This window comes from Artemia sp. Qi Xiang Cuo, chromosome 4 (genome assembly GCF_049724085.1).
Source record: "Artemia sp. Qi Xiang Cuo chromosome 4, ASM4972408v1, whole genome shotgun sequence".
Classification (NCBI taxonomy): domain Eukaryota; kingdom Metazoa; phylum Arthropoda; class Branchiopoda; order Anostraca; family Artemiidae; genus Artemia; species Artemia sp. Qi Xiang Cuo.
Window position 1 is genome coordinate 52,892,966 of NC_142797.1, and position 232,637 is coordinate 53,125,602.

Here is a 232,637-nt window from a genome sequence, read left to right on the forward strand (position 1 = left end):
CGAAAGGGCGAACTAACGGACATCATTCATAATTTATTGTTTGTACAAAGAAATACTTTTAAAAGGGTGATAAGAGTGGGGAGACGAGAGAGGGGTAGACAAAAAAAGAGATTAAGGGCGTGGGTGAGTAATGACATAGGGATATATGAGGGGAAGGGAACTATATACATATTAATACACCAGATAGGCAGAACAGAGTGGCATGAAGACAATCGTAATCAAGAGGGGTGGAGAATTTGTGCGTAGTATTTCTGTGGAAACCATTCATTTTTCTCAGAAGACTAATTATACGGAATTTATGAAAACCTCGTACAGCACTGGATTGATTAAGCGAAAAAAAAACACTTTTTTGTCCCTTTAACCAAAAATTCCATAGTATACATTCGTAGCCAGACATTGCTATTTTTAACCAAACTAAAACAGTGTCATTACGGCATTTAACTAGTTTTTTTTTATACTTTAGGTATCAATTTTCAGGAACTCATAATTTAATAACTGACCTCAAATTTAGTTTTAAAGAGATAAAATCAATAGAGCAATTATTGAGCTATTGGACTAAAAGGTTGGAAAATAGTAATAAAGCATATGTACTTTTAATGTTTTACGAAGGTTCTCGACGTGACCAGCAATAAGTCTCTTCTGTCTTAACTTTCCGTACATTGAATCCACGGAAATACTCTTCATTTTTTGAAGTTCCCCATCTGATAACAGTCAATGTGTAGTGTTGCATGACTATTCATCACCAACTGGTAATGCATCCTTTGGAGTTCCACAGGGATTACTAGTTCTGCATCTTTTACTTTTGTCGTTTGTCAATAACTTATATTGATCAATTCCAGGTAGCAGATTCCCATGCAACTGAAGTTGCAAACATTTTTAAAAGAATATCTCCATCTTCATTCGCCAATGATACCACAATTTGGGTTACAGCTAACACAACAACTTTATTAGAATGAAAGTTAGTTAATTCCCCACAACTTATAAATTCTTGGTTAAAGGTTGATAAATTAAATTTAAATATTAACAAATCAAAACTTATAGTTTCACTAGATCTGTGAACTATTGTCTTTAGATTACAAGCGGTACCATGGAAAATGGAAATATGTCAAGAATTACATCAGTAGGATGTTTATGTGTTGTAGTGCATGAGAGTATTTCATCCAAGGAAAACATCGCGAAGGACAGTACAAGATTATCTAGAAATCTAGGAATTACATATTTAGATATATTATTGGATATTTTAAATATTTTAGAGAAAATTAAAGTAATTACTCGCTTTGAGGGTTTCTAGAAGTTTGTACGTTTCATTTATACACCCATTATTGTAGCAACAATTTGATGGAGGTCGATTACCTACAACAATTAAACGAATAAAACTGCGTCAAAAACAGTGCAATTTCCCTTCTAACAGGTATAAAAGAAACAAAAGAATCAAACAAAACTTAAAATAAATATCGAATAATACTACTACGTCATTTTATACGGCTCTTTTCGTACACGAGTGTATTTATGTTAAGAATGTAGTGCTTTTTCCTTATTTGATTATTACAAGACCTTCTATCCGAATTAAAAAAAAAAACTTTACAAAAAAGAAGATTTTCAAAGAAAAGTAAAGAGCCATATCAAACTTAAGACGGGCAGAATTTCAGCTTAAAATAACCAGAAACTCCTATCGAAGACTAGACGAAACCAAAAAAACGAAGAGAAATTAAAATAATCATAGCAAACATAGCGATGACGGATACTGATACAATTAAATAAAAAAATTTTAAAACGAGTAAAACTTAAATTGATTGTTCAAATGAAACTTAAAACGTTCAAAATTTATACAAACGAGAATTTAACTACTGCGCCGCTTTCCCTCCCCTACCAGTAAAAATTCTACAGCCTATTACGTCATTTGTACTTTACTGGAAACAAAATGTATTAAGAAATTTTTTTTCTATTTCGACAAGCAGAATGCACTTAAACACTTTTGATTTACTTCAAGTGTTCTAGTTTTAACAGTAGAAGTAACAGTAATATTTGCAGTCACAATCGTAATCACAGTAGCAGTACTAGTAATAGCAGTCGCAACCTCAGTTGCAAGTGTCGCAGTCGCAAGTAGCCACAGTAATAGTTTCAAGTAGTCAAATTCGTAGTCGCAGACGCAGTCACCAGCAGTCACAGTAGTAGTCACAATTTCTCGTAGTCGCAGTAGCAAGTAGTCGTAAGTACTAATAGTCACAATTAGTCGCGGTCGTAAGTTGTCACAGTCGCAAGTAGTTACACTCGCAATCGTAAGCAGCCTTAGTCGCAGTCGCATTCACAGGTGGTCGCAGTCGCAAGTAGTCAAAGTAGCACGTAGTAAAAGTCGCAAGCAGTCGCAAGTAATCACAGTCACAGATGCAAGTAGTCACAGTCACAGCCACAAGTAGTCGCAGTCACAAGCAGTTTTAAATCACAGTCGCAAGTAATTACAGTAGCCGTCGCAAGTATTCACAATCACAAGTAGTCATAGTCGAAATCGCAAGTAGTCACAGTAGCTGTTGCGGTCGCAGTAGAAGCCATGTAAATGTTAAGTTAATAACCCTTGCCGTTCCTAAGATATTCCAGATAAGCCTTTTTGATGACCTGGATGTACATAGTCTCTTTTGGTTTAGTTCAGCACCACCCTCAATATTCCTTGAAGTTTTATCTTGATACCCTTAGCCTGTTCTGGCACACACAGGATCAATCATTCCCCAATGATAGATCCTGTATGTAAAATAATGGGCAAATTAAGTAATTTAATAACTCTTTCCCCGGGGGCAGTGTGGGCATGGCCTACCCAGAGGCAAGGCTATTACGATTCATTACATTTAGACTCCGGCGCCGCGCCGGCGGATCGACCGAACGCCGCCGACGCACCGCAGGCACGCCGCGGCCGGCAGAGGCGGCGGCGTTCGACTGACTTTAAATGAATTTTGCGGCAATTCTTTATTGCGTCAACCGCAAAGTCGGAGCTTTTCTTTCTCGTGTGGTTTAGTATTTCGATTTTCCTGATTAGAAATCAAGCAGGGCTTGCACTATCCCCAAATTGTCGGGTATTTCCCCGAAAATCTATGCGTCACCCCGAAAAACAATTTGGTTCCCTGAATCCCTGAAAATCACGCAATCACGGTGCCACCCCTAGCGACTGTTCCACTTTATCACCAGTGACTTTCCCTGCCAAATATTACTTTGCATACCATAATTCTTCACTACTTTCTTGTTCGTTAATTTTCGTCTCTTTTTTTACTTTGCATAAAAACCAGACAGATGCAATATGCAATAGCAAATATTGCAATATACACAGTTCTGCATATGTTGACAAAAAAAGTATCGTCCTTATGAAATGAGTTTAAATACTTTCGAATGCAGTTTCCCAATTGCTATTTCTTACATCAATCGCAGTCAAGAATTAGTGTTTTCAAGTTGAATAGAATTATAGAACGTATTCACTACTATACAGCTTCAGCCTTCAGTTGGATTTTGAAATTGATAGCCGACAGATTGTTTCTACAACTGAATTGTAAGTTTGCAGAATTTTTTTTCTTTTGCTGTTTTTAGATGAGATTTTCTTAATGTTTTTAATACTAAATTGTTGGACGCCTGATAGAATAAAGAAAATATAATATTCTTTCAGAAAATTTTTTACCCCCCCCCCCTAAAAAAACCTTCTATTAAGACAAAATTTAGCTATAGACTAAGCTATGTACAAGGTTGGGGAATTAAAGATTAAAACGGAAGTTACCCCAAAAATATGATTCATGAAAAAATTGTAAATTATTTCCTATGGGGGACTATCATTTTTAAATGATAATACCTAATTTTTTTTTATTGAAAGCAGGGATGCCAAAAAGATAATTATTTTTTTCATTTAAAGTGAAGACGGAAGAAAATGATATCAAATTCCCTGGCAACCTAATGAAATATTTTGATAGGCCCAGGGCCCATTGGGACTTGTTCATTGTATTGGGTATTTTGCGATTTCTCATAGGCTACTGGCCTAATTTGGCTTCTGTGTGTGCTCCCTTTTAATTAGATTCTTTGGATTTTATTGAATGCCATGGCGAATCTATGACTCAGTTTTCCATAATTTGAGGTATATCTGAATAATTTCGACATTTTTGTTGTTCTCTTTGTACCCCTTTACTCATACCCTCAATTTTTTTTTCAAGGAACACTAAGCTGTTTAACGTTATTTTGCGTGTTTGTTTGAACCATATAGTGACCTGGTTAATTGTTAAGTAAATTATTTTTTAATGTAAAGCTGAGACGGTATCCTATCAAGGTGGTATCTAGAGAGGGGGGGGGGGGGTAGTGAGGTATTGCATTTAAATAATAATATCTCGAATTTTTTTTTATTGAAAGCAGGGATGCCAAAAAGTTAAATTTTTTTAATTTAAAGAAGAGACGGCATCCTATCAAGGTGGTATCCAGAGGGGGGGGGGGGGTAGGGAGCTATCATATTTAAATGATAATACCTCGATTTTTTTTTCTGAAAGCAGGGATGCCAATAAGTTATTTTTTTTTTTATTTAGAGCAGAGACAGCATCCTATCAAGATGGTATCCAGAAGGGGGAGGGGGGGGGGTCATAGGGAGTTATTATATTTAAGTGATAGTACCTTGATTTTTTTTTTTTTTTTTTTTTTTTTTTTTTTTTTTTATTGAAAGCAAGGATGCCAAAAAGTTGAAAAGTTGACAAAATTAACAAAATTTTCGTGAGTTATACTTGATACAGTCCTTGTATAGTTTTGTCGTCCAAAGGGAAAGGGACACATGCATCCAACCCGTTTTTTTTCTAATTGATGAAACGAGTTTACTTTGAAAACATTCATTCATAAGTACCAGGCAGTTTCACACTGAAAACAAATTGGTGTGACGAAAGCGATATTGACATCCCCACCTAACGTTGCGCTCGAGTGACAATGGCGCCCTTGGTCCAGTGCCCAAGTTACATTAAAAGGCCAGGTCATAATAAAAGCTTTCAATTTGGGAGGTTAAAGGATGAGTCTTTGACACTCTTATGACCTCAGGGAACTAGATGTTGCAACGTTCTTACGTATCTACAGTGGTTTAAAAAATTCGATCACCCCACAAATGATGACCAAAAATATGCAAAAATATAACAAATGTAACATTTGGAACATTAGAACACTTTTTTCAAAGCTTTGAAGAAAAGCAAAAAAGGCTAAATATCCCTAACTAAGCTTGAAAACTATTTTAAAAAGAAACTCTTTGGAGATTTCCATTGATATGGCCATAGCAGAAGCTTTGAGCCTGGGTGGGGATCAAAGAGGAGTCTTTGAGTATTTTGACCACAGGTGACTTATTGTTGCGATGTTCTTAAATTTGGTAATTTTTTTGAGCATTTGAAAATCAAAGCTTAAACTCAATAACTGATACTAAGTCTCCTAACATTTTGCTTGGATTAAAAGTGACGAACTAGGAAGAAAATCTTAACATCTTCTTGGAGCTATTTCAGTCCGCATATTATTTCATTTAATTACATTTAAAACGGATGAGCTTTTTTTTTACCTAAGAAAATAATTGGCACTTCATTTTTCTTCATACCGAATAAACCATTAAGTGTTTTTTGTTTCAGTGTAATTGAAGTGTTCACATGTGAAGTGTTCATCATGTATTTTTCAAATTGATAAATTTACTCCTTTTAGATGCAGTTTATATTTTAGCTGATATCAGGTATTTATGAGTTTATAATTTGGAATGAATCCCCAAAAGAAAAAATGAATAATATCCAAAAGAGCAGCCAAAAGCAATAAAAAAAAACAGCAGTTCAGCCTTAGCCTACATGACATATTCTATAAAGAAGCCAAAAAAACTTTAAAACTTTTTTTTAAATTGTTATTAAAACCAGTTTTTAATACAAGGAAGGCTTTTTAGGAATTCAAAAGAGCAAAGAAAACAATCAATATCAGAGTCGCCCATTTCAACTGTTTTAAAGGTGACAAAATAGATATAGGCAAAGGGCATTATGAAAAAATTAAGCTTCTAAGTTCGAACTTATATTCAAAGTTTTTATCCAGATAACTGACGAATTTTGTGACAGGGTATTTGAGGTTTTGTATGTAGTAATGCTCAATGAAAAAACAATATTAATTTTGATAATTATTGATGTTAATAATACATAGCTAATAGATACTTGAACTATTATGCAAGGGGTCTGAAACGCCACAGCCATTTCGTTTCTAACAAATGTCTACTTCTCCTGATAAATAACGTAGAAGACCTGTTTCCAGCCAGCGACTTGCGAAGTTTTAAACTCATGAATAGGCTCGAATCTGTTGTAAATCTAAGCTGTGGTTTGAGAAAGACTGATGAAAACATTAATGTTGGCGGTCAGCATTGATCGCGCCGGCGGCGCGCCGCCGACATCTTATCAGCGGCACGGCGTGACGCGCTATTTTTGGCTCCGCCGCCAACGGTCTTCCCTCATCGGCACGGCGCCGGGGTCTAATTACATTAATATTTCTTAAAGTTTCACCTTAATACCCTTAGCCTTTTCTGCCACACCCACGATCAATCATTCTCCTCTTTCCCAATGATAAATCCTGTATGTAAACAATGGGCAAATTCCATTATTTACAACCCTTTCCTGGGTGACAGCGCGGGCATGGGATACCAGAGGCATCGCTATTACACCTTTTAACTATTTTGAACAAACTGACTATTTCAAATTTTCGATTACTATTGAGAGGGCATCTAAAATGGACAAGGTGCCTTTACTCTATGAGCACATTTCATCATCCACCTCAACGCCCTGAAAGCTTCAATTTAGTACTCTCATCCGTTCCAGAGATATTTCTGACGCGCCCTTTTCACAACCAGCATGTACAGAGTACGTTTTAATTTTTTTCAACATCCCCGTCAATATTCCCTGAAAGTAGTCAGAAGCAGAAGTATCCATAGTCGCAAGTAGTCGCAGTCTCGGTCGCAAATAGTCACAGTCGTAGTCATAATTAGTCGTAGGCGAAGTCGAAAGTAGTCACAATTGCAAGAAATCGCAGTCACAAGTAGTCGTAGACGAAGTCGAAAGTAGTCACAACTGCAAGGACTCGCAGTCGCAATTAGTTGCAACTAGTCGCAGTAGCGACCTGGAAGTTTCAAGTGAATACCCTTGGCCGCTCCTAATATGTTGCAGATACGCCTTTTTGATAACGTGGATGCACACGGTGTCTTTTGATTTAGTTCAACATCCCCCTTAGAATCTTCTGAAGTTATAACATAATACCATTAGCCTGTTCGGACCCACCCAGAATTCATTTCCAGAGCGCTTCACCTTAATACTCTAAGCTTTTTCGGGTACCAAAAACCCAACATATCTCCTTTTCCCAAACAAAAATCTTACATGTACACAGCCTTGCAACTTTCAAAACTTACAGCCCATCCCCCAGGAGCTGTGAGGGAGCAATGTTACCCATGTAGAAATAATTATTTGACATTTAGACTGTTTTGAACAAAATGGCTAGCCCAAAATATTGACCAGGCGTCTTGAGGGGCAGCTAAAAAGGGCATTGGAGGGAGGATGGTTTTGTCCCCTGATCCTTTTGACTCTTAAAAAAGCTCGCTAGAACTTTACATTTTCAATCCAATGAGCTCCTTTCAAAGTTTCTATGACCACCCCTTCCATATGAAATGGCTCGGGGAAAAAAATATAATAGATTGCAACCTTATGGCTGTTTACTAAACACAACACTAGAGCGTTGCCTCTTATGAATGGTAGTTCAAACCTGTGTGCATCAAAACTGGAGTGAGTTCGTTTTGGCATTTCTACTATTTATAGAGGTTGCAACAATGGAATGCACTTGATAGGGACTTTCAGAATTTAGAGGATGCTTGCTTATTTTAAAATATAACAAAAATACTATGTCATAGACAATACATGTGGTACCGTCATTGCGTTTGTTTGTGTCTTGGATGGTAAACAAGCTGATGCATGGTAATTTGTTCTGTTTTTCGTTAGCCGGTATCACCTCTTTTTTACTTTTTTTTTATTATTCTGTTTTTTATACAACCAAAAAAGGAGCAACACGACTACACTGCTTTGGAAACGTTGACGCCAGGGTGGATAGTTTAGGAGGGGAGGGGGGGCTGGAGGTACCACTTCCCACTTTGGTTCTCTTGTAAAAAAGATTTAAAGTCTTGGCATAATTCCAATTTAAACATGGTGATAGCTTCCTACCTTTATGCTATAAAAGTGACGTTGGGGAAGACTACCTGCAGCTTGTACTTAAACCGTTTTTGCACAAGTCAGGACTTAGATCATGCTTTTAACTGAGTCAGGACTTATTTCGCATTAGTACTAATCAATCTACAGTTTTGACTTTGCTTCTTTTTGCATTAAGACTAGGAATGTTTGTGTGATTCATTACTTTCGCAACTTATCGCCAAATTTCCAAAACTACAATTTAGATCGATTTTTACCCCGAGTCAGAACTAAACTTGTTTTTACACCAAGTTTTGACTTTGCTCGTTTTTTGCACGGAATCAGGTCTACGCTGCCTTCTGTACTGAACGAGGACTTCTATTTGCATTGAATCGAAGCTTCCTGCTTCGATTGCTGCTTGGAATTAGCTCGTCTTTGTACCAAGTCAAGACTTAGTTTGCACTGAGTCCGGAATTAGATTGTTTTTCAACCAAGCAAGTTTGTAGCAATGCGGAAAAAATTCCCGCTTTCGAGCCAAAAGAATTTTGGCACGTGCACGTTACCGGTCATTGAAATGCTTAAAAGTTAACGACTACCAGCCGAACAAAAAATGAAATAAATAAATTACCAATGGCCGCATTTTAACTCATTCACAGTCGGCAAGTATTTTGCATATCCAAAGGTTTCTTTTTAGTCCCATCACTTAAGCATAAGAAATATATCAACCTCGGAACGAGAGATAATAAGTCTTAAACTTGTATACACCCACATTTTGGCTTCTTCAAAGTTGTCTTAAAAGTCAGTTTGTCGGTAACGTAAGCTTATTCAAGATAAAAGGTCACAGAGCTGGTAATCCTCGATGATAAAAAATTCTACCACTCCAATGATATTAACATCTATTATAAAAATTATTAAATATGCATTCAGGAAAAATCTCTTGCCTAGGTCATACCATCCTTTATCCGAAAATCGCTAATAGTAGCATGAAATGCAAACGTTTTATTTACATGCGTCCAAAAAAAAGAGAAAAAAACAATTCCAGCAGTACCTCAAAGTAAAGCCATCTCCTTATTTAAAGCACAAGTTAAAATTTGTCGTTAAGAGCAGGGGTTGTGGGGAGCGGCATCCCCTTCATGTTTCCGGTTGTTCAGTTTTAAATTTAATCTTTACTTTCATTTTTTTAAGGCATCATTACCGTACCTCTTTTTTTAAAGGTCCCGTTGTCAATTTCAAGTACAAATTTGAATTTTGGTAAGGACACTTATTACTACAGATCACGTGTATAAGCTACAGCGATTGACTACACAAATTAAGCCTACCAGACTCGAAGGGGCATCCCTAAGCGCATGAAAAAATTTGGCAACAGTGCCATGAGCCCTCAAATGCATTCGAAATCCAGGAGCCAGGCACTTTTGAGCTAAACTAATTGCAGCAAGACATCTGGTCGCCACAGGGTTGCCAGATTGAAGAGCTTCCAAAATGTAGTCCACATCATCTTGATACTCTTGAAACTCTCCCTGCTCTTGCATTTGATGAGCATGTTTCACATTTTTCACAACTGTGTATAACTATAATAGAATCATTACGAAGTTATAATCAAATATCAAAAAGAATATATGCTAGATGAATTTAAATGACAAAAATTAGAAGAACCAAAATTTTAACGACACAAATAGTGGAATAGCGTAAATAGGTGCTTCTACAATGGACAGAACTCGCACCTGCGTATGGCTAATATCTTCGCTTATATCCTTTTCCATAGCTATTTTCGTTAGGTGCTCAACCTTTAAACAATTTTTTGGATGATATCTGAAAATATTTTTTGCTCTACGTATAGATGCAAGGTGGCAGGTTAGTGAATAACTAACCTGCCACCTAACTACTAATACGTCTTTAAAACATTTCGACCTGAACGAGTTGGACTATCTAATAACATCTACAAACAAAAATTGTCTGATTAGTCAGACTGATGAATGAAACTGTGAAATCAATGGGACTCGAAGTAAAGATAAAATTTTAGGCTACAGGAGAAGAGAAAGCCGAAAGAGGAGGGAAGAGAAAGATGAATCCGCGAGAAAGATGAAACCGTTCCAATCCAGAGTAACTCTTCATAATTTTCATGCAAGTACCGATAAATACCAACTTTGGCACAAATTGAGCGGGTGCTTATAGAGCTTAATTCAAAATTATTCATGGTTGCGATCGCAAAAAAAAAACTAGGGTGCTAACAATCAAAAACAAATATTGTAGGGAGCTTCAAAAATATAAAACTAAATTATCTATGCGTATATAAATATAACATATTCATTATTAGCACACCCAACTTGGTTGCAGCTTTTTTCTTCTTCTTTATCTTCTAGAACTTGCAAGTTAATTTTAAACTTCTAGAAAAGTTTAGAGGCACTCGATTTTTACTTGAACGTATGTCAAAGATATTATGAGTTTGATTCAAAGCAGTTTTCGGAAAAGGTAAATTATTAGAAAAAAATATAGAGAATACGTATTGTCCTTGGTGGTCATGAAAATAAGAAGTCTCTTTCGCGTAATGAATCAACAGTAATAATAGTTATATTTAATCAAGAAAAAGCAAAGGCATTTTATTTGTTCATTGAAACGTATAGCGTTCAGGAAATACCTTAGTCAAAAATCTTCTTAACCCAATTTATTTGATAGAACAATCTTTAATACACCCTCACAGAAGACAAGAATAAGAGGATCCAGTAGCAAAAGCCATTTAAACTGTAAAATATACATAGTAATCATCTCTTCCCTAACTCATAGGAGTGGGTGAGATAATGGGGGCGTTACAAAACTCGCAAAGGCTAGTAGTATCTTTTCCATTACCCACTTTCTCTTTTTTTTTGCTCTTCTCTACGTTAATGTATTTCTTATTCTCTAATTAACTTAATCATGAAACAATTAGTAGCCTAAATACTGTCATTAAACGATTGCAGGCCTCCCGCTGGATTTTTTGTGAAAAATATGAACTTTATGAACTTTTGACCACAAGAATATGAACTTTATGAACTTTTGATTGCGCTTTTTATGAACCTATTATGAACCTAAATTTACGACATGTGCACCTCAGAAACTGTCCGTGGACACAAAGTGGCAGTTGTTGTTTTAATCATTGGTGCAAATATTCTTCTTGTTTTGTTTTTGTTTGTTTTTTTTTTTCATGCTTTAATTTAAATTCGCATAATTTTTATAAAATTAAAAAAAAAAATAGTAAAAAATAGTCCATATTACTTTCTACTTTTGGCAAAATACGACGAAACTAATGACGACTTTCATTTGTTTACCCTGCTCTGTATCAGATCAACCTCTCTGGCTGCCTCATCTTCTTTGCGCATCTTCCGGCTCAAAGCCTCGATCATACCTTGTGCGAGGCTTATTTCTACAAAGTCTTTGGCATCTATGGCTTTTTTCAGCTTCTCATTAGCTTCATGAAGAAGCATTTCTGCTACTTGTCTCTTCTCCTTTTCAACTGACTTCTTCTCAATCAAATCTTTTTCCAGGTGTTCAATAGTCTTCTTCTCAGGTAACATCCTCTTTTTGCCCTCTTCTTCTCTTGCCTTCTTCTTTCCTTTTGGACTCCTCTTCAGCCTGTCTAGATCACTAAGCTTCCAGGTACAGTTTATAGCTCTGGCACGCATTTCGCTCCAAATTCAACAGCTCTCTGGTAATAGGGACTATCTTGGGCCTGTTCTCAAACTTCTTTAGAGCATCAGAGACTATCAGTCTAGCATTGAGCATTTTGACTTTCATCGATGATTTTTCCTCTATCATGATCCGTCCTGACCGGGAAAAATCATGTTCAACGTCAGCGTTCCCATGCGACATGCAGAGAACTGCTAGGGGATATTTTGTCTGTCCTTGATGGTTTTTCAGACTAAAAACCGAGTTCCATAAATGCATGTTGCATGTCCTAATGTCAGCTAGGCCTTGGTTGCTGCGCACAGTTCTAACTTCGGAATCAAATAACCTCCAAACTTTCTTGTTGACATTAGGTCCGTCACTTCCCAGCATCAAGACTTGACGGAGATCAAAGTTAGCATCCTTTAGAGCTTGTAGTAGGTGCTGGTGTAAATCTTCCGCTTTTGCGTGTACTATAAAAACGGACTGTAGGTGGCGTACAGAGACTCTTTCTTCGGTCTCCAACCAGTATCTAATCATGATATTCAACTCCTTTGCACCTTTGGCATTTGTAGTTTCATCATAAAGCAACGTCAAGTAAGAAGATCCAATGTCACGTAGCAGGTCCTTGCAAAAAGCATTAGTGTGAATCCATGTAAAAAAAAAAAAAAAAGAAAAAAAAAGAATAATCAATCAACTTATGATCTTCTGCCAAGAAGTTATGTTACAGCTAATAAGCTTAAATCAACTATTTAGGAATATTACTACTAGAAAACTCTATAAAGGCAGCAAAGACAAAAGCCAGACAAAATGAAATACTAAAAGATAGCTTAGCACAAGAAGATATACGGGGAATTTAGGAACCAAGTTAGATGCAACAATGTCTTTTTGAGGAGAAGAAAATGTATGTTCACAAAACAGGGAGTGTTACAGTTTGAAATGTTTTAAACGTTTTAAACATTTGCTTCGCTTGTCCTTCATAAGGAAAAAGACAGCAACTGCAAGTGCTTTCCAGCTGATGACAAGAAAAATATGAACTTTATGAACCTTTTTTCTAAATTATGAACCATTTATGAACCTAGGTTAAAAATATGAACTTTTTTCATAATTATGAACCCAGTGGGAGGTCTGCGATTGAGTTTGACAGCACTGGCACATCATTTACTGATGAGCGAAACCTTTTTTTGATGGTTATCCTACCCTTGCTTCTGCAAAAGGTAATAACAGACTTTTTCATATTTTTTACTTCCACTCTCTTATTGATTTTTAATTACTCGAGTTAATTGCCATATAAAAAGAGTGGTGTTTAAGAAGATACTTCCACATCATAAGCAAAAAGTGTTATAACCCACACTTACCTCTTTAGCTCTCTTTGGACATTTCACGCTTGTGATTGGCTCCTCTTCATCGACAAACGCTTTTGTTTTTGGCCACGTCGAAACTCGCGTCAACTTTGGCTCCTCAAAATTATCATCAAATTGTAAGGGCTGATGATTAGAATCAAAACTTTTGGACTGCTGTATTTCTTCCATCACAGGGTCATCTACCCAAACATGCTTATACATTGAAAAGGCTTTCTTACCCGTGTACTCCCCAGGTCTTTGACTCCTGTTTTTAAAGAAAGCTTTTTTAGGCTGTAAAACCCTTTCCTGAGAGGAATCAAATGATTCAATAGATGATACGGAAGCAGGTGGGCATTCTTCTTGAAAACTAACGGGAGAATTTTGAGACATTTCACTTGTGATGTCGATTTTGCCAGAGTTTACTTCCATTTTTCTAGATTCAAGATTTTCAAATAACTCTGCATTGTCAAAAGACGTCTCTTGTTTTTCTAGACATTTATTAGTTGAACTGTCGGTTTCCTCAACCGGTTGCATATCTTCCTCCTCTTTAATAGCACCCTCTTCAAAATCTGCGGTTTCCTGCGAGTCTTTCAGATTGCAATGAGGGCCTGCCAAGCTTTGGCTTGAATCAGATTCTTGTTGTGATAGAATTAAAGTAGTCTGACTGTCTTTTACATCTTCACTAACTGATACTACCATACCACAAGACTCAGGCAAGACTTGCTGACTTTCTATCTGTTTCACTTCGGATTCAATTACTTCTTTGGGAAGATCGTTCTCTACCTTCTTTTCCAAGCTAATATTAGAAACTCCTGAAATTTCATTTCCATCATTTGAACCGAAAAGACTAGCAAGTTTTTCTTCGACTGCATCAATTATAGAGCAGTCTATATTATTTATTTCCTTATTTTCAAGTTTTTCATCAACGACCAGTGATAACTCTTTCATTTCTGCAACATCTTTTTGGCATGATTCTATGTCTGGTTGAGCATCAGAAGCGATATTTAAATCCGATTCTTCTTGAATGGGTAGCTGCCTTACAGTTTCACTTAGCTTAACAGTTCTTTTCGTTCTGTTATTTCTCTTTGACAGAGGTAAGTCTTCGTCTAATGGCGGAGCTTCTGTTTTAACGTTCATTTCATCAACATTAACAGATTCAGCAGCCTTTCTACCCCGTTTATTACGCTTTGATATAATAAGAGGTTCTACCTTATTTTCAAAATCTGATTCAACTTTCAAAACAGCTTTTTCCTGTTTTTCTGGACCCTCTTCTTCCAAAACGGGCAGTTTATTGTGTTTTGGTTTTTCGGCCTTCCTCCCTCTAGTACTTCGTTTTCCTTCAAATGAGGCTGATCCTAAAACAGGCAAGTCACCAAGCTCTAGATCTGTGTCAAGCTCTAAATAGCTGACATGAGAACTTCGAGAACTATTACGAAGAGCTCTTTCACATTCATTTGCCTCTTGTTCTAGACCACTATTATTCCTTAATTTTGCACGTTTGGGTATTGTAGGTGCTATTTCTGAAACTTCAATTTCGGGATCCAATTCTTGATAACTAACATGACGACTTCGTGCTGATCTTTTAGGACGATGCTCCTCTTTAAGGGAAGATGCTTCAAATATCTCACGGGGTACTTTTAAAATTAGATTACCCTTTTTTTCAACCTTTTCCCGTTCTTCTTGGGGTATCTTTATATTGGAATCATCTTTCTTTTCATTGAGATCAGGGGGTGGATCAAGACCTTTGAATCGAATTTTCAATTTAGGGATAAAATCTGCTGGGGACTCGTGAAACGAATAATTTTTTGAAGGAGTTAATTCAGGAGATGTGAGCTGAGTTTCTAGCGAAGAATCACTTTTGTTTCTTACAATCCTAAGCTTAATCGCCGGTTTAGGCTTTAAATCTGACTCAGGTTCTGGCAGTTGTTCTGTCGCAGGCGATAAGATGGAAAGCATCCTATCTAATTTGGGCTCACTAAAAGTCTCAAAATCCATTTGAGGAGGAGGGGGGTCTTCAAGCTCAAGAACCTTCTTTGCCCTTAGAGTTCGACACGATGGAGTAACAATGATTTTTTTTCCTTTTCGAGTCTTTCTATTCCCTTTAGTCTTTTTCCCTTTCGGTGAATAGCTGTCATCTTCACCGCTATCACTTTCTGAAGATGACTGTCCAATAAGAATATCACCAGTATACATTGGTCTTCGACAATCCAGACCAGAAGCATTCCACCCAGCAGATAAACACTGTGACTTTTGGGGCGGAGACACAGCCGTTAAAGGAACCCTGGAAAGATTCTATATTATTCAGAATATTACATAAATCATTGAAAATAAAATAAAAGGACATGAAAGCAAATAGCCCATATTACGATTCCCCAGTGTTTGGATTACCTCCCATGCCCCTCCTGCCCAGCATTTCTTCATTTCTTTGTGTTTCATGTTATTGCTGTTTGTTTGTTTTTTTGTACCATTTTCGCTATTATTATGACCAGATGTAGTATTTCTTTTATATGTCGTACTATGTGTATACCAACTTAACGAGCTCTGCTTTTTTTTGTATCTTTAAATAAATTAAATAAACATTCAAGCAAAATTCCATATGCTGCGGCATAAATATGCTTACCCCCAAAACCGAACTGTGATCCATATCAGGCTTAGAACTTGCTGTACTTGGCTTAAAACTCTGATTTAGGTAAAAGAAAATAAAAACGCTTTTTATGGCTCATCTCATATACATAGACAAATCGAAGTGTGTGTTAATTATTCTTAAAAATTTCAATCGTTTAAAGTGATCTTAAGGAAATTTAAAGCGACAATTAAAAAAATAAGAATAACGACGAACGTGGATGCAAGCATATTCCCTTTTTACTAAAGATATAGATAGAAAAAAAGACAAACGTTATAACCATTAAAGAAAAGTCAATTTTTCACACTGGTATAATTAGCATATAGGGATTTAAAAAAAAAATTAAAAAAGATCAAATGCAGAAACGGCCTTGTGTATGTTTCAAAATTAAGAGACCAGTGTTTTTTTTTTTTGCCAAACCAAGTCTAACTTCTCTGGAAAAAAATGAGTATAAAGTTTACCACAGAGCAAACGCCGAGACACTTGAGGTATTTTTCTGCTTTCATTAAATTATTTTTTGGGCCAAAAGATTTGAATCGATTTTCGACACACTACATAGAATTTCGTCAACCTGCATAGAATTCTAAGTTGAAAATCCATCTCTAAGTTGAACAAAAGATGGATTTTATCTTTCGTTGTTTTCACGAGGATTTTAGTTGAACTCGAGTTCGACTCGAGTCCTCGCGAAAACAGCCTCTTAGTTATATTAGGTGCGGGTCACCTTGTTTGTATTTAGAAAAATGCATATGTTAAATGAGGACATACTTTCTAATATTGACGGTATTAAGGTCATTCAACTAAGATCAGCAGAACATTTTCTGTTGAATTGCTAGATCTAGCTTCCCTAAAAAACTGATACCTAAAATTTCGGATTTTAAGGCTATTCAAATAATAGATACATTGTTAGTGAAATCTCGTCGGTCAATACTTTGATTTATCATTTCTTAGCAATTTTTTACATAAACTTTCAGCCATGAAGACATTTTGCGTCAATAACAGTCAAATAAGACAACATTTGGCTACTTAGCTTAATGACCTTCTAAAACAATTTTGTCAAGCTAAATGTTTCAAGGAGGCAAGTGCCGTGAATAGTTTTTAGGGAAGTTATATTACAGTATACAGTCTGAAAAAAGGAAAACTGTGCAAATTTGTGTTGTCATTCAAATAAAGCGATTACAATTTCTTCAAATAACCAATTTTTTCAGGCAAAAATATCGAATTATTTTCTTCAGCGCTCAAATATGTCAAATTGATGTCTAAAAACAGAAATAAAACAAATAAAAGCAGTATAATCCATATTTTGTCAATATAGCGCATTGAATAAGTGGACCCAAAGGGAGGACAAAGAACCCCCCCTCCCAATTGTATGCAAAATATACACAAAAATTGGAAAACTGTGTTAAATTCAAAAAGCTGAGGAGGCTAAGGGCTCTTCGTAATTACAAAAAAAAGCTCGGAGGTATATAACAAAAACCGTAACTGCTACTTTAACTACCTAAGGACATGAACAAGTTCAGCCTAACTAGCTCTATCCTTAATGCGAAATACACACGACTAGTCAAATGATGCAACCAAACATAATCAAAGGATTTATTAAGTGATTGTTGATTTATCCCATGTTAAAAATCGGAAATAGTACATTTTTAGCCGCTATTGTTCAATTTCTCCAAGGAGATTCCCCAAATGAGGTTAAAAGGCAATCAGACATTGATCTTAAAGAAAGCCTCAGCTCTCGGTTTTTAGAACATATCAAACAGTTCACTGTAACAACTGTAAGTAAAGAGCAACTACTGCTAATAGTAAATAAATATACTAATAAAAAATTGAAAAGGAAATGATCTTGATGAAAATGAAACAATCAGATTCTGCATATTAAAAAGCTTTTGGAAAAATGTTTCATCCCCACTCTACAAAAATGCAAATTTTAGATTTTTTTAAAGCCTTTTTTATTTATTTTTTTTTAGAAGAAGAGTCAAGGATGTCTGTTTATCCGTTTGTTTTTCTTCAGGGGCAACCGTATCGAACTAGTAGTCCTACGATATTGAACAGGGCTCAATCAAATGGAAGGTGAAAATTCTAGAATTTTTTTTTTAAAGAAAAGGAGATTGTGCTACAGCAAAATCACGTGTTCTGCCGCCTTTCTGTGGCGTAAAAGAACAATTTGACCCTCATAAATTTGATTTTTGATAGTCCCCTCCCCTTAAAAATATTTTGGGAGATGTATTTTTAGGGATGATTATCGCTCAGTGATAATTCATGCATTGTTATATGAAGTATTCATACGTTATAAAAAACTAAATTAAAAGCAAACTGTAAAACTAACAATACAACAAATTAAAACCATACAATAAACGAAATTTTATTATACAAATAGTAAATTAGAATTTAAGAGACAAGACTCAGGGGGGGGGGCATTCTCTCACACATTTAAGAGAGTCACTGATCAAATAGTTGGTAGTAACAAACTGTAAGTAAAGAGCAACCTATCACATTAAAAATGTTTTCAATATATGGAGCGCCGTTGAAAAAGGAGGATATATCAGGAACAGTAGATAGCTCGAAAATACCTTTTTAAAATTGACACCCTCCCCCCAAAAGAACAGAATACATATCTGCCTTGAACAAGCACAAATACAGGAAAGGGATAGAAAGCAATACCTTGAGAGATTATCTTGTAATTCGCCGTTTGTACTTTCCTTAGCATGACAAGGAAACGATGAAGGAGCAATGTTCTCTTCAGTTTGTCCTCTTGACTTAAAAAACTTCTTTGGTGCAGGATCAACGGCAGTTTCAGAATTGAAGACAGGTAAAGGGACAGCCTTCGCCTTCTTTCCTATACTATACTTACCTGTTTAAAAAATCAAACAATTAGTCGCCTTGTCTAAATAATTCTTTATATGATAACACCTTATATTTTTTTTTTTTGCACTACAGCTGAAAAGGGTGTTCCATATAAAGTTACTTATCACTGGTGTTCGTTGCACTATTTGCATTGATCTTTAAAAAATTCTTTGAGCCAACATTAAGCCTCCCTGATTGAAAGACATACATTTGAATCATAGAAAACGTATTTTCTTTGTGTTTTCTATAATGTTGCTGCAAAACACAGCAAAAAGTCATATTAAGAAGTTTTTTTTTAGCACTTCATGTAGAAGGCCAATTCTTTAAGTCAAGACAAGGCCTCCTGGTCGAAAGGCACACATTTGAATTATAGAAACGTATTGTCTTCTTATTTTCTATGATTTCATTAAAAAAGAAAAAAAACTGAAAAGTCATATTAAGAGCAACCTTTTTAGCTTATCATGAAAAAGGTCCATTTCTTTAAGCCAAGACTAGGTCTCCCTGATTAAAGGGCACACACTGAAATAATAGAAACGTGTTTTCTCCGCATTTCCTATAATTTCTAATCCTGGAAAAGGCCCGTTTCTTAGAGCCAAGACTAGGTCTCCCTGATTAAAGGCACGCATTTGAATCACAGAAACTTCATAGAGTAGGTCTATTTCTTTCAGCCAAGACTGGGCCTCCCTGAATGAAAGGCACACATTTGAATCATAGAAACGTGTTATGTTCGTTTTTTCTATAATATGATAATAAAGCAAAGAGAAATCTTATATTAGGAGCTATATTTTTTTAGCTTTTAATGGAGAAGGCCCATTTTTTGGGCCAAAATGAACATCATTTTTTAATTCATATATTACACACAGGAAAAAGCCTTTGACTTTTTCTTTACTTGAATCTAGTATAATACAAATCAAAGTCCCTGGGGGAATATAAGGTTTTTTATAGAAAGCGTTGTCATAGAAACTTCAAAAAGGGCTCATTCAATTGGAAATTGAGAGGGGCGGTGCCCTTTTTAATAGTTGAAAGTGATTGGAGGTCAACTAACCCCCATCTCACGCCAACAGTTTCGCCACACACATCTAAGCAAAATTATGAGACAGCCTTTTTGTTCTAAGTAGTTGAAAGGTCCAGAAATTGTGTCTTTAAGGATTACAAACCCCCCACAGCCCTCAGAGCAAAAATTGTAAGCTATGCCCTCGGGGCATATAAGGTTTTTATAGAAAGCGTTGCGCGTAGAAACTTCAAAAAGGGCTCAATCAATAGGGAATTGAGAGATTTACTGCCTTTGTTAATAGTCAAAAGCAATCGGAGGGCAAATGCCACCCCCCACGCCTATCATTTCCCCAAACACTTCCTAATTTTGATATAGACATTTTGTTGAACGTAGTTAAAGGGTCTGAAATTATTTCTTTGAGTATGACACCCCCCCCTCCTCACAGCCCTCAGGGCTAAGGTTGTAAGTTATGCCCTGGGGGCATATAATGTTTTTATAGAAAGCGTTGTCGTAAAAACTTCAAAAAGGACTCATTCGATTGGAAATTGAGAGGGGTATTGACCTTTTTAATAGTCGGAGTATTCGGATCATCCCCCCCACGCCCCACGTGGGGGGCGTGGGGGTGATGATTACGCCCCGCGTGGGGGGGGGGATGATCACGCCCCCCACGTGGGGGGGGGATGAGTGTTTACATATAGTATTGGTTAATGTGAAGTATAAAGACGTTTCAGGGGGGATTTTTTTCTGATGAGGGGTGTCGGAGGAGGGGGTTACGGGGGAGGATCCTTTCATGGAGGATGTTTCCTTGGAGGAAGGGACATTTCTATGAAGGGGGCGCCGGATTTCCCAGCATTATTTAAAAGCGATCAGAAATTAAATAAAAATAAATAGTTTTATTCAACTGAAAGTAAGGAGCAACATTACAACTTAAAACGAAAAGGAATTAGTACGTATATGAGACCGTTCACCCCCTAGTCAATACCTTTTTCTTTATGCTCTAGTTTTTTTAGTACTTTCAAATAAGCTATCTATTCTAATTAACCGGCCTTTGTGATTCAGGGGTTTGTGATTCGAACAAAATTCGAACTTTAGCGTAAAGAGCAAGGTATCGACTAGGGGGCAAACTCCCTAATATACGTAATAAAATATACGAATATAGAAGTTCGTTACGTAAGTTAATTCGTAAGTCAGAATAAAATTTCGAGAAAGACAATCATCCCCCCCCCCACGCCCCGCATTTTCCCAGACATTTCTGATCACCATTTTGATATGGCCATTTTGTTCAACGTAATTGGAAGGTCTGGAAATTATGTCTTTGAGGATGACAACCCTCCCCCCGTAGTCCTCAGGACAAGGGTCGTAAGTTATGCCCTAGTGGTATATAAGGTTTTTTATAGAACGTTTTGTCATAGAAGCTTCAAAAAGGACTCACTCAATCGAAGACTGAGAGGACTAGTGCCTTTTTTATTAGTCGAAAGTGATCAGAGGGCAAATGCCCCCCTCCCCCTCACGCCCATCATTTCCCCAAACACTTTCAATCAAAATTTTGAGACAGTAATTTTGTTCAACGTATTTGAAAGGTCTGGAAATTATGTTTTTGAGGATAACATATCCCTCCATCCCTCAGGGCAAGGGTTGTAAGTTGTACCCTCGGGGCATATAAGGTTTTTAAAGAAAGCACGGTCATACAAACTTCGGAGGGGGCTCATTAGATCGGTAATCAGACGCTCTATTTATATTTTAAGAGTCAAAGTGATCAAAGGGCAGCTACCCCCCCACACACACACACACACACGTTGTATTATCCCGAAATGCATCTAAAAGAAATTTTGAGATAGCCATTCTATTCAAAATAGTCTAAATATCATATAACAAGGCTTTTGGGGTTGAACCAAACCACAGAGATTAGAAGCAAGGGTTGTAAGTTATGCCTAGGAGGTATTTCAGATTTTTATGGAAGGGATGAATGGTTGTTCAACTTTAGAAGAGACTCAGTCTTTTTCCCTGAAAAAGACTATTTCAATATAAAACGAACAGAAATTAATTTAAAAAAAAAAATTCCACAAAATAAGTTTTCAAACAAAAGTAAAGAATTACATTAAACCAAAAATGAACAAAAAAAGAATAAAATAATCTACCAATAATTCAACTACCACAAATCAGTATCAATAAATAAATGAAAACCAAAAACAAATAGAAATTAAAATAAATAGCAGAGTCAAACACAAAACGAGCAGAAATTAATATGAGTAGGGTTATAAACCCCTATGCTTTCTGAAAGCCAGAATATAATTTGTACTTTCCTGAAAAAAAAAATATTTTAAATGTTTTAACTTTTATAACTTTAAGAAATCAAAAACTAATCGAGAATTTAAGGAATAAATGTATCCTTTTTAGATTATTTTACTATTTTTTTTATCATTTTTGGTTTAATGGAGTTTTTTACCTCTTTTTGAAAAACTTATTTGTGGAAATTTTTTTTTTTTTTTTAATTAATTTAAGCCAAGGGATAATACGTTTCCTGTGTAGGGTCTTCGGCCAAGACGATTCCAATGGTGTACTTTTTGTTTCAAAGCGATGTCATTTTCAAGGGGGGTTCAGTCTATTTTCTTTTATTACAATAGGACGTGTTTGTCCTTTACTAGGTTGTGGCTGCCACTGCAACCATGACTTTAGCCAAATCTTGGCAAGCTTAGTTGAAAAGCTTTACCATTTTGCCCATTAAAATATAGGTCATTCCTAAGTGGCATGGTGGAGTTACAAATACGCAAGTAAAAATTCGATAGGTGACAAGACTAAAAAAAAAAAAAATTTTAATTTTAAACCATATCAAGAATATTCTTTAATATTCAAAATCAAGGAATCTAACAGATTACAGAGGAATTTTAAGTTGGATCGACCATTCAAAAATGTTATTCAACAATGATATCATGGCACTTATGTTTTCTTTCTTCTTTATTTTGTCTCTCTTTTAAGTTGAGGACTGGCAATGTTTATAATATGTAACTGTTGCATTGTCTAGATACATTTTCTAAAACAGAAAATTCAAACCTAGCTTTTACTAAGTATACTAAGGGTGTGACAATCTCTGTCAGCCTTAGGCTCCAGAAACAAAACTGACTAATATACATTCCATTTTGCACTTTTGAATGTTTCAGTTGAAAAAATGTGTATGTAAGAACACCCACAAAGAAGTTTTCACTTGAGACATAGGGTGGAGAGAAACAAGCAAGGAAATGCATGTTCTGACACAAATTTCTTTAAAGTGACTATGTATATTTTAGCCCTCTTTGAAAAAATGTGTCTGTTGCAGCCAGATTACAAAAACAAACTGATTATTATGCTGATTAAATAGATTACCATAGGGACCCAGGTATCAAACAATTTTGTTACATGTTTCTTGTATGTTACTCCTCTGACGTCCTTTATATTTCCCTACTTTCTTTCCTCTATTTTACATTTCCCAGACTTAGTCTATGTTTTTTTTTTGTATTATTTTTGGCCATAACTACTGCTCAATAAAATTTCAGAATGGACTCGCCTTGTTATATGTCTGATATTCCCCAAAAATAGGCTTATACCTAAGTCATTATATAGAATATGTTTCTGACATTAAGGGAGTTTAGCACGAATAAGAGCATAATTATAAACCAAAGCCAAATAACTTGGTTTGAAAACTTAAAAATGTAGGCTACTTTTTACTTGTGCACATGCAAGTCACTATCTCACCATGGATATGTGTGCATGCACAAATGCCCATAGTTCCAACCTACAGAGGATGGGAAAACGAAAAGAAAGAAAACTCAACCACTTTAACGCATGTTTAATGCGAATTCACAATTACAAGAAGCATTGGTAGTGCAGTGTTACCCAGTAGCACAAGAAAAACTAAAAAAGAAATTTATTTTTATTAGAATATTTGGTTTTATTTGAAGGCCCAAGTTTTTGGATAGCCTGCAATTTTCACTAAGTAAGCAGATTACTTAGATTCAAATTTTTATACATTATAAAATAGTTAAAATTGGTTAGGCTGAAACAAACTTAGGGTAGTTAAAAGAAAATGAAAGAATATGCTTATGGACTGATTGTGCCATTAGTAAACCAAAGAATATTGCATTGTTCTATTAGTTGTCCATACCTGCATTTTTAAGCAGATTAATGCAAAACCATTGGCCTTCCTTGGCAGCATCATCCACTTTCTCCTTTTGTATTGATTTTGTTCTCTTACCCAGTTCCCTGGTGAGACCCTAGCATCAATCAAAACAAGAAAATTCTGACATTAGACAACAGAAAAAGTGATTAGAGATTAGATTCCATCTCCAAATCTGGATATTACTTGTCTTAGATATTAAGTCCAGCAAGATTCAAAGTCTTGGGTGAAGTTTGCCATATATGGAAAGAGATTACCAGAGATAATGCTGCAGGAAAATTGGGATGCACAGAGAAATAAAGTGAAACAGCTATATGTAGTTTTCCTAAAGACAGTAGTAGGAAAGGAATAGGATTAAATCTTAGAGTGTATACAGTTTCTCTGGATGTTATCTAGTTATGCTAAATGGCAAGTAAAATGCATTTCTGAAAATACAAAATCTTTTGAAATTCTGAATTTGTTATGCTCTATGCAACTGAAAGTTTAATTAACCATTGCATCAAAATACAATAATATTCTAACTTAACGAAAATATTCAAATAATCTAACTGAAAATAATTTAATAAAAAAAACTTACTTCCATTTGTTGCAGCATCACTAGAAATGCAACTACTTCTCAGGGATGTAAAAGAGGTTATGCCCCATTTTCCTATGACTCCAGCTGATTTTGTAGCAGCAGGCCTATTGGCTGCTCCGGTAGAATCAGCCTTCAAGAAATGTGGTCAAATAAAAATAGTGAAAGCAAATACTAAAGTTGTTTAGTGATTTATTTTGATTTTTTGCCTGTGCATATTTTAAGTTATTGCTTTTTTCCCCCACTCCACTTTTTCAGTGCAACTGTATTCAGATCCCTCACCAAGTTTCTACAAGAGGTTCAACACCACCTTATCTTGCTGGTCAATGCAATTTAAGGTAATTTTAAGGTATATAAGTCATAGGATTATTTACATTGATGTGTAAGTGTGCATAAGCTATTGACCCTCTGGATTTGTGTTCTGCAATTTAAGGATGCAGCACCTACAGTTTAAAACCACGTATTTGTTTTTTTCATATTTGGTTTAAAAGACGTATTTTTTCATTTTTGTAAATGGTTAAGTACATTTTTTAACACTAATTTATCAAAATTTCTTTTAAATTACATTTTATTTCACTTCTACAACATTTTTTGGTAAATGATAAAGTAAATATTTGAAAGCACAAATTTATTTCAAAATAGTTCGACAAATTTCATTCAGAAATTTCAGACATTAACCAAAATTGACACATTTATCCAAAAATATAAGATTCCTCCATCTTACTTGCTAATTAGGGCCTACCAGTATTCTGTAGCACAAACCAAATGTTTATAATTCCGAAAAAAACCCACTGATTTACACACCAATATATTCAAACATATAGCCATACACTGAAAAACAATATCAGTCTACAACTACAAGCATAGAAAAAACATGTAGATCAGGTAACCCGCACAGAGGTCTTTCCGATTAGCAATATTGAAAGAAATCAACTTGGAATGAAGACATCTTTCTTTTCTTTTCAAAGTTGTTCCTATTTGTGTTACCTTTTTTTTCTTTTGTTTGTTTGCTGGGCTAGTGGGGTGTGGTATTTGCCAAATAATGATTTGGCAAAGAATAATTTTAATACAAGGAGGATATCGTTTTGGAATTGTCAGGGCTGGAGAACTGCACAAGATGCGATTGAAACTCTTTTATCGACATCTAATACGGGTATTTTAGGCCCATGTGAAACTTTTTTAGACGAAATTTCAATTGGAAGTATTCATGTTGAAGATTATTAATTTTTTCACGTCGGTCGAAGTAGACAAAAACAAGGTGGTCTTGGTGTTTTGGTTAATAATTGCATACCAGCTCGCGCAAGGCTAGATTTTTTCCCAGTGAATATTGAACCGCTTTTTGAATCTTGTAGTGTTGAGTGTTTTTTTCCAAATAATCAGAATTTGCTCATTGTAGTTATTTATCGTACTCCGTCAGCTAGTCAGGTAGAATTTATAAATCATTTTGAAACTTTGTTGGATAAATTAGGTAGTCTTAATAATCCTTATCTAGTTATGGGAGATTTTAATATTGATTTAATGATCCTTGTATCTGCTAACCAGAACAGAATGGATAGAAACACTGTGCAGTTTTTAGAATGTCCGTTAGCTCATGGATTAAACCCTGTATATTTTATGCCATCTAGGATAACTGATAGGTTATTTTCATTAATTGATAATATTTTTTCACCTTATAGCACCGTTAATATATATGTCATTCCTGATGATTCATCTGGTCACCGCATAATTATGGCTGATTTTCCGCTTTATTTCCCGTATAATAAAAAAAGGTCATACAAAGCGTCGAGACTTTTCGTATAAAAATTTGTCAAATTTTATAGAAGCACTTACTGACGTTGAGTGGAGTCTAGTAAATAATGAAAAGAATCCAAATCAATCCTTAGATAAGTTTTATGGTATATTGACTGAAAAGCTTGATCAATTTTATCCGTATAGAATTCCAGTTGGAAAGAGAAATGCTCCAAGAAAACCTTGGTTAAATGAGTCCCTTTTGAGGTTGATAAATGAAGAAAACCATTTATATAAAATCAAACTGAAGTATCCTACACAAATAAATATAATACGTTTTAAAAATTATAGAAACCTGTAAGTAAGGACTCTTAGAGAAAGTGAAAGAGCTTAATATGAAGATTCATTTCACAATTCTGACTCTCCCCAGAAAATTTAGAGTTTGATTAATTATAAAATTGGACGCAATAAACAGTTTTCGCATCCTGAGGTATTATCATGGGCAGCGCGATAGCGCTGCCTAAGTAAAGAACGATGTGGGCACAATAAATTTTTTTTTTTTCTCCATACCCGGGAACTTCGTATCAAAGGAGTTGTCGTAGAAACTTCGAAAAGGGCCATTCGATTGGAAATTGGAGTGGCTAGTGCCCTTTTTAATAGTCGAAAGTGATTGGAGGGCAATTAGCCCCCCATGCCCATTATTCCCCTAAACACATCCAATCAAAATTTTGAGATAGCCATTTTGTTTAGCGTAGTAAATTTCCAGTTGAAAAATATGGTTTTGAGGACTACAATCCCCCACAACCCTTAAGGCAACGGTTTTAATTTAAGCCCTGGTGGTATATGAAAGCAATGTTGGCAAATTGTATCTTTTTTTTTTTTTCTTTAGAGCAGGGCACTTCGTATCGAAGTCGTTGTCGTAGAAACTTCGAAAAGGGCTCATTCAATTGGAAATTGGAGTGGCTTGTGCCCTTATTAATAGTCAAAAGTGATTAGAAGGCAACTAACACCCCTTCCACGCCCACCATTTCCCCAAACACATCCAATCAAAATTTTGAGATAGCCATATTTTTCAGCATAGTTGATGTCCAGATAAAAATTATGTTTTTGAGGAGGACATTCCCCCACAGCCTTCAGGGCAAGGGTTGTAAATTATGCCCTGGGGGCATATAAGGTTATTATAGAAGGCGTTGTCGTAGAAACTTCACAAAAGGCTCAGTCGATTGGAAATTCAAAGGGCTAGTGCCCTTTTTATTATTTTAGTGATTGGAGGGCAACTAGTCCCCCCCCCGCCCATCATTCCCCCAAACAGCCATTTTATTCAGCGTAGTTGACTTCCAGTTAGAAATTATGTTTTTGAGGAGGTCACTCCCCCACAGCCCTCAGGGCAAGGATTGTAAATTATGCCCTGGGGGCATATAAGGTTTTTACAGAAGGCGTTGTCGTGGAAACTTCACAAAAGGCTCATTCGATTGGAAATTCAAAGGGCTAGTGCCCTTTTTAATATTCAAAAGTGATTTGAGGGCAACTAGTCCCCCCCCCCCCTGCGCATCATTCCCCGAAACCCATCCAATCAAAATTTTGAGATAGTCATTTTGCTCAGCGTAGTTGATTTCCAAATAGAGAATATATTTTTGAGGAGGACACTCCCCCACAACCCTCATGGCAAGGGTTTTAAGTTATGCCCTGGGGGTATATAAGGTTTTAATTGAAGGCGTCGTTATAGAAACTTCAAAAAAGGCTCTTTCGAGTGGAAATTCAAAGGGCTAGTGTCCTTTTTAATAGTCGGAAGTGATTGGAGGGCAACTATCCCCCCCCCCCGCCCATCATTCCCCCAAACTTATCCAATCAAAATTTTGAGATGGCCATTTCGTTCAGCGTAGTGGATTTCCAGATAGAAACTATGTTTTTGAGGAGGAAGCTCCCCCACAGCCCTCAGGGCAAGGGTTGTAAGTTATGTCCTGGGGACATATAAGGTTTTTATAGAAGGCGTTGTCGTAGAAACTTCAAAAAAGCCTAATTAGGTCTTTGATGATGACAACCCCCCACAACCCTCAGGGCAAGGGTTGTAAGTTATGCCGTGGGGGCATTTAAGTTTTTATAGGACACATTGTTGTAGAAACTCAAAAAAGGGCTCATTCGACTGGAAATTCAAAGGGCTGGTGCCCTTTTTAATAATCGAAAGTGATTGGAGTGCAACTAACCCCCCTCTCACGCCCACCTTTTCCCCAGACACATCCAATCAAAATTTTAAGATAGCCATTTTGTTCAACGTAGTTAAAAGTTCTGGAAATTAGGTCTTTGAGGATGACACCCCCCCCCCGCAGCCCTCAGGGCAAGGGTTGTAAGTTATGCCCTGGGGACACATAAGGTTTTATAGAACGCGTTGTTGTCGAAACTTCAAAAAGGGCTCCTTCGATTGCAAATTGAAATGGCTAGTGCCCTTTTTAATAGTCCAAAATGATTGGAAGGCAACTAGCACCCCTTCCAGGCTCACCATTCCTCCAAACTCATCCAATCAAAACTTTTAGATAGCCTTTTTGTTCCAAGCAGTTTTAAGTTCAGGAAATTATACCTTTGAGCAGGACACTCCGCCCACAGTCTTCAGGGCAAGGGTTATAAGTTATGCCCTGGGGGCAAATAAGTTTTTATTGAAATCTTTGTCCTAGAAACTTGAAAAAGGGCTCTTTGATTTCAAATTCAAAGGTCTAGTGCCCTTTTCAATAGTCGAAAGTGATTTGAGGGCAACTAACCCACCTCTTACGCCCACCTTTTCCCCAAACACATCTAATCAAAATTTTTAGATAACCATTTTGTTCAGCGTCGTTGATTTCCAGATAGAAATTATGTTTTTGAGGAGGATTCTCCGCCACAGCCCTCAGGGCAAGGGTTGTAAGTTATGCCCTGGGGGCATATAAGGTCTTTATAGAAAGTGTTGTCCTAGAAACTTCAATCAAGGATCATTCGACTGGAAATTCATAGGGCTGGTGCCCTTTTTAATAGTCGAAAGTGATTGGAGGGCAATTAACCCCCCACTCACGCCCACCTTTTCCCCGCACAGCTATTTTTGAGATAGCCATTTTGTTCAGCGTAGTGGATTTCTAGATAGAAAATATGTTATTGAGGAGGACACTCCCCACAACCCTCAGTGCAAGGGTTGTAAGTTATGCCCTGGGGGTATATAAGGCTTTTATAGAACGCGTTGTCGTAGAAACTTCAAAAAGGGATCATTCGATTGGAAATTGAAATGGCTAGTGCCCTTTTTAATAGTAGAAAGTTATTGGAAGGCAACTAAAACCCCTTCCATGCCCACCTTTTCCTCAAACACATCCAATAAAAATTTTGAGACAGCCAATTTGTCCCACGACGTTCAAAGTTCACGAAATTATACCTTTGAGCAGGACACTCCCCCCAAAGTCTTCAGGGCAAGGGTTAAAAATTATGTTCTGGGGGCATATGAAGTTTTTATTGAAAGGGTTGTCGTAGAAACTTCAAAAGGGCTCATTCAATCGGAAATTGAAAGGGGTAGTGCCTTTTTTAATAGTTGAAAGTGATTGGAGAGTGACTAACGCCCCTCTCAGGCCCACCATTTTCCCAAACACATCCAATCAAAACTTTGAGATATCCATTTTGTTCAACGTAGTTGAAAGTTCTTGACATTAGGCCTTTTAGGATGATAACCCAATCAGAGCCCTCAGTGAAAGGGTTGTAAGTTATGCCCTGGGGTCATATAAAGTTTTTATTGAAAGTGCTGTCTTAGAAACTTCAAAAGGGCTCATTCAATTTGAAACTGAAAGGGCTGGTGCCTTTTTTAATAGTTGAAAGTGATAGGATAGCAACTAACGCCCCTCTCACGCCCACCATTTTCCAAAACACATATAATCAATATTTTGAGATATCCATTTTGTTCAACGTAGTTGAACGCTCTGGAAATTAGGTCTTTTAGCATAATAACCCCCTCAGAGCCCTCAGTGCTAGGGTTGTAAGTTATGCCCTGGGGGCATATAAGCTATATATAGAAAGTTATTGTATAAATCATAGGCAGCACGGTCGTACTGCCCAACTAACGAACGGGGACACTCGAGAACGAGACAAGAAACAGGGACTAAGTACAGAGAAGGACACTCCCCAACAGTCATCAGGGCAAGGGTTATAAGTTATACCATGGGGGCATATAAGAACGATGTTGACACAATGTATTATTTATTAATTTTTTCCTTTTGAGCAGGGCAGTTTATATCCAAAAAGCATTCGTAAAAATTTCAAAAAGGGCTCATTCAAATATAAATTGGAGTGGCTTGTGCCCCTTTTTAATAGTAAAAGATGAATGGGAGGCGACTAACACCCCTTCCATGCCTCCTATTTATCAAAACACATCCAATCAAAATTTGGAAATTTCCATTTTGTTCAGCGTAGTTGACTTCCAGATAGAAATTATGTTTTTGAGGAGGACGTTCCCCACAGTCCTTAGGGCAAGGGTTGTAAGTTATGCCCTGGGGGCATATAAGTTTTTTTTATAGAAGGCGTTGTTTTAGAAACTTCAGAAGAGGCTCATTCGATTGGAAATTCAAAGGCCTAGTTCCCTTTTTAATAGCCGAAAGTGATTAGAGGGCAACTAACCCGCCTCTCACGCCCACATTTTCCCCAAACACATCTAATCAAAACTTTGAGATAGCCATTTTAAGGTTTGTATATAACGCGTGAAATCTTTTCGTAGAAACTTGAAAAAGGGCTCATTCGATTGGAAATTCAAAGCGCTAGTGCCCTTTTTAATAGTCGAAAGTGATTTGAGGGCAACTCAACCCCCTATCACACCCATCTTTTCTCCAAACACATCCAATCAATATTTTAGATAGCCATTTTATTCAACGTAGTTGAAAGTTTTGGAAATTAGGTCTTTGCAGATGACAACCCCTCCCCCCCCCCCCCCAGCCCTCAGGGCAAGGGTTGTAAGTTATGCCCTGGGGGCATGTAAGGTTTTTATTGAAAGCGTAGAAACTTCAAAAGGGCTCATTCAATTGGAAATTGAAAGGGCTAGTGTCTTTCTTTTCCTTTCTTTTTCGGAAAGTTGTTGTAGAGATTTCAAAAAGGGGTAATTTGATTGTAAATTGAAATTGTCCTTCTTAATAGTCGAAAGCGAGTGAAGACTAGTTAACCCCCCTCTTACGACCACCATTTTCCTAAAAGAAATCAATCACAGTTTAGAGATATCCATTTCATTCAACATAGTTGAAAGTTTTGGAAATTATGTATTGAAATATGAAAAACCCCCCTAGAGCCCAAAGGGCAAAGGTTGTAAGTTCTGCCCTGGGGACTTATAAGATTTTTATAGATAGTTGTCGTAAAACTTCAAAAGGGGCTTATTCAATCGGAAATTGAGAGGGTTAGCGCCCTTTGTAATAGTCGAAAGTGATTGGAGGGTAACTAACCCCCCTCCCCCCCACCCGTCCTCCCCCCACATCCAATCAAAATTTTCAGATAGCCATTTTGTTCAACGTAGTAGAATGTTCTGGAAATTAGGTCTTTGAGGATGACACCCCCCCCCAGCACTCAGGGCAAGGGTTGTAACTTATGCCCTGGGCGCATATAAGATTTTTATTGAAAGGTTTGTCGTAGAAACTTCAAAACGGCTCATTTGATTGGAAATTGAAAATGCTAGGGCCATTTTTTGATAGTTGAAAGTGATTGGATAGCTACTACTCCCCTTCTCACGCCCGCCATTTCCCCAAACACATCCAATCAAAATTTTGAGATAACCATTTTGTTTAACGTAGTTGAAAGTTCAGGAAATTCGGTCTTAGAGGATGTCAAACACCCTAACAGATCTTAGGGTAAGGATTGTAATTTATGCTCTGGGGGCATATAAGGTGTTTATAGATAGCGTTGTCATTTCCAAAAGGGCTCATTCGATTGGAAATCGAAAGGCCTAATGCCCTTTTTAATAGTCGAAAGTGATTGGAAGGCTTGACATTTTTATAGTTAAGATCGATGTGGGTATAATGTATTATTTTTCGCTGTTGTTGTTGTTTAGACCAGGCACTTCGTATCGAAAGAGTTGTCGTGGGAACTTCGGAAAGGGCTCATTCGATTGAAAATAGAAAGTGCTGATGCCCTTTTTAATGGTCTAAAGTGATTGGAGGGCAACTAATCCCCCTTCCACTCCCACCCTCCCACGCCCACCCTACCATTGGCTCGTTATGTTTAAATACTAAATTTTGCCTTAAGATTAACTAAAAACGCACTGTGTTAATCCTTATCCCAAATATAGCATCTCAGCAGTATCCCACAAAAGTCTGTGGGTATTATATTCAAATATTCGGGACTACTTCTCCTCTTAAAATTTAACCAAATCAAAATAGCGTAAGTGTATCCAAGCTATCAAAGAAAAAACAGATTTTTTTTTTTGCGAATGGTATCAAGTTTTCTATTTCAGGTCAACTAGATGAGGTATGAAACTAAATTAAACAGTACTATTTGTGTCCAGATTTTTAAAAGGGTTTATGTTGTTAAAAATTGCTGAAAATTTTTCTCCAGCATACAAACAGCAGCCCAAACTATAAAGTCTTAAAAAACGAAAAGCTTTAGCGAATTGTTTTATTTTTCCCTGAAAAGACTTTGTCAATATAAAACGAACATAAATTAATTCAAAAAAATTTTTCCACAAAATAGTTTTTTAAAAGAAAAGCAAAAATCCATTAAACCAAAAATGAGTACAAATAAAATCAAATAATCTACCAAGCGTAAAACTACCACAAATCAGCATTGATAAATAAATGAAACCCAAAACGAAAAGAAATTACAATAAATAACCGAGTCAAACTCAAAACGAGCAGAAATTAACATAAGTTGGGCGCAAAACCACTATGCCTTCCCAAGGCCAGAACAAAATTTGCACTTTTTGCACCCTGGAGACTCTGGGGGATTTGTCATCCTTAAATACATAATTTCCAGAACTTTCAACTACGTTGAACAAAATTTTTATCTCAAAATTTTGATTGGATGTGTTTTTGGGAAATGGTGGGCATGAGAGGGGGGTTTCTTGTCCTCCAATCACTTTTGACTATTAAAAAGGGCACTAGCCATTTCAATTTCCAATTGAAATTCATTCAATCGGAAATTGAAATGGAAATTGAAAGGGTTAGTGCCTTTTTTGATATTTGAAGTGATTGGATAGTGACTAACGCCCCTCTCACGCCCACCATTTTCCCAAACACATCCAATCAAAATTTTGAGATACCCATTTTGTTCAACTTAGTTGAAAGTTCTTGAAATTAGGCCTTTTAGGATGATAACCCAATCAGAGCCCTCAGTGCAAGGGTTGTAAGTTATGCCCTGGGGGCAAATAAAGTTTTTATTGAAAGTGCTGTCTTAGAAACTTCAAAAGGGCTAATTCAATTTGAAATTAAAGGGCTAGTGCCTTTTTTAATAGTTGAAAGTGATAGGATAGCGACTAACACCCCTCTCACGCCCACCATTTTCCAAAACACATACAATCAAAATTTTGAGATATCCATTTTGCTCAACGTAGTTGAACGTTCTGGAAATTAGGTTTTTTCGGATAATAACCCCCTCAGAGCCCTCAGTGCTAGGGTTGTAAGTTATGCCCTGGGGGCATATAAGCTATATATAGAAAGTTATTGTATAAATCATAGGCAGCGCGCCCGCGCTGCCTAAGTAAAGAACGGGGACACTCGAGAACGAGACAAGAAACGGGGACTAAGTAAAGAGGAGGACACTCCCCCAAAACCCTCAGAGAAAGGGTTTTAAGTTATGCTCTGGGGGTATATAAGAACGATGTTGGCACAGTGTATTATTTATTAATAATACATTGTATCAAAGAAGTACTACGTATCGAAGAAGTTGTCGTAGAAACTTCGAAAAGGGCTCATTCAATTGGAAATTGGAGTGGATTGTGCCCTTTGAATAGTCGAAAGTGTTTGTAAGGCAACTACAACCCCGTCAACCCCCAACATTTCCCGAAACATATCCAATCAAAATTTTGAGATAGCCATTTTGTTCAGCGTAGTTGACTTCCAGATATAAATTATGTTTTTGAGGAGGACAGTTCCCCATAGCCCTTAGGGCAAGGGTTGTTAGTTATGCCCTGGGGGCATATACAGTTTTTTTTATAGAAGGCGCTGTTGTAGAAACTTCAAAAAAGGCTCATTCTATTGGAAATTCAAAGGCCTAGTTCCCTTTTTAATAGCCGAAAGTGATTAGAGGGCAAGTAACCCGCCTCTCACGCCCACCTTTTCCCCAAACACATCTAATCAAAACTTTGAGATAGCCATTTTAAGGTTTTTATATAACGCGTTGTCGTAGAAACTTCAAAAAGGGCTCATTCAATTGGAAATTTAAATGGCTAGTGCCGTTTTTAATAGTCGAAAGTGCTATTGGGCGCAAAATCGAATGATTCCTTTTTGAATTTTCTACAACAACGCTTTCTATTAAAAAAAACGTATATGCCCCCAGGGCATAACTTACAACCCTTGCCCTGAGGGATGTGGGGGGGGGGGGGGAGTGTCATCCTGAAGAAAATAATTTCCGGACTTTTTAACTACGTCGAAAAAAATAGATATCTGAAAATTTTGATTGGATGTGTTTGGTTGGGTTTGAGAGGAGGTGTTAGTTACCCTCCTATCACTTTCGACTATTAAAAGGGGCACAAGCCCTTCTATTTTCCAATCGAACGAGCCCTTTTTGAAGTTTCTACAACATTACTATTTATAAAAATATTATATGGCCCCAGGGAATAACTTATAACCCTTGCCCCAAGGGCTCTGAGGGGGTTATCGTCCTCAAAGTTCTAATTTCTAAAACTTTCAACTACGTTGAACAAACTGCATATCCAAAAATTTTGATTGGACGTGTTTGGGGAAAAGGTGGGCGTGAGCGGCAGGGGGGTAGTTGCCCTCAAATCACTTTCGACTATTAAAAAGGGCACTAGTCCTTTGAATTTTCTATCGAATGAGCCCTTTTTCAAGTTTATATGACAAAGCTTTCAATAAAAACCTTATATGCCCCCAGGGCATAACTTACAACCCTTACCCTGTGGGCTGTGGGAAGAGTGGCATCCTCAAAGACATAATTTCTGGACCTTTCAACTACTTTGAACAAAATGGATATCTCAAAATTTTGGTTGGATGTATTTGGATAAATGGTGGGCATGAAGGGGTTTTAGTTGCCTTCCGATCACTTTCGACTATTAAAAAGGGCGCTAGCCATTTCAATTTCCAATCAAATGAGCCCTTTTCGAAGTTTCTATGACATCGCTTTCTATAAAAACCTTATATACCCCCAGGGCATAACTTACAACCCTTGCCCTGACGGCTGGGAGGGGGGGGGGGTTGTCATCCTCAAGGACATAATTTCCAGAACTTTCAGCTACGTTGAACAAAATGGCTATCACAAAATTTTGATTGGTTGTGGTTGGGGAAAAGGTGGGCGTGAGAGGGGGGTGAGTTGCCCTCCAATCACTTTTGCCTAATAAAAACGGCACTAGCCCTTTGAGTTTCCAATCGTATGACCCTTTTTTTGAAGTTTCTATGACAACGCTTTCTATAAAACCCTTATATGCCTCCAGGGCATAACTTACAACCCTTGCCCTGAGGGCTGTGGGGGAGTGTCCTCAAAAATATAATTTCTATCTGGAAATCAACTATGCTGAACAAAATGGCTATCTCAAAATTTTGATGGAATGTGTTTGGGGAAATGGTGGGCATAGAAGGGATGTTAGCTGTCTTTTAATAACTTTTGACTATTAAAAAGGGCACCAGCCACTCCAATTTCCAATCGAATGAGCCCTTTTCGGAGTTTCTGCGACAACTCCTTAGATACGAAGTACCCTGGTATAAAGGGAAAAAAATAAATAAATAATACATTGTGCCAACATCGTTCTTTACTTGGCAGGGCGATTGTGCTGCCTATGATTTGTAGGATTTAAAACGTACACGTGATGTAAATATTTCTTTATGGAATTTTCAAATTCAAAATCCTAAAAATTATTTCTATAACAATTTTTTGGTCATTTTGTTCCCTCATCCGGCTCGTTTGAGGGCGGCATTATATCGAATTCTTTTTGTAATATGTGAAAGTTCAAGATTTTCACTAAGGTGCCTAATACCATTCATTGCGAATAAATATAAGCTAAATGATAAAACTCAGATTGATCAATCCCAAAAATCTCAGCTGTATTTAAAGAAGCAATTAGTAAAGACTGTTTTTTAATGTTTATTAAAAATTATGATATTTTTGTTTGTGTTTTATGATTTGTATCCACAATGGGACGGCCTTTCATTCCCCTCTTGCCCAGCATTTCTTTCTTGTCCAGCATTTCTTTTTTCCTTTCTTTTCTTTTATTCCTAGTTTCCTAAGTTTTTGTTGTTATTGTTTTTTTTGTTAATTAAGTTAATTTTGCTATTATTATTATTATGACGAGTTGTTTTGTTTTGCGTATGTCCCATTATTTAAATACCCAATCTTACGAGCTCTGCTCTCGTTTGGGGGTTAATCTTTTTTTGTATTTTTATGTAGTTTAAATAAAGTTTAAGTTTGAGTTTTCCTAGATTGGGTAGTGCTCAAGGGCGCCGGCAGAAAATTTTCCCGGGGGGGGGGCAGACGCCAAAATAGCTGTGGGGGTTGGGGGACAGTTTAGTTGGTTTACAGCACCAATCTAAAACTTTACCCCGAAGAGGACGAATTTGCAATCAATTTAAAATTTTGATAAGCTAAGTGATTTAAAAGTATCAATAACTGTATTTTAGGCTTTCCATGTGCAAAAGAAGCAATGCCACACGTTGTCAATACTCGATTCAACCAAGTTTATTTGCTTTATTTGTAATGAAATTAGGCTATGTTTGGTGATCTGCAATTGCGTATCAGCTATAATGAGGAGGGGGGGAGTCATTGTTTAGGCGGGGGTAGGGTGGATTCCTAAAAAAGTACATTTTAGTGGACAAACTGTTTACTATTCATGAGGCTTTAAATAAATGTTGATAGAGGTAGGGGGGGGGAGTGGGAATTAATTAAAATGTTTCTCTATACAGCTCATATGTTACATTCCCATATCTACCAGCATAGAGGTAGAAAAGGCAAAGCAGGCCATCATCAGCCCCGCCATGAAATTTCTTTGGGGTGGCAAATACTGCTGGGAACTTTGTTTTCAGCAAGTTTAAATGGTAATATTTTTTCTTTTTTCTTTTTAATTTATATGAAGTACTTCAATGTATTTAAAAAAATACATGTAATGTATTTATTGATAAGAAAATCCTTTTGTAGAGGTTGTGACGGCTTCATTTATATAGAAGATCAAAAGTCTCACAGAATTTCATACCATACAAACACTAATACTCCTTTTCATCCAACCGAAATTCTTTAGTACTAATATTAGTATGGACTTTTAACCAAAATTGCTATTCATTGCCAATTTTTTAAGTGGGCTATATTCAAATTTTATCCAAAATCTAAATTGCAAATTTAAACGTAGAACGGTACTAATCAACATACAATTATTGATTTAAACATTTAAAAGTAATTGACCAGGGATTTAAGGGACCAGTATCTCAAATTATATCTTGGTTAAGCCTGGGTATGATTTGGAAAACAATCAGAAATTAAATTAAAAAAAACTTTTCAATTGAAAGCAAGGAACAGATTTTAAACCTATTTGAACAGATTGTTCTTTGCATGAAGGGGGTCGTCTCCTCCTTAGCTTCTTATTATTTACTGTGAAGTTTGGCCTTTTCCCAAATTTCTAAGAAAATTTGCAATTGGGAAAAAAAATTCAAAGCACTACAAAAAAATTTTAATGAGGAAGGTGTCGAGAAAACTCTAAAAAACGGAATTTTGATACCAATAGATATATCAAAAAAATTGATTTATTATGCTGATTCCAAATATATTAATTTCATTAGATTTAGTCTTACCTACGAGCCTGTTGTCAAATTTTCGAAAAAATAAGAAAAGACCCCCTTGAAGTCATATAATTTTAATGAAAACCACACCATTAGATTCAGCATGTCAAAGAACCCTACTGTAGATGTTTCAAACTCGTATCTGCAAAAATGTGGAATATTGCAATTTTTACCAGAAGAAAAATGACAGATGCATGTTAATTTGTTTTTTTTTTCCGGGGGTGATCGTATGGAGGGACCCAGTGGGCCTAGAACGTCAAGAGAGGACTCATACTAAAGGAAATGAAAAATTCTAGTGCTCTTTTTGAGTGACCAAAAAATTGGAGGGCAACTAGGCCCCCTCCCACGCCACTTTTTCCCCAAAATCGTCTGATCAAAATTTTGAGATAGCTGAATTGTTCAGCATAGTTGAAAAGCATAATAAGTATGTCTTTGGAGATAAAATAACCCCCTACAGCCCCTGGGGAAAGGTTTTTAAGTTATAAAATTTGCCCATTGTTTTATTTCTTATCAGGAAGTATGCATGCATTTTTTGGGTAGGGAGGGGAGGACAAATTTTGTGCTGGGAGAATTTTCAATGGAGATGATAGTTTCCAGGGGGTGAAATTTTAAGAGGAAATTTTACGCTGGGTGAATTTGCCAGAATTCATATATGAAGTTTCTTTATATGTCTTGCTTTCTCTTTACCAATTCAATTTTATGCGTGGGGATGTTAAAGGTAATTGTTTGCGGTAGATTTTCGCCATGATTGAATTGTCCAGAGAATATTTCTATGGGGAGGGGGATTTTTCCATGGGGGTGGAGCCAGGTATCCTTGCATTATTTAAAAGCCAATCAGAAATTTAAAAAACAAGTTTTTTTTGTTTAGTTGAAGTTTTTTCAACTGAAAGTAAGGAGCAACATTAAAACTTAAAACGAACAGAAGTTATTACATATATGAGGGGGGTTGCCCACTCTTCAACATCTCACTCTTTATGCAAAAGTTTAAATTTTGTCCGAATTCTTTAAAAAACGACTCCTTAAACTCAAGGGTCGTTTAATTAGAACAATAAGTAATTTTTTTTGAAGTGCCAAAAAAACAGTAGCGTGAAAAGCAAAGTGTTGAGGGGGGGGGGGGCCAACTCCCCTCATATATGTAATAATTTCTGGTCATTTTAAGTTTTAATGTTGCTCCTTACTTTCAGTTGAAAAAACTTGTGTCTTTTCTTTACTTAATGAAGCTTAGAGACAAATTATTTTCTAAACGCAATGGAAAAAATATCTCAATTAAAGTAAACGTGTATATAAATGAAAAAAGTAAGTAACTACAAAAAATACACAAAACAATGGTGTACATACAAAAATTAAGATATAAACTTCCAGCATTCAATTCTGTTGAGCAATGCTGAAGCGTTGGATGGATATTTTTTTAATCATATCAACAGTATTGAACTTGGTTATCAAACACCAAAATATTTAATGCCTTTAGACTCAGTGTTTATAAAAAGTAAAGCATTATCAAAGTAGTTTTGTTCAAAGTAAAACATTAAAAACTAAGATGAAGAAAATCAAATAAAAAATGTTTATTCAATATTTTGAATTTAATTTTAAATACCAAAAGCCAGTATATTTGACACCTTTATACTTCATAACTGTAAAAAAATTAAATCTTTTTCAAAATAACAGCTAGATAAACACAATCACCCCTGGAAAAAAATTTGATAATAAAACACAAAAAACGTATCCATTCAGGGGGGAAAATACAGAAATTCCCAGCATTCCATTCAGGGGAAACATTTCTGATTATAGTGGTTTCATATATCAGCTCATGGGTACTCTTGCAATGCAAGCAAAAGTTGACGGCATATTCTTACCGACATTGCCCCTTATTAAGTTGTTTTCATTGTGTTTTCTGTAATTATATGAACTTTCTTCTGTTCTAATAACTGCACTAATTATTAATAGACAACTACATATTTAGGATCACAATAAAAAGCTGATTCTTTGACTAAATGTACCAAATCATATAGAAAAAATGTTTGGGGAAAACTGGTTAGGGGTTACTCAGTTACAAATTAGAACTTATATTTTCCTTATTATGGGTCAAAATCTATTGGCAGGTAGTCAACAATGGGGCAACAAACATTTTGTCCATGGTTTATCCCTATTCTGCTTTCTTTCCTTTGGTTTAATTATAATTACTTTATAGTCCCAAATTTCCAGGGGGGGGGGGGGGGGCATGCCCCCTGCCTCCCCCTTACCAGCAACCATGGTAATGCTTGAATGTTGGAATTGTGTGATAGCATTGTAATAAACATAAATAATTGGGTGCATGTCAAATTCATGGGATGCACAGCATTAAGTTTGTAGCTACTGCACACATAAATTACATGGCCAGAGGGTTACATATGGAAAAATAAATACATGGTCAGAGGGTCAGTATGGTGGTTCACTTGCACAAGGGTTCAGTTACACGGGGTTTAGTTAAATGGGGTTGAGTTGCACAAGGGTTAAGCTGCATGAGAGCTCAGTTGCATGGTGGTTCAATTGCACAGTGGTTCACTTGCACTCTGGTTCAGTTGCACACTGGTGGTTCAGTTGTTTGGGGTTCAGTTACAATGGAACCACATCATCTACAGTTTCATCAATTTAATTAACTGTCTAGTTTATCCCTTTTGCAATCTTGTGCCTAGAGTAATACCTCAGCAATTGGACAGTGCCTGATTTCAGACATGTATTTTGTACACAAAAATAAAATAAGTAAATCACATTTACCATTATTTCGGAGTAAAATCATATTAGTCCCTTTTTTCTCTAACTTGAGACCTAAGAAATGTTACCCTAACAGCCTTGAATATTTAAATAGCTGTATCAGCCATATTCCTCAAACCATATGCATGCTATTTGTCATTTATTTATAAAATTACCAAATATAATTAAAAAAAAAGGTTTGTAACACTTTGATGACTTTGATTAACTAAGTATTGGATCATAAGAGTAGAACATTCAGTCACTTTCACAGTCATTAAGACAGTTTTCAATTGGATTTGCTTGCAAACTCCTTTAGACTTAGATTTAAATTCAAGTGACTGTGCTTGTTTTGAAGCCCCACCCCCCACCTTCCTAAATGAAAGTCCTGGATACAGCCCTGAGGATTATATATCAATTTCTACCACCTCCCTCCAATTGTCTTTTCTTTAGAGCTAATTCTGTATTTATCTGAAGATTCTTTTTAACAACTGTCTAAACACAAGGGCTGTTAAACTAGAATAAGAATTTTTTTTAGACACTGTGGTCAGTAACAACTCATTTGGTAGCAATTTGTTGAAAAGTGGGATAAATCTTAGAAAAGGGCTATTGATTCTGCTTTGACCCTCTAAATTGTTGAAAATCCAGATCATGTAGTTCTTTTTGATGAGGCAGCTTTAATATATGAAGCAAATGGCTTCCCACATTCTTTTTGGAGGCAATTGAAATTTTAAACAAATCAGTAAATAGAGACCTTGCTTTTAATAGAGATACAGGAGATAAAGTTTTTCTTCAGTTTAAATAAGATCATCTTTCCACACCTTTAATGAAAATTAGATCAGTAGACAAGCTAAGTCAATTGCTAAGCAAAGAATTCTTGCCCAATCTAATTGGTGAATAGTGGTAATTGGTTCTAATTGGTAATTGGTGAACAGCATACCATACATTAAATAGGTAACCTAACCTAGGTATCTTCCCCCCCCCCCCCAAACCCCCAAAAAAAAAAGTTTAAATATCATAATGCAATGAAAACCTTGCTTTGCATTGCATGACTCTACAGCAGTCTCTTAAATTAACCTGTCTCTTAAATTAATTTAGCTAATTTTTTGTGACTGGTTTCATTGCATTATATAAAAGAGTACATTTAATACTCAAGTACCCCTTTATCTTCACTTCTTTCCTTTGTTTTTCAAAGAAATTCATGAATTTCTTAGAACCTATGTTAACAGAGTATATACCTCCACCCCCTAATGTGCAAATATATAGCCTACTCAGAATTGCATTCTGAATCTAAACATAACTTTCATTTGCATCACAAATGAACTTTACCTCACCTCTAAATATCTTCAAATCAGGGTATACATTTGCACATCATGGTGGTGTGGTAAAGTTCATATGTGATTCAAATGATGGTTATGTTTAGATTCTGAATGTAATTATGGGTATATAATTGCACATTAGGGGAGTGGGGACATATACTTTGTTAATATATAGGTTCTAAGAAATTCATGAATTTCTTAGAAAAACTGGGAGAACAAGGAAAGAAGTAAAGATAAAGGTTCTTCTGCTGAAAAATATATTAACTAAAATTATTATGCATATTATGAAGTAAGAACTGTTATCTTAACATGTCTCCTTATGTGGTTGCCTGCTCATGCATCTAAACCATGCTTTTTTCTGTATGTTACCTAGGGTCCAAATGAAAGATTACAATTAAATTCAAAAATAGGCAGTCAAAATGCAGTTTTTGCACTTTGCTTCAGAGTTCCCTCATTTGTCTGAGATTCTATTGCAAAGAATTTTGCAGTGCATTCTTGTTTTAGTTTATAGTTTTACCCATATCCATTTTAGAGCAGTTGGTAATTAATACCTTAAGCTCATTGGCTAGGCTAATTTTGAATAGCCTAGGCCTACAAAAATCCTTAACTCTTTATTATAGGCTAACCAAGCCAATTCAAATTCCAAAAGTCTTGGAAGGGGGTTAGGTTAGGAAAATGAAACTTTCAGGGATGGGTCTATAGGCTAAAGTATGTCCCAGGAAGGTATTTTGAAGTACCCATCTCTACTCCTTCTCCCTTTAGAGTGTCCTGACCTTTGATTAACCCCTAAAAATCTGTGTGTTATAAAATTGAAACCTTGCAAAATAGATCTTCTGCTTAAATGAAGTACAACAAAAATGTTCTCAGCTTCACAAATTTGGTGAATCCCAAATTATAAAGTTTTAAAGATATGCAAATAAACTACATTTCCTAAATTTTGAAATAAAAAACATTTATATGGCTGAAAATTCTGCTCACATAACAGGAATTGTATTTTCAGAAAAAGAAACTTATAACTGAAAACTAAGGCAAAATGTTGTTTTGTCACAATTTTAATAGGTAGACTTTTCATTGATATATGCAATTCTTCCCAATTTTTCTTGGATAACAGGGTCTGAGGGTTTTAGTTTTAAATAATTTTGCTCAATTGGATACTGTTTTGTTTTTTTTACCCTACTTTAGCTTCTAGACCCATCCCTGAAAGTTTTATTTTCCTAACCTAACTGCTTTCTAAGATATTCCAAAGTAGGTAAAGTTGAATTTTACCGTTAGATAGTTCATGTTTTAAATATTCACATCAAAATTCCCTGTGGACTTTCTTGTAGGTCTAGCTAGGAAGGACAATGTAAAGCAATCAAACTTGGCCTTACTAGAAAATAAAGACAGATGTGTAGTTTAGAAATAAAACGGCAAATACATACTTGAGCAGTAACGAATTGAATACTGGGACCTTGTGCCTTCTTGCGGTTGGAAAAAAAAGATTTTTTTGACATTTTTAAGATTTGAAATTTTTGGCTTTCTTCTCGATAATGCTGTTGAAACAATCAACACCATCTTTATGTTTTAATTAAATAGCATTATTCCGTCCTAAAGGCCTGTTTTATTAAGAAGGCGTCATTCCTTACCATTCGTCACTTTCTATGTTTGAGTAAGGAATGATGTTAGCTTTAGTTACCTGCGGAGGAGTAGGCAAGCTATTCTTCCTTTGTTTAGAAATAATTCCTTCCTTGTTCAGTAAAGTTACGGAGTGATAAGAACTGGCTAAATCAGCAAGTCCTTACCATTCACTAGCTCAATTTAGGGGGAAGGAGTCATTCCTTACAAGTCCTTAATAAAACAAGAAACCATTCAATTGGAATGACTCTCTATTAGTATAATAAGTCTTTAGTCATAACTATGACTTGTAAGGAAGTAGTTAATCAATTGGAAGTGATGCCCTTTTTCTTCAGCCTTTGTGCAGGTACACATAATATTTATTACCAAATACAGCCACCGATCCTTTGTACGAAAGAATAGCAAAACTCTTAGCATGAGGGGTGCTTTAAACCACCTAATACTATCATGTAAATGTAATTCTTACTTCATACTAAACAAATTCTTGCGATAAAAAGTCATTAGGGCTTCTAATCTACATTCCAATCAGCTCTCTCCTCTATTGAATATTATATAGTTCAATATTATCGCTCCTTAATAAAAAAAACAAAAAAAAACAAATAAATAAACACGCACCTGTTATAAAATTCCTTAGAAAAGAATGTACATAGGAAATGGAAACTTCTGTACTAGGTTCCTTATACGTGCTGAATATGATCATATAATTTCTTCAATACTACACCCTATTTAGGGATTTGGTTTTAATTTTCTTTTAAATTTCCTATTTTTACAGATTTTCAAGAACATCTTATGGATGATTTTAAAATCTTTGAATGTTAAGAATCCGAAAATCTTCTTAAATCCAAATTCTTTAGCTGTCAAAATTGGATTTTATGGTGTTTTGGTCACAATAGACAGATGATATGCTTTATTTACAGTTCGTTACTACGAACTATTTGATGCTTGGTGAAATAACTCTCTTATTGTTTTGATCTCTACCGATGCTAAATTGGCATTTTGTCAACATGTTTTTCTAACGAATTCTCCTCTAAAAGAATAAATATTACTTTCTTAAAAATTATTTTGGTATTTTAGCCTTCTCTTAAGAAATAAAAAAAAACCTAAGAGGTTATCTTTTCAGTGGCCATTTTATTTTCGAAACGTTGTCACGCAAAAGTTAAACTTTGGCAAAAAAAAAGGCCAGGACATTGAGGGAGAGAGCTCGCCTCATATTTATATTACACAAGATATAATATTGAAGACGAAGAAAAATCAAGCAAAAAATAAGTTTCACAGAGTAAAGAAAAGGGTGGCCCTAAAACTTACAAAGAAACGGATTTTGTTGCCTGAAATCGGTTTTGCCGAATCTGTTTTCCAAAAAAAAACGAGAAAAACAAATTTGAAAATTTTGACAGTTGTATCTCAAAATCGGCTATAACTAGAGCGTTCATTTTTGTTTCAGAAAAGAAAAATTGCTTACATCGTTGGGCGTATTTCTATTGTCCTGAGGTGAGCCTTTGAGGAGTTTTACGAACAAATGTAACAAAAGATCAGTGGAAGGTCTCATTTAGCAATAAGCTTCTTGGAATTTCAGGTTTTAATCTTTCGAGACAAAGGCTACTTTGGGACAATCTGTGATTTCAGCTGGAGTACTAGGTACCTCAGCTTTGTTAAAACTTTTAACACGACTTCTCACATATGCCACATCTACTTTTGGCATGAAACAGTAAAGCGATTCAACGTTTTTTACTTTTACTGTTGGAAAATTAACTACTGTGCTAAGAGGTACAGGAGGCAGCAGCCTTTCCACAACATTCAGTACTGGCACATTGGGCAATGACCTCCTTAGGCTAGCCTCTGGTGCAATCAGCTCTACAGAAGGAGTAGTATCCGCAAACGAAGTTTTATAGAACACCCTTTTGGATAGTCCTTACTTGAACTGTAGTAACTTCACCTTTGAAAATGGCAATAAGCTAAAATTGACTTCCTGAATAGTAGCCAGGCTCAGAATACTTCATTGTTATACCCTGGACATGTGAATGCTTCTTCAGGATGTCTCGCATCATGTAGCTCATTATTTGGTTATAATTTTGCGGTACACATGAATCTGACCATATACTTTGGTTCAGTAAATCAGCATTTTTCGGAAAAACGGACCATGCTGTATGTGACTCGGCAAAATCGCTTTAAAGAAATCAAAAAATATACAATTTGGCAAAGTAAGACTGCAAAAGAGAGGCAGTTAGAGATTTTTCAAAGCAATATCAATTAAACTATTCGAAAGAGATTTTTTTTTTTTACATAAGATAGCGTTTGTAATTCAGTTCTGGCAAAAATTGTCATTTTCAACAAAACCGCTTTCAGCGGACAATTTATCCATTGAATAAGGAGGCAAGACGTCTCCTAAATACCGCGCTTTACGTTAAGGTCTTACTTTTTTCCATCACTGCTTCAGGAAAAAATGTTCTATTAGAATAGCAGTTTGATGAAACTTTTTTTCACACTCCTTTGAGTATTGTGCTTTTGCACTTGCTTTAAACAATAAAATCATATTTAAGGGTTTTTACAAAATCATTTGATGAACAAAACACCTACAATGCCAAAACGGCTATACATTTTGCACTTCAAAATACAGTTACCTTACATTAGACTTATATCCAGCCACGTCTCCATAGGCCCCCAAGGTATCGAGAAAGAGACGCCAATATTCTCGTTGATTTGCTACTCCAAGTATGTATTGCCCGAGGTTGGATTAACGTGTATAGTATACGTAGATCTGTCTGGTCCGTTCGTCACTGGGTGTTTCTGGGTCTGACGCTGCGGGGTCAACACGGTGGTTGCTAGCAGAGCGCAGCATTAGGTTGGCAAAGGTTACTCATACGTAGTACGTGGATACGGTATCTCGATCCGTCAATCGACGATCTCTTATGACATCTGTCCAAAAAAGCTGGCTCTTCTTGTCACTGAATTGTTAACCTCTACTGCCAGTTGATGTTAAAGATTCTTCCGAGACATGAGTTTTTGAAAACAAGCATTTTTTTCTCTTGTTCCTGGATCAGGTTCCAGGTTCCGACAGCGTAAAGTAAAACTGGTATAGCATTGCTATTAAAAAAATCGCATTTTGAGCCATGAAGAGATGGTCGGGGACCACAAGCTTTTTCGCAGTCTATTGAAGGCTCCATTAGTTTGGCAAATTCTTGTGAAGAGTTCTATTGTGGTCGATCTAGTGTTTTGCATTATGCTTTCAAGGTATCTGAAATGAACAATTTACTCTATATCTTAAACTCCAAATGTGATGCTCAAGGGTAAGTCTGTGGTAGCCATATATTTTGTTTTCTCAGCATTTCTTTTCAGAGAAATGCGGATCAGAATAGTTACTTTAATTGTTTTCACTAATATTCGGTCTTCCCTGAGAGACTTCCCATTTTTCAACTTCTTTGGTAGTGCTGTAATTTTGGTGGATGACGGATTATCCGTATTGATGTTCCAAGCGAACAGCAGTGTAGCTGGAATCTCTGGTGGGTTGCCTAAGAAAGAAAATAGGCTCCCACCTATTACAAAGACATTGAGGAGTGCGAAACCGATCAGTAGTTCTCCATTTCATTTTGCTAGACCAGGTCATGCTTGCCAAGAACCTGTGGGGAAACGGTCGATCATTCCGTGCTTTCGTGTGAAAGTCTCTTAGAAAACGTGCGATGTTATGCTATGGTATGTCATCGACTACGCAGTTGGGGGCTCTGTACAATTCGTTCTTTGATTCGTCAAGTACATTATTGGTAGGTTCATAGAATATTACCACTGACAGTTACGCATGAGCACTTAGGAAGTGGGCCTTCAGGGTTCTAGGTGATATCGGAGTCCACATCAACGGAGTTTGAGAGGTTTGTTCTGTCATCATTAAGGCAACTCCGTATTCATGTCTTTTTGGGGTCCACTGTAGTTAATCATAACTCTTCGTTCAATTTGTCTGTTCCAAAGTCTAGCCATCAAGCCTCCGACAGAGCCAGAAGCTCGAAGTGATTGTTTTGCAATGTTCTCAGCACTTTCTCAGTCTTTGACAATTGAGAAATTGTGTGGCCATTCCAGAAACATAACTTAAAAGTATTGTTTCGCATTCATGATTTTGTCCGTGAGCCCACGATAGTCGCAATAGAAAAGGACATCCAATCCAGATGCTTCGTTTCGGGGGGGGGGATCAAGGGGGAAGGCAATTGCCCCCCCCCCCCCAAAAAAAAAACTATTATATAGCCCATGCCCCTTGACTATCCAGATATGGACACCTCTTACACTTTTTTGATATTTGGAAGCTAAATCCTTTTTTTCACGCTAGTTCAAAGAGAACAAATTCTATCAGCTGAATTTCAGTGATAAAAATGTACATATACATTTAACGATTTTTACGAAAAGTTTGGTAATTAATTTAGTTTTAATTTTGGTGGATTATACGTCATAACATTAAGTTTTACAGATTTTAATGAAATAAACTAATTATTGGAGTCTTCAGTAAAACAGAGACGTTGAAAACAAACAAAAATTAAAATACTAAAACAAAACTTGTCTACATAATTATACTGCCCGCGCTTTTTATATGTTCTAAGCATTTTTTGCTTTAGAAACTAGCAAATTAAACCGCAGCACTTACAGCTGTTATAGGCTTAATGCAATTATATAAGTTTGGCGTCGCCATTACCTCATACGTTGGTATATCTATTAACAAAAGCTTCTCCGGTTTCTCAATACAAAAAACGGGGTTAAGACACCACAAATCCTCCGAAAAACGTTTTCACAACGATCCAATTCCTCTCACATGGCCGAATCAAATCAGTTTCTGTTTTGTGGTACACAGGGTTAAACGGATAGACACTATCCAAGGTAGTTTCTTTGGTTTAACATATAAAACATTTTTTATTTAGTAGAAAAGAAAATGAGTTTATAGTTTTGTTCGTGTATGAGCCTTGTGTTTAGTAGGCCATATAATTATTTGTATTTTAATGGTTTAGCTGCGGTAAATCCAGTATTTGGGTATGGATAATACCTTTCATAAGTTTATATTTTATAAATTACATAAGGTCATAACAGCTTGGCCGTATAGACCGTCATTACATAAGGTCATAACGCCTAGGGCGTATAGGCCGTCATTACATAAGGTCATAACGCCTAGGGCGTACAGGCCGTCATTACATAATGTCATAACCCCAGGCGTTCAGGCCGTCATTACATAAGGTCATAACGCCTAGGGCGTATAGGCCGACATTACATAAGGTCATAACCCCAGGCGTTCAGGCCGTCATTACATAAGGTCATAACGCCTAGGGCGTATAGGCCGTCATTACATAAGGTCATAACACATAGGGCGTATAGGCCGTCATTACATAAGGTCATAACGCCTAGGGCGTATAGGCCGTCATTACATAAGGTCATAACGCCTAGGGCGTACAGACCACCATTACACAAGGTTAAAACGCCTATGTCTTATAGGCCTTCTGGCAAGGGATAAATTGGTCTGGAGATTGCAGCTCAAATTAGTCCAAGCATCTAATTATAAAGATTTTATAGTTGGATAAAATTATGTATTTATAATATCGTAATTATTTAAATAATCACTACATGATGAAATGAAAAATATGAAGTCACAGATTGTTTGTTTACAAAATGACGGAAGACCCTTTTCCGAGCGTGACCACACCTCCAACACTAATAGGGGTGAGGGCCCCTCAACAACGGCCTCGAGAGACCGAGAAGATATAGGTGATGGCAATTCTGAGAATGAGGACAATAATTCTTTACATTTCGATGACGAGCAGTCGATGGTAGACACCAATCCCGGAACATATGACAAGATCTCTTTGGCAGAGTTGCTAGACCTTGTATACGAAGTACTGGGTGACACCATTTGCCCCAGGCCTACCATTACCGTCCAACAGCCTCGCTCGGCAGCAGAGCTGGTTCTGGCAATTGAGCCATTCAAGAGAACACAGCTTATCACGTTACCTTTCTTCCCAATGCTGAAAATCTTCATCAAGCAGCGCTCAGAAAAACTGCAGTCAACAACAAAGAATAAGTCATCCTCAGAACGTGGTACTTTCTTCGATCCTCTCGACATACCGGGCCGAGCGAAAGCTTACAAATGTCACGACACACCTTTAGCTTCACAGGCGCACGCAATTCTTTGTTTTGGACTTGCACTCTTTGAGTAAAACTTCCCCCTTTTCCTTAGTTTTTACCCCTTTTTAGATATTGGCAGCTGACAACCCTGGTGGTACGCAAAAATCATGGAACAAAACATTACATAAGTGAATTTTTGTATCTTATTTGTAATTATTTGTATTTTAAGCATTTGGGCGTGTTAAACCCAATATTTATGGTATGGTATAATACTCATTACACAAGGTCATAACACCTAGGGTTTACAGGCCGTTATTACATAAGGTCATAATGCCTTGGGCGTACAGACCGGAATTACATAAGGTCATAACATCATTAGGTGTACAGACTACCATTACGTAAGTTCATAACACCTTGGGTATACAGACCGTCATTACATAGGGTCACAACACCTTGGGTGCACATGCCGTCATTGCATTAGGTCAAATCACCTTGGGTGTACAGACCGTCATTAAATAAGGTCATAATGCCTTGGGCGTACAGACCGGCATTACATAAGGTAATAACACCTTGGGTATACAGGCCACCATTACATAAGGTCATAACGCCTTGGGAGTACAGACCCTTATTACATAAGGTCATAATACTCTGGGAATACACACCGCCTTTATATAAGGTCACGACGCCTTGGACGTACGTACCGTCATTGCATATTATTGTAACGACTACAGCGCTGGCCTACAGGTCTGTTCTGGCATGGGGTAAGTTTTTCTGGTGATTAGAGTTGAATTTACTTCCAGCGTCTAATTACAAACTCAAAACGTAGTACTTTCTTTGACCCTTTCGGCATCCCGGACCGAGCGAAAGCTTACAAATGTCAAGACGCATTTTCAGCTTCACAGGCACCACGCATAAACCCAAAGGTCATTTTGTTACCATCAACTGCATAAGTAGAGGACATAAGTAGAGCACAGTTCATATCAGTTGACAAAAAGTCATTCTTGGCCTTAGATTCTTCCACACGAGTGACTCTGAGCATGGTATCATACAGTGACCTCACGTTAGGTACTGTCATAAAGATGTTAAAGGCAGAGAACGTCTCTCCTGACACTATCCCAAAAACTGATACAGTTCTTGGATTCTGTTAATAGGTGTCAGCAGCATCTTTCAAATATTTTTTCTAGAGCGTACTCAAAATTGATATTTATGAGAAGAGATACTGTCTCGAACTCAATTCCTGACTTGTCTCAGGAGATTAGGAATAAACCGAGATTATTATCTCTGGAAAATATTTCATGTTTTCCGCCCACTTTAAGGACCTAACTCACAGAATGAGGTTAGGGTTCACTTTCAAAAACAAAATCTATCAGTTCAAAGTGCCATCGTGAGCTATGGCCATATTCAAACCATCCAATTGCATGCTTACATGAACAAATAGATTCTGCAGAATTACCAAGTCATTAGTGCAGAACAATGTAAAGACCATTATGATTCTCCAGCACAGACTTGGGTTCATGCTGAGCGAGAAATCAGATGATTCTCCTGCACAGACTTGGGTTCATGCTGAGCGAGGAATCAGAATTGCAACCTATGCGACGGATCATATTTCTCGGGTTTCTGGTAGACCTGGAGGTAAGGAGGGTGTACCTAACCCCGGAAAAGATTCAGAACTTGATACATGCAATCAAGGCAGCTCTGGAAAAATCACATACCTCAATAAGGCAACTGATGAAGCTGATTGGACTCATCAACGCGGGCTCAAGAGCAATTCCTTTCAACAGACTACATCTCAGGAACTGTCAGTTACTAATGCTCAGATTGTGGGACAGGTCTTGGAACAACATAGATTTAAACATCCTAATTACAACAGAGATAAAAGAGGCATTTTCACCGTGGCTGAACAAAGATTGGCTGAGTCAAGGCCTTCCTCTCAAGCCCCCTATTGTTTCCAAAACAATATTCACCGACAGCTCAACCTACGGACGGGGTGGCTATCTAGAGGACCCACATCTATCTAGAAGATGGCTATCTAGAAGACACTTCGGGGACTTGGTCTCCAGAAGAAAATCTCTTCATATACTTTGCCTCGAGAGGAGAGCCGTAGCCAACACAATCAAAGCATTTGCGGAGGAGCTAAGAAACGTGGTAGTCATGGTAGCGACAGACAACTTGGCAGAAGTCAATTATATAAACAAAGAGGGCGGAACTCATTCTTTCTCCCTAGAGGAGGCATTCATAAAGCTCTTCGAGATTACGATGGCCCTGAACGTTCACTTGAGGGCAAGGCACATCACCGGGTCACTCAATCTAGTAGCCGACACACTTTCACGAGAAGGAAAAGGTCTGCCCACGGAATGGAGTCTATACGAGAGTGTCTTCAGAGCCCTGTCAAAAGAGTACGGATTGCCAGAAGTCGATCGATTCATGACTCGATTGAACCGGAAGATCGACGTATATTTCTCACCAGTTCCAGATTCTCTTGCGATCGGCCCAGATGCCCGTGTCCGCAATTGGTCGAACAAACACAGCTATGCCTTCCCTCCATTTTCCCTGATCGCACAGGTTCTGGAGAAGGTTCGAAAGTCTGTGAACTGCCCAATAACGCTAATTGCTCCGTGATGGTCTCTCCAATCTGGGTACACGAATCTTCTCCACCCGCTAGTAGATTTGCATATGCCCCACGATGATTAGTCAGATGTCCTCAGGTTGAGTGGACTTCGCCACCCAACATTAATGAATCTAAATTTAAATTGTTAGATGGTATTGAACATGGAATCAAAAAGAGGCATTTTTCTAAAAAATCAGGCCGTACAATTGCCTGGCCCAGCGACGATCTACAATTGAATTTTTGAATGGAAAATGGCAAGTGTTCGTGGGTTGGTGTAGTGAAAGGAAGATTAATCCTCTCGAAACCAGTACTCAGGCAGTTGCAGAATTCATGACATATCTAAAGACGGGTCGAAACCTCACACTATCAACGATAGAAGTTTATAAAGCAGCAATACGCGGAACGCTAGCTCTAGCTACAGGAACAGATATCAGCAAAGATACTTGTTTGACGAAAATGATACAGAATTTTTGGCACGAGTCACCGCGGACACAACATGATATTCCTGATTGGGATCTTGGCCTTGTTCTAAGGTATTTTAGAACTTCACGATTTCTTGATATGTGGAATACTGATATGAAAGATCTTACTCTTAAAACAGTATTCATTACTGCCATCGCATCTGGTCGTCGAAGGAGTGAACTTCATGCCTTGTCCTTCAGTAGAGCACAATTTTCGGATAATTCAGTAACTCTCAGGTTTCTCCCTTCGTTTAGACCCAAAACCGTGAAGCCTCATGAGATACCTTCTCCTATCCTTCTTCCCGCGCTAGATGTAGATCCAGCTTTGTGTCCAGTGAGAATACTATCGGCCTACACACAGCGAAAGGCTAACGTAGCGGTCAGAAAAGGGAGAAAAAAGTTCTTCATTCCTTTTTCAAAAACAGCACCACGAGAGGTGGCAGCTTGAACCATTTCTTCTTGGATAAAGCAGGCCATAACTATGGCATATGAGGCAGCAAAAGAAGAGTGTAGAAAAGGGAAAACACACGACTCAGGATCCCTGGCGGCGTCATGGGCGCTATCAAAATCAGTACCACTTGCTGATATAATGAGTGCTACTGGCTGGTTTTCGCAGACTACCCCCAGGCAACACTACCTTCATGAAATAGAAGATCGAACCGATGCTCTACATTTCGTTGCGGTTTAGACAGTTTTATAGTTTATACATTTGAATATTCGATTTTGAAACTAATTTTTTATATTAGTTGATTTATGAACCCCTCCACCACATCGGTTGGAATCTAAGCTTTTGTTAATAGATGTACCAACGTATGAGGTAATGGCGACGCCAAAACCGAACTTTCGAATGAAAGTTCAGTTTGGCTAGCCGATACTTACCTCATACGTTGGCACATAGAGTCCCTCCCTCCTCCCCGCTCATAGAGAGTTAAGGAATTATAAGGGATTTAGTTCAAAACAGAAACTGATCTGATTTGGCCATGTGAGAAGAATTGGATCGTTGTGAAAAAGTTTTTCGGAGGATTTGTGGTGTCTTAACCCCGTTCTTTGTATTGCAAAACCGGAGAAGCTTTTGTTAATAGATATACCAACGTATGAGGTAAGTATTGGCTAGCCAAACTGAACTTTCATTCGAAAGTTCGGTTTTTATTTATTATCATTTCATTATCGGTTTGTATAAAACAAAACCATTTTCTTGTGCAAAATATAAACCTTTTTTGTACATTTCTAGAATAATTTTTAATACAGATAATGTAAGAATAATATGATTGGAATGACGGTTTTGATCCACGGAATCTTAAAGCAAATGAAAACGATTTCTTGCAAGATGTAGAAAAATTGCTAACCAGCCTGGAGACGACACAACAAAATACCAGTCAAAAAATTACTCGAGTTTTATTGAGCCACACTACAAATTACTGCCCTGCAACAAAATTAACATCAAACTTGAACGGAAGAAGATGAATTCTCAATTCGTGAATTAGATATAGGAAAAATTAAAAAACACAATTCAAAAATATCCACGGCGATTTTTACAATTTGTTGTTTGGGTTCTTGATACCTGATTCCTCTGTGGCCAGAAACGGGCGTAAACGCCTTTACGTTGCAATTTGCTTGCAGTTGAGGCGGTTTTCGTTGCATCGAATGCACTGTAAAGGATTAGTTGTTTGTAAAATATAGTCACTAATATCAGTTAAATTCTTCCAAATTGATAGCTAATGTTGCTAAGATTTTATTAGTGATAATGGCCTCTGATCATTATCACTAATGCATATTTTTGCATGCAACAAAAATAAATTTTTATTTACATTCCCGTACAGCCTAATTAAGACACTCGCTGATCTTGACACAGCAAACAGCTCTAATTTTATAAAGCCAATTCGATAGCCGAACTGAATTATTTGTTATGATATAATGCGAACATAATAAGAATATTATAAAATTTTGGCTATATTATTTATGTTTCACTGCAAACTTTTCTCATGGGTTTCTTCAAAACACATAACAATCATCGCTTTTTTCTCACTAAAATATAAATGAAACTATACGTGAAATTGTTTTTTCTATATCGGGGACCTTGTTCGTCTAGATGATTGGGACTTAAAGGGATGGATCTACAGCCACAAATACCTAGGTAAAAATTTATTTTGTCTTTCATTGACCAGAGAAAAAATCAATTTTGCACCACCCCTACCCAATCATTATCGTTCTACATCCACATGTTCTCTATTTCAGCCCCCCCCCCCCAGAAAAACAAACAAACAAACCTTCTTCCGAACTATCCTTTCTAAACGTCAGACTGGGTCTACATCTGGATCTGATCTACCTCTTCTCCATATCTCGAAAGTAAAAATCCCTGTGAAACCCCCACTTGTCAAAAACAAAACTAGCCCCCCCCCCCCTCACAAAAAAATATAGCACTTTGTCGACCAAAAGGGTCAATTCTAACTTGCGAAAACAATTAACTAGAAAAATATATTCATATTCTTCTCACAATAACGTAGTCTTGAGTGGCAAAGTGAGAGGTCCTAGAATGTAAGGGTAGTTTTGTCGGGCGAAGCCCGACAAAAGTCGCTATCTTTTGGTGCGAAGTGAAGCTTCTGGAATTTTTCTTCGGGCGAAGACCAACGAAACTTATTATTTCATGTGTGCAAAGTCGACAGAAGCCCATTGGCCCCCTAAAAAATGACTAGTCGAGTAGAGCCCTACAAAACTTGGTATTTTGTCGGTCTAATGTTTAGTCATAAAAAACTTCCATTGGGCGAAGAACAACAAAATTTACTGCTTCATCTACACAAAGTCAACAGAAAACAATTGCTCTCACCCCCCCCCCCCTAGAAAGCGACTTTTTGAGCCAAGCCCTACAAAACTTGGTTTATTGTCGGTTCAATCTAGCGTCTGGCTTTCGTCGGGAAATGGACTACAAAATTTTTTGATTCATCTGCGAGAAGTCGACAAGAACTTAATATTTTGTCCGTCCATGACTGTGTCATAAGACTTCCCATGGCCAAAGACAACGATATTGCTTGCCCCATCTGCGCGAAGCAGACAAAAACTAATTGGCCGCCTGGAAAACGACTTGTCAGATGGAGCCTTGCAAAATTTGATATTTTTCAAGTGTCGGTCAGCCGGGTCAATTCCATTGGCTCTAGTGAGAAAAAACTCGTTAGGAAATGTTGTTTCCAAAATATCGGAAACAGCTGACATATTTTGCTAATACATGAGCCCATAGAATTGCAAGGTTATACTAAGCTTATTTAGAACTAGACCTCTCTCTCTTATTCTCAAAAGCATAGGACAAATCATATAACTGAGGGTATGAAGAATTAAAACTGCAAGGGAGAAAAACACTTTCTATTTCTAGATTCGAAAATTTTGCTGCTTTGCGACATTATACTTATTTTAAAACTTTATTTGATAAGACAACTAAAAAAAGAAGGCATGAAGCCCAGTAACCTGGGTTGTGTTGTTACTCCGAAAGAAAATTCTGTAGTACATACAGACGTCGATATAAATGCAGACCTACCGGTTTGTCAACACTGAGGAAAGTTTACAGGGAATCAAGTTCTCAGTAATCTAGGAATTGCAATTTGAATTAGTGCGATACTGCATTTAAACCTGAAAGGACGCTTGGAGAACTATTTTATTTGTTTAGATCATCAGCACATGAAAACGTTTGCGGAATGAAGGAAAAGATCCAGAACTAGAAGAAAGCTTGTGGGTGAAGTTTGTGTGAAAGAAAAATAAAAGGTATTACGAATTTCAAAATGATTACGGCCAGGTAGCCCAAAGAAAACTATAAAAGGCCCTGCTACGAGCAAACTTATCTCGAACAGCAAGATAGATTAGTGCAATTTAAGTCAACAGAAAGCTTAGTCTGTCTTCGGTGGTGCCTCCTGTTTTAGTGCTTCGCAGTCGCCGCCACCTCATGTCTCACATCCTGAGGCTGCTAAAGATGTTTATCACAAAATTTCCGCAGATGTCCTAGTTTTATGTACATGATTTGATAGGATAGACTCCCAAAGTCTCGGCAGAATCTTCTTTTTAAGGAGAAATTTGATCAACGAGTGCCAGTTTGTGAATGGTCAGTAAACCTTAAAAATTTTTATTGAAACACTCAATAATTTGTTATTTATAAACGAGGAAATGATAATAAGATTAGGGATAACTAAAAAAAATTGACCCTTAATTTCTAATTATATATAATCAGAAAATCAGTTATCCAGAAGGGCGGTGTATGTCCTTTTAATATGCAAACTTTTTGTATATTTAACTAATTCAACTTTGTTTTTGTGAGTTAGAGGACAGTCCTGGTAAGTGGTCATTCCTACATGATTGGAATATTGGAGCCGCGTGAGTCTTAGAAATATTGGATTATACGTAAATATATATACAAAATAGCGGTATTACTATACAGCGGATCTTTAGAAGTTTGAGCTTGCTCTCTACTTTTGGGGTTCTTACTCTCTTTTCTTTCGAGGTATGCTTTAAAATGGAACTGAATTAAAGCGTACCCAATTGCCTGCCAGAAACAAAAAAGAATACAGTTTTGAAATTGCTTTTCAAGTTTAACAGGTTATGGTCAGGTTTCCTTATAAGTTTTTTAATTTGTTTCGAGCTTTTCTTTTTTTTTTCGAATGAGTGAAATAAATACAGACAAACAACTGTGGTGAAATTGAAGTAATTTTTCTGACATTTCTTGAAGAAGTTCATCCTGATCCATCCTTGACAAATATCGGAGTCTGAATAGAAGAAGATGCGGTTGAAAAAATCGAAGCTACTTATCCTCTTACACAAATCATCAAAGACAAATTTAATGACAGAATAGATGAGAAATATATAATTTGGGCTATATATTTGCACATGAGGGGGGATAAAGTATTTGGACAGTTTGAAGTCAGAAAACAATTCTTACTTCATAATATGCAGAATAATTGTGCCTAACACATTTTAAATGCAGACCCGCTATACTCTCATCCCCCCCCCCTTTAATGTGCAAATATATATCCCAAATTTGTTTATAAAGTAACGAAGAAACCGGTTTGTTCTCGAGTTTTACACATCGTAAACTTGAGTGAATGGCGTATAATACACAAGTACCGGAATTTTTCATGGAGAGAGAGCCGGATTTCCCGGTATTATTTAAAAACGATTAGAAATTAATTTTTAAAAAACAAGTTTTTTCAACTGAAAGTAAGGAGCAACATCAAAACTTAAAACGAACAGAAATTATTACATATATGAAAGGAGTTGCCCCTTCCACAAGACCTTGCTCTTTACGAAAAAGTTTCGATTTTTCGTCCTAATTCTTTATGAACGATTCTTGAAACACAATGACCGTTTAATTAAAATAATAAAATTTGTTTAAAATCCTATAAAAAAAATAAGTTAGCGTAAAGAGCGAGGTATTGAGGAGGAGGCAACCCCTTTCATATAAGTAATAATTTGTGTTCGGTTTAAGGTTTGATGTTGCTCCTTACTTTCCGTTGAAAAACTTTTTTATTCATTTAATACCTTATAGATAGTATTTGTCAAAGGGAAACATACGGAAAATGTTTTTTTTAAAGAAAATTAAAGAGCCTCATTAAACCAAAAATTAGCAGAAATAAAGTCAAGCAATCTTCAAAGTAAAAACTATGGAGTCTAATGAAAAAAAAGAAACAAAAATTTATAAAAAATTTCTTTTTTATGAAAAAGACTAGAACAGAAATTACAATGAATAACCGATTCAAACTCAAAACGAGCAAAAATTAACACGAGTGGGACTGACAAACCCACACCTTCTCAAGACCCAGCACATAATTCGCACTTTACTGAAAACAAAATACGTTTTAAAAGTTTTCACTTTTTTTTACTTTAATAAATAAAGAAGTATTAAACTATAAGATATAAATACCAGAATGTGTAGATTAAACTGACAATACACGGTTATTTATTTTTTTTTAGTAAAGTCCAAATTATGTTCTGATCTTGATAAGACACTGGGTGTTGTCAGCCCTACTCCTGTTAGTTTTTGCTCGTTTTCAGTTTGATTAGGTTTCTATTGTTATTTCTGTTCATTTTGGGTTTCATTTATTTATTAATGGTGATTTGTGGTAGTTTTGCACTTGGAGGATAAGAAAAACAAACTCGTAGAGTGTGACGTTTTCGCCCGTGAAAACTTAAACAATAAGAATTTGTTGGTTGCCAAAGCCAACTATCCTTTCAAAGGAAAGCTAAACCTTCTTAATCTTTTTTGTGCCATATATTTTTAGCTTAATTTTAATTATTGTTCGGCAATATTTTTTTGTCTTCTTCATTTTTTTTGTAATTTGCTGCCCGCTACTGCCAAAAATAGCAGAAGTTCATATTGAAGTCTTTTCAACAAAAATGAATTTGCGGTTTCTTTCTGAGTTTTTAAGATACTTATGGTGTGTAAATTCCTATTTTCCCGTTTTTTAGCACTTTTCAACGAAACAAAAAAAACTCAAATAAAACTCACAAATTTGGAAGCCTTATTTTCCACGGGAAGGGGGGGGGGGGGGTAGACGCCTAGAACCATTTGTTTTTCATCCTTCGGCATATAACATTCTGAAGACAAGACGTGATGCAAGCCAAACGTAACACGCAAATGACCTTACTTTATCTACAATATCTTATTATGCATGGGAGTAAATTTAAAAGTGATTTATGACGTTACAGTAAATCCTCTAATTCTTTTATTTTTCCTTCAATTCGATATCTTTAATGGACGATCTATGTCTTTCCTACTTAGCCAGGGGTAAATACCCACAATTTTCAGCACGGCAACAAAAAGCTTACTCATATTTATACCAATCTGCTGAGCTAAATAAATAAAAACACGTTCAAAGTCATAACAAGTACTGACAAGCACATTCTAAAATAATAGATTCGGTAATTTTCCAACATTCAAGGAAAGTCATTTTGCACTGTATAAAGTTCGCCAACACCTTTGAATAGTTTGCTACACATCATTATGTTCTTCTTCTTTTTCCGATGTATTTTGTGAGAAACTCAGTAGAGTAATGTTCAAGCAAATTAGTGAGAAGATTTTCAAGTAACATATTTCAAGTCATATGGGGGAGAAGGCATTTACTGTAAGCAATTTGAGAAACAAAACAGTAACTCTTAACAAAAGAATGATGGTTTACTTATAGCTATTAGTTAAAAATCTCGTAAGAAGCAAGAAACTTGGGCTTTTTCAGAACTCGTGAGGGTCTAATACGAATGGACGTTTTCTTTACCCTTTCCAAAACACTTTGATCTAGACGCCTAAGCTTTACAGTTGCTTTAAACATCCTATCAGAAGGATGCCAGGGAGAACTTGATATTGAAACAGTGTCTAAGTTTGTACACTCCGGGACATTAGATGGACGACTTTCGATGACTGAAAAAGTATTTTCAACTTTTAAAGGAAAAATCATTCCTTCCCCACAATCACTTATGCTATTTGATTTATTTGCAAAGATCGGCGCATTTACAAACCTATATTTATACTCTTTGTCCAATAATGGAGCTCTTGCATAATCATGGTCAATTGAAAGATTTTCAGTGGTTATGGAATCATCAGGGCTGTTTGAGCTTGGCAACATAGAAATACTTTTTTCACTCTTAAATCTATTTAAAGGAGTGCAAGGAACTCCATCGTTCACTAATTTCTGACGAGTACAATCAGATGACTTATCTATTCTGGACTCTCGATAGAGCATATTTTTCCTCGGATTACAGCCGAGAAATTTGAGGTGAATTCCTTCCTTAGATAGCGGTGGAGCTTCACTGGTACAGTCTTGAGAGAGATTTATCGGCTGAATCGATCTTGAAACATCCTTTTGTAGGTTCACTAAAGATGGAGCAGTGTCACAATACGAAACTACTTCACTATCATGTTTATCTGCAAATCTTTGAATTACTATATTGGAGCAAGATCCATCCTTCAAAGCTTTAGCAACTCTTTTGAATTTTACTGCATGTGGTTGAATTTTACTGCATGTTGGCTGCACACATATATTAGGATAACTAAGCTCAATTCCGTTATCGAAAAGAATGACTTCTTCCAACTTTTTTGCCCCAATGTGTCCCAAGCACGGCCGAGAATCTGATTTATTCTGCAATGTAGGGGAGCTTTTAGGCTTAATACGCCTAGGAGTAACATTGTCCCTCATAGGTATTATAATTTTCCGCTCGGAATTGCTAGAAGTCAAAGGTAAGGTAACATATTTCTCTTTGCTTGACGAAGAGTCAGACGTCATGGGAATGCTAACCTGGTTAACTTCCTGTTCAGGGGCAGGCTTACTACACACCTCTTGGACAGACACAATTTGCACATTAGAAGAGCTACAAGAGGGTGCCTTCAAAGGATCTACCTTTGCTGGGGCTTTTACAAAAATTATATTCCCAGGTAAGCAGGCACTTTTTTGAATGTTTATTTTTTTAGTTAGCTTTTTTTCAGCCGATAGTGTTATTTCATTCCTTGGAGCCAAAAGTTTTGCATTTTTGACACCAACATTTGGCAACATGTTTCCAGTCATCTTTTGCGTGTCACTAGCTTCAATGTCAGATTTTTTCTTCTTAATTATGTCAGGGTTGAAAAGATCTTTAGCAACTCGGATCAGACCTCGGTTACCAGGTTGATTTTGGTTTTGCACTGTTTTGGATTGATTTATTGGCTTATAAACACCTGATACATGCAATTCATTATTGTTTGTATATGTTCGAGCTGGCTTTACTAAGCTTAACATTGCCTTATTAGAAACACTGTTAGTAAAACGAATCAACTCTAAGTCAAGCTGCTTTTCACAATCAAAAAAAGAGCCAGTCCTCATAAAAACGGAAATTAGGTGTCTAACTTCTAAGTTTGAACTGTACTGAAAGCATTCGAAAAAGTGGCCAACAGACACGCCAGTTTTATATGCAGCTTTTTGTTCACATAACAAAGAATTCACCCTCGTTTCCTGTAAATGATTCATGGCACCATAAGAAAACAATTTTAAATTTGCTAGTGTTCGAAGAAAGTCAACCTTAGGCACTATTCTGAAAATACACTTATTTGCTTGTAAATTTTTAAAGCTCATAAATGATAAATATTTAAAGTTAGGGAACTGATCTTCAGACAGACAAAATAAAATAGTTGATTCTTCCTCATTCCTTTCTGCGGTTGACGCCAAATACTTAGTTAATAGAGTTTCAAAAAACATGTTTATATAGGTAGAAGGATCATCTATGGCAGATTTTATTAGTTGAAGATGCTGATGGTCCTCTGGAGCAATTAAAGTTTTGAGCCGAAAAACAATCAGTCTTCCCTCCATCTCAAACAAGAAATATGGATTATTGCTTAATTTGATACCGTTAAACATCTCTAAGTCACCAAAAGAGCTCCATCCTCGCTGGTATGGCTTCATCTTCTCACCAGTATAAGCCTTGACAAAATAATCCTAAGAAATAGAAAAAAGAATAGTACTATTACTATGTAAAACCATTTGTATGGTTTTTATTCAGACATTAAAAAAAAATTCACAAGAAATTATATTCGACACAAGATTTCCAGTGAATCCCCGACACTTCCACGTTTTTAATGCTGAAAGCTGAAACGAGGAGAAACAGTGGCATGAATGGTTCAACTTAAAACAAACATAAATTAGACCTACTATGAATCCTAAAGTTCGGTTTGTTTCTATTACTACTGAAAAATCACTACAGTATCAAGTCGCATGAGGCAGATACAGTTGCGCAAACTCCCAATCCAAACCAAGCTGTCCAAAGCTGCACTCCTTACTCCCTCCCACGAAGATCCACTTTTCTTATGATCTCTTCCCAGCTCTTTTGAGTTCAATCTGATTTTTATTGGCTCCAGCTGAAATTAGAGTTTTTGGAAATCCTTCATCCTTAAAATATGGCCTACCCACCATAACTTTTCATTTATTGCAGCCCTACAAAGTGGGACTGAACCACATTTTTAGGAGAGCTTACTACTTGATATACGGCCAGTCAACCGTACCTAAATCTATCCTATATAGATAATTACTTTGGAAAACATCCAGCATATTTCCCTGAACCTTCTATGTTTCAAAGCCATACTTAACTTAACGAGTCATAATCAGGACTTACAATAATCTAATCTTATTTCGAAGACCCATCTTCCTATTCTTCCAAACTTATTTCAACCTCAAGGAAACACCCTGCGCCTTGACCATTCCACTTTTACATCTTCACTGTATTCACATCTTTAATTATAATGCTATCTACATAGGCAATTTTATCGGTATCTATAATCAATTCTTCATCGTCATTATTCCTATTCTAAGTGCCTTAGTCATCTTAATGTAAATTGTCAAGCGAACTCTCGAGACCTAAAACAATTTAAACTCGGAAAATCCATTAATTTAGCTAATATTTCCATATAGGGCTCTAAAATCATCTGCCTAATTTCATTCGAGATGTTTACCTTCTCTATGATAATAACACGCTCTCTCGTGGCTTTTTGTGTGTATCTTAGGGACCAAATCATTACTAATAATAAATATAAACAAAGTTCAAATTATACATATATATTACAACACACACACACACATATATATATATATATATATATATATATATATATATATATATATATATAACGGCTTCAAAATTTCTTTTTAAACCAGCGGATTGCAGGTTTTTGGCCTGGGCAATACCAGTAGTCCACCTTTTTTTCGTTTCCTGCCATTTTCATGGGGTTCCAGAATCTTTTGTAAAATTCTCAACGTTTCTTTTTGTAATTGCAATAATAGAATGCCAGTCCAAAATAACAAAATTTTTAGTTTTATTTCTTGCTAGGTTCACTCTCAAAGTTCAAATGACCTACTCTGTCAACCTGCAAGGTTCAATTGACCAATTGTGATTCATATTTACTTGCCCTTGTCCAACTATCAACCTTCATTTTGAGAGAAATTGGGTTGTTGGGTCTCTAATTTCAGTTAGTATACGATTTAGGAAAAACACATCAAGTTTGCTGGGAGAGGATAACAAATTTTCCCAAATTCGCGACCTATCTTGGTCGTTTTTTCAGACCGGCAAATGTAAGTACACCAATTTCCGGTAACTCCGAGATGACTGTTATCTTAAAGAAGTTTAGTGTTAATTATTTAATTATTAAGAACCATTCCCAAAATATTTCTTGAAAGAACTTGAGTCTAAAGAAGTACCAAATTTCTGCATGTGACATGTTGGGTAGGGGGAGTGGTTTTAAGTGGGCAAGGCCCCAAGACCCTACTTAGGTAATTAGCAAGCTCAAGAACCCTTAAAGAGTATGTGTGAGAGAAATCAAGTGATATTTGCAAAACATGACCTTAATATGCATTATGATATTTGTCATTTCTGTATTCATCATGATTAAACAATTGGCAAACAATTCACACTGTTGACCAAATAATGGTTGAAAAATGAAAGCATTCGCAATTTTTGCCAAAGCGGACTGGAAACAGTCTGCACGCACTTATTACCAATAAGTGTGGTAAACAGATAGCATGTATTTAGGCTACCCATGAAATTCGGAGATGGAGCGTGAATAGCCTAATATTTACCAGGTTGATAAAAAGCTAATGTAGTATTGATCAAGAGGGGCTGGAGGTGGATTCCATGGACTAGTTACCAATATGGGGCTGGAGATCCCTTACTGTCTACATGCTGTTTACCAAAGGGCGTTAAAAGGAAGGATACAGACTGAAAACTCTTGTATGACTTACATTTCAACCAGTTGTAAACTGTTCTGATTAGAATAGCTATTTTGACATTACTATGTAATTTCAGGGGGGGGGGCTACTGGACGCAGGGGAGCAAATGGGGCATTGAAGGGGGATCAGGTTGCCCTCTCTGATCAGTCTGGACCACTGAAAAAAAGCACTATAGCTTGCGATCTGTGATCAAACAAGTCCTCTGTATGATTCTACTTTCAACAAGGTTTAAAATTATCATCCTTCATATTAAAATGTATCTATGAAGCCTCTACTTCATATGGACTGTTTCCGTAATTTAGAGCCCTTGTCCATAAGCTATATTCATCATGTGAGATCCTGAAACCCATTTTTAGAGCACTTCAAACATTCTGATTAAAATAACTACCCTTAAATTACCATCCATAGTCATTTGCGATTGCAGGGTGCTTGGGGATATATGGAACATTCAAGGGGCATAAAGCTACCCTTTGAGTAGTTCCAGCCTTGGAAAGGGCCACTACAGCTTTTAGTTTGCTACTAAAAAGCCCACTTACAAGTTGAACCGACACCAAGCAAGGATGTGCAAGTGCTCAAAAGGGATAGTTTACCCTCCATGTGGGGTTGGTTTTTCAAAAAAGCATTAAAATTCAGAATTTACAGTCTAATGATATCTTCTCATTTTTCGATTACCATCGTTTCTATAATGTGATCCCTAAGGAAAAAGATTTTACATGGATGACTAATCACTTTGTACTAGGTCAATGCTATTGCTTTGACGGTAGTTGGATAGGTTTTGACTGAAAGCAACTTTAATTAATTCAGCAAAACCTGTAAGTTCCCCGCTATTGTCTTTTTCTATTTCTTTTGCAAATGTATTTATTTAGGTCATTTAATAATGGAACTGTTCGTCTTTTTCTATGTGACCTTCCACGCTACTGGTCAAATTACACATCGTTATAGCCAAAGAAAGGCTTAAAATATAATGGAAAACATTCAAATTGCATCAAATAGTTTTTGTTAAGGCAACAATCTTTTCTTTTATGCATTTTTTTGTGACAAAATCAGTAGCAATTGGTCTTACAGTCATGCCCAGAAACCAGAATGTCTTCTCCAAAGTTTGCAAGACCAACAATAAAGATTTTATGCTTTCCATAGGACGCATTTTTGTTTCATAATTCAAACGAGAAAAAATTGTAAAAATTAGAGCATAACTAAATAGTGTTCCTTTATTCTGGTCAATAGCTAGGAAAATTATTTTAGACACCCATTCAGCAGACGAGCCAAGACATGCTTTGATCTAATGATGGACAGCTTCGGCTAAACCTTAAAAATGTAGCCGGCCTCTGAAAATGCTAGTAGTACATGAACATTCACTAGGGACAACTTTCTATTTTTCTATAGCACTTTTCTTTTGTGTGCAGGGTACACCCTTTTCTTCGGAATAAGACAATCTCAAACAACATACAATAGCTTGGAAGGGAATTCTCAAGAGAAATAGTTCATTATAGTAAAAAAAACCCAACCTTGTACCAAGTTTCGTTTTCAAAGTCTTTCAAAACGTCCTTAGGGGGGAATAGTCCATTGTTTAGATTTTCCTTTAGCCATTTGAGTTTCAAAAAGTTCAATTTTATTTCGTCTTGCTTCTTTGCCACTTCCCAATGTGTTGGTTCCAGACATGAACTAGACACTTTTTGATTATGAACTTGTCTACGAGAAATAAGAGGTCCTGGTGAATTATTAGAACTATCATTTTCATCAAGAATTATTATATCAGGCTCAGCGGAAACTGGGAGAGGAGCTAAAGCTGCCCCAGGCTTCTTCAATAATGGTAGAGCATTTCTGGATTTCATTCCAAACTGAATTTCATCGTTCATTTTACTAATTTGTCTGAAATACCTGAAAAACAAATGGAAATGTATAAACAAAATGAGGTTTCTGGGTAATTATTCTTTTGTAATTAATCTTCGTATGGCAACCCTATCCAGACGCTTCATGCAGGATAATAAACTCTCCCTTGCATCCCCACATGATTTTTTCAAAAGAAAATTGTCTTTGTAATAGACCACACACTCCCCAGTATCAAAAGACACCTGTAAATATTTGTGTGTTGAGGAAAATATTTGGCTTAAGGACATTATATGCATTCCAATTGTTAATGGGCGTAACCGCAATATATAAGGAATGACCAAGATTAGTCAGTTGAAAATTTTAGAAAATATTGAATGGGCTGTTGAACTAAATCGAAAGACACCGTACGCATTCTGGTTGTCAAAAGGGCTTATCTCCAATATCTATGTAATAGGAATGAGTATTCAATTGAAACTCTCGGTGTAGAGGGGGATATTAACTATAATAAAAATACAATTATGTGCATCCTGGTTGTCAAAAGTGAGTAATCGATCTATACCTAATAAAGATTGGAAAGACAATACTAACGGAGCTTCAAACTTTTGGTTTAAAGTTTTGGTTGTGGCGTTGCGTAGGTAATTGTTACCTACGCAACGCTGCAAAAGTTCTAACAATTAATTCTCAACTTCTAAGCTTATCCAAAGTGGTTTCTTTCTCGATGGTATAGATTTGAGTTTCATAAGGGTTATCATACGATTATAATGTCATTACAGAAAAGATCGATACTGTAAATTGGAATGTTCTAAGCATAATCGTTACTTGGTTTTATTTATAGCTGAATTACAAACTAAAACAAATCGACCCCGGGTGGCCTTGAACCACCAACCTTTCGATTAACGGCCAATCGTGCTAGACACTTGCACTATAACGTCATTAATTAATACATTAAAAGACGATCGTTGGAATAACAAAACATTGCATACATCAGACTTGGTTATCTACTTAATTGTTTGAGGTTTGTCTCTTACTTTTTCAAAGAAGAAAAAGCCGTAGGCTTTTTCCTGTTTGTAATCATATAGTATAAAACGAATATTTACATAAAGGATCGATATCATAATTAGGGATTATGTAATTTTTATCAGGATCATGGCTGTAGAGATGGCTGAAACCTAGTAAATCCGGGTTGCAGCAGTAGCTAGCAACCTAGTAAGAGACGATCACACCCCATAGTAAAAAGTAAAGTAACCCAGAACTCCTGAAAAAAGATTCAGATCAAAACAAGAAGTACACTATTGGAACCGCCTTGTCCAAAACCTCTATACAGCAAAATTACCGTCCCTGGGCTTGAATAACAAGGAAAATATATTGGCTTGAAAATCATACATAAAGGATCGATATGGTTCTTCATAAATGGTGTTAGTCAAGTAGTTATAAATTTACAAATAAGTAGTTATAAATACGTTTTGTTCAGACTTCAACTTGACAAATGTGAAAAAATTATCTGAGGCAGGAATTGAGCCTGTTACCTTTGGAGTATCCGGGTTGCAGCGGTAGCTAGTCATAAATAAAGTTAGTCAAGAGAATCTCACGTAGTGGTTATTCATAGAAATTTTGTTTGGACTTTAAATTGACAAATATGTAAATATTACCAGAGGCAGGATTTGAGCCTGTGACCCTCGGAGAAGAATTTCAACACGCTTTCCAGTGCACCACGAAGGCTGTCAAAGAAACAATTTTTAAAGTTTATGTTGTATACATTAAAGAACGAATATATTAAGGAACAAACTGTAGCCCATAGTAACTGAAGTAATAAAAGGAATCACTATACAGATGATTATTTTAATCAAATCAGAGGTAAAAAAGGTAAGCAATGGTGGATAATAAAGAACGACCTCTTGCCTATACTAAATTTTATGCGCCACTTAATTATAGCATAGGTTAGTAATTCCACAGATAGCTTGGCACTGGAACATCGTAGAGAGTTGTTCAATGGCTCATTTTAAAGGAAATTAATGCGGTTAAAAACCTTTTGTAATTAAAACAAATTATTTTAAAAAAAAATTACATTAAAAGACGATCATTGGAATAACAAATAATTGTATACATTCGATTTAGTGATCTACTTGATTGATTGAAGTTCGTTACAGTAGAGAACAAACTTCAGCCCAAAGTAAATAAACTAAGATTATAATTTATGGCTCAAACAAGTAATTTGTTTGCTTTGCTCTAAGATACTGTCAGCGATGGGATTCGAACCTATGCCTTCGAAGCGACGGTTGGCTAACACCAGCGAATTAACCCACTCGGCCAAGCTGCCTCAAATAACTATATGAATACTTTATAATAAAGAACAAACTCTAGCCAATAGTAACTTAAATATTCTATATAAAGATTTTATAGTAAAGAAGGAGCTCAAGTCCAAAGGAACTGAACCCTGTGGTTCATGAATATAATCTTCATTATTTTAGCTAGGGGGTAACTAAACGCGATTCTTTTTTCAATTTAAAAGAGATTGCTTTAAATTCAAATTTTAAAAGTTCTCCCCATATTACAAGTTCTCCCGCATTACAGTGTGTTTGCTTATATTGTACCATCAGAGACGTATAAAATACAAGTTACACATAAAACATGATAATAAATTCGTTAATAAACTAAAAAAAATATATAAGGAATTGGTCTGGTTAATTATAAATGGCGACTAAGTAGGTTTCACTGGTATTACGGCTTTAGAAATGGCTGAAACCTAGTATAGAACAAATCCTGGCACATATTTGATGGCTTAGTTTGATGCCTAATTCTTTGAAGATCGTCTCTTACTATTCCAAATAAGAAAAAGCCATAGGCTTTTTCCTGTTTGTAATATGTTGCATAAATTTATATTAAAGGAAAAACTAAAGCTTTGCAGCCTTGCTGCAACCTATCAAAAGGCGAACAGCAACCCATAGAAGTCAAAAGTTAAAAAATATGTTTTGAAATCCGGGTTGCAGCAGTAGCTAGCAACCTAGTAAGAGACGATCACGCCCCAGAGTAAAAACTAAAGTAACCCATTACTCCTGAAAAAGATTCAAGTCAAAACAAGAAATGCACTATTAAACCGCCTTGTCCAAAACTTCTATATAGCAAACTTACCGTCCTTTGGCTTGAATAACAAAGAAAATATATTGGCTTGAAAATCAAGAAAATTGATTTTAATTATATAAAGGATCGATATGATTCATCATAAATCACAGTTAAGAACAAGATTACCAAAATAGCGTATTTTTAATATGACTAAAATGCTAAGGTGCATCAAGTAGGAACTTTCAGGGGGTGCTAAGGCCCCAATACGTAAATGATCGATTCAGTTCATTATAAATAGGGCCTATGTAAGTTTCATCGGATATAGCTGAAACCTAGTAAAGAACAACCTACGGCACATAGTAACTAAGAGTTAAGATAGCACAAACAGCGTCTCTTGCACTTCCATCAAAGAAAAAACCATAAGCTTTTCCTGTTTGTCAAATAGTTTGTGGTAACGAACAGTGTAGTAAGAGCGACTCGTCTCTATAGTAACCGAAACTCTAAGAAACGGAATTTTGATACAAATAGATCATAGGCAGCGTAATAGCTCTGCCAAGTAAAAAACGATGTTGGCACAATGTATTATTTATTTTTCCATACCAGGGCACTTCGTATCAAAGGAGTTGTTGTAGAAACTTCAAAAAGGGCTCATTCGATTGGAAATTTGACTGGCTAGTTCCCTTTTTAATAGTCGAAAGTGATTGGAAGGCGACTAACACCCCTTCTACGCTCACCATTTCCCCAAACACATCCAATCTAAATTTTGATATGGCCATTTTGTTCAGCGTAGTTGATTTCCAGATAGAAATTATATTTTTGAGGAGAAAACTCCCCCAAAGCCCTCAGGACAAGGGTTGTAAGTTATGCCATGGGGCATAGAAGGTTTTTATAGAAAGCGTTGTCGTAGAAACTACAAAAAAGGCTCAGTCAACTCCCACCTTTCACAGCCACCTTTTCCCCAAACACATGCAATCAAAATTTTGAGACAGCCATTTTGCTCAACGTAGTTTGTTCTGGAAACTACACTTTTAGGATGACAACCCCTTCACAGCCCTCAGGGCAAGGGTTATAAACTATGCCCTGGGGGCATATAAGGATTTTATAGAAAGCGTTGTCGTAGAAACTTCAAAAAAGGCTCATTTGATTGGAAATTGAAATGGCTAGTGCCCTTTTTAATATTCAAAAGTGATTGGAGGGCAACTAAGATCCTTTCCATGCCCACCATTTCCCCTGACACATCCAGTCAAAATATTTGAGATAGCCATTTTGTTCAACGCATTTGAAAGTTCTTGAAAGTATATCTTTGAGCAAAACACTCCCCCCACAGTCTTCAGGGCAAGGGTTATAAGTTATACCCTGGGGGCATATAAGGTTATTATTGAAAGCTTTGACGTAGAAAATTGAAAATTACATAGACGATCGATATGGTTCATCATAATTAGAACGAACTCTAGCCCATATGTACTGAACTCAACCCCTTGCCTTGTACAATGAAGTTTGACTTACTGTATTGATTCTGTATGAACTACTGCTCAAACAACAGAACCGTTTAATTGTAATAAAAAGCATGTATTATAAAGATTTAGTGTTAAGAGTGAGGGATTGAGGAAGAGAAGCACCCATCATATGAGGAATAATTTTTGTCCAATATAAGCTTTAATGTTGTTCTTTACTTTCCTTTGAAAAAAAAAAGAAGTTATTTCGTATTTAATCAACCAAGGGATCAGCCATCATTAAATATGTAAAACAGAGATCCCAAAGAATATGATACTTAAAGGAGATGGTAGAGGATTTTCCTGACAGAGCAGGGAATCAAAATGACAAAATGGAGTTCATAGGCCAAACAGTTTTTTCTACAGGTGAACTGTTTAATCAAGTCTTGTTTCCTGGTCTTTTGGTCCATTACACAAAAGCTGAGTTTGCCATATTTTGTTGCTTCCCCCCACTTGCTTAGACCTTCCGTTCTCACATACTTGTTATCATGACACCACATTTCTTTTTTTTTATTTAGAACTTGTGTTGCCTTTTTTCATTCTGAAAGTTCCAAAATTATTTAAAATCATTCAAAAAAGTGCAGTTTTTGGGGGCAACTGGAATTTGTTTTTAAAATTCTTTCTAGGGCAGCCGGAATTTCTTTTTGTTTTTTTAGGGCATTGGGAAACAAAACCATATTAAAAAAAAAATAATTAAGAATAAAAAAATTTTTTAAACACGAAAAACGGGTTTTAATTTTCTAACAAGCAGTGAACTACAAAACAATTAATTATGCACAAAAGCTCCTATTTTTTCGGCCCCAAATCCGGTATCATTAATCAGAGGAAAAAAAAAATAAATAAATAAATAAATAAAGCAAAAAAAAAACAACTTAAATTACATTACAATAAAACATACTAAACACATAAAGAGAACAAAAAGCAAAAACGAAAGAAAAATATAAATAAATAAGAACAAAACTCAAATATTAATTAAACACTTCCATGCACTGAATGTCTTTCAACTGGCCTCCTCTCAGTATATAAATGGAAATATATTAAATAAACACTTCCATGTACTGAATGTCTATATTGATTCTACTCGCCTCCTCCCAGTATATAAATTGAAATCTATCAAAAATGAAGAATATATTTATACTTAGACCAAAACAATAAAAGGTCAACTAACCCCCGGTCCATAACCCTTAATTAAATTTCACAAGTTCATCAACCATTTTATGAATTATAAATTGAATGGATTCGTTTTGTTGCAAGCTTAGCTGCAGTTCGTTTACTTTTCTCATCATTTAACCCATTCTGACCTTTGTTCGCAAGGTCATCTTTCGTTTCAGAAATTTGCAAAAGGGAGTATACAAAATTCCATGTTCTTGTGTAAAATTTTATGTGGGTAGAACGCAACAAACTTTAGAAAATAGGCTAGAACAACACAAGATTGCAATAGATTACGCTCTAAAACAAAACAAAACACCAGAAACGTTTGAGTCAGCGGTTGCAGAACATCTTTATAATTTTCCTCATCACAGTATTTTATTTGATCAAACAAAAATAGTAGATACGTCTGTAGGACTTTTACAAAGCTCCAGAGAAATTATAGAAATAAAAAAGATAATATATGGGGGTATTAGTATCAATAGAGATGAAGTGGAATTTGGGATCAATTCAATTTATAATAGTTTAATTAAAATGCAGGCAAGATATTAAACCAATACTGATTTTAATAATATTTCTGAAACGAAAGATTACCTTGCGAACAAAGGTCAGAATGGGTTAAATGATGAGAAAAGTAAACGAATTGCAGCTAAGCTTGCAACAAAACGAATCCATTCAATTTATAATTCATAAAATGGTTGATGAACTTGTTAAATTTAATTAATGGTTATGGACCGGGGTGTTAGTTGACCGTATAATGTTTTGGTCTAAGTATAAATATATTCTTCATTTTTGATAGATTTAAATTTATCTACTGGGAGTAGGCGAGTAGAATCAATATATACATTCAGTACATGGAAGTGTTTATTTAATATATTTCCATTTATATACTGAGAGGAGGCCAGTTGAAAGACATTCAGTGCATGGAAGTGTTTAATTAATATGTGAGTTTTGTTCTTATTTATTTATATTTTTCTTTCGTTTTTGCTTTTTGTTCTCTTTATGTGTTTATTATGTTTTATTGTAATGTAATTTAAGTTGTTTTTTTTTTTTTTTTTTTATTAATTTATTTTTTTTTTTTTTTTCGTTGAGAAATGCACCCCGATGTGGGGCCGAAATATTAGGAGCTTTTTTGCATAATTAATTGTTTTGTAGTTCACTGCTTGTTAGAAAATTAAAACCGTTTTTCGTGTTTAAAAATTTTTTTTGTTTTTAATGGAAAAGCAGTGTGGTCTAAGAAATTAATTGAGAATACATATTTCTTTTTTTTGTGGTAAATCTTACAATTGGTTTTGTCCTCCATATTTATAGAATTGTTTTACACAATTAAGATGAAGCAATCAAAAATTTTTAATTATGATTTTCCATATTAAGCTAGGCACAGATATGCACACAATGTTGTCTGCAGTATATATTTGAGGTGGGTGGGCTGGGGGTGGTGTCAGAAAGATCATGGTACTAATTTCTATCTCCAGTCATCTAGATTGAAAATGCTTTCATGATTCCAATTCAAACAAGGTACCAAATTCCTACTTTTCACCTAAAGTTAGTGAGAGGAGCTGTTCTAAAAGGAACAAATGGCCTAATTTGGTCCTCCAATCATACAAATAGAATATCTTCCCATGATTCTAGTTAACAAAGTGCAAGATAAATATCTTCATGCCCTAAATCTGCCAGTGGGGTGGTCAGGTTGGAGGAACTATAGGCCCACTTTTGTCTTCTAGTAGTACAAAATGAAATTTCTTTTATAACCTCAGTTCAAACACGGCAAACATGTCTACTTATTTGTTTAAAGTACATTCATAGAAGAAGGGAAGATTAGAAGGGCCACATAGTTAATTAACCTACTTATATAGAAACTAAAAACGTACAATTGGTTTTCCTCTCAGCAAGGAACTAAATAACTACCTTTCTGCTAAGAGTTGGTGCAGGCAGGGGCACAGCTAAGGGAGGGTGTCCCCTCCCAAGGTTCTATGGTGTTGCCGTGCAGCACCAACACCTTGGGATTTAGCTTATGTTTTTGGTTTGATTTAACTTATGTATCAGCATTTGTTTGGCACACTGAATGATTTTATTGGCACATTGTTTATATCCCGTCCCCCAAACTCAAAACCCAAGCTTCACCCCTGGGAGCAGGGGATGTCAAAGGGGACAGAGGCCCACATTGGTGTTCCAATCATACATATTGAAAGTCTTTGAGCGATTCCATTTCAAAAAGGTGTAAAATGTATATTTGTTACTTTAAATTTCATGGGGGCAGGGGTGAAATGTTGGAGGTGATGGATCAAACATACACTTCTATGTATTATCCTCACATATCAATACATATTCAGGATTTGCGCTCAGAGAGAGGAGAGTGGGTGAAATATTGATTACTAGAATTGGCCCACAGCTAAAGAAAATAACTGCCAAATTTATCAAGTTCATCTGACAGGAGCACAAATGACAAAACATTGTTGGAGATTGCTTGAATTAGTTTCAAGATCTATTGAAAAGGCCTTTCCATTCTGAAATATACAGTACCTTACATAATGAATACACTAAGAGCAGGGAGGAGTATAGGGGGTTTGTCTTTTGTAGTTAGATTGTATCTTAAAAAAAAAATTGCCCTTCAGTTTGTTTCATTTCTCCTCTTTTGCGTCCAAAAAGACTAAAAAAAAAAAAAAAAAAAAATTCTCCTAATTTGACAGAAAGTCTTCTTGCATTGACTCCAATATTACTTACTTTTTTCTGAAGTAGGACCTAAGTTACTTTTTCTGAAATTCTGAAGAAATAGAATTTCTCCTGGATATTACTTTGAGCACAAAAAAAGAATAGTACAATAATAAGGAATGCTATAACAAATACGTTGACAGTTGTATTATTTGGAAAAACTAAACTTTTTTTGAATATATCTGCACTGCAAATTCATTTTTGCATTAACCAAAAAAAAATATTTTGACCTAGATTTAAGAATTAATGTAGCAAGTTATCAATATTTACTTTATTATTTAATTATTTTGTTAAATAATATTTTTTGTATTATATTGCAGTATTTACTAAGAATTTTGTACTTCATGATTGAAAAATCAGAAATGACTAACAGCCTATAATTAAGGCACCACAAAGCATTTTCAGGCTCCCAATTACTTTACAACTAAGTATTTCACAAAAAATAAAATAAAAACAAGATATAATTCTTCAATAGTAGAGTTGCACAAGAAAAACTGTTTCCTTCTTTCAGCCACTATATCTCATTTTTTATAGGGAAAAAATTACTTTTGCTTGGAAGCAAGAAGCCACAACTGCTCTTAGAGAATGGATCCTTTGGACCAATTGTAGGAAGAATGGATCCCCAATGCACAGATGAGTGCTAAGAATAGAAATATTCTTAGTCTAAATTTGAAAAAAAAAAAAACTCTAAATTTGGTTTGAAGTATTGCTAAAATCATTGCAACGTTTCTTGCCAATGTTGATAGTCCCAGAGAAGTGTACCCCAAGTAAATAGGAAAAATGCCCTTTACACCATATCTCAAAAAGATCTCTATAGTCTTGATTTCCCTTTTGGAATCTATAAATGCATACAAGTACAGATAAAATGATGTCAAGAACATAAGCATCAACACTGGAATCTGATAAATGGATAACTCTTCTGGGTTTGGTCTGTTTTGGTGGGCTGAAAAACCTATTCCTAGCTAAAGTCTTTATCATGGGTTGAATCCTTCTAATAGCATAATATTTGTAGGCATGAATACATATTGAGCCAGAAGGAATAGGCTTGATATTGTCTGTGTAGAATTTCAATTCTTATTGATAGAAGAGCATTGCCAAGCGCAAAAAACCATGTTGTTACCAAGATGGTCCCAGGATTGCACAATGCTTCCATTCATACTGGGGGTCAGATGACTTCTTGCTGTCTGGTTCTAAGCCAAGTTCTTGGGGTTATGTGAATAAAGCAACATTTTGAGGCCAATAAAATCTTGACTCCTTCTCAAAATGAGTTCAGATCTGGAAGATCCATTGGTGCTAACATTTTATAGATGTATGAATGCATGTCAACCTTACTAGACAAAAATTTCCCTGTATAAATGATTCCCCTAGACCTAGCAAAAGTCTTTGAAAAAGCTTGCCACAAACCCCTTGTCACAAAGTTGAGAACTGCAGCAATAGATTTTATATTATACAATGGATACAAGACTTTCTATTAGATAGAACCCAAGTTGTCACAATTTTTGGTTCTGATGGTATTGCTCATTTTTCCTCCTCTACAAAATTTAAGTGGTGTTCCTTATGGTACTATTTCTGGACCAAGTCTCTGCAACTTCTATGCAAATGATGCACCAAATCTTCTACCAAACCTCCCCACTCTTTAAGCAGATGCATCTAAGTTAGTGGGTAAAGCAGTCCCACCTTCTGATTCACAATATATCTAGATAGATCTTGACAGTCTTGGAAATTAGGCTGATACATGGTTCCTTGTCTTCAATATTGGTAAATGTTATGTGCTCCATATTGGCAAACATAATTTACACCTACAGTATTTCCTCCCAGGAAATCTTCTTTTACAGCCTCTGAAGAATGAGATCCTGGAATCATTGTTAATAAGAAATTGATTTCAGCACCCCTATCAAGACTGTGTCATCATCTGCCTTTCAATTCCTTGGCATTATCAAAGGGAAATCTCAAGCTGGTTACCTGGAGTATTCATGAAACTGTAAAAGGTATTGGTTTGACTGAAACTTGAGACTGGAATGCCCTTGGTATCCCCTTTTTTCAAAAAGGACAAAGAAGTTCTGGAAGAAAAATGTAGCATAGAGCAACTGGGATGATTGATGGAATGCAGCAAATGCCTTTTGAATAACATCTGCACCATCCACAAACAGGAGAAAACAAGAAGATATGAACCTTCTCAACAAATTTATATCAAATAATACCCTTCCTGCTTCATGAATAGACATACTCAAAGAAACTTTCAAAGCAACACTGTTCCACTCGAAAAAGAAGCCACTTCTTCAGCCAGAGAGTAGCCAATCAATGGAATCAGCTTCCAGAAGATAAAGTATCTGCTGAATCAACTCAAAAATAAAAGTACAAAATTGACAAAGAGTGGCTATGTCAAGAGTTCCTGTTTAACAGGGAAATAGCTGAATCCTCAACCAGGAAGTAACAAGCAGCCAAACAACAAAATCATTCCTACAAATGTCAGCACAGAGCATAACAAGGATTGAAATTCTAAACTTGCTCCAAGCTGCAATTTAAGAAGAAGCTCCAGTTTTACCTAAAGTAACTTACTTAGACTGCTGTTAAATAGAAGAAGAAGAAGACTGATCCAAAATTAAACAAAGTAGATTATATAAGTTTTATTGACATATCATGCTAGGCCTGTATTAACAGATCAACTGCAGCACAAAGCTGCTTGAGGCAAAAACAGCTGAACAATCTTCTCCTCTAACTCACTCTCATCAGAGCTTCAATCTTTACTTACTCCAATGATGTTTCTACTAAGTCTATTACTACTTCAAACCTGTTTGGGTGAAGTCTTTTGGTCTTACTCAAGGATGCCCTATTCTTTGTTTTAATGAAGTTGGATTGCCAAAAAACAAAATTTTTGACAGCTATTATCCTTGATTTTTAAACATGATCAAACTATCTAACCTTTCTTCAAGCCATAGAGAATAGGACCAAATCACTCATGCAGCTTATGATAACAATCCAGCAGAATTGCTCTTGGGAACCTACTATAGCAACAAAGTTCTTACTTTATTCTTATGCACAAAGTTTGGATAAATTTCTAGTGGGTCATATAATTTAGCTAAGATGAAAGTGAAAATGCCATTTGATGTCTTTTTATTCACCTTCATAATTCCATAATTGCTTCTGGGGCTAATTGCATCTTGAGCCCTTAAAGGGGCCCCAAAGGTATTTTATATAAATTATGAAAGAGCATAAAAATACATCAAATGATGTTTTCACTTTCACCATCGCTAAATTATATGGCCTACTGCAAATTTACTATGAACTATAACCAAGGCTGTACCTGGGGGGGGGGGGTAGGGTGTTTGAACCCCTCCCCAAACAATGTTTGTCTGACTTGTAAAAACATAACAAAAATGGATATAAACAATTTTTTTGCATTTTTGTGTAGCCCCCCCCCTGAAATATATCTTAGAGTGAACTCCCCTTCCCCCCCCCCCCAAAAAAAAAGAAAATCCTGGGTACAGCCTTGACTAACAATCAATTAGAGAAGACAGGAGAAAAAAAATGATTCTTTGTAGCTTGGACCAGCTTTTCTAAGACTACTGGTTTTAAAAACAGAATTGAACAGGAATTGATTTGAACAGGATTTTAAAGCCATAATTTTAGACTTATATGTGTGTTTTCTTAGTAGGCTAGTAGCCTAAGCCAACTTTATCCTATGCCTAGCCTAAACTAGGCCTAGATGAAAATGGTGATGATTTCAAAACCAATAAATTTTGAATTCAACCTAAATCAAAATGTAAAATGCATCAAATGAAAATTTACTGGTAAAAAATTAAGTAAGAAGTTTGTTGCTATGGCAGCTCAGTTAGATCACAAGCTGAATTTCACTACAATAGTACACTGAAAAGTATATACTGGGCCTATGGCTGCATTTTTAAAATTAGGATGAATTAGGTTAGATATCTACTTCTGAACTAAGCTCTACAGTATTAAACCTTATTTTGGCCTTTGGTAAACTTGCATAGGCTGGATGTCTTTTGACATTCATTATGCTAAGATAACAAATGTCAGTAAATAAAGCTAAAATAAAAACTTTTAAAAGGGAATAGTTATAATTACGAATTTTCTTTTCAGAAAAAGTACATTAGGCATACCTCTTAACAAGTACTACTGCATTAATTGAGTATTCATACCACTCAAAATGAAATATACCTTTTCTTCTTTTCTTTAAGAATCGTGGAATGAAATTACGCAAGATCAAAAGAAGAAAATCATCCTTCCAGGCAGTGATGCCAGGTACCTGACTTTAGATAGCGCATTTTCGCTAGATTTTTTTTGGGTGGAGTTGCAAATTCAGGGTGAATTAGATCTTGCAAGGATGATTGCAAAAAAAAAAGAAAAAAAAATCAGAAATTCAGAGACAATGTTACCAGATAGGGTGAATTTTTCTTTTCAGAATAATAGAACTCAAAAATGGTAGGATTCAGACTTCATTAACAGATTTCGGCACCATATTCCGAAATCTGAAACAGTGAAGCATTTTTGACTGATTACTTGCGCTTTTGTGGTGGATATCTTCTGTTCTCAGTCTTTGGCTTGACAAGAACGATATTTCCCTTAGTTCTCTGGTATTTCAGAGAATTGAATAAAAAGGGAATTAAAGAAGATCTAAAAAAAAAAAAATACTTGCCAATATCTAAGGTGGTATTTTACATTACTTTCTGGCTAATATGCTGAATTATTGTCTATCAACAATAGAAATTGTGATTAAAGAACTAAAATAAAGAAATAGGTACTCAGTATACTCATCTTGTAATATAGATAAGTTATAAAGAAAACGAAAGTTAAAAGCGCATTTGACAAAGATAACAAATGGATAAGATTTTTTAATACAGAACTAAAGAGAACCATGATCCTTGAAGGTCACATCTCTTTAAAATGTCATATAGGTAAGTGACATCAAAGTTTATTTCTTTATACAATGTTTTTATGACAATGCAATTCTAAGCTACAAAAATATATAAATTCTCAAACTTAATTATGAGAACAAAATGTTTCGTAGCTTTCAAAATATAAACTAGATCGACAAGAACGACCAAGTCAAAGATAAGAAATTAGACCGGCCGTTGTTATTGCAACTATCTATAAAATTCCAGGCCAAAGACAATGTTCTAAGATTTGTGATGCAACAGAAGCCAAAGACATACATATGAGGCAAAATTGTACTTGGCAACGTCTTTCAACAGTTCCGATTGTTATTTTATTTGTGTTTTCTTTTTAATGAACTTCGAATTTGTTTTGTACCTTTTTTAATCATATATTGTATTTATCCTTGACTAGTTTTCATGATAATTTTCAAAGTTAAACAGCAAACCCTCCTTCTATATCGCCCAAAATTTCTTCAAGACTTTAATGTTCATTTTCATTGTCATTGGATAATTTTTGCTGTCATATATGTCAATGGTAAATCTATTCAGCATAGCGGGTGTAGGATCAAAGTCCCTGCAGCACTTTCCCTGGCAATTTAGCCTAAGTCGGGTCATCACAGTATAGTTAAGCATCTTAAGGTGCATCCTGTTTTGAATTTTGTACTTGACAAGATTCATAACAGAAAACACTCTCTCGAAGAAAGGGTTGCTGATGGGTAAGCTTAAGACAGAAAGAGCTGCTTGAGCTATACCGAACAAAGGTCAGCTTTTCCTGCTCTTTTTTGTATTTTTTTATCGAAATTTGACCACTTTCCCATTTGGTTTTTCACGCTAAAGATAATGCACACTTTAATAATTTAAAATTTAGGTCGCTATGGAGCCTGGAATGCGATATGAGAATCTTTAGGGGGTTCTGAAAATTCCACCTGTTTTTAAAGACAGATTCATGAATCTGTCAGTAGAAGTTGTCAGTAAACGCTAGACTTTAAAATTTTGAGTTTTGTCATTGTTATTGTGAATGCAAAATGCGCCCACTTTGAGCCAATTTTTTTTACATGCAGGAAAACAGCGCAATGCCCCAATTTGAAAAATTTAATGCGCAATCACCTCAAAAAAGCGCCCAAATGGTGCCAACGCGCACCAACTGGCAAGTATGCTTCCAGGCGTCTTTTGTTTGCATCCCTCGCTAAAGGAATTGCACGGTGGCTCTTTTCCACGTTCAATAAGGGAATTCAAGTTATATATTTTGTTCGCTTTCACTAGGCAATTGCAATTATTAAATTAAGTTCATATATGCTTATAAAAAACTTATAAAGTAATAATTGGCTTCTTGTGCTTCAGAGCTCAATAAGCTGGAATTTCTCCTAACAGATAGAAATTGTTTTTAGTTTATCTGTATGAGCTAATAAAATTTAAGGTTTGTTTCAGAGGATCAATGGGGCTGCGCAAATATTTGACGTTTTTACAAAGAAGTCATGCTTATGCTCAAATCGCTTAAAATAGAACACAATAATTGCGTTTTTTCAATAACTTATTGCAATTATCTGCAATTAGTTTTGATTTCTCTATTCTTACTTGGGAGTTGGATGGGGAGGGGATTGCAATTTATAATAGGAGAGGACTTTAACTTATCATCATCAGTTTCCTTCCATCGTTGAAATTACACTTTCGAATCACTGATCTTATTTCCCTTTTTACCCATGAATATTACCCAATGGAAAGGAGTCCTCCTTTGCTGACAATTCACTAGCTTCTTTGAAAAAATTGTCGTTGTTTCCCTTCTTGAATTTATTTAGTTTCAACCCCCCACTCCCCCAACTCCTTACCCACCCCTACACTTTCTCGCAATGCAGCTTTGTGGTGGCTTTTGATTCCTTTTTACACTTGCCCTTTTAAATGTTTACAAGTTTCTCGATTGGTGCGGTCAGACTTGTAGTAACACAGATAGTTCTACTCAAATGGCCAAATAATATATTAAACGACCCTGTGCTTATTATCTTTTTTCAGCCTAGAGGATAGTTTTGGCCTCAAATATTGCGTAGGGTGTGCAATCAGGTAGGTAAACAATTTAGGCAAAGTTGTGAGGCCAGGGGCTTTTTCCAAAATGTTTGAAATTTTCCAGGCGGAAGTTTAGCCAACAATATTTTATGCTCTTGGGAAGTTTCTTTAGTCTGAAATTTATCTTGGGTATGTAAGCAGCCTGTTGTCTGAATTAGAATCACACCGTGATCAACTATATCTGACTTCTTTTGAATATTACCATGCAGTCAATCAGATTTCCTGTCACTCTATCTGGGAAACAATGTGTCTCCTTTCAGCAATGTTGGTGCTTAAAACCTTGCCTGTTGATATTAAAGCTGTCTAAAAAAAAAAATTTTTTGCAGCATTGTTTAAAAAAAAAATCAGGCTGCAAACAAACATTTTTTCAAACCATACTTTAAACATAGAGAACAGTACATCCAGAACATTAGCGGATTTGTTGAAGTAGTCTCCAGTCAGTTTCCTTGAAGCAACAGGATTGTCTTTTTAATGGGTTATTATCAAAATATGACTAGATAACAGCGATTGTGATATTAAGCCACTACTTGTGTGCATATCAACCATTTCCTTTATGCAAAGTGTGTAAAAACCTTAAAAAATTCTCCCCTTCCCGGTAAAAATTTAAGGGGGAGTCTATATTCTCTTGCTTTGAGTTTTGCACGAGTGTCAATAAGCTGATTGTGATTTGATTTGTAATTTCGGTTATCATCAATCAAAAAAAGTATATTTTGCTCAGATGAGATACTCAGAATATTAATTCGTTGATAATAAGTGAGGTATTGTTTTCTCAGCCCCATTTTGTCCCTTTGCATTACAATTTTTGTGGTAAGGATCAGGAGCAATATTTTATGGATGTATATCTTCGTCTCTTCCACATGTGCCACATGAGGAGTTTGTTTGCTATCAATTATTGTTCGTTCGACCATGATTTCGACATCCTGTGAAGTACATGAGTTTCTCTACACAAGGCTAACGCATGATTTTTATCTATGTTAATGGAAATCAAGCATTACTTTGGTTTTCAAACAACTAAAATGGATTTGATTGTGTATTTTTCGCAGATGATTCACTCTGGTCGGAAATGTTGGTTCTGATATTTGTTTTTATACTTTTATATTAGTTAAGGCTGCAACCATTCAATGTTTTTTTTTTTTCCAGAGTCACTTCATATAGAACGGGGGGACATATACATGTTGGAAGAAGCTCATTTGATTAGGAATTGAGAGTTCTGGTTCTCTTTTTAAGAGACAAAACTTTATGGAGGGAAACTACCCCCCCTTTTTTTTTCTCAAAATGCATCAGATCTAAAATTTTGAAATAGCAATTTTGTTCAAAACAATTCAAAGATCATATCATAATGCCTCCATGGTTTGAACAACCACCCAGCCTGGGAGCAAGAGTTGTAAGTTATAGCCAGAGGGTATATAAGCTTTTTATTGAAGGGATGGTCGTACAAACATCAGAGAAGGCTCATATGATTGGAAACTAAAAGTTCTAGTTTTCTTTTTAAGAGTCAAAGTGATCAGAGGGCAAGCCACCCTTCCCGCACCCACTTTTCCCCAAGTGAACCCGATGAAAATTTTGAGATTGCCATTTTGTTCAAAGTAGTCCAAAGATCATTTAGGAGTGTCTTCGGGGTTGACAATAAACCCCGGAGCTCGGGTGCAAGGGATGAAATATGTTCTCCAGGGGCAAATAGAGTTCATAAAAGGGGTGACCAAATAAACTTTTGAGGAGGCTCATTTGGCTGGAAACTGAAAGTTCTAGTTCCCTTTTTAGAGTTAAAAGTGATCACAGGGCAAGCAGCCCCCCACACCCTCTTTTCCCTGAATCCATCCGATCAAAAATTTGAGACAACTATTTTGTTGAAATCGGTTCAGAGATCATATAACAAAGCTTTTGGGGTTTCTATAACACCCCAGAGCCACGGGGCAAGGGTTGTAAGTTATGACCCGAGCCATATAAGGTTTTTTGGAAAGGGCGGTTGTATAAGCATTGGAGGAGGCTGATTTAATTTGAGATTGAAAGTGGTTGCTCTCTTTAAGTGTCAAAAGTGACTGAAGGAGAAGATCATATAACAATGCCAACAGGATTGACAGAATCCCCTAGATCCCGGGGCAAGTATTGTAAGTTATGCCCCTTGGGAATATAGGGTTTTTATGTTAGGAGTGACCGTAAAAACTTTGGAGGAGGCTCATTTGACTGGAAATTGAAAGTTCTTGTCCCTTTTTTAATAGTCGAAATTGATCGGAGGGGAACTAGTCCCTCAAGCCCTCTTTTCCCCAAATTCATCAGATCAATATTTTGACGTAGCCACCTTGCTTAAAATAGTCCAAAGATGATACAAAAATGCCTTCAGGGTTGACACAACCCCCAGTACCTATGTACAAGGGTTGTGAATTATTCCCCGGGAGCATATAAGATTCTTATGGAAGGGGTGGTTGTACAAATTCTGTAGGACGCTCGTTTGGTCGGAAATTCAGAAGTTACCAGAGAGGAGCTGCCCCCCCCCCCCCCACGCCCTCTTTTCTCCAAATGTATCCGATAGAAATTTGGATATGGTCGTTTGGTCCAAAGTAGACCAAATATCGTATAACAATGCCCCCAGAGTTGACATAAACTTCCATAGCCCAGGGCATGGGCACCCATAAGAAGGCAAGGGGTGCCAGCCTCCCCCCTGGCTGAATGACGTTCTCTAATATTTTTGTTAATTAAAAAAAAAATCCACAAAACAAGTTTTTCAAAGAAAAGTAAGAAGCTTGATTAAGCCAAAAATGGGCAGAAATAAAGTCAAATAATCTTCCAAGCGTAAAACTACCAAAAATCACTATCAACAAATAAATGAAACTCAAAGCGAATATAAATTATAATAAATAGCCGAGTCAAACTCAAAACAAGCAAAAATTAACATTACTAGGACTGACAGCCCCCATGCCTTCTCAGGACCAGAACATAGTTTAGGCTTTTATAATAATAAAACAAAAACAAAAAGAAACACATGACCATGGATTGTCAGTTTAATATACATATATTGATATTTATTCCTTAAAATTAAAAAAGGGAATAAAAAAAAGTTTTTTGCTTAAGTAAAAAAAAAGTGAAAAGATTTAAACATATTTTGCTTTCAGTAAAGCGCAAATTATGTTCTGGTTTTGAGAAGGCATGGGGGTTATCAGCCCTAGGCTACTCATGTTAATTTTTGCTCGTTTCGAGTTTGACTCGGCTATTTATTCTAATTTCTGTTCGTTTTGAGTTTTATTTATTTATTGATAGTGATTTGTGGTAGTTTAACGCTTGGACGATTACATTACTTCATTTCTGACCATTTTTGGTTTAATGAACATCTTTACTTTTTTTTGAAAAACTTGTTTTTCGGAAAAAGTTTTTTTTTAGATTAATTTCTGTTCGTTTTTTATTGTCATAGTCATTTTCTTGAAAAAAAAAATATTTATGTCTTTACGGTTTTTTTTTTATACAAATCCACAGCTTGGCTCGCTATTCGTATGTTGGGAGAAACTTTTTAGACACCCTTTTAATCCTGACACAAATAGTATTTTTTAATTTAATTTTATAACTCCTCAATTTGATCCGAAAAAATAAAACATGATATTATTCCCCAAAAATTCTATCTATGCTCTTTGACAACCTATATACACTTGCAATCTATTTATTTAAATTGTAAGAGCAGAAGTAGTAATAGTAGTAACCCCGAAAGCTTTAACTTAATACCCCCAGTCGTGCTCAATATATTGCTGAAGTGTCTTATTGGCAACCGCAAACACAATGCCTTTTGATATTGCTTTAAATTAGAATTTAGTTAATAAGCATAATGGGCCAATTCCATAATTGTGGTGGGGGGGTTGACATGCCCAATATCCCTAAAGATATAGTTGCTGGACCGTTCTACTATGCTGAACAAAATAGCTGTCTCAAAATTTTGACTGAATGTGTTTGGGAAATACATCGGCTCGAGAGACTGGCTGATTGCCCTCCAGTCTCTTTTTACTCTTAGAAAGGACGCTAGAACTTTTAATTTTGAATCGAATTAGCTTCTTTAAATGTTTCAATGCTATTTCTAGCTATTATAGACTGGTAATACCTACGATATTGCTTATATGTCTTTTTCAAAACCTGCATGTATACGGTTTTTTCATTTAATTGGAACGCCCCCTAAACACTTCCTAGATGTTTCATCTTAATGCTCTTTAAGTTATTAGCGTCATTAGTTACAGTTACAGTTCTGTAGTTGTAGTATTAAAAGTATAAACATAGTGCCTTCTGGCTAGTTCAAAATCCCCCACAACTTACTCTTAAAGGTCTAAGTTAATACTATAAGTTATTCTTGAGATATTGCTTTGTCACCGTTTTGAAAGTCCACATGCTCATAGTTTGTTTTCATTTAGTTCAACGTTCGCCTAAATATTTCTTATATTTGATTACTGAAGAAATTGTTATATTCTCTTTGGACTACTGGTTACGAAATGGCTACATTGGTATTTTGATCGAATGTGTTTGGGGAAAAGAGGATATCAGGGATGGAACTAGAACTATGTCTTTCCAATCAAATGAGCCTCCTCTAAAGTTCATAAGACCAACTCTTCATAAAAACCTCAAATGCCCCTGGGGCATAACTTACAAGCCTTACCCCCATACTCGGGGGGGGGGGGGTGTCAACCCCAAAGGCTGTTTTATGAGATCTTTGGACTATTTTTGAACAAATGGCTATCTCAAAATTTCTATCAGATGCATTTGGGGGAAAATATGACGTGAATAAATTTTAACCACAAGCTTTTAAAGAGGTAATTGAGATAAAAAAAATACATGAACCGAAATTTAGCAATAAATAGAGATACTGGAGATATTTCATTAAGCCCAATTTACGACAGGGTGATTTTGAAGGACTCAATCAATATTTTCACCCGGTATCATTTGAGAGAACGTATTTGCACATCAAATGATGAACGAATTTGTAGGCCAGCCTAAGCTATAGCAAAACAAAGGATTATTGCCCAATCATCTTGGTAGATTTATTTTTCATTGATTCCAACCTGGTTCTTATTTAGTTTCTGTTCTGTAGTTGGCCAGTAAACTTCAAAAGGTTCGATTTTCGTTGGTTTCTTTTTTTTTCTTTCTTTTGTTTAGCAATGAGGACGACTCGGTGGAGGTCCTCGTCGAAATATTTGCTTATTTCTTATTCTTCATAGTTCGCCACTGGCTGACAAAATCCCCGTTTTTTCACCTTTTTTGAATGTTTTTTTTTGTTATTTTCTTTCCTCTCTGAGTTTCAAATATGACGTGGAGGGGGGGATATAGCTGCCCTACGGTGAATTTGACTCTCAAAAATGGCACTTAAACTTCCGATTTGCAATCCAATGAGCCCCTTTCAAGTTTATATAACCACCGTTTCCATAAAAACCTTCAATGTATTTTGGGCATAAGTTACAACCCTTGCCCTGAGGACTGTGAGGGGGTCCTCATCCTCAAAGACAGAATCTCTGTATTTTGAAACTACATCAAACAAAATAACTATCTCGAAATTTTGATAGGAAGTTTTTGGGGAAATGATGGGCGTGGAGGGGATGGTTGCCCTCCAATCACTTTTGACTATTAAAGATACCACTATCTCTTTCAACTACCAACTCAATTAAACCTTTTCGAAGTTTCTAAGACAACAAATGGTCATCTTAAAATTTCTATCATATTCTGTTTGGTAAAATACGACGTGTGTGTGTGTAGGGGGGGGGGGTATTTTCCCTCTGTTCAATTTGACTCTTAAAAAGAGCACTATAACTTCTGATTACCAGTTCAATGCTCTTTGAAGCTTATACGACCATCATTTATATAAAAACTTCTATGCCCCCGGGCGTAACTTATAACCCTTGGCCTGAGGACTATGTGGAGGGGGTGGGTCATCCTCAAAGACATAATTTCTGAACCTTTCAAATACGTTGAACAAAATGGCTATCTAAAAAATTATGACTGGATGTGTTTAGGGAAATGATTGGTGTACGGAGGAGAAGGGGGGGCTGGTTGACCTCCAGTCACTTTCGACTGTTAAAAAGGCAAGTAGAACTTCTAATTACCAATCAAATGAGCCCCCTCAGAGGTTTAAACGAAAAAAGATCAAAAATATAATAAATAATCTACAAAGCGGAAAACTACTACAAATCAGCATCAATAAATAAAAGAAACCCAAAACGAACAGGAATTAAAAAATAACCGCGTCAAACTCAAAACGAGCAGAAATTACCATGAGCAGGACTCTCAACCTCTATTGGTTCTCAAGGAAAGAACATAATTTGTGCTTTACTGAAAAAAATACAAATGAATGTACATTTTCAGTTTAATATACATATGCTGATATTTATTCCTTAACATCTTAGATAATTTTTCATTTACTAAAGTTATAAAAGTGAAAACATTCAAAAAAAAATTCAGTAAAGTGAAATTATGTTCTTTCCTTGAGAAGGCATAGGGGTTGTTTGCCTACTCATGCTAACTTCTCCTCGTTTTGAGTTTGACTCGGTTATTTATTGTAATTTCTGTTCGTTTTGGGTTTCATTTATTTATTGATGCTGATTTGTGGAAGTTTTCTGCTTGGTTGAATATTTGATTCTATTCTTGCTGAGTATTGGTTTAATAGTCCCTGGTCTAATTTTTTTGCTGAGTTTGACCTCTACTAGTCCCTGGGGAAAGGGCTTTAAGCTACGAAATTTTCCTATTGCTTATATATAGTATTTATTTTTGGGGAATATGTTTTTTTCTTTTTATTTGGTGGGGGGGGGGGAGGTGCTCTGTAGGGATAAAAGTTTTTTTGGGATATTTTAAATGGGCGGAGGGGGAAGAAGATTCCCTGGCATGACTTGGAAACTAATTTCTTAGACCATACTGCTTTTCCGTTTACCAAAAATTAAACGAGAAAAAACGGGTTTCAATTTTAATAAAGCAGTGAATAAATAACAATAAAATACATACTTAATTAAAAAATACTCCGAATATTTTGGCCCCACGTCCGGGAGCCTTTCTCAACAAAAAAAAAATCTTAAAAAAAAATAGTATACATAGAGATACAACTACTAAACACACAAAGACAAAAAAAAATCAGTTCTAAGACTGAGTACAGATTCTGGTCATATTAGGAAAGGTAACCATATATTTTAAAACTTAATGCTTGTTTCCTCATATGAAAGTGTCGAAGCCTACAAAGTTCAACGCAACAAGCTGGATGAGGATGTTTGAGGGCCAAATAGATGTATTTCACAAGGAAATTTGAGGACGGAAAGGGGAATTTTGTCGAGTAGTGCTATTCATGTTTTTTTCCTGTAGTGGATGCCAAGTACAAAAAAGTATGTTCATAGGCCGCCATTTTTTCATACTTATCAGCAAGATCCTCTGATCAACCTCGTGGGGGAGGGGGGAACTTCATGGAAGAGAGTAAAGAGTGAAGCTCTGAACATTTTAGGGTGGAAGATGAGCGTTGCAGCTGTGTTGGCCTCACACTGCTTTGTGCTGCGATGATTCGTTGGTAGCATCAGTAATAGTAGAGTAAGATGCCTGACCGGTAGTGCTGGAAATAACTCATTTCTAGAGAAGACAGAACAATCAGTGTTTATCATAAGTCTTCCTCTTTACATTTATTATCGAATCTAGGTTCTGTTGTACACCGAGGAGCAAGGTGAGTTACCATTTAATCAACCTTGCAGAGGTAAAACTAACAAATTGCACTTTTAACATTATAGAAGATTTTAAGTCCTAAGCCTTTAACTAGCTCTTAAGTTCACATAGTAAGAGCGACTATTTTCTAAAAACAATGATGATTGCAAAAGGATATGAGCAGAGGTTTTACAGACATGGTCAAATTGGCCTATGAACGCTCTAGTTTTAATTTTTTTGAAGCAACAAATTATTTGTGGTCTTTGCTTCTAAATCTGAACAATTTTTAATGACACCGGCTTTTCGGTACTTAGATGCGTTGTTTTCGTCTATGTAATCCATACCTACATAACTTAAAACGAGTCTCGTATTAATTTAATTCCCTTACAACTACGAACATAAACCTAAAGTATTTGCGTGTGTCGAACAGAAATGAATCACTACTTATTAAAAAAATAGTCGTATAAAATTTAAATACTCACTTTGTGATACAGGGACTCAAATATCATTGATGCTCAATCACTAACACCTATCACACTAACTTGATCACGAAAAATCTCAATCACATCACCAATAACCGTCTTAAATCAGAAATAACTCAATCATAAATAATTTAAAGCTAATTGCTGATGGTCGTAAAATTTTAAAAGGAACACAAGCGTGTTTGATCCGTCTGAGAAGAACACAACCAATAAAACTGAACTACCAAACACAACAAGGTATCCCCAACCCCTGGGGCTGGGTAAAAAAAAGTCAGTACTTGTTTGAGAAAAACCTACTTAAGAAAAACTTTCAGCATCCTCCTCTTCTCTGCATCATAAGGTGGTTTATTAATTTGAGTCCTTTTTAGGCTGGATTTCCAGTTGGCGTTATCAAAGTTGTTCCTGGTTTTGGGCCAACTGGAGGTGCCGCTTTGGCTTCTCATATGGATGTAAGTAAAGTGGCATTTACGAGATCTACAGCTGTAAGAGACATTAAGTTTTTAATTTTACTCTTATATAATTTTTGGCAAAAATTATTTGTGTATAGATACATTTTGAGAGCTTAAGTGTCCAAGTATTTGATTTACAGATATTAGTAAAGACTATATCGAACCAGGTTGTAGCTGAACCAAATGATTTTTTTCAGGGATACCGTATAGAGCTCTTGTTTATATTTTCAAAATAGCAATATCTTAACATAACTTAAACTAAATATGTGTTTTTCGGTATTCATAATGTTTGCTCTGAAACATGGGTGCTATGAAAAAATTCAGGAAGTGTTTTGCAGAGGAATCGTCTAAGAATAATCTTTAGCACTCTTTTGGCTGGCCGTATTTAAAAGAATAAACTATGAAAAAACTGTTCGATCAATCCTTCCATGACTATAATGAAAGAAAAGTTAAGATGTCTAGACCATGTCTAATGGAGGAAGGCTGAGATTACCAAATATCATGGGCTTTGGCCATTCATATGGAGCCAAGCTCGTCCTACGTCTAATCAAGTCCAATTCGGTTTCCACATGTTCATTTTATGAAGAAGAAACTTTTGACAGAAGAAACTAAAAGTCTTGGAAATTTGTGGTAAAGTGAGTTGCAGTGTTAAACTTTAGCACTGAATCTTTCAATATAATAAGCAGAAGTATTTGCTAACATCTTTGCGAAACGCTTTCTTGTGTCAATTTTTAATGAACTATTTCTAGAATATATTTAAAAAAAAATAGCGATGATTGCAAAAGGATCTGAGCAAAGGTTAAAGGGTCAAGAATATCAAATTCTTGAATTCAATAACTAGGGACTATTTTTTTTTTTTTTTTTAATATATATATACAGATACTTTTCTACAGTAATTTTTTACGGACATGGTCAAATTGGCCAATAAATGGTCTAGTTTTAATTTTTTTTTTAAAGCAACAAGTTATTTGCGGTCTTTGCTTCTAAATCTGAAAAATTTTTAATGACACCGGCCGTTCGGTCCTTAGATGCACTGTTTTTGTCTATGTAATCCATACCTAAATAAATTAAAACGAGTCTCGTATTAATGTAACTCCCTTTCAACTACGAACATAAACCTAAAGTATTTGCGTGAGTCGAACAGAAATGAATCTCTACTTATTGAAAAAATAGTCGTATAAAATTTAAATACTCACTTTTTGATACAGGGACTCAAATGTCATAGATGCTCAATCACTAACGCCTATCACAATAACTTGATCACAAATAATCTCGATCACATCACCAATAACCGTCTTAAATCATAAATAACTCAATCATAAATAACTTAAAGCTAATTGCTGATGATCCTAAAGTTTTAATAGGAACAAAAGTGTGTTTGATCCTTCTGAGAAGAACACAACCAACAAGACTGACTTACCAAACACAACAAGGTATTCCCACCCCTGGGGGTAGGTGAAAAAAGTCAGTACTTATTTAAGAAAAACCTACTTAAGAAAAACTTTCAGCATCCTCCTCTTCTCTGCATCATAAGGTGGTTTATTAATTCAAGTCCTTTTTAGGCTGGATTTCCAGATGGCGTTATCAACGTTGTTCCTGGATTTCAGCCAACTGCAGGTGCCACTTTGGCATCTCATATGGATGTCAGTAAAGTGGCATTTACGGGATCTACAGCTGTAAGACACATTAAGTTTTTAATTTTAGGCCTACTTTTATATAATGTTTGGCAAAAATTATTTGTGTATAGATATATTTTGAGAGCTTAAGGGTCCAAGTATCTGATTTAAAGATTGTAGTAAAGACTACATCGAACCAGGTTGTAGCTGAACCGAATGTTTTTTTTTTAGGGATACCGTATAGAAGGCTTTTTTATATTTTCAAAATAGCAATATCTTAACATAACTGAAACTAAATATGTCTTCTTCTTCTTCTATTTAACAGCAGGCGGGCTTTTCAGTATAACTATTTAGCCCTTTTCCTTTTGCTTCACTCTGTGGGCTACAGAGCTACTGGCTTGATTGCCTCATATTTATTAGATAATTTAGATATCTTTCAGCAGATCTTTCGACTCTAGGAGTTCCAATATAAGATGATAGATGTTGATTTCTATGCTCTGTGTGCAGGTATAGTTGGCTAGGCTCTTGGCTGATAGTGGGATTTTGTGGTGTTTGAAGTATTTTAACAGTTTAGAAAGCAAGGTATGTTGTGCAGACGTCAGCATATTACATTCAAATAGGCAATGGTCAATTGTTTCATTATTCATATTACAATGCCTGCAAAGAGGGGACAGGGAAATTGAACCACTTGAATTAGAAAGCTTATATGAGAATGCAAGGAAATTTAGTCCATTTGTTCCAGAACAAATTCTATGATAAATTTTAGAAAGACACTTATTGGGAAAGGGGAAAAGGAAAGGATTAATCTTATTAAAATTAATATCTGATAGCCTCCATCAGTAAATATCTCTAATCGGGATTGGGCTCCCACTTGGCTGGTCAATATTTATAGCATTTTTTGCTATTTCATCAACCTGATGATTACCACTTATGCCAGAGTGGCTAGGAATGTACTGAAAGTAAGTTTTTATGCCACTTGAAGCAAGATTATCAATAATACTGAGACAATGATAAGTGTCAATGTCCAACTTATATTGAGGAGCTGAGGCCAGCAACTCAAGGCTTGATAAAGAGTCGGAATAGATGATAATATTATTAGAATTTTCAATCAAAGGTTGGTTTTGCTTAAGGTGTTCTAATGCCATGATTATGGCATTTAACTCAGCAGACATTATAGATAAATTATTAAATAATCTCTCTCCCATTGCAATTTTCAGGTGAGGAAGGAAAACACCACTTGCAACTTTCTCATCCAATTTTGACCCATCAACAAATATTTGGAAGTGATTTTTATAGGTAATTGTATTAAGTTCTGCAAATTTTTTTCTGAACACAAGCAATGGGGGTTAAATCTTTATTCCATTTTGAAAATTCAGTATTTATTATGGGAAATGACCAATTCCATGGGGGGGATTGGGGGAAAGTAGGTGCAATAGACTTTGCTGGTACAGGGAACTTTTTGAATATTGGCATACTCATCTGCAATACCTCTATACATGGCTGGATTTCTTAACCAATTATGTAATGTGTGTGAGCTATTTGATTCAATTTTTGTAAGATGTTTTATCAAGAGAAAGCTACGTCTCTCTCTTATTGTTGTTAATCCACTCTCCATAAGCAGAAACTTGGTGCTTGTGGGTTTCCTAAGACCAAATATGAGACGTATTATATCATTTTGTGTTGTTTCAATTTTTTGCATCTGGGTCTTTGCACACGAGCCCATAGTCAATATGGGGTCTTATATGTGATTTATAAAACTGGATTAAGGTTTTCTCCTTACAACCCCAGGGTGTGGAAAGAAGTCTTTTTAGCATATTTGCTTTTCTATAACATTTTTTTATTGTGTTTGAAATGTGGAGGTGGAAATTAAGTTTTTGGTCAAGCATGAGACCTAGGTAATTAATATTACTATCTTCCGGAATAGTTGTTTTATTTAGAGTTAGTTTTGCATTAACATGGTTTCGCTTCCGGTGAAATTGGATTATTTTTGACTTGGTGGGTGCAATGGGTAAATCTGAATGTTGAGAGAATTTTTCAAACTGGAAAAGTGACTTTTGCAGATTTGACTGTGCTATCTGAAAGGTGTTGCCAGATGACCATAGCACCAGATCATCAGCATATTGTAGATTCGTGTGGGGTAGGTTCATGTCCCAGAGATATAGGGCAAAAAGGAGGCAACTGAGGACTGCTCCCTGAGGTAGGCCATTGGATATTGTCTTTTGGGGTGAAGAGGCTGAACCAACACAAACAATGAAACTTCGCACTTCTATGAACGATTTAATAAAGGATACTAGCTTAGGAGGTACTCCAAGGTTTGCAAGTTTATTTAAAAGGATTTGGTGGTTCACATTGTCATAAGCTCCTTCAAAATCTAGGAAAGCTGCCACTAGGATATTATTTTTTGAGAAAGATTCATTTATTGCATTTGTTAGCAAAATGAAAGCATCTGTTGAGGAGTGGTATTTCCTGAATCCAGTTTGAGTGTGTGGGATCATGTTATTTTTCTCAACAAACCAGAGGAGTCTGTGATAAATCATTTTCTCCATTATTTTCCCCATCACAGGTGTAATCATTATGGGCCTATAAGACTCAGGGTTATCTTTTGGTTTATTTTTCTTTAGGATTGGTAGGAGGGACGAACATTTCCATATATTGGGGAACCTAGAAGATGCCCAAGCGTAATTATAACAATTTAGCAGTTCTTGTTTGTATGAAGGTGTGAGATTCTTTATCCATGTAGGGTGTATATTGTCATAGCTACTGCTAGTTTTGGACCTAATATGATGTATTGCATTATTCAATTCCTGGATTGAAAATGGATTAGTTATGTACTCGGATCCTGGGCGTGGTTGGTAACAAGGGTTCATAGGAATTGTGGACAGTTTGCTTTGATTATTTGATGTTAGCTTATTAACAAAAAGAGTTGCAAATAGGTTAGCCTTTTCATTATCATTGTCATAATGGGTATTATTATGTATAAGCTCATACAGGAGTGAGTTGGGAGAAGTCTTTTTCCCACATATGTGGCTTATGACTTTATGTATAATTGGCTCATTTGTTTCTCTGGAGAGATTATTTGCAAAATTATTCCAGTATTTATATTTAGCTTCTATTATAGTCCTTTTTAGATTAGATTCTGCTTGTAATTTTTTTAAATATGTAGTAGGTGTTTTTTTTTTTGTGAATTCTGTCCTAGCTGCCTTTTTTATCCTCCATTTATTTAGGCACTCATTTGTCCACCATGCTTTAGGAATTTGTTTAGGGAATGTTTTCTTAGGTGTTGTCCTGGGGATAGCATGATTAGCTGTATTTATTAGTAAAGATGTCAACGCTTCAGCATGTGTGTCAACTGTTGTGTTAGAAATGAATGAACTTTGGGTGAAACTTGTAATTTCATCATTTATCTTATTTTGGAAAATAGACTAATTTACTTTAGTGTTGATATATTTGGATGTATGAGATAAAGTTTCAGCAGGTTCATTTAGGGAGCAAACTATAGCAAAGTGGTCTGTACATAGAGTATCAATTTTATTTTTGTAAATTTTGTTCAAAAAATTTAAAGACACAATTTGTAGGTCAATTGTGGAGAAATTGCCACTTTTGGGGTTGAAATAAGTATTCAGGTTTGGAGGGGTAGCAACAACTAATTCATTATTATTTGAAGTCATATGCTCAATAAATTTACCAGCTTTATTTGCTGGTTTATTCCCCCACAAAAGGCTGTGGGCATTGAAATCATCACAAATACTGATATTTTTTAACATATTAGAATTATTTATATAATTAAAGAAATCCTTGGCATCTGTAGTTTGGCCATTAGGGTTATAAAAGCTTATTATGTAGGTTTTTAAATTATTCAGCCAAACACTTATACCAATTACATGAACATCATTTTCAAAATCTGGAAAATTGATGCCACAAAATTTTATATTATTATTAACTAATAAAGCTACCCCACTTCCTTTTCTCTCTGAAGATCTATCCTTTCTCAGGATAGTATATTCCAGAGACTTAATTTGTTGATTTTGGGTTAAATGAGTTTTCTGGAGGCAAGCAATATTAATTGAATTATTATTCATAAATGATATTAGTTCATTTAGCTTATTTTCTGTGAGTGATTTTACATTCCATTGGAGAATTGATAAATAATGTGTTGTTGATTTATTCTTCATATGACTGTGTATCAATGTTCAGCTTTGTTAAAACTAAAGCAAGATCTTTTTTTGCTTGAATGAGCATATCATCTGGGATGTAGATTTTTGCCAATTCTGCAATAATTTTTGTTTTCTGTAGTATATGTATGTTCATGTTCTGAACTGCATTACAGTTTAGAATGAATAAGCATATATTTGGGGATTGCATTTTTGTTAGTAAATCCTGTTTGTTGGTTAAGGGATTGATTCCTGGTAGTGTTTCTGGTTTGTTTCTTCTTGGGAGGGAGGGCGAGGCTGGCCTCATCTCACCGGAAAAGGAAGCGGGGGGGCGGGGTGAGTCCGGCTGCGCGGGCTGGGAGCGTGGGGGAGGAGAAGATGGGGGTGGCGATGGGATGCTGGATGCAGTGGGGGTAATAGATATCGGGGCTTCGGTTGGTTTCATTACAGGCTTTGTTTTGTATCGTTGGGCAGCATTTGCTTCCATTGCTGCAAAGGGGTATGGGATGGCCTTCTCTGTTGATATTTGGAGTGTTAGAGCTCTTATCTTGTATGCAGGGCATAATGATTTATTTGTAGATTCATGAGGGAATTTGCAATATATGCATGTAGGCTGAGTGTTGTTGAAAGTTGTCAGCTCTTTAGGATGGAAAGATTTACAATTACTACACTCTTGGAGAATTTCATTGCATTTGTTTGTTGTGTGTCCCAGTTTGAAACACTTCTGACACTGGATAGGTTTAGGTTTGTATTCCTTGTGTGGTTTGATTTGCCCAAATAGGAATAATTTTTCTGGGATATCAATTTTATCCTTCAGTGTGAATAAGAAGGATCTACTAGTTTTTAGGCCATTAGAGTTGGGTTTTCCAAGTTGGGTAACATCCTCAACTGGGATTGTGTTTCCAGCCCTATCTGACAGTCCTTCTTTTAACTCCTGAGTAGATATCTCTGGGGGAACATTATAAACTACTATTTTTGTTGGTGATTGTTTTGGTTTCCAATTAGATGCAATAATTGGGTTATTCAGAAGGGATTTAAGGTTAATTATTGTATCTGCTGATTTCTGATCTTCTAACATTATCCATCACGGTTAATGTTAAGAGAGAACATTGATTTTAGCAATTTAAAAATTGCAACTCTTATTGCAGTGATAATTTTTATTTCAAAGGGGGTAGTGGGAGTAATTTTAAGGTAAATTCCTAAGTTTTTGGAGGGAGGATCTTGGGCAGGGAGAGGGGAAATGCTTTTAATTGGGGAGATTTTTTTCCTTTTTTAGAACTTCTAGAGAGGACCTCTTGAAACCCATTATCATCATTTATGGTTACATTAGCCCCTACACTTATCATTGTCCTATTCTCCGAATTGGAGCTATCATTAGAACTTTGAGATAGCGTGCTTGACCAGCCAGGATGGGTATCTTTCACTATGACACTCTCACTGGAATTTGATTTGTGATCTGGGGGGACTTTTTTTTTTGAGGACTTCTAATCATTGCCTAATGGAAAAAGCTTTAAACACAAAAATAAAACTAAAACAAGAATAGAAAATAGATGATATCAAACCGTCTGCATTATACTATGGGGAGGACATACACCACAGTATAGCCGTGAGGATGACTTGAGTAGAATTGGTTTAGTACAACTGCTGATTAGAAGAGATAATAATCACAAGAAAATATATTTCGATTTTATGTCTTCTTCTTCTTATGTCTTTTTCGATATTCATAATGGTTCTTCTTCTTCTATTTAACAGCAGGCGGGCTTTTCAGTAAAAGTATTTAGCCCTTTTCCTTTTGCTTCACTCTGTGGGCTACAGAGCTACTGGCTTGATTGCCTCATATTTATTAGATATATTCAGATATCTTTCAGCAGATCTTTCGACTCTAGGAGTTCAAATATAAGTTGATAGATGTCGATTTCTATGCTCTGTGTGCAGGTATAGTTGGCTAGGCTCTTGGCTGATAGTGGGAATTTGTGGTGTTTGAAGTATTTTAACAGTTTACAAAGCAAGGTATGTTGTGCAGACGTCAGCATATTACATTCAAATAGGTTAGCTCTGAAACATGGGTGCTTCGAAAAATTCAGGAAAAATGAAGAAGAAACTTTTGACAGAAGAAACTAAAAGTCTTGCAAATTTGCGGTAGAGTGGGTTCAGGGTTAAACTTTAGCACTGAATCTTCCAATATAATAAGCTGAAATATTTACTAACATCTTTGCGAAACGCTTTCTTGTGTCAATTTTTACTGAACTATTTCTAAAATATATTTTTGGAAAAAATAACAATGTATTAAAAGAATGGGCTTAAGTCTTATTCAGGTCTCAATGTTGTTTATTGATCCTTCAAACTGTAATAGGTCACACAGGTTTCAATTCTAGTTGCTTAGACTTGGTACCCTTGATCTACTTTAATGCTATATACGGGACACAATTGTAGTTGGCTTTTATATGGTTCTTTCTTTAACGGAATTGTTCAAAACTTCTTAGTAAAATTGATAATTGCTAGCACTGCTGATCGTATAAACATTACTATTTTGGACATGAATTAGGAGCTGACATTTTCTTCAGTTTGTGGGAATCTGTTGTAGTTGTAGTAACATAATTGAGTTGTCAACGCTATTAAATTTATAGAATAGGGGATGGAAATAAATATTATTCAACCACGAAATATTAGTTTTTATTGTTTTATTTGTATCATAGGAATGTTATTCCCTTAAAATTGCTCAAATTTTAGTTTTAGCCGATATAACGTAATTGCAAGGTAAATTCATATCATTTAGTACTTTTTTCATCCTTGTTTCTATCTATCTCTCTTTACCTAATTCTTTCTCACACATTTTCTCGTTGCTTCCTATTTTTTTTTTCCTTTTTTTCACGTTTGTGCGTACCTAGCGTTAGTAAAACAAATTGGTGTTGTGTTTTTTTTTATGATTCAATGCTTATTCAGTCATCCGCTGTTCAGAATTTTAGTTTAAAAAGTAGTCTCTTACTTTCCAAAAGTTTTTTTGGCTTTTTCGTAGATTCAATTTGTATAAATCTCCTCATTTTGAGTTTACACTTCATAGATTTAAATTAAGACTTTAAAAGACAATCTGCGCAAGGAGAAATATCTAGGACATATATCTGTTTCATGTTTCTGAGTTTCTTTTCTCTATATTTTTCGTCTGTAAATCTCCCCTATTAAGGCTAATTATGTCTCAGTTGTGACATTCAAAGGAAAAAGATAGAATATAAGTGACGAAGGTATGCTTTACAAATAAGTTGTTACCCGAAAAAAAAATGATCTTATGAATAAATACGAGTTATCTGTTCTTAAATGTTTAAAGAAAGCTCAATATGCTAAACAATTTTTAATCTCTTGGTGAAGGAAAATAGCGGTAGAGGGAAGAAAAGAACGTATCTTAATTGGTAAAACGTTTGTTAGCAGCCTTTGATAGTATCTTCCAACTGTGTCAGGATTTGTTATTCAATAAGTAAGATCTCTCATTCTCAACATTTCTTTCTTAATTGAGATCCACAACCCTCCTCCATGCTTCATGTTTAATTAAGAGTTTAAAGGAAAGATAACTGATTCTATAATCAGTTGATAAAAGATCAATTTACAGGGTTCTTACAGACTTCTGTTTGTTTCAGGTTGGTAAATCTATTATGAACTACGCTGCTGAATCAAATCTGAAAAGAGTTTCTCTTGAGCTTGGAGGGAAATCACCACTTGTTTTTGCCGACATGGACAGTGAGTTTTTCTATCCATTTTTCTGTTTGTTTAATTCCTTTTTTGTGCTGTTAGTCAAATACTATCTAAGCATCAAATCTTCACTCATATCTAAGGATGATGTTGTTTGTCTTGGCCTGAAAATGGTTTTTGAAAGTTCAGAGCTTAGTGATCAATTATAGAGAAGTTAAAGGCGGATGAAATCTCACCTGACTCAAGCGATGAAGGATGTAACTTGCATCCATCCAGGGCGTTGGAGTAGGTTGTAAGTTATATCGACTCCGACTCTAGACATTTTCAATATACCGACTTCATATCTGACCCCAACTACCGAAACTTTAAACATAATTGCTCCGACTCTGAGCTGTAATACTTCCATTTTCGTAATGGCCCCTTTTCTCCCCTTTTCGTAAAATGGACATAGTTATGTCAAATTCATTTCTAAATGTAATTTTAATAACCCTGTAAATACCTAATGTTTATCTTATAAATGTTATGTTCTGCATTGCCAGAACTGCTGTAGAGGGCAAAAGAGGTGTCTCTCAATGTATTGAGCATTTTTTTATATTTCTGCATTTTATATATAATGTATTGCCAAAAATTATGTGTATATTTTTAAATAGTGATACAAATAATTTAATAAATTGTTTCTGTAGTAGTACTTTAGTACTATGGGTCAAAAATTCATATTCATTTTAATTAGCCAATAATATTAATCGTGCTTATTATTGACAATGTTTAGTAGTATTTAACAGTATCTGGCTTGACTTTGACCTTTATTTCTTTCAATAACTCTGACTTTAGAGGGTCTTACATCATAAATATCGACGTCCAAAAAATTTAAACACATTAAGTTCGTATTTAACAAATGGTGAGCTTGCCAAACATTTTTGAAAAAAGGCATGCAAATATCTTCAGTTTTTAAAATTGGAGGGCCATTAGTAGCGGCATTAATTCAGCCGAAATTGATATTTAGCGATTTTTCTGCACGTTGATTACAAATCTAAGGCTAATGTTGCAATAAGAAAGTTCAAAGTTGAAATACATCAATTCCTATTTTCAGATAGTGCACTTTTTGTGCCTTGATTAATATGGAAATATTGCGATATGTATGGCTGGAAGGCCCTAATTGGGGCCCTTGTGCCTGTTCGCCCTCCAATTCCCTCTCTCCTTCCCAATTTTGCTTTTATCTAGTGCCTGTTTTGGCAAATTACCGTTCAGAGACTAGCTATAGAATGGTCCTCAATGGGTAAATCTTCATTAAAAATCTCTAGGATTGCAGTTTAACCATCCTAAATCAAAACAAACTATTTGTTATGTCCAACTCTATATGTATAAAGTTTCCAATAGTAAAAAGTCATCAGGCTTCAATGTATTATTATTTATTTTATTTTTCAAGATACTCTTCATTTGGATTTTCCCCCAAATACATCCAATCAAAATTTCGAGATAGCCATTTGTTCAAAGTAGTCCAAAGGTCTAATAAGTGTACCTCCGGGGAGGGGGTGACCCTCCACAGCCCTTGGGGTAAGGGCTGCAAGCTCTGCAAGTTGCCCATTGTTAACATATAAGGTTTTTTATTGCAAAAAGGGGGCATGTTTGATCCTTGGTCTCCAAAATGGCTTTGGTTATTAAGGTGAAGCTTTGAAGAAATGTTGGGAGGGATGCTGAAAACAATAAAACACACTTTTTGCATGATGGTAGTCGAAAGGGTGTATCAGCAATTTCTAAGGAACGGCTGAGGGTATCAAGTTGAAACCCTTAGAGCATATGATGACAAAAGTATCGTCCTTATGAAATTAAATAAAAAAAACAGGTTATTTTTAACGCCTATAATTCCCCCAAACACATCCAATCAAAATTTTGAGATAGCCATTTTGTTCAGCGTAGTTGATTTTCAAATAGAAAATAACTTTTTGAGGAGGACACTCCCCCACAACCCTCGGGGCAGGGGTTTCAAGTTATGCCCTGGGGGCATATAAGTTTTTATAAAAGGCGTTGACGTAGAAACTTCAAAAAAGGCTCATTCGATTGGAAATTCAAAGGGCTAGTGACCTTTTTCACAGTCGAAAGTGATTGGAGGGCAACAAGCCCCCCCCCCCCACGCCCATCATTCCCCAAACACATACAATCAAAATTTGAGATAGCCATTTTGTTCAGCGTAGTTGATTTCCAGATAAAAAAATATATTTTTGAGGAGGACACTCCCCTACGACCCCCGGGGCAAGGATTTTAAGTTATGGCATGGGGGCATATAAGGGTTTTATAGAAGGCGTTGTCGTAGAAACTTCAAAAAAAGGCTCATTAGATTGAAAATTCAAAGGGCTAGTGCCATTTTTAATAGTCGAAAGTGATTGGAGGGCAACTAGCCCCCCCCCCGACGCCCCTCATTGCCCCAAACACATCCCATCAAAATTTTGAGATAATCATTTTGTTCAGCGTAGTTGATTTTCTGATAGAAAGTATCTTTTTGAGGAGGACACTCCCCTATTACCCTTGGGGCAAGGGTTGTAAGTCATGCCCTGGGGGCATATAAGGTTTTTATAGAAGGAGTTGTCATAGAAACTTCAGAAAAGGATCATTCGATTGGAAATTCAAAGGGCTAGTGCCCTTTTTAATAGTCGAAAGTGATTGAAGGGCAACTAGCCCCCCCCCCACCCCAACCTTCTCCCTAAACACATCCAATCAAAATTTTGAGATCGCCATTTTGTTCAGCGTACTTGATTTCCAGATAGAAAATATGTTTTTGAGGAGGACACACTCCCTACAACCCTCGGGGCAAGGGTTTTAAGTTAAGCCCAGGGGGCATATAAGGTTTATATAGAAGGCGTTGTCGTAGAAACTTCAAAAAAGGCTCATTCGATTGGAAATTAATAGGGGTAGTGCCCTTTTTAATAGTCAAAAGTGATTGGAGGGCAACTAGCCCCCCCCCCCACGCCCATCATTCCCCAAACACATCCAATCAAAATTTTGAGATAGCCATTTTGTTCAACGTAGTTCATTTCCAGATGGAAAATATGTTTTTTAAGAGGATACTCCCCTACAACCCTCGGGGCAAGGGTTTTAAGTTATGCCATGAGGGCATATAAGGCTTTTATAAAAGGTGTTGTCGTAGAAACTTCAAAAAAGGCTCTTTCGATTGGAAATTCAAAGGGCTAGTGCCCTTTTTAATAGTCAAAAGTAATTGGAGGGCGACTAGCCCCCCCCCCCGCCAATCATTCCCCCAAACAAATCCAATCAAAATTTTGAGAAAGTCGTTTAGTTCAGCGTAGTTGATTTCCAGATAGAAAATATGTTTTTGAGGAGGACATACCCCACAACCCTCGGGACAAGGGTTGTAAGTTATCCCCTGGGGGCATATAAGGTTTTTATAGAAGGCGTTGTCGTAGAAACTTCGAAAAAGGCTCATTCGATTGGAAATTAAAAGGGATAGTGCCATTTTTATTACTCGAAAGTGATTTGAGGGCAACTAACCGCCCTCTAACGCCCACCTTTTCCCCAAACACATCCAATCAAAATTTTGAGATAGCCATATTATTCAACGTAGTTTTAAGTTCTTTAAATTAGGTCTTTTAGGATGAAAACCCCCTCGCAGCCCTCAGGACTAGGGTGGTAAGTCTTGCCCTGTGAGCATATAAAGTTTTTACTGAACACTTTGTTGTAGAAAATTCGAAATGGGATCATTCGACTGGAAATTGAAGAGGCTAGTGCCCTTCTTAATGGTCTAAAGTAATTAAAAGGCAACTAAAACCCATTCCACGCCCACCATTTCCCTAAACACATCCAATCAAAATTTTGAGATAGCAATTTTGTTCCACGCAATTAAAGTTCAGGAAATTATACCTTTGAGTAGAACACTCCCCTCACAGTCTTCAGGGCAAGGGTTATAAGTTATGCCCTGGGGGCATATAAGTTTTTATAGAAATATTTATCGTAGAAACTTGAAAAAGGGTTCATTCGATTTGAAATTCAAAGGTCTAGTGCCCTTTTTTATAGTTAAAAATGATTTGAGGGCAACTAGCCCCCTCTCTCGCCCACCTTTTCCTCAAACACATCCAATCACATCATTGGGACTGCCATTGTACTCCGCTTTGCTGATTCTAAGAAGTGAATCAGGTTTCTGAGGAGGAAACGTTTCTGATGCGCTCAGGCTACTGATAGTGTACTATGCTCTGGGGATTCACATAGCTTTTATAGAACGTTTTGTCGTAGAAACCTCAAATTGGGCTCATTCGATTGGATATTGAATTGGCTAGTGCACTTTTTAATAGCCGAAAGTGATGGGAAGGCAACCAACACCACTTCCACACCCACCATTTCCCCTAACGTATCAAATAAAATTTTTAGATAGTCATTTTGTTCCACGCAGTTTAAAGTTCAGGATCTTTGAGCAGGTCACTCCGCCAACAGCCTTCAGGGCAAGGGTTCTAAGCTATGGCCTAAGGGCATATAAGGTTTTTATTGAAAGATTTGTCGTAGAAACTTCAAAAGGGGCTAATTTAGTTAGTAATTGAAAGGGCTACAATCCTTTTTAATAGTCTAAAGTTATTGGAGGACAACTACCCCCCCTCTCACGCCCACCTTTTCCCCAACAACATCCAATCAAAATTTTTATATAGCCATTTTATTCAACGTAGTTGAAAGTTTTGGAAATTAGGTTATTAAGGATGACAACCCATCCCCCCCCCCACAACCCTTAGGGCAAGGGTTGTAAGTTATGCCCTGGGAGCATGTAAGGTTCTTATAGAAAGCGATGTTGTTAAAACATCAAAAAGGGCTCATTCAATTGAAAATTGAATAGGGCTAGTGCCCATTTAATAGTAAAAAGGGATTGAAGGGCAACTAACCCCCTCTCACGCCCAACTTTTCCCCAAAAACATCCAATCAAAATTTTTAGATATCCATTTTATTCAACGCAGTTGAAAGTTTTTGAAATTAGGTCTTTAAGGATGAAAATCCATCCCCCCCCACAACCCTCAGGGCAAGGGTTGTAAGTTATGCCCTGGGAGCATGTAAGGTTCTTATAGTAAGCGATGTTGTTAAAACATCAAAAAGGGCTCATTCAATTGAAAATTGAATAGGGCTAGTGCCCATTTAATAGTCGAAAGTGATTCAAGGGCAACTAATCCCCCTCTCACGCCCGCCACTTCCCCAAACACATCCAATTAAAATTTTGAGATATCAATTTTGTTCAACGTAGTCGAAAGTTCTGGAAACTAGGTCTTTTAGGACGATAACCCCATCAGAGCCATCAGTGCAAGGGTTGTAAGTTATGCAGTGGGGACATATAAGGTTTATATAGAAAGTTTTTGTAGAAATTTCAAAAGGGGCTCATTTGATCGGAAATTAAAATTGCCCTGTTTAATAGTCGAAAGTGAGTGGAGAGTAATTAACCCCCCTCTCACGCCCACTATTTTTCCAAACGTGTTCAATCAAAGTTTAGAGATGGCCATTTTGCTCAACGTAGTTGAAAGTTCTGGAAATTATGTATTTAAGGATGACAAACTCCCCAGAGTCCCCAGGGCAAATGTTGTAAGTTATGCCCTGGGGCCATATAAGGTTTATAAATATAAATGTTTTTACTTGTATAACTTTAATAAATCAAATAATATTAACATTTTTATTACTAAATATTAGTATATGTATATTAAACTGCCAATGCACATTCATTTGTATTTTTTTCAGTAAAGTGAAAATTAGGTTCTGGCCCTGGGAAGGTATAGGGGTTTTGAGCCCAACTTATGTTAATTTCTGCTCGTTTTGATTTTGACTCGGTTATTTATTGTAATTTCTGTTCGTTTTGGGTTTCATTTATTTATTGATGCTGATTTGTGAGTAGGAATGGGTTAATGACTCCGACGGGGAACAACTGCTGCCATCTATAATTGAGTCTAACGGGACAGGGTCAATGAAACCATTTTCAAGGTCAATCAGGGGATGTTTCTAAGCCTATTGGATCCAACGGGAGTGACGCAATATCTTCACTGATGTTACATAATTTATTCATGGTTTATTGATCTACGAAGGGGAACTAGATTTCTGGGAAATTGATTACAAAATCGACGGGGAATTCTATATTGATCTACGAAGGGGAATTAAGAAACAATATGGCTTCTCTGGTCTCTAGGTCTAAGAGATAAATTAATATTCTATTTTTAAATATGGATTCTCTGATCTTTAGGTCTGAGAGAAATTAATATTCTATTTTTAAATATGGATTCTCAGGTATTTAGGTCTAAGAGATAAATTAATATTTTATTTTTAAATATGGATCTCTGATCTTTAGGTCTGAGAGATAAATTAATATTTTATTTCTAAATATGGATTCTCAGGTCTTTAGGTCTGAGAGATAAATTAATATTCTATTTAAAAATATGGCTTCTCTGGTCTTTAGGTCTGAGAGATAAATTAACATTCTATTTTTAAATATGGCTTCTCAGGTCTTTAGGTCTGAGAGATAAATTAATATTCTTTCAAAACCTTAATACTGTAACTAGGAACACCTTAGATATATTTTTAGAAATTCAAATGAGATCAAGACAGATTGAATATATTTTACGCGGGAAATGGTTTCTTGGGAATTTCAAAAGTGACAGCGCAGGGATGCCGAAACAAAGGAAACCGAAGAAATTACTTTTAGTGGATTATTTGGGTGAAAAAAAATTAATCAACATTTTAGGGATTTTTGGGTGAAACAGTTTGAGACATTTAGAGGATTATTTGGGGTGAAACTCTGTGGTCGTTTTAATAAACAAGTTTGTTTTGAACAGTGTTGTATGGTCCCCTACCCCAACCCCCAAGGTCCCCCTCCACCTAACTATTTTGCCACACTTTTTTGACTTTTTTGAAGTTTTTTTTAATCTTTTTTTATATTATTTTTTTTAACATAATATTTTTTCAACTTTTTTTGTGTGAAACACATACAAACAGAGAAAGACAGGCACTTTAGACATACAAACCAACAAAGACAAACATTAGGACTTGCAAACACCAACCCAGACATACAAACAAATAGATTCAGACATAAAAACAGAGAAAGACAGATACTTTAGACATACAAACCAACAATGAACTTGTAAACACCAACCCAGAAATACAAACAAATAGAGTCAGACATACAAACAGAGAGAGACAGGCACTTTAGACATACAAACCAACAAAACCAAACACTTGGACTTGTAAACACCAACCCAGACATAGAAACAAATAGATTCAGACATACAAACAGAGAAAGACAGGCACTTTAGACATACAAACCAACAAAGACAAACACTTCGACATACAAATACCAACCCAGACATACAAACTAATAGATTGAGACATACAAACAGAGAAGGACCTGCACTTTGGACATACAAACCAACAAAGACAAACACTTGAACTTGCAAACACCAACCCAGACATACAAACAAATAGATTCAGACATACAAACAGATAAAGACAGGCACTTTAGACATACAAACCAACAAAGACAAATTCTTGGACTTGCACATACCAACCCAGACATACAAACAAATAGATTCAGACATACAAACAGAGAAAGACAGGCACTTTAGACATACAAACCAACAAAGACAAACACTTGGACTTGCAAACACCAACCCAGACATACAAACAAATAGATTCAGACATACAAACAGAGAAAGACAGGCACTTTAGACATACAAACCAACAAAGACAAACACTTGGACTTGCAAACACCAACCCAGACATTTTTTTTTATTTATTTTATCAAGGTATCTAAAGCATCTTTAGAATAGATACATGTAAGTAGTATTTAAGATAATTCTTCACATATACTATATTTTATTATGTTTGTTGCAAGTAGAAGTGTTTTTAATTTCCTTTTATTCATGTATCTGAAGCATCTTTAGAATATATACATTTAATTAATATTTAAGATAAGTCTTCAAATTTATTTTAATCAATAATATTTAAGATAATTCTTCACATATATTTTAATCTATTTATTTTTCCTACAAGTAGAGTTGTTTTTAATTTCCTTTTTATTCTGATAAACAATAATAAGAACAACAGAGACAATTTTTTATTTATTTTTTTCTTTTACAAGACAGTGGAACGCAACTTTAAATGAATGTTTCGACCCTATATCCAAGGGCTATCCTAAGCAAAGGAAACGAAGAGAAAAAAAAACAATATAAAAGAAGTTTACATTAAAATTCGATCATTAATACTGAAAAGAGTTTTTTTTAATTTTTTAAAAACAGCCCTAGTATCATTACTTCAAGGAAGTTCAACCAGGACTGGTACACCAAGCGAAGTGGACAGAGAAAAATACATTCAAATGGAATAAAAATACTTACAGACAAGCTTTTAAAGCTGATCTCTTCTTCTTGGCAGCCAGCCTAGATGGTCTATTCATAACAGGTTGAGTGGCGTTATTTACTGTTTTTTTATATAATTAGTTAAATCATTTTTAATTAAGTTTGTGTATAGGGCATTAAGTGAATATTCCCCCAAATCTCTATTGAAAGAAATATTACTGTTTATTTTGATGTTAATTTCAATTGCCTCTCGAACAACCTCTTTTATGCCTAAATCATTGCTAATAAGGCAAGTTTCTTCAAAAAGCATTTTATGACTAGGGTTATCATATATGTGACTGCTTAAAGCAGAATCAGAAGAAATATTTGTACTATTAGAGTTTAGAGCTTTAGTTATGCCATCTTTGTGTTGTTTTAAGCATTTTTCTAAATTTTGATGGGTTCTACCAATGTAAGTTGCCACAGTCACATGGTATTTGATAAACCCCTCTTTGGCAAGTAACTGGGGTTATATCTTTACCAGAATTTAAGAAATTCATGATTTTAAAATTATTTGTAAATACGAAATAAAAATTATTTTATGTACAAACTTTTTTTTAAACTTGTAGTGACTTTTGGAATATATGGAAGTTAAATTATGTTTAAGGGCTTGACGGGAACTTCACATTGCAAAAGACCCTAAACTTTACGGGAGTGTCTTGCCAATCTTCGGCTAATTGTATTGTTAATAAAGACAATAGGATAACCGTTTCCAAAAAGTCTGTCTCTAATAAAATTTAGTTCATCTGTGATGCAAGATTCATAGCAAATGTTTAGGGCACGGTCAACAAGAGATGTAACAACACATCTTTTAACTTATGGGGGGTGATTGGATTTAAAATGTAGATATCTGTTATTTTGTGTGGGTTTTCTGTAAATTGTAAAATCCAGTTTATCAATGTTACGAATAATTAATACGTCCAGAAACGGTAATTTGTTTGCATTTTCAATTTCTAAGGTAAATTGTAAATTTCGGTCATATGTATTAAGGTGATCTAGAAAGCCCCTAAGTACATTTTCCCCGTAATTCCAGAGCAATATTACATCATCCATATAATGTCCCCAATAGACATGTTTTAAAAAATATGAATTTAAGACCCAATTTTCAAGGTGTTCTACATAAATGTTCGCTAATAACCCGGATAGTGGCGCACCCGTAGGGAGACCATTTTTTTGTTGATGAAAAGAATTAAGGAACTGAAAATACATTGAATACTTATTACAAATTTTGACTAGGGACATTCAAACCTCACAATCTATTCCTGTTGTTGAATCTTCAATTAAATAATAGTTTTCTTCTATTTTATTTTTTAATAATTGCTCAGAAATTGCTCTCTTTTAGCAATTTCTATCTATTGTCTATTCTCACATTGTCACTGTCACATTGTCACTATTATCACTGTCTATTCTCACATTGTGCTTACAAAGGTAACAGTTCTGACACGTAGACAATATATTATTTATTACATTAGTGCAGCAGTTGGCTTTTCTTTTCTCCTTTGCTTTCATTTGAATAGTAATTCCAGAGCGATGGGAATAGGATCTATCAATAGGTAGTGTGTTACCAGAACCATTAGCAAGAAGATGCCCATCTTCATCAATTATTATTTTTAAGTTGGCACTCTCTTTTAGCACTATCATCTCTGGTGCTCTCACTCTCGCATATCCACCTTGAGCAATGTTGAATGGTTTTGCTAGTTCAAAGAAATTTAGCTGTTTGCTGTCATGACAACGTACACATACATTTCCAATAAGATCTCCATTAATGCTTGTCTCATAGTTTAAATATCGATCTTTGTTGGTATTCAACACAATGATGATTTTATCGTGTGTACACACTTTTCTTTGAATAATTCATTTTTACTTTTTTTTCTAAGTATGATACAAGGTGTTTATCATGACACTGTGTGAAGATTACTGATTTCATACCTACATTTAACAAGATAGTGTCGATAACCCGCCATAGAGCATCACTGAGACAGCCGCATAGTGTCAATGAGTAACCATAGAGTATCATTGATACAGCCGTATAAATAAATATTTATAGATAAATAGAAACGTTCGCTTTCAACCATGTTGGAATTGTTTGCTTTTTAAAGTCATAATATAAAGGACTGTATAAATAATTAATAAAAAAGCTCTCATCAGGCATAATTCTTCTTCTGGCAAAAAATACGATGTTTCGAATGAACCCTCTTATGATATACTAGGACCACTGGGTTGATTCTATAACGACCGTTGTGTTTCAGGAGTCGTTCTTAAAGAATTGGGACAGAATTTGAACTTTAGCGTAAAGAGCTAGGTGTTGATGAGGGGACAATAGATATAGATGATAGTACACAATTGAAACATCAAATACAAAATTCCCCATTTTTGCACGGAAATACCAAAATCTTACTGTCATGTATATCTATTGTCCCCTCCTCAACACCTAGCTCATTACGCTAAAGTTCAAATTCTATCCCAATTATATAAGAATGACTCCTGAAACACAATGGTCGTTATAGAATCGACCCAATGGTCCTAGAATATCATAAGAGGGTTCATTTGAAACATTGTATTTTATGCCAGAAGAAGAATTATGCCTGATTATAGCTTTTTTATTAATCATCTTAACAGTCTTTTATATAATGACTTTAAAAAGCAAACAATTCCAACATGGTTGAAAGCGAACGTTTCTATTTATCTATGAATATTTATTTATACGGTTGTATCAATGATACTCTATGGTTACTCATTGAAACTATGCAGCTGTCTCAGTGATGCTCTATGGCGGGTTATCGACACGATCTAGTTAAATGTAGGTATGAAATCAGTAATTTTCACACAGTGGCATGATAAACACCTTGTATCATGCTTAGAAAAAAATAGTGAAAATGGATTATTCAAAGAATAGTGTGTACACACGATAAAATCATCGTTGTGTTGAATACCGACAAAGATCGATATTTAAGCTATGAGAAAAGCATTAATGGACATCTTATTGGAAATGTATGAATGCGTTGTCATGACATCGATAAGCTAAATTTCTTTGGACTACCGACACCATTTAACATTGCTGATGGAGAATATGTAAGAATGAGAGCGCCAGAGACGATAGTGCCAAAAGAAACTGCCAACATAGAAACAATAGATGATTAAGATGGGCATCTTCTTGCCAATGGTTCTGGTAACACGCTACCAATTGATAGATCCTATTCCCATCGCTCTGGAATTACTATTCAAATGAAAGCAAAGGAGAAAAGAAAAGCCAACTGCTGCACTAATGTAATAAATAATATATTGTCTACGTGTCAGAACTGTTACCTTTGTAAGCACAATGTGAGAATAGACATTGAAGTCGCCAGCAAAATAAAAACGACATTAGTAGACAATATCACTAATGAATATAAAGATAATTTGATAGAAAAATAATGAGCAAGTAAACATTATTGCTACTATTGATCATATATCCCCATGAATCTAATAATACCAAAGATGAAACGTATTTTGAACCCATAGGTGACATCCCACTAAAAATTGTATATGACTCAAATTGGAATAATGATTATTCTACTGGTTACGAAGTAAGAGAAGAGAGTGGCTACAGTATCAAGAGAGAACATGATGAATTATTTTATTGGAACAGATTCAAAATGTCCAAAGTTGTTCTATGATATTAATAATGTATAATAATGTTGTAACATATTTATATGTTAATATTCTACATGCTGTTATTTCAATAAAAGTATTTTATGCATTACTTTGTTATATTACCATTATTTTAGGGTACGTTAGCAAGCCATACGTTTAGAGTGTTTATTAAAAGGTCAGAGATGTAAGAAAATATAAAAATAGAATCGAGAGACTACAGATAATATCTTCAAACGTATAGCTATAGATGGAAGCACAGTCAGACAGATACACGGCTATAGTGTGAGGGGCCAGCACGAAAAGATAGGTTTACTTAAGTTCACTTAATCTATTCTATAGATGCTTCAGATACCATAATAAAATAAATAAAAAAAAACGACTACTTGTAACTAAAATAAATACATTAAAATATACTTGAATAATTATTTTAAATATTACTTAACTATATATATTTTAATGATGCTTCAGATACTAGAATAAAAGTAAATTAAAACCAATCTATTTGCAAAAATAAATAAATAAATATAATGTATGCGAAGAATTATCTTAAATAATACTTACGTGTATCTATTCAAAAGATGCTTTAGATACCTTAATAAAATAAATTTAAAAAAAACGACTACTTGTAACAAAAATAAATACATTAGAATATTTATTAAGAATTCTCTTAAATATTACTTAACTTTATCTATTCTAAAGATGCTTTATATATCAAAATAACAAGGAAATTAAAAACAACTCTACTTGTAGGAAAAATAAATAGATTAAAATATATGTGGAGAATTATCTTAAATATTATAGATTAAAATAAATTTGAAGATTTATCTTAAATATTAATTAAATGTATCTATTCTAAAGATACTTCAGATACCAGAATAAAAAAAATTAACAACATTTCTACTTGCAACAAAAATAATAAAATATAATAGATGTGAAGAATTATCTTAAATATTACTTACATGTATCTATTCTAAAGATGCTTTAGATACCTTAATAAAATAAATTGAAAAAGAATGTCTGGGCTGGTGTTTGCAAGTCCAAGTGTTTGTCTTTGTTGGTTTGTGTGTCTAAAGTGCCTGTATTTCTCTGTTTGTATGTCTGAATCTATTTGTTTGCATGTCTGGGTTGGTGTTTCCAAGTCCAAGTGTTTGCCTTTGTTGGTTTGTATGTCTAAAGTGCCTGTCTTTCTATGTTTGTTTGTCTGAATCTATTTGTTTGTATGGCTGGGTTGGTGTTTGTAAGTCCAAGTGTTTGTGTTTGTTGGTTTGTATGTCTAAAGTGCCTGTCTTTCTCTGTTTGTATGTCTAAATCTATTTGTTTATATGTCTGGGTTGGTGTTTGCACGTCCAAGTGTTTGTTTTTGTTGGTTTGTGTGTCTAAAGTGCCTGTCTTTCTCTGTTTGTATGTCTGATTATATTTGTTTGTATGTCTGGGTGTGTGTTTGCAAGTCCAAGTGTTTGTCTTTGTTGGTTTGTATGTCTAAAGTGCCTGTCTTTCTCTATTTGTATGTCTGAATCTATATAATTGTATGTCTGGGCTGGTGTTTGCAAGTCCAAGTATTTGTCTCTGTTGGTGTGTATTTCTAAAGTAGGCTACATGTTTTTCTCTATTGGTATGCCTGAAACTGTGTGATCGAGTGTGCGGTCTTGCTACTGCAAGTCAAAGTGTTTATTATTTCTGGATTGTATTTATAAAGTTACAGTCTTTCCATGTTTTTATTTCTATTTCTTTTTGTTGTCATTCCCTTTTTTGTTTTTTAAGGGAGAAGTGTTGGTCTTTTTTGGTTTGTATGTCTAAAGTGGCTGTCTTTCTCTGTTTGTATGTCTGAATCTATTTGTTTGTGTGTCTGGGTTGGTTTTTGCAAGTCAAATTGTTTGTTTTTGTTAGTTTGTATGTCTAAAGTACCTTTCTTTCTCTGTTTGTATGGTTGAATCTATTTGTTTGTATTTTGGGTTGGTTTTGCAAGTCCAAGTGTTTGTCTTTGTTGGTTTGTATGTCTAAAGTGCATGTCTTTGTCTGTTTTTATGTCTGAATCTATTTGTTTGTATGTCTTAGCTGATGTTTGCAAGTCCAAGTGTTTGTCTTTGTTGGTTTGTATGTCTAAGGTGCCCGTCTTTCTCTGTTTGTATGTCTGAATCTATTTATTTGTATCTATGGGTTGGTCTTTGGAAGTCCAATTGTTTGTCTTTGTTGGTTTGTATGTCTAAAGTACCTATCTTTCTCTGTTTCTACGTATGAATCTATTTGTTTGTATGTCTGGGTTGGTGTTTGCATGTCCAAGTGTCTGTTTTTGTTGGTTTGTATGTCTAAATTGCCTGTCTTTCTGTGTTTGTATGTCTGAATCTATTTGTTTGTATCTCTTGGTTGGTGTTTACAAGTCCAAGTGTTTTTCTTTGTTTGTTTGTATGTCTAAATTGCCTTTCTTTCTCTGTTTGTATGTCTGAATCTATTTGTGTGTATGTCTGGGTTGGTGTTTGCAATTTCAAGTGTTTGTCTTTGCTGGGTTGTATGTCTAAAGTGCATGTTTTTCTCTGTTTGTATGTTTGAATCTATTTGTTTGTATGTCTGGGTTGGTGTTTGCAAGTACAAATGTTTGTCTTTGTTGGTTTGTATGTCTAAAGTGCATGTTTTTATCTGTTTGTATGTCTGAATTTATTTCTTTGAATGTCTGGGCTGGTGTTTGCAAGTCCAAGTGTTTGTCTTTGTTGGTTTGAATGTCTTAAGTGCCTGTCTTTCTCTGTTTGTATGTCTGAATCTATTTATTCGTATGTCTGGGCTGGTGTTTGCAAGTCCAATTGTTTGTCTTTGTTTGTTTGTATGTCTAAAGTGCATGTCTTTCTCTGTTTCTACGTATGAATCTATTTGTTTGTATGTCTGGGTTGGTTTTTGCAAGTCCAAGTGTTTGTTTTTGTTGGTTTGTATGTCTAAAGTGCCTGTCTTTTTTGTTTCTATGTCTGAATCTATTTGTTTGTTTGTCTGGGTTGGTGTTTGCAAGTCCAAGTGCTTGGCTTTGTTGGTTTGTACGTCTAAAGTGCCTGTCTTTCTCTGTTTCTATGTATTAATCTATTTGTTTGTATGTCTGGGTTGGTGTTTGCAAGTCCAAGTGTTTGTCTTTGTTGGTTTGTATGTCTAAAGTGACTGTCTTTCTCTGTTTGTATGTCTGAATCTATTTGTTTGTATGTCTGGGTTGGAGTATGCAAGTCCAAGTGTTTGTCTTTGTTGGTTTGTATGTCTAAAGAAACTGTCCTTCTCTATTTGTATATCTTAAAAAATTCGTTGGTATGACTAGGCTGCAGTGTGCGTGTCAAAGTTGTACTTTTTGGTGTTTTGTGATTCTAAAGGGCCTTTCTTTCTATTTTAGTGTACATAAAACTATTTTTTTTTGTGTCTTGGTTGGTGTTTAAGAGTCAAGAAGTTTGTCATTGTTTGTTTGTATGTCTAAAGTGCATGTCCTTCTCTGTTTGTATGTCTGAATCTATATGTTGTTTTGTCTGGGCTGGTGTTTGCATGTCCAAATGCTTGTCTTTGTTGATTTCTATGTCTAAAGCGCTTGTATTACTATGTTTGCATGTCTGAATAAATTTGTTTGTAAGTCTGGGTTGTTGTTTTAAGGTCAAAGTATTTGTCTATGTTGATTTGTATGTCTTAAGTGTCTGTCTTTCTCTGTTTACATGTCTGAATCTATTTGTTTGTATGTCTGGGTTGGAGTTTGCCTTTCCAAGTATTTGTCTTTGTTGATTTGTATGGCTAAAGTGCCTTTCTTTCTCTGTTTGTATGTCTGAATCTATTTGTTTGTATGTCTGGGTTGGTGTTTGCAAATCCAAATGTTCGTCTTTGTTGGTTTGTATGTCTAAAGTGCCAGTGTTTCTCTGTTTGTATGTCTGAAGCTATTTGTTTGTATGTCTGGGTTGGTGTTTGCGAGTCCAAGTGTTTGTCTTTGTTGGTTTGTATGTCCAAAGTTCTTGTCTTTCTCTGGTTTTATGTCTGAATCTATTTGTTTGTATGTCTGGGTTGGTGTTTGCCTTTCCAAGTATTTGTCTTTGTTGGTTTGTATGGCTAAAGTGCCTTTCTTTTTCTGTTTGTATGTCTGAATCTATTTGTTTGTATGTTTGGGTTGGTGTTTGCAAGTCTAAATGTTCGTCTTTGTTGGTTCGTATGTCTAAAGTGCCTGTTCTTCTCTGTTTATATGTCTGAATCTATTTGTTTGTATGTCTGGGTTGGTGTTTGCAAGTTCAAGTGTGTGTCTTTGTTGGTTTTTATGTCTAAAGTGCCTGTCTTTCTCTGTTAGTATGTCTAAATCTATTTGTTTGTATGTCTGGGTTGGTAATTGCAAGTCCAAGAATTTGTCTTTGCTGGTTTGTATGTCTAAAGTGCCTGTCTTTCTCTGTTTGTATGTCTGAATCTATTTGTTTGTATGTCTGGGTTGGTGTTTGCAAGTCCAAGTGTTTGTCTTTATTGGTTTGTATGTCGAAAGTGCCTGTCTTTCTCTGTTTGTATGTCTGAATCTATTTGTTTGTATGTCTGGGTTGGTGTTTGCAAGTCTAAATGTTCGTCTTTGTTGGTTTGTATGTCTAAAGTGCCTGTCTTTCTCTGTTTCTATGTCTGAATCTATTTGTTTGTATGTCTGGGTTGGTGTTTGAAAGTTCAAGTGTTTTTCTTTATTGGTTAATATGTCTAAAGTGCTTGTTTTTCTCTGTTTGTATGTCTGAATCTATTTGTTTGTATGTCTGGGTTGGTGTTTGTATTTCCAAGTTTTTGTCATTGTTCGTTTGTATTGCTAATGTGCCTGTTTTTCTCTGTTTCTAGGTCTTTATCTATTTGTTTTGTATTCGCAGGAGTGTGTTACAATGCCAAACCGCTGTCATTCTTGGGCTTCTATGTATATATTACACTTTTGGCTCTGTTTGTTTATATGTCGGACCTGGTTTTTGAAATTCCAAGTATTTTTCTTTGTTGGTTTGTATGTCTAAAGTGCCTGTCTTTCTCTGTTTGTATGTCTGAATCAATTTGTTTGTATGTCTGGTTGGTGTTTGCAGGTCCAAGTGTTTGTCTTCGTTGGTTTGTATGTCTAAAATGTTTGTCTTTCTCTGCTTGTATGTCTGAATCTATGGGTTTGTATGTCTGGGTTGGTGTTTGCAAGTCCAAGTGTTTGTATTTGTTGGTTTGTTTGTTTAAAGTGCCTCTCTTTCTCTGATTGTATGTCTGAATCTATTGGTTTGTATTTCTGGGCTGGTATTTGCAAGTCCAAGAATTTGCCTGTGTTGGTTTGTATGTCTAAAGTCCCTGTCTTTCTCTGTTTGTTTGTCTGAATCTATTTGTTTGTATGTCTGGGTTGGTGTTTGCAAGTTCAAGTGTCTGTCTTCGTTGGTTTGTATGTCTAAAATACCTGTGTTTCTCTTCTTGTATGTCTTAATATATTTGTTTGTATGTTTAGCTTGTTGTTTACAAGTCGAAGTGTTTGTCTTTGTTTGTTTGTAGGTCTAATGTGCATGTCTTTTTCTGATTCTATGCCTGAATCTATTTGTTTTTATGTCTGGGTTGGTGTTTGCATGTCCAAGTGTTTGTCTTTGTTGGTTTGTATGTCTAAAGTGCCTGTCTTTCTCTGTTATGTCAGAATCTTTTTGTTTGTATGTATGGGTTGGGGTTTGCAAGTCCAAGTGTTTGTCATTGTTGGTTTGTACGTCTAAAATACGTATCTTTCTCTGTTTTTATTTCTGAATCTATTTGCTTGTATGTCTGGGATGGTGTTTACAAGTCCATTGTTGGTTTTTATTTCTAAAATGCCTGTTTTTCTCTGTTTTTATGTCTGAATCTATTTGTTTGCATGTATGGGTTGGTGTTTGCAAGTCCAAGAATTTGTCTTTGTTGGTTTGTGTGTCTAAAGTGCCTGTCTTTCTCTGTTTGTATGTCTGAATCTATTTGTTTGTATATCTGGGTTGGTGTTTGCAAGTCCAAGTGTTTGTCTTTGTTGGTTTGCTTGTCTGAAGTGCCTGTCTTTCTCTGTTTGTATGTGTTTCACACAAAAAAAAGTTGAAAAAATAACAAGTTTAAAAAAAATAAAAAAAAAAAGTTAAAAAAAACTTTAAAAAAAAGTGTAGAAAGTGTGGCAAAAAATCTGGGTGGAGGGGGGCCTTGGGGGTTGGGGTAGGGGACCATACAACACTCTTCAAATGGAACTTGTGTATTATAACGACCACAAAGTTTCACCCCAAATCATCTTCTAAATATCTCAAACTGTTTCACCCAAAAAATCCCTAAAATACTGATTAATTTGTTTTCGCCCAAATAATCCCCTTAAAGTAATTTCTGCGTGTTCCTTTTTTTTGGCATCCCGGCGCTGTCACATTTGAAATTCCCAAGAAAACATTTCCCTCGTAAAATATAATCAATCTGTTTTGATCTCATTTGAATTTCTAAGAATATATCTAAGGTGTTCCTAGTTACAGTATTAAGGTTTTGAAAGAATATTAGTTTATCTCTCAGACCTAAAGACCAGAGAAGCCATATTTAAAAATAGAATATTAATTTATCTCTCAGACCTAAACACCTGAGAAGCCATATTTAAAAATAGAATATTAATTTATCTCTCAGACCTAAAGACCAGAGAAACCATATTTAAAAATAGAATATTAATTTATCTCTCAGACCTAAATACCAGAGAAGCCATATTGTTTCTTAATTCCCCTTCGTAGATCAATATAGAATTCCCCGTCGATTTTGTAATCAATTTCCCAGAAATCTAGTTCCCCTTCGTAGATCAATAAAACATGAATAAATTATGTAACATCCGTGAAGATGTTGCGTCACTCCCGTCTGTATCCATTAGGCTTAGAAACATCCCCTGATTGACCTTGAAAAAGGTTTCATTGACCCTGTCCCGTTAGACTCAATTATAGATGGCAGCAGTTGTTCCCCGTCGGAGTCATTAACCCATTCCTACTTTTGTGGTAGTTTCACGCTTGGTATATTATTTTATTTTTTTTTGCTCATTTTTTGTTCAATGGAGTTCATTACTTTTCTTTGAAAAACTTATTTTGAGGAAAAAGTTTTTTTAATTAATTAAATAAAAAAACAAGTTTTTTTTATAACTGAAAGTAAGGAGTGACATTAAAGCTTAAAACGAATAGAAATTATTCCGAAAATGAAAGGGGCTGTCTCCTCCTCAACGCCTCGCTCCTTACGCTAAAGTTTGACTGTTTCTCGTAACTCTATTTTTTAAAACAATAAAAACTTTAGCCTAAAGAGCAAGGCGTTGAGGAGGGGACAGTCCCTTTCATAAATGGAATAGTTTCTGTTGGTTTTAAATTTTAATATAACTCCTTACTTTTAGTTGAAAAAAACTTGTTTTTTTTAATTTAATTCTGACCGTTTTTTATTTAATACATGTTTTGATTTTGGCTCACCGTACATGAATAAATAAAACGAAATTTGCATATTAATTTTACTTTTTTTTGGCTAAATGGCTTTCTCAAAATTTTGATCGGACAATTTTGAGAAAAAAAGGGGCGGATGAGGGGGCCTAGTTGCCTTCGAATTTTTCGGTTACTTAAAAAGGGCACTAGAACTAATTTCATTTGTGAAAGTTTTTCTTAGTAATAAATATTCGTAGCTTACGAATTAAATTACGTAACGAACTTTAATATTCGTATATTTTATTACGTATATTAGGGGGTTTGCCCATGGGCGTAGGGAGGGGAGGGGCGGGGTGTGGCAGCTTCCCCCCCCAAGACCTTCAAATTTACATTAGAAGTCCCCGCACCCCTGCTCACCCCTGCTGCCACCTACAACTTTTTTGCACACCATATATGGGCATAGAACCACGTGGTTTATGGTTTTTGTCAGTGAGAATGAAAAAACAGGAATTTTGTCACATTTATGGATGTTTTCATGGATGGTTATGTGTATTGGTCAATTTATTTGATGTTTTTCATGGATGGTTTATGGTTTTTGTCAGTGAGAATTTAAAAAACTGGAATTTTCTCTATTTTAAAAATGTTTTTATGGTTTTTGTCAGTGATAATGAAAAAACAGGAATTTTGTCACATTTATGGATGTTTTCATAGATGGTTATGTGTGTTGGTCGATTTATTTAATGTTTTTCATGGATGTCTTATGGTTTTTGTCAGTGAGAATGGAAAAACAGGAACTTTCTCACTTTAATGGATTATTGAGTCGAATGGGAGCAGGTCAATGACACTTCCTTCTTGTTGTTGCTCGATACAAATGTTATGATCCAGAAATAGTATTTCTTGTTGTTGCTCGAGGCAAATGTTATGAGTTTCCAGGAAACAGTTAGATCACGTGTTTCCTTCTCAGCCAATCAGAGGGCTGGTTACATATCCTTTCTCGGCCAATCAGAGGGCTTTTTACATATGATTTCCCCGTTATATAACAATTCGCCCTTTAGATTTCGTATATAACGGACATGCAATGTGATTAAATTATCAGAAAGTATTTTGACATAATTGAAACAACAATGGATAAATTTGATGAATTAGAAGCCATGTCAACTTCAATTTGCAATGTAAGTACATTTTTATTTTCAAATAAAATTATTTTCCGTGGTTACCCTCCAGTATATTCAGGTAAATCCCCCCCCCCCCCCATACAATACAAACATCACTTTACAATCTTTATAATCGATGGAAAACATAAAATATATTCTTTTTACCCTCAAAACCTAACCCCCCCCCACTGTTTTACAACCAAATTCTCGCAAATGGAAATAGTTTTCGTTTCGTTAAATTCCTGTTTTTTATTTTCAAATAAAATTATTTTCCTTGCTCACCCTCTAGTATATTCAGGTAAATCCCCACCCCCTCCCCCCATACAATACAAACATCACTATACAATATTTATACTCGATGGAAAACGTAAATATATTCTTTTTACCCTTGAAACCTAACCCCCCCCCCCCCCTCACTGTTTTACAACCAAATTCTCGAAAATGGAAATAATAATCTTTTCGTTAAATTTTAGCTTTTCTCTATTGTGATTTAAAGTGTCTACTGACTTCTGTCAATTTTTAATGAAAATACCGCTCTGGTTTTGACACAAGACTCCAGTGCGTGGTTAAAATTAGCAGTCACCCCTTTCCCTCTGTGTTTACGAACGAGGCGGTCAAGTCAAAAGGAACTGTTCTTCCGTCAAAATTAAAACACAATGATGCAATAATTAGGCACAAACGTAATGCTATATTTTGGAGAAGTGAAACAGATTACTTTCAAATTAAGGTATAACAATCTATTTAGGAAATTATGTAAAAGGGAGGAAAGGGGGCAATGCATCACTTCTAACAGCTTTGTTGTAAGTAAATTCTGTAAAAGGGAGGGGTCATTGCCTTCAATTCTACCGCCATGATTGTAAAATAAAAACATACAGTACGGGGCTAGAAGGGTCTCTAGTAGTTGCATGAAGCTTAAATTATGTGTAAATTGAATAGCATTTTAACCTATGTTTGCAAAATATAGGCCTGTAGGCCACTGGGTTAACGATCTACTTTAAAGCCTATAGACTGGAAAATTTAATATTTTTCTAAATGGTAAAAATAGAAACAATGATTCCTATCCTATGGCTATGGACTACTGATTGTCTAATAAAAACGTTTGATTTCTAGGTCTAATATATTTTTCGCGAAATTCTCACTTTTTGCTTTACTAAAATCAGATAAATGCTTTTCTAAACAAAATTATGGTTAATAACTTTCTTCTATAAAAAAGGGGCAAATTATTTTGAAACTAATTTTTTTCTCTTCTTTAAGGCAAATTATGAAGAATTTGCGGCCCCTACATCGAAGAGAGCTATGGGTAGCTTAAATAGCGAAGAATACTCGTCGCCGCCACCCACTAAGTGAGCAAGGGCTAATAATGCGCCCCCTGCGAAGGCTACTGTCATACAATATGGTCGCTGGCCGAAGCCTCCTAAACAAGTGATGCCTACCCAAGCCATGCTGGAATGTGAAATCGCTTGTACATCCGCTCTCCTTGGACCTCTAAGAGCTGCCCCATCAACGCTAGGTCAGGAGCTTACCCTCCAGCATGCCATGTCAGATCCATCTGACACCCAAGCCCAGAGGGATTATGCAAATGTAAGCATTTTTTCCTACCTATCTATTTCTTCCAATGTTTTTTCTTTTTCACTATTTTCAACCCAATATAAACTTATCGCAGCGAGATATTAACCCCTCACCCCCAACCATTGTTTTCTCTGCTCCCCCCCCCTCCCTCGGAGATATCTAAATATAATGTAATTTTTGCAAAGAAACCGCTCCTCTTTTTTCTAATCTTTACAATTTTCTCTGTTGCTATCTCTTCACTATCACATATAGTTTTAGGTACCTTTGAAACTCTGTGAATGCTATTCTTTCACATAGTTTTAAGAGAGAGATTATTCCATTTTATCCATATCAGCGTCCTAATTTACACTGAGCCTTACATCGTGCCAAAGATTTTAGTGAGGGGAAACCAGGCTAACGGTTCTCGGCATTTTGAAGTTCAATCTTGGAAATTGGAACACTCGCGTGCGATAGGTTACAAAAATTAAACTTATGAGTTCACTGAATCTGTGTGGAATTAGAGAAAAAAATAGCGACTTTTGACGGGCATTATGTAAATGGGGGTCGGGAAGAGCTGTGGGAAGCACTGCGGGGGTGCGCCGTGGTAGGTGCTACGGACCCTAGAAGCGCCGCAGGGATGCGCCGCAAGGATGCACCGCGGGCCAGGGAAGTGCCGCGAAAAATAAAATTTGAACACTTTGAAAATAAACGAACAAATTGCCGCCTTCTATGTCATATTATAGATTATCTTAAGTTGGAACTTTCAGTTGAATTAACCAAATGTTATTAAGCAATAATAATCCAAATTGGAACTGGAGTGATGATTTGATCACTTTGAAAATAAGCCATTTTTCATTTATTTGCTGGTGCATTGGGCCCCTGCTTACCATTGAGTGACGACGAGGAAGACCTCATTGAAGGGGTAATTGAGTTTCAAGACAATTCAGCTATCATTGACTGCCATCTTATTATTGATTCTACTGAAATACCCTATAATATTGATGATTTTTTTAATTATTTTCTTTTCAAGGTTGAACGTAGCACAGTTGAGCAGGCGGACTTGAGTCCAAATACCCTACAAATTTTAGAGGATTTTACAGGGAACCCTCCTCCCACTGATTACCTACTTCAAACAACTGAAGTGGAGCATAGCCCAAATATGGTTTAACCACTTGGGGGAGGGGATAATACACCCGCGGGGGATACAACTTTTCCCAATTTTCAATGATCCAATACAATATTAAATAATATAGTTGTTTTCACTGCGGCGTTTGGGGATCCCTTTAATTCTCTAATGGGGGAAAATTTGTTTTTGACCATGTAGAAATAGTGCATGACTATGGAGATACAATTCGTGCACTTCTGGAGAATCAAATTCAGTTGTGGGGGGGTAGGGATTCAATTAAGGTTTCTATTGTTTTAAAGGTTTTTTATTTGAATGAGAGGAAAAGCGAGGTTTATTATCATTATATACATTCCGAGATGCGTTTGGTTTATTCGAATTTAGAAAATTTTGAGGGTGTTTTTAGCGAGTGGGTAGGGCAAATTATAGTGCATCTCGAGAACTATAACGAAAACGGGAGTGGGTCTTTAGTTCTTTTTGTTGAAAATTTAAGCTTAAATTTTTGTAAAATTAAGAAAGATTTTATTTTAAGAGGGGGGGCAGGCGGGGGATATGAATGGGATACAGTTTTAAATTATAATCCAGATCTAGTAGGTTGTCGTGGTGTCCAGGAGATCTGTTTTGAAACAGGTCAAATATGTTTCAGGTATGCTTTCCTCATATCAGCATTCGAGCCTCTAGCACGTGACGCTACCAAGACGAATTTAGACAATTGGGCTGTACATGGGAAGGAAGGGTCCGATTTTCCCATTGTAGATTTTTCGTGTTTAGAGGGAAAATACCCCAGTAACGCTACGATCTATTGTTATTTTTGAAAGGGCTAATGCTCATTTAAATATCGGCGTTACTGTGGTTCAGTATGAAACAGAATTTAAAGATGGGGTTCGTTCAAAAAAGAAGGGGGTGGTCTTTGCCGTAAGGGGCCCGTCAGTTGATTTGGTTAAACACTGGGTTTGGTTGTTATACACATCGCCTAGTGACCCTGCCAATTCAATTGGTCATTTTAACCCTATCACTGACATTAGTAGAGTTCTGGGGGAGGGTAAGAAACAGAGTTCACGTTTCTACTGTCCAACATGCCTCTCTAGATTTTGCACTGAATTAAAGTTGCAAAATCACATGAGGCACTGTAGACGGCATGGCTATCAGACAGTGGAAAAGGTTTCTGGGGATAGGGCTATTTTACGTTTCAAAAATTTCCAGAACACCCTTCCCCAGTGCAAAAAAATATCTTTATACTGTGAAGCTAAGCTGGTGGAGGTGAATGATCCCCAATTTCCAAACCGAGTCAAAGAACACCAAGCTATTGCAGTGTCCTATGCCCACGCGCAAAGAGATAGTTCTAACACCCTGCACTTGTTAGAAGTAGTTGAAACATTGGATGAGACCGAGTGTATCGTCAAGGCACTGACTGAACTAATTGGCATGGCTAATGGTGCTATGTCTCGTTTGAAAAATACCCATTATCCAGTTGTGCTGTCTGCAGAGGATCATCTCGCGATTAAAAATAAAAAAATATGTTGGGTTTGTAAGGGGGAGTTTGCGGAGGAGGGGGATAAGGGGACTAAAGGGAAAAGAGGGGGGAGGGGGAAAGTCAGAGACCATGATCAGTTGTGGCAGGAAATATCATCTGGGGGTAGTAATTTTAGAGGGGTTGCGCATCAATCGTGTAATTTAAATGTTAGCCAGCAGTTTTTTATCCCTGTTTTTATCCACAACTCTAATTATGACTTAAAATTTATTTTACCGGCACTGGCACGTATACATAGAGAGAGAGGGGGAGTAGATAGGCCATGGGTAAACAGTTCATTTACCTATAACATTATTCCCAAATCGGCCGAAAAGTTGTTGCTTCTAGAGCTGAAATGGCAGGCAGTGGATAATGGGCATATGTGCTGGAATAAAATCAGATTTTTAGATTCATTTAGTTTTTTTCCCATTTATTTGAGTCAATAGAGTCAAGTGTAAAAAAGAAACTATTTTGATAGCTTTCCCTTAATTAAATAGCACTTTCCAGACGGTACAATGTATGACCTGTTGACTAGTACAGGTGTATACGTATATGATTATTATTGTTATGACGCTTGATAAAGTGAGGTGACACTACCTCCAATGGAAAGTTTTTACAATTCACTGACCAACAGTGACTGCAGGGCCGAGGAATACGAGATTGCCAAGAAGGTGTGGTCCAAGGGGAATTGTAAAAATGGGTGGGATTATTGTAGACTGTACTTGGCCAGTGACGTTTTAACTCTGTTGGATATAGTCTGTAAGAATACAGACCAAATCTATTCAGAGTTCAGGTTAGATATAGGCTACTATTTTTCTACACCCCATTTGGTGATGGATATAATTTTAAAAATTAGCAGGGAGGAAATAGGCCTAATCACCGACGTAGATCAACACCTTTTTGTAGAGCGTTCAATGAGGGGAGGGTATGTTTTTCATGGGGACCGCGTCTTATCAACCGATCCGAGCGGACAAAGCACCGGTGCAAAGTCAAATGCAGTGTTCTTGGACATGAACTCATTGTACCCCTCGGCAATGTCTCACTACTCTTTGCCGTGTGGGAACTATCAATGGATTGAGAATCCTTGTGATTTCCCCGAGATTACCCCCGTCGAGGACACCGGGCCACAAGGATGGTTCTTTGAAGTTGACGGTCACATTCCACTGGCACTTCATGAATCCGTCAAAGATTTTGCTTTTCCCTGTATCAATCGACCCGTGAGCAGGGACTCTCTGAGTCCCTACAATCGATCATTGGTTGAGGATATGGGGATGCACTGGACCCCCTCTAAACAAAAACTGATTGCTGATTTGGACCCTAAGGAGAAAATCGTTGTTCACCATGTGCTTTTGCACTGGATGGTGAACAATGGTTTCAAAATCACCAAAATACACAGAGTCCTGCAGATCAATCAGCGACCATATTTAAAAACGTTTATCGATACTTTTGTCGGTAAACGCTCTAGGGCAAACTCAAAGGTGGAGAAGGAAATGTACAAGCTCATCCTAAATTCAGCGTTTGGCAAAATGTGTGAAAGCGTACGTAACAGATCTTGCTGTGACGTTCTGACTGACCCTCTAGAGTGTGCACGAATTATTGCCGACCCCAATTTTACATCGTTCACGAGCATAGAGACTGGCATGGTTCTTCTACACAGGCGAAAGCGAAATGTGGTACTGAACAAGAATATAGCAGGCGGTAGTTCAGTACTGGAAATTTCAAAAAAGCTCATGTTGTCGTTTTATTACAATGTGTGCAAGGTACACTGGCCACTGGAGGGGGAGGTTCGAGTTTACTATGGGGATACAGATTCTCTGCTGCTAAAGGTAAATGGGGCTGAAGATTTATTGGGTGATTTAGAATAGGGGGAACACATCAGCTCGCGGATGGATTTCACCAACTGGAATCCATCACTCTACCCCGAGTTGGTGAAACGTCAAGCCCCCAACCAACTATTAATGTTAAAATCAGAGACGGGGAGTGATTTGATATCCAGGGGGGTGTTCCCAGGCCCCAAAGTTTATTGCGTTGAAACTCATAGTGGGGATGAAAAGCAGGCGTGTAAAGGGGTGCCTACACATTTTGTAAAGAGCAATTTCAACATGAGCGTGTACAGAGACTGTGTAGAAAGTAGCCTAGTGTCGAGAGCACAAGTGCTTGCAATTCGCTCTCTACAGTATAGAAATTATAGTGTGAGAGTGGAAAAGAATGCAATGTCGTGTATATCCGACAAAGTCTATGTGCTCGAGAATGGTGTGAGTGTTCTGCCTCATGGCCAATACCGTATTTCAGACCGAGTTGAATGCATAGAATATTGTAATCAACTTGGTCTGAATAATTTAACCAGAACAAACAACTAACCACCACCATCAACCCGTTCATAACTTGATTAACCCAACCTGTTCATAGATTAACTCACCTAACTAACCCAGCCTTAACTAACCTGTAGCAGCAGTTAGAACAACTATTGTGTACAGTTTTTCGCCCCGCGGCTCCCGGGGGTGTGGGGGGTCCTTCCCGCGGCCGGTCCTGGGAGGGGGGGCCTTCCCGCGGCCGGCCCCGGGGGGGTCCCGCCCGTGGCTGGCCTTCGGCCCCGCGCGCGCGGGGGGGGGGACCCAACCTTTAAATTCACTGTAATGTTCAACTGTGCTATCCTGTGATTTTCAAGTGTTTTTTGTTGTACAGAAAAGTGTTATTGTACAGAAAAGTGTTTAAAGACAATAAATGCTGTTGATGTTGTTGTACAGAAAAGTGTTATTCATGTTGATGGACAAAATTTTTTTTATTTATAAAGTGTTATCATTGTTCATGTTGAACAAATAGAGTTTTCATGTTGACCATGAAATTTTGTCAGGTTCATGTTGAACAAGCGTTATCATTCTTCATGTTGAACAAATATTTGTTTTCATATTGCCTCAAATAAATGCTGCCATGAAATATTGTTTTTGTTGTTCTTTAATAGATAGATCTATGGGGAAATTACTACTTATTCATTGGACACGTATGATTTAAAGTTAGTTATTGTCAGACTGTTGTCAACAGCATGTATTAATTTAAAACACCCTTCAGATCGTTTCTTTCTGGTCCCTCAATGTCGGGGAAAAAAACACTCTTAACTAGAATAATTCAAAATTCCGATAAAAGGTTTATGGAAAAGCCGAAAAAATCTATTATTGCTATAGTATTTGGCAGGAGTCCAATGATCAAATAAAAGTTATTGCTACAACCATACCCATACAATTCATACGGAGCCTTGATGTTTTCAATAGTACTGAACTGAACTCTTGGTTGATTATTGATGATTTGGCTGAATCCATTGAACAGTTCTCACAGGAAATGCTACAACTGTTCACTGTTCGCTCCCACCATGAACACATTTCCATAACCCTAGTTCTACACAATCTGTTTCATCAGAGCAAATGTATGCAAACCCTTGCTTTGAATTGCACTATCTATATTATCTATCGAGTCGTTCGTGATTCTATCTCACAAATAAATATCAAAAAAAAGATATAACCCCCGGCCCCAATATTTATGTTGTCAGCGTACACACAGGCGACTAGCAAGCCCGACGGTTACATTTTGCAGGATCTTAATCAGAGCACACCCGAGGATCTACGTGTAGTCACCGACATTTTCAACAATGAAATTACAGTATATCTTCCGGTGAACAGTAGAAAAGGCTATTAGTTGCCATTATGACACTGAAGAAACTACACGAACAACGGCCTTTATTTTACCTTTTAGGCACTTCAAAACCATAACTAAAAATAAACTAACTAAAACTAAACTAAACTATCCTAAAATCTAAACTAAAACATTAAAATAAAACTAAACTAAAAGTCCAAACTAAACTCTATATAAAATTCTAAATTAAAAAGAAAACTATGAACTAAAAAAAACTAAAAGTAAACTAAAACTCAAGCTAAAACCGATAGCTAAAACTCTGCCTAAAATAAAACTCTAATCTAAAACTAAACTAACTAAAACTAAACAAAAATATATTCTAAACTCTAAACTACTAAACTATAACTCTAACTAAAACTAAACACTAAACTAAAACTAAACTAAACTGACTAAAACTCTAAACTAAAACTAAACACTAATCTAAAACTAAACTAAAATTAAACTAAAACTGAACTAAGCTGCTAAATTAAAACTCTAACTAAAACTCTTATGTAAAACGAAAACTCTTAACAAAAAAAACTAAAAGTAAACTCAAACTCAAACTAAAACTCATAGGTAAAACTCTAGCTAAACTAAAACTTTAATCTAAAACTAAACTATCTAAAACTAAACTAAAAATAAATTCTAAACTCTAAACTACTAAACTATAACTCTAACTAAAACTAAACACTAATCTAAAACTAAACTAAACAAACTAAAACTCTAAACTAAAACTAAACACTAAAACTAAACTAAAATTAAACTAAAACTGAACTAAGCTACTAAATTAAAACTCTAACTAAAACTCTTATGTAAAACGAAAACTCTTAACAAAAAAAAACTAAAAGTAAACTAAAACTCAAACTAAAACTCATAGGTAAAACTCTACCTAAACTAAAACTATAATCTAAAACTAAACTAACTAAAACTAAACTAAAAATAAATTCTAAACTCTAAACTACTAAACTATAACTCTAACTAAAACTAAACACTAATCTAAAACTAAACTAAACTAACTAAAACTCTAAACTAAAACTAAACACTAATCTAAAACTAAACTAAAATTAAACTAAAACTGAACTAAGCTACTAAATTAAAACTCTAACTAAAACTCTTATGTAAAACGAAAACTCTTAACAAAAAAAAAACTAAAAGTAAACTAAAACTCAAACTAAAACTCATAGCTAAAACTCTAGCTAAACTAAAACTTTAATCTAAAACTAAACTAAATAAAAATAAACTAAAAATAAATTATAAAATATAAACTACTAAAATATACCTATAAATAAAAATACAAACTAATATAAAACTAAACTAAACTAACTAAAACTCTAAAATAAAACTAAACACTAATCTAAAACTAAACTAAACTTAAACTAAAACTGAAATAAGCTACTAAATTAAAACTCTTACTAAAACTCTTATGTAAAACTCTAGCTAAACTAAAACTCTAATCTAAAACTAAACTAAAACTAAACTAATAAAATAAAGGTAATGAATAAACTTAAAATAAACTAAAAATCTAAACTAAATAACTAATAAAATAATAAACTAAAAATCTAGACTAAACTAAACCAAAACTAAACTATAACTCTAACTAAAACTCTTAACTACTAAACTAAGTAAAACTTTAAACGAAAACTAAACTACTAAACTAACTAAAATCTAAACTACTAAACAAACTAAAAATTCTACAATAAAACTAAACACTAATTTAAAACTAAACTAAATTAAACTGCTAAACTAAAACTCTAACTAAAAACCTAAACTACTAAACTAACTAAGATCTAAACTTTTAAGCTAACTAAATTCTAAACTAAAACTAAACACTAATCTAAAACTAAAATAAATTAAACTGAAAATCTAACTAAAAATCTAAATGAAAACTAAAAATTAAACTAAAACTAAACTAAAAATCTAAACTAAACTAAACTGAAACTAAACTAAACTGCTAAATTAAAACTCTAACTAAAACTCTTTAGTAAAACTCTAGCTAAACTAAAACTCTAATCTAAAAATAAATAAAAATAAAATAAAAATAAATTTAATAAATAAACTTAAAATAAACTAAAACTATAAAATAAAACTAAAAATTAAAATAAAACTAAACTAAAATCTAAACTAAACTAAACTAAAACTAAACTAAACTGCTAAATTAAAACTCTAACTAAAACTCTTTAGAAAAACTCTAGCTAAACTAATACTCTAAACTAAAACTAAAATAACTAAAACTTAACTAAAAATAAATTCTAATCTCTAAACTACTAAACTATAACTCTAACTAAAACTAAACACTAATCTAAAACTAAACTAAACTAACTAAAACTCTAAACTACTAAACAAACTAAAAATTCTACACTAAAACTAAACACTAATTTAAAACTAAACTAAATTAAACTGCTAAATTAAAACTCTAACTAAAAATCTAAACTACTAAACTAACTAAGATCTAAACTTTTAAGCTAACTAAAACTAAACACTAATCTAAAACTAAACTAAACTAACTAAAACTCTAAACTAAAACTAAACACTAATCTAAAACTAAACTAAAATTAAACCAAAACTGAACTAAGCTACTAAATTAAAACTCTAACTAAACTCTTATGTAAAACAAAAACTCTTATCAAAAAAAAAACTAAAAGTAAACTAAAACTCAAACTAAAACTCATAGGTAAAACTCTAGCTAAACTAAAACTTTAATCGAAAACTAAACTAACTAAAACTAAACTAAAAATAAATTCTAATCTCTAAACTACTAAACTATAACTCTAACTAAAACTAAACACTAATCTAAAACTAAACTAAACTAACTAAAATTCCAAACTAAAACTAAACACTAATCTAAAACTAAACTAAAATTAAACTAAAACTGAACTAAGCTACTAAATTAAAACTTACTAAAACTCTTATGTAAAACTCTAGCTAAACTAAAACTCTAATCTAAAACTAAATAACACTAATATAAAAAATAAAGGAAATGAATTAAACTTAAAATTAAGTAAAAATCTATAAGAAAACTAAACATTAAACTAAAAATAAACTAAAATATAAACTAAACTAAATTAAAACTAAATTAAGGTACTAAATTAAAACTCTAACTAAAACATTTTCTCAAGACTCAAGCTAAACTAAAACTCTAATCTAAAACTAGCTAAAACTAAAATAAAAATAAAGGTAATAAATAAACTTAAAATAAAGTAAAACTCTAAAATAAAACTAAACATTAAACTAAAACTAAACTAAAATCTAAACTAAACTAAATTAAAACTAAACTAAAGTGCTAAATTAAAACTCTAACTAAAACTCTTTATAAAAACTCTAGCTAAACTAAAACTCTAAACTAAAACTAAACTAACTAAAACTAAACTAAAAGTAAAGTTAATAAATAAACTTAGAATAAACTAAAAATCTAAACTAAAACTCTAAAATAAATCAAACAATAAGCTAAAACTAAACTAAAAATCTAAACTATACCAAACTAAAACTAAACTAAGCTGCTAAATTAAAACTCTAACTAAAACTCTTTAGAAAAACTCTAGCTAAACTAAAACTCTAATCTAAAACTAAACTAACTAAAACTAAAATAAAGGTAATAAATAAACTTAAAATAAACTAAAAATCTAAACTAAATAACTAATAAAATAATAAACTAAAAATCTAAACTAACCCAACCTGCAATCCTCTTTTTCTAATATTTCTGCCCTCTGATTGGCTGAGAAAGGATATGTAACCAGCCCTCTGATTGGCTGAGAAGGAAACACGTGATCTAACTGTTTCCTGGAAACTCATAACATTTGCCTCGAGCAACAACAAGAAATACTATTTCTGGATCATAACATTTGCATCGAGCAACAACAAGAAGGAAGTGTCATTGACCTGCTCCCATCAGACTCAATAATCCATTAAAGTGAGAAAGTTCCTGTTTTTCCATTCTCACTGACAAAAACCATAAAACATCCATGAAAAACATCAAATAAATCGACCAACACACATAACCATCCATGAAAACATCCATAAATGTGACAAAATTCCTGTTTTTTCATTCTCACTGACAAAAACCATAAAACATCCATAAATGTGACAAAATTTCTGTTTTTCAAATTCTCACTGACAAAAACCATAAAACATCCATGAAAAACATCAAATAAATCGACCAACACACATAACCATCCACGAAAACCTCCATAAATGTGACAAAATTCCTGATTTTTCATTCTCACTGACAAAAACCATAAACCACGTGGTTCTATGCCCATATATGGTGTGCAAAAAAGTTGTAGGTGGCAGCAGGGGTGAGGGATGGGATCAATTGAGGCCTCTCTACTATTAGATACGGCTGAAAAAGCAGATGGTTTGGAAAAAGCAGTTGATAAAACTCCATCACACTATCGACTGCCCCCCCCCCCCTAGACAGTATGCTGCCTAATGCTGCATGCGCCCATGGCTTCGCCCACTAGTTTGAATTTTGTTCCAATTCTAAAGTTCGAATTTTGTTCCATTTCTGTAAGAATGACCCCTTAATGACAAAGGCCATTTAATTAGAATAAATAGCACTTATGAAAGTACTAAAAAAAACTTTAGCGTAAAAAGCGAGGTATTGACTAGGGGGCGAGCCCAGTCATATACGTAATAATATCTGTTCGTTTCAAGTTTTGATGTTGCTCCTTACTTTGAATTGAAAAAACTTGTTTTTTTAGTTAATTTCTGATCGTTTTATTAAATAATGCTGGGAATTCTGCCCCCCCCTCTTCATAGCAATGTCCCTTGTACCATGAAAATTTCCTCTATGGAAAGATCCTCCCACGTAATCCTGATCTCACCCCCCTCACTACAAACAAAAATCCCCCTGAAAACGTCTGTATACTTCCCAGTAACCAATACTATATATAAAAATTGGGAAACGTTCATTACTTGCTGCCCTTCCCTGGGAGACTTTGGAGGATAACGTCATGCTCATATACATAGCCATTTCATTTTTTGACCATGCTGAATAAAATGGCTATCTCAAAATTTTGATCGGGTGACTTTGGAAAAAAATGAGTGTGGGAGGGGTCCTAGTTGCCTTCCATTTTTGTTTGTCACTTAAAAAGGGCACTAGAATTTTTTATTTTCGTTCGAATGAGCCCTTCCACGATATTGTAGGACCTCTGCGTCGATACGATCACCCCTTGGGAAAAACAACAAATAAAGACGCATCCGTGGTATTTTCTTCTGGTAAAAAATACAAAATTCCACGTTTTTGCAGATAGGAGCTTGAAACCTCTTCAGTAGGGTTCTCTAATATTATGCTGAATCTGATGGTGTGGTTTTCATTAAAGTTCTATGACTTTTAGGGGTGTTTCCCTCTTTTATCGAAAATAAGGCAAATTTTCTCAGGCACGTAGCTTTTGATATGTAGGATCAAACTTGAGTAAATTTATATATTTGAAATCAGCATAAAAATCTGATTCTTTTTATGTATCGATTGGTATAAAAATTTCGCTTTTTAGAGTTTCAGTTACTATTGAGCTGGGTCGCTTCTTACTTAGAGCTGGTTACCACGAACTGTTTGAACAGGGCCATAGGTTATATATATATAAATTTTTACCTTATTTAGTGTTTATTATTTCTTGTATTTATTTCTCATCGACTGTTAATTTATTAGATTGATTAGTTTCTTTTGAGAGAAACTGCAATATTTTCGACTGATTTTCCAAAAACTGATTTAATTATTGTGTGTTTGATAACATGTGCATTCCATGTTGTGGGATTGTAACTAATGATGGTAAAACGAGGGGTTTCCTGAAGTGTCCTGTATTTATGTCAGATGCATATTGCCCTAAGTTGCCTAAATTAAGTAGCACAAGCTACGGAATTTTACTTGGGTTTCTTAACATTGAAATTTTTCAGTTCATATTGAAATATAAGTACTATTTTTATTATTCCAAAGATAACATTTAGGATTAAGAAAACATTTTAAATTTTTATTTTTAAAAGTTAATGAAAGAAAAAAAAAATTGTCTCTGCTATATTTTGAAAATACATGTTTAAAACTTCCCCCTACATTTTTGTCAATTGCTGCCCCTGTTTACAAAAATAGTCTGTAATACTGAATGAAATGTTACAGTTTTCACCTCTAACAATTGAGAAAATCCAAACTACGAGTTAATATCATAGTTTAATAATGTATCGATCGCTAGCACCTAAAAATACAGTTTTGTCATTCAATAAGGCTAGGCTAGTTCTACCTACAGTCTAATAAAATTCGAGGGATACTTAAAATATCAAATTCTTCCTCGCTTTGCTATTTATTCTATCCCATAACTTGGAAAAACTTATCATAATTGGCAAAACCTTACCATAAATTTTTGCAAAGTGCGGCCTCTAGGCTATTATTTTTTTTATAGCACCTACCAGTAACAACTAAAAATCCTCTAAAATTTGCTTAGTATATTACTATAGTTTTTCATTAATACTAATAACAAAAAAAAATACAATAAGGTGCTAGAGAAAAGGAGGCCAGCCAGTAACAGGTGTATAATCCTAATTATCATACTAACAATTTAGTTCATACTTTAGACTTGCTAAACAAATTATTACAATTTAACTATTCTATAGACTCGTTCCTAAGGTTTTCTTTGCTAAATTAAAAAAGAATTGAGATATTGAAAGAGGATCATCCTAGAATCACATAGTAGCCATTGCAAAATTCTATATGAGCGGCCCATCTTGAAAAGTGTCTTTGTAATTGTTGTTCTTTGCATTGAACATATTTGACCTATTTCTACTAAAATCAAGGATCATATTATCAATTGATGCCATTTTTTAAGCATAGGCAACGCTAAATTTCTCAGGTGATTTGAAAAATGTTCAACTTCTTAAGTAGCCGAAGCTACGTGCGCTAAGTGAAAGTGTAATTTATGCTAAGCAACTTAAGCAGATTTTCCATGCCAATATGAACAGGATGAAAAACCAAAGTGCATGTGAATCACCGATAATCATGGTGTGGCGGGAACAGCCCATTTAGGTGTGTATTCCGGAAATTCAAAACATTGGTAACAGTTCCAAAGGCTCTTGAAAGCTAAAGGTGAACTGAAAATCAAATCAATTCATATATACCATATAAACAGTAGTGTATTCATCTTATCCCAATCTAAATAATGTAAACCAATACAAATTTACAATATTAGGCTTACGAGATAGCTTACTTTCACCTAATATCTTCTTTCCTAAATTGCCCTTGATCTAGCAAAGGGTCCTTCATTTAAGACATTATAAACAAGAATCCCCAAAAGTTTGCTTTTTTACTCCAACGAATAAAGATGCTCTTAGTTCAGTGAAACTCTAGTCACTAATTAGCAAATATCAGGAGATGTTGTTTGTGGTACGCTAACAACCTAATTTTGAGTCAAGTAGTATAGTTTACATTTCAGATATCAAAGGCAGCGCAATAGTGCTGAATAAGTAAAGAACGATGTTGGCACAATGTATTATTTTCTTTTTTATACCAGAGCACTTCGTATCGAAGGAGTTGTCGTAGAAACTTCAAAAAGCTCATTCAATTGAAAATTGGAACAGTTAGTGCCCTTTTTAATAGTCAAAAGTGATTGGAAGGCAACTAACACCCCTGCAACGCCTACCATTTCCCAAAACACATCCAATCAAAATTTTGAGATAGCCATTTTGTTCAGCGTAGTTGATTTCCACATAGAAATTATTTTTTTGAGGAGGAGACTCGACGAGAGCCCTCAGGGCAACGGTTGTAAGTTATGCCCTGGGGGCATATAAGATTTTTATAGAAGCCGTTGTCGAAAAAACTTCAAAAACGGCTCATCCGATTGTAAATTCAAAGGTCTAGTACCCTTTTCAATAGTCAAAAGTGATTGGAGGGCAACTAACCCCCCTCTCACGCTCACCTTTACCCCAAACATATCCAATCAAAATTTTGAGATAGCCATTTTTTTCAACGTATTTGAAAATTATGGAAATTAGGTCTTCGAGGATGACACCCCTCCCCCATAAGCCTCAGGGCAAGGGTTGTAAGTTATGCCCTGGGGGCATATAAGGTTTTTATAGAGAGGGTTGTCGTAGAAACTTCAAAAAGGGCTGATTTGATTGGAAATTGAAATGGCTAGTGCCTTTTTTAATAGTCGAAAGTGATTGGATGGCAACTAATACCCCTTCCACGCCCACCATTTATCCAAACACATCCAATCAAAATTTTGAGACAGCTATTTTGTTCAAAGTAGTTGAAAGGTCGGGAAATTATGTTTTTGAGGATGACACTCCCCCCACAGCCCTCAGGGTAAGGGTTGTAAGTTATGCCCTGAGGGCATGTAAGGTTTTTATTGAAAGCTTTGTCGTAGAAACATGAAAAAGGGCTCATTAGATATGAAATTTAAAGGGCTAGTGCCATTTTCAATAGTCAAAAGTGATCGGAAGGCAACTAACCCCCCTCTCACGCCCACTTTTTCCCCAAACTCATCTAATCAAAATTCTTAGATAGCTCTTTTATTCAACGTAGTTAAAAGTTTTAGAAATTAGGTCTTTGAGGAAGATAAACCCCTCAGAGCCCTCGGAACAAGGGTTGTAAGTTTTGCCCTGGGGGCATATAAAGTTTTTATAGATAGTGATGTTGTAGAAACTTCAAAAAGGGCTCATTCCATTGGAAATTAGAAGGGCTTGTGCCCATTTTAATAGTCGAAAAAGATTGGAGGATTTCTAACACTCCTCTCAAACCCACCATTCCCCCAAAGACATCCAATCAAAATTTTCAGATAGCCATTTCGTTCGACGTAGTTAGAAAGTTCGGAAATTACATTTTTGAGGATGACACTCCCCCCACTGCCCTCAGGGCAAGGGTTGTAAGTTATGCCCTAGGGGCATATAAGTTTTTTTTTTTTTATAGAAAGCGTTGTCGTAGAAAATTAAAAAAGGAATCATTCGATTTGAAATTGAAACGGCTAGTGCCATTTTTAATATTCGAAGGTGATTGGAGGGTATGTAACCTCCCTCTCACGCCCACAATTTCCCCAAACACATCCAATCAAAAATTTTAGATAACCATTCAGTTCAACGTAGCTGTAAGGTCCGGAAATTATGTCTTTGAGGATGACAACCCCCCCACAGCCCTCAGGGCAAGGGTTGTAAGTTATGACCTGGGGCATATAAGAGCTCATTCGACTGCAAATTGTGAAGGGCTGATGTCCTTTTTATTTGTCGGAATTGATTGGAGGGCAACTACCCCCCCCCCCTCTCACGCCCACAATTTCCCCAAACACTCCAATCAAAATTTGGAGATAGCAATTTGTTGAACTTAGTTGAAAGTTCTGGAAATTAGGTCTTGGAGGATAACAACCCTCCAGCCCTCAGGGCAAGGGTTGTAAGTTTTGTCCTGGGGGCATATAATATTTTTATTGAAAGCGCCGTCGTATAAACTTCAAAAGGGCTCATTCGATTGGAAATTAAAAGGGCTAGTGCCTTTTATAATAGTTGAAAGTGATTGGAGAGCAACGCCCCTCTCACGCCCACCATTTCCCCAAACACATCCAATTAAAATTTTGAGATAGCCGTTTTGTTTAACGTAGTTGAAAGTTCTGTAAATTAGGTCTTTGAGGTTGACAACCCCCTCACAGCCCTCAGGGCAAGGGTTGTAAGTTATGCCCTGGGGGCATATAAGGTGCTCATAGAAAGCGTTGTCGTAGAAACTCAAAAAGGGCTCATTCGATTAGAATTTGAAAGGGCTAGTACCCTTTTTAATTGGTGAAATTGATTGGAAGGCTTGACATTTTCATAGTAAAGATCGATGTGTGTACAATGTATTATTATTTTTTTTTTTTTTTAGACCAGGGCACTTCGTATCGAAGGAGTTGTCTTAGGAACTTCAAAAAGGGCTCATTCGATTGAAAAAAGAATGGCCTAATGCCCTTTTTAATAGTTGAAAGTGATTAGAGGGCGACTAGTCCCCCTGCCTCGCCCACCCTCCCATTTGCCCATTATGTTTAAAAACTAAATGTTCATTAAGATTAAATCAAAATGCGCTGTGTTAATGCTAATTCCCAATAAGGCATCTCAGCAGTATCCCAAGAACTACTGAGAGTATTATGTTCAAACTGTCGGGGCTACTTCTGCTCTTATGTTTAAACTTTCGGGGCTACTTCTGCTCTTAAAATTTACTCAAACCAAAATAGCATAATGTATCCAAGCTATCAAAGAAAGTAAACAGATTTTTTTTTCCGAATGGTACCAAGTTTTCTATTTCAGGTCAAATAAAGGATGTATGAAACTAAATTAAACACTACTATTTGTGTCCAATTTTTTAAAAGGGTTTATGTTGTTAAAAATTGCGGAAAATTTTTCTCCAGCATACAAATAGCAGGCCAAAAAGTCTAAAAAAAGAAGAAAAGATTTGAAGTATTATTTTCTTTTTCTCTGAAAAGACTATGTCAATATGAAACGAACCGAAATTAATTATTAAAAAACTTTTTCCACAAAATAAGTTTCTCAAAGAAAAATAAAGAACTCCATTAAGCCAAAAAGGAGCAAAAATAAAACCAAATAATCTATAAAGCGTGAAACTACCACAAATCAGTATCGATAAATAAATGAAACCCAAAACGAACAGAAATCCCAATATATAACAGAGTCAAACTCAAAACAAGCAGAAATCAACATGAGTAGGGCCAAAACCCCTAGGCCTTCCCAAGGCCAGAACATAATTTGCACTTTACTGAAAAAAAAAATACAAAGGAATGCGAATTGTCAGTTTAATATACATATACTGATATTTTGTAATCAAAATATTAATATTATTTGATTTATTAAAGTTATGAAAGTAAAAGCATTTATATTTTTTCAGTAAAGTGCAAATTATGTCCTGGCTTTGGGAAGGCATAGGAGTTTTGAGCCTTACTCATGTTAATTTCTGCTCGTTTTGAGTTAGACTCGGTTATTTATTGTGATTTCTGTTCGTTTTAGGGTTTCATTTATTTATCGATGCTGATTTATGGTAGTTTCACGCTTTGTAGATTATTTGATTTTAATTTTGTTCATTTTTGGTTTAATGGAGTTCTTTACTTTTCTTTGAAAAACTTATTTTGTGGAATTTTTTTATTAATTTACATAAAAGTACAATATTGTAATTACTTTTCATGAGTAAGGAATACCAGACAAAAACTTTGAGAAATATATTTATTGCAAATTAATCTCCAGATCTTCAACTGTATTAACACACAAAGTTTATTCGGCTATGACATCTACTTGGCTACACCTTGTCCTTCTTTGATTCATCTCCTAATAAGAATTAAAATAACTAATTATTTTAAAAAGACAATAAAACCTATATTTTAATTTGGGGACGTGTAACAAATTTCATTCTAAAAATTAAACATGATCATGACGCAGAATGCAGCCTGAAATCTGAAAGCATTTTTCAGTGTTGCCAAACAGACACATTTTACGTCAAAAGGATAATTCCCATGTGGCGGGACCCAAATACATAATAGCGCAAAAATGACACATTTTAGAAATTTGGGAAATAAAAGGGCAAAAAGAGACATAATATAGATATTTATAACATAAAACGAAAAATTTCTAACTAGATATATATTTTGGCAAAGATGTCAAATTTCACCAATGGTGTTATTTTTTTTTTTTTTAGAACATCCAGAATTTGCCAGAGTTTTTCATTAGTAAAGGATTTTTCCGATAAATGTTTTTTTTTTGTTTTCACTATATCTGATCTGATGTTAACTGACCTCTTTGAAAGAGGTTTACAAAGCGTTTTTTTGATCAATAATACATCTGGTGAAAAAAATTTCAAGATTGACATATTTTAGCTAAGAGGATCGGAACACGTAGCTGATTTCGGGAACCGATTTCAGCATCAGTGGACAAACGGTAGAAGTAAGAAAAATTGGTTGAAAGAAAAATTTATTACGCGAGGTTTTCGAAACAAAGAATCATGAACGCAAATAGTCAACAGTAGTTTATTAATAGTTAAATTTTTTGATCTCAGCTTAGTTCACAGTTTATTTCTCAGCTCAATAGCGGGGTATTTCACTTCAGACATCTCTGGCTGACTATTTATTTGTATCCTATTTTTTGTGATAATCATGATGAAAATCGGCGCTGATTCTGTGAATTGGCGCCGAATACTAGAAAATTTTTCAAGCTCAAATCGATGCCGATTTCTTTTAATATCTGCATTGATTTTAAAATCAGTTCTCGAAATCATCTACGTGTGCCGAGCCCTTAAAAACAAAGAGTATGGGAAACTATAGTTTCCCATACTCTTTGGCTAAGACTGACACATTTTTGAATGCTCAGAGGATACACCCATACAACTGTAAGTTGGCAACGGTGGGGTTTTCAGGATAAACTTCAAACAAGATACATATGGCATAGACACAACTAGAAACATGTCCTAAGGTCACCAAACAAGAGAGGTCGGATAATCAATCATCATCAACACAGCTAGAAACAACATAGGCATTAAACATTGTGAGACTAATAGGGTTATATTGCACCAAGATTCCCATTATAAGGTAATAAGAAGGCCTGGGCTATAGCCTGTTAACAGAAGAGTAGGCCTAGCAATATTTTATGTCCCATTTAAGCACTAATACCACAATAATAAAGCATCAGATCCTTTAATGTACCCAGATATTAAAATAGACAGCTAAGTTGGGTGAATAAGCCTTTCAGGAATGGATCCATAAAATATACCCTGGGAGGTAAATATTTACCAAATCATATTATTGAGTTACAAATAAAGGGAATATACCACTTGTTGCCTTTTTGGTAAATATATACCAAATCATATTATTGAGTTAGGAATAAAGTGAATACACCATTCAATGCCTTTTTTTATGCTGATTACAAATATAATAATCATTTCTACTACCAAGGCCATCTAAGTAGGCCTTTTGACAAAAAAAAATAGGCCTACCTTAAGTTTGGCTTTTCCAATCTCTTTTTATTGGTTTTAGTTTTTGAAAATGCAGTTCCTAATATTTCAGTAGGATATTAAGCCATATCAAATGCCTTAAATTGCTCTTGCTAATAATAGGATAAAATCCCATAGGCCTATCTTCCAGCTTATTGATGGTTATAAAACATGTCTTCTGTGGCATCCCTTGAAGCATGCAATGGTTGGTTTAATCAGCCCTTCCCTATCCACTGACAATTTGAACACATCCACACTAGTAGATATCACTTTTTTTTCTCTTTTTTTTTACTAAGGGATTTCTGCAGTGTGACAACTCTAAAAGAAGAACTTGTTGCTCAGCTTGGTGTTTGATTGTTTCTGGACAAGTATTTGAGAGTGACCACAAATTTTCTTTGACTTTTCAAGTTGAAAAAGACCAGGAATGGTGCCTTCAGCATCCAGTAGCTTGTATGCTCTTATCAAATCACCTTGTTTATGGTGATAAGTTAGGGTGGTGGATTGAGCTTCCAAAGAGAGGATAGATATAGGCATCATAAAAGTCTTTAATCCACTTTTTTTGCCCTTTTCGAGGCTTCTTTGTCAGTCTTGTTAATTAGGGATTAAACACACATTTTAGATTCTAGCCTTGGTTGAACTAGACTCTATAGGTTAGTCATGGTAGTTAGAGATCTGCTCATTAATGTTCTTTTGATAATTGTAGGTGTCTGATTTTTGAGTAAACTGCAAATTATGTTCTGATCTCAAGAAGGCATGGGCATTGTCAGCCCTACTCATATTAATTTTTGATTATTTTGAGTTTGACTTGGTTATTTATTGTAATTTCTGTTTTTTGTTTTAGTTTGATTTATTTATTGATAACGATTTCTGGTAGATTTATCGTTGGAAGATTACTTGACTTTATTTTTGCTCATTTTTTGGTTAGTTTAACTCTTCGCTTTTCTTTGAAAAGCTTGTTTTGTTGGAATTTTGTTTTTATTAATTTCTGTTTGTTTTTATTCACACAGTCTTTCTCATGGGAAAAAAAATAATATTTTGTATCTTTTTGGTTTTTTTTTCTATAAGAAATCATAGTTTGGCTTGCTATTTGTATGTAGAAACTTTTTCAACAATTTTTAATCCTGACACAAATAGTATTTTTAATTTAAGTTTATACCACCTCAAGTTGACCTGAAAAATAAAATTTAACATCATTCCCAAAATTTTTTTATCTATCCTCTTTGACAACCTGGACATGCTTAGATTCTTTTGATCTATTTAAACTTTAAGAGCAGAAGTAGTAATAGTAATTGCCCCAAAAGTTTCAAATTAATACCCCTAGTCGTTCTCGATATATTGCTGAGGTTTCTTATTGGCAACAATACACACAGTGCCTTTTTGTTTAATTTTAAAGGAACATTTTATTTTAAAATACAGTGGGCCAATTCCATAATTTTGAGGGTTTTAACATACTCAATACCCCTAGAGATACAGCTGCTGGACTGTTCTAATATGCTGAACAAAATGGCTGTCTAAAAAATTTTTTCATTGGCTGTATTCAGAAAATGAATGACCTTGGGAGGAAGGCTCCCAAGCTCTCCTTAGCCTAAGAAGTAGTTTGGATTAAGCCTAGCCCACCAAATTCTTAGAACCTTATAAATCAGAATTGAGCAAAGGTTTTAGTCTTAAAACACTTTTCTTATGCCTTATTTGAGCTGTAGATCTCTGTTTCTCAAGATTTTACTTTTATAACACCTCAGCATGATTAAATAATCATAATGACTTAGTAATTGTCAGTGACTTCAACTTCCCCTCAATCCAGTGGATCAATGACCTTGGTCATTCAACAACTATTATTGCAAATTCACTTTTTGTGTCCTGTTTATTTAATAACATTCTTTGTCAAAGGGTTGATTGGCCAAAAAGACATAGAGATGGCCAGGATGTGTCTTGTTGGACCTTGTAATTTTTGGTGATCCTGAATCTCTTATAAAAAATTAGTTTTTTGTTTTCTTTTATTGCCCAACCCAGGACAATTGGCTAAAATACACCAAGGCTTAGAACCCTGTTTATAAAGTTGTAAGGAAACTGAAATGTGAGTACAAGGAAAAGCTTGCCTCTAATATTAACATAATCTCAAATCTTTCCTAGGGGTCCTAACTATCATAACATTTATCACCTTGTATATAATGTTGTTACCTATTTATCACAATTGACAAGGCTAATGTGTTGAATTCCCAGTTTTCTTGTATCTGTCCCAACAGTGCAATAATAGGCAGCACAAAAGCACTACCTAAGTAAAGACTGATGTAGGCACAAGGTATTTTTTTTCACCAATGGACTTTGTATAGAAGGAGTTGCCATAGAAACTTTGAAAGAAGCCCAGTTTATTGGAAATTTCTAGTGACATTTTTACGAGTCAAAAGGGATTGCAGAACAGCTAGCCCCTCCCACATACAATCAAAATTTTGAGATAACCATTTTGATCAGCGTAGCTGAAAGGCCCAGTAACTATGTTTCTGGGGATGTCCCCTCCAGAGCCTTCAGGGCAAGGGCTGTAAGCTATGTTATTTGCATATTGTTTACATAGTGTTTGTTATTGAGAAAGATGGGCATGTTTGACCTTTAGTGTCCAAAAAGACAAACGGTATTTTGGTGAACCTTTCAGAGAATGTTGAGGGGAGTATTTAACTACATCAAAACATGTCATGTGGAATGACTGAGTGTATTAATTCAAAACTTTCAGGAAATAATGAGGAGGATGATCAGTTGACCAAAATTGCACGTTGTGGCAACTACCACTGGAGCTACTGCTTTTTTAGTGAGTACTACCAAGGCTGAGGATATTGAAGGGAAGAAATTGAGGAAATGGTGAGGGGAAAGTTGAACTAAATCATAACATACTGGGTGTGTACAGATTACCAAATGGGCATATCAGCTATATCTTTGGAACAGTTAGCCTTATCCAGCTGAAATTTCCAGGTCTTCTTGAGTTGGATGTTCAACTGAACAAAAGGCCATATGTGCATGCTGCTTCTGCTGTTAATACTGCTACTACTACTGTTATTACTATTACTAATACAATACTACTACTATGATACTAGTACTATTAAGGCTAAGAGTGTGAATGTAGAGGGGACATTTTAACTAATTCAAAACACTATGTGTATTAGGGTGGTCCCAATTTTTTCACTTCAGAATTATAAACCTCCCACCCTGCCATTTTTGTCTGCATCAAAAGTTAACAACATGGGCAAAAAATTTTCCAAATTGGTCAATATTTAGTGTATGCTCAATTCAAGTGAAGTTGAGCATACGATCGCCATACTTCTGCTTGGACAATGTTTACCGTAATTTCAGATGCACTTAGGAAATTCATTCAGCAAACAAAATTCAATAAGGACATATTAGATATAATCAATACTTAACTCATCCAATCATTATTTTGTTAAAACAATCATAATGACTGGTTAAAATACGTCACTGGCATAGCAAATATAAAACATATCTTTTGGAAATTGATAAAAATTACACACTACAAAGTCATGCTGGGCTTGGGCTGTCAGAGGTTGTGGCTAGCCCTTGAAGGATTGTTGACTTCTTAGAATCAGGAAAACGTTTGCGATGCTTTTTAATTACTTGCAGAGCAAATTGTATCTGGTCTTCATTTTTTGTTAGCAGCAAATTGTAGTCCTGCATAAGGGCAACTCCACGTTTGGCTTTGTCATTCACTACTCGTAGTTCTCTGACGATTGCTTCAGCCTTCACATAGGATTCATTATCCACCCAGGTCTCAGGATCTGTAGACTAGAAACTATCTGGAATGGAAAGGATATGGAAGAAGTTCCTTGTATTGTGCGTAACAAAGTCCTGTAAATTCTTGTTGGTGACTGTAGTTTTGTCCACAGTGATGCGCTTTGGTGGGCTCTCCGTTCCTTCATGGCAGAGTGCTTCGACCATTGCTCTTTTTTCAGTTGCATCAACACCCCTGTCATAAAATGCCAATCCTATCAGTTCTTCGCTAAGATACCACAGCTGCCCACACAGTTTCTTAAGTGCAACAGTTGCTGCTGGCAATCCACGAATGAGGAGACTCTTCAGAAGTATTAAATCATTAGCTGGTTCCGCTACTAGCTAAGCATATAAGACCGACAATTTAATATAAATTCCGACCCCAAAAGCACAGGAGTTGCCCAGAACTGTCATTTCACAACCAGTCAGCTTGAAGCCAGAATCTCTCGAAATGTTTATTTTCAATGCATAAATCAGTCGTGCCATGAAACGAGCCCGATGAAGGTCTTCTGATTTCCTGAGCATCACACCACAAGCCAGAAGGCCACCAATGAACAGCAGGGAAAGCTTGAGAAGCTCACGGTAGTCTTCACGTTGGTGACAAATACCCAGCTGATCAGTCAGAAAGGTCTTCATATCATCCAGGGCATCAACCAGAGCTGCAGCAATGACCGGAACCTCAACACCAGGCTTGTAATCAGCATATACAATGTTTGGCAAAAAGGCTTTGAACTGTTTGAACAGCTGGATGTCTGGGCCACTCGAAGGTCCCATTGTGATGCTGAATGCCTCTTCCAGCATTAATTCATGGATGTGGTGTCTGCATGCAAGATGCAGAACACTTCTACCAAGATGCTGTTCAAACAGAGTACAGGCACCATTCATTTGGCCGGTGTTGCTTGATGTTGTATCAAAGCTGAGAGCCTTGATGCTGTCTACAATGCCCCAGTCAGACACTGTGTCCATCATTGTATCTGCCATGGCTTTACCAGTACCTGAAGCCAGCTTTGGGATACAAAGCAGTTGTTCTGTTCCAGATCCAGAAACAATTATCGGCAGTCGTTTAACTTTTTAATATACAGTGAGGTCTTCCCAAAGCTTTACATACCAGTGAAGAACCATTGGTTTCTGGGGATTGAAATCAGACTTCAACTGATATGAAAGTATGACACAATGCTTCTGATGGTAATGTCTTATAGATGATCTGTTGATACTGAAATCCGGAATGTTGTGACCTGTTGCTTGAATTATTTGGGCAATGATCTGAACTGCTTGCCTGTCACTTGTCTTTGTGCGGTCTAGGGATGACAGGAGTGCAGGAGTTAAAATGTTAGTTCTTCCACGTTTTCGTTTTGGTGTACATGGTTGTTCGGTGGCTTCACTGCCGATTCTTTGTAATGCTTCCATGTCTGCATCATCATTACTAGAAGACGAATCAGAAGACTCCAACAACACAGTTCGATCCAGATTTGCTATGTCAAGTTGCTGTTTCGTCTTCAAGTGAAACTGGCTTTTTGTTTATTTTCCTGTACTTTCTCCTTTTTTGTAAGTGACATGTCAACCCCTGCCATAACCCCTCACCTTCCTTTTTCTGCTGGGCCAACAAGAATTGCTTGTCTTCCTCAATTTTGATGAGCTGTAACGCTTCCTGGTGAGCTATGTCAAAGAGATCATTGAAAGCTTCCTTAAATTCTTCCTCATTGGCTATCTGAGTTGCTGTCCTTCTTGCTTTCTTTTCTTCAACCCTTCCCATCTCTGCACTAAAACTTCAAGTTGGGCAACTGCATGATCACTCCGGCGCATGGGTATTCTGGCTTTCTCCCAGAACATTTGAACGTCCTTAATTACTGATACTGCTCCCTCAAGTTGAATCTTGGCTACTTTCAGCTTTGTGGCATAGAGCCTGAGAACATCACCAATTGATGGCAATTTTGAACCATATAGATCTTCCAAAGCTGAACCAAGCAGGTGCACTTCCTGTTTACTGTGTATGGATGTAGAAATGGCCATAACCCACTGTATAACAAAACATTTTATGTGTACTTTAACAATTGTCCAATCTGTCAGAAAATTACATAGCAGACAACATTGAATCAAAAATAGTATTGTTCTAATAGCAAATTAATAACAAGTCAATTTCAAATATTAATTTATTATATCTGACTAATGACAAAATTTCAGTTATAACAACAAACATTAAATGTAAATTGATATATTCAGTAATTCAACTGATATTGCCTTATCAGCTTGGTATCCTATGCATTTATAATCAATCTTTATCTGAGAAAATAAAAACTAAACAATACTAAAGATGTCTGCTGCAAGAATATTTAATCAAATGTAATAATAAACCATTGATTGATTCAGTAAGTAAAAGTTGAAGTTAATTTTAAATAGTGACATAAACTTCTGTAGTTTTACACGAATATATCTGCTAGATTTGCCAGAAATTGCACAGACACCTAATTGATTATTAATATATTACTCTGAATCCCTTCAGTTATCTCTTTATATAACACATAACACCTGTCTTGTGTTAGAATTCACAATAAATACACAATTAACTAATAAATATATGCCCTGAACCAATGATTTTCTTTACATACACCCGGTTTCTATAACATTCGAGTATAATCAAAATTCGGGTGCCTTGAGCATACCCCAAACATGAAGTTATCCTAAAAATAAATGACACTTTTTTTTCTATCATAGAAGAATAGTTTAGGATGGTGGGAGGCAGGAAAAACAAAAAATATTTTTTTGATATATACATAAGGACCACCCTAATGTGTATGCAGATTTTCCAAAGGGTATATCTCAGGAATGGATTAGGGTATATCTCAGGAATGGATTAGGGTATTAAGTTGGAACTTTCAGGAAATGCTTGAAGGGGAAGATTAATTGACCAAAAGGCAATATATCAATTCTACTACTGATACTGATAGAGCCCATGTTGTCACACTTTTCAGTTCTCATGGTTTTCCCCAGGGTATTATTCTTGGAACAAGACTCTGCAGCTTCTTTATAAATAAAAAATGTTCTATCAAACCTCCTCATGCTTTGTGTAGATGATTTTGATTTAGTGTGTAAAGCTGGTGCAGTTTCTGATTTACTATGTCCTTTACTAGATTGCAGCCACTGCTGCAACTAGGATTGATTCAGGCTGACCTTGGCAGTCTTGGAAGTTCAGCTGATACATCTGATACAGCTGATGATTCAGCTCACTACCTTCAATGTTGGAAAGATCATGTGCTCCATTTTGACGAACAAGATCAGCACCAACAGTGTTTCCTCCAAGGTAATCCTCTTTTGTGTTGTTTCCAAAGAAAGAAACCTTAAATTCATGAGTCATTATTGATGGCAGATTGAATTTTAGCACCCAGACCAGAACTGCATCATCATCTGCCTTTCAATCTCTAGGCATTGTCAAAAGGAAAAATCTGAAGCTGGTGACCTAGAGTGTTCATAAAACTGTGTGAACCCTGATTAAGGCTTAAAAGATTACTCAGGAGACATGTCTGTTACATGTATTAACTTTGGCAAGACAAACTTTGCTCCTTGATTTTGGTTGAAGTTTAACCTACCTTGTTAGACTATTCATTTTGAAAAAGAAATTCCACAGATTTGAATAGGACTGTAGGCCATTCTAGGATTTCTTTTTTTCAAATTTAAGATATAATTTTACATGTTCTTTTAAAACTTATAAATCAGGAGTTAGCAATAGCAGTTTCTGTTCTGAACTAGACATTGTTTAGGTTATAAAAACTAAACAATAGTTGCTGGGATGCAGTTAAACTGGAAGCAACTCTGATTGGCTAAAATTGGTTTTACATTGGCATTAGTAAATGTTGTAACCACATTTCAGGTGACAGAAGAAACAAGTTTCAAACAAAGGGTAGCAGGATCTAAGGATGAGTTAAAGGGAGCCTCAAATATGTAAATATAGCCAGGCCACCAAATGGGAAAGAGTTAAAATGCAAAAAGACAATTTCAAGCTTTTCAGTATAATCACCTTCTTCTTGACAAGTTTTATTGGAAATAAGTACTAAAATTGTGGATACAAATTTACAAAAACAACAGTCTTATATCTTCTTGTGAAGTTTTACTACAAATTCTTAATACAAAAAGTTTATTTGTTTCAATGGATTTTTTTCTGGCACAAAGGTTCTTGGCCCTTGGGGAATTTAGTACTCAGAAATTTTAATGTTGTGTGTTTTTGACATGCAGTCAAGAATAGTCACTAAATTATTGGTGAACATGTCCTATGGTTAAATTAGAAGTCGATTTAATTTGTTAAAAGCAATATATATATATATATATATATATATATATATATATATATATATATATATATATATATATATATATAGGGCGAGAAATTTCACAAAGTTGGTATTGTGGAATTTTAGTATGAGTATTGCACTGTAATTGCAAATTTAGGGGTGTGTAAGAGAAAAGAAAAGGTCATGAACTTATAAAATATCTATTTAGTCTTAGAAAATTTCTATATAGTGTAGTTGTTCACCTAAGGTTAAGGATTAAGATACACGACATTTTTAGTATACCTGAAAGGTGTGGGGAAAAATAAAAATATAGTATAAAGTTTAATACAAAAATATGTGTTGATACAATATATTTTAAAACTTGAAGGTTTTTAAGGAAAGTAACTCATGGCTACATTTCTGGCCTGAATGTATTGTTAGGTGGCCCTACTTTTCGGGCGTGGGAGGCTATATCACTAAAAAAAAAAAGTCAAAACAGACTAATTATGAAAACAATTTAAAAGTATCAGATTTTCCGAGGGTTTTTAAAAACTGATAACATGAAGCTGACAGAAAATTTTGAATGAAATATCAAATTTTATCCGCATTTTTTTTTTGTAATCCATAATTTTAATTCTTGAGTGGAAAAAATGAAAATAATTATAAATTTTCCTAACCTATAATAAAAAAATGACAATTAGAAACGACTGGAAATTATTTTTTTTTTAAATCCAGCTACTATTGAATTGATGAAACCTCCCCCCCCCCCAGAAAAAAAATGTTTATTCACATCAAACAGGAACATAACAGATAATGCTAAAGAAAAATAAAGTCCAAAACAAACAAAATTTCAATAAGTAATAAAACGAAACTTAAAACTAGCATAATTACCACAAACAGGAACATGGCTGCCACCCCATAAACCTTCTAAAGGCCAGAATGTAATTTGGGTTTTATGGAGAATGATTCACATTTCAAGCCATTTTTTTTACTTTTTTATTTATCATAATATCAACAACAAAATGACAACAAAGACAATATCACAAGGCTTTTTTCTGAAATTAACTTAAGGAAGAAGATTTAGAAAAACCTGTAGGAATCCCTAAGTAAAGAGCCATATCCATTTAATGAATAATTTTTATTTGTTTTCTCTTTGTTTTTTTTGGGCCACTTTGTATAGAATGGTGATTGGAGAAACTTTTGAGGGGCAATCTTTGATTGAAAATTTAAACTTCTAACCCGCTTCTTAAGAGTCAAAAGTGACTGGGGGGCAACTAGATTTGTTTTCATGCTTAGGAATTATTCTGTATACAAGGGGGCTGCCCCTTCTTCAATCCTTGCTATTTACACTAAAGCCTTAAAGTTCTTTAAAAATAATCCTTATTCAAAGTTAATAACCCTTGTGTTTGAGTAGTCTTTAACCTGTGTTTAAATAAGGGCAAAAAGTGAAACTTTAGCATAAAGGACGAGGGTTGAGGAAAGACAGCTCCCCTCATATACAGAATAATTGCTGTTTGTTTTAAGTTTTAATGTTTCTCCTTACTTTTGGTTGAAGAAGTTTGTTTTTGTTTTTCATTTCTGACGGTTTTTCAAATAATGCCAGGAAACCCTCTTCACTTCTCTCTCCCTTGTAAAATGTCTCCTGGAAAATTCCCTCTGGAAACTTTCTTTCCCACAAAAAAATTATCCCAGTGGAAAATACCACCTCCCCCCCCTCACTATTGAAAATTACCCTGAAAATCTATTGTATATTTGCCAATAATAAATACTAAATGCGAACAATATGGGCAAATTGCTAACTTACAGCCCTTTCCCAAGGGATTATGGAGGGTCATGTCTTCACCAAAAGCATAATTATTGGGTCTTTCAACTATGCTAAATCAAATGGCTATGTTAAAATTTTGATCAAATGTGTTGGGAGAAAAATGGTTATGGGAGTAGGCTATTTGCCCTCCAATTTTTTGGTCACTTGAAAATGGTGCTAGAACTTTTGATTTCCGTTTCGAATGAGCCATCTTCCAATTTCTAGGACCTTTGGTTTGGTATGATCACCCCTGAAAAAAATAAAATAAAAATGCATCCATGATGTTTGTTCTGCCAAAAAATACAAATTACACATTTTTGTTGACAGGAGCTTGAAACCTCAATAGTAGGATGAATCTGATGGTCTGATTTCCTTAGGATTAATTGACTTTTGGGCGGTTTTTCCCCCCTTTTTCGAAAATCAGACAAATTTTCTCAGGCTTGTAACTTTTGGCTGCTAACATTAAACTTAATAAATTTTATATATTTGGAATTAGCATAAAAAGTCAATTCTTTTGAGTTATCTATTGTTATGGAAAATGTGTTTTTTTAGAGTTTTGGTTATTGTTCGGACAAGTTGCTCCTTACTTACAGCTCATTACCACAAACTGTTTGATAATGTTTCCCACTATCTTGTTTGAAAACAGCTTTTGGTAGATGGTGATAAAAGGTAGCTTGATCTCCAAAATTATTATTATTATAATTATAATTATTATTGGTCCAGCTGAAGATATGAATGGGGCCACAATTAGCAATAAGGAAAAATTTATATAGGGAGATGGGTAGAACATTTTGAGAATTTGCTAAACCAAGATAGAGTGGCAGGAATATATATAGAGGGAAATGAAAGAGTTTGTGATACCTTGGATGTGAAGGAAGATTTGCCTTGTGGGGAAGAAATAGCGATAGTACTAAAAGGATTAAAAAATACTAAGGCTCCAGGTGCTGATAGGGTGGTAAATGAGTTTCTTAAACATGGTGGCGCAGAGGTTAGAAATAAGTTGCTAATAATTATGAACATGATTTTCGAAAAAGGGAAAGTACCTAACGATATTAGGAAAACTTTAATTAAGCCACTTTGTAAGAAAGATGATAAAAGTGAGTGTGGTAATTATCGAGGCATTACTATAGTCTCTGTAGGTATCAAATTACTTAGCAATATGATACTTTTTAGACTGAGAGATGCTGTAGACAAAGTTTAAGAGAAGAACAGTGCGGTGTTATAAAAGGTAGAGGATGCGTTGACCAAATTTTCACTCTTAGGTTAATAATTGAGAAGTGCCTGAGTTGTCAAACAATTTTGGTCCTCAGTTTTATAGATTCTGAGAAAGCGTTCGATTCTGTTGATAGAAGAGCTTAAGTAAAGGTTTTATCCTTGTATGGTATACCAGAAAAATATATATTTAAGTGATTAGTGCTATGTACAAGAATAACACTTCTGCGGTTAAGGTAGGAAATGAAGTTAGCAATTGGTTTTGTATTAAATCAGAGGTTAAACAGGGTTGTGTTCTATCCCCCTTTATATGGATTATTTTGATGAACTTAAGGAGCACAGGAAAGTCAATGGGAGACCATGGAATCAAATGGGGAGGTAAAAGTCTCCGGGACTTAGATTATGCTGATGATTTAAGCATCCTAGAGGAAAGTGTGAGGAAAATGAATGAACTTTTAGAGGTTTTGCAACTTCAGGGTGGTAGAATAGGTCTGAAGGTTAATGTTAAGAAGATTAAGTCACTAAGGCTAGGAATAAGTGAAGATGAAAAAGTAACGTTAGGTAATGAAAAGATTGATCAGGTGGGCAGCTTCACTTATCTTGGTAGTATTATTAGTAAAGATGGTGGGAGCAGTGAAGATGTTAAAGTAGAATAGCCAAGGCTCAGGGTGTTTTTCACAGTAAAAAAAGTTTGGAAGAATGGGAAGATAAGTCTGCAACCCAAGATTAGAATATTAGAAGTTACAGTGATGACAGTAGTCAAATATGGTTCTGAAGCATGGGCGCTCCGAAAAACGGAGGAACATTTGGTAGATATTTTCCAGAGAAATTGCTTACGGATTGTTTTGGGTACCCGACTGAATGACTGCATTTCAAACAGTAGGCTGTACGAAAAATGTGGTTCAGTACTGCTCTCTAATAGTAATTCCTTTATAGTAATCGTATTGGTATTTTGGGACTATGTGAGACTTTTCTTAGGGATGGTATTAGTTCTTTGTTTGGTGTATCTGGGTACAGGATAGTTACTAGAAACAGGTCTACCCGTTCGAAAGGTGGAATTGCCGTGTTTATTGACCAGAATCTGCCTATCCGTAAAATTACGGATTTTAATGATTTGTATCAAGAGATGGAGTTTGAATTTTTAATGGTTGAGATCAAGTCTGGTATGAAGAAGCTACTCCTATGCTTATTTTATCGACCATTGGGATTAAGTGCGTCAAATTTTATTGGTAAGTTGAATTAGCTAACACAACGGATGACTTTTAAGAACCATAAAGTTGTTTTTATTGGTGATTTTAATATAGATTTTGGACTGTTAAGTTCAGAGCACAAGAGTTAAGATCTCTACCTGTAGATATACTAAATAATTTCTTTTCTGTCGGATTGGTTCCAACAACAAGAATACCAACACGTAATAGTGAACAGTCGGCATCAGTTATTGACAATATTTTTACGAATTTCAATCTACATTTGAGTTATGTCGTATTAACTGATGAATCGGATCACTCTATGTCACTTGGTGAATTTTTGATAAATAGCCTGAAATCTAAGCCGAATATAAAAGTAAGAAGGACTATTGATGATAAATCATTACAAAATTTTAGAGCTAAATTGGCTTGTAGCGACTGAACTTCAGTTTATGAAGAAGCCAACTCAGATGCAATGGCTACCCTATTTATTGAGAAATTCTCTTCTGCCCTTGACTCTGCCTGCCCCTTTTCGAAATAGCGCTCCAGGTACGCGACCCCGAAACAGCCTTGGATCACCCAAGGCTTACTAACCAGTATTGAACACAAAAATATGCTATTCAGGCAATATATTGATAATCCTGAGGTACTTGGTACGGAATTCAAGAATTGTAAATACACTCTGACAACCCTGCTCAGAAAAGCTAAACAGGCTTACTACCATAAGCAGTTTCAAGAAGCAGAAGGATCGCCAAAGAAGACATGGAAACTGATAAATGAATGCCTGAATAAACAAAAAACTAATACGTTTCCTGAGACCATAACCAAGCCTGATGGAACATCTTCAACATCCCAACAAGAAGTAGCCAACACGTTAAATGAATTTTTTGCATGCATTGGAGAAGCAACCATAGAGGCAGCTTATGGCCTTTCAACTGTCGTCACGGATAATTACAAAAAAATATCTACCTTCGCCATCTTGCTCCTCTATGTTTCTGTTGCTAGTCTCTGAGGACGAACTGCTAAAGATTGTTCAAGCCATGAAAAACGGGTCAAATTACCTCATAAAGAAGACCATCGATTGCTATGTCGGTGTTATCGCACACATCGTCAATTCTTCATTTAAAGTCGGCGAAGGTTATACCCCTCCACAAAGGTAGCAACCCCAAGATGCCTTCAAACGACCGCCCTATCTCTATTCTCTCTGCTTTTTCGAAAATTATGAAGCGTTGCATCTACAACAGACTGATGAATTATCTGACTAAGTCTAACTTCTTCAACAAGCATCAGTTTGGATTTTGGCCTGGGCACTCAACCGAACATTCTATATTGGTTTTGCTACAGTTTTTGAATGATGCGATGGACCGTGATGTGATACCAGCTACAATATTTGTGGATGTAAAAAAAGCGTTTGACACGATTTGTCATCTGATTCTTCTGGATAAGCTTGACAACTGCGGAATAAGAGGTAATGCTCTCTTACTCATCCAGTCTTACCTCAGTGGTTGGAATCAATTTGTGGATGGAGGTGCAGTAAGATTGGTAAAAACGCCATGTTCTGAAAAGGTAGGAGTACCACAAGGTTCAATTCTTGGACCACTACTATTTTTAATATACGCATATGACCTTCTGGACGCTATCACCGATGATGGACTTGCTCTACTATTCGCAGACGACATGGCTAATTCTGTCACAGGTACAGATGAATCATCCGTCAGAGAAAACCTCTGTTTTGGTCTAAAGAAGCTATTGCAGTGGTTTGCTGACAACCTCATGGTGTTAAACTCTTCAAAGACCCATTTTATCATCTTCTCTCGAATTTCACATGCCGTACCGTCGATTTCTCAAATATCTGTCCGTTTTAACGGAGAACTAGTTACCATTGCCAGGAAGGAGTCTTGTAAGTATCTAGGGCTAACAGTTGATGAAAATTTATCTTGGAAACTTCATCTTGATAGGCTAAGGATACAGCTAGGAAGGAATGTGGGTTTACTGCGGTACCTAAAATTCCACCTCCCTTTCCCTGCTCTTAAGAGTTTATTATTCTCTAATCCATTCTATTTTAATTATTGTCCAATTGCTTGTTTAAATACTTTCAAATCTCTAATTAATTCGATTCAACGTCTTCAAAATAATGCCCTTCGTACATTAAAAGCACTCCTTCCTTCCCCATCTTCCCTCCCCGATAAATCCCCTACAAAGAGCCTTTATACGTTTTTAAGAATATTGCCAGTTGATCTAGTCCTTCCTGTACATTGTGTCCTTTTCAGACTAAAACAAATAAAAGAATTATTACCATTGGCTTTAAATTCTAGCAACTTCTCTTTACTTTCTTCTGTCCAGAATAATTATTATTTAAGAGGAAGTTCAGCCAAATTACCTTGCCCTAGAATCCAAACTGAAAGATCCCGATTTTTTCCTAAAAATTCAATAATAAAATTCTGGAATATTTATGAAAGTAATGTAGAATCGCGTTTTTCTATTCCAGTTTCTAAAGCTAAATTCAAACTATGTCTAGTAAGTAATTATAGATAGTTATTTATTTATTTGAAGTCATTTAGGCCGGTGCTATTGTTGATAAATTTTTAATTATGTGGTATTTTATTGATTTGAGGTGTGGGCTTTGGGTTCAGTGTGGTGTCTCATTTCTCTTCCGAGTATATCTAATGTATTATTATTTCTTTTCATCATTTGTTATTATTATTATTTTTTTTTTTTTTTTTTATGGTGCCTGTTTTCGAGTATAACTAACTGTGTAGGCACCCTCTGTAAATATTTTCTTTTCCATTGATTCATATTGTACAAGTGTTATTTTGTCTTGTAGTGATTTAATGAGAAATTAAAAGAACTTGAACTAAGGCTATAATGAAAGAATGATTGAGGTGGCTAGGGCACGTTGTGCGGATGAAGGATGACAGATTGCCGAAGATTGTTCTTTTCAGCCAACCGTCTAGGGCTAAACGGAAAGCAGGTCATCCTCGTCTGGGGTGGAAGGACGTCATAAAGAAATATTTAAAGGAAATGGGAACTTCGTGGTAGGGTGTAAAAAGGGAGGCTTTGAATAGATTGGGATGGAGGAGAAGCGTGCGTAACTTTGTTGGCCTCAGGCGGCTTGGTGCTGCGGTGAGTTTTTAGTAGTAGTAGTAGTAGTAGTAGATGTGTATTAATACCATCTGTGTTACTTCATAAAACAATAATTTCATTAAACCTTAAAGGAACAATTTTATCTATATGTTTCTAGCAAACAAATTTTTAAGGTAATATTAAAGATATTTAATTCAGCTGTAGTTAAACCATAAAGGAATGATGTTCTCTGTGATTTCACCAAATTAAATTTTTCAGATAACCTTGAAGATGTTTAGTTCATCTGTAGTTAAACCTGAAAGGAAGGATTTATCTCTATGAGTTTCCGAATAATATTTTTAAGCTAATTTTAAAGATGTGTAATTCAGCTGTAGTCAAAACTGAAAGGAATGACTTTATTCCTATGATTTTACCAAATAAAATTTTTAGGGTAGGCCTGATATTGAAGATGTTTAATTCAGTTGTAGTTAAACCGTAAAGGAATGATTTTCTCTTTATGATTTCTCCAAGTTAAGTTTTTTTTTTAGATAATTTTGAAAATGTTTATTTCAGGTGTACCTAACTGAAGGGAATGAATTGTTTCTATGATTTCACCAAAGGAATTTTCTTAAGCTAATTGGTCCTTATGATTTCACCAAATAAATCTTTTAATGTAATGTTGAAGATGCTTAATTCAGGTCTAGTTAGACCGTAAAGTTATGTTTTTCTCTCTTTGATCTCACCAAATAATATTTTTTTACAATCTTGAATATGTTTGGCTCAACTGTAGTTAACCTGAAAGGAATGATTTATCTCTATGATTTCGCTAATTTAGAAGATGTTTAATTCAGCTGCAGTTAAAACCGAAAAAGAAGGATTTTATCCCTATGATTTCACCAAATAATTTCTTTAAAATAAACTTGACGTTTAATTCAGATAAACTGTTAGTTAAACTGTGTAAAGTTTAACTGAATTATGTAAGGACACTTGCCTCACTGAAGTCGGGGGAGCGTGGCGGTCCCAAGTCCGTTAAATGACGAGGGTTGGGCTGTGGGCTTATGACCCGCACTCTTGACCTCGAGGGCCTGCCCTTGGGGAACACACTACTGCAAACTGAAACACCAAGAGTATGCCTTGGATGGAAACCCCTTTTAATTATGACTACCGCAAGCCCAAGGAAAAGATTTATGAGTCCGAAACAACACCTTAGATTTGGTTTATGGAACGTCCAGCACAATGTCTCAAGCCTCCAAGACTGAGCAAGTGCTGAGAGCCCTGGAAGGTTACCACTTTGACCTTCTGGCTCTGTCGGAGGTTCGATTGCTAGGTTCTGGATCAAACAAACTGGATGGAAATGTGACTATTTTCTCAAGCAGATCCGAGCAGAGACATGAATTCAGAGTTGCCCTTATGATGACAAATCGAAACTCTGAAGCTCTACTGCAGTGGACGCCAATATCACCTAGAATCGTGAAAGCTAGCTTCATTGGCACGCATGAGAAACTGACGTAGTATCCTAAGCAACGACGAATCAAGAGACGAATTCTACGTATATAAGCATGTTATTTAGGAGCCTTCAACGCGAAAATAGGGAATGATTGGTCGTTTTCTCCAATACTCCTCGGCGAGCATGGCCTGGTCCGACAAAAAGAAAACAGGGACTACTGATTGACTTTGCACTCCTCAACGACCTTGGGATAAGAGGAGCTGTTTTTGGCTACTGGGATGTATACAAATACTCATGGACATCCTCCGATAACCTTACCCGAAATTAGATTGACCAGTGTCTCTTGAGCAAGAAGTGAGATTAAGCCTACTTGATATAAGGGGCTACAGAGGAGATGACGTTGGCTCAGACCACAACCTGATGGTAGCAAAAATCCGCCTCAAATTAAAAAGAAATACAAACGCCAAAAAGGCCCTCTCAAACTCAATCTCCGACTCAGAAAAACTGCCAGGTGACAGAACTTAAGTAAGCCTTTAAGTTGAAGATGCAAAATAGATTTGAAGCCCTGACTTTATTAGATGATGCTGACAGCAAAGAAGCCAGGGAAAACGTAAAGCTCTGCTTTCATGATGCCGCGAAAGCCACCATCTGGTACCGCGAGAATCCGAAGGACCATGGCTGTTTGACCAAACATTGAACCACATAGAGAAAAGGAAAAAAGTAAAAGAATCACTTATCTAAAGACAAGTCCCGACCGCCACACTTCAGAAATTTATTCGCAAAACGCCTAAACTTAAAATGCTTAAAACTTATAACGAACAGCAATTCTATGGCGTTTTGCGAATAAAGCCCAAATGCACTTTTCCTCATTTTAGAGGAGAGCAAAATGAAAACAAAATCTTTCTCACAAACCAGAATTTAAGAAACCTGAACTTTTAAAGACTGATTCCTAATTAACTTCTCAATCGAAATTCACTAGAAATGTCCAAATTGCTGAATTGTTCATTACTTAAAAGATAAGGAGCTTACACTTTCTTTTACGCCCTTTTGGAACAATTTTTAACTTGGTCGGAATTAAAGATAAGCCCATTTTGAATAGGCCAATCGCTAGATTTCCTTGACCTTTTTTGAACCATATACTTAACTCATTTTCGGAAAGAAGGAAACTTAGGCCCTTTTTGCAAAGCGCTACAGAATTATTACGCATGTGAGGGGGGTTGAACCCTCCTCAACGCCTCGTTCTTTACGAGGCGTTAGCTTTAAGTTTGAATTTTGTCCCAATTCTTTATTAACGAGTCGTCAAACACAAGGTTTGTGCTACCCCCCTCTTAGAAAAGCAAGTAATTGCTTTTTGTTTTAAGTTTTCATGTTGCTCCTTACTTTCAGTTGAATTTTTTTTTCTTGATTAAAATTGAAAGGAATGATTGTATCTTTATATGATTTCACCAAACAAATTTTTTAAGGTAGTCTTGAAAATTTTTTAAATTCAGATGTAGTTAAACCGTAAAGGAATGATTTTCTTTGTGTTATTTCACCAAATAAATTTTTTTGGATAACCTTGGAGATATTTAGTTCACCTGTAGAAATGATTTTGTCTCTATGTTTTCATCAGAAATGTCTTTTTAAGGTAATCTTGTAGATGTTTAATTCAGGTGTAGCTAAACTTTACAGGAATGATATTATTTCTATGACTTCATTTAAATAATTTTTTTAAATTAATCTGTAAGATGCTTAATTCAGCTGTGTTTAAACCCGTAAATTTTATGTCTATGACTTCACCAAATCTTTTTTTTTAAGTAATCTTGAAGAAGTTTAAATCAGCTGTTGTTTAACCAGAAAGGAATGGCCGTATCTCTATAATTTCACCTAATAAATTGTTGAGGCAATTCTGAAGATGTTTAATTCAGCTGTTGTTGAACTTGAAAGGAATGATTTTATCGCTGTAATTTCATCGAATAAACTTTTTAAGATATTCATTTCAGCTGCAATTAATTTCTGTGATTTCACCGAATTTTTTTAAGGTAATCTGAAGATGTTTAATTCAGCCATTGTTAAACCTGAGCCAGAAGAGTCAAATTATTTATCTGATGACTACTCTCTTTCTACTTCTTTTGAATATTCGGATGTGAAAGGAGAGAGCTCACACAATTTCGCTTCTTCTTCCCATGGAAAACTCAATGATCGAAACCTTCAAAGTGGAGACATTGATCAAATGGTTCAAAATCTTGAGAAGCTGAGGGAAAAAATTGACAATGAGATTTTAAGGAAGAAATGGTTTGAAGAAAACCTGCAATGGGGACTGCATCCTCCCCTTGATTGTCTGGATGATCAAAAAAATGGGCAATGGTATGAGGTTGGTATCTTTTGATTTACAAATGTAAATAACATATATTCAGTCCAAATTTTGAACTTTATTGCTATAAAAAATAGAGATTACGAGTTTTTGCTAATCAGTAGCTTTAATTGTAGTAAGATGTATTCATAAATAAAACGAAAATCATACAAACGGATACAGGGCGCTGATCTTTACAACGGTTCCATGGGCTTCATCTCTTCCCCTAAGACTCCTCTTTTGACCCCAAAGTTTCTATCATTTTAAATTTCTTGCGGCAAGACGTAAATAAGGAAGTACAATATTGCCTTTATATACCATTTGTACAAAATACAACAAAAAGAAAAAAAATATCAAGATGATACTGGTATAAAGGTGGTATTTAAAATGATCGAAATGGTTCGTGGTAACGAACTCTAAGTAAGGAGCAACTCGGTCCATTAGCAACTAAAACTCTAAAAAACAGAATTTTCATAACAATGGATAAATAAAAAATATGGCTTTTTATACTGATTCCAAATATATTAGATTCATTCGGTTTAATATTACCCTTCAAAAGCTACGAGCCTAAGAAAATTTACCTGATTATGGAAACAAGGGGGAAAAATCCCCTAAAACTCAAGGAATGTAATTGAAAATCGTGCCGTCAAAATCAGCGTACTAGAAAACCCTACTGAAGAGGTATGATGCTGCCGTCTGCAAAAATGTGGAATTTTGTTGTGTTTTTTTTTTTTTTGTGTGGGTTGGGGGTGTGTTTTTTTTTTTGCCAGAAGAGAGGTCACGGATGTGTCTTTATTTGTCGTTTTTTTTCGTTCTTCCCAGGAGTGATAGTATCAAACCAATAGTTCTTGAATATCGAGAGAGGGCTCATCTGAATGGAAATTATAGTTCCGGTGCTTTTTAAGTGACCAAAAAGATTGGAGGGCAACTAGCCTCCCTCCCAATCCCTTTTTCAAAAGTCTCCCTATCAAAATTTTGAGACAGCCATTTTATTCAGCACATTTGAAAGGTCCGATGACTATGTATATGGGGATGATGTGACCCCCCATAGCCCCCGTAAAAAGGGCTGCAAGTTATGAAATTTGTCCATTGTTTACATATAGTATTTGTTATTGGGAAGTACATATACATTTTCTTCTTTTATTTGGGGGGGGGGTGGAGGAGTTATCTGTGGAGGGGGATTTCCTAGTGGGAGAATATTTCGTTGGGAGGAAAGTTTCTGGGATAGAACTTTCCAGGGGAATTTTTACACAGGAGAATTTGCCAGTAGGCCTATTCATACGCAAAATTCATTTTATTTGGCTTACTTTCTCCTAGGTGACTTATTTTTACCTGTGGAGACGCTCTGGAGGAATTGTCTGGGGAAAACTTTAAGAGATGTTGCAATTCTCATGGGGATTTTTCGGGGGGTGCTTTCCCTGGGAGTAATTCTCCATGGAGAAAATATCACCAGGGTAAATTCTTTATGGGTAAATTTTCCCCACACAGGAGAAAAATTCCATTAGGGGGGGGGGGTTCAGGAAAAAAAATTCCACAAAAGGTTTTTTTGGCATGACTTGAAAAATTATCAAGAATAGAATAAAAAATTGTTTTTTTTTTTTTTAATATATAAAAGAAAGCAATAAAATTGCTTACGAATTAACAGAAAAGCAACAATGATGTTTGAAAAAAAATTAAAATAAGAAATCTGATAGTGCTGTTTTTATTATATCAACATGTTTTCTTTAGAAGTGGTAAACCACTGAACATTTAATTTGGTAAGTTTTTTGGCTATATGATTAATTTGACAGCTAAAAATAAATTTACCGTTCGACTCACCATAAAGCACTCTTTTGAAACATAGTTATTGCTACCACAGCTACTAATCAATTGAATCACAGTCCCTTCCTCCTAATAGTACAGGCAAACTAGAGTTTGACCCCAAACAAAGTGCAACAAAAACGATTTTTACACCATGTTGTAGAGAAAAAAAGCTGAACAACATATCAAAAATTGCGTATTCTAGGTCGACGCAAAACTATTTTTTTTTCTTTTTGCTTTTCGTGTCAATTTTGTCAGGCTTTTCTTTAAAAAAATTAACCGTCAGTAAATGTTCGTTTTTCTGTATATGAAGTACCTTCCCGATGTAAAATGAAGAGCTGAGCCTGAAAATCAAAGCAAATTTGATGTAAAATTTACCAGAAATGTTTGATAATCATCAATATGTGATTTTACCCTTCCCATCGTTGTGACCTCTTTTCGCCATACTATTAGAAGGCAACTATTCCGACATAAAATGATAAGCTGAGCCCAAAAATCGAATTAACCTGATGTAATGTCTACTAGAAAACCCGTTTAATATTTATCAATATGCATTTTTTCATTTTCATTTGTCATGTTTCTTCTAGCACTTATTGTCCACCAATTCGTCGATTGTTGGTAAAAACAAATTGCAACAGAAAGGATTTTTGCAGCATGTTGCAGAGAGAAAAAAGCTGAACAACATATTCAAAGTTGCACATTCTAGGTAGACGCAAAATTATTATTATTTTTTTTTTTTTTTGCGTATCGTGTCAGTTTTCTCACTTTCCTAACAAAAAAGATTAAGTTTTGGTAACTGTTCCTTTTTCTTGTACCGAATTGTTATCCCGATGTAAAAAAAAAAAAATGAGTGCAAAAATCGAGTCAAATTTGGTGTAAGGGTGATGTATAAAAAAAGTTTCTTAATCATCAATATGAGATTTTTATGCTTCTCGTCGTCGTGACCCTCATTCTTTTTTTACCAGACCATCGTTCGCTGGCTAAATTGTCGGTTTTGAGATCTAATAATTAGTTAGCCTGAATGTGATTGTCGCTGGCTCCATCACCTGATTGGTCGGCCTAAAAAAAGTGATTGAAAGATTTTTATTAAAAATATCAGAAAAGGGAAACCATCTACGGAACTAGTTTTTAGCGGCTGACATTTAAAATCCCTCTTAGAATAAACTATCATCAACACACTGACTAGCTTTCACAACTGATAAAATTATCGGATCAACTTCATGAACATTTGAAAAGCACAATCAGACTCTGAATAGTTCTCACGAGTTATCGTTTCGATTCTTATACCTAAGCTTTGACGTTATCCTCATAATCAAGGCTTTCAATTCTCGGAGAGGTAGAATATGCCGTTCCTTTGCACGTTTTAAACGCTGCCGTGCAAGCTAAGCCTTTTTTAAAGCAGCTATATCTCGTTGAGCTACATGCCAGTAGACAGGAGCATTTCATGATTTTCAGAAGCAGACGAGGGGCTAGTGGGACGTCAGAAGTCAATGAATACAAGAATTCATCTTTATTATTCCCACTCCATTCCTCGGATTTCAGTTCAGAATCAGGATCTTCCCTCCACACCTGAACTTGGTAGAAAATCCCTGTAAGTGTGGAATTTAGCCGCATCAGAAGTTGGTGGTAACTGTTCTGGGTGGCCGAACGTGCTACCAGTAGTCACCTTCTTTTTAAGAACTTTCCTGTGGAGTTCATTCAAATTTCCCCCTTTTGATGAGCCATATATCATGAGCAGAGCGTCTTCTCCAGCAACCCTTACTTTCTCCTTAGAACCTGATTTCAGCATGAAAACTGCAGCTGATGTATGAAAATCGGCATCTGCCATTAACTTCTTCAGAGCAAGGCCTTTTCCCACACTGTGGATCTGTGAAGTAGAGTCACAGCCTAAGAAGGCGCGAGCAAAAAGAATCAGATGGCATGTCTTATGGTCCAGCTTCTCTTTCAATTTGTGAATATCCCATATTCGGGGAGCTTTGTTTGACTTTGTATCAGGTGCAAAAAATAGTTTCTTGCTTGATAGGTCACCATGATAACACACAAGAACCAAAATGTCAGTATCATCTCCAATGCCTTCAGTGTCGTAAAACCCGGAAGAATCAACAGCAGCTTGCACAATTCAGATATCTGCATCACCCGGTGCCTGGACTACGACGAAGCCAGTTGATCGGAGATAACCAGCCAACTTGCAGATAAACCTGGCCTTGTTTTTCTTGTAGGACAAGAACCCATCCCTTTTTTACCTTCAGCTACATATCCGCTGTGAAGAAAATCTCACGGCCGATTATACGACTTCTCTTCGACTGTGCCATATCCTCTATGGTAGCTCCCCCATCGTAGCCGTCAAACACAATAGTAGCAGATGGATACTTTTGGGTTATGTAAGTAGCATAATTGTCAAGGATTTCGGGGTATCGTTCATTTTTGGCCCAGCGAATTCTGTGCAGAAGAGCTCCACCATCGAAGATATATCGAATGCCTTTGGGAAAGGGATGAGAGCGCTTCTCAATATTGCAAGTCAGTGCTATAGCTTTTGCAAACTCTGGCTTGTTCGGAGACCGGAGCATGCAAGAACTGTCGAAAAGTGATGCCGGGTAGGAACACAGTTCGTGTTGAAAGAACTTAGATTCTGTGAGATTGATCCTCTTTGCTGGCATGACGAGCCTCTGAAAAAGGAGAGTGGGATCCAGTCTTTTGCAATCTCCACCTGGACTCGGCTTTGGAGTAATTTGAACTGCCTGTTGTTTTCTTCGAAATACAAAATCCGTGACCAGCTCTCCAGGCATGAAGTCAATGATTTTTAGGCCTAAATCTCTAACATAATCAACGTTGGCAGATTCGTAGGCTGTCAGACCGTTGGTGATGTTTCTTAGTTGAAGATCCCCATTAAATCGTGACCCTTTTTCTAGTAAATCGATAACGATCTGGGTGTCTTTACAGTCTCTTAGCTGCCTCGGCTCGGACGTTTCCTTATGTTGTTCACTAGTTCCATGTAAAATCTGTGACATACCCTTCATCAGAAGATTTAATGCAGAGCAGACTGGTCAAGACAAAACCCATAAAGACCTTTGAACCTCTGTACCACTTCCATCGGTAAGACCACCAGCCGTCTTAGACAACGCATGAGCTTTTGCTTACTGACATGACCCATGAAGAGCCCAGCCCAGAATCTATCAGAACGTCTGATCACATGCATCCCATTCGCGAAGGCTTGATAAACGGTGAAGTGAAATTTGATAAACATTTGCAGTGAAACTTTTTAGCTTGTTAGGTGGTGGATATGTCGAATGACTTTTTTGTATCTATAGATGGCAAGATATCAAACACGGGCATTAACGTGAATTAATAAATGATAAATGGGGTAATTTTCAATTGTGACTTTTTAGCTTACGGCTTTATCCGAGAAATCACTTGGACAAAGCATGGGACTAAACAGTAATATAATTTATTGCCTACGAAGGTAATGAAAGTGCTGTAGCTGCCTTCTGTGCGTTAAATGGAGTTCTAAATGAGCCAACCATAATTTATCAGCCCTCTTGTTTTTTTTTTGTTTTTTTTTTACCAACAATCGACGAATTGGTGGACAATAAGTGCCAAAAGAAACATGTCAAATGAAAATAAAAAGTGTATATTGATGAATATGAAACAGGTTTTGTATTAGACACTACATGAGGTTAATTTGTGTTTGGGCTCAACTCATCATTTTATATCCGAATAGTTGCCTTCTGATAGTATGGTGAAAAAGAGGTCAAAACGATGAGAAGGGTAAAATCACATATTGATGATTATGAAACTTTTTCTGGTGTATCGTACACCAAATTTGCTTTCATTGTCGTGCTCAGCTCTTCATTTTACATCGGAAGGGTACTTCATATACAGAAAAACGAACATTTACCGACAGTTATTTTTTTTTGAAAAAAAAAAACTGAAAAATTGACACAAAAAGCAAAAAAAAAAAAGTTTTGCGTTGACCTAGAATGTGCAACTTTGGGTATGTTGTTCAACTTTTTTTCTCTACAAGATGGTATAAAAATCATTTCTGTTGCAATTTGTTTGGGGTCGACCAATATTTTTCGCTAGTTTGCCTGTATCATAATGCTTAGTTGCAGACCTATGTTAAACACTAAATTTACTGATTTCACCTCCTTTTTTGTTGGTTTTATTTGAAATTACGAAACAACTGTTGATTAGAAATAAGGGGGAAAAATAAAGAAAAAAACAATAGGCTATTTCATGGCAGTATCCAGGATTTTTGTTTGGGTGGGGGGGGGGAGGCTACAAAAAAAAACTTAAAAAAAACGCATAAAAAATTTGTTTGTATACACTTATGTTACGTTTTTACGAAACGGTAAAAAATTTCATTGGTAGGGGGGTTCATGCACCCTACCCATCTGGATACGGCCTTGGGCTATCTATAAAATTAGTTTTCCGGCCTGGGCTGTTTCCAGTCCAGGCTTAGACAGTAAATAAGGAGCGATATGGCTCAATAGTAACCGAAACACTAAAAAACGGAATTTTGATATCAAAAGATATATAAAAAGAATCAACTTACTATGCTGATTTTATATATATAAGATTCATTAAGTTTAGTGTTACCCATCCGAAGCTTCGAGCCTGAGAAAATTTTCCTGCTTTTCGAAAAAAGGCGGAAACACCCCCTAAAAGTCAAGGAATCTTAATGGAAATCACACCGTCAGATTCGGCGTATCTAAGAATCCTCTTATAGAAGTTTCAAGCTCCCATCCGCAATTTTTTTTTTTTTTTTTTTTTTTTTTTTTGTTGTTGCCAGAATAATGATCACGGATGCGTGTTTGTTTCTTTTTTTTCTCAGGGGTGATCACATCAAACCAAGCGTCCCAGAATATCGGGAAAAGCCTCATTAGAACAGAAAATAAAAGTTCTAGTGCTCTTTTTGAACACTAGACCAAAAAGATTGACCAAGAAGATTGGAGCGCAACTAGCCCCCTCCTACGCCCCACTTTTTGTCAAAGTCGTCCGATCAAAATTTTACGATAGCTATTAAAAAAAAAAACGTAGTTAAAAAAAATTCCGTAACTATGGCTTTGGGGACAACATGACCCCCCCCCTCCCACACACACACACACACAGCCCCTGGGGAAAGGTATCTAAGTCATAAAATTGGCCCATTGTTTACATATAGTATTTGTTATAGGGAAGTATACACACATTTTTCGAGGGGGGGGGTCAGTTTTCTGTTCGGGGATTTTCCACGGAGAGAATTTTCCATGGGATGGAAGTTTCCGAGGGTGAACTTTCATAAGTAAATTATACACTGCCAGAATTTGTCGGAATTCCTATAAGAAATTCTTTTTATTTGTCTTACTTTCTCTTTGTGGGCTCAATTTTACATATGATTAATAAAAAAAAACTTTTTCCACAAAATAAGTTTTTCAAAGAAAAGAACTCCATTAAACCAAAAATGAACAAAAATAAGAACAAATAATCTACCAAGCGTGAAACTACCACAAATCAGCATCGATAAGTAAATGAAACCCAAAACTACCGGAAATTACAATAAATAACCGAGTCAAACTCAAAACGAGCAGAAACATGCACCACATACCCATCAATCACAAACTCAGAAATTGAGAGTATCATTGCTGACACCGGGACTGATGAGATATGTGAAGTATCTGAATATGCCGTCTTTAAGGAACTTCAGAAACTGAAAGTAAACTGTGAGTCTTACCCTGGTGAACTCCCTGTCAAGTTGTTACGCGAGTTCTCCATCTTTCTCGCACAGCCACTCAGCTCTATTATTAACCAGTGTTTTCGTGAACAAGTGTTCCCCAGTGTTTGGAAGAGAGCTTATGTGCGCGTCATTCCAAAAGTGAAAAACCCAAAATCTTGCGACCAACTCCGCCCAATTTCGATAGTTCCGAACCTCTCTAAGGTAGCGGAATCATTTATATATCGTGAACTTATGTCACAAGTCCAGGGCTCTCTTGATCCATACCAATACGGGTGCTTGAAAGGTAGTAGTACAACTGTTTATCTTGTGCGTCTGTATCACCTTATTGTTGAATGGCTTAACCAAGGGGGCACACTTGTAGATCTCCTCCTAGCCGACTATAGAAAAGCCTTCGACTTGATACGCCATTATACTGCAGTGAACAATCTGACTGTTATGGGAGCTTGCAGTCATGTTCTCTTATTAATAATAGATTTCTTACGCAACCGACAACAGAGTGTACATGGTCTCTACCCAGGTGATACTGATTTGGAATGGTCTGAGCTTACGTATGGTGCCCCACAATGCACTAAACTCGCTGCCTTGTTGTTCTTGGCAGTGATCAACTTCGTCCTTGCCGATTTTGACGAACGGTTCAAATTCGTAGATGACCTTTCCACCCTCTTAAAATACCTCATTGTGAAGTCTCAAACCGTTCCCCAGTTCAGTGAATCATTTATCAACAACTTTAGAGACCAGTGTTCTGAAAACAGCCTCCGAATCAACGAAACGAAAACCAAAATTCTTCGATTTAACCCTCTCAAAAGGGATTTTCAGTGCCCCCCTCCACCATACCAAAGCGTATCGTCAGCAGTTATTCTCGGTGTTACGTTCAGCGTTGACTGTTCGTTTAGCCTCCACGTCCAAGAGGTAGTGAAAAAGGCGAACTGTGCCATGCGTACCCTTTTACTGATGCGAAGATTTGCTTTTTCAGTGCCGCAATTGAAAACAACCTACCTGACATATATTCGCCCAATATTAGAGTATGCGTGCCCTGTATGGGGTCCACAGGTTCAGAACACTGCCTATATGAGCGAAGTACTCGAATCAGTCCAGAAAAGAGCGGTGAAGGCCATACTGTCTGATCAGTACACCGATTACGAATCAGCACTGTCTCAACTAAATTTGCCGTCACTTCACGACCGCCGTTTTCAACTTATCTGTAAATTTGGCCAGTTTCTTCTGACAAGTGATAAACACAGAAATATATTACCCTCAATGCTCACAAAAAAAGTAACTACAAGATCAAAAGCAACAAAGCTAGCCCAGCCCAAGTGTCGCACTAATCGCTTCAGCAATTCGTTTGTGCCTTTTTATGTTTCTGTCTACAATAAGTGACATGTGTATTAATTTTTTGTGTCTTTGTTTACTTTGTAAATAATAGCGCGATTTAGTCGGGATTTAAACCCTGACTACGAAAGCTTTTATGTTAATAAATGATTCTGATTCTGAAATTAACATGAGTAGAGCTCAAAACCCCTGTGCCTTCCCAAGGCCAGAACATAATTTGCACTTTACTGAAAAAATATAAATTTTTTACTTCTGTAACTTTAATAAATCAAATAATATTAACATTTTGATTACTAAATATTAGTATATGTATATTAAACTGACAATGCACATTCGTTTGTATTTTTTCAGTAAAGTGAAAATTATGTTCTGGCCTTAGGAAGGCATAGGGGTTTTGAGCTCAACTCATGTTATTTATTTTAATTTCTGTTCGTTTTGGGATTCATTTATTTATCGATGCTGATTTGTGGTAGTTTCATGCTTGGTAGATTATTTTATTTTAGCTCATTTTTGGTTAAATGGAGTTCTTTACTTTTCTTTGAAAAACTTGTTATGTGAAAAAAGTTTTTTAACTAATTTCTCTTCGTTTTATATTGACATAGTCTTTTCCGGGAAAAAGAAAATAAATCTTTAAATCTTTTCGTTTTTTCTAAGACTTTATAATATGGCCTGCTATTTGTATGCTGGAAATTCTTTTTTAGCAATTTATAACAACATGCACCTTTTTAAAAGTCTGGACACAAATAGTAGTGTTTAATTTAGTTTCATACCTCCTCTAATTGACCTGAAATAGAAAACCTGATACCATTCGGAAAAAAATATGTTTACCTTTTTTGATATCTTGGATACACTTACGCTATTTTTATTTGTTTAAATTTTAAGAGCAGAAGTAGCCCCTAAGTTTGAACATAATACCCTCAGTCGTTCTTGGGATACTTCTGAGATGCATTATTGGTAATTAGAATTAACACAGTGCATTTTTATTTAGTCTTAAGGAAACATTTAGTTTTTAAACATATTGGGCAAATGGGAGGGTGGGCGTGGGAGAAGGATTAGTTGCCCTCCAACAACTTTTGACTATTAAAAAGGGCATTAGCCCTTTCAATTTTCAATCGAATGAGCCCTTTTCGAAGTTCCTACCGCAAATCCTTCGATACCAAGGGCCCTGGTCTAAAAAAAAAAAAATAATAATAATAATACATTGTACCCACATCGATCTTTACTATAAAAATGTCAAGCTTTCTAATCACTATTAAAAGGGCCTTAACCCTTTCAATTCCAAATCGAAAGAGCTCTTTTTGAGTCTCAACGACATCATTTTTTATGAACATCTTATATACTCCAAGAGTATACCTTACAAACCTTGCTCATAAGGTTGTGAGGGGGTTCTCATCCTCAAAGACTAAATTTCTAGAACTTTAAACTACGTTAAACAAAATGTATATCTCAAGATTTTGATTGGATGTGTTTGGGGAAATGGTTGGCGTTAGAGGGGCGTTAGTTGCTCTCCGATCACTTTCAACTATTAAAAAAGGCACTAGCCCTTTGAATTTCCAATCGAATGAGCCCTTTTGAAGTTTTTACGACAACACTTTCAATAAAAACCTTGTATGCCCCAGGGCATAACTTAAAACCCTGGCCCTGAGGGCTGGGGGGGGGGGGATTGTCATCCTCAAAGACCTAATTTCCAGAACTTTCAACTACGTTGAACAAAGTTTCTATCTCAAAATTTTGATTGGACGTGTTTGGAGAAATCGTGGGCGTGAGAGGGGGGTTAGTTGCCCTCCAATGAATTTTGACTATTAACAAGGACACTAGCCCTTTCAATTTCCAATCTAATGAGCCCTTTTTGAATTTCTACGACAACGCTTACTATAAAAACCTTATATGCCCCAGGGCATTACTTACCACCCTTGCCTTGAGGGCTGTGGGGGGTTGTCATCCTCAAAGATATAATTTTCGGACCTTTAAACTACATTCAACAAAATGGTTATCTTAAAATTTTAATTGGATGTTTTTGGAGAAATGTGAGCGTCAGTGGTGGGTCACTTGCCCTCCAGTCACTTTTGACTATTAAAAAGGACACTAGCCCTTTGAATTTCCAATCGAATGAGCCCCTTTTCAAGTTTCTACGACAAAGCTCTCAATAAAAACCTCATATGCCCCCAGGGCTGTGGCGGGAATGTCATCCTCAAATATGTAATTTCCAGACCTTTCAACTACTTTGAAGAAAATGGCTATCCCAAAATTTCTATTGGATGTGTTTGGATAAATGGTGGGCGTGTAAGGGGTGTTAGTTGCCTTCCAATCACTTTCGACTATCAAAAAGGGCACTAGCCATTTCAATTTCCAATCGAATGAGCCCTATTTAAAGTTTATATGACAACGCCTTCTATAATAAAAAAACCTTATATGCCCCCAAGGCATAACTTACAACCCTTGCCTTGAGGACTGTGGGTGGGTTGTCCTCCCCAAATACCTAATTTCCAGAACTTTCAACTACGTTGAACAAAATGAATATCTCAAAATTTTGATTCGATATGTTTGGGGAAAAGGTGGGCGTGAGAGGGGTGTTAGTTGCCCTCCAATCACTTTCGACTATTAAAAAGGGCACAAGCCCTTTCAATTTCCAATCGAATGAGCCCTTTTTAAGTTTCTACGACAAAGCTTTCTATAAAAACCTTATATGCCCCCACGTTATAACTTACAACCCTTGTTCTGAGAGCTTTCGGGGAGTGTCCTCCTCAAAAATATAATTTCTATCTGGAAATCAACTACACTCAACAAAATGGCTATCTCAAAATTTTGATTGTATGTGTTTGGGGAAAGGGTGGGCGTGGAAGGGGTGTTAGATGCCTTCCAATCACTTTCGACTATGAAAAAGGGCACTAGCCATTCCAATTTTCAATCGAATGAGCCCTTTTCCAAGTTTCTACGACAACTCCTTCGATACGAAGCGTTCTTTTCGTGTTCTTTTCATCGTTCTTTCCTTAGGCAGCGTGGTTGCGCTGCCTATGATGATGCTAAGGGGAATTGTCCGGGGGGAAATTTTTACGGGGTTGGAATTGTATAGAGCATCTTTCTGTAAGGGGTGTGGATTTCTACTACTACTACTAACGACTCTCAGCAGCACCAAGCCACCTGAGGCCAACACAGCTACGCATGCTCCACCTCCATCCTAATCTATTCAAAGCCTCCCTCTCTACACCCTCCCAGGAAGTTTTTATTTCCCTTAAATCTTTCTTTTTTGATATCCTCCCACCTTAACGGCGGACGACCTGCTTTCCGTTTAGCCCTTGACGGTTGGCCGAAACGGACAATCTTCGGCAATCTTTCATCCTTCATCCGTAGAACGTAGTCCAGCCATCTCAACATTTCTCTCAGTATAACCCCAGAAAGCGGGATTGAACCACATTTTTTGTACTGCCTACTGTTTGAAATACGGTCAGTCAGCCGGGTACCCAGAACAATCCGTAGGCTTTTTCTCTGGAAAACATCTAGCAAATCTTCATCCCTTCGGAGCGCCCATGCTTCAAAACCCTGTTTGACCACCGTCATCACTTCCAATATTCTAATTATGGTTGGCAGAGCTATCTTCCTATTCTTTCAAATTTTTTTAACTGTGAATAAACACACTGAGCCTTGGCTATTCTATTTTTAACATCTTCACTTCTACCGGCTTTACTAATAATACTACCAAGGTAAGTGAGGCTGTCCACCAGATCAATCTTTTCGTTACCCAACGCCACCTTTTCATCTTCACTTATTCCTAGCCTTAGCGACTTAGTCTTCTTAACATTAATTTTTAAACCTATTCTAGTACCCTGAAGTTGAAAAACTTCTAAAAGTACATTTATTTTGCTCCTCCTTTCATTTACGATGCTTAAGTCATCAGCATAATCTAAGTCCAGGAATGCGTTTCCTCCCCATTTGCTTCCGTGTTCTCCCATCGCCTCCTTAAGACAAAGTCCATCAAAATAATCCATATAAAGGGGGATAGAACACATCCCTATTTAACTCCTGATTTAATACAAAACAAGCTGCTAGCCTTATTTCCTACCTTAACCGCAGCAGTGTTATTCTCATACATAGCACTAATCAGTTTAATGTATTTGCCTGGTATACCATACAAGGATAAGACCTTTGCTATAGCTCTTCTATCAACAGAACCGAACGCTTGCTCATAACCTATAAAACTGAGGACCTAAGGTGTTTGACAACTCAGGCACTTCTCAATTATTAACCTAAGAGTGAAAATTTGGTCGATACATCCTCTACCTATTCTAAAACAACACTGTTCTTCTCTTGAAACTTTGTCTACAGCATCTCTCAATCTAAAAATTATCGTATTACTAAGTAATTTGCTACCTATAGAGACCAGACTAATGCTTGGATAATTACCACACCTAATCTTATCACCTTTCTTATACAGTGGTTTAATTAAGGTTTTCCTAAAATCGCTAGGTACTTCCCCTTTTTCAAAAATCATATTCATGTTCTTCAGTGACTTATTTCTAACCCCAGAGCAGCTATATTTAAGAAATTCATTTACCACACTATCAGAACCTGAGGCCTTATTATTATTAATCCTTTTAGTGCTGTTTCTAATTCTTCCTCACAAAGCAAATCTTCCTTCACATCCAATGTATTAAAAACTTTTATTTTCCTCTGTATCTTTTCCTGCAACTGTATCTCGGTTTAGCAGATTCTCGAAATGTTCTACCCATCTCTGTTTAACTCTTTACTTATCATTAATTGTGGCCCCGTTCCTATCTTTAACTGGGACAAGTCTGGATTGACTTCTCTCTCTCAATTTATTAACATGCCAGTACAATATTTTACTGTTATGCCGTCTAGTTGCATCATACAGATCCTCGGCAAATTTATCCATGACCTCCACTTCACACCTCCTTAGTTCATGTTTTAATGATTCCTCTTTTTCCTTTAAATTCCTTTTGTTTTCATATCATCTATCATTCAGATAATTCTTGTACAAGCCCCTTCACCTCTCTATTAAATATAAAAGTTTTTCACTAATATTCCTAGCTGCAGGCCTAACTTTCTTCCCTAAGACACCGTCAGCAACTTCACAAATTGTTTTTCTAAAATGATTCCAACCATCTTCCACTTTTGTCAAATTTTGAACTCCCAAGTTTAGTATTCAACTGTTCCTGGAAAGTTTCTCTCAAATTCTCATCCTGGAGTCTACTAACATCATAGCTTTCCGGGAGGTAGTTACCCTTCCGAATTTTCAGCTTTAAATTAACCCTACATACAACTAGATGGTGATCTTTACTGTTAACATTAGTAACATCACTCCTACATACCCTAATATCTTGAATTGATCCTGCCAGTCTTCGGTTTACTATAACGTAATCAATAGGGTTTGCTGTCTTACCATCACGTGAACACCATGTTAACTTATGGACCATTTTATGACCAGATACCGTATTGACTATAACTAAATTGTTATACCTACAAAATTGCAAAAGTGTGTTGCCAATACTGTTTTCTTTTCCTACACCAAATTTACCTAGGCTTAGATACCATCTATCCCTATTTCTACCGACATGGGCGTCAAAATATCCTAGTAAAAACACCATATTTCTACCTGGGACCCTGTCTATTTGCTCCTATAGCTGTAAGTAAGATTCATCTGAGTCACTATTATCTCCGTCAGTCGGTTATACAGGGGCATATAAACGTCAGTCAAAATGCCGATATGATAGTCATTTATGATTAGGGCAACGTCAGTCAAAATGTCGACATGATAGTCATTTTTTAACATCGTAACAATACAAGTTCCAATCTTCATGTTCTTTAAATAATTGAAGTTATTTTTGACTCGGGAAAAGCAATGATCTTGGATACCAGTGCAGGACGGGGATCAATTTATCTTCTCGAGTCTACACCGAAGCGCTTAAGCCGGCTTAGAACGGACAGCAAGGAGTCCCTGGGACCTCCAGTGTGAATGGAGGCTTCGTGCAATCCTGGGCCCTTCTTGGTCACAACATGGTTTTCAGCACTTGGTGATGCTCTTCTATTAACAAGAGTCGATATTCTGCACAGACAGTCTCAAGCCTATTACCTCCGACTCATTATATATTCATGCCTACAAATATTATGCTACTACGGCGAAGCAACCCATATTAGATAAATTAGCTAGGAAGATATTTTTCAGCCCGAAAACGCCGGTCAAAACAGGCCAAATCCAGAAGAATTATCCATTAATCAGAATACCGTTCGAATGCTGTGTCGTTTACTAGGCTGTAATTTCCTTGACGGGCGCCACTCCTCAATTGGGAATAGAGTTGACCGCAAGGTTCCCAAAAGGGTCGAGGCAGCCCATTGCAGAGGCCGTTATTCATAGATCTGGATCTTAAGCCCTGCCATATTTGTCGTCCTGTAGAGGATCCTCCCACAGTGGTGTTCTACGTCACCATGCAATTTAACCCATTACTGAGAGAAAGTTGTTAACTCACGGCACGTATGAACACGCCGTTGGGCCCTGTTGAGTGTACATTTGAGGGTCCTTCCTCCTCCACCTGTATTTATTGCCCCGGGCGAGGGTGCCCCAGTTTCTATTTTGGACCCCCAGGGACAGGCCCCCCCTCGGTCCGTGTCTTCTATGGAGGTACCCTACATATCTGGAGGGCGTTCCCCTGTCACCATCTGGGGACACGTCGAGTAGCCTGGGGGAGGCCCAGTGGCCTCTTTTAACAAAAAAAAAAATTCTAGTGTTTTGTCGGTCAACCGAGAACCAGTACCGTGAAATTAGTCCATTAAATCTACGTAAAAAATTGACGATCTGGGACAAAATTGCAATATAAATGATTTTTACACCATTTTGTAGACAAAAAATATTCTGTACAATATAGCATAAGTCCCCAAGAATCCCCTTGGCGGAATAGGGTGAAAAACGGGGGAAAGGGGAAAATCCAGGGGAAAACTCGAAAATTTACGACCGGTAGTTTTTGATGCTGAGAATGGTATTCCCGATGCTCTTGGGTCCAAAAAGATCGAATATGCGTTTTTATATTGCTGTGTAATAAGTCGTTCCCCTGTTTCTCCTCTTAAAGGTGGGAAAGAGGGGTTAAATAAAAATCCTGTACAGCAGTCTGCAAGACTTGTTTTCCGGTGTTTCCCAGTGCGAGAAGAATGTATATGTCGCTTTGGTTGCTCTGTCATTAGCCTTTCCCCCTGTTTTCCAGTTGCTAGGGAAAAGAGTGGGAAATCAAGATATCCTCTAAAGGGAAAAGATAGTCAGACAACAGAATTTGGAAAGGAGACAAAGGTCTATCAACTCGGTTTTAAAACCCTCTAACACTGTTTTGTCGAGAGTTTACTATCCCATTCCTTGGTGCTTCTCTTTTCCTGTTTGCTGGAGATTCACTACCTACTGGTAGGTTCAATCGGTCAAGCAATACTGCAGGCTTGCTGTCCCCAATCTTTCCTCGCTCCTTTTCAGGTATACCTCGGCGTCCAGCTACACCAGCAATCTGGTTCACGTTTTCTCATCGAGCAGTTGAATAGGCTAGGTCTACTTCTTACTCTGAAGTGATTCGATTCGAGCGTTCTACTGCAGTAACTCATGGTACAGAATATCCAGGGATGACTTCTATAACTTACATCCAGTTCATTGGCGACCATGGCGACCACAAACTTTGCACTATCGACGGAAAAGGTACTGTCCATGGGATGGGCATGCTATCTTTTGCCACACCAAGACTACCCAAATTTCCAATCATAATCCCAAGAGCAGTTGTAAACCTTGAAGTATTATAGCAGGTTGGACAAGTGCCTTTCTTCTTCTACAACAGAAGCCAACAGGAGAACGGTCTTATGTACAAACCCATCCTGACCATCACCTTCGACGACAAGATCGATGGCATTGACCTACTATAGCATTCAAGCTGGATACATGACACGGAACGGGTCGGACGGAGTAGAGCTATGCAAGCAATTCACCATGGGTCTAACAAAGGCGCATCGTCGATTGTTCTTCGGCCTATGATCGACTGTAATCCCTCCTATCTTTCTTGTGTATACACGACCTTACGTTTTATCTCTGATAAAGCACGCCAGCACGGAATGGTACCAGTTGTTACTTTCGACCATCCTTTGTACATGAAAGCTGTGAACATCATCAATGCTGAGCCAGCTGATAGTCATCTCAAGGCAGCAGTTCCAATGATCGGTGGTCTCCATTGCCGTAAGACCTTTCTTGGAGCGATCGGGCACTTGATGACGGAAATAGGAATAAAAGAAGTGCTCGAATGCCTACATTCCGGTAACACCATAAAGCACATCCTTAGTGGTAAAGCTGTTTCAAGAGCCTTGAGAGCGCACGAGCTTATTGATTCAGCATTGCAGATTACTCTCATTTGCAAATCGTACGGTTTCGACTGCACAGATGACATACGTGCGAGTCATTAAGACTTTGCAGAAGCTTCGGCAACATATATTGCTCTACTGAATGAGGAAGTAACCCTTGAAGACGCATCCAACGCAGACGTAGTGCGTCGAATCCAAACGCGAATGATTGAGTTTTAGGACACGCTGCAGAACAACAGGACTGCAAAAATATGGCTTCAGCATTAAGACATTTTCGGATTGCTTAAGAAGGCCATCAGGGCAGAACGGACCGGAAACTGGGTGCAGTATCTTAAAGCAACCCCTTACTTTGCTCCCTTACTTTGCAGCTGCAGACCACAATCTGTATACGAAATCGGTGAGAATATTTCTTCAGCAAATGGAAGAGCTGAAAGAAAGTAACCAGAAGCTGTATAAAGACGTCGCGGATGTGATGTTTGTCATTTGAAGGAGCGATAGATTTTGGGCTGGGCTCTCTTCCGGCTTAGTAATTGAGCAAGTACTGATGGGGTAGTTGAAAACAAGCGTGGGGCTCACGAGAGGAAATCGAATGAGTGAGACGCAAATGTTGGTCTGGACAATGTGAATGCCAGTGCGAGCTGAAATTAATAAGCTTATGTAGTCACTCACTGGCGTTGAGTACGGGTCATCTGAGCAGCATGTGTCTGCAAGACCAGCTCGGATAGAAAGAGATAGAAAGGACGTAAAGGCTTTAGTAGCTTTTTTGCGCAGTCCTGTCCGTACAAAAATTTCACTGAATTGCACAGTGTATCGAATGGTAGAACAGCAGCAAGGGATGTCAACGCGGATGCAGCAAAGGCGATAGAAAAAGAAATCCTGAAGACAATGGACGGCGCCTATGCCGATCGCTACATCTTCAAGCGCAAAAGTAAAGTGATTATGATGGCCTATCAAGGCAACATTTCCGAAGCTGACGGTGAAGACATGCAAATTGACGCAAGTCTTCTTCTCCGACGTCTTGCAGCAGCGGCAACTACAGCAGGAGGGGATATGGAAGAAACTTTCAGTTTCAAACTCTCCAGATATCCTACTGGCCTTTTCAAATCGTCAAGCCTGCTGCAACAGCCAGATAAAGCGGAGGTAGCGAAAGCTATTTGAAAATTAGCAAAGGCAGAACCTGTGAACGTTCTATCAAAAGAGCCGGAAAAATAAGTGATCGGTGGTGGATGGTCGCTCCAGTATATTCCATGGAGAACAGGAAACATTCGAACAGACTTACAACAGTTAAGTTTCATTCATGACACAGAAGTATCCAAAAGCTTCCGTCGTCTCCAGTCGTTGGATCCAAATGCTTCCATCGCTTCTGTCGAACTAAATGTATCCAATGTTCGATCGTCGATTTCACACTGAATATGGAGCTGCAAGGGCAGAAATCCATTTCTTGCGGAATCCCAAAAATAAGCAGAAAATCATTCGAGCTTTTGGTAAGAAGCTTGTCCAAGCCGACCTCACTGTCCTTCATGCAGAGAGAGATGCGGATGTTCTTATTGCAATGACAGGTGTTGAGGCGGCCAAGGAAAGGGTAACCGTAGTAGTCGGGAACAACACTGATTTATTGATCCTTCTCCTCCATCACCAGCCTCCGGAAGCCAGGGGTCTCCACTTCGTAACCAGTACGAAGTCAAGAGCGCTGTAAACTAAACATTGATACATCAATTTTATCGAAAGATCGCTGGGACAGGTTTGTCACTATATTCTTGTTGGCCACGCTTTTATTGGTTGCGAAACGACATCCCGTATGTTTGGGATAGGAAAGCAGGCTGTCCTGCCATTCCCGAAAAGCCATGAAAAATTTAGGAAAAACTTTGAAGTATTCCTTAATCCGCGCTCTACGAAGGAAGAAGTCCAGCAAGCCGGTGAAGATATTTTGCTGTGTTTCTACAAGGCTAAGAAAGAGGAGTGTCTCAGCAAACCTAGGTACGGTATTTTTATTAAAAAACTGAAAAGCTCAAAGACATCATCTTTTGTGAGTCCAGAGAGACTTTCACCAACTCCATCGGCTGCGAAATTTCATTCTTTTAGAGTCTTCTATCAGGTAAAAGAATGGCGTAATACTGCGTCAGAACTTGACCCGAAAGACTGGGGTTGGCGATTACGTGACGGACGCCTCACTCCCATCATTACAGACATCGGACCTACTCCGCCTCACCTGCTAATTGTGATTCGTCGCAGCTGTGCGCGTTCCAACTGTAACAGTTCACGCTGTAGTTGCAAAAAAACAGATTGCCTTGCACACTTGCTTGCAAAGACTGCCAAGGGATTGCGTGTTCCAATAAACATGTTTTTGTTGATAACGATGAAGAAGACGATGTTTAGTACAACTCCTTGATCTTATCCTTTTTAGTTCAATCAAAATTGTAATTATCTTCTGCTGTGATTGCCGAAGTTACCTGATTTGTTTCATTTTTTACATTTAGTGTTGTCTCATGTTTCTATTATATAGTCCACGTAAATCTGCCCACGCATTCCGAAGGCCCGATGCATTGTCTCCCCTACGACTATAATACTATGTTTTTTTGAAATCATCGAGTCAAAAAACCTTGGGGGCACCATTTTGTTAGCCATATCGCAAAACTCTCGAGAATACTGTTTTCCCCCTCCCCCTTCCACGCTAAAGAGGGAAATTGAACCGAGTCCAGTGATAAAACAACATAACTTTCTTTTTTCGAGTTCTCCGTGCAGAAAAAGAGCAGACGTTAAATTCGAGCGCACAATAAATCTGACCCTGAATTTTTCCAATTTTACCATTTCCCCCTATTTTTTTCACCCTATTCCCCCGAGGGGATTTTTGGGGAATTTTAGTATATTGTACAGAACTTTTTTTCTCTACAAGACGGTGTAAAAAAAATTTATATTGCAATTTTGTCCCAGAGAATTGTAGATTTACTGGACTATAGGGAAGTAAATCTACTTTTGTTCCTATGGGAGATGCTTTTCACGAGGAGATTAAGCAAAATCATAACCAATATGTTTATATTATTATTAGAATTTAATGATAAAAATAAGTGCTATAATATTGAATTAATTAGTTTCTGAGTGATCAGAAGGATCAAGCATAACAAAGATCGTCAATAATGCCATAATTTCCCTCAACCAGGTGTAATCTGATCAGGCTCAAATCAAACGACACTTCAAAGACAATGAAGATCAGGGTTCTAAGAACGACTACCAAAAATCAAAATGCATAAGAATGCATAAACTTTTTACTTCTGGGATTTTAGTTCTAAATAACCTCGTTCAAAACCAATGAACTTGACTGGAAACGAGTATTTTGTCCAATAAAGCCATTTTAATATTTTCTTAAAACTTGTTTCCTTTTTAAAAAAAAAATAATGGAGTTTATTACATTAACTAAACTTAATTTGCTCCTTTGAAAATCATAATTTTTTGTGAGGCTAACATTTAAATTACTTTTCTTTTTAGTTTTATGTTTAATAAACTTATTATTATATTAATTGAATTTAAGTTGCTTGCTTCAAAATCGTTGCTTTTTTTAAATGGAGGTAACGTTTAAACCTTTTACATTTATGTTTTTTTTTTCATTAGTTCGCAATGGATGCTGCGGCAAAAAAAGGAAGAAAAATCTACAAAAAAACAAACAAAAAAAGCCTATTTGTTGCTTCAAAATTAAACAGAAGCTATAAGAGACCGGAAACCTTTAGACTTAAAAAGAAAGTACGTTGCTAAAGACTACTGTAAAAGAAAGAGAGTGATAGAGAAAGAAATAGAGACAAAGAGAGAGAGAGATAATTATTTTCGTATCTTTCGAAAAAAACGCATGCATTGGAGCTGCACTGGTCTTTATAGGATATATGTATAATTGTCTTCTAGAAACTCAGACCTTTTGGCGAGTATGAGGCAGGGCATGTGTTTATTGAGACCCACAACAGATCCATTCCGAGAATTTTCAACCAAGCACTTAAAAAATTTATCTTTGTTTCTATCAGTGGGTCTATTCCCCCCCCCCCCCCCACTAACTTCTTATTATATTGATTGAAGTTAAGTTGCTTGCTTCAGAATCATTGTTTTTTTTCATTGCGTTTAAACTTTTTACATTTATGTTTTTTTTGTGTTGTTTTGTTTTGTTTTTGTTATTTTCATTGGTTCGCAATGGATGTTACGGCGGAAGAAAGGGAAAAAATCTAAAAAAAAGTACGTTGCTAAAGATTACTGCAAAAGAAAGAGAGAGAGAGAGAGGGGGGAGAGAGAGAGTTATTTTCGTACCTTTCGAAAAAAAACTTATATATTTGAGCTGCACTGGTCTTTATAGGATATATATATCATTGTCTTCTAGAAATTCCGACCGATGGCGAGTATTAGGCAGGGGTATGTGTTTTTTGAGACCCACAACAGGTTAAGTTAGAGAATTTTCAACCAAGCACTTGAAAGGAGAAGGGGGAGGGTACCGACAATGATTAAAAAAACTGGTCTTTGTTTCTATCAGTGGTCTACCCCTCGCACACACACACACACACACACACCTACACACACACAAACACTAATGTCAGCATACATACTTGTTTGCAATTAGTATATTAAGTAATTCTTGTTAATATAATATGAAGTCTGTAAGTCTTAATGCTTAAACGAAATACAAGGAAACAAGGTTCGAACCCGCAAGTTAGAAACATGGAGAAGTAGCATGTTGTTTATTGGCTAATCGACCTGTTAATATATTACATGTTTTGACAAGAATGGCTTTAAAAAAATACAAATATACTGTTCTTGCTTCTCATGCCTTTTTTTTAAGCAAATCAAAGCTCCTTCTGCTTTGATCACTGGTCCAAGAACTGTGATGAGACATCATCAAAGTCCTATCTTCAATGTCCTATTTGGCAGAAAAGTTCAAATATGAGCACTTTCGATTGAGATCAGTGAGCTAGTCCTGCGGTGGCAGGCTTGAGCTCAGCTTGGTAATACGGGACCCAGAGATCGAACCCGGCTGTAGCAACATACTGCAGCAGAGCCGACGCTAGGGCCTTTATATTCAAGAAGCGTCGTTAATACGATACAATACAATCAGTGAGCTCCAAATTCCTAGCACTTTGTTAAAAAAAAAAATCTGGACAGATAAATGCGGATCGAAGAAATAAGACCCAAGCAGCAAAAAACAAGCCAAGTCGTTTACGTTCGTCTTAATTATACATAAAAACACACAGAAGAGAGTATAATTCAGCTTAATTTAGATATTTTCTTAATACACTCGGCAATCCAAATAAAGGTACAAAAAGGAGATATTTTCGGTTAAAATCGTAAATAAAATACATTTTACGTTCAATATATTAAGCATTATTAGGTGTGATACTTTCAATCCAAGACCAAACGTCTACGTTTATTGTTTTTTTGCCGTTTTCTGAACGTCGAAGCGGTCATCCTTTCAGAGTTCCAATCTGATCCTTTTCTTTTTTATTTGTTTCCCTTTTTCTTTCCCCTTTTTCTTTTTTGTATTGGATCCCTACTTTAGATTCATTAGACAAGGCGAATAGCAATGTGATGTTTGAAGTACAAAAAAATTTTAAACACCTAATGACACACACACACACAAAATACTTTGTTACTTATTCAACCGGATCATAACTTCAACTGGACTTGCGTGACAGATTTACCTCGCAACATACCTTTCTAACATACGTTTAATGAATGGTTTGACTGGCTGGCAAATGCGTCGTAGAAATAAACCAAAGGAATGGAAGCACGCTTTACAACTATGAAGAATAGGACAGTAATCTTTCATTTTGCCATCACCCTGGTAACCAAGTGGTACTCATTCAAAATATTTGGGTGTCTCAACACAATTAGTAAATGAGTTCAAACAGTATGTATTTCCTTAATCTCACAAAATTCCGCAACATAGAAACAGATAGTTTACGTGTAAAAATTTTGTGGCTAACAAGCCTGTCATCCTGTTTACTTGCTACAAACTTGATAGAAATGAGATAATTAGATGCAATTTAACTTTGTGTTCTCTAAATGGGCTTGTCAAAGTTTTGCATAAAAGGCTTTAAAACCAATCAGGTTTGAAAAGGGATTTAGAGGCGAATTTACGCCTCTTTGATCCTACCTATTTATACCCATCTCTCTAGCCTAGACAATTGTCATGGCACATGCAAGGGATTTTTACTGACAATCAGTAACGACATATATATATATATAGCTTTTTGCATCTGTGAAATCTTAGCTTATAGAATAGAGCGTGGCTACTACGTCTGTACACCGTACACAGGGAAAAACAAGTTGATGAAAAGCCAAAAAATAAAAACTGATGATGATTTTTTTTAATCAATAAACGTTGCATGAGAAACTATTGACATAAAACTATAAGCTGCAAGCAAGAGGAGATATTCAACTTTAAATTTATTATTTACTGAATTAATTTACTATACATTGTTTATGACAAAATGCATACTATGCAATGTATGCAATGCGTATGATGCTCTAAAATATGTAAGGGGGAGGGATGTACAAGTTAGACCCTAAAAGTTCATAACAGCATCATAAGTTAATGGTGTATATCTGGTTCTGATTCAGGCTAGTAGTAGGAGTCCAAACCAGATTTTTATATATTCTAAAGAACACGTTGAACTACTGATCTCGTACTTGCATCTATTATACTGGGTAACAAAAAAATATTTTTTGAAAATCGTCCAGGGTTTTCCAGCTGAATTAGACGAATTTTGATACTCTGAGTCTGAAAATGACCTTGGTTTGGTTCAATCAGGTCAAGATTTTTTGTTACAGAAATTAAAAAATCTATTTTGCGTAAAAAAACAAGTTTTTGCTGATCACCAGCTGAGGAACCTCTGACGATTTTTTCCGTTACCCTTAAGAAGTAACAGTCAACATATTCAAATTCCGTTTTTATTTACCCCATCAAATTTGATAAGCATAATTCATCATATTTGCAAATGAATGAGCGTTACTTGACACAGAATTTCAGGGTTCACGCCATAAATCCGATTTTTTTTTTCGATTCCCGTGTGTGAGTAGCTGCTGGGTTGTCTCTCTTCAGCAACCATCAGTAGTTTGCGATCATGACTACGTCCCGTCTTCCCTGGTACATATCCTTCACTTGGCACATGTCCTGATGGAACCTTTCTCCCTGCTCGTCAGTCCTTGCCCCAAGGTTTTCAGGAAACTTCTCCATGTGTGAGAACAGGAAACGCATCTTTATACTCAACAAACATCCGAGTTTTTGGAAGGCCTCTATCATGTCGCTGACGAGTATGACGTGTTTTGTCGCCTTTATGTTCCCTAGGTGGTTGTTCACCAACTGCACAACCAAATTCCACGCGGCGCACTCTAGCGTGTTCATGGAGTTTTCGAATTATGTGTTCTTTATGAGCTGCCATATCTGTGGGCCATCGAAAATAACGGCCTTCAGCTTCTCAATGGTCATTCATGGAAAGATTTGGCATAGGTGATTGAAGCACCTCCCATCCTTTTCTAGAGCGCGCATGAACAACTTCATTAATCGATGCTTCATGTGTAGCTGTGGGATCAATATCTTCTCCTTGTCATTAAGAGGTTCGTTTATGATGTTTCTCTCCTCAGGTACTAACTACTCTGGCACCGGCCACTCTTTCTTTACATAGTGCTGGGGTTTGTCGGGTGAAAGAAGAAGTCTTAGGGAAACCTATTGTTAGAAACAGCCTCATTTAATATTTGTTTCGGAATATCCATCAATCAGAGAAATCAATATTAAGGTTGATCATCATTGTAAGGAATAAAAGTGGGCCCATATAGGCTCCCTGGGTCACATTTTGTAAATTGGAGGAGGATCAGTATATACTTTTAGGTGTATGACAACTTGTGTTGTATTAGAGAGGAAAGGGGAGATTATTTTAATGAAACTGAGATTCATCTGAAATTTATTGAACCGTTTCTCTAACAATATTATTGTGTTTAATTAAATCAGAAGTTTTTTATAAGTCCTCTGTAATACTAAGCCTGGTTTTTGGCTGCTCATGTGTGTTTGGTTGCTCATATACATATTGTGTCTATAAAGTGAACAAGAAAGCGGGTGGAGAATGTACAGCGTAAGTTTGCGAATTGCATAAGGTTAACATTTGGGATTATCTTCATTTTCAACCACTCAGCTCAAAAAGTTTCCGTATAATTTGGAGAAAACAGGCGTAATTGTAATGGGTCGAATGCCGTCAAAATATTGCTTAATACCTATCCTTTTCGCAGTGGTAATAAAACATAGTTTACAACATCTTGGGAACTTACAAGTAGAGGTAATTTTATTCAAAATTAAGGACAAAGGGTCTGAAAGATTTTTAGCAAAGGCTTTAATTAGTTCACTTGGAATGTCTATCAGATAAGTGCTGCACTTAGTTATGTTTTTAATTTTTGCCTGCACGCCTAAGGGCGTAATAATAGGGAAATTGAGAGAGGTCAAATTATAAGAAGTGTCTAAAGAGAGGAAAGAGATGCTTTGTACTACGGAGGAAAAGAATTACGTCAGATCACTGGCTGTATCTAAAGGCTCTTCGTGAGGATCAAGATTAATATTGTTTTGAGTTTGCCCTAAGATATTTTTATTCTATTATATCGCTGCTTTGGCTTAATATAAAACAAATCTTTGACTTTTTTTTGGACTTGCATATGAGGAAGAAGATCTATGTATTTCTTCTATATATTTTTTTTTACATATTTACGCAGCGAGTTAGTTTTGGACGTTCGACCATACTTAAAAATAGATCCATTTTAATTCTATTTTTCTTGTGAATATTAATGTTTGTCTAGTCGTTGGAAAAAGCTTTTAATTTTTTCTCAGAGAAGGAGTCTTCATGTTTTATTTTAATTAGTTTTTGAAAGTTAGAGATTTTTATCATCAAATAAATTATTCCCAAGGAGAGCCAGACACTTTTCATTTGCAGTCCAGAATCGAAAATCGAAACAGCGTCATTTGAAATGGGTCGATAACGGTCGAATTGGTCGACTTAAACTGGAAAGAGGAGGCTTAAAAAAAAAAAGGTAGCCAGGGAGGCAACAAACTGGGAGGATGCCTTTGCTTTACTCGGGTGGTTGGACCGTCGGCCCTCAAGCCTTGTTATCATATCGTTACTTTTTTACTTTTATTTTTCTTCGGATTTACATAGATCACTGGCTACCTCGAAGGACTCGTATTGGAGATGGGAATCAATGTTATTTTGTGATTCCCACAAATATTTCTATTCTTGGTTTACTTCGCCTGTTACGGTCAGTTATTCAGGCTTTCGGTCCTTGCATGCTTGTTATTGTGAGGTCAGGTATCCAGTGTTTTAGACTTGAAGTTTTTCAGTTATTAATAACATCTAAAGGAGCGGCAGGCGGCTTGGTGCTGCGGTGAGTTGTTAGTAGTAGTAGTAGTAGTAGTAGTCGTAGTAATAACATCTAGATATTAACAAGATTCTTGACTGTCATTTTTTTTGCTTTTATTATCTTATTGTAATCGGTTTTTGTCCTTTTTAGGAATGCCTTGGTCGTTATAGACTTAGAGAACCATATAGTGGATGGCGTTCTTTTGAAGATTTAGACTCGCTAAATCATTACAGATTGAGCAGTGTGCCGCATTTCATTTTTTCAAGTGAAGGAGAGTTGACTATATTTCGGCTAAAAAGTGAATCTAGTGCGGATCAAAATTATTTTGTCAAGTTTAAATTTTGTACCATTGCTTATGATTGCAATTGTGTTAATGCATTCTTTGAGAGTCAGCTAAAACTGTATTTGTCGACCACAGAAAAAAAAAGAGGAGATTCAACAATTATGTTTTGCATTCCTTTGCCATGTATACAAAAATTAAAATTTGTTTCTTTCTTAAGCTTTCAAAATTTAATATTTAATAATTGTATTTTGAAAGTTGTTCCCGGACTTCTTTTTTGCCCCACGCTAAGCAATATTAAACTTTTTTCGTATGGGGCGATGAACGAGCCGCTTGATACTATTAATAGAAATTTAGACCATCACCAAACTATGGTCTATCATATTGGTCGCTCAGTCGGTTACTTTTTTGAGGTTCTGCGGTTACGCTCACATCCTGTTGTTAAGCAGAAAATGATAGAGTTTATGAAACTTGAAACCTTTGAAAACTGTGAACAGTATCTTTATTTGGATCTCAGTATATTGAATGAAGAATTAGCTCAAACGATAATTATTGGTTCTAAAGATGATAGTAGTTCTGACTTATTGACTAGAAAGGGAAAACCGCAATCTTTTAGTTTTAAAAATTCCAGAACAAAACCTAAAAACAGGGAGATATCAAGCAATACTATTGAAAAATTTACCATAAATGATAGCGATGTTCGCAAGATTTTTAAGGGTGAATCGAATGGAACTGCTAAAATGACAACATTTGACACAGATATCGTACAAGTTGAAACAGGACTTCTTCCAAATGTTTCGTCTAGTACCTTTTCAACTTCTGAAAGTGATTTTTTGAGTGGAAGCCAGGCAAAACAAAATATATATGCTCAAAATAAAACACTGAAATTAAGAACTAAAACAGACGCGTCTGCCAGTATACATTCAGAAAAGGGCATTGACATTCTACGTGCTGAACTGCGCGATTCAAATAAAGAAGCAAGTCCAATCGGAATTTCAGTTGTGTCTGAAAAACTGAACACTGTGCCTAATCGACCAAAGATTCCGTGCAAGAGAACAGATCGGAAAAAAGGGGTTCCAAGATTATCAAATAAATTAGATAAACTAAAGTTCGAACCAGAGTCTTTTCAAGATCTGATCTGTCTTTCACCTGACTCATCATCCAGTACACTTAGTAATATTACTGAAAGATTAGACACAAATATCTCTGTTGTTTTAAGTTCTTTTCCACGAATAGAAGGATTGGACTATATGCCTTGTGACACATTTTCGTTGCATAGTAGCTGTAGTTCTAGTGACCCACCGGATTTCAAGTCTGGCAATGAGCCAAATAGTATAAATAACGGAAGCGAGATAAGAATTTTGTCAATCCATGCACTTTCTGATGAAACTAGTCAGAATAAAAGATTTAGAGCTAGTGCAGAGACTTTCGAAAATGTTGAGAAGTGGAAGAAACAAGGAATGTCGAAAACTCACTTGAATGGCCATCCTCGAGCTGAACAAGCTAAGAGTTCAAAGGCAAAGCGAGTAAACCAGGATCTGGTTGATTCTAAACTTGTTCGCCTTGGAACACCTACATTCTCATATCTGAATCATCAAGTTGTGAGAGAAATATTAACTGGCAATGTAAAAGAAAAGATATTTCGTGCAATAGTTAAATTAAAACGACTTGACGAAAGCGCTTTCTGAAAAAGCAACTCTCTGAAAAATCTTGCAAAATTTAGTGATGTAAAACATGGTACCAAGCAGGCTCCGATCATCAATTGAAATGAAATCAATGTTTTTTATTGGTTTCAACTTTTTGTAGTTTAGTTGCAATTTTATTTTGTGCTTTTTTCTGGCTAGTCAAGTTTTTACTATTTTAAATATCAAATTTGTGATTTTTCAAGGATTCGCTTATAGAAATACGGTGACAGCAAAAAAAAGTAAGTCAGTGGCATCAAACTCTCAGTGCATTGCTGAAAGAATTTGGGCTTATTCAACCTTTATAACTTAGCCAGTTTCTTTACACTTTTCTGTATATCCAAATATGAAAAAAAAAGGATGATAACTAATTAATTAAAAAAAGAAAATCTGCTTGAATACCACGGTTGTGAGAAGTTAAATTCCTTGGTTAACGGAAAAGACGATGGAAAATTTATTATAATCCCAAAGCCATTTGTGTATTTCTAGGTTTTTAATTCTATTGGGTGTCTTGGAAGTATCTTATAGACAGCCTTTGGAACAATTTTGATTCAAAACAGATTGAAAAAGGGAATTATCTATCACGATTAGATAAAAAAGAAGTAATTTAGATTTGGGAGACTAAAAAAGGGAATTCAGTATCCCGTTTTTTGGACAAATGAATATTTTTAGAGTTAAGAACTTCTTAGAGTTTCTCTGATGAAACACAGTTTTATAAAGAAACCTTATAACCAGTGCCAGCGAACATTTTGATAATAATGTTGCCAGGTTTTTCTCTCCTAATTTAGCCTCAGTTCTCATCAAAATAAATTTCTATGGCCAACAGGTTGATAAAATTTTGTAATGGACCTCAGACTTCAGTCTAACAAGGCCGATATATTTGTTGTATTTTATTCGGAGATGAAATCTAGGTAATGTGTTTTTTAATTCAGAGCCTCAAATTGTAATTGAGCTGCTCTTTGGCTATAATTTGGTTTTTATAATGATATTCCGTTGTTCAGAGACTCAAGCTTGAAATTATGATGGTATATTTGATCAATAAGCAAAATAGCTCTTAGCCTAGTTAATTCTTAAGTGGGAAGTTTTTTCTTTTAGTTTTTGTTTTGTCAATATATGATACTTCTATTATGTGTGTTCATTATTTATCAAAGTTTACTTTTAATAAAGAGGTTCAAAAAATCTTGTTTTTCTTACGTTAGTTTTTTTTTGCTAGTCTTAAGTGACGGTATCAACGGAGAAATAACAGGGAATTTATCGTTTTATTTTGGAAATCTGAATTTTAAATTTCATTTTGTAACATCCTTAAATATATTGTTTTTTTTTTAAACATAGGTTTTTTCTTAATATTGACCTTTTCTATCCAATATTCCTATTGTAAGGCTCCTTCATAATAAAGAAGACATCTCAAACATATGCCCAAGGGAAAGAGTTGAAAAAAAAACAAAAAAAAAAACGCAAATTTCCCGTATGATAATTAGCAGAGAATAGATGAAAATAAATCTTCCTTGGTAGTTCGCAAAAAAAAACAACTCATTTCAATTCTCCAAGTAAATACATGCATCCCAAATAGCTATTTGCAAAATCAATTTTGTTTCTATATTTTTTGCTTAAAATTTTTATGTATCTATGCACCTTGAAGCGCATTGAATGACAGCAAAATTATTATATAAATCTGACATATACAATATAAAAAAAAAACTAAAAGAAAAAATAAAAGAACCGGTAGTGGAATTGGATGGGGGAGTTTGACATTGCACTTGAAACTGGGTTTGGAGGGACTACATAAATTTTTTAGCCTATGTTTGTTTCCATAAACCTTTTAAATTCTATTAATGCCTTATCTAATAAGCGCGAAACCTGTTTTTGTTTTCTGTTCCGTTTTCAAGTTTCCTGTTTCTATCTATACAGAACAGAAACAGGTAACCTGTTTTCAATCAACTTGTTCTGTTTTTTTATAATAGCTATTTTCTCCTGTTTCTGTTTCGTTTCTACCTATTTTCCTCCTGTTTGTGTATATTGTTTAGTTTGTAACATTCTAGAAATATTGACTTAAAAATGTTTTTTTGGTACCAGTGCCTGCTGATTATGGATCGCATTAATTGTTTCCTAAATTCATTATTTCTTACAATTTGTTAACTTTTTAATCATTTTGTCAAAACAAAGAAATGTACCAAAACCATATCAGTACGTCTGAACTTTTGAAAGAAAACTTTTTTTTTAATTAAAGAGAACAGAAAAGCAGTTTTTTTGTTTCAAACTGGATTCGTCTACTATCTAGGTAGGGAGTGGATACAGTACACAGTACAAGTGGACACAGTACAAGATAAGAGAAAACTTGTTGTTGGCGGAGTTAAAATACGTACAACGTAAGGAGCGTGTTCATTGTTCATCTTGATATTCTTGCAGGCATGTTAATTGTAGTAGGCAGGGCCGTATCCAGGATTTGTTTTTTTTTTTTTTTGGGGGGGGGGGGGTTGTTTTACGCAAGGATTTTTATAAGGAGGGGGGTCTACGCAAAAAAAACGCATAAAAAATTTGTTCATATTTATTTTTGTTACGTTTTTACGAGTCAGACAAACATTTCGGGGGGGGGGCCTCAATCCCCCCCTCTGTATATGGCCTTGGTGGTAGGGTGCAGGTACGGCGACAATGCCCCATATCACTTTGATTTTTTTTTCCTCTCCCCCTTTGATTTTAAAAATACAAGTTTGGCACTTTCATTGAATAATGTCTTTTTTGTTGTTTTCATTGAATCAATAGAACGAAAATTACCCCTCCTCCCCTGATCAGATTTCGAAAAATTTATTTTGCCCTTCCCTATCCTGCATTTTCATGAATTAAGGCTCCTAGATTCTTGCAATTTTTTCTATAATTTCTTGTACTCTCCACGTAATCTATCTATTTTTGGAGCTTTGTTTTATAGTTGTGTCCCCACGTTCAAAAAGGAAATAACGCATACATACCTGCCTTGTATATTGTCTAACTTTTTTTGCCAATCAGATCCATTGACATTGCAGTTAACGGGCAACCGTAATTTTAACTCTATATATTCGATAGAATAAAAATGGCTTCCTTTTAGATAAAGCCTTGGGTTTATGGGAAAGAGGGACATACGTACAGGGGTCCAGACAAACCTCACGCAAACCACGGAGGGATTTGAATGACTACTCTATCTCCATGTCTAAACACCGTGAAACATATTTTACTTGTTTTTTTTATCCTGTCAGTGATGCACTCTGAAAGTTTGAGCAATGAAGGAAGCCTCAAATTTTACTTTAATGGAGTATGCTATTCAATCTCCCTTACAAGGAAGGGTTGAAAATCGTTGTTTAAATTGTATATAGTATGTAAGTATGTAACCGGCGGTGCTGATCTCTGTTTCGTGGCCTTTCAGCCAGGTAGTACAATGGGGGTTTGGAGGCCAGCCATCGTGTGCTTTCACACACCCTTCGTGCTTACCTTCCTCAGATTTCTCCAGGTGCCCATTTAGAGCTGTGTTGACTCTGGCTGAGCTTACAGAGTCACGCCAATGACCCGGGTCCAAAACAAATAACCGGTCACGCCAGGGATCGAACTCTTGCCCCTCGAACAAAGTATTCCCAACCCAGTACGCCAACCAACCGTACACAGGCTTCTGTAACAAAATTAAAAATTTAAACTATTACGATAAAGTTTAAAGTTGATTAAAAAAGATGATTGCCGATCAATCTGAGCCAAAAACAGACAGAATATATATATTAAATACTTAAAGGTCCTACCCGCTTCATTCTTTGATAATCTAGAAAAGACTGTAGTGAAAAATTGGAACTTAAACTTTTTTGTGGAAAATGTATAATTTTTTCGATTACTTCACAAAGTAGAGGATCAACATATCACTCTATGCTTCGACGTGCCAGTCGATGCACACCAATAGGCTACATCCAAGACGTTTCTTTTTTTTCGATTGGCTTTATTTTGTGTTATGAATTAACTGTGTGTCAGAAATAAGCACAAGAAAAATGTGAACCAACGAAATAAGCACAAGAAAAATGTGAACCAACGAAATTAGTTTTTTATGCTAGGATGTGCTTGTGAGTGTGGCAATTAGTATGTTTGAAACCAGCGTTAAAAGGCCCACACAATGGTGTGTTCATTTTCTACCAAGCAAAATAATTGGACAATCTATAAATCTGCAGATTTTCAAAATGGTCTATTTTACAAAAATTGCATTAGCATAAAACTGATATTTTCTGGAAAATACGTTTGCGTAATTTTAAGTTTGTTTAGCATATTTTTTTTTTTTTTTTTATCCTTCTGAAATATCTAGCGACTGGTACTTTGTTAATATTTTTTCCCATATAGTAGTTTTGAGATAATCCCACCTTTAATTAAAATTAGTTTTTAAAAAACTAAGATATAAATTGTTTTCCAAAGAGACGCAATTTTACCATTTGTCTTTCATTCCACCGAAATAAGAAAAAGTACACGCCAGAAAAATTTGTATGGTTAGTTTTACTCACGAAAAAAGTAAACTTACCAATAAATCTATGACAATGGGCGTCATCGCCTGGTTGATCTAATATGTAATGATACACTAGCTTCTTTAGGAAATTCTAGCGTTCGCAGAATAGGTACTTATTTTAAAGAACTGGAAGAAAAGGTTCAGTTCAGTAAAAACATGCTCCTAGATGCCGATAATTGAAAGTATATACTAATAGGACCTAATCATTAGTGCCAATCATTCTGGCTATTTTGCATTTTAATGCGCATAAACATTCTCACAAAGCTAATAACAGTCTTTTAGTAATCCAAGCTGTACTCAGGGAGTTTTCACTGACAGACAAAAGGTCTCAGTTGTGACTGATTTTCTGAAGAATTTTATCAAAGTTTGTGGCTAGCAGCAATACCCCTTTTCCCCACTCCATGCGCTGCAAACTTTCTTTCTTTATCTGTATGTGCTCTTGGATTTTGCTCCACTCATAACTTGGTCAATGATACACTTCAAGAAGATTGCTTAGAATCCTCTGATGAAACCGAATGTGTCGAGCCAACTGATGAAAATGATTTAAATGGATTTTCTGATTCTGGGTCTTCAAACTTCAGAAGTGAAAATAAGTTTGTTGACGCACTTTTTAAAATGATGCAGTGTCTGCAGAAGAGGATGACCAAAGTAATGCAGAAAGTGGGTTAGGTGCTGGGAGTCAGTCAGAAGACGATAGTGCAGCACAGGTTATCTAATGTTACATTAAGCTTGCTCAACCATTGATAAAATTGCTAAAATTATTCAGAAGTCTTAATATTCCCATTGTACAGCATGCTCTCCCTGAAAAATACTGCTTTAGTCCTCGTATCCCTCTTGACATGATAGTACGGTGTATTATCACATGGGAAATTATTGAGTCAACAAAAAGCGTAGGGAGCCTTTGGGAGATTTTCACATTCAACAGAGGCAGAGATTCCATTATATGGCTTTCGTCCAATGATAATGACTGGATTTTACTAAAAGCTGCTATTAATGTACGTGCTCTTTTTCCTGACGACACCGTGCCGCTAGGTGCATATATGAGTCGACCATATAGTGTCCTACAAGAGCTTGAGCTGTTTTGTAGTACTGTTACAAGTAGTGCTTCCTTTGGTGAATCCCACAAAGAATCCAAACCTGTATAGTTAAAGAAAAATTTCATGACAAACCAATATTTAGAACTTACTCTTTTTTAAAGGTTTATAAAAGACAATTTGCATTGTCTAGAATTTCCTAGCAAAATCCCAAAGCCATCAGTGTAATTCCAGTTTTGTTAATTCTACTGGTTGTCTTGGAAGTACCTCATAGACAGCCTTCGGAACAATTTTGATTCAAGACAGATTGAAAATGAAATTACCTATCACCATTAGATAAAAAAGAAACAATTTAGATTTGGAAGACTAAGATAGTTAATTCAGTTCCGTCTTTTGGACAAATGAGTATTTCTAGAGTTAAGAACTTCTTAGAGTTTCTCTGATGAAACACAGTTTTATAAAGAAACCTTATAACTAGTGTCAGCGAACAATTTGATCATAATGTTGCCAGGTTTTTCTCTCCTAATTTAGCCTCAGTTTTTATCAAAACAAATTTCTGTGGCCAACAGGTTGATAAAAACTTGTAATGGACCTCAGACTTCAGTCTAGAAAGGCCGATACATTTGCTGTATTTTATTCGGAGGTAAAATTTAAGTAATGTATATATAATTTAGAGCCTCAAAATGTAGTTGAGCTGCTATTTGGTTATAATTTGATTTTTAAAGTCATATTCCATTTTTCAGAGGCTCAAGCTTGAAATTATGATTAAATATGTCTTTGCCTAGTTTATTCTTGTGTGGGAGGTTTTTTCTTGTCAATATATGATACTTCTGCTATATATGCTCATTATTTATCAAAGTTTACTTTTATTAAAGAGGTTCAAACAATCTTGTTATTCTTACATTAATTTTTCTTTTTTTTTTCTTTTGCTTGTCTTAAGTGACAGTATCAACGCAGAAATAACGGGGAATTTATTATCTTATTTTGAAAATCTGACTTTTGAATTTCATTTTGTAACAAACTTAAATATATCGCTTTTTTTTATAAATTTAGGGTTTTTTCTTTATGTTGGCCTTTTCTATCAAATATTCCTATTGTAAGATTCCTTCATGATAAACAAGACATCTCAAACATATGCCCAGGGGAAAGAGTCGAAACCCAAAAAAAAAAAAAAAATTGACCTTATGATAATGTGCAGAGTATTGTTGAAATTTAATCTTTCTTGGCAGTTTGACAAGGAACAAAAAAAATACACTCATTTAAATTTTCTGAATAAACGCCAAAACATGATTTTGTTTCTATATTTTTTCTTAAAATACTGATTTATCTATGCTCCTCGAAGTGCATTGAACGAAAACAAAATCATTACATAAATCTGCTATCTATATTAAAAAATTATTTTCTTTGGAGATGCCACTAGATGAAAAATTCAAAGAACCGTTGGCGACAAAATCAGCGCATTTTAATTATGTCGAATAATTAATGCGCTTTTGCATCCCTGTCTTTCATGGGCGCCAGCCCCCCTGGCCGAATGACGCTGCCTTATATGTATATATATATTTTTTTTTTAGATTTCTATTACACAACTAGACCCCGGCGCTGTGCCAACAAGAGAAGGTCGGCAGCAGTGGGGGGGGGGGGGGGCAAAAAATAGCAGCGCGCCGCCGGTCGTGATCATTGTTGATCGCAAAATTTGTGTTTTGATCAGTCTTTCTCAAATCCCGGGTTTAATTTACATCAGATTTCGGCCTATTCACGAGTTAGAAACTTTACGAATTACTGCCTGGACTCTAGTCTTCTTCGTTATTCATCAAGACAAGTAGAAATCTGGTTGAAACGAAATGGCTGTGGCATTTCAGGACCCTTACATAATAGTTGAAATATCTAACAGCTATGTATTCTTAACAAAGCTAATAATCAAAATTAGTAGTATTTTTTTTCATCGAGCAACCGTCACCATCGAGAAGAACTGTCACCATTTTCATAGCAGCTGGGTTGGTAGGAAAATCTTTCCCCTTAGCTTTCATACTATCAAACATCCAGAAGTAATTTGTTAGGTTTGTCCCCTTTCAATCTAGATGGTTATCATAATGAAAATCTGTGCTCTTAAATACAGACCAACCAAACGTTTTTTAGCCCATGAAGCTGGTGGCAAATTGCCGTGCTCATTAGAGGCTCTAACTCTAACCCCATCCCTACCTGTACTGCCATCCTGTCACCCAATGCTTTCAGTAAGCCCTCTGATTTTGCAGACACTGTGAAATAAGACATTCACACCTGAACAAGTACAACCACATCCCAGCACCCCCAAGAAAACAAAATGCTTCAAGAAAGAAAGGTGGGCAGAACAAAAGTGCTCGCTGTCACTGATACATGAGTGAAAGCGAAGATTGAAGCTGCCTTTGCTACAAGGAAGTCAAAGAAGAGGTTGAAATGAAAAAATTGAAGCAACAAAAGCAAGAAAAGCAAAAAAGCAGGCTGTGAAGCCAATTTGTGAGAAGACAGCACTGAGGGTGAAAATTAAACTAGAAAGGTTCAGACAGTGACTGTTGATGGCTACTCAGACAGTTCTCTTGGGTGAGATAGTGAAAACGAATGTGAACTTGGTTTTGATTTGGGTTGCAGTTCACAGCTTTGTAAAAGTCATCTATGAGGCCCATTAGGGAGAAGGTAGAACCTACTGCAGAAGTCAATAGAATAGAATAGAACTTATCGACACAAAAGTCCAAAGGGCCGTGGTCACAAAAACAAAGACACTTTCATACAAACATAAATTGGCACAAAAGTATAATCTAGGCTAAAGAACTATCACCCTCATCCCTAATCTTCAAAAAACCTTTCTCTATGTTCTATGCCCATCGTCAGGAACCTTCCGAATCTCTTTATACCTTTCATATCTTTCCTTGCTAATAAATTTATTATCTCGTATCTCTCCCAAACCTCAACCCCCAACAATTCTTTTCTTAAATCTATTAATTCACTACCCTTCCCCACAAAATAAACCAAATCTTCCCCTTTCCCACACTTGGGACAGAAGTAAGAACCAGAAGCTTGCCTAACCCCTTCCAGATACTTCCTTCTCTCACCTAGTGGTAACCCATCTGACCTAACACAAATAATAAACTTTAGCTGGCTCTTTTGAAGCCCCGCCTTAAAATACAATTCTTCTCCCCACTGCTCCTTAGCCTTTGCATATAACTCCAGTAATCGGGTCTCGTTCACTCGCACATGCCACATCTGGATCTCATGGTCCCTTAACCTCTCCATTGCCCTACTTGAAACTTCTTCTTCCTTCAATCCAATCCCTAGCCCACCATTCCATAGATCTGAAAATCCACAATCATCCAATATCTTCTTTATTTGAGATGGCCTTGTATCGCTCTTTGGCTCAGAGCTTCTAAATATGCTGCTTTTGTTATCCTTACTCTGGGCATACTCAGGATTTTCAGGATTAGTCTTATCATCCCTACAAGTCTATCACTTCTTAAAAAAAATAAACCTAGATCTCCTCTTAATACTAAACTACTCGTTGAAAAATGTAGACCTAACACTCTCTTAAAATACTGAAGCTGAATATCCTCCATCCTCTCACCAGCTATGTATCCCCAAACTTTAGATCCATAATACATAGCCGATGAGGTCTTTACCTGAAATACCTGCTTATGCATCTTCAGGTTCTGTATGTTCGCTAGTGGGCTAGAAGTAACAGCATAGACGCAGGACTTTCCATTAGCAAGACTTAGCTTCAGTTGCTTGCCAAACTTGCCATTTTACGAATACTTACATCCTAAATACGTAAACTCCTCCCTACTTTCTAAATCTATGACGACTATAAGTGGTGGGAGAGATAATGTGTGAAACTGGCTAGAACAGCCAGATCTTATCTACTACATGGAAGAGGATTTATAATAAAAACCCCCAGTACTTGGACAGTGTGTAATCTTTGACAAATGTTTTGACTAAAATGTATCTTCCCTATACAAGGACAGCAGGTTCTTAACGTTGGACCTGATGCAGATAGTTGGGATTGGATGACAACAATCTTCTAGCCAAGCCTATTTAAATACGTTTATTCTTTTTCACAACATATTTCAGTGATTGAATATGTCCGTGATTGAGATACTTCAATTTAAAGATCTTTAGTCCAAGATTAGGCTGTAGCATATTTTCCAAGATTAGACTTAAGGTAAAAATTGGTAACTACAATTAGGTCTCTACTATTAACTGTCTGTGCATTCAAAATAATTGCATAAGGGTGAAATATTGAAACTAATGAAATACTTATTAAATTTGGAGAGATTTAGTTGAGAAAAAATGATTTTAAAGGTGGTATAATAGATATAACTATTGAGATGGTGATTAGGGAGACCTGCATTTGTAGTTCCCTTCCCATTCATTTTTGTCGATGTCTGAAATAGATCCCTGTCATATAATTAGACACCTCCTAGTCTGCTCCTAGTAATTACACCTCCAGTGGTTTTATGACAAATAATAAAACACATTAATTGCCCTCGATGTTAAATTTAGAATTTAACAGTTAGGAAATTGTTAGTTTTCAGAACCTACCGTTTCAAGTAACGCACCTATGTCACGGAATCAAAACCTCGGTATTTATAAACACCTGCCTAAGGCAAGGACTAAAAAAACATTGATTTTCTGCTAAACCAAGGTGTCTTAAAATAGAAAGGTCCTTAAATCCCAAGCTCCTACATGGAATTTAATCTGGTGTCTGTTCAAAAGACAATTGTCTATTCAATGGATGTGCTGCAAGAACTAGTGCTGAAACAAAATTCACCCTGGGAGCACAAAGAATTCAGTCAAATTAGTTGTGTGCGCACTTGTTTGTTTAATATTGAAATCGTACTTGATTTCTAAGCAGTAAAATCGAAATCCTTAACCACACGAGAAAAGAATAGCTCCAAGGTTGCGGTTGACGCAATAAAGAATTGGCTCAAACTAATTCAAAGTCAGTGGAACGCCACCGCCAGCCCGAAGATGGCAGCGTTACGACACAACGATGGCAGTTGACCGGGCCTCTTGTCGTGGCGTTCGATGCACGCTCCAGCGTGGCGCCGGGGTCGCTATCCAAAATTGGAAGTGCCGATTAGACCAGGTAAGACCCCCTCCTGAAATTCAGCTTAGGGGTGCTCATGCTGTCCGTATTAGGGGGGGGGGGACTGTAGACTCGAGACTATGAATTTAGAGGGACTACATAAATGTTTTAGCCTATGTTTGTTCCAATAAATCTTTTAAATTCTGTTGATAGCCCATCTAATAAGCCCGGGCCCTGTTTTTGTTTTCTGTTCTATTTTCAAGTTTCCTGTTTCTGTTTATACAGAACAGAAACAAATAACCTGTGTTCAATCTACTTGTTCTGTTTCTATTTCTATAATAGCTTTTTTTCCCCTGTTTCTGTTTTGTTTCTACCTATTTTCCTCCTTTTTTGTATATATTAGTAATTTTGAAACATTCTTGAAATGTTGCCTTAAAAATGGTTTTTTGGTACCAGTGCCTGTTGATTTTAATATGGATCGCAATAAGTGTTTCCTAAATCCATTATTTCTTACAATTTATTATATTTTTGATCATTTTGTCAAAACAAAGAAGTATTTAAAAACCATATCAGTCCATCTGAACTTTTGAAAGAGAATTTTTTTTTATTAACGAGAACAGAAAACACATTTTTTTGTATCAAACTGGATTTTTCTGCTGTCTAGGTAGGGATCAAGCGGACACAGTACAAGGTAAGAAAAAAAATTATTTTTAACCAAGCTAAAACACGTACAAGGTAAAGAGTATTTTCATTGCTCATCTCAATAATCTCGCAAGCATGTTAATTGTGGTAGGGTGCAGGTACGGCGCAAATGCCCCATATCCCTTTGATTTTTTTCCTCTCCCCCTTTGATTTTAAAAATAAAATTTGGGTACTTTCATTGAATAATGTCTTTTTGGCTCTTTTCATTGAACAAATAAATAGAACAAAAATTACCCCTCCCCCTTACCAGATTTCGAAAAATGTATTTTGCCCTTCCCTATCAGTGGCGGATCCAGGGGGCAAGGGGGTCGCGCGCCTCCCAACACAGTGTAAAGTAGTGTAATTGATTTAATTAACGCAAATTTGCGTTAATTGAACTTGTTCCTAACGTAAGTTAATCCTGGTTCCGCCCCTGCTCCCTATCCTACATTTTCATGAGTTGAGGCTCCTAGATTCTTGCGGTTTTTTTCTATAATCTCTTGTACTCTCCACATAATTCCTCTATTTTTGGCAATTTGTTTTATAGTTGTGTCCCCACGCTCAAAAAGGAAATAATGCATACATACATGCCTTGTAAGTTGTCAATTTTTTTTTTTGCGAATCAGATCCATTGACATTGTAGTTAACAGGTAACCGTAGATTTAACTCTATATATTGAATAGAATACAAATGGCTGCCATTTAGATATAGCCTTGGATTTATGGGGAAGAGGGACAGGCGTACAGGAGTCCAGACAAACTAACTTTACTCAAACCAGGGAGGAATTTGAATGACTACTCCATCTCCATGTGTAAATACCGTGAAACATGCTTTACTTTGTTTTTTATCCTGTCAGTGATGCACTCTGAAAGTTTGAACTATGAAGCAAGCCTCAAATTTTACTTTAAGCGGGTGTGCTATTCAACCTCCCTTACGAGGAAGGGTTGAAAATCGTTTTTTTAATCGTACATAGTATGTAAGTATGTAGTAAGTAACTATGACGGCATTAGACCCTCAAGGTCCAAACCGGCGGTGCTGATCTCCGTTTCGTAGCCCTTCAGCCAGGAAGCGCAATAGGGGGTTGGTGGCCAGGCATCCTCTGCTTTCGTACACCCTTCCTGCTTACCTTCCCCAGGTTTCTCCAGGTACCCATTTAGAGTTGGGTTGACTCTGGCTGAGCTTACAGAATCATGCCACTGACCCCCATCCCAACCCAAATAACCGGCCACACCAGAGATCGAACCCGTGCCCCTCGAACAAAGGATTCCCTACCCTACACGTCAACCAACCGTATATAGACTTCTGTAACAGGATTAAAAATTTTAACTATTACGACAAAGTTTAAAGTTGATTAAAAGATTTGATTGCCGACCAATGTGAGCCAAAAATAGACGAAGTATTTTTAAAAACTTAAAGGTCCTATCCGCTTTATTTTTTGATAATCCAGAAGAGACTGTAGTGAAAAACTAGACCTGAAACACTTTTAGGGTAAATGTATAGTTTTTTCGATTACTTCACTAAGTAGAGGACTTATTGACGTATCAGTCTATGCTTCGACGTGCCACTTGATGCATACCAATAGGCTACATACAAGACGTTTTTTTTTTCAGATTGGCTTTATTTCGTGTTGTGAACGAATAAACACAAGAAAAATGTGAACCAACAAAATTAGAAAAGTTTTGTATACTAGGATATGTTAGTGAGTGCGACAATTAGTATGTTTCGAATCAGCATTAAAAGGTGCACAAAATGGTGTATTCATTTTCTACCAAGCAAAATAAAATTGAACAATTTGTAAATCTGCAGGTTTTCAAAAATGATCTATTTAAAAAAATGTCATTAGCATACAACTGAATTTTAGGGGGGGTGCTTATCTGGTCTAATCAGCACTTTTAGTCCTGTATGATTGAAATCTCAAGACAAAATATCAAAGGCAACGCCATAGCGCTGCCTAAGTAAAGAGTGATGTGGGCCCAATATATTGTTCTTTTTAGACCAGGGCATTTCTTATAGAAAGAAATGTCATAAGAACTTCAAAAGAGCTCATGAAGGGCAACCAGCTCCCCATTTCCCACGTCAATCACTTCCTCAAACGCATCCAATCAATGTTTTGAGAAAGCCATTTTGTTCAGCGTAGGTTTAAGGTCCGGAAATTATGACTATGAGGATAACCCCCCCCCCCCAAATCGTAGTCGTATAAACTTCAAAGAGGGCTTATTGGATTGTTAATCAGAAGTTATAGTGCTCTTTTAAAGAGTCAAATGTGGGGGGATCTTTCCATGAAGGAAGTTTTCAAGGGGGAAGGGACATTGCTATGAAGGGGGCGCCGGACTCCCCAGCATTATTTAAAAAAAAAATCAGAAATTAAAGATAAAAAACAAGTTTTTCAACTGAAAGTAAGGAGCAACATCAAAACTTAAAACGAACAGAAAATAATAGGTATATGATTGTGTTCACCCCCTAGTCAATACCTCGCTCTTTAAGCCAAACATTTTTTAGTACTTTCATAAGAGCTATTTATTCGAATTAACGGCCTTTGTGATTAAGGGGTCATTTTTAAAGAATTGGAACACGATTTGAACTTAACGTAAAGAGCGAGGTATTTACTAGGGGGCGAACCCCATAATATACGTAATAAAAATATACGAATATAGAAGTTCGTTACGTAAGTTAATTTGTAAATTACGTCAGAACCAAATTTAGAGACAGCCATTTAGCAAAAGAAAAGTAACATTTTTATGCAAATTTTGTTTACTATTCAATGACAGTGAGCCAAAATAAAAGCATTAACTAAAAAACGATCAGAAATTAAATAAAAAAAAACAAGTTTTTTAAACTGAAAGTAAGGAGCGACATTAAAACTTAAAACGAACAGAAATTATTCCGTATATGGAAGGGACTGTCCCTTCCTCACCGCCTCGCTCTTTACGCTAAAGTTTTTTATTGTTTAAAAAAATAGAGCTGTGAGAAAGTCAAACTTTTATTTAAAATTTTTTTTTTTTTTTTATTTAATCAAATATAAGAAATACTTAGGCGGATGTTGATCTAAATCAAAATAAATTATGAGCATGAGGACTTTCAAAAAGGTGACAAAGGAATACATGAAGAACAACTTGTATTATAAAGTTAGACCATTAAGAGGAAGCTGTGGGGGATTTTGAACTAGCCAGAAGGCACTATATGTATACTTTTTGTACTACAACTACAATTACTGTAACTAAAGACGCCTAGGGTATTAAGGTGAAACTTATAGGAAGTGTTTAGGGGGCGTTCCAATTAAACGAAAAAACTGTATACGTGCAGGTTTTCAAAAAGGCATATAAGCAATATCATAGGCAGCACCATTCTATAATAGCTAGAAATATCATTGAAACATTTAAAATAGCTAATTCGATTCAAAATTAAAAGTTCTAGGGTCCTTTCTAAGAGCAAAAAGAGATTGGAGGGCAATCCGCCCGTTTCTGTTTTGTTCAGGATGGTAGAACGGTCCAGCAAGTATGTCTTTAGGGATATTGGGCATATCAAACCCCCACAATTATGCCAAACAATGGATTCTTATAGAAAAAAAACCAAAAAGATATAAAATATTTTTTTTTTCATGAAAATTACTTTGTCAATAAAAAATGAACAGAAATTCATCTAAAAAAACTTTTTTTTTTTTTTTTACAAAACAAGCTTTTCAAAGAAAAGTAAAGAACTCCATTAAGCCAAAATGGACAGAAATGAAGTCAAGTAATAATCCAAGCCTAAAACTACAACAAATCACTATCAATAAATAAAAAAAACTCAAAATGAACAGAAATAAGAATAAATAGCGGAGTCAAACTCGAAAAGAGCAAAAATTAGCATTAGGCTGGTAGGGCTAATAACCCCCATGCCTTCTCAAGACGAGAACATAATTTGGGTTTTACTGAAAACAAAATATGTTTAAATATTTTCACTTTTTTTACCTAAATAAGTAAAAAACTTTTTATTCACTTTTTTACCCATTTTTTATTTTAAGGAATAAATATCAGTATAGGTAAATTAAACTGACAACCCACGGTCATTTTTTTTTTTTTTTTAGTAAAGCCTAAGTTATATATCTATCTATCTATATCTATCTATCTATCTATCTATCTATCTATCTATCTATCTATATCTATCTATATCAGATGATTTTCGGGAGGGGGGCTAGTTGACCTGTATTCTTATTTTTCACTTTAAAAGTGCACTAAAACTATTGAGTTTCGTTCGAATGAGCTCTCTCCTAATCTTCTAGGATTTTACAAAAATCCGTCATGTAATATTAGTTTTTTTCTTGAGGAATTTGAACGATTGTTAGATAAAATCATTAATGAAAACAAAAACAAATTTATGATGGGAGATTTTAATATAGATTTACTAAAAAGAGCGAATAGCTCAGATTTTGTTAATATTATGGTTTCACATGATAGTTTTCCTCTTGTAACTATTCAAACTCGGATTTCGCTTCTCTCGGCGTCTTTAATTGATAATTTTTTCGTTAATGGTGGATTGCTTGAAAGATCCCAAGCAGATGTGGTTGTGTCCGACGGCTCAAATCACCTTCTTTTAATAAGTAAAATTAAGCTGAATCAGTCAAAGAAAACCGTGAAATGAATAATATCAGTTCGTTTTACCGTGAAATGAATAATAAAAACCTAAAGAGTTTTGCAAATATGGTGGATGAAACAAATTTCTCACGTGTAATAAAGAAAAAGTGTCCAAATACTGCATATGACCTATTCAGTGAGATAGTGACGAACGTAATGAATGAAACATGTCCCTTGCGAAGAATAAATCCTAATAGAAATTTTCATAAGAAACCATGGATAACAAAAGCTATTCTAGTTTCAATAAAGCAGAAAAAAAACTTTATGTGAATTATTTAAAGGATCATTCAGATGATAATTTTATAAAATTCAAAAGATTTCGGAATATTTTAAATTCAGCAAAACCGAATGCTCAGAAACTTCTTTTCCGAAATGAATTTCATGAAAATCAAGGGAATATGAAAAATACCTTTTGGGTAAATTTCATAGTAAGGAGGAGGTGAGAGCCATGAAGACGACAGATGGTCGTCTTACTCATTCTCAACACATATCAGAATTTCTGTGTGGTTATTTTGCAAATGAAGGAAAAAGACTTTGCTATCAAGCGCGGGCTAAACTACGTGCATCTGCGAGTTTTGGATCTGTCTTTGAAAGACAGCCTGCAAGTGAGAATTCCTTTGAGTTTATAAGATATTCGGAACGGGAAGTGGCACGATCCCTGGCTAAGATGAAGTCAAGCTCTAGCAGGATGGATGAGGTTTCGCTGAAACTCATAAAAGGCGCAAAAACGAGTGTCTTACCTGTCTTGACGCACCTCATCAACCTTTCTCTAGATCTTAGAGTCTTCCCGGAAGCACTAAAGATTGCAAGAGTGGTTCCTCTTCATAAAGGAAGGAAAAAAGATGACTTATCGAATCGAAAACCTATATCTATTCTCCCATTTTTCTCTAAGTTATATGAGAAAGTGGTACATGCCCAGTTAAGATATTATATTGAAAATAATAGAATTCTAATGCAGAATCATTTAGGTTAAGAAAAGGGCTATCTACGGATATAGCAGTCTTGAAATTGGTTGATTGGATTAGTGATGCATTTGAAGCTGGTCTCATACACGCACCTGTGTTTTTAGATATGAAAAAAGCGTTCGATACGGTGGACCACTCAGAGCTTATTCAAGCTCTTGACTCGATTGGGGCAAAGGGTCCAAGCCTGAAGTGGTTTTTATCGTATCTACAAAATCGGTATCAGATAGTTCAGAATGGATCATTTTTATCTTCAAAAAAGAAAATAGAGTGCGGGTTCCCACAAGGGTCAATCCTGGGACCCCTACTTTTCATTATTTTTATTGATTGAGTAAAACATTACGTGTCAGAGGCTGGTGTCATCCTGTTTGCAGATGACACTTTGCTCTTTCTGGCAGCGCCTTCTCTTGATGTTTTGTATAATAAAACTCATAATGCAGTTTCTGAATTTCTAACTTTTTCTCAGCAAAATATGTTAACTCCAAACTTTTCTAAGACTTTTTTCATGATATTTTCTAGACTTTCGTCTAGTGCTGGAAATGACCATATCACGGTTCAAGAAAATGTGATAAGAGAGTAGCAACAACGAAGTATTTTGGGTTTTTATTTGATGAAAACCTGTCGTGGAAAAACCATTCATGCGCAATAGCTGAAAAATTAAGCAGAGGCCTAGGGGTGATGCGAAGAATTAAAAATCTAATCCCAAAAAAGATCCCAAAAATGATTTATTTTTCTATATTTTATCCACATATTAGCTACGGATGCTCTATATGGGCGAGTAATTTTGTAAACATGCTTCAAAAGAGTACAAAAACTTCCGAATAGAGCTGTAAAATTATTATCGGAATTTGATGATTCTGATGAGGTTCCATCTCATGAGCATTTTAAAAAGAATAAGCTAATGGATGTATCCCAAATTCGAGATTACCAAGTCGCAATTTTCTCGTATAAATATTTGAATCAGCTGCTCACCCCTGCTTTTGAAAGTCTTTTTACGTTTAATAGAGACCGTCATGATTATAATACAAGAAAAGCTGATAACTTAACTCATGAGTTTAGGAGCACCACTCGGGCATCTTTTGTGATTCGCCATTAGGCTATGGTCCCTATGTTTGGAATATATTGCCCGAGTCTTCCGGCTTTCAAGTCGCGTCAAAGAAGTTTCTTCTATCTCGTGAGTGAATTTGATGTCAAGCTCACTCCAGGTTGTCATTCTATTGAAGGTATTTCCCCGATTTTCTTTGCTGTTATTATTATTTTTTTTCTATCTACTTTTTGTCTTTTCCTCTTTCCTTTATTCCTTCATCAAATGAGTTTCTTATGTGCTGAGTAGCTCTGTATGAATGTGGTTTTAATTAGCTGAGAGTGATAAACTCGCTTGCCCTTTCAAGCTTATTGCCTTTCTTGGTAGGCGAAAGGCGAATAGTGTTTGTTTTCTTTAATAAATGTATATCTATCTATGTTCTGTTCTTGAAAAGGCATGGGGTTGTCAGCCCTAGTAATGTTATTTTTGCTCGTTTTGAGTTAGAATAGGCTATTTATTAAAATTTCTGTTCGTTTTGAAATTCATATAATTGTTGATAGTGATTTGTGGTAGTTTTACGCTTGGAAGATTATTTGACTTTATATCTGCCTATTTTTGGATTAATAGAACTCTTTACTCTTCTTTGAAAACTTATTCCATGGAAATTTTTTTTAATTAATACAACTATATGACACCGTCATTCAGTCAGGAGGGGCTAGAGACCCCCTTGCCCCCCCTCCCCTTGTGGGCGCCCATGATCATTACGGCTATTTTTCATTTCAATACGGATATTTATTCTCATACAGCTAATAACAGTCTTTCAGTGATCCAAGCTACACTCAGGAAGTTTTCACTGACAGACAAAATGTTCCCATTGTGACAGATTTTGTGAATAATTTTATCAAAGTTTGTAGCTAGGAGCAATACCTCTTTCCCCCACTCCATGCTTTGCATAATTTCCTCCTTTATTCGCTACATATGCTCTTGGATTCTGCTCCACTCGAAACTTGGTCAATGATACTCTTTAAGAAGATTGCTTAGACTCCTCTGATGAACAAAGGTGTCGAGCAAACTAATGAAAATCATTTAAGTGGCTTTTCTGATTCTGGATCTTCAAACTTCAGAAGTCAAGATAAGTTTGCTGACGCATCCTATTAAAATAACGCAGTGTCTGTGGAAGAGGATGACGAAAGTAATGCAGAAGGAGAGTTAGGTGATGGGAGTCAGTCAGAAGACGATAGTGCAGCAAAGGTTATCCAAAGACGCACTAAGCTTGCTTAACCATTGATAAGATTTCTAAAATTGTACAGAAGTCTTAAGGTTCCCATTGTACAGCATACTCTCCCTGAAAAAATACTGCTTTAGTCCTCATATTCCTCTTGACATGAAATTACGGTGTAGTATTACATGGGAAATTCTTGAGTCAGCAAAAAGCGCAGGGAGCCTTTGGGAAAATTTTCACATTAAACAAAGGCAGAGATTCGATTCTCTGGCTTTTGTCCAAAGACAATGACTGGATTATACTAAAAGCTGCTATTAAAGTACTTGCTCCCTTTGGTGACGCCACCGTGCCGCTAGGTGCATCTTTGAGTCAACAATACATAGCCCTACAATAATGTTTTTTTTAATTAATTAGAAAAAAAGATTTCCGAAAATAAATTTTTCAAAGAAAAGTAAGGGCCATTTTAAACTTAAGCTCAGCAGATACAAATACCTGATAAAATTCCAACTCCAAATGACCAAAAATTACTATTCAAGAATAAATGAAACCCAAAACGTAGAGAAAATACATAAACAATCATAGCAAAAAACATACAACAAGTAGTAATATAAATGAATAAATGGAACTTAAAGCGAGTAATGCTTAGACCGAATATGAAAATCAAGCTTAATATGAAAAAAACATTTTGTTATTGATGAATAAGCGTGGTTCGAACTGAATAGAAATCAAATAATCAATAAATGTCAACAAACATTAAATATATACTAATGTGCAGAAATAAATAAATCTAGAAACTAGTAAAACTTGTACTGAATATATGAATCCAACTTAAAAAAAACAAAAGTCGCCACAAATCAGAGTTTGAGCATTGCCTCCTTCTCTCACTGTAAGAGTCTAAAACCTACTCAGTCATTGGCGTTTTATTGAAAACCAATTTTATTACAAATATTGTCTTTTGTACTTAATATTGAAAGTAAACATCATAATTATAGTAAAATTTTGAACTGATCAGCTTTCAGCAATTAATATCATTTACATCAAATATTCAATTTAATTTTTTAGTTCTTTCTAAAGTTGTTCTAGACGAATATAGTTTCACTACAAACAAAAGTTTGAGTACTGCCTTCTCCCTTAACTGTAAATAAAAACCAATATTCTACTGCGGTATTGGCGCTTCACTGAAAACCAATTATATTACAAATATTTTCTTTTCCAGTTCTTAAAGCAATGAAAATAAAAATAAAATTAGAATGAAATAAATTCTTGAGCTGACGGATCTTTCAGCAACTAATATCATTATATATCAAATATTCAGTTTGTATTTGTTTATACTTTCCAAGACAGTTCAAGACGCATATAGATTTCAGTAAAGCGCCAATGACGCAACAGGTTGTAGACTTTTACAGTGAGAAAAGGAGGCGATACCCAAACTCTTGTTTGTAGTGATTTTTGTTCGTTTCAAGCTTGATTTGCATATTCAATTTAATTTTCACTCGTTTTAAGATTTATTTATTTATTTACATTAATATCTATTGTATGTTTGTTTGCATTGATTATTTATTTAATTTCTGTTCGTTTTAAGTTTCATAGCAAAATATTCTTTTTCGTTTTAAGCTTGATTTTCATATTCAATCTAAGCATTACTCGCTTTAAGATCTATTCATTCATTAATATTATTACTTGTTGTATGTTTTTTCTATGATTGATTATTTAATTTCTGTTCGTTTTCGGTTTCATTTATTCTTTAATAGTAGTTTCTAGTCGTTTTGAGTTTGAATTTTAACAGGTATTTGTATCTGCTGAGCTTAAGTTTAAAATGGCCTTTACTTTTCTTTAAAAAACTTGTTTTTAGGAAAGTTTTTTTTATTAATTTTTGTTCGTTTTTGATTGCAAAAAGTTTCAAGTTTTCAAAAATTCCTTATTTCAAAATCAAACTTTTTAAAAAAATCAGACGTTCATTAAAGTATACAAACTAGAATAAAAGTAACAATATCAAAGTAAAAAAAAGTTTGCTCCCTTTGAAGTTTATACGACGACCCCTTCTGTATGAAGTACCTCTAGGAAAAAAATAAATTGAGTGTGGGGGGAGGCTAGCTGTCCTCCGATCACTTTTTACTCTTAAAAAGTACATTACAACTTTCAATTTCCAATCAAATGAGCCCTCTATAAAGTTTATACGAGCATCCCCTCAATAACAACCATATATTCCCCCAAGGCATAACTTACAACGCTTACCCTCGGGCCCTGGGGGGCTTTACCAACACCAGAGTTTTTTTTTTATCTGAACTATGAACTATTTTTAACAAAATTTTTATCTTAAAATTTTTATCTGATGCATTTAGGGCGTGGAGGGGAGGGCTAGGTGCGCTCCGATCTCTTCTGACTCTAAAAAGTGAACGAGAACTTTCAATTTCCAATCAAATGAACCCTCTCCGAAGTTTATATGAGCATCCTTCCATAAGAACGATATATGAGTAGTAAGGCCATATAAGATTGAAAACCTAAATGCAAACTTACGCCTGAAGGCATAGATATGTGTGTAAGTTTTCAAGGAATTGGGGTTACCAGGGTCATTTGCAAAGAGCTATCATTTCTATTGAAGGTATATACTTTGCGTACGTGCCCGTACCAAACAGGTTGGTTATAATCTGTTCTGGTTCAAGTTTTTTCTGACACAATTAACTGAATTTCTATTTCATGATATACTAGTTTTTTTTAGGTTAGATCCGTGTTGGAAAAACCGGTGTATCTTTTTAGTTTTCTTTACAATTCATATTAGTAAGAGAATTGAATTCAAAGAGAATAGTTTTTATTTGCAAGGATATTAGTAGAGGAAAAAAATGAGTGGTGCATTTACATTATTGGAGATTAATGATGGAGCTAGCAACAGTGATGTAATTACTTCTTTAGTTTACGAGATTTGCAAATTTTTTGCGAAGAGGTATTAGCGTAAAGGTATTGCGATGGTTAAGAATGTCTCGCGGGTAATTAAAGAATGGGGTGCTTACATCAGATACTTAATAGATTTGACACTTACAAGAGACATTGCTAGAGTCAAATATATTTGGTGTTGGTGATATTATGACCCTCCAAGTCCCCTGGGGAAAGGGCTGCACAGTGTATCGGTATCGGACGTATTATTTTTGGGCATATTGCTATCGCAGGTATCTATACAGATTTTTAGTAGCTCGTATAAAAGATATTACTCATATCTACGTTTTTCCTATAAATTCAACCATCAGCAACTTCAAAACGGCACTAAAGACGGCACTTTTGGTGCAATGTCTCAAGTGGAAAAGCTGGGGCTAGTGGACTACCAGCACTTTTAGATTGACGTTTAATGGCTCATTCGAAAGCTAATGCTCGTATCTACGTTATTTTTATAATTTATACAATCAATTAAAAAAATACTTTTTATGTCACTTCTTAAGTATATTAAATAAAAAAAAACAAGTTTTTTTTTTAAGATTAAAGCAAGGAACGACGGTAAAACTTAAACCGAACAGAAATTATTCCGTATATGAAAGGGGCTGTCCCCTCCTCAACGCCTCGCTCTTTACGCTAAAGTTTTTTTATTGTTTTAAAAAAAAACAGTCGTGACAAAGACAACCTTTTGCGTAAAAAGCGCGGTGTTGCGGCGGGCCCACCCACATTCATATACAGAATAGGGTTTTATGGATATTGGTAATAGTGGTATTTTCTTTTAGAAAGTTCAATATTTGAAGCTAGCTTCAGTAGGAGCTTAGGTTAGTAGTGGTGAAAATTTGGAGATAATTATCAATTTCACTTTATTTTTGAAAAATACCCTTTTGTGGCATTTATACTCATAAAATATAAAAAGTTCAATATTCGAATCTATCTCCAGCAGGAGCTTAGGATAGTAGTGGTGACAATTGAGATATAAGGAGCAATTGCCCCCTATTTTTGAAAAAAAACCTTTTTGTGGCATTTATACTTTTAAAAAATACAAAGTTAAATATTCGAAACTAGCTCCAGCAGGAGCTTAGGATAGTAGTGGTGACAATTGAGATATAAGGAGCAATTGCCCCCTATTTTTAAAAAAATACCTTTTTGTGCCATTTATACTTTTTAACAAATTCAATATTCGAAGCTAGCTCCAGCAGGAGCTTAGGATAGTAGTGGTGACAATTGAGATATAAGGAGCAATTGCCCCCTATTTTTGAAAAAATACCTTTTTGTTTGATTTATAATTTTAGAAAAATAAAAATTTCAATATTCGAAGCTAGCTTCAACAGGAGCTTAGGATAGTAGTGGGGACAATTGAGATATAAGGAGCAATTGCCCCCTATTTTTTAAAAAATACCTTTTTTTGGAATATATAATTTTAAAAAATACAAAGTTTAATATTCGAAGCTAGCTCCAGCAGGAGCTTAGGATAGTAGTGAGGACAATTGAGATATAAGGAGCAATTGCCCCCTATTTTTGAAAAAAATACCTTTTTGTGGCATTTATACTTTTAAAAAATGCAAAGTTCAATATTCGAAGCTATCCTCAGCAGGAGCTTAGGATAGTAGTGGTGACCCTTGAGATATAAAGAGTTATTGCCCACTATTTTTGAAAAAATACCTTTTTGTGGAATTTATACTTTTAAAAAATTCAATATTCGAAGATAGCTCAAGCTGGAGCTTAGGATAGTAGTTGTGACAAATGAGATATAAAGAGAAATTGCCCCCTATTATGAAAAATACCTTTTTGTGGCATTTATACCTTTATAAAAATACAAAGTTCAATATTCGAAGCTAGCTTCAGCAGGAGCTTAGGATAGTAGTGGTGACAATTGAGATATAAGGAGCAATTGCCCCCCAATCTTTGAAAAAATAACTTTTTGTGGAATTTATACTTTAAAAAATACAAAGTTCAATATTCGAACCTTTCTTCAGCAGGAGCTTAGGATAGTAGTGGTGACAATTGAGATATAAGGAGCAATTGCCCCCAATTTTTGAAAAAAAACCTATATGAGGGGGTTCGCCCCTTCGTCAATACCTCACTCTTTAGGCTAAAGTTTGTCAATTGCTTTCAAAAGAGCTATTTATTCTAATTAAGCGACCTTTTTGATTCAGGGGTCATTTTTAAAGAATTGGAACAAAATTTGAACTTAGCGTGATAGGCGAGGTGTTGAGGAGGAGGGAACCCCCTCATATACGTAATAATTTTGGTTCATTTTAAGTTTTAGTGTTTCTCCTTAATTTCAGTTGAAATTTTTTTTTAATATTTCTAATGCACTAAAACATAGAGTGCTACAAACATCAGAATCAACTTTAGAGGTAAAATTTATCTGTAAAAGAGGGGTTATTATTTCCTTACTAAATTTTTTTTCTTCTTTTTTTTTTTTAAGGAGGAAGTGGATTCATGCAATTACTCTCCCCCTTAAAAACGACCGAGATGGAACGATACCACATCGATGCAAGCTACCAAAATACACGGTGAAAATATCCCTTTATACATTGACAACGATTCGAGTGAAACAAGAAAACAGTTAAGGACACTTGTAAAAACACAGAAAAAGGACAAACATAGCCTTCTGTATAATGGTAGAGATGTGAGACGATTTATTCTATTAAATCACTCAATGAAATACCCTGTGATATCGTTATACCCCGTGATATCGTTATGCTAAGCATTCCAAAACACGAAAATGCTTAAGCGACCAAATATTTTTTTTTTTTTTTTTTAATGTTTCTTTACAGTGTTATTTATAAATAAAAGTATATTAAATTTTTAAAAATTTAAAAACGTTTAATAGACGACTCGAATTTAACTTTAAGCAATTGTAAAAATATTAGATTTTCAACAGATGATAAATCTTCCATCAAATCATGAGTAGAAAATATACTTTCAGATCCAGCATGCCAGGGAACACACTTTCATTTTCTGCATGTAGGAGAGCCCTAAATGTTCACCCCCTAAAAAGGTAAGTTAACCCTAAATGTTTATTGGTTAGTGAACTGTAGTCTGTTTGAGTATGATAAAAGCTTGTGGAGTACTACATTACGTTATATAAACAGACTGGGATTCTATAATATAGTGATTACACCACTTAATAATACTGGTCAGGAACTGAGAAATGTCCAAGAGGAAGTCAGTGAAATTTGCAGCTTTTTTGGAGTTGAAGCACTCTTCGTAAAGGGCAATGTACCTACAGATAAAGTTTTAATTCAAAAGTGTGACCCTAGGATTCCACTTTTCAATCTAGAAGAGTTTAAGTGTCCCAAATTTGAGGGGGCTATCACCGTCCTGAAGACGAGCTTAGGTTCTTCGCACAGTGGATACCTAAGAACATACCTGATCGTGATAAATCCATAAGACATGTTAAAAACTATTCTATATCATGGGACCATCGTTTTTGGATTTTTAAGAGTTAACTCTAAGTACTATTTTTATTTAAACATTTGTTGTTTTTTTTTTTTTCTTTCTCAAAAAGAAAAAATTTTTTTTTTTAAAACTTCGAAATTTTTCAACTTTATTTATTTTTTTATTTTTATACATAACTTAAAATGTCAAAATATGCTTACAGTTCTAACAATTGCGCTCTGTGATTGGTCAGAGACACGATGTGACTTCCCCATCGGTAGTCTATGACCGGTTATTGACACTACCTAATCTATTGCATGTATAAAATCAGTATTTTTTACGCAGTTGAACTATAAACACATAATTCATATCTTTAAAAAAAAAAGAAGTGAAGATGGAGCATTTTAATAAATTGTGTTTACATAAAAAGGTTATTGTATCATTGAATGCTGACAAAGAGAAGTATTTAAAATTTGAAACAAGTACAGGTGGTAGCACTATTGGAAATTTATTCATGAATTTTAACGACAGTAAGTAATTAAATTTCTTTTGAATACCGAAAAAATTAAAATCTTATTTTGTTGTTTATGATAGATAGAGATATCATGAGATGATTTCACTCAAAGAGAATTACAAAATAAAAATAATCATTGATGATAGAGGACAACTCCTTGCTACTGCTGCAGGTAACACATTACCTACTGATACATCCAATCGTCACCTTTCGGGTATTAGCATTCAACGGAAGATCAATAAAAGAAAGGCCTACTCTTCTAATAATATCGTAAACCATATCTTTTCTACGTGTCGAAACTGTTACCTGTGTAAAAATAATGTGATAATAGACAGTGAAATTGCCAGAAAAATAAAAAGGGCATTGTCAGAAAATATCACGATTGAATATAAAGATGAATCGATGAAAAACAAACCACCAGCAAACGTTACTGCCTTTGATCAAACAGTCATTGATCCAAATAATACCAAAGACAAAACGCATATTGAGCCTGTTGATGAGACACCAGTAAAAATTGTGTATGACTCAAAATGGAATAATGATTATTCTACTGATTACGAACTAAGAGAAAACAATAGCTATAGTATCAAGAGAGAACATGGTGAATTATTTTATGGAACAGATTCAAAATGTCCAAAGTTAATCATTGATATTAATAATGTATCATAATATATTTTTTTTAATTAATATTCTACATAGCATTATTTCATTAAAAATATATTATGCATTACATTGTTATGTGTTCATTATTTTTAGAGTAAGCTAGCATGTCAAACGTTTAGAATGTCTAATAAAACGTCGGAGATGTAAGAAAAGGAATTTGCATACATCTATTGTCAGACACATGGGAACAAATTCTTTCTTGAATTCGCCTCCTGGATAAATAAAAAAAGACATTTCATTCAAGAAATTATGACGAAACTCTAAGTAAGCAACAAACTCTTTCTTCAAGTTACATCATGGATACACAATGCAGAAATTTCATTTAAGAAATTATCAAAAATTGTAAATAAGTAGCAAATTCTTTCAAAAATATGTTAATACGTTTAAGCAATAAATATCTTTAAGCTTAACCCGTCTTTATTCTTTAGAATAGTTTTATGCATTTCATTAAATTATGAAGAAATTGTAAGTAAGTAACAATATCTTTCTTGAATTCGCTTCCTGGACACAATACAGATATTTAATTCGAGAAATCATAATAAAATCGCAAGTAAGTAATAAAGTCTTTATTGTTTTCACCTATTGGATACACAATACTGAAATTTCATTCAAGAAATTATGAAGGAATTGTAAATAGGTAACACACTCATGTTACTTCATGGATACACAATGCAGAAATTTCATTTAAGAAATTATAAAAAATTTTAAGTAAGTAGCAAATTCTTTCTTGAATTCGCCTCCTGGGTAAATATAAAAGACAGTTCATTAAAGAAATTATGAAAAAATTGTAAGTAAGTAGCAAATTCTTTCTTGAATTCACCTGCTGGATAAACAAAAAGACATTTCGTTCGAGAAATTATGACAAAATTCCAAGTAAGTAACAAACTCTTTATTGTTTTCAAGACTTAGATACACGATGCATAAATTTAATTCAAGGAATTATGAAAAAAAATTCTCATTAAGTAACAATTTCTTTCTTGAAGTCAGCTCATGGATACACAATACGTAAATTTCATTTGAGAAATTATGAAAAAAAAAATAATTTCTGTATTTAATCAAAATCTTTTATAAAACATAAGGAAATTTAAGTAGATAAAATATGAAAATATTTGTAAGTAAGTAACAAACTCTTTTTGTTTTCACCTCTTGGATATACAGTACAGATACTTCATTCAAGAAATTATGAAAAAACCGCAAGTAAGTAACTTTTTTTTCTCTTTATCAAAAACAATTTTCACTTAGCTACACGATGTAGAAATTTAATTCAAGAAATTAGGAAAAAATTTTCAGTAATTAACAATTTCTTTCTTGAAGTCAACTAATTGATACACAATATTTAAATTTCATTAAAGAATTTCATGACTTAGATACACGATGTAGAAATTTTATTCAAGAAACTATTAAAAACTTCTAATTAGGTAAAAATGTATTTCTTTAAGTCATTTCTTGAATACTCAATGCGGAGATTTAATTAAAGACATTCATAAAATATTTGTAAGTAAGTAAAAAACTCTTCATTGATTTCACCTCTTGAATATACGACGTATAAATTAAGTTCAGGAAATTATGAAAAAAAATCGCACTTAAGTAGCTTTTTTTTTTCTCTTTATCACACACAATTTTCACTTAGCTATGCCATGTAGAAAATTAATTCAAGAAATTATGAAAAAATTCTCAGTAAGTAACAAATTCTTTTTTGAAGTCAACTCTTGGAGACACACAATACAGATAGTTCATTCAAGAAATTATAAAAAGTATTTGTAAGTAAGTAGCAAGCTCTTTATTGATTTCACCTCTTGAATATACAGTACAGATACATCATTCAAGAGAGGTGATTAAACACGGTTTGAAACTACATGCTATTTGTATGCCTTTCCTTGGCACCTTTCCAAACGAGCGGGGATTCCCCACTGGTTCCTACACATTGCAAGAAGTGAGCAGTACGAAAACTCCACGTTTTCAACCAGACTGGTTTTTTAGGCACCAATCTGGAGAGATATGAAAAGTCGACATAGCTTTATTTCATTTTTTTTAAGGTTCATTTAGACGTGGTTACGTGGGCGCACGTAACCGCGTGTAAATGTACCTTGATAAATGTAATAAATCTAGGTCGTCTTTACATATCTCTCCCGATTGGTCCCTAAAAAACCAGTCTGGTTGAAAACGTGGAGTTTTCGTACTGCTCACTTTTTTGCAATGTGTAGGAACCAGTGGGGAATCCCCGCTCGTTTGGAAAGGTGCCAAGGAAAGGCATACAAATAGCATGTAGTTTTAAAACCTGTTTAATCACGTTTCTTGAATGAAGTATCTGTACTGTATATTCAAGAGGTGAAATCAATAAAGAGCTTGTTACTTACTTACAAATATTTTTTATAATTTCTTGAATGAAATTTCCGTATTGTGTGTATCCAAGAGTTGACTTCAAGAAAGAAATTGTTACTTACTGAGATATTTTTCATAATTTATTGAATTAAATTTCTACATCGCGTAGCTAAGTGAAAATTGTTTGTGATAAAGAGAAAAAAAAGCTACTTACTTGCGATTTTTTTTCATAATTTCTTGAATTTAATTTCTACGTCGTATATCCAAGAGGTGAAATCAATAAAGAGTTTGTTACTTACTTACAAATATTTTCATAATTTCTTGAATGAAATTTCAGTATTGTGTATCCAACAGATGACTTCAAGAAAGAAATTGTTACTTACTGAGAATTTTTTCATAATTTCTTGAATCAAATTTCTACATCGTGTATCTAAGTCATGAAATTCTTGAATGAAATTTCCATATTTTGTATCCATGAGTTTAATTGAAGAAAGAAATTGTTACTTACTGAGAATTCTTTCCTAATTTCTTGAATTAAATTTCTACATCATGTAGCTAAGTGAAAATTGTTTTTGATAAAGAGAAAAAAAATTTACTTACTTGCTGGTTTTTCATAGTTTCTTGAATGAAGTATCTGTACTGTATATCCAAGAGGTTAAAACAAAAAGAGTTTGTTACTTACTTACAAATTTTTTCATAATTTCTTGAATTAAATTTCTACACCGTGTATCTAAGTCATGAAAACAATAAGGAGTTTGTTACTTACTTGGAATTTTGTCATAATTTCTCAAACGAAATGTCTTTTGTTTATCCATCAGGTGAATTCAAGAAAGAATTTGTTACTTACTTAAAATTTTTTCATAATTCCTTTAATGATCTATCTTTTTTATTTACCCAGGAGGGGAATTCAAGAAAGAATTTGCTTTTTACTTAAAATTTTTGATAATTTCTTAAATGAAATTTCTGCATTGTGTATCTATGAGGTAACATGAGTGTGTTACCTATTTACAATTCCTTCATAATTTCTTGAATGAAATTTTAGTATTGTGTATCCAATAGGTGAAAACAATAAAGAGTTTATTACTTGCTTGTGATTTTATTATGATTTCTTGAATTAAATATCTGTATTGTGTCCAGGAAGCGAATTCAAGATAGCTATTGTTACTTACTTACAATTTCTTCATAATTTAATGAAATACATAAAACTATTCTAAAGAATAAAAACGGGTTAAGCTTAAAGATATTTATTGCTTAAACGTATTAACATATTTTTGAAAGAATTTGCTACTTAATTAAAATTTTTGATAATTTCTTAAATGAAATTTCTGCATTGTGTATCCATGATGTAACTTCAAGAAAGAGTTTGTTGCTTACTTAGAGTTTCGTCATAATTTCTTTAATGAAATGTCTTTTTTTATTTATCCAGGAGTCGAATTCAAGAAAGAATTTGTTCCCATGTGTCTGAAAATAGGTGTATGCAAATTCCTTTTCTTGCATCTCCGACGTTTTATTAGACATTCTAAACGTTTGATATGCTAGCTTACTCTAAAAATAATGAACACATAACAATGTAATGCATAATATATTTTTAATGAAATAATGCTATGTAGAATATTAAAACAAAAAATATATTATGATACATTATTAATATCAATGATTAACTTTGGACATTTTGAATCTGTTCCATAAAATAGTTCACCATGTTCTCTCTTGATATTATAGCTATTGTCTTCTCTTAGTTCGTAATCAGTAGAATAATCATTATTCCATTTTGAGTCATACACATTTTTTACTGGTGTCTCATCAACAGGCTCAATATGCGTTTCGTCTTTGGTATTATTTGGATCAATGGCTGTTTGATCAAAGGCAGTAACATTTGCTAGTGGTTTGTTTTTCATCAATTTATCTTTATATTCCATCGTGATATTTTCTGACAACGCCCTTTTTACTTTTCTGGCAATTTCACTGTCTATTATCACATTATTTTTACACAGGTAACAGTTTCGAAACGTAGACAAGATATGGTTTACGATATTAGTAGAAGAGTAGGCCTTTCATTTATTGATCTTCCGTCGAATGCTAATACCCGAAAGGTGACGATTGGATATATCAGTAGGTAATGTGTTACCTGCAACAGCACCAAGGAGTTGTCCTCTATCATCAATGATTATTTTTATGTTGGCATTATCTTTGAGTGCAATCATCTCTGGAGATCTCAATCTCGCATAAACACCAACATAAGAGTTGAATTTTTTCGGTATTCCAAAGAAATTTAATTCCTTACAGTCATGACAATGCATGCATACATTTCCAATAGTGCTACCACCTGTACTTGTTTCAAAGTTTAAATACTTCTCTTTGTCAGCATTCAATGCTACAATAACCTTGTTATGTAAACACACTTTATTAAAATGCTCCACCTTCACTTTTTTTTTTTAAAGTATGACTTATGTGTTTATCATTCCACTGCGTAAAAAATACTGATTTAATACATGCAATAGATTAGGTAGTGTCAATAACCAGTCATAGAATACCGGTGGGGAAGTCACATCGTGTCTCTGACCAATCACAGAGCGCAATTTTTAGAACTGTAATCATATTTTGAAATTTTAAGTTATGTATAAAAAGAAAAAAAAAAATAAATTTTAAAAATTTAGAAGTTTAAAAAAAGATTTTTTTTTTTAGAAAGAAAAAAAAACAACAACAACAAATGTTTACATAAAAATATTATTTAGAGTTCACTCTTAAACATCCAACAAAGATGGTCTCATGATATAGAATAGTTTTTTAACATGTCTTATGGATTTATCACGATCAGGTATGTTCTTAGGTATCCACTGTGCAAAGAACCTAACCTCGTCTTCAGGACGGTGATAACCCCCTCAAATTTGGGACACTTAAACTCTTCTAGATAGAAAAGTGGAATCCTAGGGTCACACTTTTGAATTAAAACTTTATCTGTAGGTACATTGCCCTTTACGTAGAGTGCTTCAACTCCGAAAAAGCTGCAAATTCCACTGACTTCCTCCTGGACATTTCTCAGTTCCCGAACAGTATTATTAAGTGATGTAATCACTCTATCATAGAATCCCAGTCTGTTTATATAACGTAATGTAGTACTCCACAAGCTTTTATCATACTCAAACAGATTACAGTTCACTAACCAATAACCATTTAGGGTTAACTTACCTTTTTAGGGGGTGACCATTTAGGGTTCTCCTACATGCTGAATATGAAAGTGTGTTCCATGGCATTCTGGATCTGAAAGTGTATTTTCTACTCATGATTTGATGGAAGATTTATCATATGTTTAAAATCTACTATTGTTAAAATTGATTAAATGTAAATTCGAGTAGTATATTAACCTTTTTTAAAGTTTTTAAAATTTAATAACCATTAATTTATAAATACAAATGTACATAAACAATAAAAAAAAAAAAAAAAATCTCTTTGGTCGCTGAAGCATTTTCGTGTTTTGGAATGCTTAGTATAACGATATCACGGGGTATAACGATATCAGAGGGTATTTCATTGCGTGATTTAATAGACTAAAGCGTCTCACATCTCTACAATTATACAGAATGCTATTTTTGTCCTTTTTCTGTGTTTTTAGAAGTGTCCTTAACTGTTTTTTTGTTTCACTCGAATCGTTGTCAATGTGTAAAGGGATATTTTCACCGTGTATTTTGGTAGCTTGCATCGATGTGGTATCGTTCCATCTCGGTCGCTTTTCAGGGGGAGAGTAATTGCATGAATCCACTTCCTCATTATAAAAAAAAAAAAAAATAATAAAAATTTAGTAAGGAAATAATAACCCCTCTTTTAAATATAAATTTTCCCTCTAAAGTTGATTATGATGTTTGTAGCGCTCTATGTTTTAGTGCATTAGAAATATTCAAAAACATTTTCAACTGAATGTAAGGAGAAACACTAAAACTTAAAATGAACCAAAATTATTACGTATATGAGGGGGTTCCCTCCTCCTCAACACCTCGCCTTTCACGCTAAGTTCAAATTTTGTTCCAATTCTTTAAAAATGACCCCTGAATCAAAAAGGTCGCTTAATTAGAATAAATAGCTCTTTTGAAAGAAATAGACAAACTTTAGCCTAAAGAGTGAGGTATTGACGAAGGGGTGAACCCCCTCATATAGGTATTTTTTCAAAAATAGGGGGCAATTGCTCCTTTAATCTCAATTGTCACCACTACTATCCTAAGCTCCTGCTGAAGATAGGTTCGAATATTGAACTTTGTATTTTTTAAAAGTGTAAATGCCAAAAAAAGTTATTTTTTCAAAAATAGGTGGCAATTGCTCCTTATATCTCAATTGTCACCACTACTATCCTAAGCTCCTGCTGAAGATAGCTTCGAATATTGAACTTTGTATTTTTTAAAAAGTATAAATGCCACAAAAAGGTATTTTTCAATAATAGGGGGCAATTGCTCTTTATATCTCAATTGTCACCACTACTATCCTAAGCTCCTGCTTGAGCTAGCTTCGAATATTGAATTTTTTAAAAGTATAAATGCCACAAAAAGGTATTTTTTCAAAAAAATGGGGGCAATTGCTCCTTATATCTCAATTGTCACCACTACTATCCTAAGCTCCTGCTGAAGATAGCTTCGAATATTGAACTTTGTATTTTTTAAAAGTATAAATGCCACAAAAAGGTATTTTTTTTTCAAAAATAGGGGGCAATTGCTCCTTATATCTCAATTATCCCCACTACTATCCTAAGCTCCTGCTGAAGATAGGTTCGAATATTTAACTTTGTATTTTTTAAAAGTATAAATGCCACAAAAAGGTATTTTTTCAAAAATAGGGGGCAATTTCTCCTTATATCTCAATTGTCACCACTTCTATCCTAAGCTCCTGCTGTATCTAGATTCGTATTTTGAACTTTTTATTTTTTATAAAGTAAAAAGCCAGCAAAAAAGGTATTTTCTAATAAATATGGGGCAATCACTCTTTATATCTCAAGTGATATCACTTCTAACCTAAGCTTCGACATAAGCCAGCCTTGAAAATTTAATATTTTTAATTTATAAATTCCAAACACACGATTTTTTTCACAAATAGGGGGCAATTGCTCCTTATATCTCAATTGTCACCACTACTATCCTAAGCTCCTGCTGAAGCTAGTTTCGAATATTGAACTTTGTATTTTTTAAAAGTATAAATGCCACAAAAAGGTATTTTTTCAAAAAAAGTGGGCAATTGCTCCTTATATCTCAATTGCCACCACTACAATCCTCAGCTCCTGCTGAAGCTAGCTTCGAATATTGAACTTTGTATTTTTTAAAAGTGTAAATGACACAAAAAGTTATTTTTCCAAAAATAGGGGGCAATTGCTCCTAATATCTCAATTGTCACCACTACTAACATAAGCTCTTGCTGGAGCTAGCTTCGAATATTGAACTTTTTAAAAGTAAAATACGACTTTTACCAATATCCATAAAACTCTATTCTGTATATGAAAGGGGCTGTCCCCTCCACAACACCTCACTTTTTACTCAAAAGTTTGACTTTCTCAAGACTCTTTTTTTTAAAACAATAAAAAACTTTAGCGAAAAGAGCAAGGCGTGGAGGCGGGGACAGCCCCTTTCATATACGGAATAATTTCTGTTCGGTTTAAGTTTTACCGTTGTTACGTGCTTTAATTTTAAAAAAAACGAGTTTTTTTTTATTTAATATAATTAATAATTGACATAAAAAGTATTTTTCTAATTGATGGTATAATTGATAAACATTACGTAAATATGAGTAATAGCTTTCGAATGAGCCATTAAATATTACTCTAAAAAGTACTAGTAGCCCACTAGCCCCAGCTTTTCCACGTGAGACATTGCACCAAAAGTGCCGTTTTTAGTGCCGTTTGGAACTTTCTGATAGTTGAATTTATAAGAAGCACGTAGATATGAGTAATATCTCTTATACGAGCTACTAAAAGTCTGTATAGATACCTGCGATAGCAATACGCCCAAAAATAATACATCCGATACCGATACACTGTGCAGCCCTTTCCCCAGGGGACTAGGAGGGTCATAATATCACCAACATCAAATATATTTGACTCTAGCAATGTCTCTTGTAAGCGTCAAATCTATTAAGTATCTGATGTAAGCACCCCATTCTTTAATTACCCGTGAGACATTCTTAACCATCGCAATACCTTTACGCTAATACCTCTTCGCAAAAAATTCGCAAATCTCGTAAACGAAAGAAGTAATTACATCACTGTTGCTAGCTCCATCATTAATCTCCAATAATGTAAATGCACCCCTAATTTTTTTCCTCTACTATTATCCTTGCAAATAAAAACTATTCTCTTTGAATTCAAGTCTCTTACTAATATGAATTGTAAAGAAAATTAAGAAGATACACCGGTTTTTCCGACACGAATCTAACCTAAAAAAAACTATTATATCATGAAATAGAAATTCAGTTAATTGTGTCAGAAAAAACTTGAACCAGAATAGATTATAACCAACCTGTTTGGTACGGGCACGTACGCAAAGTATATACCTTCAAGCAAATTCCATATGATATTTCAAATTACTATAGAAATGATACCTCTTTGCAAATGACCCTGGTAACCCCAATTCGTTGAAAACTTAAACACATATATATGCCTTCAGGCGTAAGTTTGCATTTAGGTTTTCAATCTTATATGGCCTTACTACTTATATGCCCCCAGAACATTACTTAAAACGCCTGCCGCCGCTCCCTGGAGGGTTGCGTCGACACAGGAGTTTTTATTATCTGACCTTTGAATTATTTTTAATGAAATGGCTATTTTAAAAATTTTATCGGGTAGGCTTGGGGAAAAAAGGGTGTGTGTGTGTTTGGGGGGGGGGAATAGTTGCCCTCGGATATATTTTGCCTCTGAAAAAGTGAACTAGAACTGTTAATTTCCAATCAAATGAACCCTCTCTGAAGTTTATACAAACATCCTTTTCATAAGAACCATACACGCCGCCAGGACAACACTTACAGTGCCTACCCCCTGGGCCCTGGGGGGTTGTATTGACACCGTAGTTTTGTTATTGAATTTTTTAACAATTTTTAAAAAGCTGGCTATCTCAAAATTTGTATCGGATGGGTTTGGGAAAAAAAGGGCGTGGGGAGACAAGTTGCCCTTAAATCTCTTGACTCTTAAAAAGTGAACTAGAGCTTTCAATTTCCCATCAAATGAGCCCTCTCTGAAGTTTATACGAGCATCTTTTTCATAAATACCATACATACCCTTAGGGCATATCTTAGAAGGCCTTCTCCCGAGTTCTGGGGGGTTGTATTGACACTGGAGTTTTCTTATCCGACCTTTAAACTATTTGTAACAGAATGACCGTCTCAAAATTTTCATCAGATGGGTTTGGAAAAAGAAGGCGTGGGGTTGGAGGGGGGGGGGGCTAGTTGCCCCTAGATCTCTTTCGACTATTAAAAAGTGAACTCGAACTTTCAATTTCCAATCAAATGAGCCCTCTCTGAAGTTTATACGAGTATTCCTTTCATAAGAACCATATATGCCTCAGGATATAACCTGCAACGCCTGCCCCTGGGCCCTGGGAGGTTGTGCTGACATCTGAGTTTTTGTTATCTGACTTTTGAACAGTTTTTAACTTAATGCCTATCTCAAAATTTTATCGGATGCAGTTGGGACAAAAGGGGTGTGGGGAGGGCTAGTTGCCGTACAATCTCTTTTGACTCTCAAAAACTGAACTAGAGCTTTCAATTTCCAATCAAATAAGCCTTCTTTGAAGTTTTTACGAGCATCCCTTCCGTAAGAACCATTAATCCCCCAGGATATAACTTACAACGCCTGCCTTCGGGACCTGGGGGCTGTGTTGACCCCGGAGTTTTCTTTATATGGTCTTTGAACTATTTTTTAAAAAATGGCTATTTCAAAGTTCTTATGAGATGGGTTTGAGAAAAAAATGGCATGGAGAAGAGGGGGGGACTAGGTGCCCTCCAATCTCTTTTGACTCTTAAAAAGTGAACTAGATCTTTCAATTTCCAATCAAATGAGCCCTTTTTGAAGTTTATAACGAGCACCCCTTCCATAAGAACCATAAATTACAACGGCATAACTTACAGGGCATAACTTACAACGCCTGCCCCCGGGCCCGGGGGGGCTGTGTCGACACCGGCGCTTTGTATATAGGATCTTTGAACTATTTTTAACAATATAGCTATCTCAAAATTTTTGTCAGGTGAATTTGTGAAAATAAGCGGGGGGGGCTGGTTACCCTCCGATATCTTTTGACGCATAAAAAGTGAACTAGAACTTTCAATTTCCAATCAAATGATCCCTCTCTGAAGTTTATATGATCATCCCTTCCATAAGAACCAAATATGCTCCCAGGGCATAACTTATATCCCTTGCCCTGAAGATCTTGGGAGGGAGCGTCATGCTCAAAGATATAAGTTCCAGAACTTTCAACTACTTTGAACAAAATGGCTGTCTTAAAATTTTGATTGGATGTGTTTGGGGAAATTAGGTGCCTTCCAATCACTTTCAACTATTAAAAAGGGCACTAGCTATTTAAATTTCCGATCGAATTAGCCCTTTTTGAGATTTCTACGATAACACTTTTTATAAAAACCTTGTATGCCCCCAGGAAATAACTGAAAACCCTTGCCCTGTGGGCTATGGTGGGGGGGGGGGGGTTTCATCCTCAAAGACCTAATTTCCAGCATTTTCAACCACGTTGAATAAAATGGCTATCTCAAAAGTTTGATTGGATGTGTTTGGGGAAAAGGTGGGCGTGAGAGGGGGTTAGTTGCCCTCCAATCACTTTCGACTATTAAAAAGGGCACTAGCCCTTTGAATTTCCAATTCAATGACCCCTTTTTTAAGTTTCTACGACAATGCTTTCTATAAAAAGCTTATATGCCCCCAGAGCATACTTACAACCCTTGCCTTGAGGGCTGTGGGGAGTTTCTTCCTCAAAAACATAATTTCTATCTGGAAATTAACAACACTGAACAAAATGGCCATCTCAAAATTAAGATTAGATGTGTTTCGGGAAATTGTGGATGTGGAATGAGTTTTCGTTGCCTTCCAATCACTTTTGGCCCTTAAAAAGGGCACTAGAACTCTAAATTTCCAGTCGAATGAGCCCCCTTTGAAGTTTTTATGATGACCCCTTCCATATGAAGTGCCTCTGGGAAAAAACAATAAATTGGAGCCGTATGGCCTTTACTATAGGCAACGCTATAGCGTTGCCTCTGATACTGTTGCAGGTTGCATTCCCTTTGGCGAATCCCTCAAAGAACCCATAGCTGTACAGTTAAAAACTCTCATGACAAACCAACATTTAGAACTTACTCTTTTTGTAAAAGTATCATATCTGTATGCTTTCACCTTTAAAGGGTTGTTAGTTGTGGATCATTCTCTGATCCACAATTAACAGGATCTTCTAAATTCTTTTTTCAGCTTACGTTATGACTACTAGGTGAGGCTAAAAAATCACCGGACTGATTTTCTTAGCCCAAGAAAATTATTGACATGGAGAAACACTCCATGTAAGGCGCTGACCCTCGATGATTGCTCTACTTAATCTGCCGTGTTGATAAATGTTTAATATGTGGTTTGCTCACAGCAGTTATTTGAAAAGTACCGAGTGTTTACCCTGGGTCAGAAAATGCTTATTTCTAGTCTGGAGCAATGTGTTAACAGGAAATTTTGTGTAAAACTCTACAAATCCACCATAAAAATATTAAATTTGCTTCAAAATGTGTATGTAGGTATTTTCAGAGACCACACTGCCTTTCCAAGACGCACAAACAACAGTTCAATAAGGACGAATCCTTTTATTTGACAGTGAAACAAGAAAAAAATCTCTTGATATTCCAGTCATATATACAGTGGCCATCATCAGCAGATAAACAGTTCATCTGCTGATGACGACCACTGTATATGTGACCGAAATATTCAGAGATTTTGTTGTTGTTTCACTCTCAAATAATGGGATTTGTCCATATTGAATTGTTATTTGTATGAAAAAGTGTATGCTGACGAGTTTTCATTATGAAATCAAGTTTTTGAGTAAATTAAAAGATTTAAAGTCGGGATAATGGACGTTGCAGATGATCCACGTCTTGGTCGGCCAAAAACAGCAGGAACTGGGGAAAACACTGAAAATGTCGGTAAGATTTACTAAGGGGATCAAGGAATAAATTTCTCGTTGGGTAGGATCACCAGTTCATGGGATAAACTTGTCTCCATACAAGTAAATCAAATATAAAGAACAGCCGTCAAAACAGCCATTTAGAAAAATTAAAAACAGCTGTTTTCTCTTCTTACCAAAACAAGAACAGAAACTTATTCCCTGCTTTTTTGTGACTTGTTCTGGTTTATCCTACCCCTGTCTTTTCAGTTTTTTCAAAAAAAAAGAAGAAAAAAAATAGAAGAGTGCCCATGGTTGTAGGATAACTATTATAGATTCTCAAATGGGTACAATAAGATGGTTATATGCAAATTTTGAAATAATAGGTTATTCAATATTGATTCAGAGTTCAGAGAGTTAAGAGCAATTCAATCAAATAAAATACAGGATTAAATCTGGATTGCTAGCGTAACCAATTTTTACCTGTGTGTGGCTTTGTGGCAAAATTGTGATTATCTTTTTTTGAAGACAAGAAAATAACTGAAAATGACAAACCAAACAATAGAGGCCTAGAAAATGCAAAATGCCCAGTTTTTGCGAGAGATAAATTTCAAATTGGATTTATTACCAGCGCTTTCGGAGGAAGCTAATGCAATTCCTGGACTTTCGGATAGCATTGCTGCTTTACAAGTACAGATGAATAACATTAGTCCACACCTATCTAGCAATGCTAAGACAAATGAAGAAATTCAAAAAAAGCTGGAAAATGTGAAATCAGACCTAGTAATCACATACGAACAAGTCAACCAGCTCGAAGCAGAGCAGAAAAGAATAAATTGGTTTATATATAATTATACACCGCAACACCTTGGCGAGTATACTGTGAAGCAAGAAATAATGGATTTATTAAACCGAACTATGCTCAAAATAAGTCGAGGTGATGTACATGACATTTTTAGATTGAAATCAGGGCCAGTAGTAGTGAAGCTAAACTCGGTCGAAATCAAAGACTACATCTTAAGAAATAGTTCCTTATTGAGAAAGGTTGGCCTATCAGTGGCCCCAGATTACACGGCTAAACAAAGAGAAGCCTGTAACACTTAAAGGAAATTATGAATCTTACACAGAACGACGGCCGTGATGCAAAGTTACGAGGTGACAAGCTGTTTATCGAAGGCCGACTATTCAGGTACGATGGAAAGGCTATGATTGAGGTTAGAAGTAACTTGGTGCCAGTTAAAAATCTTGGTCTACCTCCTAGTGCTAGGCTCCCAAATGACCCTGCTGTTATCCCAATGGAGCTAGATAGTGATGCCAGTGATAGTGATGCCGAGACAGTGATACCATCAACAGTATTGGCAACTAAAAGACCTGCTAGTGCTGTTATTAGCCCTAATGACCTACATCGACAAGGCACTCGTAACGTGGCACCCAGAGGGAACCATTCTCCAAGAATAGGACTTAACAGAAGACCTCGCAGTAGTTTTTCCCATGATTTTGTTAATAATAGACAGCAAGTGCTAACATATATTAATAGTCACAGTCGTGAGTATTACCATTTTGCCTCTTCCCCAACAGAGGCCAGGAACGAGAAACTCCAAGAAGAGACTAATGATATTAATGCACTGACAGAAAGCAAAGACGCATAGGAATTAAAAAGTCATATACTGAGTTTAGTGTCATGGAACATACAAGGACTTCGTGATAAGTTGCCTTATTTATATGATGAATTACTTTAGTTTGATGTGACTTCGTTTATTGAAACATGGAACGATTATTCTCCTATATTCCCTCTCCCAGGGTATTTGGTTGAACAGGTTTTGCGTAAACCAGCAAAAAATAATAGACATTATGGTGGTATTTTGGTTTTGATTAAATCATCAGCTATTGTTGGTTATGAAAGAGTTAATAGTAGATATGAAAATTTACTTTGGCTGCGTTTTTGTTTGCCACAGAATAGTTCGTATAGTCGAGAAAATACTTGGGAAATTTTAGATGATGAACTGTCACTAATACAAGAAAGTTATAGTGATTTTGAGTGCGTTTTGATCGGGGATTTTAATGCTTATACCGGTGTTGAGGTTGAGGTTCCAGATTTATTAATCCCAGATTTAAGAGATTTGGTCACTGTTTGTTGTAGAATATCACGAAGTAATAAGGATGAAAAAAGGAAAATAAAGGTTTGGGGAAGAAAGCTCCTGGGGCTTTAGGGGGAACATGGTCTGATCATTGCGAATGGAAGGTTTGGAAATGATAAGGGTCTGGGTAAGTTTACTTGCCTTTCGGGCCCAACTCCAAGTGTTGTAGATTACGCGCTAATTAATACGAAATTTGCATCTAAATCGGTTGATATGGATGTACTAGATTTAGTTGGATCCGATCATAGAGCTATTAAGCTTGAGTTGAACACTGGGAAGCTTCAGGATGATGGTCTTCGAGTTAAAAATTTATGTAATGGAGAGCTTAGATTAGACGGCTTAGGAAAACGAATTAGATATGATTTAACCGATAATGATTTTGAAACACTTAAAAGGGAGCTTATGAGGTTGCATGTAACAAATAAGCTGAAAGCGTTAGAAGAAGATGGAAAAGATATACATGGTATAATCATGGAGTTTAATGAAATAATTTGCAGCTGTGCAGTATTGTAACCTGACAAAAAAAGAGAAAAAAATGAGCAATATTTTTATTTGGAATGTAAGTTAATGAAAGAAAAGCTCAGATATTTATTGAGTCATTTAAAAGAATGTGATAGAGCTGAAGATCAAAGTTTAAGATTAGCCGAATATAAAGACAAAAGAAGAGATTATAAAAGGTTAATAAAAAGGAAAAAATAGTTTAAGAATGAGAAGAAACTGAATATTGCAGATGATTTCAGGACTAAATATTTTAAAAAGTTTTTGGGGTATATAAGGAATGATAGTTGAAATAAAAAACGAAATACACAGGTTGCTTCGGATACTATTTTATGACCTGATTGCTTGGTGGGCTGGGAAGGTGATTGTGCAGAAATATATGAGTTAGCGCACATTCCTGAGATAGTTGTTCATTCTATGAAGGAATATGATTATGATTTAGTAGGGGAAATGAATAATGATGAGATTAAGTTTGTATTCAAGAATTTAAAAGGAGGTTAAGCTGCGGGTGTTGATGGTGTACCAATAACGTTATTTAAGAATTTTCTTTCAATTTTTATGTCGATAATTGTCTTTCTTTGTAATAAGGTGTTAACTTCAGGACGATGGCCAAATGAGTGGAAAAGATCATTGCTTATGCCGCTTTCTAAGAGAGGAAACCCTAAGTTGCACATGAATTATCGTTTAATAGCGCTTGTTCCTGCTTTAAGTAAGGTAATGGAGAAAATACTAGATACCAGGTTTTCTAAATGGTTAAATAAAAATAATATAATACATGAAGAACAAAGAGGTTTTACGACAGGGTACGGGACGGTAGATACAATATGTACTTTAAAGGCATTAATTGGTAAATATGGAAAGGGAAAAACTTGTCTTTATGTGGGATTTCTGGACCTCCACAAGGCGTTCGACAGTGTCGACAGAGAGCTATTGAAGGATGCCCTGTTTAGAATTGGCCTCCCTCATTTGTTTGTGAGATAGTGAGTATGTATATTTGTGTGAGTGGAATCGTGTTAGTTGGTAACAGGTTTTCTAGGCTTCTTAATATTAAGCTGGGAGTAAAACAGGGCAGCACTCTTTCTCCTAAATTGTTTAATATTTTTATAAATGATGTTGCTGATTTTCTAGAGAATAGATGTGCTCCGGAAGTTAGTCTAGGGACCCATAAACTATCACTTTTATTATGTGCAGATGATATTGCTTTGGTGGCTATTACACCGCAAGATCTACAGACGCTTCTGAGTCTTATAGAAGAATATTTGCAGATGAAAAAATTAATGCTGAATGTTGAAAACAGTGAAGTTGCTATTTAAAAAAAAAGAAAGCAAGTGGCGAAGATAATTATAGATTTAAAATTAATAATAAGGAACTGAAAGTAAGTAAAAGAATAAAATATTTAGGATTTGTTTTATCGGAAAATGGAAGTTTAAAGAGTAATGTTGATGAAATAATTAATAGAGGCAAAGTGGCCATGTCTGCAATTCTTAGAAATCTGACGATAATGGGAATTAAAAACCTGAAAATGCATAAAAGAATATTTAATACAAAATTTTTACCAGTAATAGAATATGGAGCAGAGATTTGGGGCGGAGAAGCGGCACAGAAGTTGGAGTCCCTCCAGCTCCAGTATTATAAAAGACTGTTTGGATTACATCAGACAACTCATTCACAGATTTTCAAAGGTGATATAGGCCTGTTTTCGTTAAAACTACGTAGGTCTATTTTGATGCTTAGATTTTGGTTGAAGCTCATTAGGTGTAATGAAGATAGACTAGTAAGAGCAGTTTATTATCAGATGGGGAGTTATGGTTCGAAAACGTCGTGGCCATCCCAAATTAGGTCATTACTAGAAAGAGTGGGAATGGCTTACTTATGGAATGACGGTCTTGGTTCCCGGGATCTACCAACAAATTTAGTAAGCCAGGCACGATTTATCTTAGAGGGTCAAGAAATTTAGTATTGGCAAGGGCTGGTTTTAAATTCCGCTACATTGGATCATTATAATCAGGTTAAACCTAGTTTTGGAGTGGGAATTTATTTTAGATTTAATTTACCGGCTATGATTTATGTCGATGGATTCAGCTTAGGGCGAATTGCCTTCCAATCCAGAGCAGGCAAATGGTGTTCGACAGGGGGATAGTACATCCTGATGGTCGGTATGTGTGTCCTCTTTATAGAGATGAGGACGAAGATTTGGACCATTTTCTCCGAAAGTGCCCAGTGCTCTCTGATTTTAGGGAAAAATACTTACATGGGATTGTTTTGCTGCTTCCTGGTATTTTACAAAGTAGTAATACAACCACAATATTTCGTATTGGTGCGTACATAGAGAAGGGATTAGAAAGAAGGAAAAGTTTTTACATTTAATTATTATTAATTATATAGAATTACATTTATTTTCTCTATAAATTACAAAAAGGTCTTTTTGCTATGTATCATG

At 35.6% G+C, this 232,637-nt stretch overlaps 3 protein-coding genes across 9 annotated transcripts in view; 1 reads left to right on the forward strand and 2 right to left on the reverse strand.

The window, feature by feature from the left end:
- The window catches only part of wapl (cohesin release factor wings apart-like), a 92,712-nt gene extending 49,171 nt beyond the window's left edge, over positions 1-43,541 (reverse strand). Inside the window, exons 1-5 of the mRNA XM_089088398.1 lie at positions 43,440-43,541; positions 24,336-24,465; positions 18,432-18,621; positions 13,166-15,431; positions 9,491-9,739 (exon numbers count right to left, since the gene is read on the reverse strand). Coding sequence (XP_088944524.1) covers positions 9,491-9,739; positions 13,166-15,431; positions 18,432-18,621; positions 24,336-24,465; positions 43,440-43,511 — 2,907 coding nt within the window. The 5' untranslated portion in view covers positions 43,512-43,541. The remainder of the gene's footprint in view (positions 1-9,490; positions 9,740-13,165; positions 15,432-18,431; positions 18,622-24,335; positions 24,466-43,439) is intronic.
- Positions 43,542-59,576: 16,035 nt separating this feature from the next.
- On the reverse strand, positions 59,577-78,970 carry LOC148953224 (uncharacterized). Of its 4 annotated transcripts, none has more exons than XM_089088400.1 (3): positions 78,920-78,970; positions 66,002-66,374; positions 59,577-62,216 (listed from the first exon to the last, which is right to left on the reverse strand). In XM_089088400.1, exons 2-3 carry the CDS (start codon positions 66,350-66,352, stop codon positions 59,946-59,948), a joined length of 2,622 nt encoding a protein of 873 aa, XP_088944526.1. In that variant the 5' UTR covers positions 66,353-66,374; positions 78,920-78,970; the 3' UTR covers positions 59,577-59,945. The 4 variants fall into 4 exon arrangements, with proteins under 4 accessions (XP_088944526.1, XP_088944525.1, XP_088944527.1 ...); XM_089088399.1 differs by having other exon boundaries at positions 78,862-78,941; XM_089088401.1 differs by lacking the exon at positions 78,920-78,970 and adding an exon at positions 77,663-77,765.
- An 11,226-nt stretch (positions 78,971-90,196) lies between these two features.
- On the forward strand, positions 90,197-189,722 carry LOC148953225 (uncharacterized). 4 transcript variants are annotated; one of them, XM_089088403.1, is made up of 5 exons: positions 90,197-90,259; positions 91,822-91,935; positions 99,656-99,755; positions 159,737-160,068; positions 186,740-189,722. In XM_089088403.1, exons 1-5 carry the CDS (start codon positions 90,254-90,256, stop codon positions 188,555-188,557), a joined length of 2,370 nt encoding a protein of 789 aa, XP_088944529.1. In that variant the 5' UTR covers positions 90,197-90,253; the 3' UTR covers positions 188,558-189,722. The 4 variants fall into 4 exon arrangements, with proteins under 4 accessions (XP_088944529.1, XP_088944533.1, XP_088944530.1 ...); XM_089088407.1 differs by lacking the exons at positions 90,197-90,259; positions 91,822-91,935; positions 99,656-99,755 and adding an exon at positions 140,306-140,369; XM_089088404.1 differs by lacking the exons at positions 90,197-90,259; positions 91,822-91,935; positions 99,656-99,755 and adding an exon at positions 140,421-140,568.
- Positions 189,723-232,637: the final 42,915 nt, after the last annotated feature.

Coding starts and splice junctions, on each gene's coding strand:
- LOC148953224 (XM_089088400.1), bottom strand. CDS start 66,352: ATGAACGATGAAATTCAGTTTGGAATGAAATCCAGAAATGCTCTACCA. Junction 62,217..66,001: donor AAAACGAAACTTGGTACAAG/GTTGGGTTTTTT, acceptor TCTATTTCTTAG/GATTATTTTGTCAAGGCTTA.
- LOC148953225 (XM_089088403.1), top strand. Junction 91,936..99,655: donor CATTTACGGGATCTACAGCT/GTAAGACACATT, acceptor TGTTTGTTTCAG/GTTGGTAAATCTATTATGAA. Junction 99,756..159,736: donor TGTTTTTGCCGACATGGACA/GTGAGTTTTTCT, acceptor AATTTTTTTAAG/GTAATCTGAAGATGTTTAAT.